The sequence below is a fragment of the Bombina bombina genome, chromosome 1 (genome assembly GCF_027579735.1).
Source record: "Bombina bombina isolate aBomBom1 chromosome 1, aBomBom1.pri, whole genome shotgun sequence".
Classification (NCBI taxonomy): Eukaryota; Metazoa; Chordata; class Amphibia; order Anura; family Bombinatoridae; genus Bombina; species Bombina bombina.
This window is the reverse complement of record NC_069499.1, coordinates 280,810,253-281,098,610: the sequence shown is the minus strand read 5'-3', so window position 1 is coordinate 281,098,610 and position 288,358 is coordinate 280,810,253.

Sequence of the window (288,358 nt, the reverse complement as noted above, 5' to 3'; positions counted from 1 at the left end):
AGACAGCCATAATACCTTATTTGCCATTTTCATCTGATCAAATTTGACTTTAGCAAGATCTAACTTAGTGAGCAAGAGGTTATTTCACTGTATGGATTAACTAGACATAACTAATTTTACATACATTACACATGACTAGTGTGCTCCTTATGGTTAACAAAGTAAAACCTCATGTTTTAAACTATAAGCTAAAGAGAATAGTACATAAACAACATAGTATGAGAAAGCTGACCACTTATTAGGGTATCCAAAAGAGTTTCTAGGGGACTACTGTATGCTGACACCTTGTAAGACAAATACAAGAAAGGTGGCTATAACACCCCCACCATGTATTGTCAGCTAGACACTTGAAAATAAGTTAAAATGGGCTATTGCAAGCTAGCTCCCTATATTGCACATGTAGTAAAGGCAGTTATAAAACCTTATTAGCTGTTTTCAAAAGATCAAATTTGACTTTGACAAAATCTATCTTAGAGAGCAAGAGGTTATCCCACTGTGTGGATTATCAAGAAATAGTTAGTTGTACGTGCATTATATATGACTAACATATTCATATAATGATGGTAGGTAAAGTATTATCATGAGCATAATATGAAATGAGATTTGGAAAATGAAGTATGTCAATTGTAGGTCTTTTGTGTAGCCTAAGGTATGTGGTCCATGATGATATGTATAATGTCCAATAGAAGGATATGAGACCACGTAGTACGGGAAAGCTTATTTGGGTATCTAGAAGAGTTTCTAGGGAACTATAGTGAGTTTACGCCTTGTAGGACAAATATAAGAAAAGTAGCTATAGAACCCTACTATGTATTGTTGACCAAACATTTAAAAGGGGGTTATAATGGGCTATGATGAATTAGCTCACTATATGACATGTATATGGTAAAGACAGTTATAAGACCTTATTAGCTGTGTTCAACAGATCATATATGACTTTGACAAAATCGGACTTAGTAAGCAAGAGGATATTCCACTGTGTGAAGTAGCTGGGAATAACTGTTTGGATGTTTATCATACATGACTAGTATGTTCTTCAGAGTTAACAAAATAAAACCTCATATTTTAAATTATAAGCTAATGAGGATAGAATCCAACATTTATCCAAAGAACATATCATCATTCGAAACTTCCATATATAGGCAAAGTAATGCCCAACTGTGACATTGTGTGAGAATACATGACCTAAAATATATGACAAGAACACAGATATAGAGCGTACCTCATAAGGAGTAGGATATAGAGTGTAAGCTAACCAAGAGGTTTGTTAGATGAGCCCAAAAGTGAACCTGAATTTCTTACTGCCCCACTAACATAAACAGATATATAATTATAACATATACCTTGAGTGCCATACAACATGCATGTGGAAATTTACCAACTAGCAACAGTAAGGGTTGAGAAAACATCCAGATAACTAGTTATAACAGTCACATGGAGTATTAGTATTTATTAATGTCAGCTGAGTCCGTTTGTCTGTGGAATATCCTCCTTCTCAGTGCGCATTGTTAAAAGCTAAGGAAATGTCTAGTAGTTGCTGGATAATGTCATTAGATCTACTATGAGATCTTTCCATAGCATGCTTGCAAAGTCCCATATTAACCCACACCACACTCATCGAGGTTGGATTGCAGTAGCGCAACTCTCGCTATTCCCCTGGTGCTCTGCATGTCCACTGTGAGGTGCTGATGGTTTTCTTCCTCCAGGAAGCAACTCACATGGGTCAGTGAAACCCTAAAGAGGGTTCCAGAAGATTTCTCCAATAATAGATTGAGCTAGAAGCGATACAGGGGTCTGTAGACTCTTATGAGTCCTCGGTGTTGTGAGCGTAGAAGATATCTCTAAGTCAGCCACTATCTGCTCGCAATAAGTCCACTTCCTCTGCTCCATAAGATCGGCCACATCCTCTGGAGCAAGGGTCATAAGGGAGCTGGAGGCACTCATCATTACACTCTGTGCTGCTGTGAAGTGCCTTTCAGTATGCGGTTGTATATCGGGATGTTGCACTTCTCGTGACTGCTCCGTAGGTGTCTCTGCTCATGTGGTATGGGAGCTGAAGTTATCCTCCTCCGTGTCCAGCAAGCAGATACTGGCTACAAACTGGCTGTATCTTAAATCCATCAGCCGTCCTAGATCCTCAAGAAGCGCCACTGCCATGGCTAGATCCTCCTCCATAGTCTCCTGTGCCCAATCTGTTAGAGCACGGTTAGGCAAGAGGGACATTGTAAAGGTAGATGGAGTTCTCTCTTGTGAGCAGTGAAGCTATGTAGCTGAGTAGAGTCACAGCTCCAAGCGCATTCGGTATGGTAGGCTGGGGAAAATGTAGATATCCACGTGTTAGGCCTCCATTCAGCTTCCATCCGCTTATAATTGCCCATTATTGCTGTTGCAAATTAAAAAGGAAGTATATTCCTGTAGGGAAAAGTTTCAGAAAACCATATATATTATTGATCTGGGTGGATTGTGAAGAGTTCCCAAGATAATTGTTGGATTAAGTCGCCTTCTTTCAGAGCTTTAGAATTTTCAAACTGCTATGGCTGCCGCTTGGCCACGCTCCCCGTAATTTAGGTTTATAATTGGTAGTATTTTTTTATTTTATTAGAATAGTAATGTTAGTTTAGTTTATAGTTTAATGTTAGATTTATTTTTATTTCACAGGTAAGTTTTTTATTTATTTTAAGATAGTTATATTGTAATTTTAATTTAGGGGTGTGTTAGGTTTAAGGGTTAATAGTTTAATTTAGTGTTTTGCGATGTGGGGGGCAGGTGGTTTAGGGGTTAAAATGTTTATTTAGTGGCAGCGATGTGGGGGGCCATAGGCTTAGGGGTTAATAGGTTTATTTAGTAGTGGCGATGTCGAGGGCTGGAGGTTTAGGGGTTAATAGGTTTATTTAGTAGCGGCGATGTGGGAGTCCAGAGGTTTAGGGGTTAATAGGTTTATTTAGTAGCAGCGATATAGGAAGGCCAGAGGTTTAGGGGTTAATCATTTTATTTTGTGGCGGTGACATCGGGGAGCGGCGGTTTAGGGGTTAATAACTTTATTTAGGTGTTGCGATGTCGGGGGCGGCGGATTAGAAGTGTTTAGACTTGGGGTGTATGTTAGGATGTTAGGTTTAAACGTAACTTTTTTTTCCCCATAGACATCAAAGAGGTTGCGTTACTAAGATTTTTTTTATTGATTTTTTTAATTTTCAAAGAGCTTTATTAGGAAAATGTATGTTTTACAGTAAATATGAAATCATCATATCAAACATAATGTAGGTACATAAACAGTTACTGCATATTACTGATTGAGTTGTAAAACCATGTCCTTTTACTGTGTTCCCACACGTCCAGCAGATCATAATTATTATAAGACTATATTATAAGCTTGAGAAACGGTAAATGAAGATCTGGTAAACTAACCATTAAGTTATGAGTGGAGGAAAGATATTCCTGCGTTTTAAGAATATTGTTTGAACTCATAGTCAGGGCATGTGGGCTGTGCAAACTAAACGCTCTTTTTATACCCCAGTAGGAGAGACCTCTTTTGGATCTCACAGCAAAAAGGAGAATCAGAAACGGAAATGTTGGGGTTAAAGGACCAGTCAACACATTTGATTTGCATAATCAACAAATGCAAGATAACAAGACAATGCAATGGCACTTAGTCTGAACTTCAAATAAGTAGTAGATTTTTTTATAACAAATTTCAAAGTTATGTATATTTCCACTCCCCTTGTGCCATGTGATAGCAATCAGCCAATCACAAATGCATATATGTATAGCCTGTGAATTCTTGCACATGCTCAGTAGGATCTGGTGACTCAAAAATTGTAAATATAAAAGACTGTGCACATTTTTTTTAATGGAAGTAAATAGAAAAGTTGTTTAAAATGACATGCTGTATCTGAATCATGAAAATGTAATTTAACCTGAGTGTCCCTAGTGTGTAACAGGTTATATGAGTCTTGTAGAATTAAAGTCAAACTCGGTATGAATAGTTAAACAAAAATAACAAAAACTGTTGCGAACAACCAGAACTCGATTAAATGATGTGCAGATAGGTACTTATTTTTACCTTCAGAAATGCGATGATTTACTACCCCTTCTTTTGCCTCACATGTGAATGGAAAATGAGCCGGAGCTGAGCCATACTAGATGAGTATGGCAAATCCTCATAATAGTTTAGCAGTGTCTACACATTCTATGTAGGAACCTGTCCCACACCGCCTCGGCCGCTAGCGGTATAGGAGGAGATTGAGCTAAAATATTCAACGTGTTTTAATGGCCATGGGATTGCCACATATAGATATATATATATATAAAATGCGTTTAGGGCAACACAGATTCTGATGATGTGTCCTGCAACAAAAAGCATTATGAGGCACTAGCTCCGTCATTGCAATAATAAGTATGAGTTACATATTGGGAACAGTATGGTATGGGGGCTTTACGTAACATTCTGTCAGCCTGTCTACAAAATAAGCATAGCGAACATATTGAATTTACCTAAAGGAACTTAACGTACAAGTAAAATCTAAATAAAGCGGTACAGTACACTTGCTTTTTCAAATTTTAACGGCTGATAGTTAGACATATTACCTTCTTAACCCTAAGGAGTTATTTAAATCGGATATTGAATTTTACTTATGTTTGTATTTGACACCCTTATGTACCATGAAGTGTCAAATGTCACAGGGAGAGTGTTCCATTTCTCCATGGGGACCCGCAAAGCATGTGGAAATCTGAACACAGTCATGTATTTTATTAATGCTGAGCCAACGGCTCCCCCATGGCACCCCCAAGACCCTGGGCATCCTCCCAGACCCATTTCTCGGAAAGGATGAAGTCAGTGTTCTCGCTGTGTCAGGAGGATTCCATAAGTATGGTGCATTAGAAATAAGTCCCTGCACATCTTTAACCCCTTAATGACCGAGGACGTGCAGGGTACGTCCTCAAAAAAAAGGCAGTTAACGCCTGAGGACGTACCCTGCACGTCCTCAGTGTGGAAAGCAGCTGGAAGCGATCCTGCTCACTTCCAGCTGCCTTCCGGTTATTGCAGTGATGCCTCAATATGGAGGCATCCTGCAATAACCATGTATGGCCATCCGATGCAGAGAGAGCCACTCTGTGGCCCTCTCTGCACCGGAGATCGGTGGCTTCCTTCGTTGGTGGGTGGGAGCAGGACCGGGAGGTGGGTGGCGGCCATCGATGGCCTTGGAGATGTGCGGGGGGGGGGCGGGATCGTGGGCGGGGATGACCGCGTGCACGATAGGGAGGGGGCGGGCGCGTGCACGGGGGGGGAGCGGGTGGGAACGCTGCACTACAGAAAATTTGCACTATAGGTTTGGTAATCAGGCTTATAAACTGCAATAAAAATAAAAATAAAAAAGCTAAATCAGGGGGTGTTGGGTTGGTATGTGGGAGGGAAGCTACACTACAGAAAATAAACTGCTAAAAAAAAACAAAAAAACTTTTTTTTCTGCAAACTGGGTACTGGCAGATAGCGGCCAGTACCCAAGATGGCCCCCAAAAAGTCAGAGGGGGACGGTTAGAGAGGTGTTTTGGGGGGGATCAGGGAGGTTGGGGGCTAAGAGGGATCCTACACAGCAGCATATCTAAATATGCTATATTTTTTTAAAAACAAAACAAAAAACAAAGATTCCCTTTATTTTTGTACTGGCAGACTTTCTGCCAGTACTTAAGATGGCGGGGACAATTGTGGGGTGGGGGAGGGAAGGGAGCTGTTTGGGAGGGATCAGGGGGTGTGATGATTCAGATGGGAGGCTGATCTCTACACTAAAGCTAAAATTAACCCTGCAAGCTCCCTAATTAACCCCTTCACTGCTGGGCATAATACACGTGTGTTGCACAGCGGCATTTAGCGACCTTCTAATTACCAAACAGCAACGCCAAAGCCATATATATCTGCTATTTCTGAACAAAGGGGATCCCAGAGAAGCATTTACAGCCATTTGTGCCATAATTGCACAAGCTGCTTGTAAATGATTTCAGTGAGAAACCTAAAATTGGGAAAAATTTAACGTTTTTTTAATTTGATCGCATCTGGCGGTGAAATGGTGGCATGAAATATACCAAAATGGGCCTAGATCAATACTTTGGGTTGTCTACTACACTACACTAAAGCTAAAATTAACCCTAGAAGCTCCCTACATGCTCCCTAATTAACCCCTTCACTGCGGGGCATAATACACATGTGGTGCTCAGTGGCATTTAGCGCCCTTCTAATTACCAAAAAGCAACAACAAAAGCCATACATGTCTGCTATTTCTGAACAAAGGGGATCCCAAAGAAGAATTTACAACCATTTATGCCATAATTGCACAAGTTGTTTGTAAATAATTTCAGTGAAAAACCTAAAGTTTGTGAACAAAATTGTGAAAAAGTGAACAATTTTTTTTATTTGATTGCATTTGGCAGTGAAATGGTGGCATGAAATATACCAAAATGGGCCTAGATCAATACTTTGGGGTGTCTTCTAAAAAAATATATATACATGTCAAGGGATATTCAGGGATTCCTGAAAGATATTAGTGTTCCAATGTAACTAGCGCTAATTTTGAAAAAAAGGGGTTTGGAAATAGCAAAGTGCTACTTGTATTTATGGCCCTATAACTTGCAAAAAAAGCAAAGAACATGTAAACATTGGGTATTTCTTAACTCAGGACAAAATTTAAAAACTATTTAGCATGGGTGTTTTTTGGTGGTTGTAGATGTGTAACAGATTTTGGGGGTCAAAGTTAGAAAAAGTGTGTTTTTTTCCATTTTTTCGTCATATTATATAATTTTTTTTATAGTTAATTATAAGATATGATGAAAATAATGGTATCTTTAGAAAGTCCACTTAATGGCGAGAAAAACGGTATATAATATGTGTGGGTACAGTAAATGAGTAAGAGGAGAATTACAGCTAAACATAAACACTGCAGAAATGTAAAAATAGCCTTGGTCCCAAACGGACAGAAAATGGAAAAGTGCTGCGGTCATTAAGGGGTTAATGTTGTCATGGTCTTGTTTAGTCTTTGCGGTTTGGGTCGGGAATATATGCTGAACAGGCATCCAACTAGAGTTGAGGGCAGGATATTTGTAGTCCAGGATGACCGATGGTGAGTGAAAGAGTGGGTTTTTCTTTTTTAGCGGTCACCAACAACTTGCTGTCTCCATGTTGCATTGTAGGCATCAGGGAAAGCATGCCAAGAGGGTCAGACTGGTAAAATTCCCCTGCCAACTGTTTACTGGGTTCTGCGGCCCTCCTGGGCCCAAAAGGTAGGTCACACTCCGGGATCTTTAATTGCAAAGGCAGTGGTTGCTTCAGAATTACAGGTGGAACTTTCTGCATAAGTGTCATATTACCACCCCTTATGGCTGCTCATTCTGACACCCTATAAATACTGACCGGTGTCTTCCTGTCATTGCTTGTTATTTTGAATTCCTCAGTCTTCTATTGCTCTGATGTGCTGTGAAATCTGACAGGCCTTCTACTGAGACACTTCTGACATCATCAGCTGCAGCCGAGTGTGGCTTCTCTCCCTCAGCTCTGTGAACACGCTTCCTGCTCACTTCTGCTCTGCAAACTTTGAGAGTAATCCCTGCTCTCTCATTTTTTCTTTAGTTCTACTTGCTGTGATAACGGACCTGTAATATCAGTGATATTCTACTCAAAGGTATTTTTTGTGCATAACTTTGTTTATTCTATTAAGGATTATTTTGCATCACATTAGAGCTCTTACTTTTTCTATTATGCATGTTTATTTTTACTATATCAGGGTACTCAGTTTTGTTATGTTATATAAAGGGTTTAAACAATTGCATTGAGAATTAAGACTTTTACTCATTTGTTTAGCAAATCCGTTATTAAAATAAACACAGTGCTTAAATACTATGACCTAAGTTGTGGTTAATGGCTAAAAGCTGCTGTTACACACCTTTTTTACTTCAGCCTGAGTTTGTTCAGCAGCTGAGTTGTCTGCATCCCCTTTTTTCAGAAAATAATCTACTTGGATTATTACATAATAACAAGCCTAAAAAATGCAAGTGGACCCAGCTGAACTCGCTCAAGCAGTTTATACATTATCCCAAAGAGTTGATAATATAAGCCAAGGTCTCAGAGAGACTCAATTAGATATACAAAATCTAAGAGCCTTTATTTCTCAGGAAATTGCTGTTAAAATGTCAGCTATTACACCTGAACCACAGGTGTTACACCCTGAAATTTTCACTGGTGATAGATCAAAGTATAGGGAGTTTAAAAACGCCTGTCTACTCCTTTTTTCCCTAAAACCAAAAACATATAGTACTGACAAACAGAAAGTTTTAATTATCATAACTTATTTAAGGGGAGAACCCTGTGCGTGGGCTGATAGTTATTTTGAATCACAAGATCCAATACAAAATAATTTTCAGTTCTTTTTTGATGCATTGTCAGCATTGTATGATGATCCTTAAAGAAAGGCAACAGCTGAAAAAACCCTAAGAAATTTAAAACAAGCTAAAAGACCTGTGGAGGACTTTATTACTGAGTTCAAACGGTATGCAAGGGATTCCGAATGGAACAAAGTTTCTTTAAGAAATCAATTTTGTTTGGGCTTAAATGAATCCCTAAAAGATGAACTTGCTAGATTAGACTTACCTGTATCCTTAGATGCCCTATATGATTTAGCAATAAAATTAGATAGGAGATATAAGGAAAGAAGGGTTGAGAAACTTTCTTATGAGTCATCTAGCAAAAGATACAACAGTATTCCTAACCCTGCTCCAGCCACATCTACTGAAACACCTATGGATTTAGAAGTATTACGTGGACCCCTAACTCAAGAGGAGAAGAATAGAAGGAGATTGAATCATCTCTGCATTTATTGTGGTTCTAAAGAACATATTCTGAGAGACTGCCCTATTCTTCTAAAACAGAAGTCAGGTAAAACCATCACTACTAACTCTACTGTCTGTACTTCTCTTTCAGATCAGATGTTTATAAAACTACCTCTATCTTTGCAGTGGGATCAAAGACGACTGAATATTGAGGCCATCGTGGATACTGGAGCAACTGGTTGTTATATAGACATAAGTTTAATTGAAAAAAATAAAATACCACATATAGCAAAAGAAAAACTTGTTTCTATACGTGTCATAGATGGTAACACAATTAGTACTGGTCCAGTTACACATGAGACTATACCTCTACTGGTGACTTGCAATCAGACACATATTGAATACATGTCTTTTGACATAATACCCTCACCTCTGTTCCCAGTTGTCATAGGTATGAACTGGTTAGTAAAACATAACCCTATCTTTGATTGGCAAACATTATCTATAAAACTTGATTCTGGTTATTGTAAAAATACCTGTTTACAAAATCATCACATACTACATACATCCTCACTCTCATTACCATCTCACTATTCGGATTTTAGTGATGTTTTCGATGTAAAAGAAAGTCAAGTATTACCTCCGCATAGACAGTATGACTGTCCAATTGAGTTATTACCTGGTAGCACAGTACCTATAGGGAGAATTTATCCTTTATCTAAATCTGAATTAAACCATCTTAAAGAGTATATCGATGATAACTTAAAAAAAGGTTTTATTAGGCCATCTACCTCACCAGCAGGTGCTGGAATGTTTTTTGTACATAATAAGGATAATTCATTACGTCCAATAATTGATTATCGTCAACTGAATAAATGTACCAAAAAGAATCGTTACCCATTACCTCTCATTCCAGAGATTATAGAGCGATTGCAAGGCGCCACCATATATACAAAGCTTGATTTACGTGGTGCATATAACCTGATCAGAATGAAAGAGGGAGATGAATGGCTGACAGCTTTTAGGACCCGTTACGGTCTCTTTGAATATCAAGTCATGCCATTCGGGCTATGTAACGCCCCAGCCACATTTCAAAATTTCATAAATGATATTTTTAGAGATATATTAGACACTTACATCATCATATATTTGGATGATATTCTGATCTTTTCTAAGAACTTGGATGAACACATAAAACATGTTCGTTCAGTTTTATCCCGTTTAAGAGCTCATCATTTGTTTGCCAAATTAGAAAAATGTATTTTTAACTCATCAGAGATTACCTTCCTAGGCTTTCAAATTTCAACATCTGGTATTAAGATGGATCAGAATAAGGTGAAAATTATTCAAGATTGGCCACAACCTCGGACTAGGAAACAATTACAACGTTTCCTAGGTTTTGCTAATTACTACCGCAAGTTTATTAATAAATTTGCTGACATTGCAAAACCTTTGACTAATCTCACTAAAGTACAAAACACTTTCAAATGGCATTCAGAAGCTCAAAGCGCTTTTGAATTCCTAAAATCTAGCTTCACTTCTGCCCCTATTTTGCAATACCCAGACCCATTGTTGCAATTTACTTTGGAGGTAGATGCATCAGAATATGCATTAGGAGCTGTATTGTCACAAAAAAATTCCTCTACCCAAGTACTTCATCCTGTGGCATTTTTTTCTAGTTCTTTCAGCTGCGGAGATGAATTATTCAGTAGGCGAAAAAGAACTCCTATCTATAAAAGCCTCCTTTGAACAATGGAGGCATTTACTAGAGGGTACTACTGAGCCAGTTTTAATCTATTCTGATCATAGAAATTTGCAATATTTGCAAACTTGTAAAACACTGTCTGCCCGTCAGGTGAGGTGGAGTATTTTCTTCTCACGGTTTAACTTTGTTATTTGCTATAGACCGGGAAGAAATAATGGTAAAGCAGATGCCCTATCCAGGTTGCCTGATAAACCCAGCTACGCACAACCACATCAACATATCATTCCAGAAGATTGTTTCTTAGGTATTCTACAACTTACACCTACTTCTTTAAAACAGTTACAACGTAGTGACAAAGAGAAACCAATGCATCTGTTGCATCAAGATTCTAATGGTATTCTTCTATATAACAACCAGATATATATTCCAAAATCTTGTAGACCCACTGTTCTCCAGATGGTACATGATTCCACTTTAGCAGGTCATTTAGGAGTGACTAAGACATTATCTCTACTAAAGAGATCTTTTTGGTGGCCTACTTGTAATAAGGATGTTAAAACCTACGTCTCTACTTGTACCACCTGCGCAACATCAAAATACTCAAGAGGCAAACCTTATGGATTGCTGTTATCTCTCCCTGTGCCCAGTAAACCATGGTCAAACATTTCAATGGACTATATTGTGGATTTACCCAAATCTTCCAATTACACTACCATTTTAGTAGTAGTGGATCAATTTTCCAAGATGGCTCATTTCATTCCTTGCATCTCTTTACCCACAGCAAAACAAACTAGTGATCTTTTGATAAAAGAAGTGATCAAGTTGCATGGTTTACCAACATCTATTGTTTCAGACAGGGGATAACAATTTACTTCCAGATTTTGGAGGGAATTATGTTCTACTCTTCATATTCAACAGAGGCTCAGTACTTCTTACCACCCACAAACAAATGGACAGACGGAGCGCACTAACCAGTGGCTCGAACAGTACCTCTGATGTTTCTGTTCTTCCCAACAGCAAGATTGGTCAACTTATTTACCTCTTGCGGAATTTTCATACAATAACACTATGAATACCTCCACCCAACAAACACCATTCTTTATTAACTATGGCATTCATCCTTCATTTCATGTATTCTCTGATATGACTAGCACCTGTCCAGCGGTGAATGATACTCTCAATTCTATTTCGGAGAAGTTTGCTATTATCAAGGATAATATTGAAGTAGCTCAAAATTCTCATAAACGTTTTTATGATTTAAGAAAAAGGCCTTCACCTGTGTATAAGGTTGGACAAAAGGTCTGGTTGTCCACCAAACACTTACGCTTATCCGCTCCTTCGAGAAAACTAAGTCCACTGTTTATAGGTCCATACGCTATTACAGCATTAAAGAACCCGAATACAGTTACTTTGGACTTGCCTGCACATTTTAAAATTCATCCCACCTTTCACATGTCATTGGTGAAACCTGCCACATTACGTTTGGACACATCTTCTCCTGCATCGACTTCGACCATTGTACAACCTGAGGTTGAGTATGAGATTCAAACTGTTTTGGACTCTAGAAGAGTTGGTGGGGTTCTGCAGTATCTCATAAGATGGAAGGGGTTTACCCCTGCTGATGACTCTTGGGAGCCTGCCACGAACTTGCATGCTCCTCGGTTGGTGTCACTTTTTCACTGCCGTCACCCGGATCGACCTTCTTCTTCTCAACCGGAGGTTGTTCCTTGAGGGGGGGGGGTAATGTCATATTACCACCCCTTATGGCTGCTCATTCTGACACCCTATAAATACTGACCTGTGTCTTCCTGTCATTGCTTGTTATTTTGAATTCCTCAGTCTTCTATTGCTCTGATGTGCTGACAGGCCTTCTACTGAGACACTTCTGACATCATCAGCTGCAGCCGAGTGTGGCTTCTCTCCCTCAGCTCTGTGAACACGCTTCCTGCTCACTTATGCTCTGCAAACTTTGAGAGTAATTCCTGCTCTCTCATTTTTTCTTTAGTTCTACTTGCTGTGATAACGGACCTGTAATCTCAGTGAGATTCTACTCAAAGGTATTTTTTGTGCATAACTTTGTTTATTCTATTAAGGATTATTTTGCATTACATTAGAGCTCTTACTTTCTCCAACATTGGTGTGTCCGGTCCACGGCGTCATCCATAACTTGTGGGAATATTCTCTTCCCCAACAGGAAATGGCAAAGAGCACAGCAAAAGCTGTCCATATAGTCCCTCCTAGGCTCCGCCCACCCCAGTCATTCTCTTTGCCTGCTGAACAAGCAGCATCTCCACGGAGATGGTGAAGAGTATGTGGTGTTTAGTTGTAGTTTTTTATTCTACTATCAAGAGTTTGTTATTTTAAAATAGTGCTGGTATGTACTATTTACTCTGAAACAGAAAAAGATGAAGAGTTCTGTTTGTGAGAGGAATATGATTTTAGCAGCAGTAACTAAAATCGTTTGCTGTTTCCACATAGGACTGTTGAGATGAGATAACTTCAGTTGGGGGAAACAGTTGGCAGGCTTTTCTGCTTAAGGTATGACTAGCCATATTTCTAACAAGACTGAGTAATGCTGGAAGGCTGTCATTTTCCCTATCATGGGGACCGGTAAGCAATTTTCTTAGTCTCAAACAGAATAAAGGGCTTAATATGGGCTATAAAACTGGTAGACACTTTTATAAGCTAGATCGATTGCTTTATTTGGGCATTTTATACAGCTTGAAGTTGAAATTCACACTTTATAACTTTGGGGAACGTTTTTTTATGTCAGACACTGGTTTAGACACCTTCCCTGTCAGGAAGGGCCTTCTATGCAGTAGGCAGAGCCTAATTTTCGCGCCATTACTGCGCAGTTACTTTTGAGAGCAGGACATGCAGCTGCATGTGTGTGGGTCTGGAAGTGTTTGAAAAGGTTCCTAGAAGGCTTCATTTGGTATCGTATACCCCCCTGGGTTTGGTAAAGTCGCAGCAAAGGCTGTAGCTGGGACTGTAGAGGGGTTAAAACTGTAAATGGCTCCAGTTTCGTCATTTTAAGGGTTAAAGGTCTGAAATTTGGGGTGCAATGCTTTGAATGCTTTAAGACACTGTGGTGAAAATTTGGTTAAAATTGAACAATTCCTTCATAGTTTTTCACATATTCAGTAAAAAAGTGTGCCCTGTTTAAAATTTAAAGAGACAGTAACGGTTTTGTTTTAAAACAGTTTTTGTATTTTATTGACAAGTTTAAGCCTGTTTAACATGTCTGTGCCTTCAGATAAACTATGTTCTGTATGTATGGAAGCCAATGTGTCTCCCCCTTCAAAATTGTGTGATAATTGTGCCATAGCGTCCAAACAAAGTAAGGACAGTACTGCCACAGATAGTAAAGTTGCCCAAGATGATTCATCAGATGAAGGGAGTAGACATAGTTCTACATCATCTCCTTCTGTGTCTACACCAGTTTTGCCCACGCAGGAGGCCCCTAGTACTTCTAGCGCGCCAATGCTTGTTACTATGCAACAATTGACGGCAGTAATGGATAACTCCATAGCAAATATTTTATCCAAAATGCCTGCATTTCAGAGAAAGTGCAATTGCTCTGTTTTAAACACTGTAGAGCAGGAGGGCGCTGATGATAATTGCTCTGTCATACCCTCACACCAATCTGAAGTGGCCATGAGGGAGGTTTTGTCAGATGGGGAAATTTCTGATTCAGGTAGAATTTCTCAACAGGCAGAACCTGATGTTGTGACATTTAAATTTAAATTAGAGCATCTCCGCGCACTGCTTAAGGAGGCGCTATCTACTCCGGATGATTGTGACAACCTGGTCATTCCAGAAAAATTGTGCAAGATGGACAAGTTCCTAGAGGTTCCGGTGCACCCCGACGCTTTTCCTATACCCAAGCGGGTGGTGGACATAGTGAATAAGGAGTGGGAGAAGCCCGGCATACCTTTTGTCCGCCCTCCTATATTTAAGAAATTATTTCCTATGGTCGACCCCAGAAAGGACTTATGGCAGACAGTCCCTAAGGTCGAGGGGGCAGTTTCTACACTAGCTAAGCGCACTACTATTCCTATCGAGGATAATTGTGCTTTCAAAGATCCTATGGATAAAAAATTGGAGGGTTTGCTTAAAAAGATTTTTGTACAGCAAGGTTACCTCCTGCAACCTATTTCGTGCATTATTCCTGTCACTACAGCAGCGTGGTTCTGGTTCGAGGAACTAGAAAAGTCGCTCAGTAGAGAGACTCCGTATGAGGAGGTTATGGACAGAATTCACGCACTTAAGTTAGCTAATTCCTTTATTTTAGATGCCGCTTTGCAGTTAGCTAGATTAGCGGTGAAAAATTTGGGGTTTGCAATTGTGGCGCGCAGAGCGCTCTGGCTAAAGTCTTGGTCAGCGGATGTATCTTCCAAGACAAAGTTGCTTAATATCCCTTTCAAGGGTAAAACCCTTTTTGGGCCAGAATTGAAAGAGATTATCTCAGACATCACTGGGGGTAAGGGCCACGCCCTCCCACAAGATAGGCCTTTCAAGGCCAAGAATAAGTCTGGAACAAGGGCTGGAACAAGGGTAAGCAGGCCAAGAAGCCTGCTGCTGCTACCAAAACAGCATGAAGGAGTAGCCCCCGATCCGGGACTGGATCTAGTAGGGGCAGACTCTCTCTCTTCGCTCAGGCTTGGGCAAGAGATGTTCAGGATCCCTGGGCACTAGAAATAGTTTCTCAGGGTTATCTTCTGGAATTCAAGGAACTACCCCCAAGGGGAAGGTTCCACATGTCTCACTTATCTTCAAACCAAATAAAGAGACAGGCATTCTTACATTGTGTAGAAGACCTGTTAAAAATGGGAGTGATACACCCAGTTCCAACTGTGGAACAAGGAATGGGGTTTTACTCAAATCTGTTTGTAGTTCCCAAAAAAGAGGGAACTTTCAGACCGATTCTGGATTTAAAGATTCTAAACAAATTTCTCAGAGTGTCATCGTTCAAAATGGAAACTATTCGAACGATTTTACCTTCAATCCAGGAGGGTCAATTTATGACTACCGTGGATCTAAAGGATGCGTATCTACATATTCCTATCCACAAAGATCATCATCAGTTCCTAAGGTTCGCCTTTCTGAACAAACATTACCAGTTTGTGGCTCTCCCATTCGGGCTAGCCACTGCTCCAAGGATTTTCACAAAGGTACTCGGGTCCCTTCTAGCGGTTCTAAGACCAAGGGGCATTGCAGTGGCACCTTACTTGGACGACATTCTGATACAAGCGTCGTCTCTTTCAAAGGCAAAGGCTCTCACAGACATCGTTCTGGCCTTTCTCAGATCTCACGGGTGGAAGGTGAACATAGAAAAGAGTTCCCTGTTCCCTGTCTCCGTCGACAAGAGTTCCTTTCTTGGGGACAATAATAGATTCTTTAGAAATGAAGATTTTTCTGACAGATGTCAGAAAGTCAAAACTTCTAAATGCTTGTCAAGTTCTTCACTCTGTTCCACGACCTTCCATAGCTCAGTGCATGGAAGTAGTAGGGTTGATGGTTGCAGCAATGGACATAGTTCCTTTTGCGCAAATTCATCTAAGACCATTACAACTGTGCATGCTGAAACAGTGGAATGGGGACTATACAGACTTGTCTCCAGTGATTCAAGTAGATCAGAAGACCAGAGACTCACTCAGTTGGTGGCTAACCCAGGATCACCTGTCCCAGGGAATGAGCTTCCGCAGACCAGAGTGGGTCATCGTCACGACCGACGCCAGTCTAGTGGGCTGGGGCGCGGTCTGGGACTCCCTGAAAGCTCAGGGTCTATGGTCTCGGGAAGAGTCTCTTCTCCCGATAAACATTTTGGAACTGAGAGCGATATTCAATACTCTCAGGGCTTGGCCTCAACTAGCAAAGGCCAGATTCATAAGATTCCAATCAGACAACATTGCTTACATCAACCATCAGGGGGGGACAAGGAGTTCCCTGGCGATGAGAGAAGTGACCAAAATCATAAAATGGGCGGAGGATCACTCCTGCCACCTATCTGCGATCCACATCCCAGGAGTGGAAAATTGGGAGGCGGATTATCTGAGTCGTCAGACATTCCATCCGGGGGAGTGGGAACTCCACCCGGAGATATTTGCCCAGTTGACTCAATTATGGGGCATTCCAGACATGGATCTGATGGCGTCTCGTCAGAACTTCAAGGTTCCTTGCTACGGGTCCAGATCCAGGGATCCCAAGGCGACTCTAGTGGATGCATTAGTAGAGCCTTGGGCCTTCAACCTAGCTTATGTGTTTCCACCGTTTCCTCTCATTCCCAGGCTGGTAGCCAGGATCAAACAGGAGAGGGCCTCGGTGATCTTGATAGCTCCTGCGTGGCCACGCAGGACTTGGTATGCAGACCTGGTGAATATGTCATCGGCTCCACCATGGAAGCTACCTTTGAGACAGGATCTTCTAGTACAGGGTCCATTCGAACATCCAAATCTAGTTTCCCTCCAGCTGACGGCTTGGAAATTGAACGCTTGATTTTATCTAAGCGTGGGTTTTCGGATTCTGTGATAGATACTCTGGTACAAGCCAGAAAACCTGTAACTAGAAAAATTTACCATAAAATATGGAAACGATATATCTGTTGGTGTGAATCCAAGGGATTCTCATGGAGTAAGATCAAAATTCCTAGGATCCTTTCTTTTCTTCAAGAAGGTTTTGATAAGGGATTATCAGCGAGTTCTCTAAAGGGACAGATTTCTGCTTTATCTGTCTTGTTACACAAACGACTGGCAGCTGTGCCAAATGTTCAAGCTTTTGTTCAGGCTTTGGTCAGGATCAAGCCTGTTTACAGACCTTTGACTCCTCCCTGGAGTCTGAATTTAGTTCTTTCAGTTCTTCAAGGGGTTCCGTTTGAACCTCTACATTCCATAGATATCAAGATGTTATCTTGGAAAGTTCTGTTTTTGGTTGCTATTTCTTCTGCTAGAAGAGTTCCTGAGTTATCTGCTCTGCAGTGTAATCCGCCCTATCTGGTGTTCCATTCAGATAAGGTTGTTTTGCGTACTAAGCCTGGTTTCCTTCCAAAGGTTGTTTCCAACAAGAAAATTAACCAGGAAATAGTTGTGCCTTATTTGTGTCCGAATCCAGTTTCAAAGAAGGAACATTTGTTACACAATTTAGATGTAGTTCGTGCTTTAAAGTTCTATTTAGATGCAACAATGGATTTCAGACAAACGTCTTCTCTGTTTGTCGTTTATTCTGGCAAGAGGAGAGGTCAAAAAGCTACAGCTACCTCTCTTTCCTTTTGGCTGAAAAGCATCATCCGATTGGCTTATGAGACTGCCGGACGGCAGCCTCCCGAATGCATCACAGCTCACTCTACTAGGGCTGTGGCTTCCACATGGGCCTTCAAGAACGAGGCTTCTGTTGATCAGATATGTAAGGCAGCGACTTGGTCTTCCCTGCACACTTTTGCCAAATTCTACAAATTTGATACTTTTGCTTCTTCTGAGGCTATTTTTGGGAGAAAGGTTTTGCAAGCCGTGGTGCCTTCCGTTTAGGTAACCTGATTGGCTCCCTCCCTTCATCCGTGTCCTAAAGCTTTGGTATTGGTTCCCACAAGTTATGGATGACGCCGTGGACCGGACACACCAATGTTGGAGAAAACAGAATTTATGCTTACCTGATAAATTACTTTCTCCAACGGTGTGTCCGGTCCACGGCCCGCCCTGGTTTTTTAATCAGGTTTGATGAATTTATTTCTTTAACTACAGTCACCACGGCACCCTATGGTTTCTCCTGTTTTTCTCCTGTCCGTCGGTCGAATGACTGGGGTGGGCGTAGCCTAGGAGGGACTATATGGACAGCTTTTGCTGTGCTCTTTGCCATTTCCTGTTGGGGAAGAGAATATTCCCACAAGTTATGGATGACGCCGTGGACCGGACACACCGTTGGAGAAAGTAATTTATCAGGTAAGCATAAATTCTGTTTTTTCTATTATGCATATTTATTTTTACTATATCAGGGTACTCAGTTTTGTTATGTTATATAAAGGGTTTAAACAATTGCATTGAGAATTAAGACTTTTACTCATTTGTTTAGCAAATCTTTTATTAAAATAAACACAGTGCTTAAATACTATGACCTAAGTTGTGGTTAATGGTTAAAAGCTGCTGTTACACACCTTTTTTACTTCAGCCTGAGTTTGTTCAGCAGCTGAGTTGTCTGCATCCCCTTTTTTCAGAAAATAATCTACTTAGATTATTACAATAAGATAGAGAAGATCCTGCTCTGATGGAGCCTTGTCTATTAGTTGCTGGAATAATGCTTCTAATTTAAACAGTGTACGGTCTAGCAATGTTAGGGTTTTGTCGCTCTTCATGTCTATTACAATAGCTGCCATTTTCCTTTTCAGTAATCTGAAGTATGCAACAGGCAAACTCTGACAGAAAGGCAAGAAAAAAAAAACAATAAATAAAAAAAATGATGTTGAGTAAAGATCGAAGTAGTAAGATGGGTTTATACTGAGTTCGGTTCTGGTTGATCACCCCTGATTGATCACCAGGGGGCAACGCTGCCTGTAAGATCACCGCTATTACAGGCCTCAATTGTCCATTTCTAGCCCTGGGGTCATACATACAGCTAAAGGTAGATGTGTTAATCTATGTAGTGCTTAGGAGCACAAATTATATCGATTGGTTATCTGATGCTGTATTTGTGAGTTGATATTAAGATGCTTATAACCCACTCTCCCAGAGCTCCAGAAAATGCGGCTGCACAGAGCCGCTGCTTGGACACGCCCCCTACTGAGATTTTTTATTCCGCACTTCAAGTGTTATGTTTTTTTCTAACACTCTCTCCCCATTAATGTCTATGGGGGAAAGTGTGCATGAGCAGGTCAAATAATTTTGTGCAGTATGGAGCTTAATGCCACCATATCGCACGCACAAGGAGGCTTTTCAGTAACTCGTAATGGCAGCGCTATGGAGAGTGACATAACGCAACTTTTTTGGTGTTAGTTTCGCACCCTGTTTAGCGCAAAACTCATAATCCAGGCATATATATGTGTTTAGCTGTAATTTTCCTCCTACTTATTTACTGTACCCACACATATTATATACCGTTTTTCTTGCCATTAAATGAACTTTCTAAAGATACCATTATTTTCATCATATCTTATAAGTTACCATAAAAAATATAAAATATGATGAAAAAATTGAAAAAAACACACTTTTTCTAACTTTGACCCCCAAAATCTGTTACACATCTACAACCACCAAAAACACCCATGCTAAATAGTTTCTAAATTTTATCCTGAGTTTAGAAATACCCAATGTTTACTTGTTCTTTGCTTTTTTGCAAGTTATAGTGCAATAAATACAAGTAGCACTTTGCTATTTCCATTTTTTTTTTCAAAATTTGCGATAGTTTGAAACACTGATATCTGTCAGGAATCCCTGAATATCCCTTTACATGTATATATTTTGTTTTAGTAGACAACCCAAAGTCATGATCTAGGCCAACTTTGGTATATTTCATGCCAGCATTTCACCACCTACATGATATCAAATAAAAAAAAATATTCACTTTTTCACAAACTTTTTCACAAACTTTAGGTTTCTCACTGAAATTATTTACAAACAACTTGTGCAATTATGGCATAAAGAGTTGTAAATGCTTCTCTGGGATCCCCTTTGTTCAGAAATAGCAGACATTTATGGCTGTGGTATTACTTTTTGGTAATTAGAAGGCCGCTCAATGCTGCTGCGCACCACACTTGTATTAAGCCCAGCAGTGGAGGGGTTAATTAGGTAGCTTGTAGGGAGCTTGAAGTGATAATTTTAGCTTTAGAGTAGTGTAGTAGACAACTCAAAGTATTGATCTACGCCCATTTTGATATATTTCATGCCACTATTTCACAGCTAAATTCGATCAAGTAAAAAAAAATCGTTCACTTTTTCACTAACTTTGGATTTCTCACTGAAATTATTTATAAACCGTTTGTGCAATTATGGCACAAATGGTTGTAAATGCTTCTCTGGAATCCCCTTTTGTTCAGAAATAGCAGACATATATGGCTTTGGCATTGCTTTTTGGTAATTAGAAGGCCGCTAAATGCTGCTGCGCATCACACTTGTTTTATGCCCAGCAGTGATGGGGTTAATTAGGTGGGTTGTAGGGAGCTTTAAGGGTTAATTTAATTTTAGCTTTAGTGTAGAGATCAGCCTCCCATCTGACACACATCTTACCCCCTGATCCCTCCCAAACAGCTCTCTTCCCTCTCCCACCCCACAATTGTCACCGCCACCTAAAGTCTGCCAGTACTATAATATAAGGCTTTTATGATATATATATTTTTTTATTAAAATAAATAAATATATATTCTGCTGTGTAGGATCCCCCCTTAGCCCCCAACCTCCCTGACCAACCCCCCCCCAAAGAGCTCTCTAACCCTCCCCCCACTATTTGCCACCATTTTGGGTACTGGCAGTACCCACTTTGCAAACAAATGTGGCTTTTTAAAATAAAACCTGCTTTTTCTGTAGCTCTCCCAGCACTCTCTGCCACCACTTCAGTTTTTTTAATTGGCCAGATTAGGGCACGCGCACCCACCCCTCACCCTCTGCGTGTGCTGCCGCACGCACCCGACAGTCACTTACAACTGCTGGCCAGAAGTTCACCAGCGATGGGCCTCCCACCCGCCTCCCTGCAATGGCTCCCACCCACCAGCAATCGGCACCATTGCTGGCCGATGCAGAGAGGGCCACAGAGTGGCTCTCTCTGCATCGGTGTGCAAAAAAAGGTATTGCAGTGATGCCTCAATATCGAGACATCATGGCAATACCTTGAACGCAGCTGGAAGTGATCAGGATTGCTTCCTCCATTTGAAACCCCTGAGGACGTACAGGGTACGTCCTACAAAAATGGTCAGTTAACGACCAAGGACGTACCCTGTACATCCTCAGGGGTTTCAAATGGTGGAAGCAATCCTGATCACTGTATGTCCTTGGTCATTAAGGGGTTAAACATTTTGGACTAGAGTACAAGTGGAGCGCAATCTTTACCACAAAAGGCATGAACGCCACTGTGAGGTTGCAATATCATTAACTCTAGAACCCATATTACAAGTTACACATGAATAAAAATACCATGAAATCACAGTGACAAATTGTGTCTGTACTACTAAGACTAAAGCAAGGTTAAAACTAAAACTCATTTTACAAGTCCATGGTTAATCCTTGTAGTCAAGAGACAATCACATTAACACTGGAAATATTAACCAAAAGCTTTGGTAAAGTCATTGTGACTGCTCATACAGGCCTTTAGAAACCACACCTATTTTTTGCACACTTTTCAAGATCTTTTACAAAGAACATTGCTTTTGAACATAGAAAAAAACACACTAATGTAATTTTTAGATTTACTGAAAGGGACAATGTACTGTAAAATCTGTTTTTCCCTTGATTTGCTTACAATGGCTACAGAGTTTAATATCTTTATGAAATTGCTCATTTAAGTATATTTTGTATATGCAATAGGTTACTCTGCTAATTGAAACCACAACCTGCTCAAATTAGCTGAGCTTGCAGAGAGAGCAGATCTCACTGTATACTACTACTTTGAAAGAACAATTAAAAAATTCACTTTTTTTATCTCCTTCCCTCCGCCCCACTACTGGGAGCTTGATTTTACACAGCTTTTCTAAAACCAATACTTAAGTATTAAAATTTACATTATGGGATCCATGTACTAAGCAGCAAAAGCTGCTCTGGAGCCCTTGCGGGGCAGGTTCACATATGCAAGCCTTCTTCCCACAATATAAGAAGCAGCAGTCTAATAACACTCTAAAGGTGACAAAGGTAAATCCCAGAGAACTCACTCACTCTCTGTGATTTACAGTCCTTTCTCTCATGCGAATGATAGCAAGAGAGAAGGGGCGGGCATTAAATGTTCACTTGAGCGTGTAATGATACATATGGGCAGCTGTTCATCTGCTGCCCGTATGTTGTGAGTGCGAGCGGACAATTTCTCAAGTTGAGAAGCTTGTCTGCTCGACCTTTAATACATGGGCATAGAACAGACAAAAGCATCTATTTCAAATGATAAAATAAATAACTAGCAGGTAAAATTGATCATTGAGAACACATTAAATGAGAGAAAATAAATTACATTACACTAGGCATGTGCATTTGTTTCATAATGAATGCTAATTTAATAACGAAACAGGGATATTGTGGTAGCAGTTTCACACGAGTGCAATTTATCTTAGAAATCTCACGCACTACACTTTTCGATTTATTAAAGGGACAGTCAACACCAGAATTTTTGTTGTTTAAAAAGAAAGATAATCCCTTTATTACCCATTCCCCAGTTTTGCACAACCAACACAGTTATATTAATATACTTTTTACCTCTGTGATTACCTTGTATCTAAGCTTCTGCTGACTGCCCCCTTATTTCAGTTCTTTTGACAGACTTGCATTTTAGCCAATCAGTGCTCACTCCTGGGTCACTTTACGTGCATTAGCTCAATGTTATCTATATGAAACATGTGAACTAATGCCCTCTAGTGGTCAAAATGTATTCAGATTAGAGGCAGTCTTCAAGGTCTAAGAAATTAGCATATGAACCTCCTAGTTTTAGCTTTCAACTAAGAATACCAAGAGAACAAAGCAAAATTGGTGATACAAGTAAATTGGGAAGTTGTTTAAAATTGCATGCCCTATTTAAATCATGAAAGTTTTTTTTGGACTTGACTGTCCCTTTAAGCAGGGGATGCTGCATCAACGCCCCATCATTTCTGATCTGCCAGAAACAGAAGTTAAGACCTTTTAGGTAGCGGACTGAAATCATCCCAATACGATTGGGATGATTGACAGCCCTTGCTAGCGGCCAGTGAGCAGGGGGCGGCATTGCACAAGCATTTCACCAGCAAATCGTGTCCGCTCAACCATTAATAAATCTACCCCTAGGGCCATACAAAGGGATTTTCGCAAAGAGCCTCTCAGCATTAGTGCCTCTTGCATTAGCAAGCTTTAATTCCTATGATCTGTTATCTAGTATCAGTATTGCACTAACACTACATAGAATGATAGTAGCACTGCATTCCATATGCCCAACACATTGTTGTGCCCACTGCATTTGGCAAGCTTTCCAAGGGTCGCCACTGCTGACATAGGCTTCCCATTTCCACAGAACATATGAATAGTTTCCTTGTGCAAATAAACTTGCAAAGATAAATTGATACAGCTAACATTATATACCTCACACTTCTAGACATTTCACATATTGAAAAATCTTCCCACAACTCATAAGTATCAATCCAGTTTTATGCTTTAAATCTTTATTTAAAATCAGTAGAGGATACATTAGATCAGATTCATAATAACATATACATTTTATTTTACACAGCTTGAAACAAAGCAAAATTCACCATTAAAACAAATTTTAATCATGTTTCTTCCGTATTAACTCTTTAGAATATTTATGTATCCATACCGATACCTAATTTGTATCTATTATTTTTTATTCCTTAAACCTTTTCCTTCAAGCCAAATCAGCTTGAGAAAAAATAAAAATAAAAAAAATCTATAAATTCCTTTGCATATTTTTAGCGTAATTAGCCCCCCTCCCACTCAATGCCCCCCCCCATCCTCAACAGGTCTATCCATTAGTATTTATTCTAAATTGTAGAGTTGACTAATCAATGCTATTTTCTTATATGGGTTTAGAATTTGTTTTTTTTCTTGACTGTTAATAAACGTATCCCATATAAATAAATGTCCTTACTTTCTGTCACAGCTTTCTCTTCATATTGCTCAAATATCATTTAGTTTTATGCTTCTCTAAATTATGAGAATGAGCTCTTGTTTTGTATGAAAAAGATAAAAAAGATTGTATCTTCTGTATGTATGTGAGGTTTATAGATATCTGTGATATAGAATAATAATGAGTCTACTGATTAGCATGAGAGCTATGTTTTCATGTCAACTATGAAATTTACACCCGCAAATAAGTAAAGAGTGAAAGCAGCAGTTGTCTAATAATTGGTGATCTTCTACTGCTGTTTTACCATCTCTCTCCTCTGTGTGCTCATTTCTGCACCCTGGTCTCATGATTCTTTTCAAATCATTTCTAGGATCCGCACCCAGCATGAACATAAATACAAGACAATGGCAAATAGCTCATACATTTATTACTCTGTGAGCAGCCCCAGATTAGGTTTTTATATGTGTTTACTTAGATCTTATCTGCCGTAAGCAAGAGAAAAAGCAATCTGCATAGGAGATTTGTAGGAAGAAAATGAAGCTATTTGTCCAGGTAGTAAGCAGTCAGGTCTCAGTATGTCAGTCTGACATTAAATGAAATATTCATATCTCAAAGGAAAATTTCACTGAAAAAAGCGGTCAGAACCTATGCAAGTTGCTATAATGGAAATGGTTTAAAAAAAAAAAAAAATCAAGTAGCTGCAGGTTTCTCATAATGGCTCAATTTTAGCAAGCTAATCATACCATTATTATATAGTGACAGCATGTGATATGTGGCAGATAATAGTCCTTAAAGCAATTGTTATGACCATCCATCATGGAGCTTCTGATTTAGCCTACATAACAGAGATATCGCTTTTGCAACCAGTTTTATAGCTATTAAACATGTTCACAGAGAAACTATTTATTTTAGATAAATCATTTGGCATGAAAATAAAATTCTTAGATTTTGTGCGAGATTTGTTTCTGTGGTCCTTCGGTTTTGCCAAATTTTAACAACATTATTCATTCATGTACTGAAATGTGTTAATTTCTTATTTCCTAAGGGGGCCGCAGAGGAGCATCCGAAGAGCATATTAAACTTAAATAAAGTTAAAGTAATAGTTAATGCTAGTGCTACAAATCAGCATGAGCACAAAACACGTTATTAAAAAAAATGTTTTTAATGGAGTAAGAATTGGCCAAGGACATACTTGTAAAATAACACAGTACTCAATCAGCTGAAAATGAAATTGCAGGATATAGTTATTTAATAGTGTAAATTTCGACTTCTAAAACTTTTCTCACCTGAATAGTGTAAATCTCAACTTTTGAACTCTTTTCTGTCTATAGAAAAGCATTTCCCCCCTGTAGACTAACGGTTTTAAAGAAATGAACAAAGGAATTAATTAATTCCTTTGTTTATTCATTAAAGCAGCACTTGTTTTTCATTTTGATAAAGCCATTTTTCCTCAGGCATTCAACAACCCTTCCCTAAATGTGATTCCATCCACTGCAATAACTCCCCACATTATATGAAATAAATGGTTAATACTTACTGGTTATTAGATTAAATAATTTAATTGATGGCTTGAATTTAATAGTGAATCTACCTATTCAAAACCTACCATAATTGCCTCATTTTATCTCGGTAGATAGATACAACTTATATATAGAACAAATGGTGTTTAAGGAAGATGCATGGCAATAGGCTGAAGAAAGAAATGCCACAAGCAGACATTAAAGTGATGGTGTATTTGGTGCAATTTCTGGATATAAAATTAATCTGACCAAATATGAACTAATGTGGTTAGTGAAACCTACGTTAGATTGTATAAATCACCCATTTAGAGAAACTAACCATAAAATATTATCTGGGCATTATTCTTAGTAAGAACCCTCAAGAGTGGTATGGATTGAATTATCCTAGAATTTTTAAGGAATAAATTGGAGACTTGGATGGCTCTACCAATATCTCTTTAGGCACGTGTGATGCTAATTAAAAGTATTTTATTTCCCAAATTTTTTTACCTTCTACAAAACATACCGATATTCTTACATAAAGTGAATATTAGATCATTCAATCAGATGTGTATAAAATTTATTTTGAAAAATAAGAAACCACAAATAGCTTTGAGCAGACTAATGAAACCTAGAAAAGCGGCAGGGTTTGCAGTACCAAATATTGGATACTAAAATTTAAGCACAGTGTTTAAATATGTTGTTAATTGGATCACAGAGAGAAAAAATATATATCCTCCTTTCACTGCAAATCTAAATTAATAGCTCCATTTAGTTTAAAAGCTTTGATTCATTGTCCTTTGAAGCATCTTCCTCTCAATCAGCTAGATTACGAGTTTTGAGTTATGAGTGAAAAAGCATCGGTATGCTTCATAACAATGCTTTTACCCTAACGCCGCTATTACAAGTCTTGCAGGTATAGGTGTACCGCACACCTTTTTGGGAATTAATGGTGAAAAAATCCTATTGGCTGTTTCAATCAGCCAATAGGATTGAGCTTTCATCCTATTGGCTGATCCAATCGCGCCGGATGTCTTGAAGATGGACCCGCTGCACGCCGGATGGATGAAGATAGAAGATGCCGTCTGGATGAAGACTTCTGCCCGCTTGGATGAAGACTTCTGCCAGCTTCTATGAGGACTTCTGCCCGTTTGGATGAAGGCTTCTGCTGCCTGGATGAGGATGGATGTCCGGTCTTGGAAAACTGTAAGTAGATTGTTGGGGGTTAGTGTTAGGATTTTTTAAGTGTTTATTGGGTGGGTTTTATTTTTAGAGTAGGGTTTTGGGCAATAGCTTTTACTGTTGGGGGTGTTTGTATTTTGTTTACAGGTAAAATAGCTGATTTCTTTGGGGCAATACCCTGCAAAAGGCCCTTTTAAGGGCTATAGGCAGTTTAGTGTAGGCTAGGGTTTTTTTATTGGGGGGGGGGGGCTTTTTTATTTTGATAGGGCTATAAGATTAGAAGTAATTCATTTTTATTTTGCTTAATTTTGTTTTTTATTTTGTATAATTTAGTGTTTATTTTTTTGTAATTTAGATAATTGTATTTTCTTAATTTAATTTATTTTATTTTATTTTATTGTAATGTTAGGTTTTAGTGTAAGGCAGGTTAGGTTTTATTTTACAGGTAAATTTGTATTTATTTTAGCTAGGTAGCTAGTAAATAGTTAATAACTATTTACTAACTAGTCTAGCTCGTTAAAATAAATACAAACTTACATGTGAAATAAAAATAAAACCTAAGCTAGCTACAATGTAACTATTAGTTATATTGTAGCTAGCTTAGGTTGTTTTTTACAGGTAGGTATTTAGTTTTAAATAGGAATTATTTAGGTAATAATTGTAAGTTTAATTTAGATTTATTTTAATTATATTTAAGTTAGAGGGGTTAGGGTTAGACTTAGGCTTATGTTAGGGTTATGCTTATGGTTAGGGTTACGTTAGGGTTTAGGTTTAGGGGTTAATATATTTATGTAGTGTTAGTGATGTTGGAGGCCAGAGGTTTAAGGGTTAATAACTTTAGTATAGTGGCGGCGACATTGAGGGCAGAAGTTTGGGGTTAATAACTATAATGTCGGTGGCGGCGATGTTAAGGGCAAAAGGTTAGGGGTTAATAAGTGTATTTAGGTGGCGCCGATATCAGGAGCGGCAGATTAGGGGTTAATAGTTTTATTTAGGTGGCGGCGATGTTAGGGGCAGCAGATTAGGGGTTAATAACATTATGTAGGTTGTGGCGATGTTGGGGGTTCAGATTAGGGGTCTTTAGACGTGGTTTTTATGTTAGGGTGTTTTTTTCCGCAATCGCAGGTGTTAGGCTTTTTTTTGCCGGCTCTCCCTATTGATGTCTATGGGGAAATCGTGCACGATCTCGTCAAAACACCTCCTGTATTTGGGTGAGGTATGGAGCTCAACGCAACCATATCCCCCACGCAGGCCGGATTTTACAAAACCTGTAATAGCAGCGCTATAGGTAAGTGAAATCCAGCCGCTTTTGTGGCGGTCGTTAATTTCCCTATAGCGCTCAAAACTTTTAATCTAGCTGATAGTGAGCAATTTAGTAACGTTCCGTAATGTAATACTAGGATGGCATAAATATTGTGCTGAGATTTCTTATGCAACGGAATTTCTTCCAATTAGGGGTAATCCGGAATAGACACCAGGCCTCTCAAATAGGATATATGAAGAATGGGAAATTAAGGGGCTAAGGTGGATCAAGCAATTCTTAACAGCAGAATCAACAATAGAATCCTTTGCTAATTTATGTTTGAAATTTGGATTGCCCTTTAACAATTTTTATGCTTACTTGCAGACTAGACATTAACCTAAGTGTAACCCTAACATCCACTAACTTTAATTAAAATAAATCTCAATAAAAATTACTATCATTAACTAAATAATTCCTATTTAAAACTAAATACTTACCTATAAAATAAACCCTAAGCTAGCTACAATGTAACTAATAGTTACATTGTATCTAGCTTAGGTTTTATTTTTATTTCACAGGTAAGTTTGCATTTATTTTAACTAGGTAGACTAGTTAGTAAATAGTTTTTAACTATTTACTAGCTACCTAGCTAAAATAAATACAAATTTACCTGTAAAATAAAACCTAACTTGAGTTACACTAACACCTAACCTTACATTACAATTAAATAAATTACATTAATTAAATACAATTAACTAAATTACAACCCCCCCCACTAAATTACACAAAATAAAAAAGAAATTATCAAATATTTAAACTAATTACACCTAATCTAATAGGCCTATCAAAATAAAAAAGCCCCCCAAAATAAAAAAAAAAACCTAGCCTAAACTAAACTACCAATAGACCTTAAAAGGGCCTTTTGCGGGGCATTGCCCCAAAGAAATCAGCTCTTTTACCTGTAAAAAAAATACAAAGAACTCCCAACAGTAAAACCCACCACCCACACAGCCAAACCCCCCCAATAAAATCCTATCTAAAAAACCTAAGCTCCCCATTGCCCTGAAAAGGGCATTTGGATGGGCATTGCCCTTAAAAGGTCATTTAGCTCTTTTTCAGCCCAAACCCTATGCTAAAAATAAAACCCACCCAATAAACCCTTAAAAAAAACTAACACTAACCCCAGAAGATCCACTTACAGTTTTTGAAGACCGGACATCCATCCTCAACGAAGCGGCAGAAGTCCTCAGCGAAGAAAGCAGAAGTCTTCATCCAAGCAGGCCGAAGTCTTCATCCAAGCCGGCAGAAGTCTTCATCCAGATGGCATCTTCTATCTTCATCCATTCTGCGCGGAGCGGCTCCATCTTCAAGACATCCGGCATGGAGCATCCTCTTCTGATGACGGCTAACGAAGAATGAAGGTTGCTTTAAGAGATGTCATACAAGATTGTGGCCCTTGAATTCCGATTGACTGATAGAATTCTATCAGCCAATCAGAATTAAAGGTGAAAAAATCCTATTGACTGATGCAATTAGCCAATAGGATTGAGCTTCAATCCTATTGGCTTATCCAATCAGCCAATAGGATTGAGCTCACATTCTATTGGCTGTTCCAATCAGCCAATAGAATGCAAGCTCAATGATATTGGCTGATTGGATCAGCCAATAGGATTGAAGCTCAATTGTATTGGCTGATTGCATCAGCCAATAGGATTGTTTAACCTTTAATTCCGATTCCGATTGGCTGATAGAATTCTATCAGCCAATCGGAATTCAAGGGACGCCATCTTGGATGACGTCTCTTAAAGGAACCTTCATTCTTCGTTAGCCATCGTTAGAAGAGGATGCCCTTTTCATGGCAATGGGGAGCTTAGGTTTTTTAGATAGGATTTTATTTGGGGGGTTTGGTTGTGTGGGTGGTGGGTTTTACTGTTGGGGGGTTGTTTGTATTTTTTTTTACAGGTAAAATAATTGATATCTTTGGGGCAATGCCCCGCAAAAGGCACTTTTAAGGCCTTTTGGTAGTTTAGTTTAGTTTAGGCTAGGGTTTTTTTTTATTTTGGGGGGCTTTTTTATTTTGATAGGACTATTAGATTAGGTGTAATTAGTTTAAATATTTGATCATTTCTTTTTTATTTTGTGTAATTTAGTGTTTGTTTTTGTAATTTAGTTAATTGTATTTAATTAATGTAATTTATTTAATTGTAGTGTAAGGTTGGGTGTTAGTGTAACTCAGGTTAGGTTTTATTTCACAGGTAACTTTGTATTTATTTTAGCTAGGTAGCTAGTAAATAGTTAATAACTATTTACTAACTAGTCTACCTAGTTAAAATAAATACAAACTTAGCTGTGAAATAAAAATAAAACCTAAGATAGCTACAATATAACTATTAGTTATATTGTAGCTATCTTAGGGTTTATTTTATAGGTAAGTATTTAGTTTTAAATAGGAATTATTTAGGTATTAATTGTAATTTTTATTTAGATTTATTTTATTTATGTTCAAGTTTGTGGGTGTTAGGGTTAGGGTTAGGTTTAGGGGTTTATAACTTTAGTATAGTGGCAACGATTTTGGGGGCAGCAGATTAGGGGTTAATAACAGTAATGTAGGATTTTGGGGACGGAAGATTAGGGGTTAATAAGTGTAGGTAGGTAGCGACGACATTGGGGCAGCAGATTAGGGGTTAATAAGTGTAGGTAGGTGGCGATGTTTGAAGACCGGACATCCATCCTCAACGAAGCGGCAGAAGTCCTCAGCGAAGAAAGCAGAAGTCTTCATCCAAGCAGGCCGAAGTCTTCATCCAAGCCGGCAGAAGTCTTCATCCAGATGGCATCTTCTATCTTCATCCATTCTGCGCGGAGCGGCTCCATCTTCAAGACATCCGGCATGGAGCATCCTCTTCTGATGACGGCTAACGAAGAATGAAGGTTGCTTTAAGAGATGTCATACAAGATTGTGGCCCTTGAATTCCGATTGACTGATAGAATTCTATCAGCCAATCAGAATTAAAGGTGAAAAAATCCTATTGACTGATGCAATTAGCCAATAGGATTGAGCTTCAATCCTATTGGCTTATCCAATCAGCCAATAGGATTGAGCTCACATTCTATTGGCTGTTCCAATCAGCCAATAGAATGCAAGCTCAATGATATTGGCTGATTGGATCAGCCAATAGGATTGAAGCTCAATTGTATTGGCTGATTGCATCAGCCAATAGGATTGTTTAACCTTTAATTCCGATTCCGATTGGCTGATAGAATTCTATCAGCCAATCGGAATTCAAGGGACGCCATCTTGGATGACGTCTCTTAAAGGAACCTTCATTCTTCGTTAGCCATCGTTAGAAGAGGATGCCCTTTTCATGGCAATGGGGAGCTTAGGTTTTTTAGATAGGATTTTATTTGGGGGGTTTGGTTGTGTGGGTGGTGGGTTTTACTGTTGGGGGGTTGTTTGTATTTTTTTTTACAGGTAAAATAATTGATATCTTTGGGGCAATGCCCCGCAAAAGGCACTTTTAAGGCCTTTTGGTAGTTTAGTTTAGTTTAGGCTAGGGTTTTTTTTTATTTTGGGGGGCTTTTTTATTTTGATAGGACTATTAGATTAGGTGTAATTAGTTTAAATATTTGATCATTTCTTTTTTATTTTGTGTAATTTAGTGTTTGTTTTTGTAATTTAGTTAATTGTATTTAATTAATGTAATTTATTTAATTGTAGTGTAAGGTTGGGTGTTAGTGTAACTCAGGTTAGGTTTTATTTCACAGGTAACTTTGTATTTATTTTAGCTAGGTAGCTAGTAAATAGTTAATAACTATTTACTAACTAGTCTACCTAGTTAAAATAAATACAAACTTAGCTGTGAAATAAAAATAAAACCTAAGATAGCTACAATATAACTATTAGTTATATTGTAGCTATCTTAGGGTTTATTTTATAGGTAAGTATTTAGTTTTAAATAGGAATTATTTAGGTATTAATTGTAATTTTTATTTAGATTTATTTTATTTATGTTCAAGTTTGTGGGTGTTAGGGTTAGGGTTAGGTTTAGGGGTTTATAACTTTAGTATAGTGGCAACGATTTTGGGGGCAGCAGATTAGGGGTTAATAACAGTAATGTAGGATTTTGGGGACGGAAGATTAGGGGTTAATAAGTGTAGGTAGGTAGCGACGACATTGGGGCAGCAGATTAGGGGTTAATAAGTGTAGGTAGGTGGCGATGTTGGGGGCGGCAGATTAGGGCTTAATAAGTGTAGGTAGGTGGTGGCCATGTTGGGTGTTGCAGATTAGGGGTTAATAAGTGTAATGTAGGTGTCGGCGATGTTGGGGGCAGCAGATTAGAGGTGTTTAGACTCGGGGTTTATGTTAGGGTGTTAGGTTTAAACATACATTTTGTTTCCACATAGGAATCAATGGGGCTGCATTACGGAGCTTTACGCTCCTTTATTGCAGGTGTTAGGCTTTTTTTTAGCCGGCTATCCCCATCATGCACGAGCACGTAAAACCAGCTCAAAGCAGCGCTGGTATTTGTGTGCGGTATAGAGTTCAATGGAGCTTTACGCTGCAATATTGCCTGCTAACGCCGGGTTTTTGCAAACCAGTAATAGCTGCGCTATAGGAAGGTGAGTGGTGGAAATAACTTGCAAGTTAGCATCGAGCCGCTCATAACGCAAGACTCGTAATCTAGCCGATAGCTATTAATTCACAAATACCTACAGCATGGCAGGAAGCACATATAAAGTTGATATATAATGTTTATATTACACCAGAAAAATTAACAAAGCGGTAAAAAAGAATATGTTATTGTTCATGATGTAGAGCAACGGACACTGATATTTTGCAAAGTTTTTAGACATGTCCTAAAATCTTGCAATTCTGGTACAAAGTACATTTGTGGCTAAATCAAACACTGAAACTAAATTATAAGATTGTCCCATGTAAATGTTTTTTTTCTAATTAATTACACAGAACATCATGAATATAAACTAATAAATACAATTATATTCCTTGCTCGGAGTTTGATATTAAAGGCATGGAAAACCTCATATGCACCTAATTTTTCAGCTCTAACGGGAATGCTAATTACACGTCTTATTATTGAGCAAAATAATATGCAGAACCCCAATGATGCACAGCGGAGGCGCTATTATAATAAATGGACAGGAGTAATTAAAGGGACATGAAACCCAAATTTTTTTCTTTCATGATTTAGAAAGAACATGCAATTTTAAATAACTTTCTAATTTACTTCTATTATCTAATTTGCTTCATTCTCTTGATATACTTTGCTGAAAAGCATATCTATATAGGCTAAGTAGCTGCTGATTGGTGGCTGCACCTTAGATTCCTTGTGTGATTGGCTCATCCATGTGCATCACTATTTCTTCAATAAAGGATATCTAAAGAATTAAGCAAATTAGATAATAGAAGTAAATTGGAATGTTGTTTAAAATTGTATTATCTACCTGATTCATGAAAGAAAAATGTTTGGTTTATTGTCCCTTTAAGTCTCTTCCTCAAGATACGCAAATACAACTAGTGAAACCATTCAACAACTCTATTTTTCTATTGCAAAATATCCATGCAGGCTATTTCCCTAGTTGGTGAATAAGATAAATGCCCCCCAGTTCCAATCTATGGTATGGTAATTGAGGTATATATGGGACTAGGGACAGGAGAGAGAGGGGGTGGTGATTGGGGGTTTCCACCCTCTTTTTGCCCTTTTCCACCATCCCGTGTGGTTATTATGAGCTGAAAAAAAGAAAAAGACAGGAGCGCACAACCGCATCTAAGTGCAGATATTATTAACAACTTATCCCCAATAAAAGAATCACACTCACACTTTGTAAAATAATACACAGCAGTATGACAGATTAAACATGCAGCATCACCAGCTCTGGCGGTTTTCACCCAAACACAACGATTTCCAAGATGGCATGTCCGCAACCCGGCTGGAGTGGGGTGTGTTCCTCGTTTAGCCAATCGGATGATCCTGTGATCCCCAGCTTCCCTACAATTGGTTGTTCATTGGAGGTGTGCACTGACACTCAAAGCTAGAGTCCTTATTGGATCCTCCTCCACGCTGTGAACACAGCCTTGCCATAATGTACAATATCACAGTTTGTTAACAACTGTATCAGGCTGCTTGTAATACCTGTCTAATAAAGGCTCTCAGCCCACTCAGTGTTTGCGTGATCAGTTACAAACACTTGACGTAGCTTCACAGGGACCTATGTGTGCTCACTCGACGTACGTTTCGTTCCAGACTGGAACTTTTTCAAGAGTGATTATTTGCACCTCCTACTTGCTTTTTAAAGGCTGGTGGATAACTACCTCCCATATTAACCCTTACGGCTAAAACCGGGGATATTTATTTAATACAGACTTGCTTGCTAAAATCAAAAATTATACACAAATATTTGCATATAAATAGCAAAGTTAATACACATATACTCAAAGATAATAAATAACAAGTTAAAATGTCATACTTAGAAACACCATTAAAATATGCAAATTCATAAGATAAATTCATATACACCAATTAAAAGGCATACATCTAATACATTTTAATTAGATAAGATCTTAACATAAAACAACCATAATATATACAACAGAACCATGGATTATGTATTCCCCTCACTTTCTAAATACAGATACCAGCTCCAATAGGTCTCCCGTTGGCGCAACATAAGTAACCTATTGGTATCCCATACATTTGGAGGGATCCATTCTATAATTTTTATCTCTAAATCTTTAGATTTAGAATCCCAGATGGAGTGGGAGCAAGCCCTACATAAATGCTCCATCACCCTCATCAAAATTCTGATCAAATACAGGGAATTTAAATTAGACCTACATAATTCATGACATACCAAGAGGTCTTAGAATTTTCAAATTCCCTGCTTTTGAATTAGATGAGGTGGAGTTTCAGATGGAGTGGGAGCAAGCCCTACATAAATGCTCCATCACCCTCATCAAAATTCTGATCATATACAGGGAATTTAAATTAGAAAATCTAAAAGTACAAATAGACACAATAGTGGAAAAAATACAACCATTCCAAAGTATAGCTAAATGGAAAGATCTTAATGATAGCATACAGGCCAAAATTAACTCCTATGCTAAAGAATTGGAAACCAACAAATTAAAAAAATTAAAGAGAGACCTGGAGGATTTTTAAAATTATAGAGTCTACACATATAAACAACAGGACAATATAGGCAAGATAGAACAGAATGATCAAAATAATACGTGGAATACATCTAACACTACACGAGGAACAACACAAACCTCATTAAATACTAATAAACAAGGATTATATGAGAACAGTAATAATTATAATACAAATAGAAATACTTTTGTTCCATATAAGACCAAGAATAAAAATGAATCAAACAATAGGGTTAGAGGCCAGATGGAGTATGGCCATAATACCCATAGGAAACAACAACAGAAAAAGTGGTCCTATAGTAGGAATAGGGGCAATACAACAACTCAAAATAATAGTGGTATTGAACATTATAATATTGAGACTACGAATAGATTCCATATTGATGAGAACTTTGTTGAGAGACCATATGGAAATAACAGCCCTAGATGGAACCAACAGAGAGCAAAACCTAAATTTAGAGGGTACAATATAGAATAAGAACATCAGTCCAGAACATGGTCCCCAAGGGGACAAGGACAGGGAAATCAGAACAAAGGGCATTGTTTAGGGACTCCTCCCTGGCAACAACAGGGGAGCAAAATGGAATGGGGAGGGGCATTTTCAAAAGCCCTAGGTACCCCAAGAAATCCAAAATGTTTGCTAGAGGATACAGAGGTACCAGAGGAGGGACCAAACAATGAAAAAAGAAACAGAAACGTTTGGAATTAGAAAGGGGATATCAACTAATTTTAACCTTTCAGATAAAACTTTTACTGATAATGAAATGAAATTACTTTTGAAAGGATTAAATTTTGCACCCATTACTCAACCCAATCATTTTGAATTATTTATAGATGTCCAGAGATATATTAGGAAATTGACTTTAAAAAGGTATTATGATAAGACTAATATGTCGACAAATGTAGCCTTTAATGAAGATGATATACATACATTGGCTAATTTGGAATCCCTGGATAATGAAAATGGAACTCAATTTTTGTCAAATAGCGTTACAGATGAGGAATTATTAAATATTTCATTACATGAGGAAGAGTATAGTAACACGACTCACTGTCCTCTGAAAAGAAAATCGATATTCTACCCCCAAAATATGCAAAGTGAATTTATAAAAACATTTAATAAATTGGTATGTGAGGATATTAATAAACTCTCATTTGGAAACCAATTGAAGTATGATAATTTAATTAAGGGAGAAAGAGAGTCTTTAAAATTATTAACAGAGGATATGAATATAATATATCAATGTGCGGATAAGGGAGGTGGGAGTCGTTCAGAACAGAAAAGACTACCTTATAGAAGCATACAATTTATTAAATAATAAAGATACATATTTACCTCTTACATTTAACCTGACCTTGAGTTATAAGAAAGAACTATTCAATCATTTATGTACAGCTAAACAAGAAGGCATTCTTAACCAAAATTAGTTCAGTTATCTATATGAGGTATATCCTAAGGTGGCATGTTTCTACCATTTGCCGAAAATTCACAAAGATGCCATGGAGCCACCAGGGAGACCAATTGTGTCCGGCATTGGGTCACTATGTGATAACATGTCAAAATATATAGACTATTATCTGCAACCGTTAGTAAAGTCAATTCCAGCTTATATAAGAGATACAGTAGATGTTATTAATAAATTTGAAGGAAGAGTCTGGGGACCCAATTATTTTTGGGTCACTTGCGATGTCTCTGCCCTGTATATGAGTATCCCCCATGATAAAGGGGTCTCAGTAATTGAAGAAGAATGCCTAAAAGGAAACATCACCAATACATTAGAATGTTTTTATCTGAATCCATCAATTTTATTCTTTCACATAATTATTTCTTATTTGAAAATTGGTTCTACAAACAGATACAGGGGACTGCGATGGGGACGACTTTTGCCCCATCGTATGCAAATTTATATATGTCCAACTACGAGGAGCAATATATATGGAACAATAACCCATATCTCTCCAATATCTGTATGTATTACCGGTACATAGATGACATTATTATGATTTGGCAGGGGGAATCACAGAACATAGATTAATTATTAAACCATATGAATAGAAATAATTTTAATTTAAAGTTTACGTATTCATATTCACAAACAGAAATTAGTTTTCTGGATCTTACATTGTTTGTAGATTTGAACAAAATAGCAGTGAAAAATTACAGAAAAGACACTGATAGGAATGGCCTATTGAATGCCAGGAGTGGCCACTATACACAGTGGAAGAACAATATTCTGTTGGGTTAATATCAACGTATTAAGCGTAATTGCACTAATATTCAAAATTATAATCAAGAAGTCGAGAATCTTACTAGGAAATTTGAAGACAAAGGTTATAATAAATATAATCTAGCTAATATGAAAAAGAAAGTGGACCTAATGGACAGAAAACTATTATTGGAGAAAACAGGTAGAACTAAGGAAAATCAAATAGAGAATCCTAATCCCAAATTTATCACAAAATACAATAATCAGCACCATAAGATTAAGAGTATAATCAATAGGCATTGGAATGTATTACAATTAGACCCCATTTTGAAAAAATCTATAGGAGACAAACCAGAGATTGTATTCAGAAAAAATAGAGATTTTAAAAATATTTTGGCCCCAAGTAGATTAAGAAGCAAACCCCCAGTAAAAATCTTGGATTGGGGGAGTACCCATGGAACATATAAATGAAAAGAGTGCGTAATGTGTCCCCACATAGCAATAAATCATAACACTATTGAAAATCATGAAAGTTCCAGGAGTTTTACCAATAAGAATAGATGCACATGCATGAGCACCTACATAGTATATCATTTGAAGTGCAAGTGTAATTTTATTTACGTTGGAAGGACAAAAATAAAAATAAAATATCGCTTCAGGGAACATCTCAATAATATTGAAAAGGGTCTTGAAACACATATGCCTAGATTTAGAGTTTTGCGGCCAAAGGGGTACGTTAGCTACGCGTCTTTTTTTTCTAGCGCTGCTTCTAAACAACGCTGGTATTTAGAGTTCTCTGAAGGGCTGCGTTAGGCTCCAAAAAGGGAGCATACAGGAATATTTACCGCCACTTCAACTCTCAATACCAGCGTTGCTTACGGTAGCGGCTAGCTGGAAAAACGTGCTTGTGCACGATTCCCCCATAGGAAACAATGGGGCAGTTTGGGCTGAAAAAAAAACTAACACCTGCAAAAAAGCAGCGTTCAGCTCCTAACGCAGCCCCATTGTTTCCTATGGGGAAACACTCTCTAAGTCTGCACCTAACACCCTAACATGTACCCCGAGTCTAAACACCCCTAACTTTACACTTATTAACCCCTAATCTGCCGCCCCGCTATCGCTGACACCTGCATTATATTATTAACCCCTAATCTGCCACTCCATACACCGCCGCAACCTACATTATCCCTATGAACCCCTAATCTGCTGCCCCTAACATCGCCGACACCTATATTATATTTATTAACCCCTAATCTGCCCCCCCAACATCGCCGCTACCTTACCTACACTTATTAACCCCTAATCTGCCGACCGGACTTCACCGCTACTCTAATAAATGTAGTAACCCCTAAAGCTAAAGTCTAACCCTAACCCTAACACCCCCCTAAATTAAATATAATTTTAATCTAACGAAATAAATTAAATCTTATTAACTAAAGTATTCCTATTTAAAGCTAAATACTTACCTGTAAAATAAACCCTAATATAGCTACAATATAACAAATAATTATATTGTAGCTATTTTAGGATTTATATTTATTTTACAGGCAACTTTGTATTTATTTTAACTAGGTACAATAGCTAGTAAATAGTTATTAACTATTTAATAGCTACCTAGTTAAAATAATTACAAAATTACCTGTAAAATAAATCCTAACCTAAGTTACAATTAAACCTAACACTACCCTATCAATAAATTAATTAAATAAATTACCTACAATTACCTACAATTAAATAAACAAAACTAAATTACTAAAAAAAAAAACACTAAATTACAAAAAATAAAAAAAAATTACAATAATTTTAAGCTAATTACACCTACTCTAAAAAATTTCCCTACCCTAATCTAAATTAAAGTTAACAGCTCTATTACCAGCCCTTAAAAGGGCTTTTTTGTGGGGCATGCCCCAAAGTAATCAGCTCTTTTGCCTGTAAAAAAAAACACAATACCACCCCCAACATTAAAACCCACCACCCACATACCGCTACTCTAACCGAAACCCCCCTAAATAAACCTAACACTACCCCCCTGAAGATCTCCCTACCTTGAGTCGTCTTCACCCAACCTGGCCGAAGTCTTCATCCGATGGGGCAGAAGAGGACATCCAGACTGGCAGAAGTCTTCATCCTATCCGGGCAGAAGAGGACATCCGGACCGGCAGACATCTTCATCCAAGCGGCATCTTCTATCTTCATCCATCCGACGAGGAGCGGCTCCATCTTCAAGACCTCCGGCGCAGAACATCCTCCTTCCCCGACGACTATCCGACTAATGAAGGTTCCTTAAAGTGACGTCATCCAAGATGGTGTCCTTCGAATTCCGATTGGCTGATAGGATTCTATCAGCCAATCGGAATTAAGGTAGGAAAAATCTGATTCAATCAGATTCAAGTTCAATCGGATTGGCTGATCCAATCAGCCAATCAGATTGATCTCGCATTCTATTGGCTGATCGGAACAGCCAATAGAATGTGATCTCAATCTGATTGGCTGATTGGATCAGCCAATCCGATTGAACTTGATTCTGATTGGCTGATTCAATCAGCCAATCAGATTTTTCCTACCTTAATTCCGATTGGCTGATAGAATCCTATCAGCCAATTGGAATTCGAGGGACACCATCTTGGATGACGTCATTTAAAGGAACCTTCATTCTTCGAGTAGGCGTCGGTGAAGAAGGATGGATCCACGTCGGCTGGAAGAAGATGGCTCCGCTCCGCTCCAGATGGATGAAGATAGAAAAGGCCGCTTGGATGACGATGTCTGCCGGTCCGGATGTCCTCTTCTGCCCGGATAGGATGAAGACTTCTGCCGCTCCGGATGTCCTCTTTTGGTCCATCGGTGCCCGGCTGGGTGAACACGACTCAAGGTAGGGAGATCTTCAGGGGGGTAGTGTTAGGTTTATTTAAGGGGGGTTTGGGTTAGAGTAGGGGTATGTGGGTGGTGGGTTGTAATGTTGGGGGGTGGTATTGTGTTTTTTTTTTACAGGCAAAAGAGCTGATTACTTTGGGGCATGCCCCGCAAAAAGCCCTTTTAAGGGCTGTTAAAAGAGCTGGTTACTTTTTAATTTAGAATAGGGTAGGGAACTTTATTATTTTGGGGGGCTTTTTTTATTTTATTAGGGGGCATAGAGTAGGTGTAATTAGCCTAATATTCTTGTAATCTTTTTTTATTTTTTGTAATTTAGTGTTTGTTTTTTTTGTAATTTAGTTTAGTTTATTTAATTGTATTTAATTGTAGGTACTTGTAGTTAATTTATTTAATTTATTTATTGATAGTGTAGTGTTAGGTTTAATTGTAATTTAGGTTAGGATTTATTTTACAGGTAATTTTGTAATTATTTTAACTAGGTAGCTATTAAATAGTTAATAACTATTTAATAGCTATTGTACCTAGTTAAAATAAATACAAAGTTGCCTGTAAAATAAATATAAATCCTAAAATAGCTACAATATAATTATTCGTTATATTGTAGCTATATTAGGGTTTATTTTACAGGTAAGTATTTAGTTTTAAATAGGAATACTTTAGTTAATAATATTTAATTTATTTCGTTAGATTAAAATTATATTTAACTTAGGGGGTGTTAGGGTTAGACTTAGCTTTAGGGGTTAATACATTTATTATAGTAGCGGCGAGGTCCGGTCGGCAGATTAGGGGTTAATACTTGAAGTTAGGTGGCGGCGATGTTAGGGAGGGCAGATTAGGGGTTAATACTATTTATTATAGGGTTTGCGAGGCGGGAGTGCGCCATTTTATGGGTTAATACATTTATTAGAGTAGCGGTGAGGTCTGGTGGGCAGATTAAAGGTTAATAAGTGTAGTTAGGTAGCGGCAATGTTGGGGGGGGCAGATTAGGGGTTAATAAATATAATATAGGTGTCGGCGATGTTAGGGGCAGCAGATTAGGGGTTCATAGGGATAATGTAGGTGGCGACGGTGTGCGGTCAGCAGATTAGGGGTTACATTTTTTTATTATAGTGGTGGCGATGGGGGGCAACCTCGGTTTAGGGGTACATAGGTAGTTTATGGGTGTTAGTCTATTTTAGAGCACAGTAGTTAAGAGCTTTATAAACCGGCGTTAGCCCAGAAAGCTCTTAACTACTGACTTTTTTCTGCGGCTGGAGTCTTGTCGGTAGAGGGTCTACTGCTCACTTCAGCCAAGACTCTAAATACCGGCGTTAAGAAGATCCTATTGAAAAGATACGATACGCAATTGGCATAAGGGGATCTGCGGTATGGAAAAGTCGCGGCTTGAAAGTGAGCGTTAGACCCTTACCTACACGACTCTAAATAACAGCGGGCGGCCAAAAGCAGCATTAGGACCCCTTAATGCTGCTTTTGACGGCTACCGCAGAACTCTAAATCTAGGCGATAGTGTCTCTCAAAATTTCAAATTAGTCCATAATAGGGATCCTAAAGATTTAGAGATAAAAAATTATAGAATGGATCCCTCCAAATGTATGGGATACCAATAGGTTACTTGAGTTGCACCAACGGGAGACCTATTGGATTTAAAAAATTAGATTGCCTTCACCCCCAAGGGCTGAACATTGATTTGGATATTCAGTCATTCCTAATTTAATTATAGGTTTTGGGGGGGGGGTAACTGTTCAATCTATATTAGGAGCTGGTATCTGTATTTGGAAAGTGAGGGGAATAAATAATCCATGGTTCTGTTGTATATATTATGGTTGTTTTATGTTAAGATCTTATCTAATTAAAATGTATTAGATGTATGCCTTTTAATTGGTGTATATGAATTTATCTTATGAATTTGCATATTTTAATGGTGTTTCTAAGTATGAAATTTTAACTTGTTATTTATTATCTTTGAGTATATGTGTATTAACTTTGCTATTTATATGCAATTATTTATGTATAACTGTTTCTTATATATTTTTGATTTTAGCAAGCAAGTCTGTATTAAATAAATATCCCCGGTTTTAGCCGTAAGGGTTAATATGGGAGGTAGTTATCCACCAGCCTTTAAAAAGCAAGTAGGAGGTGCAAATAATCACTCTTGAAAAAGTTCCAGTCTGGAACGAAACGTACGTCCAGTGAGCACACATAGGTCCCTATGAGGCTACGTCAAGTGTTTGTAACTGATCACACAAACACTGAGTGGGCTGAGGGCCTTTATTAGACAGGTATTACAAGCAGCCTGATACAGTTGTTAACAAACTGTGATATTGTACATTGCGGCAAGGCTGTGTTAACAGTGTGGAGGAGGATCCAATAAGGACTCTAGCTTTGAGTGTCAGTGCACCCCCCCGCTGAACAACCAATAGTAGGAAAGTTGAGGATCACAGGATCATCCGATTGGCTAAACGAGGAACACACCCCACTCAAACCGGGTTGCGGACACGCCATCTTGGAAATCGTTGTGTTCGGGTGAAAACCGCCGGAGCTGGTGATGCTGCATGTTTAATTTGTCATACTGCTGTGTATTATTTTACAAAGTGTGAGTGCGATTCTTTTATTGGGGATAAAATAAAGTTGTTAATAATATCTGCACTTAGATGCGGTTGTGCGCTCCTGTCTTTTTCTTTTTTTCATCTTTTGATGTAGAGTTCGTGATGGGACTTATTTAAGGAGCAGCCATACAAATTCATTCTATGATTGATTTTGCCCCAGCCGTTCTGAACAGTAATTCATTCAGTTCATTTGTGGGACTGTAAGAATTTTAATTTATTTTATAAAATCACTAATTAATTTGTACTGTGAATAATTGGCATGTTGATATACCTCAACAAACAATATCTCATAGAAAGCTATTTTTATATTTATTTGTTATACTTTCACATAAATGAATGTGTATTTGTAATTCTAGAAGTCATGATATGCTTTTATCTCATGTTTTTTTTAATAAATGATTATTGATGCTAGAATTTGTACATATATCTTTGCACATAATTATATATATATATATATATATATATATATATATATATGTGTGTGTGTGTGTGTGTGTTATGTCAGAAATCTTTTGCAAACATATTTACATGTCCCTAAGTTCCTTTTTTTTTGTTCTAAACAATGTTGTCTATCATATCTCTGTGTTTATTTATACCACTATATGTATATAGTGTAAATTTATTAGTATTCTGTGCATGACTAATTGCAAATATAGCATGTCATCAGGGTATCATATGTATTTATTTGCAATTAATGTATATTTTAAGAGCTGGGCAAGTTTTCTCTCTTTACCTGTGTAACCCCTCCTGATTGCAATCTAGTTTTAAAAACCACCCCTACACAGGTGTTATAAAATGGGCTTGCATATAAAATGATATTTCTTACTGAAAAAGAAATTCAAAGGAAGGAAAAAATACACTGAAAATAGTATGACTGTAAAGGGGTGATTTTTAATTTCTGCTGTATCTGAATCATGACAGTTTAATGTTAGGTGGGCTATCCCTTTGAGCTATCAGTTTAAGATTAAATTGAATCAAACATCAATCGATTTTTAAAATCACTGTCTAAAATATTATACTGTGTGTCCTAATGTCAGCATCAATGTTTATCTTTAATACTAATTTTACATATACATACTTTCAAAGTATAATACACAATGTAACAAATGGCACTTACAAGTTCTGATGAGTGATCAATGACACAAGTATCGAGCAATTTGATTTGTTAGTGATTGAATCAGATTGGCTGATGTCATAAATCATGTGATTATGCATATTCCAATCAAAAGTGGTTGAAAAATTCATTAGTGTGTGGGTTGTTTAGGAGTTTGCCTCATAATTAGTGCGAAAAGTGTTGTGTCAAAATTTGTGCGAAGTGGAGAGTGAGACTTGTATTACATAGCTTAAACATGGTGCACAGATTTTTCACAAAAAATAAAAAGGAAGTTAGCTATATTATGTTGTGTATTTATTTCATTTTTATCTCTATATCTTTTAGTGCAACAAGTTTGGGGCAAAACTTTTTCAACAAATTTGAGAAATAATATTGTCCTCTTGTTTTGTAAGGAGAGACAAATTTGTAACATAATCCATAAATAGTAATGTATTTTTCATTTTTATCCCTATATCTACTAGTGCATCAAATGTGGAGCAATAATATTGTTTGATTTTGAAATGGTATACAATTGTAATAGAGTTTCTTATTTACTTTTATTATGTAATATACTTCATTGTCTTGCAGCATCGAACATAAGCTTTCTGTTTTCAGACTCCCATTGACTTCTATGGCATCTGCGGCCTCAAGGGTGGCAAATTGAAAATTAGGTACGCTGCGTCACACTTAAATGTTTGATAAATTGGGAAAATGGTCAAATAGAGTCGAATGTGACTTTGAAACATCTGTAATGAAGCAAGCATCGATCTGTGTCAGATTGAGATTGCGGGAGCGTATATTACGTCACAAATTTTAACATTTGACAATCTTGACGCTTTGATAATTACGGCGGATCAATCTCACAACAAATATGACGCAGAATTTAAGCGTATTTTTAGTTGACGCTTTGATAAATATGTCCCATGATGAGTAATACTGTGTATATATATATATATACATGAAACTCAAATAAAAATAGATATTAAAAAAAAAAATTTGATGGTAAACTCTCCCCTTTGTATAAACAGATATGGAATGTTAGCGATAGCAGGTGAGTCTGAGATATTTTTTGGAAATTGATTAGCTCTCCATAGTTTCAAAAAGAGTGTATGAAAAACCTGGTGGATTGTGTAGTATTTTAGCAGGCCTAGCAACACAGTTATAGGATTAGGAAGGTACAAGTTTCCTAGTGGAGCAGGTAAGTTTGATATGGAAACCAGTCAATCATACCTTGTCCCCTCAGGCTGCCAGGTACTTACCTAACTCAGTTCCAGTAACAAGCTCCTGTTTCAACATTTCTCCATGTGGAATGCTTAGGTTTGTCTCCTGCAGTGGCTACTGCATTTCTTTGGAGTGCGTGGCCAAGCTCTAAACAAATTTAAAGGGGCCATGCCTAATTTTGAGAACTCCCTCATAAGTAACCACAGGTGTGGGAGTTCCTATATAAAGTCCTTCAGCGCATAATTTTATGCTGTGTTATTGAGCAGTTAACCTTGAGCCTGCCTGTTACTTGCTATTAAGATCACTTTGAATCCTGTGTTGCAAACCTGCCTTGTACTTGTCTTGTTTCCTGATTGCAACTTGTTGTACCAGTTGCACTTACCCGGTATCCGGTACCAACTTCACCACCTATAAATGTTGGATTTCTTATACTTGCTGAGTGTCCTGTACCTGATGTATCAGCTGAACTTACCTGGTATCCTGTACTACCAGCAAATTAGTGTGGGGCTGGATGTATTTTTATTCTGGACTTATTAAAAGTAATGGAAACTCATTACTTCTTGTACTAGAGGTCAATGGAATTTCAGAAGCAAAAACAATCTTTTTTCTTTTATCATGTTCTTAACAAATAATGTAACTGCAAGAAAGGTCACAAGATCTGTCTATACATCTTGGTGTATAATCATAGGTCAAGGAGAGCAGTGTATATGTATCTGTGTCAAGCAGAGATTAAGCTAGAAAGCAATCAGATACGTTAATAGGGAAGGAAAGAAGAAGAGTCAGAAATGTAAATTGAATGCAGGAATTCCAGATTGCTGGATCCCATTCTTGGAAATTATAGAGTGAACAACAGTATATCTATATATATTACACTGGAGCTCTATGTGTCACTCTATACACTGGAATTATGGTGTAACCAAAGGATCTTATTTGTGTGTAAAGGCACCAATAAAGGGTTAAATTATGAGTGGGTTGCTATTTAGTGCTCCTGCTTAAGTGTTAACTTCGCTAGATGGAGGCTTTTTTGCGTGCGTCGGCTAGCACGTGTATTACAAGGTGAAAGTAAAACGTTTTTGCTAACCCAACGTGGGCAAAAAGCTTTCATTTTTTTTGTTTGTTTGTTTGTTTTTGCCTAAACTGTTTCTGATTCATCTATGTTGATTTGAATGAAATTGTATAAATGAGTTTAAAAATAAGTTGAACAAATGGATGCAAAATTCTGTAAACTAATTTTACTCAAATAGAAATAATAACAAGAAGCAGAAAACATGTTCATTGCAAAATAGGCAGAGTCATTCACTTCACAGGACATCTTAGAAATCAGCTGTAATGAAATTCAGAATCTTTCTGTGTCACCATCTGTAATTTAGCTATATATTTTATATACAAGGGCTGATTGGAACGTGGGAGAATGCACAGCCTGAATTCCATCCATCTTATAACTAAAATGAAATGGCGCTATGTAAATCAGAAATACAGGACATTTTATTTGTGAAAACTCTAGAAATGATTTGTTGGCTCTAATGGGTTGATTTTAGAAGAAAATAAATCATATAGTAAAACTGTAAATGAAAACATGTTCTTTTCTGTACATAATAAATCACTCAGCTGAAAGTCTGCATTCTAAAAGGAAGGAAGCTAAGTAAAAATGGCGTTTTTTAGATAGGCTGGTATAGGTGTTTGTCGTTAGCCACAGTAAGACTCTACTAAGTAACTGCTATAACACTATGGGCTAGATTACAACATTTTTACGCAAGCGATATCATGCTTTCTCAATCCGTTTTAGTTGCGTTTATATTACAATTCTTACCTCCATCTCAGAGTTGTGATTAACTGTTTTCTGAAACTAAAAAGTTGGACAAAACACTTCAAAAATACATTACAAAGTACACTCGTAATAACACCATGTAATAAAAATTATTTAAAAAAAATATTGCACACAAAAGTTCTAAGGGCTCAAAGATATGTGGTATCAGGTGTTATTAAAAAAAAGCAGCCAGTACTTTAACATAGAGATATATACATATACATTACTAAATATGTATTTGTATGTATATATATATATATATATATATATGTTTAACTATGTATTTACTGTAAATATTTCACATTCCAACGTTTTGCACATAGCAGAATATGGTCTATGTATTTTTAAATAGATATTCCTATATATATCTGTACCTATATATAATCATCTCTATATATATAGATATAAATATAAATTTGTTTAAAAAAACCCCATCAGATATATGTAGAAGTAATTATGAATAAACAGAACATATTCCATTATGTTATGAACATTGGAATATTAAATATTCATATTTTCATGTTGGGTCAGCCCAATTGCAAAAAATGCGATCGTGTTTGCGCGATACTCGGGTGTATGTTTTTTTCTCCATTGACTTCTATAGGAAATACGTAAACGCTCACACAATATTTGATGATCAGTAAATCAGTCTGCAAATAAAGATTTAATGAAAAGGTCTGTCAATGCTCGTTGTATTTGAAAAATGAGCAAGGTTAATATTATGCCTTGATTGAACTGCAGGAATCCACCTTAAATTGGTGTCGTGCAGAAGTACACATGACACTGGAAACTAATGAAAAAGACCCATTTCTTTGATGATGACATCACCTGGAAGAAGCTCCTGGCTTTGTGTATGGAGAAGCGAAACGCGCAATAGGGCATAGTGTGTTGCAGCACACCCGTTGTGGGAACCCCCCATGGATTCCAGTACCAGGAAGACACTCTTGATTGAGCGGATAACAGCCTGTATGGGCGGCCACACAAGAAGATACGGAGGATGCTCTGGCGGCAGTCTACCTGTTAAAGTGAACTCAGGCATAATCCCCTTAACAGCTCTTCTAGATACATGCTTCACATTTACTAGGAAGAGGTCAGATTGTGTTTGGGACTGAGCGGTCTCTTTGGTTTGCTTGTGCTGCCATACTTTCTGATGCACTGAACTAAACTTTTGCTTTATTATTGAACATTATAGTAGTGGTGCATAGTGATGTTGCGAACCTAAAAATTTCAGTTTCAAATTTCGGACTCAAACTTCTGCAACTGTTCGCGAACCGGCGAACCGGGCGAACCACCATTGACTTCAATAGGCAGGTGAACTTTAAAACCAACAGGGACTCTTTCTGGCCACATTAGTGATGGAAAAGTTGTTTCAAGGGGACTAACACCTGGACTGTGGCATGCCGGAGTGGGATCCATGGCAAAACTCCCACGGAAAATTACATAGTTGATGCAGAGTCTGGTTTTAAGCCATAAAGGGCATAAATCACCTAACATTCCTAAATTGTTTGGAATAATGTGCTTTAAAACATCAGGTATGATGTTGTATCGATCAGGTAGTGTAAGGGTTACGCCCGCTTCACAGTGACAGACCGAACTCCCCGTGTAACGCACCGCAAACAACCGCAAACAGTCCATTTGCACAACTACGAGATAGATAGATTTGATAGATAGATACATAGATTACATAGATCAATAGATGCAATATACATTTGATAGATACGATTGATAGTTAGATAGATTTGATAGATAAATAGATAGATTTGATAGATATATAATTTTCCAGACAGAGAATTACAAGACGTGCGGTCTGTGACCCATGGTAAGGTTCCCAGAGGCAGTTGCGGCACCAGGGGACGTGTATATGGCAGGGATTTTCAGGAACCGGGAGATGGACAAAGATGCTTGGTCGGTCCTCCTACTTCAAATTTGGGGCACTGCGCGTGCAATCGTGGCCGGACTTTTAGCCGACGGACATTTGTCCAACGGACATTTGACCAAAACACCAGTGGCTGTCACAAAACATTCTGGCCACGAGATAGATAGATTTGAAAGATAAATACATAGATTACATAGATCAATAGATGCAATATACATTTGATAGATATGATTGATAGTTACATAGATTTGATAGATAAATAGATAGATTTGATAAATATTTAATTCCCAGACAGAGAATTACAAGACGTGCAGTCTGTGACCCATGGTAAGGTTCCCAGAGGCAGTTGCGGCGCCAGGGGAAGTGTATATGGCATGGATTTTCGGAACCGGGAGATCGAAAAAGATGCTTGGACACCCAGTAAAGCTCATTCTCCTTCAGCCTTTTTATACGAGTGTCCCCAACCCTCAACAGGCACGACAGCATGAAAGACCCCGTATGCCATGACTTCCTTTTGCACAATCGAGTAAAGGTATGGCATCGATTTTAGGAACCCGGAGATAATTTTTAGGAACCAGGAGATGGAAAAAGATGCTTGGACACCCAGTACAGGTCGTTCTCCTTCAGCCTTTTTATACGAGGGTCCCCGACCCTCAACAGGAACGACAGCATGAAAGACCCCATATGCCATTACTTCCTTTTGCACAATCGAGTACAGGTATGGCATCGATTTTAGGAACCCGGAGATCATTTTTAGGAACCGGGAGATGGAAAAAGATGCTTGGACACCCAGTACAGGTCGTTCTCCTTCAGCCTTTATATATGAGGGTCCCCGACCCTTAACAGGCACGACAGCATGAAAGACCCCATATGCCATCACTTGCTTTTGCACAATCGAGTACAGGTATGGCATCGATTTTAGGAACCCGGAGATAATTTTAGGAACCGGGAGATGGAAAAAGATGCTTGGTCAGTCCTCCTACTTCAAATTTGGAGCACTGCGCGTGCAATCTACTGTGCCGCGTGCAATCTACTGTGCCACCAGATATGAGTGGTGTGTTAAGTAGTACTATTCTTAGCAGTTTAATCCCTGTTATGTGCTTTTTTTTTTGTTTGGGTTTTGAAGCCACAGTGTAGCACCAGAGGCCAGAAAAATTAGGCATGTACACATGCCTGAAAAATTAGGTATTGTTGCAGCCTCTGCTGTAGCAGTGACCAGAAAAATTGATTTTTGTTTGACAGTTAGAAAGTGCCCTAAAACATTGCGGCTTGAACCCTAGTTGTTGGCGGATAAGTCACGCAAGTCATCCGGCATTCAAAGATAAAATACTGCAGCGTGTGGACCATTTTTAGCCCAAGGCAGCTCATCTCATCAGGCCTTTTTTACTCAAATGTATCGCCCAATGTCAGTCCCTTCGGGATCCATCCCTCATTCATTTTAATAAAGGTGAGGTAATCAAGACTTTTTTGACCTAGGTGATTTCTCTTCTCAGTGACAATACCTCCTGCTGCACTGAAGGTCCTTTCTGACAGGACACTTGAAGTGGGGCAGGCCAGAAGTTCGATTGCAAATTGGGATAGCTCAGGCCACAGGTCAAGCCTGCACACTCAGTAGCCAAGGGGTTCATCGCTCCTCAGAGTGTCGAGATCTGCAGTTAAGGCGAGGTAGTCTGCTACCTGTCGGTTGAGTCGTTCTCTGAGGCTGGATCCCGAAAGGCTCTGGGGATGCATAGGAGTTAAAAAGGTCCACATGTCCTCCATCAACAACATGTCTGGAAAGCATCCTGTCCTTGCCGGCATGGTCGTGGAAGGAGGAGGATTACTTTCACCTCTTCCCCTGTTAGATTCCCGTTGTGCTGTGACATCACCCTTATACGCTGTGTAAAGCATACTTTTTAATTTATTTTTTAACTGCTCCATCCTTTCTGACTTGCAGGAATTCGGTAATATTTCAGTCACTTTATGCTTATACCGGGGGTCTAGTAGCGTGGACACCCAGTACAGTTCGTTCTCCTTCAGCTTTTTTATACGAGTGTCCCTCAACAGGCACGACAGCATGAAAGACCCCATTTGCACAAGGTTGGATGCCGAGCTACTCATGTCCCGTTCCTCATCCTCACTGATCTCACTGAAGGTATCTTCTTCCCCCCAGCCACGTACAACACCACGGGTACCAGATAGGTGACAACAAGCACCCTGGGATGCCTGTTGTGCTTGGTCTTCCTCCTCCTCCTCAAAGCCACATTCCTCCTCTGACTCCTCTTCCTCACAATCCTCTTCCTGTGTTGCCACTGGTCCAGCAAGCGATGCTGATAAGGCTGTTTCTGGTGGTGATGGTGACCACAACTCTTCCTCTTCACGCTCATCTACGGCCTGATCCAGCACTCTTCGCAGGGCACGCTCCAGGAAGAAAACAAATGGTATGATGTAACTGATAGTGCCTTCGGTGCGTCTGACTAGGTTTGTCACCTCCTCAAAAGGACGCATGAGCCTACAGGCATTGCGCATGAGCGTCCAGTAACGGGACAAAAAAATTCCCAGCTCCCCAGAGGATGTCCTAGCACCCCGGTCATACAAATACTCGTTAACTGCTTTTTCTTGTTGGAGCAGGCAGTCAAACATTAGGAGTGTTGAATTCCAACGTGTCGGGCTGTCGCAAATCAAGCGCCTCACTGGCATGTTGTTTCGCCGCTGGATATCTGACAAATGCGCCATGGCCGTGTAGGAACGCCTGAAATGGCTACACACCTTCCTGGCCTGTTTCAGGATGTCCTGTAAGCCTGGGTACTTATGCACAAAGCGTTGTACAATCAGATTACACACATGTGCCATGCACGGCACATGTGTCAACTTGCCCAATTTCAATGCTGCCACCAAATTACTTCCGTTGTCAGAAACCACTTTGCCAATCTCCAGTTGTTGCGGAGTCAGCCACTGATCCACCTGTGCGTTCAGGGTGGATTGGAGTGCTGCTGCGGTGTGACTCTCTGCTTTCAGGCAAGTCAACCCCAAGACGGCGTGACACTGCCGTATCCGGGATGTGGAATAGTACCTGGGGAGCTGGGGGGATGCAGTTGATGTGGAGCAAGACGCAGCAGCAGAAGAGGACTCAGCCGAGGAGGTTATGGAAGAGGATGGAGTAGGAGGAGTAGAGGTGTCACCAACTTATCCTCTGCAGAGCCAGGCATTCCATGCTTGGCAGCCATCAGCAGGTTTACCCAATGCGCAGTGTAGGTGATATACCTGCCCTGACCATGCTTTGCAGACCAGCTATCAGTGGTCAGATGGACCCTTGCCCCAATACTGTGTGCCAGACATGCCATTACTTCCTTTCGCACAATCGAGTACAGGTTGGGGATTGCCTTTTGTGCAAAGAAATTTCAGCTGGGTACCTTCCACTGCGGTGTCCCAATAGCTACAAATTTTTTTTTAAAATATTTACACTACTTTTATAACAAATATGATTGGTGGCACTAGTTGGCAAGTGGGCCTGGTACACACGCTGGCAGGCAGGCAACTGCAATAAGATTACACTAGCAGACTGATGTTTCACAGTTAAAATTACACAGGCAAAAAAAAGATGTTTTAGCCCTAAAAAGGGCTTTTTGGGGTGCTGTCCTTACAGCAGAGATCAGATTAGTCCTTCAGGACTGTAGTGGACACTGAATACACTAGCCTAGCGATGAATTTCCCTATAAAATCAGCAGCAGCTACACTATCCCTCCTCTCACTAAGAATGCAGGATCAGAATGAATCTAAAATGGCTGCTGTCCAGGAGCTGGGAGGGTCTGGGAGGGAGTGTCTGCTGCTGATTGGCTGAAATGTGTCTGCAGACTGTGAGATACAGGGTCAAAGTTTACTCAATGATGACGAATAGGAGGCGGATCGAACATCGCATATGTTCGCCCGCCGCGGCGAACGCGAACAAGCTATGTTTGCCGGGAACTATTCGCCGGCGAACTATTCGCGACATCACTAGTGGTGCAGCACATTAGATTGTAAACCAGCTTCAGTTCCTGTAGTGAGGGACCTATTAGGGTATTTTTAGTGGTATTATTTGTATATTTGCTTATTTATTAAGTATTGTGTGCTTTAGCTGAACAAGTGTCTTTGTTTAGATTTTACCTTTATCAGTATGACTGCAGTATCCTAGTCTTTTGGGACACCTTATTTGGGACATTCACTTTCTTTGTTCTTACATACTATATAATAAGTTACTAGGTTATAAACCCCTATGAGGCCTTATGAAATGTCTGTTGGACCTGATCTGACAGTGCGGATCAGGTCCGACAGACATCGCTGAATGCGGAGAGCAATACTCTCTCCGAATTCAGCATTGCACCAACAGCTCTTGTGAGCTGCTGGTGCAATGCTGCCCCCTGCCAATGGGGGTGTCAATCAACCCAATCGTACTCGATCGGGTTGAATTCCGGCGATTCCTGTCCACCTCAACAGAGCAGGTGGGCAGGGTTATGGAGCAGCGGTCTAAAGACTGCTGCTTCATAACTGGTGTTTCTGGCGAGCCTGCAGGCTTGCCAGAAACACGGGCCCTCAAACTCCATATGGAACTTGATAGATAGGCCCCTAAGTCTTTAACTGTAAACCCCATTTGCTGCCATAAATCCATCGTAAGTATCTAACAATTAACCCCTATGTCACCATATACCCCAAATACAAACTAACTTAACACCTAACCCCCTCTAACCCTCTAAGTTATCAATAAAAATATCTAAGTAAATATTAATAAATATTAAACCTAAACCACCAAACCCCAAATGCAATCTAACCCTACTCTACCTAACACCTACCCCCCCCCATTAAACTTAACTAACCCCACGTTACAAAAAATTAAAACAAATCTGAGTTACAGAAAAATAAAAAGCTGTTACAAAAAATTATAAACTACAGTATCCAAAATGAAAACCCACCATTATACCTAAAATTAACTACATTGCCCATAAAATTAAAAAGCCACCCAAAACCAAAATAAAATCCTAAATCCTAACACTAAAAATAAATATAGCTTTTTAAAAGGGCCTTTTGGAAAACAAAAAATTACAACACATACAAAAAACCTCTCTACAAGTAACCCCCACCCCCCAAAATAACAAAATCTAACTAAAAAAACCTAGCCTAGAAAATAATAGTTAAAATAAAAACTCTATTCTAAAAAATAATAAATCCACCCCAAAAAAGTTCTAACTAACCCCAAAAGTGGCACTCACCATTGTAATCCAGCTCCTCTTGATCCAATGTTGGGCCCTCTTCATCCTGATTCATGGTGCATGGGGCCCATCTTCACGGCAGCAGGCTTCGGGGACCTCTTCAGCCACCTTTGCTCCACATCTTCTTTTCTACAGGTTTCTTTGGGGAGCTCTCCTCTTTATGTGATCGCTGCCACACACTGAAGTTTCAGAAGTGCGGAACAATATATAGGGGTATCACTTAATCCTGATTGGCTGATTTTAAATCAGTCATTCCCTAATAGCTGATTTTAATCAGCCAATAGCAAGAAGTTTTTTAAATTTAAATTCTAATCATCCAACAGAAAAGGATAATTAGAATTTAAATTTAAAAACATTCTTGCTATTGACTGATTTTGGGATAGGGATTTAAAATCATTCAATCAGGATTAAGTGGTACCCCTATACCTAGAGATACCACTTGTTTGGGGGTGCTACCTTCTGAGAGGAATGGGGGACCGGAAAGTAGCACACCCAAACAAGTGGTAACCCTAGGTGCCTCATCGAATTGCCGGCAAGATGCTAAAAGTGCGACTTGATCCCCTGCACCCTACTCAACACCCCTTCCGGCACTGAGTTCCAGGAGCCTGGAAAGGTGGGCAAGGTTTCTCCGGCCCTCCGGCAGTCAGCCACCTGCATTTTAGTGCATCTCACATTATTTAGACATTGATGATAACTTTAGCAACATAGCTTCATAGTTATAATGGGGAGATTTGTTATTTATAGTACAGTTTGCTATAGTGAGTTCATTTTTGACAGTAGGCAGTTAGCTGGGCATTCCAGGGGAGTGTAGTTTAGACATTATGTCAGTGTAGGTGGTATTCGAGACTTACAGTGTTGGCCAAAATTTTTTAAAATTACACAAATCTTAATTTTCACAAAGTCTGCTGCTTCTGTGTTTTTAGATCTTTTGTCAGATGTTACTATGGTACTGTATACTTAAATATAATTACAAGCATTTCATAAGTGTCAAAGGCTTTTATTGACAATTACATAAAGTTTATGCAAAGAGTCAATATTTGCTGTGTTGACCCTTTTTTTTTCAAGACCTCTGCAATTCGGCCTGGCATGCTGTCAATCAACTTCTGGGCCACATCCTGACTGATGGCAGCCCATTCTTGCATAATCAATTTGCCCTGGCATGCTGTCAGTCAACTTCTGGGCCACATCCTGACTGATGGCAGCCCATTCTTGCATGATCAATGCTTGGAGTTTGTCACAATTTGTGTGGGGGGGTTTTGTTTACCAGCCTCTTGAGGATTGATCACAATTTCTCAATGGGATTAACTTCTGGCTATGGACCCAAAATATTAATGTTTTGTTCCCCAGTTAACTTAGTTATCACTTTTGCCATCATACTGAAAAAGGCATTGTTTGTCATCAAACTGTTCTTGGATGGTTGGGAGAAGTTGCTCTTGGAGGATGTTTTTCTACCATTCTTTATGGCTGTGTTCTTAGGCAAAATTGTGAGTGAGCACAATCCCTTGGCTGAGAAGCAACCCTACACATAAATGGTCTTGGGATGCTTTACTGTTGGCCTGACACAGGACTGATGGTAGCGCTCACCTTTTCTTCTCCCGACAAGGTTTTCTCCAGATGCCACAAACAGGTTTGCTAGAGAGGAAGTAGGCACAGGGGCTAATAGGTAAACATGTAACTGGAGATCAAGAGCCACAGTCATATGGAAAGTCAAAGTCAGAACCAGGTAGACAGTCTGGACAAGTAGAAAAAGGAAGATTTAGGAGTATTGGGTGCAAGAATATGCTTAAACCTCTGTGGAAAAATAAATATATGCTAAAGAAATAATATTGAAAAAATGTATATAACTTAAGAAGAACCAAGATGGAATATATATATATATATATATAACTGTAAGCGGGCAACACAAAACTCTAGGTGTATACCTATACATATTAATACTATCCAGGTTATTTCTTTGTGGTGGGTACTCTGAAAACCAGTTTTCCCATTGTGATTATTTACACCAAACTCTGAACAACCAGCGCTAATATATGTCCACTTTTCTGACCTCTTGTTGTACCATATATATATATATATATATATATATATATATATATATATATATATATATATATATATATATATATATATATATATATATATAGTAAAAAATAAGTAAAAAAGATAAAAATGATAAAAATCTAGTTTTAGGTGATTAAACCTATGTTAGGATTTTGGTATTTTTAGTCTAAATAGAGTTAATAGTGATACTAAAAATAGACCTTAAAGTACTGGTTGAAATTATTTCATTGTGGCAAGTTGCAACAAGGATTGTGCTTTGTAAACAGTTTGTTCCAGGATATTTACTGCATTTTGAAACGGGAGGATCCCGCTCCATTTACTTTGTTACCTCATGTGTTTGTCATTCTCATGAAGAAAAGATATCGAGGCCCTCATCGCCTGTGCAACAAAAACAGCTGAGTGGACAACCACCTAACACCTTCCGGATCTACAACCAGGCTCCAGAATCGGCGAAGAGACAGTAAGTAAAACATCACCCCGCTCCTTACTGTTGAATCTCTTCAGTCCGTATAGCACTGGCAACAACAAATCACGTCTGCACTTTAACATACAAAAAAGACTGTAAGGGTAACTTGAAGACGCAACAAGAGACTTTTTAAACCCCACCGGTGGTATATAATTTTAAACCTTTTTTCACTTACTGAGAGCTCTATATTTTTTATTTATTTTTTTATTTATAGTCGGCCGACTACATTCTAACTTATGATTCTAACTTAAGATTATTGCTCTGACTAGCATTATAATTGCTCTGACTAGTATTATAATCGCTTTCTATTGTAATGTAATCGATTTTATCTTAATCTATCTTTATTTAATACACAAATTGAATTCAGATTTTATAAAAGATACAGGCTGATACTTTCAAACAGACAGGCATCCTGATTTTATGTATATAATTATATCCACATTGTTACAAGTGAAAAGTTATATGCATTAAACTGATTACAGTGTTACACTAGGTGTTACAATGTACTAGGTGCAACACTGTTATCAACATCTTACATTGACGACTCCTCTATATAAATAACACCTTACCAACGACCTTTACATTACTACAGTATCATTACCCTGCTTTGTCTCATATTGTTTAAATAAATTGTCTTTGAAAACTTCTGAGTGCAGTTGAAATAATTACAAACAGTCCCTTCAATGAAATAATTTCAACCAGTACTTTAAGGTCTATTTTTAGTATCACTATTAACTCTATTTAGACTAAATATACCAAAATCCTAACATAGGTTTAATCACCTAAAACTAGATTTTTATCATTTTTATCTTTTTTACTTTTTTTTTACTGTATATATATATATATATATATATTCCATCTTGGTTCTTCTTACGTTATATACATTTTTTCAATATTATTTCTTCAGCATATATTTATTTTTCAACAGAGGTTTAAGCATATTCTTGCACCCAATACTACTAAATCTTCCTTTTTCTACAAGTCCGCACAAGATATTTTTTGGGAAAAATATCCTAGGAGAGAAAGGCATACCGAAATCTGGCAGCGCAAATTTTCTTTTCTAAAATAGTCTTCTATCAGACAGTCTGGACAAGCAAAGGCACAAAAGGACAAGGGAGCAAGGAAGGACATAGAGATAAGTTAAAGATCAGTCCAACCAAGCATAAAACAAGGGTAAGAAAAAAGCAGTCTAATAATATAGCCAGGGGTCAAGCCAGGTATGTAATACAATCAGGTGCTAGAGTAAAATGGTCAGACAAGGATACAAAACCATAATTGGAAGCCAGAATTCAAGGAGCCAGAGGTCAGTAGGAAGGCAGGAATAACCAAGCAGCTACTGGAAGTTTGAGGATTTTATGACAGACTTGTGCATTACAATTATTGATTTGTTTTTGTTGCAAGTGCTAACATGACAGTTAAGGCTATTAATTGTAGTGCACTATTTACATGGGATACTGCATCCACAAAGGTAAGCCGAGGAGACTTGACCATGCTAATAACTGGAGTTAGCGCGACTGTTGGTGCATAGGAAAGAACCTCAGATGACAAGTTAGTGCACCATGGTCCTGATCGCCCGAAAACACACTGTTGCTGCCCTGTAATGAGGTGAGTAGCTCTGAAAGCAAAGGGAGTTTTAAAAGGTGTTTATACTTGGCAAGGAGTTATCTAAAAATGTGGGCTTTTTTTCTTTTTTTTTTTTTTGGATGACACATATTTAGAAGTTATTTTACCAGATATGAATCAGCCTGTGCCAGAGACTTTTCAAGCTGATAATATATAAACATTTGTTTCACAACACTTTATTATCATTATTGCAATATGTATGTTTTGCATTGCATGATAGCACTAACATATGAACAAGTCAACCTAGTCAGCTGTTGTAAGTGTTATTATATAAACAGATTTATGCATGATGGCATCAATATAAGTGCTACATAGTCTAGAGTGAGGCATAAAGCTACACTGTTGGTTATGGTCATCTAAAGCTTTGATGAAATTATGGCATAGACATTTAAGTTGTTTTCATGGGTTTATTTCCCTTTGACTCTTTCCTTGTAGACACAGCAACAAGATTGTGGAAAAGCAATTACAAGAAGACCATAAATGGATTAAACTGGACAGCTGCCTGAGCGCATGGAAATAAATGTCAATGGCAGTCTTACATTCTAAGCAACAGTTAAGTATTGTTCCAGGAAAGATCTTTGATTATAAGAGGGCAGTACACCACGTTTAAGAATAATAAAAAACAATGTAATAAGAAAAAGAAAACAAACAGCATGTGATTACCTTTTTAAATAGAATAAACTTTGTTTCCAAAGCACATTTGCTCTATTTTCCAGAATTGGAGCTAAGTTGGGAAGATGGCAGGTTAAAATGTTGAAATGTATACTTCAAAACGATCCGGTTTCAGAAACATTTGCAAGTATTTTTTTTAATATTTATATATGGCAATTACCATGTTGTTTCTGCTCTGGTGCAGTGCACTTAGGGAGTCTTCTGATTCTATGTGAGTTGTCATTCACTGTACCCAGGTTAACAAAATAGCAGTCACATGTGGTTGTAATACTCAGAGTCTTCTAGTAATAAAGCTCCCTCAGAAATCATTTGGTATTTCTCTAGTTTCTGGTAGTAAAATACTGTATAGCACACTGCTGGTGACAATCTTGTATTCCCTCAAAGAACAATTTTATTTTATTTTATTAAGGCTGAATTATTTAGATTCAAGGAAGAGAACGGTGCATGCAGGATAATAAGCTTTATCTATCTATACAATTTGGTTTCTGTGGCCAAAATTATTAGATATAAGTTGCTTGACCACAGAATTGTAACATTATTGTTGTAATAAAATGTTCAGATGGAGATACCACTTACAGTTACATCAGGGTCGGCTCCAGAACGAATGAAATGAGGGGGCATTTTTTTTACGAGGGGGCATGCATTTACAAAGCATGTATGAGATGTATGAGGTATGTTCCTGAGAACCATGGTGTGTGTATATATAGGAGCTATATTCATAATAGCTGTAGGTTGTGCATATGGTGTATTAAATACTCATATTACAGTTGTTGCAGGTCACCAATGGTGAGCCCAGCTCCACCTCTGCATAGCCATCTTTACATGTGCAGCTCAGACCTGGGAACATAACACCAGCTTTAGTAAACAGAAGACATTTAATGCACAATTAACCCAAAACCTTCAAGTAACTCTCAACATCATTTTCTTATACAAGTGCAACAATGCTTATGCCCAAACAACATGGCATATAAGACTAAACAAAGTTATTCCTATCCTTTGATGCTTAGTGATTTGATTGGTCACTGGGTTCTCCAATGTTACAAGCAGTGCTTTCATCTGTCTTTTGCATAGTTTAATATGTTACATTCATGTTTGCACACAATGCTCTTACAACTTTATGTGTGAATGAAGCACCCCACAATGGTTTAAAAAAGTATTACTTTTTCACCTGAGTAAAGATCAGTTTTTATATAATTTAAAAACCAAAGAAATTCAATTTAGTCTCTTACACAGGCACTGGCCCTGTTGTGTGACACCTGACTATATGCAACACAAAGCAGAAATTCAAGACAAGTACTTCAAACTGCCAACACTATAACTAACCCTCTGTTGATTTTGTTTGTTTGGTTTTTGTGCTCATTTCTTTTGTGCCCTTTCTCTAGTTTTCAAAGCCTGGTAATGTAGTTCTGTAATATTTATACTCTAGAAATATGATAGACAAACTGATAATACGACTCTCACCATCAGATCCCTTTACTCGTGGCTCTCCAGAGGGCTGACAAGAGAATGACACAATATTATAGAATTGATTCTATGAGCAGCTCGCTGGCTCTACAAAGTGGATTGATGTTGATTGAGACCAGGAGCAAGCGGGTAACAAGAGCAGGAAACATAGCCCTGCAAGTTCCATATGCATCATGGTGTTCGGGGCAGCCTAAAATGTGCCTGTTTACTACCCAGCAAGCCCAACATCCAGAGTCTAAAGCATCAGTGTCTTTGGCAACCCATGGGGCCTCCCTTACTACACAAACACCGGTTTACTGGTTAACCTCATTTGAGGAAATCACGCCCAACACAGTCGACTACAGGTAACGCTACAGGGGTAAGTACGGTAGTGCGCAGAAAGTAACAATAGTCTGTTTAAAAATACAAAACCCAACAACAACCTTCTAGCACAAAGCACAACTTAACTTTCTTTCTGGCAACGCATGTGGATTTTCCCTGTCTTAATTTTGAATTAAAAGCTGTACTGTATCGGTTTAAAGCAAATGCTTTTAATCTGTTTCATACAACTATTCTAATAATTTTTTAGGGGGCACAGCATTCCATTTGGACGGGCATTGCTTGTCAATGCTCCCCCTTGGAGCCAATCCTGAGTTACATTATTCCTTTTAATGTTTACTCTCTTTAATACCTACTTTATGTCAATCCCTTTTCTGTGCATCAGTTAATAGATATCTATTAACTTATTTTTTTCTCCCTCTCAGTCATCATTCTTTATTTCTTTCAGGGAAAATTCTGAGCTTCTAAATTTACAAAGCTGTTTGATGTAAATTGCTCCCAGAGAGAGGCAATCCAGTAGGGGTAAAGTTATGGATCAGGTACCTGGGGATTCATAAGGAAGGGGGCTAATATTTATTATCAATGTGTGATACAGCAGTGGACTGGGTCACTTTTAGGGTTTTTATGGTGAAAAGGGTTTTAACCCCTTAATGACAACTGACATACCAGGTACGTCATGCATTAACAAGCAGTTAATGACAATGGACGTACCTGGTACGTCAGTTGTCTAACAGAGTGCTGGAAGCGTTCGCAATCGCTTCCAGCAGCTCTCAGGGTATTGCAGTGATGCCTCCATATGGAGGCATCCTGCAATACCTTTTTAGAAGACTCCGATGCAGAGAGAGCCACTCTGTGGCCCTCTCTGCACCGGTAGCGATGGTGCCGGTTCGTTGGTGGGTGGGAGCGTAACAGGGAGGCGGGTGGGCGGCCCATCGCTACCCGGCATCCGGTTCCTAGAAGTGCAATGTGCACACCGGGTGCCGGGAGCGTGCGGGGCGCGCGTGTGCGCGCGCATTAGCTGGCCACTAACACCAATGAGGAGGGAAGAGGGGGGGAAAAAGATTTTAAAAAAAAATAATATAAAAGGATCTGGGAGGGGGATAGGGGTATTGTGGGGGGCTGCTACACTACAGAAAACATAAAAAATTCCAAAAGAGGAAAAAATACTTTTGTTTTTGGGGCAAATTGGGTACTGGCAGACAGCTGCCAGTACCCAAGATGGCCGCAATTAGATAGGGGAGAGGGTTAGAGAGCTGGGGGGGGGGGGTAATGGAGGTTGGGGCTAAGGCAGGAGTCCATCACAGCTAAAATATTTTATTTTTTTTATAAAAAAAAAAAAAAAAACTCCTTTTATTTAGTACTGGCAGACTTTCTGCCAGTACTTAAGATGGCGGGGACATTTGTGGGGTGGGGGAGGGAAGAGAGCTGTTTGGGAGGGATCAGGGGGTGGGATGTGTCAGGTGGGAGGCTGATCTCTACCCTAAAGCTAAAATTAACCCTGCAAGCTCCCTACAACCTACCTAATTAACCCCTTCACTGCTGGGCATAATTTACTTGTGGTGCGCAGCAGCATTTAGCGGCCTTCTAATTACCAAAAAGCAATGCCAAAGCCATATAAGTCTGCTATTTCTGAACAAAGGGGATCCCAAAGAAGCTTTTACAACAATTTGTGCCATAATAGCACAAGCTGTTTGTAAATAATTTCAGTGAGAAACCTAAAATTGTGAAAAATGGAAAGTTTTTTTTTTTTTTTTGCTCGCATTTGGCGGTGAAATGGTGGCATAAAATATACCAAAATGTACCTAGATCAATACTTTGGGTTGTCTTCTAACAAAAAATATATACATGTCAAGGGATATTCAGATATTCCTGACAGATATCAGGGTTCCAATGTAACTAGCGCTAATTTTGAAAAAAAGTGGTTTGGAAATAGCGAAGTGCTACTTGTATTTATGGCCCTATAACTTGCAAAAAAAAAGCTAAGAACATGTAAACATTGGGTATTTCTAAACTCAGGACAAAATTTAGAAACTATTTAGCATGGGTGTTTTTTGGTGATTGTAGATGTGTAACAGATTTTGGGGGTCAAAGTTAGAAAAAGTGTGTTTTTTTCCATTTTTTCCTCATATTTTATTATTTTTTTTGTAGTAAATTATAAGACATGATGAAAATAATGGTATCTTTAGAAAGTCCATTTAATGGCGAGAAAAACTGTATATAATATGTGTGGGTACAGTAAATGAGTAAGAGGAAAATTACAGCTAAACACAAACACCGCAGAAATGTAAAAATAGCCATTGTCATTAAGGGTAAGAAAATTGAAAAATGGTCCGGTCATTAAGGGGTTAATGGGGGTTAATTAGTTTATGGCCCACAATAATCAAACTGTGTCCTGACAAGGTTCTCAGAAAAAGCTGCTGGGGTCATATAGCAAGATTAGTACACTAGCTTATTTTCATTGTGTGTGTATGTGTGTGGGAGGGAGGTTACTGGAAAGATAATAATGTTTAAGGAATCTGACATAAGGTTGCTGTGGGGGCCATTTTGTAAAGAGGAGGGCTAGGTCACCCATTATATTTATTTTTTATTGGAATGGTTATGGTTATTGTTGACTGCATTGAGGGACAATGTGGGTCAACTTGGATTGCAATGGAAAGGAAGGGTTTGACCCAGTGTGGGAGATTATTTCTTATTGATCTTCCGCATTGAGTTATGACAGCAAACTTTGCAACAGCTAGAAGTAGACTTGCTTCAAAGTAAACTAGGTTAACAGAATAATTGTAGGCTGACACACATAATATTGCTATTACTTACTGCAATATTTTATCTCCTTGAGATGGTTTAAGTGCGATAGCAATATGGCTGCCTCTATGCTGCATCTGTCACCATTGGTAGCAGGTCGCATAGAATTTAGTTTCAAAAGCTTATCAGTTGCTCTTATTTCTCTACACTACACTCTCTATGGTAAAAAATTAAGGCGCAGCAAGCAGCCACATATAACTTAAAGCTGTAGCTCTGCAATAGATCAGAGCACTAAACAGGATTACCCTTGCAAACTTGCGACTATGATGAAGCAGAAAAATCCAAAGATATATTGTATATTTATGTATCTAGAACCCTATTTCTCCAGATGGATTGTATGAGATGCAGACATCCCCTCTCAAAAATGATTGAAATAATAAAGCAAAACTACATTCCATGAGGAATTAATAAAGTTGTTATGTGTTTTCTGCTGAATTTACAGCCCTGGGAGGAATATTCAGGTTTCAGGAAGAAGCTAAATCATGGCAGATTTATTGCAAACAGAAATTATTAAGGAAATAAATTCTCTGCAATATATATATTTATTCCAACGTATTTTGTAAATAAATCTCAGTCCATACTGTTACACATGACAAATATTTGCTAATTAGGATCCTTCTGTAAAACTTTAAATGGCTGTTAAGGCTGTAAAGTTTTAAGAAACATATTCATAGATGTAATATAGTAAATGGTTTGTGGTCAATACATGGATTACCAGTAAAGAGGCATTAAATTGATGGGTTTTTTATTGCTTATACTAGTGGGGTCTTCCTTATCTGCCAAATAACTTTTATCCCAAGGTCCAACTGTGCACAAACAGGCACTTTTTGCTAACTAGGGCCTAGATTTAGAGTTTGGGGGTAGCCGTGAAAACCAGCGTTAGAGGCTCCTAACGCTGGTTTTAGGCTACCTCCGGTATTTGGAGTCACTCAAAAAAGGGTCTAACGCTCACTTTTCAGCCGCGACTTTTCCATACCGCAGATCCCCTTACGTAAATTGCGTATCCTATCTTTTCAATGGGATTTTTCTAACTCCGGTATTTAGAGTCGTGTCTGAAGTGAGCGTTAGAAATCTAACGACAAAACTCCAGCCGCAGAAAAAAGTCAGTAGTTAAGAGCTTTCTGGGCTAACGCCGGTTCATAAAGCTCTTAACTACTGTACTCTAAAGTACACTAACACCCATAAACTACCTATGTACCCCTAAACCGAGGTCCCCCCACATCGCCGCAACTCGATTAAATTTTTTTAACCCCTAATCTGCCGACCGCCACCTACGTTATCCTTATGTACCCCTAATTTGCTGCCCCTAACACCACCGACCCCTATATTATATTTATTAACCCCTAATCTGCCCCCCACAACGTCGCCGCCAGCTACCTACACTTATTAACCCCTAATCTGCCGTCCGCACGCCGCCGCCAGCTACATTATCCCTATGTACCCCTAATCTGCTGCCCTAACATCGCCGACCCCTATATTTATTAACCCCTAACCTGCCCCCCACAACGTCGCCGCCACCTACCTACAATAATTAACCCCTAATCTGCCGACCGCAAAGAGCCGCCAGCTACATTATAGCTATGTACCCCTAATCTGCTGCCCCTAACACCGCCGACCCCTATATTATATTTATTAACCCCTAACCTGCCCTCCCTAACATCGCCGACACCTAACTTCAATTATTAACCCCTAATCTGCCGACCGTATCTCGCCGCTATTCTAATAAATGTATTAACCCCTAAAGCTAAGTCTAACCCTAACACTAACACCCCCCTAAATTAAATATAATTTTAATCTAACGAAATTAATTAACTCTTATTAAATAAATTATTCCTATTTAAAGCTAAATACTTACCTGTAAAATAAATCCTAATATAGCTATAACATAAATTATAATTATATTATAGCTATTTTAGGATTAATATTTATTTTACAGGTAACTTTGTATTTATTTTAACCAGGTAAATTAGCTATTAAATAGTTAAGAACTATTTAATAGCTAAAATAGTTAAAATAATTACAAATTTACCTGTAAAATAAATCCTAACCTAAGTTACAATTAAACCTAACACTACACTATCAATAAATTAATTAAATAAAATACCTACAATTACCTACAATTAAACCTAACACTACACTATCAATAAATAAATTAAATACAATGAAATAAACTAACTAACATTCTTCAGTTGGACGTCGCCGGATGAAGATGGGTCCGCGGTGGAGGTCTTCAGGATGGAGCTGGTCCTCATAGGATGAAGATAGAAGATGCCGCTTGGAAGAAGATGGTTGCCGGTCCGGATCTACTCTTCTTCCCGGATAGGATGAAGACTTTGGACCCTCTTCTGGACTTCTTCAGTGGATGTCTAGCCCCCGCTTGGGTTGGATGAAGATATCGGAGCCAGGACGGATCGGTGTGACACCCGGTGAGGTGAAGACAAGGTAGGATGATCTTCAGGGGCTTAGTGTTAGGTTTATTTAAGGGGGGTTTGGGTTAGATTAGGGGTATGTGGGTGGTGGGTTGTAATGTTGGGGTGGGGTATTGTATGTTTTTTTTTACAGGCAAAAGAGCTAAACTTCTTGGGGCATGCCCCGCAAAGGGCCCTGTTAAGGGCTGGTAAGGTAAAAGAGCTTTGAACTTTAGTAATTTAGAATAGGGTAGGGCATTTTTTATTTTGGGGGTCTTTGTTATTTTATTAGGGGGCTTAGAGTAGGTGTAATTAGTTTAAAATTGTTGTAAGATTTTCCTTATGTTTGTAAATATTTTTTTATTTTTTGTAACTTAGTTCTTTTTTATTTTTTGTACTTTAGTTAGTTTATTTCATTGTAGTTATTTGTAGATATTGTATTTAATTAATGTATTGATAGTGTAGTGTTAGGTTTAATTGTAGGTTTAATATTTTATTTAATTAATTTAATGATAGTGTAGTGTTAGGTTTAATTGTAACTTAGGTTAGGATTTATTTTACAGGTAATTTTGTTATTATTTTAACTAGGTAACTATTAAATAGTTCTTAACTATTTAATAGCTATTGTACCTGGTTAAAATAATTACAAAGTTACCTGTAAAATAAATATTAATCCTAAAATAGCTATAATATAATTATAATTTATAGTGTAGCTATATTAGGATTTATTTTACAGGTAAGTATTTAGCTTTAAATAGGAATAATTTATTTAATAAGAGATAATTAATTTCGTTAGATGTAAATTATATTTAACTTAGGGGGGTGTTAGTGTTAGGGTTAGACTTAGCTTTAGGGGTTAATACATTTATTAGAATAGCGGTGAGCTCCAGTCGTCAGATTAGGGGTTAATAATTGAAGTTAGGTGTCGGCGATGTTAGGGAGTGCAGATTAGGGGTTAATACTATTTATTATAGGGTTAGTGATGCGGATTAGGGGTTAATAACTTTATTATAGTAGCGCTCAGGTCCGCTCGGCAGATTAGGGGTTAATAAGTGTAGGCAGGTGGAGGCGACGTTGTGGGGGGCAGATTAGGGGTTAATAAATATAATATAGGGGTCGGCGATGTTAGGGCAGCAGATTAGGGGTACATAGGGATAATGTAAGTAGCGGCGGTTTACGGAGCGGCAGATTAGGGGTTAATAATAATATGCAGGGGTCAGCGATAGCGGGGGCGGCCTATTAGGGGTTAATAAGTGTAAGGTTAGGGGTGTTTAGACTCGGGGTACATGTTAGAGTGTTAGGTGCAGACGTAGGAAGTGTTTCCGCATAGCAAACAATGGGGCTGCGTTAGGAGCTGAACGCGTTTTTTTTTTGCAGGTGTTAGGTTTTTTTTCAGCTCAAACAGCCCCATTGTTTCCTATGGGGGAATCGTGCACGAGCACGTTTTTGAGGCTGGCCGCGTCCGTAAGCAACTCTGGTATCGAGAGTTGAAGCTGCGTTAAATATGCTCTACGCTCCTTTTTTGGAGCCTAACGCAGCCTTTATGTGGACTCTCAATACCAGAGTTATTTTTATGGTGCGGCCAGAAAAAAGCCGGCGTTAGCTACGCGGGTCCTTACCGACAAAACTCTAAATCTAGCCGTTAAAAATTAAAATAAACAGCTTTAAAATAAACCTTTTTTTTTTTAATAGTGTTGAGTTTAATATCTCTGCTTATTAATACATACTTGCCAACTGTCCCGTTTTTGCCGGGACAGTCCCGGAATTTGGGACCGGGTCCCGGCCTTTAAAATGTCCCGGACTGTCCCGGTAAGAGTAGCAGGCTGCAGCACTTTTTGAGTTAGCTAGCGCGATCGTGCCACTCTGAGGCCCTCCTTTGAATTTTTAATTCTCCAATCTCGCGCGGTCAGCAGCAGCGACGAGCAGAGGTGATGTCACCAGGCATCTCACGTGACCACCCCGCGTTGCCGCTCACTAGACTCATCACGCGGCAGCAAGCAGGAGGGACACAGTACTGTCTGACAGAGCAGCTGAGAGTGTCACTACTGTCGCACACACGCCCGGGGCCTAATCCTCTGACTTGAGCCGATCTGGACCAGAGAGGTGAGACTCCGCCCTGCATAAATGAACCGGCTCAGCTCAAGCTGCAATAAAAGGTTTAAAGCCAGCTCAGTTGCTACTGCTAATACCAACCGTGAAAGACCAGAATTATTTAAAAAACTATTAATAACATTTTTTGGGACTTATTAGTTTTATTTGTCAGACTGAAACACCAATGAATTATTTTAAAAAAATATTAATAACATTTTTTGGGACTTATTAGTTTTATTTGTCAGACTGAAACACCAATGAATTATTTTAAAAAAATATTAATAACATTTTTTGGGACTTATTAGTTTTATTTGTCAGACTGAAACAGTACACCAATGAATTATTTAAAAAAATATTAATAACATTTTTTGTGACTTATTAGTTTTATTTGTCAGACTGAAACAGTACACCAATGAATTATTTAAAAAAATATTAATAACATTTTTTGTGACTTAAGTTTTATTTGTCAGACTTAGTCTGTTATGCTAGGAAAAAAAGGGTAATAACAAAATGACAAACTATAAACTAACTGTAACAACCAGCAGGTAGATAATTTGCAAATCTGAGGGGTAATTAAAAAATAGTAAAGCTTCTTAATTTTTTAATTACCCTGGCTGATATTAGCAAATGATCTGCCACTGTTATAATATACAGAGTTTATTTGTTATTATCTGTTGGTTCTGTAAGTACAGATGTAGCAAAGCTTCTGAAGCTTTACTACAAAATATCTGTACTTACAGAACCAACAGATTAGATAACAAATAAACTGTATACAGTGGCAGATCATTTGCTAATAATATAGCCAGGGTAATTAAAAAATTAAGAAGCTTTACAGAAAAATATCTCTACCAGCAGATATAACAAATAAATCAACAGCTTAGTGGCAGATTATTTGATAATAGCATTGAGATAGGCATTCCATGCCCCCCCTAAATAATAATATATAGCCCCCATGTGTCACCCAGCATATAATATATAGCCCCCATCCCCTTCATAATATTTTGCCCCTTAGTGCTAACCCTGCATAAATATCTGCCACCCATGTGCCCCCTCTACATAATATCTGCCCCCCATGTGTCCCCCTGCATGATATCTGTTCCCCATGTGCCCCCCTGCACAATGTCTGGCCCCCATATGCCCCCCCTGCATAATATCTGGTCCCTAATGCGCCCCTTGCAAAATGTTTGTCCCCTATGTTCCCCCCTGCATAATTGCTGGTCCCCATGATGTGCCACCTTCCTAATATCTGGTCCCCACGTGACATGGCCCCTGCATATTATCTGGTCCACATGTCCCCCCCTGCACAATGGCTGAACCCAATGTTCCCCCTGCATAATATGTAGTCCCCATATGCCCACCTCCACAGTGTCTGGCCCCTATGTGCCCCCCTGCATAACATATGGCCCACTTGAGCCTTGCATCACACAACTAAAAATCCCACACTCTGCAAAATGTTGGCACTTCCTGCAGCAGAGGGCAGGAAAATGTGTATAGCCAGAGTGACAACTGTTTGTACAGGGTGTATATAACCAGTCTGCTGGTGATATAACTCCTTATTAGCTGCTCTAGATTTCTCCCTGTAGAAACAAATGCTACATATAATCAGTTGTCTCTTTATAACACACCGTGCTATAAATATTCATGTTATAGCTTTGCTTATTATGACCACCTCTTCTCTCAGGGCATTTTGACAGTGTTTCACCCCTAGAGGGTGTTAGTTCATGTGTGTCATATAGATAACACTGTGCTCACGCTTGTGGAGTTCCAGGGAGCCAGCTCTGATTGGCTAAAATGGATGTCTGTCAAAAGAACTGAAATAAGGGGGCAGTTTGCTGAGGCTTAGATACAAGGTATTTACAGAGGTAAAACGTGTATTTTTATAACTGTGTTGGTTATGCAAAACTAGGGAATTGGTAATAAAGAGATTATCTATCTTTTAAAACAATGCAAATTCTGGTGTACACAGAATTGGAATGTTTTCAACACAATGAGATAGCAGTAGCATATGATGCATGGGCCATTTATTTAATTAATTCCATTCTGTACATTCTACTTCTATTTTCATATTTTAATTTTATATATATATATATATATATATATATATATATATATATATATATATATATATATATATATATATATTCTGCACCATAAATAAATAGGCAGAGCTAAATTCCATTCTGTACATTCTACTTCTATTTTCATATTTTAATTTTATATATATATATATATATATATATATATATATATATATATATATATATATATATATATATATATATATATTCTGCACCATAAATAAATAGGCAGAGCTAAATTATGCTAATTATGTGGGTTTGGCAAAGTGGGCGGGGCTTTAGGGCAGGGGGGGTGGTTAAACATTCCATGCAGGTAATTGATAGCTGCAAAGTGTCCCTGGAAATTTTTTTCAAATGTTGGCAACTATGTTAATATTGTTCATTCAGTTTAGATAATTTGAGTACTAACAAGATTGTAATTCTTTTATTTTTGAATGAAATCAGGTAAAACATGTTCTTAGAATGAGCAGACTACATACTGCTATTAAACCATTTCCTAGCTTTTCCTGTTGCTGGGAATTTTTTTTAAATTTTTTTAAACAATAGTCCAACAATTGTTAATTTTTCAGACCTTGTATTGTAATGTAGGCGTCTCTACATCACATCCAGAACCCTGCATAGCTAGATAAACAGCTCTAAAGCTAAAACTGCATTTCAATATTCTTTTAGGGACCTCATAGAGCTTTAGATCATAAGGCCCAAATATGGAAGTGCATAAACAATTACATAATATAGCAGTTACCCATGAGTATTTGCAAATGTAATATATATACTGTATATATATATATATATTTTACATTTGCAAATACTCATGGGTAAATGTTAAATAATGAAATTTTGTTATGTACTTCCATACGTATATATTTATATATATTTGTTGATTAAAGTAAATTGACCTACTTGAGATAATCACTTTGGTGCTAATGAACAATACGTTTGCACACTGGATTGGACTATTCTTGAGAGTGCATCCTATGTTTTGACTATGCTATCTAAAACATTCACTAATATTTATTTTCAATAGTTTGTGGTTTTTAAGAGGGAAACAGAAAATCTTGTTTTTTAAATTATCAACACGGCTGGCAAGAACTAGGGAATCTAATAAACCATAATGTCATAACTATATTCATGACTGACCTAACATTAATGTTGACACGCAAGACCAGCATTACATGAATGACCTAACAAAGGCATTTGTCACAATAAAAAGTAAAACACAATTCATTTGCTCACCTGATTAAAATAAGAAAACTTTATGGCCTCTAGTTATCAAGCCGTCAACCGCAAATATGCTGGAATTCTGCAGCGTATTTGTGGCGAGGCTGATTCGCCATAGTTATCAAGCCCTACTGCCGGGCAAAAGTAGAATTTAGTGATTTAACCTACGATCCACCGGACACAGATCGATGGTTACATCACTACAGATGTTCGGAACGCAAGTTCGGCACAATCTGACTACTTTTGGTAGTTATCAAACTACTACCAGGTACGCTCACCACTATTCCGGGCCAGCCTACCTGGATTTCAATCCGCCACCCTGGAGGCGGCGGATCCTATAGGAATCAATGGGTGTCTGACCATAGCAAAAGCTCATGTTCGCTGCTACCCGATATCCCATTGATTCTTATGGGAGATGTCTGCACCTAACACCCTAATGTGTACCCCGAGTCTAAACACCCCTAATCTGCCCCCCCACACCGCCGCAACTAAATAAATGTATTACCCCCTAAACCGCCTCTTCCGGACCCCGCCACAACTATAAAAAACATGTTAACCCCTAAACCACCGCTCCCGGACCCCGCCACCACCTACATTATACATATTAACCCCTAATCTGCCGCCCCTATACAGCCGCCACCTACATAAACTTATTAACCCCTATCCTGCGGATCCTAGACCCCGCCACAACTAAATAAATTGTTTAACCCCTAAACCGCTGCTCCCGGACACGGCCGCCACCTATTTTAAAGTTATTAAACCCTATCCTGACCCCCCTATATTAAAATGATTAACCCCTAAACCTAAGTCTAACACTAACCCTAACCCCCCAACTTAAATATTATTTTAATAAATCTAAATAATATTACTTGTATTAACTAAATTAATCCTATTTAAAACTAAAAATACTTACCTATAAAATAAACCCTAAGATAGCTACAATATAACTAATAATTATATTGTAGCTATTTTAGGATTTATTTTTATTTTACAGGCAGCTTTGTATTTATTTTAACTAGGTACAATAGTTATTAAATAGTTATTAACTATTTAATAACTACCTAGCTAAAATACTTACAAAATTACCTGTAAAATAAATCCTAACCTAAGTTACAATTAAACCTAACACTACACTATCATTAAATTAATTAAATAAATTAACTACAATTACCTAAAATTAAATTAAATTAAATAAACTAAACTATAGTACAAAAAAACCAAAACACTAAGGCCTAGATTTGGAGTTTGGCGGTAGATGGGCTGTTAACGCTACGCAGGCTTTTTTCTGGCCGCACCATAAAATTAACTCTGGTATCGAGAGTCCAAAAAAATGCTGCGTTAGGCTCCAAAAAAGGAGCGTAGAGCATTTTTACAGCAAATGCAACTCTCGATACCAGAGTTGCTTACGGACGCGGCCAGCCTCAAAAACGTGCTCGTGCACGATTCTCCCATAGGAAACAATGGGGCTGTTTGAGCTGAAAAAAAACCTAACACCTGCAAAAAAGCCGCGTTCAGCTCCTAACGCAGCCCCATTGTTTCCTATGGGGAAACACTTCCTACGTCTGCACCTAACACTCTAACATGTACCCCGAGTCTTAACACCCCTAACCTTACACTTATTAACCCCTAATCTGCCGCCCCCGCTATCGCTGACCCCTGCATTATATTATTAACCCCTAATCTTCCGCTCCGTAAACTGCCGCTACTTACATTATCCCTATGTACCCCTAATCTGCTGCCCCTAACACCGCCGACCTCTATATTATATTTATTAACCCCTAACCTGCCCCCCACAACGTCGCCGCCAGCTACTTACAATAATTAACCCCTAATCTGCCGACCGCAAAGCGCCGCCACCTACGTTATCCTTATGTACCCCTAATCTGCTGCCCCTAACACCGCCGACCCCTATATTATATTTATTAACCCCTAATCTGCCCCCCTCAACGTCGCCGACACCTGCCTAAATTTATTAACCCCTAATCTGCCGAGCGGACCTGAGCGCTACTATAATAAAGTTATTAACCCCTAATCCGCCTCACTAACCCTATCATAAATAGTATTAACCCCTAATCTGCCCTCCCTAACATCGCCGACACCTAACTTCAATTATTAACCCCTAATCTGACGACCGGAGCTCATCGCTACTATAATAAATGGATTAACCCCTAAAGCTAAAGTCTAACCCTAACACTAACACCCCCCTAAATTAAATATAATTTTAATCTAACGAAATTAATTAACTCTTATTAAATAAATTATTCCTATTTAAAGCAAAATACTTACCTGTAAAATAAATCCTAATATAGCTACAATATAAATTATAATTACATTGTAGCTATTTTAGGATTTATATTTATTTTACAGGCAACTTTGTAATTATTTTAACCAGGTACAATAGCTATTAAATAGTTAATAACTATTTAATAGTTACCTAGTTAAAATAATAACAAAATTACCTGTAAAATAAGTCCTAACCTAAGTTATAATTAAACCTAACACTACCCTATCAATAAATTAATTAAATAAAATACCTACAATTACCTACAATAAAACCTAACACTACACTATCAATAAATAAATTAAATACAATTTCTACAAATAACTACAATTACATAAACTAACTAAAGTACAAAAAATAAAAAAGAACTAAGTTACAAAAAATAAAAAAATATTTACAAACATATGAAAAATATTACAACAATTTTAAACTAATTACACCTACTCTAAGCCCCCTAATAAAATAACAAAGCCCCCCAAAATAAAAAAATGCCCTACCCTATTCTAAATTAATAAATTTAAAAGCTCTTTTACCTTACCAGCCCTGAACAGGGCCCTTTGCGGGGCATGCCCCAAGAAATTCAGCTCTTTTGCCTGTAAAAAAAAACATACAATACCCCCCCCCCCAACATTACAACCCACCACCCACATACCCCTAATCTAACCCAAACCCCCCTTAAATAAACCTAACACTAAGCCCCTGAAGATCATCCTACCTTGTCTTCACCATACTAGGTTCACCGATCGGTCCAGAAGAGCTCCTCCGATGTCCTGATCCAAGCCCAAGCGGGGGGCTGAAGAGGTCCATGATCCGGCTGAAGTCTTCATCCAAGCGGGCCAGAAGAGGTCTTCCATCCGATTGAAGTCTTCATCCAAGCGGCATCCATCCGGAGCGAAGCGGCAGCATCCTGAAGACCTCCACCGCGGAACATCCATCCTGGCCGACGACTGAACGACGAATGGCGGTTCCTTTAAATGACGTCACCCAAGATGGCGTCCCTCGAATTCCGATTGGCTGATAGGATTCTATCAGCCAATCGGAATTAAGGTAGGAATATTCTGATTGGCTGATGGAATCAGCCAATCAGAATCAAGTTCAATCCGATAGGCTGATGCAATCAGCCAATCAGATAGAGCTCGCATTCTATTGGCTGATCGGAACAGCCAATAGAATTTTAACTAGGTAACTATTAAATAGTTCTTAACTATTTAATAGCTATTGTACCTGGTTAAAATAATTACAAAGTTGCCTGTAAAATAAATATTATTCCTAATATAGCTACAATATAATTATAATTTTCTATAGTAATTTTCTATAGTTTTCTATAGTAATTGGCGAAACCCAAAAAACGTTGAATAGACCGAAGACCAACTGGGCGAGGCCACTGCAGAACTGCAGATAACTTGTCAGGATCCATGGAGAACCCTGCAACGGAGATAACATAACCTAGGAAGGTTACTTGAGTCTGATGGAACTGACATTTCTCAAGTTTACAAAACAGGCCATTCTCACGTAGTCTCTGAAGAACCTGTGTAACATCAGAATGATGAGCCTCAAGTGTGGGTGAGTGTATGAGGATGTCGTCTAAGCACACCACAACACACTGTTGCAACATATCTCGTAGGACATCATTAATAAATTCCTGGAAAATAGCAAGAGCATTACATAGGCCAAAGGGCATTACAAGATACTCATAATGCCCGCTCCTGGTGTTAAATGCTGTTTTCCATTCGTGGCCCTCCTTGATCCTAACGAGATTGTACGCTCCTCTCAAATCAAGCTTAGTAAAGACCGTAGCTCCCTTGAGGCGGTCAAAGAGTTCCATAATGAGCGGAATAGGGTAAGCATTCTTAATGGTAAAATGATTAAGACCCCTATAATCGATGCATGGTCTTAACTCGCCACCCTTTTTCTTAACAAAGAAGAAGCCAGCCCCTGCAGGAGAGCAGGATTTGCGGATGATCCCCCGCGACAGAGCATCGGAAACATACTCCTCCATAGCACAATTCTCTGCAACAGACAGAGGGTAAACCCGGCCCCGAGGAGGAATGGCTCCAGGTTGCAGGTCTATGGCACAATCGTAAGACCAGTGAGGAGGCAACGTACCGGCATGCACCTTGTCAAAAACGTCTAAGAACTCTTAGTACTCCTCTGGCAATTGAGATACTGAAGAAGTGCACAAGACTTTAACTGGTTTCTGAAGACAAGTGGAAACACATTGCGAAGACCACGACAAAATTTCGGACCTGCGCCAGTCGAGACTGGGATTGTGCTTTTGGAGCCAGGGATAACCCAGAACAACCGGAAAATGCGGAGAGTTTATCACCTGGAACTGGAGGGTTTAAAAATGGAGAGCCCCAACAGCCATGGAGAACAGAGCGGTTTTGTGAGTAACAAGTGCGGGCTGAAGGGGCCTGCCATCAATGGCCTTAATAGAAAGTGGAACGAACTGAGGCAAAACAGGAATGGAGTGCTTCGATACAAAAGCACTGTCAATGAAATAGCCCGCAGGACCGGAGTTAACAAGAGCCTGGGTGACTATGGAGGAGTCCACCCAGGAAAGGACAACCGTGACCAAAGGTTTCTCCTTTAGCGGTTCCGGGGACAAGGATAAACCACCTAAGGTCTGCCCCCGACAGGACCTTAGGTGTGACCTTAGGTGTCCCGGCCGTGTAGGACAAGACTTCAAAAGGTGGCCCTGTAACCCACAATAGAGGCAGAGCCCCTCCGTCCTCCTAAAGGCCCTCTCCGCCACGGAGAGATGTCTGAATCCCAACTGCATCGGCTCAGCAGTACCTGGTGACTCGGGACCAGGAGGCATGGGAGGAGAGGGAGGCATGGGTGGGAACGAACACGTAGGAGACAACGGTACAGGAGGCTTCCGCAAGCACTCCTTGAAAGAAGGCCTCTAACTTAGTCTGATGTCAATTAGGATAAAAAAAGACACCAATGCCTCGAGATCCTCTGGTAAATCTCTGGCAGCAACTTCGTCTTTAATCGCATCAGAGAGCCCATGAAAGAAGGCGGCAACAAGGGCTTCATTGTTCCAGCATACCTCTGCTGCAAGCATACAGAACTCAATGGCATACTGAGCAACCGATCTTGTACCTTGCTGAATGGACATGAGTAGTTTAGCAGCAGAGGAGGAGTGAGCTGGAACATCAAATACCCTTCGAAAGGAGGCCACAAATTCAGGGTAATTTGAAATCATAGGTTTATTAGTCTCCCACAAGGGATTAGCCCAGGCAAGAGCTGTGTCAGAGAGTAACAAGATGAGAAATCCCACCTTAGCTCTGTCAGAGAGAAACGCCTCGAGGTAACATCTCAAAGTAAATGCCCACCTGGTTCAAAAACCCTCTGCACTGATTAGGATCGCCTCCATATTGCTGAGGTAGAGGTGCAGAACCAGACATGCTCCTGGTATGGTGCAGCAGCGGAAACAGGAGCAGCCATAACTTGCGGGACACTTTGGTCCAAATGTGCAGTGCGAGTCAGCAGGGTTTGCAGGTCTAGTGCAAATTGATCAAGCGGTGATCCTGTTCATCCATACTGGAAATTATGGCAGGTAAAAGTGGATTATTAGCACCATCAGGATTCATGTTCCTTGCATAATGTTAGGGTGCCAGGAATCAGACTGAGACGAGAAGTGCAAAAATAATCACACTTTTATTAATAGCAAAAAATAATAAAAAGTCCACAAGTCAAATAACAAGCCAGGAATCAAAACCAGAGCTGGTAGTCAGACAAGCCGAGTCAGGAGCCAAAGCGAGTAGTTAGACGAGCCGGAATCAGGAACAAGGAGAACAGCAGAGTCAGGAACAAGCCAGGGATCAGAAACCAGGAAGGACGTCAGACAGCCAGGTAATACACAGGAGCTCTCACAAACAGGTCTAAGACAATGCAAGGACAAAGCATACTGAACAGAGGCCCTTTAAATAATAAGTGATGACATCACAATTCTGAGACTGCATTCTGTCTCACATGGATGATGTAAACAAGTCTGGCCATAAAAGGAAGTGCAGGAAGTGAGCAGCATCCCCCACAATGCACCAAGTCAGGAAGAGAGGTGAGTAAAATGGCTGACAGCAGCACATGGCAAACAAGTCAGGAAAAAACCCTGACAAAAAAGAATTACAAGAAGTTTAAACTAATTACACCTAATCTAGGCCCCCTAATAAAATAATAAAGCCCCCCAAAATAAAAAAATGCCCTACCCTATTCTAAATTACAAAGTAACCAGCTCTTTTACCAGCTCTTAAAAGGGCTTTTTACGGGGCATTGCCCCAAAGTAATCAGCTCTTTTACCTGTAAAAAAAAATACAACCCCCCCAACATTAAAACCCACCACCCACATACCCCTACTCTAACCCACCCAAACCCCCCTTAAAAAAAACCTAACACTAACCCCCTGAAGATCTCCCTACCTTGAGTCGTCTTCACCCAGCCGAGCCAAATTCTTCATCCAAGTGGCGCAGAAGAGGTCCTCCATCCAGCAGAAGTCTTCATCCAGGCGGCGTCTTCAATCTTCATCCATCCGGAGCAGAGCCATCTTCCAAGGAGCCGATGCGGAGCCATCCTCTTCAACCGACGACTGAACGACGAATGAAGATTCCTTTAAGGGACGTCATCCAAGATGGTGTCCCTCGAATTCCGATTGGCTGATAGGATTCTATCAGCCAATCTGTATTAAGGTAGGAAAAATCTGATTGGCTGATTCAATCAGCCAATCAGATTGAAGTTCAATCCCATTGGCTGATCCAATCAGCCAATCGGATTGAGATCGCATTCTATTGGCTGTTACGATCAGCCAATAGAATGCAAGCTCAATCCGATTGGCTGATTGGATGACGTCCCTTAAAGGAACCTTCATTCGTCGTTCAGTCATTGGTTGAAGAGGATGGCTCCGCGTCGGCTCCTTGGAAGATGGCTCTGCTCCACTCCGGATTGATGAAGATTGAAGACGCCGCCTGGATGAAGACTTCTGCTCGGCTGGGTGAAGACGACTCAAGGTAGGGAGATCTTCAGGAGGTTAGTGTTAGGTTTTTTAAGGGGGGTTTGGGTGGGTTAGAGTAGGGGTATGTGGGTGGTAGGTTTTAATGTTGGGGGGGTTGTATTTTTTTTTACAGGTAAAAGAGCTGATTACTTTGGGGCAATGCCCCGCAAAAAGCCATTTTAAAGGCTGGTAAAAGAGCTGGTTACTTTGTAATTTAGAATAGGGTAGGGCATTTTTTTTATTTTGGGGGCATTATTAGTTTATTAGGGGGCTTAGATTAGGTGTAATTAGTTTAAACTTCTTGTAATTCTTTTTTATTTTCTGTAATTTAGTGTTTGTTTGTTTTTTGTACTATAGTTTAGTTTATTTAATTTAATTTAATTTTAGGTAATTGTAGTTAATTTATTTAATTAATTTAATGATAGTGTAGTGTTAGGTTTAATTGTAACTTAGGTTAGGATTTATTTTACAGGTAATTTTGTAAGTATTTTAGCTAGGTAGTTATTAAATAATTAATAACTATTTAATAACTATTGTACCTAGTTAAAATAAATACAAAGCTGCCTGTAAAATAAAAATAAATCCTAAAATAGCTACAATATAATTATTAGTTTTATTGTAGCTATCTTAGGGTTTATTTTATAGGTAAGTATTTAGTTTTAAATAGGAATAATTTAGTTAATAATAGTAAGTTTTATTTAGATTTATTAAAATAATATTAAAGTTAGGGGGTGTTAGTGTTAGACTTAGGTTTAGGGGTTAATAAGTTTAATATAGGTGGCGGCGGGTTCCGGGAGCGGCGGTTTAGGGGTTAAACATTTAATTTAGTTGCGGCAGGGTCCGGGAGCAGTGGTTTAGGGGTTAATGAGTTTAATGTAGGTTGCGGCGGTGTAGTGGGGGGCAGGATAGGGGTTAATAACTTGAATATAGGTGGCGGTGGGCTCCGGGTGTGGCAGTTTAGGGGTTTAACAATTTATTTAGTTGCGGTGGGGTCTGGGATCCGCAGGATAGGGGTTAATAACTTGAATATAGGTGGCGGCGGTGTAGTGGGGGGCAGGATAGGGGTTAATAGGTATAATGTTGGTGGCGGCGGGGTCCGGGAGCGGAGGTTTAGGGGTTAATACATTTATTATAGTTGCGGCGAGGTCCAGGAGTGGCGTTTTAGGGGGTAATAACTTTATTTAGGTGCGGGGGGCTCCGGGAGCGGCGGTTTAGGGGGTAAAACAGTGTAGTTTAGTGTGAGTGCTTAGTGACAGGCTATCAAGTAAGCTGCGATGAAGCCGATGAGCAGCGAGATTGATGACTGTTAGTTAACAACAGTCCGCTGCTCATCGCTCCGTACTTGGTGCGCCGCTTCTTGACAGCTTTTTTGATAACTTTGGCGAACGTATTCAGGTCCGTAGCGGCGATGTTAGGCAAGCTTAGGCGAGTGTATTTGGCCGGCGAATAACTAGAGGTCTCTATATAAATGTAAAAGCATATATCATACTAACGACACAATTTCATGTGAGTTTGCTTCACAATTCCTGCTTATTTTCCTGCTGCATCTCCCCATAACCACCACTGTCTAATACAGTGCTTTCCAAACTGTGTGTCGGGAAACACTAGTGTCGGTAGCAGTGTGTAGGTGTGTCCCTGCTTCAGCACAAATTTTTTTAAATTTATTTTTTTGCTTTCTGATTTTCCGCCTGCCTGCTACGCATATCACATGGTTGACACGTGATTGATACCTTGTGGGTCACAGATCATCTTAACCAATTGGCGCAGCTCAGTGGGAACTGAAACTATTCCCATTGGCAGCTTTGGCGGCACATTGGCTCCTGACTGCATGTGTAGTCTTCTTAATTGGCTCGTGACTGCATGTATAGTCATTGAGTGGGACAGCAGTGTGTTTGCAGCACGGGCAGTAGTCAGTTGGACTCACCGAGCTCTGAGGGTGGCAGCTTAAACGCTGAGTTGAAGTCAGAAGTCAGTGGGGGTTTATTGCAACTAGCTCCCAGTAGTGCATTGCTGCTCTAGCTCTTGATATATGGATAGGAAGTGGAAACTTAAAAATGCTTGATGATGAAATGTGAGAGTCTTTATCTAATCTAATATTCCACCAAATATTCAGAAACTGTGTTCATCCCATCAACCTCATACATCACATTAAAATAGTAAGTAGCTATTGGTGTTATTAAACTTTTTTAAATTCTTGCACATACATACTGTTACTTGTAAATTTCATTATTATATAATGTATGTATGTGTCCATATCTCTTAAAACAAGTTAGTTTAACCTCCTTTTTGCTAATTCAACTGAATTAATTACTGTGTCATGAAATGATGTAGGTCTTAAAATTGTGTCACCAACATGAAAAGTTTGGAAAGCTCTGGTCTAATATATTATAGACAAATGTCTCCTATCACATTATTGCAAACATTTCTATGAAACTGATATTATTGCTGAAGCAGCCCAAACAAAAAAGGTAAACTACTTCCACTCAATTTTTAATATGTATCTAAACTTATGGCAAAGAATAATGCATAATGTGATACTACAAGTACTACCCCAAAGAAGTCTATTAGGAGCGTGCACAAATTTTAAGCACAAAATGGCGGCCTTGTCTGCAACAATGTTTGCAACATTGTTACCAATATAGTGCTGAAAATATATGCACAATCATGAGCTTACCCAGGAGTTTTTTTGTATATAAAATGTATTCTCATTTAATTGTATATTAAACTTTGTTATTATTGTGAGAGTAATTCAATAACAAATATTTATTTATTTGACTACTGATTTTTCGAACATTGCTATCCTGCATTACGATGGAAAGCAAAAAGAAGAAGATAAAATTATATTTCATTTATATTATGTTAACACATGATTAGTTAAACACTTACAGTATATTGTTATTACAACAATATATCTAACCTTCTCAGTAATATTGCCTTTAGGCATCTAAAAACATAATCTCAGAGTTATGTCTTAACTTAAACATAGTTTAATCATTATACGCATATATATTATTTATTATGTATGTTTAAAAATGTAAACCAGTGCAAGAGAAAATAAATCAATGTTTTTGCAATTTTAAAATGTTTAATATTTAAAGTTGTATTTGCATTGTCAAAAGGCAGTGCATTAGTATGACAGAGGTTCGGAAGATTCAGCCAGACCTTTTGTCTCTTTTTCTGGCACGTCAAGTTTTTTTTGGGGGGGGGGTTTATTAGTTGCTCTTCTGGGGCAAAATCATTGAGACAACAGCAAAACAAAATTATGTTGATGATTTGACCCATTACAACCCAAAACATAACAAACCACAACCAAGTTACTTGGCCACAGCATGTTCATTGAAGTCATATGAAATTGTACAACATCAAACCACACAACATATTAAAAGGGTTATAAAAGAAATGGCACTCTCCACACATAGGGGCTCATTTATCAAGCTCCGCTGCTCCATAACCTGCTCGCCTGCTCTGAGCAGGCAGACAGACATCGCTGCAACTCAATCTGATTGAGTATGATTGGGTTGATTGACCCCCCTGCCTGGCCGCAAATCTGCATGGGGTGGCGTTGCACCAGCAGCTCACAAGAGCTGCTGGTGTAATGCTGAATACGGAGAGCGTATTGCTCTCCGCATTCAGCGAGGTCTGTCAGACCTGATCCACACTGCCGGATCAACAGACCTTTGTTAAATAGGGGCCCTAGTATTAAAGGGATATTCTACTTGAAATGTTTATTGTTTAAAAACATAAATAATCCCTTTATTACCCATTCCTCAGTTTTGCATAACCAACACTGTTATATTAATACACTTTTTACCTAAGATTTTTTTTATCTAAGTCTCTGCAGACTGCTCCCTTATCTCAGTTCTTTTGACAGACTTGTATTTAATTTAAAACTGTCAAAATGCACTGAGATAAGAGGCGGCCTTCATCAAATAGAAATTGATTTATGAGCCTACCTAGGTTTATTTTTCAACAAAGAATATTAACAAAGCAAATTTGATGATCAAGTAAATTGCATGCCCTATCTGAATCATTGAAGTTTCATTTTTACTAGACTGTCCCTTTAAAATAGGTGCCACACTGTGCATAGAATACATCTGGAAATAGTAAGTATACATTAATAAAATAGTATATTGTTAATGTAGTCCACAACACACACATTTCTCACATTAGATTTACATCCACTTACTGAAGTAATTCCCTCCAGAGCATTTGGCCAAATGATTTGTGCTTACTATGCTGTGTTTTATGTTGTATTTCTTAAAACAAAGAAAGGAGCAGCACCACCAAAAATCTTCATCAAATTTTATTAGACAGCCAGACAAAAAACATACAACGTTTCGGACCTTGTCTGGCTGTCTAATAAAATTTGATAAAGATTTTTTGTGGTCCTGCTTCTTTCTTCATTTTTGGATTGTTAACAGGGTTTGTGTGCATGACCCTTGGAGCTGGTACACCTTTACTACGCCCAGGTGCTGGAATACTCTGATTGATATCTATGTATTTCTTACCTATTGTACTTTGCACCAGGACTTGTCTGGAGTTAACCTCTTAATTCATTCAATGTAAATCCAACTTACTGAGTTAGCTGTAGGTGAGCACTCAGAGCTGTGAGTTTTGCTAGTGGCATGGTATGTGCACCCACTATGGTTCAGACAAAGTATCCTGACGTATGAGCATGTACACTTCATTATTAGCTACATTCATCTTAATGCACTCTAAACTAGACTACGGAGTGGAAAAACTAATGAACAGATGACACCAATGCAAGAAATATCTTTGTTTCCCCAAAGCATACCATTCGTTGGTAGCTAATAACAATAAAAATAGTTAAAATATTTGTTGGCATATAAATAAATAAAATAGTTTTTACTGTCTAAAAGGACAATATTTTGACAGCTTTATGAAAAAGATAAATCTTAGATCACATACAACCCTTCCAACCCCTGAATTCCAAATATGTGTCCAAGTGAGACCTCAAAACACAAGACATGCACATCTTGTATTCCTCTTTATACCAGCTATATACCCAGTTGAGGCCCCAGATCAGATTGATAGCCCCTTTAGATATTATATGACCCCTGCAGTCACCTTACCAAGCCAGCTTTATTGCCAGATTATAGCTCTGATGAGATGCATAACACCTACAGCCATTTAATGCTTAGTTTATGGAAAACAAAAAATGGAAAAACAGGGCGCAGAGTAATGTCCTCTATAAGCTCCTTATCAGAATTAACCCTTCCCTAGGTGTAATTGAAGTATAAACAAAGTAAAAAATCTATGATAAGAAGCTCTCAAAAGAGCAATAGACTAAAGGATTAAATTTAAGATAATTTATTAAACAATTTAATACAAATGTATAAAAATAATAAGTATAGAAATCAACATACATATATCTATATTAGAAGGCACCAGAGAAAAAAAACTTTTTTAAAATGGGGACGTCTCCCCTATAAAAAATGAATATCTAACTCATAAAAACAAACAAATAATGATATCACTGAGATCTGAAAAAAGTCAAGAGCACAATCTTAAAGTGCAAAAATTCTAGTATGTGGTCTGCCAAAAACAGTAGTGTGACAAGCTCCTTAGGTTGATGCAAAAAGGTGCAAGGCTGAAATCAGTGCTTTGGTGGATAGTTGACGCGTTTCACCCCTATAACAGGGCTTTATCAAAACAGGGATATCTAGGCAAAGCCGTGAGTGCTACTAAAGGACCCTCTTAAACTCTCTACAGATACAAGCAGGTAAGCTTGTCACACTTCTGTTTTTGGCAGACCGCATAAGCCACTTTCCCCACTCTGAGGTCAGTCTGTTCTACCCCCTTGTGATCTGCGGAAATAAACAATCTGCTCTACCCCCTTGTGAACTGTGGATCAAATCTTTTAATTATTCCACAATAGGCGCACTATCAGCATTGATACTTACACTCATATTTAGAGACGGTTTATTATTAGCTATGTGGTATTCACCTAGTTTTTACATTGTATTTTATTGTTTTATTTTTGAAAGTTAGGAGTAACTTATCTTAACTATATTGTTGTATTTTTGAGACTTAGGAGACACTTTCATCACTTTATTTGACCACGCCATATGACATAATATTTTACAACAATTTCATTTGTAATAATCATGTACTAATTTAGTTATAAATTTTATTCTGTAATTTAGATACTTTACATGAATTAGAGGTCCGCTATATCTTATGTACCTCAGACACCTGCACTTTAGAATTTTTTCACTTTAAGATTATGCACTTGACTTTTTTCAGATCTCAGTGATATCATTATTTGTTTTTGTTTTTTTTAGCTAGAAATTAATTTTTTATCGGGGAGATGTCCCCATTTAAAAAAAAGTTTTTTTCTCTGGTGCCTTCTAATATAGATATATGTATGTTGATTTCTATACTTATTATTTTTATACATTTGTATTACATTGTTGAATAAATTATCTTTTATGTATACTCATATAGTTTATGCCCATATAAGACCTTAGATCAGATTAATGACGCCTGTAGTTCCCTCATGCCAGACATATACTAAGATTAGACTTTAGAACATATGTAGGATGCCTGCAGCCCCCTCCTTGTGCCACCTATATTCCTAAATTAGATTTCAGATCAGATGACGGGACCCTGCTATTTCCTCTTCAGCTATAAGCCATAATTAAACATTTTTTCATATACATGGCTGATGCATCCCCTGACCTTTAGTGTCATTAGGCCTATGCTGTGCTTGGAGATGTGCCCCCTTACTGTTGCTGGCAGCTTGTCTGCCCATTGCTTTTGTGGGTGGCATGCAGGCATGTATTCTTGCCGTACTGGGTGACTTGTGAGATCCCCTTTGGCTATGAGCAGCTGGCACTTTTGTTCTCACAAGCCTCTGTATAGCTTGCCTATTGCTTGTCCCATAACCATAAGCCTGTTGGAAACAGAAGTAGCTCTGCTTGCTTTCGGACACTAGGGTGGGATCTGCTGACTTTTTCTTAACTTACTTCCTTCTTGTTCCTGTATTAGATACTAGAAAGTTATTTCAGTGTTCTGACTGAAGGTATCTGCTGTGTTGCTACTTTATTCCACAATAACCTGGGCTTATACATCATGTGGTTTAACAGATGACATGTTTAAAAGAAAGAATAAAGTAAGCCCAGTATCTTGAAAAAAAATATATACTAAGCTGTGTGACTCTCATTGCTGTGTGTGGTAAACTTTCCAAAGCATAAAACATTGCTCTTCTATATTTGGTTTTAACATATTAAATATTCCAACAAAGCCTAGGTGTGGCCTCCTAAAGCTACCACATACAGAGTCAGCTCTTTTGTAATAGTTATCTAGTTTTTAAACTAAAATTACTGTCTGGTATTTCTTCTGGTAATAGAAACTGTCACAGTAAGTGGGCTAGTATCATAAACACAGTTGCAAGAAAAAGTATGTGAACCCTTTGGAATGATATGGATTTCTGCACAAATTGGTCATAAAATGTGATCTGATCATCATCTAAGTCACAACAATAGACAATCACAGTCTGCTTAAACTAATAACACACAAAGAATGAAATGTTGCCATGTTTTTATTGAACACACCATGTAAACATTCACAGTGCAGGTGGAAAATGTATGTGAACCCCTAGACTAATGACATCTCCAATAGCTAATTGGAGTGAGATGTCAGCCAACTGGAGTCCAATCAATGAGATGAGATTGGAGGTGTTGGTTACAGCTGCCCTATAAAAACACACACCAGTTCTGGGTTTGCTTTTCACAAGAAGCATTGCCTGATGTGAATGATGCCTCGCACAAAAGAGCTCTCAGAAGACCTACGATTAAGAATTGTTGACTTGCATAAAGCTGGAAAGGGTTATAAAAGTATCTCCAAAAGCCTTGCTGTTCATCAGTCCACGGTAAGACAAATTGTCTATAAATGGAGAAAGTTCAGCACTGCTGCTACTCTCCCTATCAGTGGCCGTCCAGTAAAGATGACTGCAAGAGCACAGCGCAGACTGCTCAATGAAGTGAAGAAGAATCCTAGAGCAGGCCCGGACTGAACGTCGGGCATACCGGGCAAAAGCCCGGTAGGCCGCGAGGTAGTTAAGCCATGCCCACCCAGCCCACTGCGAGCACATTATTTGTTGTGCAATGAATAATAATTATATTTATGCAACATATAATACTGGCCTTTATTATATGTTACATAAACATAATCATTCAGGCCAGGACTGATAAAACTAAGGTTTGAGCCAGAGGACGTTTTTTTTTTTTTTTAAAGCAGGCCCGGCCCAGTGTTATTCCTATGCGGCCATTAGGGATGACACGTGCCATGTGATGTCATGCGCCGGCGCCGCACAATCTTCTTCTCCTCTTAATGGGGTGGGCGGGAAAACAACCACAGAATCAGGCGGCTGCAGCAGCAGAGAGACACAAACTCGCAGCGCCACTGAGCACTAAGACTGTCACTGTGAGTCTGCAGACAGAGCAGCAGCCAGCAGGTAAGGTCTTGTCTTGTTTATTTGAAAAAAATTGCTGCCAATGATCGTTGATCTCTCTCTAAGTTACATAACGTAACGTTTATTCATTTTGTTAAATTAGACTAGCTACAAGCCTACACAGGGCCGTGAGTGTGACTACAGGGGTTGCCGAGGCTGCCTGACATTTTGGGAGGCTGTGAGCACTGTTCCCTTGGGCCTTGGTTACAATTGTGAGCAGGCATTATTTCTTATGGTGCCTAAAAAACTACATTTCTCATGTTATTTGTGCAACATTGTGTGTAATATTTTTGATAAAGAGGATAAAGAGGAAGGGGCGGGGCAGGCAGCAATGGAGGGTGTAGGGGCTGCCTGCATTGCATTGTTATGTACTATCTCCTCTGCTGACCTGCTGGCTTGGGTAATGGGACTTGTAATGAAAGAAGGACATAGGATTGAACAGGACAGGTCGCAAAGATAAATGATGGTCCCTGTCAGGGTGTCAGCAGATGGATCCGTTTCTCTGCCCTGCAGAGCCAGTAAGTCAAAAGTGACTAATTTCTGGGATGAAGCAGTGATTATAGATGACAGTGTTATAGGTTTTTGTGACAGAGCTGTGGGGCTTTTATGTATTCCTCAGTACTATTGCTGTAGCAAAGCATATCCTCTCTCTTAAGAGCTGCGCTGTAAAAAATAAAACATTTTATTGCCAAAACCTGTCATATGTCATATGTTTGCTCTAAAAAATGAATGGCCTTTATTACAGTCAGAGGTTATGGGGGTTTTCTGATTATTTTAAAGGGTATCAGAAGATACTTTTGCCTCATAGCATAGCATATACCTATAAAGCAACTGTAATGCAGCAATATAAAGTATAAACAAAAATACTAAAATTTAAGTTAAAAGCATATTTTATCTAATTATTTTTCTTTAAAAAAGGGAAGATTAGTAGGGTTATTTTTGTTTGCATAAATTATTTAGTTTTTAACATATTTCAGATAAAAACGTTTCTTAAAATTGCATACTAGGGGTATATAAGTAGCAGCCTTCTTGTTAAACAGTTTGGTAGGAAATGTGTAAGCAGAATCAGCCACACATCAGTAACATGTGGGAGAGAAAGCCCTCTGCTCACCCATCCTCCGTGCTGATTTTTATCTATTGTGACCATCATAGCAGCACCAACAGTTATTTAGCATTCACACTGCTATTTCTTTAAAATGTACTGCCTTAGATAAGGAGCAATGGAAGTGCTCTCTGCACTGTTTCCCGCCCTCCCCGTCACAATATCAGGGCAGTCTGTTAGCTCATACTGTATCTGACAGGAAGGCAGGAACTGTGCAGAGAGCAACAGGTCAGAAGACAACAGCAGTGAACATTGTAATGTGAGTTACAGGGAAACCTGATGGTGTGACCACCTACTATATTCCTCCTGTTAGTCCTCAAGCTAAACCTTCACAATTAATAATTGTAAATACCTCCCTTACAAGACAAAGAAACATGCACCACAGAATCAGTGATGCAGCATACCTTTTGCTTCCATGATTTCCAGCTTGGTTGATTTTATTTATTTTTTAGTTTATTTAGCTTTATTATGGTTCCATCTCCAGCATGTTTACAGCCTGACAACCCAATGTATATCTAGTACTACTGACTAACCCCTTAGCAATTATGTATATACTAGTGGTCAAAATGTTTAATGAAAGAAATATACCTATTCTTCTATCCCTCTTTTCATCTATTCATCTGTCCCCATCCCTCTGCCCCGTCCCTCTATCCCTATCCCTCTGGCTCTATCCCTGTCCCTATCCCTGTCGCTATCCCTGTATCTGTCCCTCTGTCCCTATCCCTCTGTCTCTGTTCATCTGTCTCTATCCCTCTGTCTCTGTCCCTCTGTCTCTGTCCCTCTGTCTCTATCCCTCTGTCTCTGTCCCTCTGTCTCTGTCCCTCTGTCTCTGTCTCTATCCCTTTGTCTCTATCCCTGTCTCTATCCCTTTGTTCCTGTCCCTCTGTCTCTATCCCTGTCTCTATCCCTCTGTCTCTGTCCCTCTGTCTCTGTCCCTGTCTCTATCCCTCTATCCCTATCCCTCTGGCTCTATCCCTGTCCCTATCCCTCTGTCTCTATCCCTGTCTCTATCCCTGTCTCTGTCCCTCTGTCCCTATCCATCTGTCTCTGTTCCTCTGTCTCTATTCTTCTGTCTCTGTCCCTCTGTCTATGTCCCTCTGTCTCTATCCCTCTGTCTCTATCCCTCTGTCTCTGTCATTCTGTCTCTGTCATTCTGTCTCTGTCCCTCTGTCTCTGTCCCTCTGTCTCTGTCCCTGTCTCTATCCCTTTGTCTCTATCCCTGTCTCTATCCCTCTGTCCCTGTCCCTCTGTCCCCATTCCTCTGACTCAGTCCCTCTGTCTCTGTCCCTCTGTCTCTGTCCCTCTGTCTCTGTCCCTCTGTCTCTATCCCTCTGTCTCTGTCCCTCTGTCTCTATCCTTGTCTCTATCCCTCTGTCTCTATCTCTCTGTCTCTGTCCCTCTGTCTCTGTCCCTCTATCTCTGTCCCTCTGTCTCTGTCCCTCTGTCCCTATCCCTCTGTCTCTGTCCCTCTGTCTCTATCCCTTTGTCTCTGTCTCTGTCCCTCTGTCTCTGTCCCTCGGTCTCTGTCCCTCGGTATCTGTCCCTCTGTCTCTGTCCCTCTGTCTCTGTCCCTCTGTCTCTGTCCCTCTGTCTCTATCCCTCTGTCTCTGTCCCTCTGTCTCTATCCCTCTTTCTCTGTCCCTGATCCCTTGGTCCCTATCCCTCTGTCCCTATCCCTCTTTCTCTGTCCCTCTGTCTCTGTCCCTCTGTCTCTGTCCCTCTGTCTCTGTCCCTCTGTCTCTATCCCTCTGTCTCTGTCCCTCTGTCTCTGACCCTCTGTCTCTGTCCCTGATCCCCTCTCAAACAGCTATATAGCCCTCTCCCTCTAACTATTGCCTCCATCGTAGGTACTGGCAGCTGTCAGCTAGTACCTATAAACCCCCCTTTTTTCTGTAGTATAGTGGTCCCACCACCTCTCCCCCTCCCACAATAGCCATTTTGTCCATTACATACACACATATATTGGATTTCATGTTACATTAAATTAATTATTCCATCTAACTTTATTTAATGATTAATACCAAGTTAATTTGACAGCCCCAGTCTAAAAAATAAGTGTCCTGTTTTGCACAGAATGTTTTGATTTTATAAAAATTAGCACTTTATTTTGGTTTTGTTGTGTTTTTTTTTTTTTTACTTTATTTTTTCATACCAACCAATTGACAAAATATAGTGATTATAGGGTGTTGGAAATGTTAAATGTTTTTGTCACTTAAACAAGAATTATAAGAAATGGTGAGCGGGGGGGGGGGGACTCTTTTGCCTAAAATCCCCGGGCCTTTTTTTGGTTCCAGTCCGGCCCTGTCCTAGAGTGTCAGCTATAGACTTAAAAAAGTCACTGGAAAATGCTAACATCCCTGGATTTCATGGGAGGATACCACAGAGGAAGCCACTGCTGTCCAAACAAAACATTGCTGTACGTTTACAGTTTGCACAAGAGCACCTGGATGTTCCACAGCAGTACTGGCAAAATATTCTGTGGACAGATGAAACCAAAGTTGAGTTGTTTGGAAGAAACACACAACACTATCGCCTACATTTAGAGTTTTGTCGGTAAAGACCCGCGTAGCTAACGCTGCTTTTTTTTCCAGCGCACCCTTAAAGGGACAGTATACACTCATTTTCATATAACTGCATGCAATAGACACTACTATAAAGAATAAGATGCACAGATACTGATATAAAAATCCAGTATAAAACTGTTTAAAAACTTACTTAGAAGCTGTCAGTTTGGCTCTGTTGAAAAGGTAGCTGGAAAGCCCACTGCAAGTGGCAAATAAGACACTCCCCTCCCTCCCCCTTATTTTGCATACGAAAAGACCCTTTACACAAACAGGAGCAAGCTGGAGAAGGTAGCTGACGGTATTCACATAAAACTTTGGGGCTTGGTTAGGAGTCTGAAAATCAGAGCAATGTTATTTAAAAATAAGCAAAACTATATATTTATTTAAAAAAAAAAACTTTATAGGCTATATAAATAGATCATCTACAAAACATTTATGCAAAGAAAAAATGAGTGTATAATGTCCCTTTAAGACAACGCTGGTATTTAGAGTTGTCTGAGTGGCTGCGTTAGGCTCAGAAAAGAGTGTTGAGCATAATTTACCTTCCCTTCAACTCTCAATACCAGCGTTGCCTACTGTAGCGGTAAGCTGGAAAAACGTGCCCGTGCACGATATCCCCATAGAATACAATGGGGCTGAGCTGGCTGGAAAAAAACCTAACACCTGCAAAAAAGCAGCGTTCAGCTCCTAGCACAGCCCCATTGTTTCCTATGGGGAAACACTCTCTAAGTCTGCACCTAACACCCTAACATGAACCCCGAGTCTAAACACCCCCAACCTTACACTTATTAACCCCTAATCTTCCGCCCCTGCTATCACTGACACCTGCATTATATTATTAACCCCTAATCTGCCGCTCCGGACACTGCCTCAACCTACATTATCCCTATGAACCCCTAATCTGCTGCCCCTAACATTGCCGACACCTATATTATATTTATTACCCCCTAATCTGCCCCCCCCAATGTCGCCGCTACCTTACCTACACTTATTAACCCCTAATGTGCCAACTGGACCTCGCCGCCACTATAATAAATGTATTAACCCCTAAACCGCCGCACTCCTGCCTTGCAAACACTATAATAAATTTTATTAACACCTAATCTGCCCTCCCTAACATCGCCAACACCTACCTACAATTATTAACACCTAATCTCCCACCCGCAACGTCACCGCTACCTTAATAAAGTTATTAACCCCTAAACCGAAGTCTAACCCTAACCCTAACACCCCCCTAACTTAAATATAATTTAAATTAAACTAAATAATATTCCTATAATTAAATAAATTATTCCTATTTAAAACTAAATACTTACCTATAAAATAAACCCTCATATAGCTACAATATAACTAATAATTACATTGTAGCTATTTTAGGATTTATATTTATTTTACAGGCAACTTTGTATTTATTTTAACTAGGTACAATAGCTATTAAATAGTCAATAACTATTTAATAGCTACCTAGTTAAAATAAGTACAAAATTACCTGTAAAATAAATCCTAACCTAAGTTAAAAATACACCTAACACTACACTATCATTAAATTAATTAAATAAATTAACTACAATTAGCTAAACTAAAATACAATTAAATAAACTATTCTATAATGCAAAAAAAACAAAACACTAAATTACAAAAAATAAAAAAAAATTACAAGAAGTTTAAACTATTTACACCTAATCTAAGCCCCCTAATAAAATAAAAAATCACCCCAAAATAAAAAAATGCCCTACCCTATTATAAATTACAAAAGTAATCAGCTCTTTTACCAGCCCTTAAAAGGGCTTTTTGCGGGGCATTGCCCCAAAGTAATCAGCTCTTTTACCTGTAAAAAAAAATACAACCCCCCCCCAACATTAAAACCCACCACCCACATATCCCTACTCTAACCCACCCAAACCCCCCTTAAAAAAAACCTAACGCTAACCCCCTGAAGATCTCCCTACCTTGAGTTGTCTTCACCCAACCGGGCAGAAATCTTCATCCAAGGTGCGCAGAGGAGGTCCTTCATCCGGTAGGAGTCTTCATCCAGGTAGTGTCTTCAATCTTCATCCATCCGGAGAGGAGTGGAGCCATCTTCAAAGGAGCCAACGCAGAGCCATCCTCTTCAACCGACAACTGAACGACGAAGGAAGGTTCCTTTAAGGGACGTCATCCAAGATGGCGTCCCTTCAATTCCGATTGGCTGATAGGATTCTATCAGCCAATCGGAATTAAGGTAGGAAAAATCTGATTGGCTGATCCAATCAGCCAATCAGACTGAAGTTCAATCCGATTGGCTGATCCAATCAGCCAATCGGATTGAGCTTGCATTCTATTGGCTGTTCCAATCAGCCAATAGAATGCAAGCTCAATACGATTGATTGCATCAGCCAATCGGATTGAACTTCAATCTGATTGGCTGATTGGATCAGACAATCAGATTTTTCCTACCTTAAATCCTAAAATAGCTGCAATGTAATTATTAGTTATATTGTAGCTATATTAGGGTTTATTTTATAGGTAAGTATTTAGTTTTAAATAGGAATAATTTATTTAATTATAGGAATATTATTTCGTTTAATTTAAATTATATTTAAGTTAGGGGGTGTTAGGGTTAGACTTCGGTGTAGGGGTTAATAACTTTATTATAGTAGCAGCGACGTTGCGGGCGGGAGATTAGGGGTTAATAATTGTAGGTAGGTGTTGGCAATGTTAGGGAGGGCAGATTAGGGGTTAATAACATTTATTATAGTGTTTGCGAGGCGGGAGTGCGGCGGTTTAGGGTTTAATACATTTATTATAGTGGCGGAGAGGTCCGGTCGGCAGATTAGAGGTTAATAAGTGTAGGTAAGGTAGCGGCGACGTTGGGGGGGGCAGATTAGGGGGTAATAAATATAATATAGGTGTCGGCAATGTTAGGGGCAGCAGATTAGGGGTTCATAGCTATAATGTAGGTGGCGGCGGTGTCAGGTCGGCAGATTAGGGGTTAAAACATTTTATTAGAGGGTTGGCGATGTGGGGGTGGCTCGGTTTAGGGGTACATAGGTAGTTTATGGTTGTTAGTGCACTTTGCAGCACAGTAGTTATGAGCTTTTTCCTTTCCTGGCTGACTAAATACCAGTGGGCTGTAAAAAGCAGCGTTAGGACCCCTTAACGCTGCTTTTGACGGCTAATGCCAAACTCTAAATCTAGTGTGGTGAAAAAGAGGCACAGCACACCAACATCAAAACCTCATCCCAACTGTGAAGTATGGTGGTGGGGGAATCATGGTTTGGGGCTGCTTTGCTGCGTCAGGGCCTGGACGGATTGCTATCATCGAAGGAAAAATGAATTCCCAAGTTTATCAAGACATTTTGCAGGAGAACTTAAGGCCATCTGTCTACCAGATGAAGCTCAACAGAAGATGGGTGTTGCAAAAGGACAATGACCCAAAGCATAGAAGTAAATCAACAACAGAATGGCTTAAACAGAAGAAAATACGCCTTCTGAAGTGGCCCAGTCAGAGTCCTGACCTCAACCCGATTGAGATGCTGTGGCATAACCTCAAGAAAGTGATTCACACTAGACATCCCAAGAATATTACTGAACTGAAACAGTTCTGTAAAGAGGAATGGTCAAGAATTACTCCTGATCGTTGTGCACGTCTGATCTGCAACTACAGGAAACGTTTGGTTGAAGTTATTGCTGCCAAAGGAGGTTCAACCAGTTATTAAATCCAAGGGTACACATACTTTTTCCACCTGCACTGTGAATGTTTACATGGTGTGTTCAATAAAAACATGGCAACATTTCATTCTTTGTGTGTTATTAGTTTAAGCAGACTGTGATTGTCTATTGTTGTGACTTAGATGATGATCAGATCACATTTTATGACCAATTTGTGCAGAAATCCATATCATTCCAAAGGGTTCATATACTTTTTCTTGCAACTGTAGCCTGCTAATTTTTTTTTTCTTGGCATTCCTTCCTGTATTCTTCACATCAAATAAGAAAAGCTACCAATTCGTTTTTAGTTTGTTTGTTTTTTACAAAAAGTGGAATCTGCATTATAAGCTGTCCTGCATTGCTTGAATAGAATTTAATCTGTGCTCCCCAAGTTTCACCAAACATGCAGGTATATTACAAGTTATGGGCACAACGGTGTGCGAAACGAACGCAACATTGCGCTGCCATTACAAGTTTTCAAACAACCTGCTTGTGCATGCAATATGGTTGCATTGAGCTCAATACTGCACAAAATACAAACGCTGTTTTGACGTGCTCATGCACGCTTTCCCCATAGATATAAACACCTGAAGCGCGGAATGAAAAATCTCCGTAACGCAACCCCATTGATGTCTATGAGGAAGAAAAAAACACCCTAACATAAACCCCACATCTAAACACCCCTAATCTGCAGCCCCCAACATCACAACATCACAACACCTAAATAAATCTATTAACTCCTAATATGCCGCTCCCGATATCGCCACCACTGAAATAAATCTATTAACTCCTAATCTGATGCTCCCGATATCGCCACCACTATACTAAAGTTATTAACCCCTATTCCCCTGCACCCCAACATCGCCCACGCTATAATAAATTAACCCCTATTAGGCCGCTCCCTGATATCGTTGCAAGTAAATAAAGTTATTAACCCCTAAACTTCTGGTCTCCCACATCACTACCACTAAATAAACATATTAACCCCTAAACCTCCAGCCCCCCACATCGCAACATCCAAAATTAAACTATATTAACTATATTAACCCCTAAACCCTAACAGTAACCCTAAACCCAACCCTAACCGTAACCCTAAACACCCCCTAACTTATCATAATTAAAATGAAGCTACATTAAACTTATTACAATTATTAACTAAAAAATAAAATAATAAAACTAAATACAAACTTACCTGTGAAATAAAACCTAATAGTGATATTGTAGCTAGCTTAGGTTTTATTTTTATTTCACAGGTAAGTTTGTATTTATTTTAACTAGGTAGACTAGTTAGTAAATAGTTATTAACTATTTACTAACTACCTAGTTAATATAAATACAAACTTACATGTGAAATAAAACCTAAGCTGCCTTACACTAGAACCTAACATTACAAAAAATAAAAAACGAAATTATCCAAAACAATAAAAATTATTCCTATTCTAATACCCTATAAAAAAATAAAAAATCCCAATCTATAATAAACTACCAAGGGCCCTTAAAAGGGCCTTTTGTAGGGCATTGCCCTAAAGAAATCAGCTCTTTTTCTACAAAATAAAAACAAACACCGCCTAACAGTATACAAACCCCCACCCCACAAACCCACAAAATAAAAATAAAGTAAAACCTGTATGGGCATTGTCCTTAAAGGGGCATTCAGCTCTTTTGCTGCCCATTAAAAATACAAAAATGTCTATTCTGAAAAAAACACACACCCCAAAACGAAAAGAAAAAAAAAACATTACACAAAATAACAAACAAATTATCAAAAATAATAAAAAATTATTCTTATACCCATTTAAAAAAAAAAAAAAACACCCGCAAAAAACCCTAATCTATAATAAACTACCAATAGCCCTTAAAAGGGTATTTTGTAGGGCATTGCCCTAAAGAAATCAGCTCTTTTTCAAAACAAAAATACAAAGACCCACTAAAATTATAAACCCCCACCCCCCCCAAACCCACAAAATAAAAGAAGCTATCTAAAAAATCTAATCTACCCATTGCCTTGAAAAGGGCATTTGTATGGGCATTGCCCTTAAAAGGGCATTTAGCTCTTTTTCTTGCCCTTAAAAGGGCATTTAGCTCTTTTAAGATATGCCCAAACCCTAATCTAAAAATAAAACCCACCCCAAAACCTTAAAAAAACCTAACACTAACCCCTCTTTAGGTACTCACAGTTGCTGAAGTCCCGCTTGAAGGATCTTCATCCAGGCGGCTCCATCTTCATCCAGGCGGCATCTTCTATCTTCATCCTGGCAACATCTTCTAGCTTCATCCCGGCGGCGCAGAACGTGTCCATCCTGAAGACATCTGGCGCAGAGAAACCTCTTTATACGGTCGCCGCCGTATACTGAATCTTCAATGCAAGGGAGCCTTTTCAAAATGGCATCCCTTGCATTCCTATTGGCTGATTTGATTTTGGAAATTCAAATCAGCAAATAGGATAAGAGCTTCTAAAATTCTATTGGCTGTTCAGATCAGCCAATATAATTACATTAGCTCTCATCCTATTGGCTGATTTGAACAGCCAATAGGATTTCAGTAGCTCTCATCCTTTTAGCTGATTTGAATTTCCAAAATCAAATCAGCCAATAGGAATGCAAGGGACGCCATTTTGAAAAGGCTCCCTTGCGTTAAAGATTCAATATACGGCGACAACCGTATGAAGAGGATGCTCCATGCCGGATGTTTCAGGATGGACCCGCTCCACGCCACCGTGATTAAGATAGAAGATGCAGCCGGGCTGAAGATAGAAGATGCCACCTGGATGAAGATAGAAGATGCAGCCTGAATGAAGACTTCTCTCCGCTTGGATGTCAGGACTTCAGAAACTGTAAGTGGATCTTCGGGGGTAGTGTTAGGATTTTTTTTTTGGGTGTTTTTTTTTAGTTTAGTTTAGGGTTTGGGCTTTTCTTAAAAGAGCTAAATGCTCTTTTCAGGGCAATGCAAAAGAGCTAAATGCCCTTTTAAAGGCAATGCCCATACAAATGCCCTTTTCAGGGCAATGGGTAGCTTAGGTTTTTGTTAGAGTTAGGTTTATTATTTTAGGGGGTTGGTTGAGTGGTGGGTTTTACTGTTGGGGGGTGTTTGTGTTTTATTTTACAGGTTAAAGAGCTGTTTAACTTAGGGCAATGCCCTACAAAAGACTGTTTTAAGGGCTATTGGAAGTTTATTGTAGGCTAGGGTTTTTTTTATTTTGGGTGGGCTTTTTTATTTTTATAGGGCTATTAGATTAGGTGTAATTCTGTTTTATTTTTGATAATTTTGTTTGTTATTTTTCGTAATTTAGAGTTTGTTATTTTTTGTAATTTAGTATTTCTTTCATGTAATTAGCAAGAGTCCATGAGCTAGTGACGTATGGGATATACATTCCTACCAGGAGGGGCAAAGTTTCCCAAACCTCAAAATGCCTATAAATACACCCCTCACCACACCCACAAATCAGTTTTACAAACTTTGCCTCCTATGGAGGTGGTGAAGTAAGTTTGTGCTAGATTCTACGTTGATATGCGCTCCGCAGCAGGTTGGAGCCCGGTTTTCCTCTCAGCGTGCAGTGAATGTCAGAGGGATGTGAGGAGAGTATTGCCTATTTGAATGCAGTGATCTCCTTCTACGGGGTCTATTTCATAGGTTCTCTGTTATCGGTCGTAGAGATTCATCTCTTACCTCCCTTTTCAGATCGACGATATACTCTTTTATATACCATTTCCTCTACTGATTCTCGTTTCAGTACTGGTTTGGCTTTCTACTACATGTAGATGAGTGTCCTGGGGTAAGTAAGTCTTATTTTCTGTGACACTCTAAGCTATGGTTGGGCACTTTTATATAAAGTTCTAAATATATGTATTCAAACATTTATTTGCCTTGACTCAGGATGTTCAACGTTCCTTATTTCAGACAGTCAGTTTCATATTTGGGATAATGCATATGAATAAATCATTTTTTCTTACCTTAAAATTTGACTTTTCCCTGTGGGCTGTTAGGCTTGCGGGGGTTGAAAATGCTTCATTTTATTGCATCATTCTTGGCGCAGACTTTTTTGGCGCAAAATCTTTTTCTGTTTCCGGCGTCATACGTGTCGCCGGAAGTTGCGTCATTTTTGACTTTTTTCTGCGCCAAAGGTGTCGGCGTTCCGGATGTGGCGTCATTTTGGCGCCAAAAGCATTTAGGCGCCAAATAATGTGGGCGTCTTTTTTTGGCGCTAAAAAAATCTGGTTGTCACTATTGTCTCCACATTATTTAAGTCTCATTATTTTGTGCTTCTGGTTGCTAGAAGCTTGTTCACTGTCATTTTTTCCCATTCCTGAAACTGTCATTTAAGGAATTTGATCAATTTTGCTTTATATGTTGTTTTTTCTATTACATATTGCAAGATGTCCCACGTTGAAGCTGAGTCAGAAGATACTTCTGGAAAATCCCTGCCTGGTGCTGGAGCTACCAAAGCTAAGTGTATCTGCTGTAAACTTTTGGTATCTGTTCCTCCAGCTGTTGTTTGTACTGTTTGTCATGACAAACTTGCTAATGCAGATAATATTTCCTTTAGTACTGTTACATTACCTGTTGCTGTTCTGTCAACATCTAATACTCAGAGTGTTCCTGATAACATAAGAGATTTTGTTTCTAAATCCATTAAGAAGGCTATGTCTGTTATTCCTCCTTCTAGTAAACGTAAAAAGTCTTTTAAAACTTCTCATTTTTCAGATGAATTTTTAAATGAACATCATCATTCTGATACTGATATTGGTTCTTCTGATTCAGAGGATTCTGTCTCAGAGGTTGATGCTGATAAATCTTCATATTTATTTAAAATGGAATTTATTCGTTCTTTACTTAAAGAAGTCCTAATTGCATTAGAAATTGAGGATTCTAGTCCTCTTGATACTAAATCTAAACGTTTAGATAAGGTTTTTAAATCTCCTGTAGTTATTCCAGAAGTTTTTCCTGTCCCTGGTGCTATTTCTGAAGTAATTTCCAGGGAATGGAATAATTTGGGTAATTCTTTTACTCCTTCTAAACGTTTTAAGCAATTATATCCTGTGCCATCTGACAGATTAGAATTTTGGGACAAAATCCCTAAGGTTGATGGGGCTGTCTCTACTCTTGCTAAGCGTACTACTATTCCTACGGCAGATGGTACTTCCTTTAAGGATCCTTTAGATAGGAAAATTGAATCCTTTCTAAGAAAAGCTTACTTGTGTTCAGGTAATCTTCTTAGACCTGCTATATCTTTAGCGGATGTTGCTGCAGCTTCAACTTTTTGGTTAGAAGCTTTAGCGCAACAAGTAACAGATCATAATTCTCATAGCATTATTCTTCTTCTACAACATGCTAATAATTTTATTTGTGATGCCATCTTTGATATCATTAGAGTTGATGTCAGGTATATGTCTCTAGCTATTTTAGCTAGAAGAGCTTTGTGGCTTAAAACTTGGAATGCTGATATGTCTTCTAAGTCTACTCTGCTTTCCCTTTCTTTCCAGGGTAATAAATTATTTGGTTCTCAGTTGGATTCTATTATCTCAACTGTTACTGGAGGGAAAGGAACTTTTTTACCACAGGATAAAAAGTCTAAAGGTAAATTTAGGTCTAATAATCGTTTTCGTTCCTTTCGTCACAACAAGGAACAAAAGCCTGATCCTTCATCCTCAGGAGCGGTATCAGTTTGGAAACCATCTCCAGTCTGGAATAAATCCAAGCCTTTTAGAAAACCAAAGCCAGCTCCCAAGTCCACATGAAGGTGCGGCCCTCATTCCAGCTCAGCTGGTAGGGGGCAGATTACGTTTTTTCAAAGAAATTTGGTTCAATTCCGTTCACAATCTCTGGATTCAGAACATTGTTTCAAAAGGGTACAGAATTGGCTTCAAGATAAGGCCTCCTGCAAAGAGATTTTTTCTTTCCCGTGTCCCAGTAAACCTAGTGAAGGCTCAAGCATTTCTGAAATGTGTTTCAGATCTAGAGTTGGCTGGAGTAATTATACCAGTTCCAGTTCTGGAACAGGGGCTGGGGTTTTATTCAAATCTCTTCATTGTACCAAAGAAGGAGAATTCCTTCAGACCAGTTCTGGATCTAAAAATATTGAATCGTTATGTAAGGATACCAACATTCAAAATGATAACTGTAAGGACTATCCTGCCTTTTGTTCAGCAAGAGCATTATATGTCCACAATAGATTTACAGGATGCATATCTGCATATTCCGATTCATCCAGATCACTATCAGTTTCTGAGATTCTCTTTCCTAGACAAGCATTACCAGTTTGTGGCTCTACCGTTTGGCCTAGCTACAGCTCCAATAATTTTTACAAAGGTTCTCGTGCCCTTCTGTCTGTAATCAGAGAACAGGGTATTGTGGTATTTCCTTATTTGGACGATATCTTGGTACTTGCTCAGTCTTCACATTTAGCAGAATCTCATACGAATCGACTTGTGTTGTTTCTTCAAGATCATGGTTGGAGGATAAATTTACCAAAAAGTTCATTGATTCCTCAGACAAGGGTAACCTTTTTAGGTTTTCAGATAGATTCAGTGTCCATGACTCTGTCTTTGACAGACAAGAGATGTCTAAAGTTGATATCAGCTTGTCGAAACCTTCAGTCACAATCATTCCCTTCGGTAGCTTTATGCATGGAAATTCTAGGTCTTATGACTGCAGCATCGGACGCGATCCCCTTTGCTCGTTTTCACATGCGACCTCTTCAGCTCTGTATGCTGAACCAGTGGTGCAGGGATTACACAAAGATATCTCAATTAATATCTTTAACACAGATTGTACGACACTCTCTGATGTGGTGGACAGATCACCATCGTTTAGTTCAGGGGGCTTCTTTTGCTCTTCCGACCTGGACTGTATTTTCAACAGATGCAAGTCTGACAGGTTGGGGAGCTGTTTGGGGGTCTCTGACAGCACAAGGGGTTTGGGAATCTCAGGAGGTGAGATTACCGATCAATATTTTGGAACTCCGTGCAATTTTCAGAGCTCTTCAGTCATGGCCTCTTCTAAAGAGAGAATCGTTCATTTGTTTTCAGACAGACAATGTCACAACTGTGGCATACATCAATCATCAAGGAGGGACTCACAGTCCTCTAGCTATGAAGGAAGTATCTCGAATTCTGGTATGGGCGGAATCCAGCTCCTGTCTAGTTTCTGCGGTTCATATCCCAGGTATAGACAATTGGGAAGTGGATTATCTCAGCCGCCAAACGTTACATCCGGGCGAATGGTCTCTTCACCCAGAGGTATTTCTTCAGATTGTTCAAATGTGGGGACTTCCAGAAATAGATCTGATGGCCTCTCATCTAAACAAGAAACTTCCCAGGTATCTGTCCAGATTCAGGGATCCTCAAGCGGAAGCAGTGGATGCATTGTCACTTCCTTGGAAGTATCATCCTGCCTATATCTTTCTGCCTCTAGTTCTTCTTCCAAGAGTAATCTCCAAGATTCTGAAGGAATGCTCGTTTGTTCTGCTGGTAGCTCCAGCATGGCCTCACAGGTTTTGGTATGCGGATCTTGTCCGGATGGCCTCTTGCCAACCGTGGACTCTTCCGTTAAGACCAGACCTTTTGTCGCAAGGTCCTTTTTTCCATCAGGATCTCAAATCCTTAAATTTAAAGGTATGGAGATTGAACGCTTGATTCTTAGTCAAAGAGGTTTCTCTGACTCTGTGATTAATACTATGTTACAGGCTCGTAAATCTGTATCTAGGGAGATATATTATAGAGTCTGGAAGACATATTTCTTGGTGTCTTTCTCATCATTTTTCCTGGCATTCTTTTAGAATTCCGAGAATTTTACAATTTCTTCAGGATGGTTTGGATAAAGGTTTGTCTGCAAGTTCCATGAAAGGACAAATCTCTGCTCTTTCTGTTCTTTTTCACAGAAAGATTGCTAATCTTCCTGATATTCATTGTTTTGTACAAGCTTTGGTTCGTATAAAACCTGTCATTAAGTCAATTTCTCCTCCTTGGAGTTTGAATTTGGTTCTGGGGGCTCTTCAAGCTCCTCCGTTTGAACCTATGCATTCGTTGGACATCAAATTACTTTCTTGGAAAGTTTTGTTCCTTTTGGCTATCTCTTCTGCCAGACGAGTTTCTGAATTATCTGCTCTTTCTTGTGAGTCTCCTTTTCTGATTTTTCATCAGGATAAGGCGGTGATGCGAACTTCTTTTAAATTTTTACCTAAGGTTGTGAATTCTAACAACATTAGTAGAGAAATTGTGGTTCCTTCATTGTGTCCTAATCCTAAGAATTCTAAGGAGAGATCATTGCATTCTTTGGATGTTGTTAGAGCTTTGAAATATTATGTTGAAGCTACTAAGAATTTCCGAAAGACTTCTAGTCTATTTGTTATCTTTTCCGGTTCTAGGAAAGGTCAGAAGGCCTCTGCCATTTCCTTGGCATCTTGGTTGAAATCTTTAATTCATCATGCTTATGTCGAGTCGGGTAAAACGCCGCCTCAAAGGATTACAGCTCATTCTACTAGGTCAGTTTCTACTTCCTGGGCGTTTAGGAATGAAGCTTCGGTTGATCAAATTTGCAAAGCAGCAACTTGGTCTTCTTTGCATACTTTTACTAAATTCTACCATTTTGATGTGTTTTCTTCTTCTGAAGCTGTTTTTGGTAGAAAAGTACTTCAGGCAGCTGTTTCAGTTTGAATCTTCTGCTTATAATTTAAACTTTATTTTGGGTGTGGATTATTTTTCAGCGGAATTGGCTGTCTTTATTTTTATCCCTCCCTCTCTAGTGACTCTTGCGTGGAAAGATCCACATCTTGGGTAGTCATTATCCCATACGTCACTAGCTCATGCACTCTTGCTAATTACATGAAAGAAAACATAATTTATGTAAGAACTTACCTGATAAATTCATTTCTTTCATATTAGCAAGAGTCCATGAGGCCCACCCTTTTTTGTGGTGGTTATGATTTTTTTTTTTTTTTTGTATAAAGCACAATTATTCCAATTCCTTATTTTTTATGCTTTCGCACTTTTTTCTTATCACCCCACTTCTTGGCTATTCATTAAACTGATTTGTGGGTGTGGTGAGGGGTGTATTTATAGGCATTTTGAGGTTTGGGAAACTTTGCCCCTCCTGGTAGGAATGTATATCCCATACGTCACTAGCTCATGGACTCTTGCTAATATGAAAGAAATGAATTTATCAGGTAAGTTCTTACATAAATTATGTTTTTTTATTTTTTGTAATTAGATACTTTGTAATTTTTATAGTAGTGTTAGGATTTTTTTAATATGTATTTTAGTTATCTTTAATTAGTTAGTTTCATTTTAGTTTAATAGTTATATTAGTTTAATTGTTAGTTTAAACTTAGTTTTTTTAATTTGACAGGTAAGTTTTAAATTTAGATAGGGAAATTGTCATTTTATTATAAACTTAGGGGGGCATTAGGTTTAGGAGTTACTAGTTTAAACTTATTGCGATGTGGGGGGCTTTCGGTTTAGGGGTTAATAGTTTAATTTAGTATATATTGTTGTGGGGGCTTGTGGTTTAGGGCGGGGTTAATAGGTTTATTATAGTGGCGGCGGTGTCGGGAGCGGCGTAATAGGGGTTAATAACTTTAGAATAGGGGGGCAATGAGGGCGGATGGCAGATAAGGGGTTAATAATATTTAAATAGTGTTTACGATGCAGGAGGGCAGCGGTTTAGGGATTAATAACTTTATTACAGTGGTGACGATGTCGGGGAGAGGCGGAATAGGGGTTAATACATTTTATTAGTGGCGGCGATGTCGGGGCGGCAGATTAGGGTTTAATAAGTTTAAAATAGTGTTTGTGATGCAGAAGGGCCTCGGTTTAGGGGTTAATAGGTAGTTTATGGGTGTTGGTGTACTTTGTAACAGTTTAGTTATGAGTTTTATGTAACAGTTTTGTTGCGTAAAACTCATAACTACTGCTCTCAGATGGCGGTGCATATCTTGTCGTTATAGGGTGTAACACAAGCTTTTAGCCTCACCACAAAACTCGTAATGGCAGTGCTATGGAAGTCCCATGAAAAAACGCAATTTTTACGAGTGCTGGACTGACGTTGCGTTACAGGCTAACCAACAAGACTTGTAATGGCTGCTTTGCTGTTTTAAAGCTTAAATGGCCATTTTTTTCAGTGTTAAAACACGAACGCACAACTCGTAATCTAGGTGATGGTTTTTTAAAACACTTGCTTTGTTTACGCATTTAAACTGACCACATTGAAGATCTGATAATTACATAACTTTAAAATTAAGACAAACAGATAAAAATGTGTGCAATTAAACACTTCAGTACTACACTTCGGAGCTACTGTACTCCATAGAGAGTTATTGAAGTGTTCTGAATAAAACATTATGTTATTTCACTTCAATAAACAGTATAATAAGATGAAAGCATTTGGGCCCTGCAAACATAATTTTGTTATATCACAAAAAGTATTTTGATTGTTTTTGTCATTTGAAGTTCTATTCTAAAATAAAATAAATGTATGTTGTGTTTGCGTAAAGTATTTGAGTTTAAGTACCACTTTTGTAATTGCATTATTGAAAATATTGCTTTCATCTGATTCTGGGCTAGATTACGAGTGGAGCACTAACTGTTTCAAGCAAGCAATATCGTCTTTTTCTGGCTTTTTGCGCATGTCGGAAATAGTGCACGTATTACAAGTTGATACACTCGTCGGATTAAAGTTGTTAAACACAACATAAATACATGTAAAAGTAAAAATAATTTTAAATAAATTAATAAAAAAAAGTTTTAAGGGCTCAAAGATTTATGCTATAAGGTGTTTGACAAAGAAGGGCAGCAAAGCACTTTAACATACATATGCATACATATGTACACTGAACCCAATTTTTTTTCTGTCGTGATTCAGACAGAGCATGCAATTTTAAGCAACTTTCTAATTTACTCCTATTATCAATTTTTCTTCGTTCTCTTGCTATCTTTATTTGAAAAAGAAGGCATCTATGCTTTTTTTTTTGGTTCAGACACAGGACAGAACATTTTTATTGGTGGATGAATTTGTCCACCAATCAGCAAGGACAACCCTGGTTGTTCACAAAAAATGGGCCGGCATATAAACCTACATTCTTGCATTTCAAATAAAGATACTAAGAGAATGAAGACAATTTGATAATAGGAGTAAATTAGAAAGTTGCTTAAAATGTCATGCTCTATCTGAATCACAAAAGAACATTTTTGGATTCAGTGTCCCTTTAAGTCTGTGGGGCAAATCTAGTCAAGTGGCCCATTGCACCAACAAATTAGCTCACAGCCACAGGACCCAAAGCAAGCAGGACCCACCGCAGGCCACAACCAGCAGGACCCAAATCCAGAAGGACCCACAGCCAAAAGGACCCACCACAGGCCACAGCATGACCCACTGGAGGGCCCATAGTCAGCAGAACCCACCACAGACCACAGCAGGACCCATAGCCAGCAGAACCCACCACAGATCACAGCCGGACCCATAGCCAGCAGGACCCAACCACAGGCCAAAGCAGGACCCACAGCCAGGAGGAATAACCTTTACTGAAGCAAACTGGAAACAGAAAGTGCATGTTCACTTCCAATTCTTGGAATAAAAAAAAACTTTGTTTTCAAAGTCTAATTGCAGAAAAGGGTGCAAAATAATGAAAGTTTATTGCTTTTACTAGACTTCATTTAAAATGTTGTATTGTAATTTCAAAGTGTTTACATTCCTCAAAAAATGTGGGCTAGTGGAATGTTCCAGTCAGGGGATTTTTTCCAGGGGTTAAAGAAAAGCTTTTGAGCGTTTTTTTTCTGCAATAATTTTAAACCACTGTTTTTTTTTAGCCCATGCATTGCCTCTTTAAAAATATGGTCACCATGTAGGCTGGTAGAATTGAAGGTCTGTAAGCACCGGATTAACAACTAAATAAAAAAAACATCTAAAATTTCTTCTAAACTAAATAAGCCTACAGTTAGAGCGATCACACGTTACCTGTTATTTTTCATGCTGGTTGGAGTGTGTGCAGCCCTCATGTACATCTAAAGCCATGTTGCTTTCCTATTTAAATTACTGATCTCTCATATTAACACCTTGAATGCTACAATCACCAGATGCCAATGAGAAACAAAGGGGCATATTTATTAAGCTCCATATGGTGCTTGATGCCCCGTGTTTCCGGTGAGCCTTCAGGCTAAAGTCTAAAGACCGCTGCTCCATAACCTGTCCGTCTGCTATGAGGTGGCGGACAGAAATCTAATACGATCAGGTTGATTGACACCCCCTGCTAGTGGCCGATTGTCCGCAAATCTGCAAGGGGCAGTATTGCACCAGCAGTTAACCAGAACTGCTGGTGCGATGATAAATGCCGAGAGCGTATGCGCGTATTTTACTGGCACATTCGGTGAACTGCTGGTGCAATGCCGCCCTCTGCAGATTTGCGGCCAATTGGCCACTATCAGGGGGTGTCAATCAACCCAATCGTATTCGATCGGGTTGATTTCTGTCCGCCGCTTCAGAGCAGGCAGACATGTTATGGAGCAGCGGTCTTTAAGGCTCGCCAGAAACATGGGCCTTCAAGATCCATATGGACAGTCATCCATTTTAGCCAATCAGAGCTGGCTCACTGGAACTCCACGTGCATGAGCACAGTGTTATCTATATGGCACACATGAACTAACACCCTCTAGTAGTGAAAAACTTTAAAAATGCCCTGAGAGAAAAGACGGCCTTCAAGGGCATAGAAATTAGCATATGACCCTCTTAGGTTTAGCTTTCAACTAAGAATACCAATAGAACAAAGCAAAATTGGTGATAAAAGTAAATTGGAAAATTGTTTAAAATTATATTCTCTATCTGAATCATAAAAGTTTAATTTGGACAAGACTGTCCCTTTAACTGTTCAGTCAAAATAAATTTGTAATATCTTTATACTTTAATTAATTTACTTTATAAATGTATAAAACACTGGTTGCAATGTACAGTACATAATTTAGCTAATTTGTGCTTAATATTCACTATCACCGAGATTCCGAGTTTTGCGGTAACAGGGGTGCGTAGCTAACGAGCCTTTTTTTCTCACCGCTCACTTAAGACAATGCTGGTATTACAGGGTTTTTTTCAGCCAATCGGAATTCAAAGGAACGCCATCTTGGATGATGTCATTTAAAGTAACCTTCATTCTTTGCTTGGACTTTGTTTGAAGAGGATGCTCCGCGTCGGCTGGATTGAAGATGGATCCGCTCCGCTCCAGATGGATGAAGATAGAAGATGCCGTCTGAATGAAGACTTCTGCCCCTCTGGAGGTCCACTTGTGCCCGGCTGGGTGAAGACGTCTCAAGGTAGCGTGATCTTCAAGGGGGTAGTGTTAGGTTTTATTAAGGGGGGATTGGGTGGGTATTAGAGTAGGGTTGGGTGTGTGGGTGGTGGGTTTTAATGTTGGGGTGGTATTGTATTTTTTTTTTTACAGGTAAAAGAGCTGATTACTTTGGGACAATGCCCCGCAAAAGGCCCTTTTAAAGTTAAAAGCTTTATGCCCATAAAACTCTTGACTACTGACTGGAATATGGAAAACGTTCTTCTTACAACTTCACACAGTTGTTATTTATTTCAAATTTCATAATTTAATCACTGTTTGTATTATTGTCTTTAATAGGGCAAATAAGTAAGATGAACTGCTGGGCCAGGGGTCTTACCTAATCATACGGCCACCTACTCCTATCCACCATCACCCTCTAACCCTCCAGTATTTCTGGGAAAACAGCTGACAATAGCAGGACAAGATAAAACAAGAGTTGGAGCAAATGAACCCCAGCAACAGGGGTTAGTGTGTTCCTGGTGGGGTTTCAGTTGCATTTAATACGATTACTGATAATAAAGGCAGAGAAAACAGTGGGGGGTGGGGGCACCAATTAAGGACAATAGTACAAACTGTGATTAAATTATAACATTTTAAATAAATAACAGCTGTTTGCAGTTGTAAGAAAGTTTTCCATATTAGAATTAGAATCTCTAATGGAGTCTATTACAAAATAACTCTTCAGACATGATCATTTAATATTGTGAGGTGTGTGCTAATATGTATATTTCATGTCCAACTACTCCTCATAAAGTTATAGTGGGTATCTTGGAGAAGACTCTGAATAATGTGTCACACTGTCTGAGCATTAAACACGCATTTTCTTCATGGTTGTGTTTGGTAAAAATCATTGTGTTTTAAAAATCATTTATTTCAAATCTTTTCACAACGAGATTTTTTTTTGTTACAGTTTCTCTTTGTGGCTCCGCCCATTTTTGAATCCGCACTTTCGTGACCCCTCCCTTTTGTGGCTCCGCCCTCACCTATGGCCAGTATATTTTTGAGTAAAAGGTGGCAACCCTGGACATGACTAAAGGTTTTAATATGTAAAACAAGGTTAAAGAAAATAAATGTATAATGGCATATGTATACTATGGGGCCTATTTATCAAATGTCTGTCCGACATGATCCGATCAGTGGAACTGCTGGTGCAACGCCGCCCCCAGCAGATTTGCGGCCTATCGGCCACTAGCAAAGGCTGTCAATCATCCTGATCGTAATCGATCAGGTTGATTTCTGGCAATCGCTGTCCGCCTCCTCAGAGCAGGTGGACAGGTTATGGACCAGCGGTCTTTAGACCGCTGCTTCATAACTTGTGTTTCTGGCGAGCCTGGAGTCTCGCCAGAAACACAGAGCTTGATAAATATGCCCCTATATGAACTTATTATTTCAGTTTATATATATGTTTTACTTATTATTAGCTACTAAATAATTGGATTGATTCTCAAAAACAAAAAAACTATTTGATTGCATTCTTAAATATTATTGTCACCACTCTTATCAGTCAAGAGAAGCAACTCATAAGAAGGAAAAATCCCTGCACCAATTTGTAAATGGTAGAAGCTCTGGATTATGGGGTTCCTCATGCAGTTTTAAACTTTCAATATAATAAATATTCACTATGCGGCTATAGCATGTCCCCTATAAATGACACAGCATTACACCTTTATCTTCACATCTATACATTTTCTAACAGTGCTTGAGAACAGATGAGAATAATATCCTTTCTAATCAGTGACCAGATATTCCAGGGATTGCACAGCTTTTGTCTTTTGTTACTCTACATTAAAGAATCTTCACTCAAAATCTTGAGCAGGTCAATGCAATTCACTTGATTGTCACATACTTAGCATTTCTCACTTTAAAGGAACACTTGAACGAAATATTGTATTTCTGAGCATAATAATGCGGTAACTAATGTATCTCTCATCATTTTTCATCACTTATGTTTGATAAGAAAGGAGCCTTTCAGAAATTGGAAATACTTTAAAAATGATTGAACTGTACCCTTAGACAAATAGAAAAACAAATGAGGTTATAAGCTGTAGTTAGTGAGCTTTGTCTTCTCAATTCAAAACAAATGCTTGTGACAGCAATAGTGATACTCATTTTGTGTAGGAGCTGATCTGATATCCAGTAAAAATCTGAATTCTCTACTAAAACTGGTATATTTACATTGCTGGACTAGTAATTTGGGGGCATTTTTTGTGTGAGCTGTTCTAGATTCTGTGTCTGCAGCACAAGCTGAAGCAAATATGTAGGATTTATGGCAGTATTGCTCATATATTTCCAATTGCAATAACCCGATTATACTTAAAGGGACGCTTAAGTCAAAATAAACTTTTATGATTCAGAAATAGCATGCCGTTTTAAGACTCTTTCCACTTTATTTCCATAATCAAAATTTGTCTTTTTATATACACGCTTTCTCTTTCTGGGGAACAAACTCCTACTGAGCATGGGCACATGATCACAGGGTATATGAATACTAGTCTGTGATTGGCTGATGTCTGTCACATGGCACCGCAAAATTTTATTTGCCAGAAAAAAAATCTACTGCTTATTTGAAATTCAGAGTAGGTGTTATTGCATTGTCTTTTAATTATGCACTTGCTAATTATGCAATTTTACTGCATTTAGTGGAACTTGTAGTTTTCTAGAACACAATCATCCATTTTAAAATATCCTCGTTCCCTCTAAATTTCCCCATACAACCTCTGAACCACGACAGCCTTATGTCCAATTAACCCCCAACTGCAACAACTTACTTTACTTTTAATTGCATCATATACAACCCCCCAATTACTAAATTAACAACTAAATTGTCTTTATCTGATTAGTCTATTACAACCCTGTGCCTTATATCAAACCACCTGTATCACTTAAGCCCTACAAAAAATAATAATAAAGCTTTCAAGTATCAAATATTATACAGGTGTTCTTATTCTCTTCCATGCCACTATATGGGCCTAAGCTGGGGTTCTCTACTATTTGAAGAAATAATCAATCATATTTGCAGTGGGATAGCTTTTGTAACCTCACTCTAAGCCCACTTTATTACTTGCATTGGGGATTATTTTGGGGGATATCTGATTGAAAAGTGTGGTATGAAGATGGGGGGACCTTGTAGAGTAGAATTAGACTGATGGTATAATGTGGAAGGGGACTGTGTTAGGTAATCTTGATTAATGGGGTAATTATAATGATAAGTCTGTGCAGAGGGGGCATATAATATATTAGTCTTTACTGCAGGGAGACTGTCCATGGTTTTCAAAGCTGTGAAAATCATAGGATCCAACCTATTTGTCCCAGCAGTCATAAGACAATGATTTACTGTGTCTTCTGAATTTCTGCATTTCAAATAATGGTTAAGCATGAAGTGTAAAACTAACAATGCATATTAAAGGGACATAATACTCATATACTAAATCACTTGAAACTGATGCAGTATAACTGTAAAAAGCTGACAGGAAAATATCACCTGAGCATCTCTATGTAAAAAAGGAAGATATTTTACCTCACAATCTCCTCAGCTCAGCAGAGTAAGTTCTGTGTAAAAAAGTTATACTTCACCTGCTCCCAGCTGCAGGTAAAAATAAAAAAAAAATGAAGAAATGAACAGCAGCCAATCAGCATCAGCAGTGCTGAGGTCATGAACGCTTACTGTGATCTCATGAGATTTGACTTAACTCTCATGAGATTTCATAGTAAGCTTCCTTTACCTGATTGGTGAAATAATATGAGAGTTCACGAGGCTCATCCCCTAAGCTGTCCTAGGACAGACACACTAAAATGCTGCTTAGAAATCCTTTACAATGGGAGGTGGCTACTGAGGAACTTTTGAGGTAAAATATCTTTCTTTTTTACATAGAGATGTTCAGGTGATATTTTCTAGTCAGCTTTTTACAGCTATGCTGCATCACTTTCAAGTGTTTAAACATTTGGGTATTATGGCCCTTTAAAGAGTGAGGAGAATATTGTCAGTAACGAAGATGTGTGTCATAAAGTACCAGTCAATAAAAAAAACAAAAAAAACCTTTTTATTAAAATGGTGCATGTTTGTTAGAATGGTTAGCTGTTCATTAAAAGAAAGTAAAATAAGAAATGCAATTGATGAGCTAATGCACATGCATAAAAAGACCCATCAAAATAGCAACTGAAACTTCTGACTGACAGTCTGTCAGTCTGTCAAAAGTAAAGGCTCTGAAATTACAGGCCTATCAATAGCAATTGCAGTTCTCTAAAAAAGAAGACAGATAATCAAGAATTACAAGGTTGACTGGCCATAAAAACGGATGGTCAAAGAAGCAGCGAAAAAGAATAAAAAAATAAAAAAGAAAGAATGAAAGAAGGAATTCATATAAATAGAAATGAAAAATCAGAACTTTCATAAAGAACACATAGTATACAAGGACTCTAGTGATATATCCCAGCACATCACACACTCATGTTGTATTAGTTTTCAGATTGTTTTTTCTACTAAGAGAATGTGTCAGCTTCACAGGGACTGAAACGGACTTGAAACATGAAGATACAATGTGAAGCTTTTAGCTCTGGGTTATAATAAATCATTAAGGAGAGAGTATGCAAGCTTGGAGGGACAACATATACAGTATAAATGTATATTTGTGCACATTTCATTTGAGGAAACAGGAGCTCTCATTAGTTTAACAGATATGAAGAAAACATTTGCTTGCTTTGAGGATGAAAATGATTGGTTATCTTTAAGAGCTTGTGGGTTTTATTTCAGTGGTGTTTATGCTATTTTTCTTTTGCATCAACAGCAGTTGTTTTGTTGATACATTTTTAGATGTTTTGATTTTGTAACTTCAGGCATGAGGATTTTGGCACAATATATTCAGCATTTTCTGCAATTTAGTCATAAGTAAATGCTTCAATTGTAAAATAATGGTTAGCTAAAACAGAAAATAATGCATGGGAATAAACCTGATTGGTGATATAACAGAGTGTTTGTGCTTCAGAAGCATTTTAGAATACAGTATGAAGCATGCATGCCGGTTCTGTTATATGGACCCATTTGCTTGTGACAGTAAAAGGCTCAGGGCCAATTTGATGCTCTGCGCTAATATATTTTAGTGATGCGTGGTTAGCATGAGGCAGTATAGTGTAAAATATAATATGCTTTCTAAAGTTAATTCAGTCGCTAAGGTAGGTATAGTCAAATGCAACGAACTAGTGAATTTAGATAATGTGCTGCCATGGGCACAGGAAAATTTGCTGAACCAGACCACACACACACTGCTAACAATTTAAGCTCAAATTTCCTTATATATAAATCTTATATAAGCTTAAGAGTCAGCCCATTTTAGGTTTGGCACCCTGGATAGCGCTTGCATATTGTATGGTACATTTTAACCACCAATCAGCAAGCGCTAACCAGGTTCTGAACCAAAATGGGACAGCTCCTAAGCTTTACATTCCTGCTTTTCAAATAAAGATAGCAAGATAAAAAAAGAAAAATTGATAATAGGAGTAAATTAGAAAGTTGCTTAAAATGACATGCCCTATCTGAATCATTAAAGAAAATATTTGGGTTTAGTATCCCTTTAAACATTTAAAAAAATAATTGTTTGCTTATAAAAAAAAAGCCAAGAGGAAGTGCCTATTTGTGTACAACTGGGCCATAAGACCTGTTTGCTCATTGGCTGATAATTCCCTCTGCTTTAAAAGTGCACAAACCTTACTACAATAAAAATATTTTTGTATTGGCCTCTTCTGTATACAACAAAGAAAAATGACTTTAATGTCCCTTTCTTCAAATAAAATTAAAACAATATATACAAAAAAACAAGTATATCAGTGGCTTTTCAAGAAGGTTTTTACAAGTTTTATTCAGAAATCTTCGTGGACAAAAAGAAAGGGATTTATATAATTAATTAATTTAATAAAGATGGTGTCTGTCTAATATTTTTGAATGTGTTCTACATAAACGTAAAGCAGATCCACATCAACAGGATTAATAATCTTGTTAATCTTAAAATAAACCACAAAGTGAAGACCCAACATCCTAGAGGGACAAATCAACTTAAAATAAGCAGAAGAGAGACAAATCACAAATGTAAGAGGGAACAGAGGAGGAGGACTTATCTGCAATACAATTTGCAGTTGTTGAGCTTAAAGTGATGGTAAACTTTACATAATCAAATGCCGTGTATGTAATCTTTGCCATTAAAAACTCATATTACAATGTTATGCCGGCCCACTGGGATGAACTCTTTTCTTTTTTAATGACAATTTCAATGAACATCCAATCAGTGTGTGTGTCATATGACTTTCTTTATGTAAAGTCCTTTAAAAACACTTAGAAAGCCTATGTAGAGAGTGTGTGTGGGGGGGGGGGGGGGGCTGCTATCTATGTCACAGCCCCACCATAAGAGAAAATGAAGAGGGACAGAGGAAAGAAAAAATATTATGTAGTTTTGCTTGAAGATTGCAACATGAGAATTAACCATCACTTTTAAGGCTTCTTCGGGAAGAAGTTTAAAATTTTAGACAAATGAAGATCTGAGAAAACATTAGGAGGTAATAAGTAGTAAAGAAGGGGACATCTTGATGAACTTGTCGACATAATTATTATAGGCAAATTCAGCAGTAAAGTGCAAAGACAGCCATCTCTCATGAAGATAAATAAATAAAAAAAAACATCAGAGATATAGCTCCAGAATTGGTTTAGTCCTGTTGCTATGTCTCAGGAGTGTCCTCCAGTAATGTTGGTGTATTTATCAGCAGCAATTGCCACCAACATGTTACCTATTGTAATTACGAATATTAATAATTAATAGCAGTATAAAACTATTGTCAGCGATGCCTCCAATTAAAATAGCAGAATTTTGTCAATACACTCCAGTAAGATGTTAAATCTCTGTAGTGTACCCCAACAACTATTGAAAAATCTATAAATTTGACAACAATATTATTATTAAAAATTAATATTTAATCTCAATATAAAATATTCCTAAATTCTGATCAGTTAATTTTTATATACACATTGATAATATTTATGTAGTAACTGAATATCACCTATGACCAGTTATATCTATCAATTAATCAATACAATTTTAGAACATAAAGCAGACTATAGAGATATTTAGATTAAATTACTATTCAATAGATATTGTCTATTATCCCATGTATAGATTAAATATTTCTATAAATTAACCTTAACTTAAAATGAATTGATTATTAAATATCACACATGAATTATACTAGAACAATTTATAAACAGCTAAAGAGTTTAACCAATTCAATATATATAGCTAATTTAACAACGTTTATACTCACCTTTGTTGAAATCCCACAATGAAATCTTTGCTTAACTCCCACAATCTAATGGAATTTCCAGGGAAATATAATTCACTATTTTCAACCCAATATAATCTAATATACTTAACTTAAACCCAGAGATTGTTATACAATTATCAATTCAACACAATAGCCAATTTATGTGCAATTCATAAGAGAGTTCATAGTAAATAACAATTACTTTATCAATGTGGAATACAAAACCTTTCCTCTCAACAGTAAATTGCTTGATGCTAGATATGATTATTTATATACTACACAGGCCTATGGAACACTTACCTGTAACTACAAATTACACTTACATATCACAGCTACAATTTTACTAGAGCTATAGAATACCTTTGATTTAAAAATATATAACAACCGCTAATACGTTACCAGTAACCAAGTAGAGAGTTCAGCTTTTTTAAACAGAGTTTTCCAAAGTCATACATGAAGGTATTTTTGCAAACAGGGTATCACAAACACAGAGATATTTCCAAACCAGGCCCCAAACCAAAGTGGGTTTTTTTTGTTTCTCTTCCCTTCTTTGCATAGTTTTTTTGTCTGTGACGAATTCCACCTTCATTTCAAAATCACCCAATGGAAAATTATCTGGGTACTGTCAGGGTTTTTTCCCTGTTGTGTTTGCCATGTGCTGCTGGCAGCCATTTTACTCACCTCTCCTCCTGACTATGGTGCATTGTGGGGGATACTGCTCAATTCCTGCACTTCCTTTTATGGCCAGACTGGTGTGCATCATCCATGTGAGACAGGATGCAGTCTCAGAATTGTGATGTCATCACTTATTATTTAAAGGACCTCTGTTCAGTATGCTTTGCCTTTGCTTTGTCTCAGACCTGTTTGTGAGAGTTCCTGTGTATTACCTGGCTGCCTGACGCCCTTCCTGGTTCCTGATCCCTGGCTTGTTCCTGGCTCTGCTGTTTTCCTTGTTCCTGATTCCGGCTCGTCTGACTATTCGCATAGGCTCCTGACTCGGCTCGTCTGACTACCAGCTCTGGTTTTGTTTCCTGGCTTGTTATTTGACTTGTGGACTTTTTATTATTTTTTGCTATTAATAAAGGTGTGATTATTTTTGCACTTCTCGTCTCAGTCTGATTCCTGGCACCCTGACATTACGCAAAGGCCATGAATCCTGATAGTGCTAATAATCCACCTTTACCTGCCATCATTTCCAGGATGGATGTAAAGGATCACCGCTTGGATCAATTTGCACTAGCCCTGCAAACCCTGCTGACTCGCACTGCACATTTGGACCAAAGTGTTCCGCAAGTTATGGCTGCTCCTGTTTCCGCTGCTGCACCTATGCCTACCAGAAGCATGTCCGGTTCTGCAACTCAACCTCAGCGATATGGAGGTGATCCTATTCAGTGCAGAGGGTTTTTGAACCAGGTGGGCATTTACTTTGAGATGTTACCTCAGGCGTTTCCTGGCACCCTGACATTACCCTCTGTCTGTTGCAGAGAATTGTGCTATGGAGGAGTATGTTGCCGATGCTTTGTTGCAGGGGATCATCCGCAAATCCTGCTCTCCTGCAGGGGCTGGCTTCTTCTTTGTGAAGAAAAAGGATGGCGAGTTAAGTCCATGTATTGATTATAGGGGTCTTAATCGTCTTACCATTAAGAATGCTTACCCTATTCCGCTTATTACAGAACTCTTTGACCTCCTCAAGGGAGCTACTGTCTTTGCTAAACTTGATTTGAGAAGAGCGTACAATCTCGTTAGGATTAAGTAGGGCCACTAATGGAAAACAGCATTTAACACCAGGAGCGGGCATTATGAGTATCTTGTAATGCCCTTTGGCCTATGTAATGCTCCTGCTGTTTTTCAGGAATTTATTAATGATGTCCTACGAGATATGTTGCAACAGTGTGTTGTGGTGTACTTAGACGACATCCTCATACACTCACCCACACTTGAGGCTCATCGTTGTGATGTTACACGCGTTCTTCAGAGACTACGTGAGAACGGCCTGTTTTGTAATCTCGAGAAATGTGAGTTCCATCAGACTCAAGTAACCTTCCTAGGTTATGTTATCTCTGTTGCAGGGTTCTCCATGGATCTGTTTGATTCCAGCACCCTGACAGGTACATCCTTAGCTTCTCATTGGCTACTGGGAATTGCCACTTTGTAATTCAATTTTCCCTAATTGAATATTTTTGGCTGCAATGCCTCATATCGGACATCGGGGACACCAGGCAACTGAAACTTAGTTTTATTTGCAAAATACTACCAGAAATATATTTTCTTATATATTTTTAAAGTGTTCCTTAACACACTTTAATTTTCTAGCTCAATAAACGATTTTTTGTCAATTTGTTATGGTATTATTTAATTTGACTGAGCATGTGTATTTCAATATCAAACATGGGGGGTATTCGGATATCTTTCAAATGTATATATATATAATACACGTAATAATGAATATTCCTATCTGATGTATGCTTCCATACAATTCTACTTATATCTTTAAAAAATGTTTTTTAAAGTCATATTTCTATGAGGGTACTTGGTAATAATTATTCATAATTTTAGTATAATATTAATTAGTATTTTTAGTATATTTTGATTTTGTTACATTTTCCAGTCATTCCCATATTATATACATATAATTAGTGAATTCTGTTGTAACTAATATCATTATATATATGTATACATTGCACATCTGTGGATATCACTTCATGCTGGTGTTAGACCTTGCACAGATCTCCTATACATATATATATATATATATATATATATATAAAATATATGTATGGATGTACCTTTATAGAGTATAGAGAATATTGACATATGAAAATTAGACACAAGTCATTTCATATGAAACTTTGCCTCCCATATGCTGGCATCTGAGCTAGCAAACTTGCAGACGTATTTTTTGGATTAGGCTTTCAAAGGAACTCTTATCTGTATATCATACAAGTGCTAAATGCTAATTACTTACTTTCCTGAAGATACTGAGCATTATTGAACTAAAGTACAGAACCAGCATCTCCTTCACCCCAGGGGGTGGTGGTCTGGGGAAAATATTTCTCAGGGTAATTTAATTTAAAGATTTCAATCTGGAAAAACCATACAACAAAAACTCTATTGAACTGACCCCTTCTCTGAGACCGTGATCAAAGTTTCTTGAGATATGATATTATCTCTATTCATTTGAGACAACTGTCTTCTCTTTGATTGTGTTTTTCAGATAACCTATGTGTATTCAACTGGCAACTGGTTTGGGTTAAATGTTTATTTCAGAATTGAAGGCAACTTACATTAGCCTGATTTTCACATACAATTAATTATTTCTCTACATCATATGTGTATGTATGTAAATATATATATATTACATAATGTCACTCACCTGTTCCCTGACTGTCCATTCTGTTTGACCTTTTGTCTGTGGATGGTACCCTGACTTGATTGAAAATGTTATATTAAGGCTAGAGCATAAGGACTTCCACAACTGGGAGTTAAATTGTGAGACTCTATCTGACAAATACAAACAAACAACTTTAGGAACAAGTTAGCAGTAACACTGAAGGAAGACCCACAAAAGGAATGAAATTAACAATCTTAGTCATGCAATCCCTTAAAAAATATATGTTCAGAAGGATTAAAATGCACAATAAAATCCATAGACACATAGTACCGGCAGGAGCGATGGTAGAATGTTTCACTCTGGCACTGGTATCACAAACAAAATAACACCTAGCCCTGCCTCTTCTGTCCACAAGTTAATGCAGATAGAAATTATGTGTGATTTCCAAAAATGATAAATGGATAGATATTAAATAATAACCACAGAAATGTCAGGAATATCGTAGGATCAAATACATAAACTATACCATCCTCATAGGGGTATATCCAGTGTTTTTGCTGCTCCTCATCACAAATGATCCCATCACCATTTGGTGCAACAAACTAAAAAGAGAAAAGTAGGAGAAGTGCACAAGATCTATGTGCAGAGTTCAAACAAATTTATTAAGAGCCCCAAACACATACAGTTTACTGCAAATTTTGTGAGTAGCCATTTGTTTTAACCCTGCACATAGATCTTGTGTTGCGCTTCTCCTACTTTTTCTCTTTTTACTGGTATCATAAGATAATATAATATGGTGAACATCCTTAGCCAGCTAAAACCAGAAACAAATGTACTGGAAATAACTTATTTGCTCTTCCTGATTCCCTCTTGATCCACAGGCAAGAAATCAGGATAGAATTGCAACACTACCAGACAAACTAGAAGAAAGATTCCTTTGTTCAAAAAAGTCAATGATCAAGGTTGCTGAAGGCCTATGGGTGCTGACTAACTAGGTCCTACAGAAGACTATGATGCTGAAGTGAGGCACCAGAAGAACCATCAGTTGCCTTGGTCTCAGATTGTAATTCGTCTACTATTCTACTTTGTAACACATTCATTTGTGAAGCCTGCAGTTCTTGCACTTGCAGTTTTAAGTACGTTTACTTTATGAGACAAGTGCTCATAATGTTTAGTATCTCTGCTTAATCTGTAGGGCTTGGTTATTATATAAAGGTTCGAAAGAGTTACCTTTATAATTTGCTACATTAATTTATTCAGTAGATAACCTTGAAGTAGTAGTCTGGAACAAGACAACGTTAGTAACTGATTTAGTTATCAGGAACCAGGTGACAGTTTCAGGGAGGTAATCTTTAATCAGGAGATTAGTCAAGTTTCAATCCAAGATCAGGAACCAGTAAATCAGTCCATAGACTAAATTCTCTACAACACAGGTCCAAGGGTCAGCAACCAAATAGTCAGTCAGTAAAAGACAACATGGCACAGGGGTCAGGCAACAAGAAAAGACGTGGAAACAGGCCAAGGAATTAGCATTACAGACATTTTATAACTTCCAGCACCTCTCTGCCACAGCGTTATTTCCAATGTTCAGGTCCTAAATAGCACCTTATGGCTTTAGTATTTATATGACCCAGACACTTCTTAGGGTAGGCTAAGGCACAGACAGAAGAATGCTTCAGTACCTGACACCCACACTCTCTAGAGAGGCAAAAAACCTAAATACTATAAATTGCCTAATCCAGCTATTTCATTTGCAGAATTTTGAATCTAAGGTTACAGATTTTGTTTTCCTCTTTCTGAACAATCAAGAAATGTCATTCAAAACTGGTATAAATGTGTTTTCAACAAGTCAAAGGTTTCGAATTTGTAAACTCTAAAAGCTTTTAAACATTTACCAAAGAATTGTTTTTCATTAATTGGAATATGAGTGTTGAATCGTCTCCATTAACCTTATAGAGGTTATTATAATGGCATGAGGATAAATGGGTTATTTTCTAAACAATTTGCAAAGGGTTTAAATGTGAAATCCAGACAAAATGCCGTTATGTATCTTGCAATGGAATTCCGATTTACTGGACCCAGCGACAAGCTGTGATGAATATTGTGTAGCAATGTACAAGTAAACTCATTACACTGTCAGATGTCAGAACCAGCTTATTTTATACTTTACCAAGTTCAGTTTATTTTTCTCAAAATGGCATTTCTTTTCATGCAATAATGAACTGAAAAATTCCTATCTAGCTATTCTCTATATATCCTTTGACCTCTTCACTCCCATCCAGTAAATGCCATAATCTTACAAAAGGCTGGAGATTTCAGGAAGAACTGACTCACGGTGATAATGCTTTTATTTCAGTTAAAGACATTTTTTTTTTGCAGAAAGCATAAAAGTATTATTTTCTCTAATAGTAATATAATAACAGAAGGAAACTATTTAAGTGCCTAGATATGTTTTAGTCTTTTTTTAATACCAGAGACTTTTATTCTATTAGCTTTAGGTCTCTTCTTTAAATAAATAAACACATATCTTATTATTACATTCACCAAGGATATTGTGCCCATGACGACATGCTGACATGTTTTCTAATTATACAGAATACGAAAGCACAGTAGGAATGTTCTAATCTTAATGTAATATAACATATGGTTTAAGGAATATAATACTGTCACCAAGCTTCACAGGTCACATATAGCTATTTACTACACATAGTAATGGATCCGTTTATTTTTACCCTATTAGGTATTTTTAAAGATGAAACCACTTAGGGCCAGATTATGAGTGGAGGGCTAACGCTTGCGTGCAAGCGATATCGTGTTTTCACGTTCATTTGCGCACAAGTTAAAGGGACACTAAACCCAAATTTTTTTCTTTCGTGATTCAGATAGAGCATGAAATTTTAAGCAACTTTCTAATTTACTCCTATTATCAAATTTTCTTCATTCTCTTGGTATCTTTATTTGAAATGCAAGAATGTAAGTTTAGATGCCGGCCCATTTTTGGTGAGCAACCTGGGTTGTCCTTGCTGATTGGTGGATGAATTCATCCACCAATAAAAAAGTGCTGTCCTTACACACATGGGCCTCTAGTTATCAAGCCGTCAACCGCAAATACGCTGGAATTCCGCAGCGTATTTGTGGTGAAGCCCTACAGACCGGCAAAAGTAGAATCTATTGACGTAACCTACGATCCGCCGGACTCAGTCTGACACAGATCGATGGTTACATCACTCCAGATGTTCCGAACACAAGTTCGGCACAATCTGACTACTTTTGCTAGTTATCAAAGAACTAGCAGGCACTATTACAGGCCAGCATACCTGGTTTTCAATCCGCCGCCCTGGAGGCGGTGGATCCCATAGGAATCAATGGGAGTCTGACAGCAGCGAGAGCTCATGTTCGCTGCTGCCCGATATCCCATTGATTCCTATGGGAAGTGTCTGCACCTAACACCCTAACATGTACCCTGAGTCTAAACACCCCTAATCTGGCCCCCCTACACCGCCACCGCCTACATTAAACTTATTAACCCCTACACCGCCGCTCCCGGACCCTGCCGCCACCTAAATTACATGTATTAACCCCTAAACTGCCCCCCCCCTACACCTCCGCAACTCTAATAAACTTATTAACCCCTATCCTGTCGATCCCGGACCCCGCCGCAAATAAATAAATTGTTTAACCCCTAAACCACCGCTCTCAGACCCCGCGGAAACTATAATAAATTGTTTAACCCCTAAACTGCCGCTCCAGGAGCCCATTACAACCTACATTACATTTATTAACCCCTAATCTGCCCCACCTACACCTCCGCAACTCTAATAAACTTATTAACCCCTATCCTGCTGATCCCGGACCCCGTCGCAAATAAATAAATTGTTTAACACCTAAACTGCCGCTCCCGGACCCCGCCGCAACTATAATAAATTGTTTAACCCCTAAACCGCCGCTCCAGGAGCACATCGCCACCTACATTACATTTATTAACCCCTAATCTGCCCCCCTACACCGCCGCCACCTACATTATATCTATTAACCCCTAAACCTAAGTCTAACCCTAACCCTAACACCCCCCTAACTTCAATATTATTTAAATTAATCTACATAAATATTCCTATAATTAACAAAATTATTCCTATATAAAACTAAATACTTACCCATAAAATAAACCCTAAGATAGCTACAATATAATTAATAATTACATTGTAGCTATTTTAGGATTTATATTTATTTTACAGGCAACTTTGTATTTATTTTAACTAGGTACAATAGTTATTAAATATTTATTAACTATTTAATAGCTACCTAGTTAAAATAACTACAAAATTACCTGTAAAATAAATCCTAACCTATGTTACAATTACACCTAACACTACACTATCATTAAATAAATTAAATTAATTAACTACAATTATCTAACATTAAATAAAATTAACTAAAAATAACTAAAGTAAAAAACAACTATAAATTACAGAAAATAAAAAAAATTACAAGAATTTTAAACTAATTACACCTAATCTAAGCCCCCTAATAAAATAAAAAAGCCCCCCAAAATAATAAAATTCCCTACCCTAAACTAAATTACAAATAGCCCTTAAAAGGGCCTTTTGCGGGGCATTGCCCCAAAGTAATCAGCTCTTTTACCAGCCCTTAAAAGGGCCTTTTGCGGTGCATTGCCCCAAAGTAATCAGCTCTTTTACCTGAAAAAAAAAGAAATACAACCCCCCCAACATTAAAACCCACCACCCAAACACCCCTACTCTAAAACCCACCCAATCCCCCCTTAAAAAAACCTAACACTACCCCCTTGAAGATCACCCTACCTTGAGCCGTCTTCACCCAGCCGGGCACAAGTGGTCATCCGATCCATCCAGAAGTCTTCATCGAATCCGGGCAGAAGAGGTCCTCCAAGCAGCAGATGTCTTCATCCAAGCGGCATCTTCTATCTTCAATCAACCGGAGTGGAGCCATCTTGAATTCAGCCGACGCAGAGCCATCCTCTTCCATCGACGTCCTAACACCGAATGAAGGTTCCTTTAAATGACATCATCCAAGATGGCGTCCCTTAAATTCCGATTGGCTGATAGGATTCAATCAGCCAATCGGAATTAAGGTAGGAAAAATCCGATTGGCTGATGCAATCAGCCAATCGGATTGAGCTTGCATTCTATTGGCTATTCCAATCAGCCAATAGAATGCAAGCTCAATCCGATTAGCTGATTGGATCAGCCAATCAGATTGAACTTCAATCCGATCTTGGATGACGTCATTTAAAGGAACCTTCATTCGGTTTTAGGACGTCGATGGAAGAGGATGGCTCCGCGTCGGCTGGATTCAAGATGCCTCCGCTCCGGTTGATTGAAGATAGAAGATGCCGCTTGGATGAAGACATCTGCCCGGATTCGATGAAGACTTCTGGACGGTTCAGATGACCGCTTGCGCCCGTCTGTGTGAAGACGGCTCAAGGTAGGGTGATCTTCAAAGGGGTAGTGTTAGGTTTTTTTAAGGGGGGATTGGGTGGGTTTTAGAGTAGGGGTGTGTGGGTGGTGGGTTTTAATGTTGGGGGGGTTGTATTTCTTTTTTTTTCAGGTAAAAGAGCTGATTACTTTGGGGCAATGCCCCGCAAAAGGCCCTTTTAAGGGCTGGTAAAAGAGCTGATTAGGTAATTGTAGTTAATTAATTTAATTTTATTTAATGATAGTGTAGTGTTAGGTGTAATTGTAGCTTAGGTTAGGATTTATTTTACAGGTAATTTTGTAGTTATTTTAACTAGGTAGCTATTAAATAGTTAATAACTATTTAATAACTATTCTACCTAGTTAAAATAATCACAAAGTTGCCTGTAAAATAAAAATAAACCCTAAAATAGATACAATGTAACTATTAGTTATATTGTAGCTATCTTAGGGTTTATTTTATAGGTAAGTATTTAGTTTTAAATAGGAATAATTTATTTAATTATAGGAATATTTATTTAGATTAATTTAAATAATATTTAAGTTAGGGGGTGTTAGGGTTAGGGTTAGACTTAGGTTTAGGGGTTAATTAATTTAATATAGTGGCGGCGGTGTAGGGGGGTAGATTAGGGGTTAATCAATGTGCTGTATGTGGTGGCGGTGTAGGGGGGCAGGATAGGGGTTAATAAATGTAATGTAGGTGGCAGAGGGCTCCGGGTGTGGCGGTTTAGGGGTTAAACAATTAATTTATTTGCGGCAGGGTCTGGGATCGGCAGGATAGGGGTTAATAACTTTATGTAGGTGGCGGCGGTATAGGGGGTGGCAGATTAGGGGTTAATAGGTATAATGTAGGTGGCGGTGGGGTCCGGGAGCGGCAGTTTAGGGGTTCATATATTTATTATAGTGGCGGTGGGGTCAGGGAGCGGCGGTTTAGGGGTTAATATATTTATTATAGTTGCGGAGGGGTCCAGGAGCGGCGGTTTAGGGGTTAATAACTTTATTTAGGTGCGGGGGTTCTGGGAGCGGCGCTTTAGGGGGTAAAACAGTATAGTATAGTGTGGGTGCTTAGTGACAGGGTTGCAAGAAAGCTGCGAAGAATCCAATGAGCAGCGAGATTGATGACTGTCAGTTAACAACAGTCCACTGCTCATCGCTCCGTACTTGGTGCGCGGCTTCTTGACAGCTTTCTTGATAACTTTGGCGAACGTATTCAGGTCAGCGACGGCGATGTTAGGCGAGCTTAGGTGAGCGTATTGGGGTTGGCGAATACAGGTAAATACGGAGCTTGATAACTAGAGGCCATGGACTTAGTCTCTGAACTCTAGACATATCTTGGAATATTTATTTATTTTTATTTTTTTTATTTTTTTTTTATTATTTTTTTATTGAAGTTAAGACATATATCATCACAACAAGAACTCGCCCTAAGGCCAAAGTTACAACAAATAGATTTATACATTGTCTATACATAGGCATTGTTGAGGAAGCAATATGTTCACATAGCAAGAGGAGATACATTTCGGATCTGGTTTTGTAGATAGACAGTATCTTAGGCGAGATGAAATAGAACTTCATTTTATATTATATTGTCAGCGTATGAGCTCCACATTCTAATAATGTTTTACCTAAAACCAAAATATCAGCCTGTGGAGGGTTAACATAAATATCAGCCACTTTTGGGCCGAGATATATAGGGGGTGGGGGATATTCAGCGGGTAAGCACCGCTATACGCATAGGGAAAGGGGTGGGGGGGACGGAGCCATACATAAATGTAAACAGAATATGGTATCTGGTGTGAGCTCATAAGTGCCCAATCGTAGAGACCAAAGGTCTGGTAGCTGGGCTTTTAGGAAGCCAAATGAGATATGCTTTGGAAGGTTAGTCAACTTAGGGGTAGAATGTGGGGTAGAGTAACTTCTTCACACAAAATGGAGTAATTAGATAGGGGTCAAAGGCCACTCTGCTGAGCCATTCAGGGAGACCTAAACATTACAAGCACAAACTACAAAGAGATGCATACATGTTACGATAATGTCAACTCACATAAGTGTTCAGGACTGATCCAAAGAGCAACGAAACAGGTGATATATGAGCTTATCCGAACACTGCGTATCTAACTTGCCCACTAGCAGAAAATATATATTTCCATATAACATTTGAGAAGATAATAAACAGTTTAGTAACGATGAGGTACATTTGAACATTCAAGAAACACATTATATATGTAGTACAAAACATAACTTGCAAGGAGGTAAGGCAATTTATAGGATTTCTTTATCAATAGTAGATAATAGTACTACTTGTAGCAAGATAGCACTATACACAAACTACTCTGCATTAGACCTTAATAGGATTAGTTGTATTCGCACAAAGTGAGTAATATATTAGGCCTATTATTATGAGACTAGTGAGATTCACTCAGGAAAGTCAACTAGTTGAAAGAAAGGACTTGACACACATACAGCAATGCTCTGCTACACTATTTTCTTAACAGTTCAAGGCCTCAGGCATAAAAGTGATATAATATCGTACCACTGGGGCCCGTTAAGTAAGCATAAATAAAATGAGATGTAATAAACAATTAAATGAGGTATATATCTGTGTCTAAGTTGTTGTTATGAGCTATGAATACATCCAGATATGAAAACATAGACATATCTCTGCCTTTAAATATGCGAAGAGCTAATATTTAGTTTCACTATAGGAGACTTTATGCAAATGGAATGGGACAAGTGCATATCGAATCTGGCCTAAATTATCTAAGATGAGAGCATAACTTAGGATTCCTATGAAGTAGTGCAAGCCACCCTATTTATAATTTTAACCTGGGTATTGGACAAATGTTAAGAATTTAAAAAATTCCAACAAGACATAGTGCCACTATTTGCATGATCTAGGTTGCACTCTGCATAGATAAGCTTCAGACTAATAGGTCCATGTAGATATTGATCATGATATGCTAATATAAGTGTGAGGCATGGCCTGGAACTATTCCCTCTGCCAATGAGTGCACACCTATATACATAAACAAACCACAGGCAGCACAGAGACATCACAAACAAGGCATTTCTATGCTAGGAGTTTAGACATGAGAGAACAATAAGCTGAATATATCCAAATATGACAACATAAACATATCTCTGCCTTTAAATATGCTAAGAGCTTATATTTAGTTTCATTATAGGAGACTTTATGCAGATGGAATGGGACAAGTGCATAACGATTCTGGCACAAATTAGCATAAAAGGTTCATTGAAGTCTCATATAGTGTGGAATTACAAATATCTCAAATCCCACATCATAGTGGTTTCGTAACAATGAGCTATATTTCTGAGGATTCACCTCAAAGGTGAATATAGTTACAAAAACCACATCTATAAAGGCTAGCAGTGTACACACCATATTAATGAAAAATAGAGCTCTACACTATGGCAGTCGTGGGTGAAATATATCCACCATGTAGTGCCCCTGTTTATGTACAAAAAGTAATAGTATCCTGCAAGAACATCAGTGTGTTAAGTGAAAAAGCACAGGATAACATTAAACAGCTAATGCAGTATAACAGTTTACATTGCAGACAATTTCAAACACATTAGAACTAGTGCTAGTAAAGAGAGAAAATGTAAAGATTAAGTAACGTCATATCTGTGATCAGCATAACTAAAAAAAAACAAAAAAAAAACATGTCTGTTGTGTGCTAGAAAAAACAGTAACAAGGGACTAGATCCTATTGAGACATACCTCACTCACATATAAGCTAATATTGTAGGGAACTATATGGGTTAGTAGCTGCAAACATGTACAAACACAGAATAACATAGGCAGCAACTAGGGTAATTTATTACTCAGCCCTATTAACGAGCTGAGAGCTGTCTGAAATTATCTAAGCGAGGTCTGAGGACAAGTAAGTCTATCCCACTCCAAAAGCTACCAGTTCAATCCGATGGTATAGGTATGGACATAAGCACAGAGTCTGGCCTGATCGCTGGTTGAGCCATCGTCTGGGACATCTTACTTGTAAGAGATCCAGCTCCCCCAAAGTATTTTGTCCTTTAGCCCATTGTGACTCAAGGTAAATAGAGCCTTGCCGGGAACTTCGCAGTCTGAGCATTGCTAATATCTGACTGCCCTTCTTCCTTATGTTAGTGCGAATAGCGCTCTGTATAGGACTGATTATCGCACCATCCAGAGTTTCAGTAGGGGCTAGGGCAATGCGAGGGCAGCGCCATTGCATTGGAGTGTTATCGCTAGCCACATTAGAAAGAGTGCTCGGTTCTCTCCTAGTCAACGGAGCGTTAAGATCAGCTTCAAGTATTCTGGGTTGAATCGGGCAGCGCCTAGGCTTAGCAACTGTGTGATTGATAATGAGCATGTAGCTCGGGACATGTAGTTCTGGAGAAGTGCTGCTCTCCTTGTAGTCGCCATTTTCCAGCGCTCCGGGCATGGGCCGTGTCTCCGACGCAGCGATGGGATCTTCCTCATGTATATCCCTTAGTATGGCTGTAAGGCTTTTGAATCCCTCTGTCATTTTTAGATCCAGGTTCATCAGCAAACTGTAGAGAGACATGTTTTCAGCTTCCATGATCTCAGGGATGTGTGGAGTAGTATTGCAAAGGCCGCTATCCCTCTTTCTGCAACCGGGCGGGAAAAGGGTATCTAGATGTTAACTAATGCTTTTAGAACATCGACAGGTCTGGTTATCATAAAGATGTTCTCCCTGGTGTTGTGACTACTTCACCTGCCAAGAATAGTCGCCAAGTATTAATTAAATATAATTTTAAATGCTGAAATGGCAGGAGCTCTCCCTTCAAGCGTCTGCTCTTGTTGGCGGTTAGCTCCGCCCCCTGGAATATTTATTTCTCTAATGTTTGTGAAATATATTTAAAATGTAAAAGATCTTCTCTTTGAGGTTCATTCCTTCAGGGTTGACAATTCCCGGTTTTAATGCCCGATCATTGTATGTAATGTGTCCAACCTGGAAGGTTGTATTCCGCCTTGCTTTTGTTTTCATACGAGTATTGATATGTTCCTTGTACGCTGTTACGTGAGTTTGACCTCAATAAACATTATTTGAAAAAAAAAGTGCTCTCCAGAGTCCTGAACCTAACTAGTATGAGGCATCATACTAATCAGTACTAATGGATTGACACACCTTATAATATTACATTTGTAATGCTGTCATTGTTACATACCTGCCCATAGTTACCTCATATCATTGAGGGTAGTAAATGTGAGTGCAAACTCTTACCATTTTAAGTGCTTGAAACTTAATAAATTTGTGTTCTACATTATTGCAATAGTTTTGCACTCCCTTTTTCTTTTACATACTGCCCGTATTGCCCGAGCCTGATAAGGATCCCTGGAGGAGAGTAACACACGACGGACTCCATACACACAAGCTGCACGGAGGATCCACGCTCTACCCTTACCTCATACAGATTGAGGGTAGCTCCTGTGAGTATATATCCAAAAGGGAATACGAGGGACTTAATATAGATGGCTCATACTTCTACGAATACACCCTATTGGCACTAATTGGGATCTTCTGATTTCGGGACTCACCTTTCACATTTATGTGTATACATAAATATATATCTCGCTGAGACTGTTTTTACTATATACTGTATGTTTCACCCTGATATTTATGAGTTGCATTTCACCTATGTATAAGGTTCTATTGTTTTATTGTTTCACTAGTCTGAGATAGGCTATATGTAATTTAGTCACTCTCTCATATATAATTCTCAAAACAATAGGAGTGCAAGTATATTTCATTTGTCTGTATTAGTTGTCTGCATTCATAATTTTTGCATACAAACCTTATCAAGGATTCCTATATGCTTTGTTCGTGATTTTTTAAATTATTTTATTATTGGTTTCCGGATTTTAGCGCTTGTTACATATCCCCCATACCTTCTTTGTATTTTATGATTTTCTATTTAGAAATATTTGTAAAAAGATATTTCACACTTTGGGGTATATTGTGCCTAGCAGCTTTCTCAGGAGACATATTGTATGTGCTATTGGATATAACTGCATTTTATTATTAATATATTATCCTTAAATTGGACAGTTTTTGAAGTGGAAATTTTAAGGTGTTTATTTATTATATTTTTTTCATCTATATTAGTGGCTTTTATATATATATTTTATTTGGAATTCATTTATAGTATTATATTATATATATTTTTATACATGTATATATAACGAATTTACCTTACATATTATTTATTAAATATTTATTATTGTGTGTTCTCCCTGTGTTTTGCGCTTGATTAGTTCCAGAGCTTATACCACTACTGGTTAGTGGTATATTCTACTTGTACATATATGTATATATATATATATATATATATATATATATATATATATATATATATATATATATATATATATTTAAGAATAAATAGAACATATTTTATATATCTTATATGTGCAGAACATTGGAATGTGAAATATTTATATTTTTATATTTAGTAAGTGCATTTGAGAATATGTATTCAGGTTAGTGCGAGAGTGGGGTTTTCTCCCACTTTTAATTCTCTATTGACTCCTATAGGGGTATAGGTTATTGCGGGCGCAATATTTTAAGTTCGACTCTTTGCGTGTGTCGGGTTAGTGGGAGAGCGATTCATTTTTACTTTCAACTCATATTATGAGCACAACTTGACACGCAAAAGCTTACTTCTAGTACAATTAGTGCTTTAGCGAAAGTTCTAAATAGCACTCCACTTGTAATCTAGCTCAGTGTCAGATGCCAGATTATGACCATAGATAATGAGTCCATGCAATCATTATAATTAAACCTATCCCAAAAGCTGTAAATCAAACATTTAGGAACATTTAAATGTTTATCATCCATAAAGTGAACCTATTTAAGGACTATTTAAAGTAAAAATTAAATGATTTGGACAGATAGTTACAGACAGTCATATTTAAAATATAATAAAGACATAGCAGAAACAAATGTTCAATACATAACAGTATTCCCCATTCCAGGGTACATTGTAATGTCTGCAAAGAATACAAACTATTATAAATTAAACTTAAACCTCAGTTTTACATTCTAGGGTTCCCCCATTGGACAAAGGGCCACTCTTGGACCTAAGTATAATTATGTAACACAACGAAGGGGGACTAATGAGTCTCAAAAGGCCACTCGGGCCATAATATTAGGTAACTTTTTTAGCTATAAGAAGAACTAGAAACAATAACAGAAGAATGTTATATATATATAATGCTAAGTTAGCGATAATGTGTTATAAATAGGTTACATGATATGCTTCAACAATAGAGAGATAACATAATAACTGTTGCTGCCACTAGAAAATGAAAATGCTAGCAGTGGATATAATAGTGTAAAAAAAATTGCAAAAAATAAATTTGTATGTTTCATATTCAGGGTAACTTTATGGGAGCAAGCCAGGTGCTGAGATAACAGTAAAAGTGCAGAGTTTTTCCAATTAAATCCCATAAGGTGAGGCTAAAATGTATCAAGGGTCAGCATTGCTTATTAGCCTTTATACCTGAAACAATTAAAGGGCAATGGAGCTTACTAACTGTTTTAAAATGTAGAGGGATTGAGTCACTAGACTAAGTACACAGTAGACCAGTCTTTGTGAATATACTGCATAGGAGAATTGGCGTACCCCCATTAATTATAACCGTAAGCTCAATTTAAGAGATTACAAAAAGAAACACCTAAGTAAGCATGATGGGGAAGCGTTTCGGAGACTATTATAAAGCACCAAATTTGATTCTTTTTGAGAGAAAAAATGACCTTAATAGCTGACTAGCGGTGTCATATGGGTCACCCTAAAAAGATTAAAGATTAAGTAATTAGCATATCAGGAGATCTCCCACGATATCCCCCAGCAGCATTACACTTTAGGTTGTGAGAAGGATCCCGCAATGTACCCAGCATAAATGTATAAGAACAATAGTAAAATATACATATATACATATACTGTACACATATATAAAAATAAAAATAAAAATAAAAAATTGGACATTCAAATTAGTGAAATTGCATCAAAGGTATGCATGTAATTTGCAAAAACTAATTCCTGCTAGGGAAAGAGAATATTTCAAGCTAGTGGCACTGCGCATAATGTCACAAATGAAATAGCTTATGATGCTCAGCTGTAAAACTAAACAAGTATTCTTAAAAAGCTAAACTGATATGCAACACAGCAATAGAACTAAACAAATAGTTATGTATCAGTCAATCAGTAAAGGGTAGTAGGTAAGGAGATGAAAAGCGTAAAGGCACCATGAAAGGACAAACACACTTTACCCTATTCCAATTTTTAACTGAACGCAATTCCCACAAATGTCCAGTTGCAGTATTTCTGTGTAATAAAGAACACTTGAGCATTTCAAAGTAAATGAGAAGCGTTCTCCAATGCCAATGAATATGAAGGTTATAGTGGAGATACCTTGTTGGGGAGTCACAAAAATAAAATAGCGAAAGGGACCGCTACAGGGGAACAGGCCACAACATTTGGGAGCCAGGTTAACGTCTACCGGTCAGACCCAAAGGTCAAAATCAGCAGGGTAATAATCGGACACTAAACAGCACAACACAGGGGATGTTTACTAGGGGATAAAGCTTTACCGGCACTAGTTCTGTATGGAGACATCCTGGGTGGTTATATTCGTATCCTCTGCTATGGTGTCAGATCCTATTCTGGTTTTACAGGAGGTCAAACTACCATGAGGTAAGATGTTTGTTGAGGCATAGGTTTCCCTTATCACCTCCATTCCACCTAACTCCCTAGACAGAGTTTGCTGGCAGTCCGGGATCCCAGCAGAACAGTGGCAGAATCCGCATTAGTTCAGGCCACCATGCTGGCAGGGTCCGCATCCCCCGATCTCCAGGGCGCTGGGAGGAAAGTCTAGTCAGCGTGGTCAGGCTAGAGAGCATGGCGCTTTGCATCCAGGTTGGGAATGGAATCACGGTGCCATGTCTCTCGCCTTGCAGGGTATACTCTAAGATATGGGGCCTGAACACCTCAACTTTGTGCGTGTAGAAGTGGGCTCTAAAACTTCTGTTACGGGTCCAGTTCCAAGTATAGATAAGGAAGGGCAGCCAGCATCGATCACTACCTGCTGTAAAGCTGAATCTGGGCCCGTAAAGACGGCAAATGTCTCTCCTTGCTCCATCAGGGTAACGCTGCTTACCTTCTGCGTAGCATAGAGGGAGGCAGTCTCGCCATTAACTGCTGTGATGTAGCCCCTAGTGTTAGCGTCGCGAGTGCCAGACAGGTCAGCACCAGACCCCATCTTTTCACCTTCTCCATTAGCATATGTTGAACGCGTTACACAGGAGGTTTCTCTCTGGGTAGTGCCATGAGTCGTCAACTGGGGGATGAGTGTACTTGCATTTTCCTGGCTGGGTGGGCTGATAATACCACTAAAGCACTTATCGAGTAACATATGAAGGCTTTGGAAGTGTTCGTCTAACATACATAGCAGGGTTTCTTCTAGAATCTGTGACTCCATTTTTAGGCAAAGCTGTCCAGTTGCAATTGAACTGGTTTGATGACCCAGGGACCTGGGGGGGTATATATGTAGCTTTAACTACAACAGCGTTAAGACAAGAAGGCCTCACAACCTCATGGCTAGTCGTAGTGCAGTCTGCTGAGGAACATAGGTAGGTCTGTTTTGTGTCAGAAATCTCCAGACTCCTCTTGAACAACACAAGATGAAGTGGCTTATGTTTTCCAAGCAAAAAGTATACTAAATAAATAACTAAAAAAGAATAGATCAAGATCAGGAGCTCTTCACACACACGTCCTAGCGCAACAGCTATAGGCTCCGCCCCTAGTGTTAGGATTTTTTAATCTTTTTTGGGTGTTTTTTTTTTTTAGTTTAGGGTTTGGGCTTTTAGTAAAGAAGCTAAATGCCCTTTCCAGGGAAATGCCAAAGAGCTAAATGCCATTTTAAGGGCAATACCTATACAAATGACCTTTTCAAGGCAATGGTTAGATTAGGGTTTTTTAGGTAGTTGTTTTTATTTTGTGGGTTTGGGGGGGTGGGGGTTTGTAATGTTAGTGGGATATTGTATTTTTTCTCAGGTAAAAGAGCTGTTTAACTTAGGGCAATGCTCTACAAAAGACCCTTTTAAGGGCTATTGGTAGTTTATTATGGATAAGGTTTTTTATTTTGGGGTGGGTATTTTTTAAATGGGTATTAGAATAGGAATAATTATTATTATTTTTGATAATTTGTTTGTTATTTTGTGTAATGTTTTTTTCATTTTGGGGTGGGTTTTTATTTTTAGATTAGGAGTTGGGCATTTCATAAAAGAGCTGAATGCTTTTTTAAGGGCAATGCCCATACAAATGCCCTTTTCAGGGCTATGGGTAGATAAGGTTTTACTTTATTTTTATTTTTTGGGTTTGGGGGGTGGGGGTTTGTATACTGTTAGGGGGTGTTTGTTTTTGTTTTGTAGCAAAAGAGCTGTTAACTTGAGGGTAATGCCCTACAAAATGCCCTTTTAAGGGCCCACAAAAAGGCCCTTTTAAGGGCCCTTGGTAGTTTACTATAGATTAGGCTTTTTATTTTGGGGTGGGTTTTTTATTTTTTAAAAGGGTATTAGAATAGGAATACATTTAATTATTTTCGATAATTTCGTTTGTTATTTTTTGCAATGTTAGGTTTTTTATTTTTTGTAATTTTAGTGTTTTTTATTTTTTGTAATGGTAGTTTTAATTTTGTAATGTTAGGTTTTAGCGTAAGGCAGCTTAGGTTTTATTTCACAGGTAAGTTTGTATTTATTTAAACTAGGTAGTTAGTGAATAGTTAATAACTATTTACTAACTAGTCTACCTAGTTAAAATAAATACAAACTTACCTGTGAAATAAAGTAGCTAGCTTAAGTTTTATTTCACAGGTAAGCATGTATTTAGTTTTAAATAGGTATTATTTAGTTAATAATTGTAACTTTAATGTAGCTCTATTTTAATTATGTTAAAGTTAAGGGGTGTTAGGTTTAGGGTTAGGGTTATGTTAGGGTTATGGTTACGGTTAGGTTTAGGGGTTAATAGTTTAATTTAGGTTGTTGCGATGTGGGGGGCTGGTGGTTTAGGGGTTAATAGATTTATTTAGTGGTAGTGATGTGGAGGCCAGAGGTTAATAACTTTATTTAGTTGCGGCGATGTCGGGGAGTGGCAGAATAGGGGTTAACAGATTTTTTATAGTGTGGGTGATGTTGGGGTGCAGTGGAATATGGGTTGTGACAACCAGGGTTAACCAACCCTGCGCCTGTCACTTGTTTGGCACCAAAAGGGTTATCAGACCCCTTCTACTGTCACTAATCGGTCACAATCTAGCCATGCCAGGCAAGCTTGTGATGTAGTTCAGTGGGTGCAAGGGTTAACCACACTCTCTAGTCTGTACTAGACTTAAAAGAAATGCCCAAAACTCAGCTTTAATGCTACCCACACTAAATTAAAAATGATATCTAGCTGCCACCACTTAAGATTATATGATATAGGAAATCTTAAGGAAGCCTCAGATTTACACATTAACCCTCAGAATACAATTTAGCAAAAAAATAACCTACTATACCGTCTTATAACTACCAGTCTCTTTCAGTAATGTGGTTCAAATATTAGACAAAGGCCAAAGCTTAATAAATGAATGATTTATTATGCCAAAAATTATTATGCACAATGCACTATTAATAAAAAGTTGTTATAAGTAAAATTACACACAAGCAATCAGTTTTTTTAAAAAAAAAAAAGGAGAAAAAGCTGATTTTATACTTTACTAGTCTCAATATCTGTGCCAGGGAGATGGCATGAAGCAATGGGTCCTTACTACGTTCGTAACATGCCTCCCTTGTAAGAATGACAATTTCATTGTTAAAACACAGGATTCTTATACATATTTTCCAGAGATCAATTTGCCTGACCCCACCCTCTTTGCAGGGGCTGGGAAGCACCCTATCTTTTACGACAGTCAATAAACTCTAAGTCTTTGCCTGAAATCAGAGAACACATTATAATTTCTGCTAGATACATCCATTTTCATATAAGCAGAAAGGCAATCTCTTAGTTACATTGTGAGAATCAGTTTGATACCAAATATGACAGGGTTGTCATATTTCTCTTCATCTAATGTCATAACCTGTTTTAAACACACATATTACATTGTACCAATGTCATTTTCTTGACCTCATCAGGATCTGGGGAGAGGGCACTGCTTATTTTCTCTGGAACCGACACTTTTATGGGCTTGCTGCCTCAATGACTATACAATAACAGTTATTCAAGTGGAACAATTTATAATGGGGTCTAGTTTTATCACAAAAAACAAACAACATAAACACAGGACACAGTTCTTCTTGAAAAAACAAATATTTTTAGCTCACCAACTAAAGAGACTTAACCACTTGGCAGCTAAATCATGAGGTATTCGTGGTACCTCCCCCAAACAAGAGACGCAAAGGGAGGTGGCCACAAGCCACTCCAGCTGCGTATTAAAGGGAGCTTCCCCTTTCTGTGATAACGCTATTGCCAGACAAATAGCACATAGCAGTTTTGCCATCATGATGCCCTCCATTTAAAAATGACATGCCAGTTGCTCTACCCCGCTGAATGAATATATTGCAGGGACCCTCCCATGCAGCCTGTAGCTTGTTCTGCCTCATGGGTGTTAGTAAAAGAACATAAAGAGATAACAATCTACCCAGATCAGTACCCAGTAAAACATCATTAGGAATATTTTCAGATACCCCCACATTTCTTAAACCTCTCCCCACTCCCCAATCAAGATATACACGTGCCATAGGCACTGCAAGTTGTATTCCCCCAATCCCTTTAACTTCTACAGTCCTGCCAGGAATAATGTCCTTAGAGCTCACCAGCCCTGGATGTACAAAAGTCACTGAGGCACCTGTTTCCCAGAGTCCAAGTATTACCTTAGTTCAGACAAGCACAGGTTGCAAGTTCTCCTGGTTGCTTTCCTTTAGACGTGTAACAAACAAAACAGATGCTGGTACTTCTGAGGAATTAGCCCCTCCAGCTGATTGCACAAAGTTAATCTTCTCTGGGCAATTGGAGCTTATGTGGCCTACTTTGTTGCAAGCAAAACACTTGCGTGTATCGCCCTGCCCAGGTGCAGCACTCACACCTCCTTTCCCAGAGGGAACAGACATGTTAAAAAAGACACAACAGACTTTGTGAAGGGGAGTCGTGGAGCAGCTCCTTTCCAGGTGGATGCCCCCTTAACAAATTATTTTCTCCCATTCACTGGTGACCTGTTGGCTGTGTAAAAATCTGCCAGCTCACCCTCTTCCAATGATGTTTTGGGTTTATGATCCAAACCCCATTCTTGGACTTCTGCTGGGCACAGCTGCACAAATTGCTCCTTCACCATTAGATCTTCCAGCTCTTCTATAGTGGCAATCTTTAGCCCTCTGATCCACTGGTTAAAGGCTGCCATCAGGTTTCCAACAACTGCAGTATAGCTCTCTGATGAACCCTTCTGCAGAGAATGGAATTTCTTCCTGTACACCTCAGGAGTTATATTATACCTTCTCTGAAGTGCAGCTTTGATGGCATCATAGTCCTGATCAAACTCTGGGGGTAGTTCAGCAAAAGCCTCCAGTGCAGGACTTTCAGAACAGGGGTAAGATACTTGGCCCACTGCTCCCTTTGCAGCTGAAACTGTCTGCAAACTTTTTCAAAGCAACACAGGAATACATCCACATCACAATCTTTCTCCAGAGTGAGAAAATTGTATGCCCACACTCTGAGAACAGAAGAGTTGCTAGGTTCACTAACAACAGGTGAGACAGTTCCTCTCTCCAACCATGTAAGCTTTAGCTGATACTCTCTCGCAGCCTATCATTCAGCAGCCTGTTTTTCAGTTTCCCTAGCAGCCTGTCTCTCAGCTGCATCTACAGCAGCCTGTCTCTCAGCTGCTTCCCTAGCAGCCTGTCTCTCAGCTGCTTCCATAGCACCTTTCTCTCAGCTGCTTCCCTAGCAGCCTGTCTCTCAGCTGCAGCAGTCTGTCTCTCATAAAATTTTGTAATCAGTTCCATGCGCAAACTTGCTTCCGCTGAGCCCATTTGTTTCAGAACAGTTTGCAAATAACAGTCCAATGGATCCCCAGATCCTGATGAATCACTGCCCACAACTGCAGACACCTTTCCTGAGGCTTCAACTGGTGTGGCCTGGCTGCTATCATATTCAAAAAGAGCTTGAATTAGTCCATATTTGTTCTTTCCACAGGATGGGATATCTCGCTCCTGGCATAACAGTGTCAACATTTCCTTGGTCTGTTGCTGGTATGTCTCCATAGTAAAAATAAAATAGAAAAGAAAAACAGAATAGGGAAGGGGACTGTTTACAATGTGTGACTATATAATGCACTGAGTTTTAGTCTTTGGAAATTGTTAGAAAAACAATTTCTTTTAGTACCGGGATTTTCACACTAGCAAATCCACAAGCTCTAAAATCTAATACAAAAAATTATCTACACCGCTGCCCACCAGCCAGTCACTTGTTTGGCACCGAAAGGGTTTTCAGACCCCTTCTACTGTCACAAATCGGTCACAATCTAGCCACGCCAGGCAAGCTTGTGATGTAGTTCAGTTGGTGCAAGGGTTAACCATACTCTCTAGTCTGTACTAGACTTAAAATAAATGCTCAAAACTCCCCTTTAATGACACCCACACTAAACTAAAAATGATATCTAGCTACCACCACTTAAGATTATATGATATGGGAAATCTTAAGGAAACCCCAGATTTACACATTAACCCTCAGAATACAATTTAGCAAAAAAATAACCTACTATACCGTCTTATAACTACCAGTCTCTTTCAGTAATGTGGTTCAAATATTAGACAAAGGCCAAAGCTTAATAAAAGAATGATTTATTATGCCAAAAATTATTATGCACAATGCACTATTAATAAAAAGTTGTTATAAGTAAAATTACACACAAGCAATCAGTTTTTTTTTTTAAAAAAAAGGAGAAAAAGCTGATTTTATACTTTACTAGTCTCAATATCTGTGCCAGGGAGATGGCATGAAGCAATGGGTCCTTACTACGTTCGTAACATGCCTCCCTTGTAAGAATGACAATTTCATTGTTAAAACACAGGATTCTTATACATATTTTCCAGAGATCAATTTGCCTGACCCCACCCTCTTTGCAGGGGCTGGGAAGCACCCTATCTTTTACGACAGTCAATAAACTCTAAGTCTTTGCCTGAAATCAGAGAACACATTATAATTTCTGCTAGATACATCCATTTTCATATAAGCAGAAAGGCAATCTCTTAGTTACATTGTGAGAATCAGTTTGATACCAAATATGACAGGGTTGTCATATTTCTCTTCATCTAATGTCATAACCTGTTTTAAACACACATATTACATTGTACCAATGTCATTTTCTTGACCTCATCAGGATCTGGGGAGAGGGCACTGCTTATTTTCTCTGGAACCGACACTTTTATGGGCTTGCTGCCTCAATGACTATACAATAACAGTTATTCAAGTGGAACAATTTATAATGGGGTCTAGTTTTATCACAAAAAACAAACAACATAAACACAGGACACAGTTCTTCTTGAAAAAACAAATATTTTTAGCTCACCAACTAAAGAGACTTAACCACTTGGCAGCTAAATCATGAGGTATTCGTGGTACCTCCCCCAAACAAGAGACGCAAAGGGAGGTGGCCACAAGCCACTCCAGCTGCGTATTAAAGGGAGCTTCCCCTTTCTGTGATAACGCTATTGCCAGACAAATAGCACATAGCAGTTTTGCCATCATGATGCCCTCCATTTAAAAATGACATGCCAGTTGCTCTACCCCGCTGAATGAATATATTGCAGGGACCCTCCCATGCAGCCTGTAGCTTGTTCTGCCTCATGGGTGTTAGTAAAAGAACATAAAGAGATAACAATCTACCCAGATCAGTACCCAGTAAAACATCATTAGGAATATTTTCAGATACCCCCACATTTCTTAAACCTCTCCCCACTCCCCAATCAAGATATACACGTGCCATAGGCACTGCAAGTTGTATTCCCCCAATCCCTTTAACTGCTACAGTCCTGCCAGGAATAATGTCCTTAGAGCTCACCAGCCCTGGATGTACAAAAGTCACTGAGGCACCTGTTTCCCAGAGTCCAAGTATTACCTTAGTTCAGACAAGCACAGGTTGCAAGTTCTCCTGGTTGCTTTCCTTTAGACGTGTAACAAACAAAACAGATGCTGGTACTTCTGAGGAATTAGCCCCTCCAGCTGATTGCACAAAGTTAATCTTCTCTGGGCAATTGGAGCTTATGTGGCCTACTTTGTTGCAAGCAAAACACTTGCGTGTATCGCCCTGCCCAGGTGCAGCACTCACACCTCCTTTCCCAGAGGGAACAGACATGTTAAAAAAGACACAACAGACTTTGTGAAGGGGAGTCGTGGAGCAGCTCCTTTCCAGGTGGATGCCCACTTAACAAATTATTTTCTCCCATTCACTGGTGACCTGTTGGCTGTGTAAAAATCTGCCAGCTCACCCTCTTCCAATGATGTTTTGGGTTTATGATCCAAACCCCATTCTTGGACTTCTGCTGGGCACAGCTGCACAAATTGCTCCTTCACCATTAGATCTTCCAGCTCTTCTATAGTGGCAATCTTTAGCCCTCTGATCCACTGGTTAAAGGCTGCCATCAGGTTTCCAACAACTGCAGTATAGCTCTCTGATGAACCCTTCTGCAGAGAATGGAATTTCTTCCTGTACACCTCAGGAGTTATATTATACCTTCTCTGAAGTGCAGCTTTGATGGCATCATAGTCCTGATCAAACTCTGGGGGTAGTTCAGCAAAAGCCTCCAGTGCAGGACTTTCAGAACAGGGGTAAGATACTTGGCCCACTGCTCCCTTTGCAGCTGAAACTGTCTGCAAACTTTTTCAAAGCAACACAGGAATACATCCACATCACAATCTTTCTCCAGAGTGAGAAAATTGTATGCCCACACTCTGAGAACAGAAGAGTTGCTAGGTTCACTAACAACAGGTGAGACAGTTCCTCTCTCCAACCATGTAAGCTGTAGCTGATACTCTCTCGCAGCCTGTCATTCAGCAGCCTGTCTTTCAGTTTCCCTAGCAGCCTGTCTCTCAGCTGCATCTACAGCAGCCTGTCTCTCAGCTGCTTCCCTAGCAGCCTGTCTCTCAGCTGCTTCCATAGCACCTTTCTCTCAGCTGCTTCCCTAGCAGCCTGTCTCTCAGCTGCAGCAGTCTGTCTCTCATAAAATTTTGTAATCAGTTCCATGCGCAAACTTGCTTCCGCTGAGCCCATTTGTTTCAGAACAGTTTGCAAATAACAGTCCAATGGATCCCCAGATCCTGATGAATCACTGCCCACAACTGCAGACACCTTTCCTGAGGCTTCAACTGGTGTGGCCTGGCTGCTATCATATTCAAAAAGAGCTTGAATTAGTCCATATTTGTTCTTTCCACAGGATGGGATATCTCGCTCCTGGCATAACAGTGTCAACATTTCCTTGGTCTGTTGCTGGTATGTATCCATAGTAAAAATAAAATAGAAAAGAAAAACAGAATAGGGAAGGGGACTGTTTACAATGTGTGACTATATAATGCACTGAGTTTTAGTCTTTGGAAATTGTTAGAAAAACAATTTCTTTTAGTACCGGGATTTTCACACTAGCAAATCCACAAGCTCTAAAATCTAATACAAAAAATTATCTACACCGCTGCCCACCAGCCAGTTACTTGTTTGGCACCGAAAGGGTTTTCAGACCCCTTCTACTGTCACAAATCGGTCACAATCTAGCCACGCCAGGCAAGCTTGTGATGTAGTTCAGTTGGTGCAAGGGTTAACCATACTCTCTAGTCTGTACTAGACTTAAAATAAATGCTCAAAACTCCCCTTTAATGACACCCACACTAAACTAAAAATGATATCTAGCTACCACCACTTAAGATTATATGATATGGGAAATCTTAAGGAAACCCCAGATTTACACATTAACCCTCAGAATACAATTTAGCAAAAAAATAACCTACTATACCGTCTTATAACTACCAGTCTCTTTCAGTAATGTGGTTCAAATATTAGACAAAGGCCAAAGCTTAATAAAAGAATGATTTATTATGCCAAAAATTATTATGCACAATGCACTATTAATAAAAAGTTGTTATAAGTAAAATTACACACAAGCAATCAGTTTTTTTTTAAAAAAAAAGGAGAAAAAGCTGATTTTATACTTTACTAGTCTCAATATCTGTGCCAGGGAGATGGCATGAAGCAATGGGTCCTTACTACGTTCGTAACATGCCTCCCTTGTAAGAATGACAATTTCATTGTTAAAACACAGGATTCTTATACATATTTTCCAGAGATCAATTTGCCTGACCCCACCCTCTTTGCAGGGGCTGGGAAGCACCCTATCTTTTACGACAGTCAATAAACTCTAAGTCTTTGCCTGAAATCAGAGAACACATTATAATTTCTGCTAGATACATCCATTTTCATATAAGCAGAAAGGCAATCTCTTAGTTACATTGTGAGAATCAGTTTGATACCAAATATGACAGGGTTGTCATATTTCTCTTCATCTAATGTCATAACCTGTTTTAAACACACATATTACATTGTACCAATGTCATTTTCTTGACCTCATCAGGATCTGGGGAGAGGGCACTGCTTATTTTCTCTGGAACCGACACTTTTATGGGCTTGCTGCCTCAATGACTATACAATAACAGTTATTCAAGTGGAACAATTTATAATGGGGTCTAGTTTTATCACAAAAAACAAACAACATAAACACAGGACACAGTTCTTCTTGAAAAAACAAATATTTTTAGCTCACCAACTAAAGAGACTTAACCACTTGGCAGCTAAATCATGAGGTATTCGTGGTACCTCCCCCAAACAAGAGACGCAAAGGGAGGTGGCCACAAGCCACTCCAGCTGCGTATTAAAGGGAGCTTCCCCTTTCTGTGATAACGCTATTGCCAGACAAATAGCACATAGCAGTTTTGCCATCATGATGCCCTCCATTTAAAAATGACATGCCAGTTGCTCTACCCCGCTGAATGAATATATTGCAGGGACCCTCCCATGCAGCCTGTAGCTTGTTCTGCCTCATGGGTGTTAGTAAAAGAACATAAAGAGATAACAATCTACCCAGATCAGTACCCAGTAAAACATCATTAGGAATATTTTCAGATACCCCCACATTTCTTAAACCTCTCCCCACTCCCCAATCAAGATATACACGTGCCATAGGCACTGCAAGTTGTATTCCCCCAATCCCTTTAACTGCTACAGTCCTGCCAGGAATAATGTCCTTAGAGCTCACCAGCCCTGGATGTACAAAAGTCACTGAGGCACCTGTTTCCCAGAGTCCAAGTATTACCTTAGTTCAGACAAGCACAGGTTGCAAGTTCTCCTGGTTGCTTTCCTTTAGACGTGTAACAAACAAAACAGATGCTGGTACTTCTGAGGAATTAGCCCCTCCAGCTGATTGCACAAAGTTAATCTTCTCTGGGCAATTGGAGCTTATGTGGCCTACTTTGTTGCAAGCAAAACACTTGCGTGTATCGCCCTGCCAAGGTGCAGCACTCACACCTCCTTTCCCAGAGGGAACAGACATGTTAAAAAAGACACAACAGACTTTGTGAAGGGGAGTCGTGGAGCAGCTCCTTTCCAGGTGTAAGGTTTTGTCTTTCAGCCATCTACTAACTATACTGTTCCTTTAAGAAATTGCCTCTCAATCACATGTCCACCCTATTTAAGCCACACCTATGACATTCATTCCTTGCTTAGTATTGAAGTTAACACAAAAATATCATAGCCTTGATTTTTGTGAACGCTGTTCACTTACTTACTGCTGCAACTATTCCTGCAACTTTAAATCTGATGACCTGATTTTCCTCTGTGAGCCGTTCCACTCATCTTACCTTGCTACCACTTTAGCCATCAAACTTACAAGGATTTCTCCGGCTATTTGGAAGCCGCTGCTGTCTGAACCCTGTACCGCTCTTGATTCCACCCTCAGCGCTACTACGGAGCTCCGCAACTATCGCGGTGACGTCACACGCCGGCTGCTCTCCCGCTCCACGAACTACTACTACCCGCTCCTCGGAACTAACTGTAAGTTTGCAAACTATTCTTCTGCCTCGCAATACCAGTTGTCTTTCAACAATCTTGCCTTAGTTATTCCTGCAAACTGTGTTATGAGAATAGCCTGTGTTCTGATTTTGTTGGCATATATCCAGATTTTAGCCTTATCGCTCACTACCAATTGTGCTTACCTTAATGTGGTTTATTCTATATAACATGTTACCTTATAACAATGTTATACCCCATTACATTGCTTTACAGTTAAATATATATATATATATATCATTCTTACATGTAAGATTCTATTTATTTCTCCACAATTCCTACCTAAGGAACACTTAGCACTTATCTTCCCTGCAGTCATCAGTGTATCCACTTTAACAGACTGCCATAGGGTTTATACTGCTAATCTCTTCCTAAACATTAAATACAGCCTGCTGATATATGAAACCCACCTTCACACACCCTGTGACTATTGTGGTTTTCAGTATCTTCTTGCTACATTCAAATATACTGTTGCCTGTTTTTTATCTCAGCAGTTGTGATTCAACTAGCCTATTTAAAACACTATCTTTATTTTAGATACTCCTTAAAGGCAGTGTGACAGAATACTAAGCCTTAACAACTATGGATCCAGCTGAGATTAACACTCATATACAGGCTTTGACTCAAAGGGTAGATTTGCTAACCAATGGTCTTAACACATTGAAAATAGAGAATGATAATCTCAAGGCATACATTAGGGATGTGGTCGACAAAAGAACACCTATAGTTGAACCCCAGGTCAGCCCCCCTGATTGTTTCCATGGTGACAGATCTCTCTACAGAGAGTTTAAAAATGCATGCCTGTTAATGTTTGCTTTAAGACCTCATACCTACCCAAATGATAGAATCAGAGTACTCACAACCATATCTTACCTAAGAGGTGAACCCCGTACATGGGCAAACTCTTATTTTGAGAATAATGAAGAGATATTAAACTCCTTGGATAATTTTTTTGCCGCAATGGGTCAATTGTATGAGGATCCATACAAACAGCTTACAGCTGAAAACGCCATGCGGGGCCTTAGACAAAAGAAAAGAGTAGTCGAAGACTACATCACAGAGTTTAAAAAATGGGCTAAGGACTCGCAGTGGAACAATCTCTCCCTTAGGAATCAGTTCAGACTAGGGCTATCTGATGGAATAAAGGATGAGTTATCACGCACAGACATACCAAATACCCTAGAAGAGCTCATGTCCCTCAGCATTACAATAGACAGACGCCTCAGGGAGAGGCACCAAGAAAAGTCAGGGCATGAATCTTATCCTAGGAAAGCCGCTTACACCACACATACTCCATCTACTTCAAAGAGCACCCCTGAACCTATGGACATAGCCTTCATCAAGGGTCCTCTGACCCCTCAAGAAAAACTCAGACGACGCTCTAACAACTTATGCCTATACTGCGCCTCAGAAGAGCACACTGTTAAAGACTGCCCATCCCTCCTGAGACAAAACAAGGGTAAGAAATTATCAGACTATTATTGTTGTACTACTCAGCACAATTCGGTTGCTTACATAAAAATCCCTCTTTTGTTGCAGTGGGAACAACTTCGTCTTCACACCACCGCGATAATTGATTCCGGTGCTACAGCATCATATATAGATAAGGATTTTACCACTGTAAATAAAATACCACTGATGCAGAAACAGTCTCCTGTGTTCTTGAGAGGTATAGACGGGAAAAACATATCTTCTGGGCCTGTAGAATGTCATACAATACCCTTACTTGTTGTCACTCAAGATCAGCATAGGGAATATGTTTCTTTCGATGTAATTTGCTCTCCAGTCTCTCCGGTAGTACTTGGGATGCAATGGTTACGTACACATAACCCACAGATAGACTGGTTCAACTCAACACTTACCTACAACTCTACATATTGCCAATATACTTGTCTTCCCTCTCCTATCTTACAAACTTCTGTCTCTCCAGATATACCACCCATACCTGAGGTTTATAAAGACTTTGCTGATGTTTTCAGTAAAACAGAGGCAGAGAGTCTGCCTCCACACAGGAAATATGATTGTCCCATTGAGATACTCCCTGGGTCAGAGATCCCTATCGGGCACATATTTCCTCTATCTAACACTGAACTCATTCACCTAAAAACCTATCTAGATGAGAACCTTAAAAAAGGTTTTATCCGTCCATCCACCTCACCGGCAGGGGCCGGTATATTCTTTGTTAAGAATAAAGACGGTACCCTTAGACCCATAGTCGATTACCGTCAGTTGAATAATATTACGGTTAAGAACCGCTACCCTCTACCCCTTATACCAGAATTAATTGAGAGATTGGAGGGAGCCAGGTTTTTCACAAAATTGGATCTAAGGGGTGCATACAACCTTCTCCGAATAAGATCTGGGGACGAATGGCTGACTGCGTTTCGAACTCGATATGGCTTATTCGAATACGTAGTCATGCCATTCGGGTTGTGTAATGCGCCTGCTGCTTTTCAGCACTTAATAAATGATCTATTTAGAGATCTTCTTGATGTATACATTGTCATATATCTTGATGATATTCTCATTTATTTCGAAAACGTTGGAACAACACATACTTCATGTGAGACAGGTTCTATCTCGGCTTAGAAGCAATTTCCTATATGCAAAAGCCGAAAAGTGTGTCTTCAATTCACAGTCCATATCTTTCCTTGGATATGAAATATCCCCTACTGGAATTTGTATGGAGAATAAAAAGATTGATGCTGTCTTGAACTGGCCTACCCCAAAAACAAAACGCCAAGTACAATGTTTTATGGGTTTCGCAAACTTCTACCGCAAGTTTATTAAAGATTTCTCGAAGTTAGCTATCCCTTTAACCACACTCACTAAAGCCAATATTCCATTCAGGTGGACACAAGATTCCCAGTCAGCTTTTGATACACTCAAACAGAAATTCACCTCTGCACCCATTCTTCGTTTTCCTAACCCAAATCTCCAATTTATACTAGAAGTTGACGCTTCCAACTTCGCAATTGGAGCAGTATTGTCTCAAAGAGACGATCTAAACAAACCTCTACACCCAGTAGCTTATTACTCCAGGACATTAAATACTTCTGAACGAAATTACCCTATCGGTGAGAAAGAATTACTCGCAATAAAGTTATCCCTGGAACATTGGCGTCATCTTTTAGAGGGCACACCATATCCCACTCTCATTTACACAGATCACCGTAACCTTCAATACTTGAAAAGTACTAGAACACTTACCTCTCGACAAGTCCGATGGAATTTGTTTTTTTCACGGTTTAATTTCCTCATTTCATATCGTCCCTCAGAAAAAAACCAGAAAGCTGATGCTTTATCTCGCATTCCATCGGAGACATTGTCTTTACCCTCTGAACAAAGTATCATACCTTCACAAAACTTTCTTTGTTTCACTTACGATACCTTACCCATTGTCCGTAAAGAGCAACAGAAAGATGATACAAAACCTCTAGAGCTACTTCGGTTGAATTCAGATGGTTGTTATTATCATGGCTCCCGCTTATACATTCCGCCTATACTTCGATCATCATTTCTCAAGTCAATACACGATTCCCCGCTCGCGGGTCACCCCGGAACAAAGAAAACCCTGGTTTTAGCAACAAGATCCTTCTGGTGGCCAAAAATGACTACCGATGTTACTCAACATGTCCTCACCTGTACCATTTGTACCGTTTCAAAAAGGAAAAAACAACCTCCATATGGACTTCTGTTACCTCTACCAACTCCAAAGAGACCCTGGTCAGAGATAGCTCTCGATTTTATTGTCGATCTACCTCTCTCTTCAAAGAACAACACTATTATGGTAGTAGTAGATCTTTTCACAAAGATGTGCCACTTTGTTCCATACAATAAGCTACCCACTTCAATAGAAACTGTACATCTTCTCATCTCTAATGTTGTCAAGCTACACGGACTGCCAAAGACTATTTTGAGTGATAGAGGTACTCAGTTCTCCAGTAAACTCTGGTTAGAGTTCTGTATACTTTTTCACATCGACAGACGACTCACAACAGCCTACCATCCCCAGACAAACGGACAGACTGAACGCTGTAATCAATGGCTTGAACAGTTTTTAAGATCTTTTTGCTCCACCGAACAACATCTCTGGGCAGACCTATTACCTTATGCTGAATTTTGTTATAATAACACCCTACACACTACCACTAATCAAACTCCGTTCTACTCAAACTACGGTTTTCATCCAACTTTCCAATTATATCCATCTCACGACTCTTCTTCTCCTATCATCGCCGAGCTTTCTGATAGCATCTCCTCAAATTTCACTCGTATTGAATCTTCAATTGAGAACGCAAAGAAGATTTACAAACAGTACTATGATAGACGACGGACACCACCACCGAAATATGATGTCGGTGATTTGGTATGGCTCTCCACAAGGAATTTGAGAATGAACACTCCTTGCAAGAAATTGTCTCCACTTTATGTGGGTCCTTATCCTGTAGCTCATGTTGTCAACGAGAATGCTGTTCGTCTCACCTTACCCGATACTATGAAGATCCATCCAACATTTCATGTCTCTCTGCTTAAACCCTATCGTGCTGTGAGGGATTCTTCCACACCTACTTATCTGCCCCAGGTTTCTGTTGACCCAAATATGGAATATGAAGTCCGATCCATCAAGGATTCCCGAAGATTACATGGTGCTTTGCAATACCTGGTCAGTTGGAAGGGCTACCCATCGGATGATGACTCCTGGGAGCCCGCTGTTAATATTTCTGCACCCAGGTTAGTTTCTCGCTTTCATCAAAGACACCCTGACTCTCCTGGACCCTGAGCTCCGGAGACGCTCCCTTAAAGGGGGGATCCTGTAAGGTTTTGTCTTTCAGCCATCTACTAACTATACTGTTCCTTTAAGAAATTGCCTCTCAATCACATGTCCACCCTATTTAAGCCACACCTATGACATTCATTCCTTGCTTAGTATTGAAGTTAACACAAAAATATCATAGCCTTGATTTTTGTGAACGCTGTTCACTTACTTACTGCTGCAACTATTCCTGCAACTTTAAATCTGATGACCTGATTTTCCTCTGTGAGCCGTTCCACTCATCTTACCTTGCTACCACTTTAGCCATCAAACTTACAAGGATTTCTCCGGCTATTTGGAAGCCGCTGCTGTCTGAACCCTGTACCGCTCTTGATTCCACCCTCAGCGCTACTACGGAGCTCCGCAACTATCGCGGTGACGTCACACGCCGGCTGCTCTCCCGCTCCACGAACTACTACTACCCGCTCCTCGGAACTAACTGTAAGTTTGCAAACTATTCTTCTGCCTCGCAATACCAGTTGTCTTTCAACAATCTTGCCTTAGTTATTCCTGCAAACTGTGTTATGAGAATAGCCTGTGTTCTGATTTTGTTGGCATATATCCAGATTTTAGCCTTATCGCTCACTACCAATTGTGCTTACCTTAATGTGGTTTATTCTATATAACATGTTACCTTATAACAATGTTATACCCCATTACATTGCTTTACAGTTAAATATATATATATATATATCATTCTTACATGTAAGATTCTATTTATTTCTCCACAATTCCTACCTAAGGAACACTTAGCACTTATCTTCCCTGCAGTCATCAGTGTATCCACTTTAACAGACTGCCATAGGGTTTATACTGCTAATCTCTTCCTAAACATTAAATACAGCCTGCTGATATATGAAACCCACCTTCACACACCCTGTGACTATTGTGGTTTTCAGTATCTTCTTGCTACATTCAAATATACTGTTGCCTGTTTTTTATCTCAGCAGTTGTGATTCAACTAGCCTATTTAAAACACTATCTTTATTTTAGATACTCCTTAAAGGCAGTGTGACACCAGGTGGATGCCCCCTTAACAAATTATTTTCTCCCATTCACTGGTGACCTGTTGGCTGTGTAAAAATCTGCCAGCTCACCCTCTTCCAATGATGTTTTGGGTTTATGATCCAAACCCCATTCTTGGACTTCTGCTGGGCACAGCTGCACAAATTGCTCCTTCACCATTAGATCTTCCAGCTCTTCTATAGTGGCAATCTTTAGCCCTCTGATCCACTGGTTAAAGGCTGCCATCAGGTTTCCAACAACTGCAGTATAGCTCTCTGATGAACCCTTCTGCAGAGAATGGAATTTCTTCCTGTACACCTCAGGAGTTATATTATACCTTCTCTGAAGTGCAGCTTTGATGGCATCATAGTCCTGATCAAACTCTGGGGGTAGTTCAGCAAAAACCTCCAGTGCAGGACTTTCAGAACAGGGGTAAGATACTTGGCCCACTGCTCCCTTTGCAGCTGAAACTGTCTGCAAACTTTTTCAAAGCAACACAGGAATACATCCACATCACAATCTTTCTCCAGAGTGAGAAAATTGTATGCCCACACTCTGAGAACAGAAGAGTTGCTAGGTTCACTAACAACAGGTGAGACAGTTCCTCTCTCCAACCATGTAAGCTGTAGCTGATACTCTCTCGCAGCCTGTCATTCAGCAGCCTGTCTTTCAGTTTCCCTAGCAGCCTGTCTCTCAGCTGCATCTACAGCAGCCTGTCTCTCAGCTGCTTCCCTAGCAGCCTGTCTCTCAGCTGCTTCCATAGCACCTTTCTCTCAGCTGCTTCCCTAGCAGCCTGTCTCTCAGCTGCAGCAGTCTGTCTCTCATAAAATTTTGTAATCAGTTCCATGCGCAAACTTGCTTCCGCTGAGCCCATTTGTTTCAGAACAGTTTGCAAATAACAATCCAATGGATCCCCAGATCCTGATGAATCACTGCCCACAACTGCAGACACCTTTCCTGAGGCTTCAACTGGTGTGGCCTGGCTGCTATCATATTCAAAAAGAGCTTGAATTAGTCCATATTTGTTCTTTCCACAGGATGGGATATCTCGCTCCTGGCATAACAGTGTCAACATTTCCTTGGTCTGTTGCTGGTATGTCTCCATAGTAAAAATAAAATAGAAAAGAAAAACAGAATAGGGAAGGGGACTGTTTACAATGTGTGACTATATAATGCACTGAGTTTTAGTCTTTGGAAATTGTTAGAAAAACAATTTCTTTTAGTACCGGGATTTTCACACTAGCAAATCCACAAGCTCTAAAATCTAATACAAAAAATTATCTACACCGCTGCCCACCAGCCAGTCACTTGTTTGGCACCGAAAGGGTTTTCAGACCCCTTCTACTGTCACAAATCAGTCACAATCTAGCCACGCCAGGCAAGCTTGTGATGTAGTTCAGTTGGTGCAAGGGTTAACCATACTCTCTAGTCTGTACTAGACTTAAAATAAATGCTCAAAACTCCCCTTTAATGACACCCACACTAAACTAAAAATGATATCTAGCTACCACCACTTAAGATTATATGATATGGGAAATCTTAAGGAAACCCCAGATTTACACATTAACCCTCAGAATACAATTTAGCAAAACATAACCTACTATACCTTTCAGTAATGTGGTTCAAATATTAGACAAAGGCCAAAGCTTAATAAATGGATTATTTATTATGCCAAAAATTATTATGTACAATGCATTGCTAATAAAAAGTTGTTACAAGTAAAATTACACACAAGCAATCAGTTTTTAAATTAAAAAGGAGAAAAAGCAGATTTTATACTTTACTAGTCTCAATATCTGTGCCAGGGAGATGGCATGAAGCAATGGGTCCTTACTCTGTTAGTCACAGCCTACCTTGTAAGAATGACAATTTAATTGTTAAAACACAGGATTCTTATACATATTGTCCAGAGATCAAGTTGCCTTACCCCACCTTCTTTGCAGGGGCTGGGACGCCCCTATCTTTTATGACAGTCAACAAACTCTAAGTCTTTGCCTGAAATCAGAGAACACATTGTAATTTCTGCTAGATACATCCATTTTCATATAAGCAGATAGGCAATATCTTAGTTACATTCTGAGAATCAGTTTTATACCAAATATGACAGGGTTGTCATATTTCCCTTCATCTAATGTCATAACCTGTTTTAAACACACATCTTACATTGTACCAATGTCCTTTTATCGACCTCATCAGGATCTAGGGAGAGGGCACTGCTTATTGTCTATGGAACTGACACTTTTATGGGCTTGCTGCCTCAACGACTATACAATAACAGTTATTCAAGTGGAACTCTGAAACAATTTATAATGGGGTCTGGTTTTAGCACAAAAAAACAAACAACATAAACACAGAACAGTTCTCAAAAAAACAAATGTTTTTAGCTCACCAACTAAAGAGACTTGACCCCTTGGCAGCTAAATCATGAGGTATTCGTGACAGTGGTTAATAACTTTAGTACAGTGGCGGCGATATCGGTAGCGGCAGATTAGGGTTTTTTAGATTTATTTAGGTGGCGGCGATATCAGGAGTGTCAGATTAGGGGTTAATAACATTATGTAGGTGGCGGCAATGTCGGGGGCGGCAGATTAGGGGTGTTTAGACTTGAGGTTTAAACGTTACTTTTTTCTCCATAGACATCAATGGGGCTGCGTTACAGAGCTTTTCATTCCGCGCTTCAGGTGTTAGTTTTTTTTCAGACACCTTCTCCCCATTGATGTCTATGGGGAAAGCGTGCACAAGCACATCAAAACAGCGCTTGTATTTTGTGCGGTATGGAGCTCAACGCAACCTTATCGCATGCACAAGCCAGCTGTTCGAAAACTTGTAATAACTGTGCTATAGAGTGTTAAATAACGCAACTTTTGTTGCATTCGTTAAATTCCCTATAGCACGCATAACTTGTAATCTACCTGACTGTTTCCATTGAGTGCTAAACAGACGTGCAAACTCCTTAGCTCCTATAAGTAAATTGGAAAGTTTAAAATTGTATGTTCTATCCAAATCACGTACATTTATAGTGTAGTCTAATCAGAATTTAACATTCATGATTCAGATAGAGCATGCAATTTCAAGCAGCTTGTTAATTTACTCCTAGAGGCCCATTTATCATGCTCCAAATGGAGCTTGAAGGGTTGTGTTTCACAAAGACCGCTGCTCCATAACCCTGTCCGCCTGCTCTGATGAGGCGGATAGGAATCACCAAAATTCAACCCAATCGAGTACGATCAGGTTGATTGACACCCCCTGCTGGCGGCCGATTGCCCACGAGTCTGCAGGGGGTGGCATTGCACCAGTATTGAATACGGAGAGCTGCAATGCTGAATACGAATCAGGTCCGCAAGACCTATGATAAATAGGCCTCAGAGTACCAATTATTCTTCGTTCTCCTGCTATCTTTATTTGAAAAAACAAGAATATAAGCTTAATGTAGCCATTTCAAATAGAGATACAAAGAGAACGAAAAAAATTAATAATAGACGTAAATTAGAAAGTTGCTTAAAATTGTATGCTCTATCTGAATCATGAAAGTTTAATTTTGACTAGACTATCCCTTTAAGTCAGAGCTAAATGAGTAAATGTACTAATTTATTGCTGGAAAAAAAATGTAATTGCTCAACAATTTCAGAGTTTGTTAAGATTTTTAACCACTATTCAGGGCGATTTATCACTCTGATAAAGAGTGGTGAGAAATAAATAAAAGGTTAAAACAGTGTGCTATGAAATCTCACTTGAGTGCTTAAATGTTGTTGATTGTGAAAACAAATTATTGCCTGAAGTGTATGCAAACTTGAGAGTAGCAGACTGGTATATCCCCTAGGCCAGCACAGGTTTATAGCTATATAACAAAGCTAGCATGTGGAGGTCCTTATGAGGTCAGGTGGGTACATTTACAAAGGGGGATTATCCAGAGGATATGCCACTCAAGGAGGAGTGTGACCTGGTAAGGAGCACCAAGATTGGCCAGTGAGACCGGAGGAGTTTTCCTCAAGAATGGAAAAGAAGTGCTTAGGTTCACCAAAGAGTATGGGCTAATTATCAGGATACAATATGTAAGAAACTACCCACGTTACTCCAACAGACCACTTGCAATGGCCATTTAAGGAAAAGAGAAAGAGATCAAGTAAGTTGAACTCCATATATCTATCACTAGGTTTGCACTTAAGAGCTGCACAATTATTTGTGAAATGAAAAACACTGTTTAACATCAGTTAGGAGCTTTAGTAATTCAGTGAACCATATCTTCATATACTATTCTCATCAGAATAACCTGTTTGCGAGTTCAGCTCCAGTATAGACAATAAAGCCTCAACTATCTTCCAACTGATTACTCCTCAATGAATAAAACTCTCTTCACTATCAAGAATACCAGCATTATTTATACCATCAAAACATTACAGAACAAACAAAAAAATTAAACAGTCCACTCAAATATATGGAAAAAAGAAACATTGAAACAGTTAAAACACCTAAGAAATACTGGAAAAGATAAGTGAAGTGAGCCTCTAGAAAATTTAGATAATGATCTCACCTTTATAAGAAGTCCACTCTACAGCCTTATAATATTCTATGAATCTACCCCAGTGTATAACAGAAAGTATATACAGTTAGTTTTATATTCATTTTCAAGGTTTCCAAAAATAGAAATATAAGGTAAACTAATTTGCTAATCCAAGGATGCAAAGTATGGGGTCGAGGTGATTCTAGAACATACAATTTAAGGTGCAAAAGGTTGAAAGTAAAGCTTAATTTAAAAGATGCAGAGGTTGTAGGTGGGGGCCTTATCTTCTATTACAAATGATTAAACTTTACATTGTTTAATCTCCTTCTATACATCTCTCTTTGTTCTGCATACAGCACTTTACATGTAAAAAAGGTTATGGACATAAGATGTTGCATTAACAACTTCACCACAGTTTGTTGCTGTTGCATACTTTTAGATTGAAACACTAATGATTACTTATGTGTTTTAAATAATAGGTTACTTTGATTGACCGTGCAGATTTTTGTAAATCCATTTTGGTATAAGCTTTTCAACATCAAAAGAATCTTCCTCTTGATTTAAGAGTTTGCTCTAATATGACTGACAGTTCTTTCTTTCTGTCTTTTGTATGTATATTACAATCAACAAGAATCTATGAACTTTTTAGGCCTAGCTTAGCTTGGGACTTTTGGTTGAGATTCAAATCAAAAGTTGCTAAACCTTAAAATAATATTATGTTGTGTGCTGATCCTCATAGAAACTAAATAACATTTTATATTTGATCCTTTATAGAGTACTAGTCCTAAAGCCCGTTCACACGGGCCATTTTTTGCAGTACAACGGTCCCACCCCTTGCACTTTCTCCCTCCCCCTCTCTTTTGCTCTCTCTCTATCCCCCCCTCTCTTTGGCTCTCTCTCTCCCCCTCTCTTTTGAGCTCTCTCTCTCCCCCCTCTCTTTTGAGCTCTCTCCCCCCTCTCTTTTGCGCTCTCTCTCCCCCCTCTCTTTTGCGCTCTCTCTCTCCCTCCTCTCTTTTGCGCTCTCTCTCTCCCCCCTCTCTTTTGCGCTCTCTCTCTCCCTCTCTTTCTTGCTCTCTTCCCCATCTCTTTTGCGCTCTCTCACTCCCCCATCTATTTTGCACTCTCTCCCCCATCTCTTTTGCGCTTTCTCCCTCCTCTCTTTTGCGCTCTCTCTCTCCCCCCTCTTTTGCACTCTCTATCCCCCCTCTTTTGCGCTCTCTCCCCCCTTTCTTTTGCGCTCTCTCTCCCCCCTCTCTTTTGCGCTCTCTCCCCCCTCTCTTTTGCGCTCTCTCTCTCCCCTCTCTTTTGTGCTCTCTCTCCCCCCTCTCTTTTGTGCTCTCTTTCTCTCCCCCCTCTTTTGCTCTCTCTTTCCCCCTCTCTTTTGCTCTCTCTCTCTCTCCCCCTCTCTTTTGCTCTCTCTCTCTCCCCCCTCTATTTTGCGTGCTCTCTCTCCCCCCACTCTCTTTTGCGCGCTCTCTCTCCTAGAAAATAAAATATGACATATAAATTCTAAATGGAACAAAACTCTAATTAAATACTTAGGGGTCGATAATAGAAAGCTTGTTTTACAAATGATATGATGTAAAGTTGTTCGCAGTGGAGTGCGAATATAAAATCGTAATGATTGAAGGTGTTTGAATTTGATTGCATGTATATATTCGAAATGGATGTGTTTTCAACATTCGACATACGCTACGAATGTTTTTTTTGGTTTGCGTAATGTTATTTACCACTTCGTATGCGCAATTCTGTATTCGTAATTTATTTTGAAAGTGTTTATTGATTAATTTCCTTATCAACCTTGAACTTAGAAATTACAATGCATATATTATAAATATTAACTGTCAAAACTCATGTATTATTTTTGACTTCTGTTTATTTTGAAATAAAAAGAAAAATAATACAATAGTATTTATAAGTAAAGCAATGCAATTTAATTTTGAAATTTCAAATTAAAAATAATTATTAATCATGTGTTCCCTCACATTGGTGTTTACAGCAGGGTCCTGTGAAGAAAATTGAGATTCAATTATTTCATGTTCATATTCATAATCTACAACAATATCTAGATTATTTTCAATTGCTAAATTATGAAGCATACAACAATTTGCAGTCTTTGTTGGTTGATATTTCGATGCTCCTCCAGTTTTATCTATACAATGGAATCTACTCTTAAGAAGTCCAAATGTACATTCAATAGCTGATGTTGCTTTTGAGTGTGCGTCATTGAACTTCATTTCTTTTCTGTTTGCTGGTTTGGAGACAGGTGTGATTAACCATTTGTAACATGGGTATCCTGCATCTCCTGTTGGATGTATGATTTATGGTTAGTATTAAAAATAATTTATGGTATGTATTAAACAATTAAACATCTTAGTACATAACTTACCAAGTATCAAACCATTTCCACAAATTCCTGCAGTCATATCTTCATAAAGGAGGGATTGCTTCAGAATATAAGAATCATGTGCAATCCCTGGAAAAGCTGACAACAGAGAAATACTTTTGTATTTGTGGTCAAATACTGCTTGAGTGTTTAGAGAGTGCCACCCCTTTCTGATAAAATATGTTTCTGGATGATTAATTGGTGCACACATTTGTATGTGTGTGCAGTCACAGTATTTGGTATTCCATAATGTTCATCGAAATATTCCTTAAATATATTTTTCTCATTTTCATTAATTGGAAATGTAATAAATCTGTCGATATTCTTCTTGAAAACATCAATAACCTGGTTAAGAAATCTTGATAAAGCACTTTGTGACACACTTGTAATTGAAGTGGTGGTATGTTGGAAAGAACCTGTTCCCAAAAAATTAAATGTGGTCAATAATTTATCAATTCATGGTATTGCTCTATTTCTTCTTGTTCTAGGATCCAAATCGTCTTTAAATAATTAATAAAGGGTAATTATAACTGATTTATTAAATCAAAATCTTTAAAATACTATATCATCAGGCATGTCACTTAAAAATGGTCTTTCTCTGTAGGTTCTGGGCCTGTATGTGTCATTGTGGTTGTTGGTTCTGAAATTAATCCTTGAGATTGTTCATCATCATTTGCATTCAATGTTTCATTTATATTTGTATGATGTGTTATCAACCTCCTTCATTTCCTTTGAATTCTTCTATGTTGATATAGTGCATAATATATATATTCTGCCATCGGGAATTATAAATACAAAATCAAATTCTAACTAATATTTTTTTTTTAAGTTTCTAAATATTATTTTTCGAAATCATTTTCGTAAACTTACACTCGTAATTCGAATTTCCCACACATTTTTTAAAATTATGTCAAAATATTTATAGTTTAGCAATTGCTTATTCCGACGCTCTTTGATCACAACATTTTTTATCATTGCGCACTTTAAAATAAAGTTTTAAGGTGAAAACATATCCAATCATCCTTCTATATTTCGATATAAATATCATAAATTTATTTGTAAATTTATTCCTTTAAAACTTTTTTTGCAGGCCTATCATGACCCTAATATATCTCTCTCCTTCAGCCTGATTTGAATTATATCCTGCCCCAGAACTCCAAGAAAATATAAAGATTTTTACACTCAGCTGTTTCAATTGCCCTCTGCTAAATAACAGGTAGCCTTCTGGAAGACACAGGTAGCCTTCTGGAAGATCACAATATGTCTCCATTTCTGACAGCGACTCCCTCCCTCTCCCAGTCACGTGTGGTGTTCCCCAAGGTTCCATTCTCGGCCCCCTACTATTCACATTATTCATAAATGATCTGCCAAATGTCTGCAAATCCTCAACTGTACACATGTATGCAGACGACACAGTAATCTATGAAAACAAATCCTGCCACAGCTTGAGGCAGTGCTCCAAGACCAGTTCACAGAGGTAGAAAAGTGGATCTCAAAAAACAAACTCTTCCTAAACACTGACAAAACTGTCACAATGATCTTTGGAACAGGACCTAAATTACACAAACTACAAAATTCCCATCTACGCATCAAAACAAAATCAAATTGTACACTGACTGCAGTCAACTCTTTCAAATACTTGGGTATGTAGTTGGACCCCAATCTATCTTTTGGCCTCCACATATAAATAATTGCATCTATACTCTATCCAAAACTAGGTGCCCTGTACAGAAACAAATCCTGCCTCAGCCCTACAGTAAAGGAAAAGATTGTACAGCAAATGTTGATGCCAATCATGGATTATGGGGATGTAGTATATGCACCTGCACCGCAAACTCACCTTAATAAACTTAATACACTGTATAACTCGTTCTGCCGCTTTGTGCTACAATGTAACTACAGGACCCACCATTGTGACATGCTAAAAGAATTAAACTGTATGTCGCTGGAATCCAGACGCACCCTCCATCTTTCCAGCCTTGTGTTTAAGAGCTTTTCTGGGAAGCTCCCACCCTATCTGAGCAGAATGCTCTCCCCGGCTGTTCCCACATATTTCCTACCTGTTCAATGTTAAATTTTGCATATGTTATGTATTAATATTCGCCTAGATTACGAGTTTTGTCTGTAAGGCTGTGCGGTGTTAACAAGCAGTTTATGCTCACCGCTCACCTACAGACAACACTAGTATTGCGGGCTTTTAGAAACCTGGTGTTAGCCGCAAAAAAGTGAGCGTAGAGAAAAATTTAGCTCCACATCTCACCTCAATACCAGCGCTGCTTACGTTAGCGGTAAGCAGGTAAAACGTGCTCGTGCACGATTATCCCATAGGAATCAGTGGGGGAGAGCTGGCTGAAAAAAAACCTAACACCTGCAAAAAAGCAGCGTAAAGCTCCTAACGCAGCCCCATTGATTCCTATGGGGAAATACTTTTTATGTCATTATATTATTAACCTCTAATCTGCCGCTTTGGACACCGCCGCCACCTACATTATACTTTAGAAGCCCTATTCTGCTGCCCCCAACATCGCCGAACCATACATTATATTTATTAACCCCCCCTAATCTGCCACCCCCAATGTCGCCGCAACCTACCTACACTTATTAACCCCTAATCTGCCACCCACAAAGTCACTATATTAAAGTTATTAACCCCTAAACCTAAGTCTAACCTAACCCTAACCCCCCTAACTTAAATATAATTTAAATACATATTAATAAAATAACTATCATTATTTAAATTATTCCTATTTTAAACTAAATTCTTACCTATAAAATAAACCCTAAGATAGCTACAATATAACTAATAGTTACATTGTAGCTAGCTTAGGGTTTATTTTTATTTTACAGGCAACTTTTTTTATTTTAACTAGGTACAATAGTTATTAAATAGTTATTAACTATTTAATAACTACCTAGTTAAAATAAAGACAAATTTACCTGTAAAATAAATCCTAACATATGTTACAATTACACCTAACACTACACTATAATAAAATTAATTACCTAAACTAAATACAATTAAAAACAATTACCTAAAGTACAAAAAAAACAAACACTAAATTACAGAAAATAATAAAATAATTACAAGTTTTTAAACTAATTACACCTAATCTAATCCCCCTAATAAAATAAAAAAGCCCCCCAAAATAATAAAAAGCCCTACCCTATACTAAATTACAAATAGCCCTTAAAAGGGCCTTTTGCGGGGCATTGCCCCAAAGTAATCAGCTCTATTATCTGTAAAAAAAAGTACAATGCCCCCCCAACATTAAAACCCACACACCCAACCCTACTCTAAAACCCACCCAATCCCCCCTTAATAAAACCTAACACTGACCCCTTGAAGATCACCCTACCTTGAGAAGTCTTCACCCAGTCAGGACGAAGTCCTCAACGAAGCCGGGCGAAGTGATCCTCCAGACGGGCAAAAGTCTTCATCGAAGCCGGCCAGAAGAGGTCCTCCAGACGGGCAGAAGTCTTTATCCAGACGACATCCTTTATCTTCATCCATCCGGCGCGGAGCGGCCCCATCTTCAAGACATCCGACACGGAGCATCCTCTTCCAACGAAGTCCAACTGAAGAATGACGTCATCCAAGATGGCGTCCCTTGAATTCCGATTGGCTGATAGAATTCTATCAGCCAATCGGAGTTAAGGTAGAAAAAATCCTACCAGCCAATAGGATTGAGCTGGCATTCTATTGGCTGATTGGATCAGCCAATAGAATGTGAGTTCAATCCTATTGGCTGATTGCATCAGCCAATAGGATTTTTTCTACCTTAATTCCGATTGACTGATAGAATTCTATCTCAATAGAAAACTTTAAATGATAAGAATTCTATCAGCCAATCGGAATTCCAAGGACGTGTTAGTTCTTTAGAAAATGCAGAAAATTACAATTCATTTGTAACAGAACCAACAAATTTAGGTAATTCAAATATTAATGGAATACATTCTGATATAATTTCTGATGAAAAAAGAAATCAGAATTTTTATGCTAATTTTCCAGCTAGCAAGAAACCAATAAGATATATATACACAATATTATATATACAGATATATATATACTCAATATATATATATATATATATATATATATATATATATATATACACACAATATTAAAGGGACAGTGCACACACATATGCAGATAAGTATATGTATTATAAACTAATATAAGTAAGAATATGATTTTATACTGATATAAACATCCATGTTTATTAATTATATAATCATACTTGTGAACACCCCCACTGATGGTTTATACAAATGGTTCATATTATAAAAATATATGAAATCATAAATCAAATGTACATGTCCCTTTAATACATGAGAGAAAAAAATGTAATATGTTGTATGGTGTATAACTCAAGAAAATCAAGAGAAAAATCGTAAACTTTATTTTTATTAAGTTTCGAACAATAAAGAAATAAAACAAACATAAGAAATTAATGTGGATGATAAAATGTTACACCACATGTTTTAACACCAGAATAACATGCCCTTCCCTCCCACTTTCTTTCTCTAAACATTTGTTTTTCAATAATTCTTGTTAAAATTCATTTGAATTTTTGATTGTGTTAATTATTCTTTCTTAAATGGTAAAGCATCGAGTCTTTCAAAACTGTAACATTGTTGTTTATATTTTCTTGCAAATCACACATTTTCTTAAATGTATTCTCATTGCGTTTTACTGTTAGAAATTCAAAGAAGTATCATATTAAAATACCTTTCAAATTTAAATTCAAGAAGCACAAAATTAAAATAGTGTTTGGATAAAGAAAATAATTAAAATCTAATTGATAGTTCATGTGTTAAAAATAAAAAACTGTGTGAGAATTTTTTTTTTTATTTTGTTTAATATATATATAAAGTTCCTTTGAGGGAAAGCACAATCTCACCACTCCATTAATGCCACGGTGCTCTGCCAAAAATCATCCAAGTATTCCACAGAATGCAGGCACTCATTTGGTCTTGATAAAATATAACAGTTTTATTTAGGCATAGTTAAAACGACATAACGTTTCGGCACCAGCTTGTGCCTTTGTCAAATGTCAGCAAAAAGAACAAAAGAATATGCAACACACTTAAAATCGATATTAACACATAAATAAAAATATACCCCTTTTTAAAGATGAGAAGTGACAAACTTTTGCCGCCATGCCGCCACTCGCGTATTCCCATTCCTGGCAATGACGTCACGTACGCACGTGATGACGCATGGCACGACGTTGCCATAGCGACGTCGGGTAGCCTCACGCGTCAGAGTAGGAAGCATCTTACTCATGCATGCGTGTAACGATCCAATGCGGCTGTAAGTAATTGTTGCCTTTGGCAACCAAACATTCATAGATGTATACCGCATATTAGATTTAAGCATAGCGGTAATGTAGGCAATCCAGAATACTGATCAGCATATACTTTGTGATGACACATTGAGACATAACGAAGATAGAATATGTTTCATAGGGCTGCATGCAATGAACCATTTTACTCATAATACAATAAAGGAGACTAAACAAACAGTCATCCTAAGAGTACAGGTAATAATTACCAAAAACAATAGTAGAAAGCATCAGCACAAATAAAGCATATAAACAATTGCTATTAAAGCACATCCACATGATGAAGATGAGTTAAAACCCAAATAGTTAAAAAAACACCCCTAAGGATAGAACATGTTTATGCTGCCTAATCAAGGGCATTGCTATATTTTACCTGAAAAGATTTAAATGAGGTAAAAAAGGAACCATATGTATATAATAGCATCATGTCCCCTGGGGTACGTATAGAAACTTTTTGAGCAGTGAGCCATCAATTGGGTGTTGAAAAGACATCCAGGGCAAAGACCATCCAGCACTACATTAGTAGAATGGGCTAAAGTCCAGTGAGGTGTTAAGGCCCTTAGGAACCAATGTGTCCAATCTGTATATCCATCTGCTTTCTAGTTGGAGCAGTCTATTGGCTCTGTCTCCCCCTCTTGGCATTGGAGGTACGTGATCAATTAACATAGATCTGATGCTTGACACAGAGTGTTTCAGGGCCACGCAGTGGCGTGCCACTGGCTGATCGGACTCGCAAGATTTTAACGCAGCGTGGATTGCGCAATGGTGGTTCGCCATCCTATCACGGAATGGAGTGATTGTCTTGCCCACATATACACTGGAACAAGGACAAATTAGTATGTATATTACGTAGTTACTCATGCAACTCAAACGGTAATTTATTTTGTACCTCTTGTTCGAATGTGGGTGCTGAAAGGAATTACCTCTGGTCATGCTGTTGCATGTGGTACAGTTGCCAAAGGGAAAACAGCCCATTTTTGTGGGTTTGAGCCACGACTCCTTGCGATAGTGTTTAACAGGATCCGACTTCACCAGATGGTCCCTGAGGTTTTTGGCCCTACGATAGACCAACCTCGGCAGTGGCATATTGCGAAATGGTAATGTGGGATCAGTCTCCACAACCGACCAATGCTTGTGCATCGCTCCTGTCAACTTCTCATTCCCAGGAGTATAGGTGGTAACCAGATTTAGCTGTTCACGTTTGATATTGCTCTGCCTTTTCAGGCCATCCATATGAAGCTTCTCTTGTGTCTTAGTAATTTCACCTCTGGCATACCCTCTGTTACTTAGTTTCTTTCCCATTTCTTCCAACTGAGTAGCTCGCAATGATGGCTCACTGTTATTCTTTAGGACTCTGGTGAGCTGAGAGGTAATGACAACTTGCTTTTGGTGTGCAGGGTGGAAGCTTCTGGCATCCAATAAAGAATTGCGGTCCGTAGGTTTGGTGTACAAAGATGTACCGAACCGCACCTTGCCTGATTCATCCACCTTGAACACATTAAGGTCTAGGAAATGTACATTGATTAAATTATATTCGAGTTTGAACCGTATTAGAGATTCCATGAGGTTCAAATGTGACACCCACTCACGCAGAGAGGATTCACTACCCCTCCAGATGAGAAACACGTCATCAATACAGCATGTATAATATTTCACCTTGGGGTTCTCAAATGGTCTCATGAGTTCACGCTCATACCATGCCATGAAGATATTTGCGTAAGTCGGTGCCACATTCGAACCCATGGCAGTCCCAGAAATCTGTAAATAATAACTTTCCTCAAACTTAAAATATTTTTTTTCCAAACAAAATGATAATAGTGTACAAAGGAATTCAATGGAAGGTCCACAATAATGAACATTATCAGTCACCATGGACCTGACAGCCTCCACCCCACCCACGTGGGGAATCACCGTGTAGAGGCTGTCAACGTCCATGGTGACCAAGATGTCATCACACTGGAGATCAGAGTAACCCATCAAAATTCTCAAAAGGCTCGGTGAATCCTGTAAATAAGCATCTGTGTTTTTAACCACATTCTGAAGATGTGAGTCAATATAGATGGCTATATTAGTAAGCACAGACACCCGGGCAGATACAATAGGCCTGCCTGGGGGTCCACCAAGGTCTTATGGACCTTTGGGAGAAGGTATAGTGTAGGTACAATCGGATGGTTGGTAGTAAGAAATGCATACTCTTTTTCACTTATGTGACCAGCAATAAGGCCACATTGCAAGAAAGAATCAATGAGTGATTTATAGACAGAAGTGGGGTTACTTTTTAGTTTGACATATGTATTTTCATCAGCCAATTGTCTGAGGGCCTCCTGACGATAGTCAGTGTAATCAAGGATAACTATAGAGCCCCCCTTGTCCGCCGGGCGAATAATGATAGAGGTGTCACTACTCAAACCTACAAGTGCTTTGTGTTAAGCCGGCGTTAGATTAGAGTATAAACGTGTGGGGGCATGTTCTACCAGGTTACTAGTAAGTACCCTTGTATAACTCCTAATCGATGTGTGTGTATTGGGAGGCTGAAATGTAGATTTTTTCCTAAAACCCTCACTCAAAGAGGTCTGTTCCCTGAAATGATCCTTTAACTTAAGTTGGCGTTGGAATCTATGTATGTCAACTAACTGTTCAAATCTGTCCGGTTTCGGAGTAGGAATGAATGACAATCCATGATTAAGTAGAGAACGCTCAGTAATGCTGAGTGGTCTACTACTAAGATTAAATATAATATCTATTTCTTTCTGATCTGTTTTGGCTTTAGATTTGAACCCCCCTCGTCGGGTTTTAAATTTTTTTGCCCTCTTTTGTCTTGGGGCATAGGTGGGGGTTTCACAGTTGAGCGAGTAGTTACCCCTATAAAATGTTCAGATTGATTAATTCGTGCAGGGGTGTGGTTATCATTACCACTGGTCTCAGTACCAGAGGAATCACCCCCACTGCTGTCTACAATACTTAATGTGTTTCTCAATCTAAGATTCCTACGTTGTCTAGGTGGACCATCCTCTTTACCATATAGCCACCTATATACCCTTCTTTCTCTATAATCATTTTCAACATTATTCATTTTCTTATTTTTAAAGTTGATGAGATCAGTACGATACTTATTTACCAGGCCATCAAGTTTAGTAATCCAATCTTGACTAGTGTCATTAGTCAAAATGTGGGTACTCTGTTCTTTGATGGTGTCCAATTCAGCCTTGATTTTAACCCCTAGTCTAGTGACTTCCTCAATCACCAGAAGGATCAGGTCGTAAGAACATTTGTTCAATATTGAACACCATCTTTTACAGAACATTTTGCCTACCCAGGGTCGGTATATTTTTAACTCTAAAACCCCTGGGGATAAAATTTTTCCTAAAATAACTTGATAGAAAAACCGCATGTAAATGATAATCAATTTCCTTTCTACGCACATTAAGCATTTTATGATAGATATTAAGAGGTGTCTCACCACCCAGCTCATTCAGGTCCTCAGGAACAAGAATCCTATCCGCATCTTCATCTGTAAACGCTAGAGGATCCGTGTTAAAGTCATCATCCAACTGTGAATATTCAGGTATGCCAGCAGCCTCAGCCATCATCAATATAGGGGTAAATATAAAAACAAATGATTACTTCAACAGCATCAACAGGATATTAAGTGTGAGATATCACAGCAAAGTCCACAAATATAGTGTATAAATCTTGGGAGTGCTTAATCCCAAACGCAAAAAGCCAATATAAAGTTCCTTTGAGGGAAAGCACAATCTCACCACTCCATTAATGCCACGGTGCTCTGCCAAAAATCATCCAAGTATTCCACAGAATGCAGGCACTCATTTGGTCTTGATAAAATATAACAGATTTATTTAGGCATAGTTAAAATGACATAACGTTTCGGCACCAGCTTGTGCCTTTGTCAAATGTCAGCAAAAAGAACAAAAGAATATGCAACACACTTAAAATCGATATTAACACATAAATAAAAATATACCCCTTTTAAAGATGAGAAGTGACAAACTTTTGCCGCCATGCCGCCACTCGCGTCTTCCCATTCCTGGCAATGACGTCACGTACGCACGTTACATTCCTAGCCTGATGATGCATGGCACGACGTTGCCATAGCGACGTCAGGTAGCCTCACTCGTCAGAGTAGGAAGCATCTTACTCACGCATGCGTGTAACGATCCAATGCGGCTGTAAGTAATTGTTGCCTTTGGCAACCAAACATTCATAGATGTATACCGCGTATTAGATTTAAGCATAGCGGTAATGTAGGCAATCCAGAATACTGATCAGCATATACTTTGTGATGACACATTGAGACATAACAAAGATAGATAGAATATGTTTCATAGGGCTGCATTCAATGAACAATTTTACTCATAATACAATGAAGGAGACTAAACAAACAGTCATCCTAAGAGTACAGGTAATAATTACCAAAAACAATAGTAGAAAGCATCAGCACAAATAAAGCATATAAACAATTGCTATTAAAGCACATCCACATGATGAAAATAAGTTAAAGATAAGATAAATCCTTCTGGTGATTGAGGAAGTCACTAGACTAGGGGTTAAAATCAAGGCTGAATTGGACACCATCAAAGAACAGAGTACCCACATTTTGACTAATGACACTAGTCAAGATTGGATTACTAAACTTGATGGCCTGGTAAATAAGTATCGTACTGATCTCATCAACTTTAAAAATAAGAAAATGAATAATGTTGAAAATTATTATAGAGAAAGAAGGGTATATAGGTGGCTGTATGGTAAAGAGGATGGTCCACCTAGACGACGTAGGAATATTAGATTGAGAAACACATTAAGTATTGTAGACAGCAGTGGGGGTGATTCCTCTGGTACTGAGACCAGTGGTAATGATAACCACACCCCTGCATGAATTAACCAATCTGAACATTTTTTAGGGGTAACTACTCGCTCAACTGCGAAACCCCCACCCATGCCCCAAGACAAAAGAGGGCAAAAAAATGTAAAACCCGGCGAGGGGGGTTCAAATCTAAATCCAAAACAGATCCGAAAGAAATAGATATTATATTTAATCTTAGTAGTAGACCACTCAGCATTACTGAGCGTTCTCTACTTAATCATGGATTGTCATTCATTCCTACTCCGAAACCGGACAGATTTGAACAGTTAGTTGACATACATAGATTCCAACGCCAACTTAAGTTAAAGGATCATTTCAGGGAACAGACCCCTTTGAGTGAGGGTTTTAAGAAAAAATCTACATTTCAGCCTCCGAATACACACACATCGATTAGGAGTTATACAAGGGTACTTACTAGTAACCTGGTAGAACATGCCCCCACACGTTTATACTCTAATCTAACACCGGCTGAACACAAAGCACTTGTAGATTTGAGTAGTGACACCTCTATCATTATTCGCCCGGCGGACAAGGGGGGCTCTATAGTTATCCTTGATTACACTGACTATCGTCCGGAGGCCCTCAGACAATTGGCTGATGAAAATACATATGTCAAACTAAAAAGTAATAGTGAAGAAGTGGGGCTATCTCTGATGACCTATCAATTGCCTTTTGTGTAGGTCAAACATATAATGCAATGTTCGTCTAAATAAAGCTTTACAGCAGCATAACACAAGTCACTGTTGGGCACACATATCTTGACAAATGTATAGAAGCATTCCTCTGTTAGCGTTCAGTCCCCCTTGGTGACAAGCCAATGCAAACCCGCAAAGCAAAGTTCATATATGAATGTTAGTGCGCTCACCTCGTATCCAAACCAGGCTGGCCTCCAGACCCTTCTCTTGTACGGCTGATGCCTGATCAATCCGCCGGCCTCAGGGATAGTCACAGCACTGCAAACTCGTGACCACTCCCCACGCTAGCCCAGCGTGGCCGCTTAGCTGGATGATAATAACTTCAATCAAGCCGCGTTCAGAGGGAAAGGAGGAAGGTGACGTCAGCGGGACGGCTTGTAAGCATCCAATCTGGACCGGCAAATGGAGGTGTGTAGCCCAAACTCCAAATAGGATTGGATGTATATCCACAGTATCTCCAAAGTGGTTGTTATGGTGCTTGGTAAAAGCTAAATAATATCTGCTCTGTATGGTAACGGACTATCCTGGCTGGTGCAAATCACAGGATAAATCAAAAAGGTTCGGACAGTCCGTAATAAAACTTCAATCCTTTATTGTGAAAATACTTTAAAATATAGGAACACACAGGAGTGACAGAGTAGGTGTATTACCTAAACTGGCTTACGCGTTTCGGCGTTAGCCGTAGTCATAGCCATAGGTGTAGGGCGTAACCCCTGCCTTATATAATACATGTTAAAACATCATTGGTTAACAAAAATTCAAATTAAAAGCAAAAAAGAAGAATACACTTACTCATTAATTAGGACCTTTCATAGATACAATTGTTACAAGGCTTATACTCAGGAGCAACTATTGTAACCAAATAATCATTGTAGTTATTACTATGTGTATATCGGTGGAAATATACTATCTCTTTACGTCACCTTTGGGACAATGTTTAAAATTGACACGGGCCCAAATTTTAATGTATACCAATGTATATAAGAGCCTCATCACATACTAAACATTGATTTTGTAAGTGAACAGTTAAACATATCAATATATGAATAGTAATTTACACACCAAGACACTTCGTAATCATAACATAGTTAATAAATATATACGATACATCTTTGTTGTTCCTGAATAATGTGAATTATAAATAGAGATAGAGATGAACAATAGAACCTGTGAATATTGTGTTGTTATTGTGTTATTATTCGGTACTAAATCTGGAATTGGTCCCAAGCCTCTTAGTATACTATATCGCTAATATGAAAATATATGCTAAATATTATATAAATCTTGAGGCGGCTTCAGCCCAGACTTCATCCCACACAATCTTAACTAAGTAACACTAATATTCATTCACTTTATGTGGCCCATTATTGTTATTATATATATACAAATATACAAAAGTATATAGGGGAGGAATACAATGTACACTTAGTTGTAAACATAGGTTGTAGTGTATAACATATATGCAGTATCCTATTATATATCTGTAGATAATCTATATAGTTTACTCGCATAATTTGGCAGCATGGAAGCAAGAGAGAGATATGCACTGGATGTAATTATTCCCAAAAATTGATTAGGTCATATTTGGAATTAAGACCTTTAGGGATTCGTGTCTCCAGTTTAAAAATCCAGTACATCTCTCTCTTGGCCAAAATCTGTTCTTTATTACCTCCTCTTTTAGGTGTTACTATTTTTTCAATAATACACCACCTGAGGGAGTCAACATTTTTATTGTGCATGGTGGCAAAGTGCTGCACCAGAGGTGTGGCAGCCTTACCTAGTGACAATGTGGACAGATGTTCTCTGATCCTAGAGTTAGCATCCCTTCCAGTGAGTCCTACATATTGTTTGCAACAAAGAGTGCATTCCAAAAGATACACAATGCATTCAGTGGTACAATTTAGACACGATTTTATATCAAAGCTTTCCCCTGTTACACACGATCTAAAGTTTGTGGTGATCAGTGCAAAATCACAGGGCCTACACTTTCTTCGCCCACACCTAAACATACCTTGATGTCTTAACCAGGAAGATTCCGAGTTACTTATTTGTTTCAACTGTGTGGGTGCCAATCTTGAACCTAAAGTGTGGTTTTTGCGGTAAGAACATTTAATGCCCAATTTGGCCGTATCTTGTAAGCCATCATCTGCCACTAGTAGTGCAAAGTGCTTTTTTATTATTGCACAAATTTGAGAATATTGAGAACTGTACCCTGTTACAAAGTAAACACTTTCCCTAGTTTCTGGTTTATTTGGTACCTTATCTCTGGTAATTAATGTTTGTCTATCAATCAAATCTACCTCCCTTCTGGCTCTCAAGATATCCCTTTTGGGGTATTTCCTTTCTTTAAGTCGATTTACCAGGTCATCTGCAGCAGCTAAGTACTCTTTAGGATTACTGCAATTACGCTTAAGCCTAGTAAATTGCCCTTTGGCCACCGCATATCTCACATGTTCTGGGTGGCTACTCGCAGCATGGAGGAGAGTATTCCCAGATATTGGTTTGCGATACACAGTAGAGTCAATATTACCATCCTCTCTACCCTTGAGAGTCAAATCCAAAAAATTAATGGACTCTGAATTGCATTCAAATGTAAACCGCAAGCCATCACTGTTATTATTGAGATAATTTACAAACTCTGGAATTAGATTTTGGGGACCATTCCAGATTAGCAGCAGGTCATCGATAAAACGTTTGTACATTATGATGTACTGACGGTAGGGATTTCCTCCTCCAAAGATGTGGATCATTTCCCACCACCCTAACACCAAATTGGCATAGGATGGTGCGAATTTGGCTCCCATGGCCGTGCCACACCTTTGGAGGAAGAAATCCCCCTCAAAACGAAAGAAGTTATGCGTAAGCAAAAACATGGCCATCTCCAGAATAAACTTCTGGAATCCTTCTGAATATTTCGTAAAGTGAAATAAGAAAAACTGTAGGGCTTTCAATCCCATAGAGTGAGGAATGGAAGAGTACAGTGAGACTGCATCTATAGTAAGCCATGTGTATTCCCTATTCCAAGTAATGTTTTGAACCAAATTCAATACATGTTTGGTATCTTGGATATGGGAGTGTAATGAAAGTACCAAGGGTTGCAACAAAGCATCTAGCCATTCGGATGCATGTTCTAAAAGTGAGTCGATGCCACTTATAATGGGCCTGCCCTGTACATTGGAGAGGGATTTATGAACCTTTGGTAGATGATGGAACCAAGGGGTCTTGGGATGTTCTACTATCAAGTAATCCATAGTCTGACGATCAATGAAACCTCCCTGGACTCCATCATCCAAAAGGCTGATCAAATCTTTTTTGAAAGTAGGTGTAGGATCACCTGACAATCTATAATATTCATTAACATTATATAGCTGTCTATGTGCCTCTGCAATGTACATGGCACGGTCCATAACCACGACAGAACCACCTTTGTCTGCCGGACGAATGACCAGAGAATCATTGTGTTCTAATGATACCAAAGCCTCCCTTTGTGTTTTAGTCAAGTTGTGTTTTCTACCTGTCCTTTCATTGGCAATGCTATTTCCTAAAGATACTAGATCTCTCTCAACCCTGGCATGAAAAGTTTCCAGAATCGTACCCCTAGATTGTACTGGGTAAAAAGAGGATTTACTCCTAAATTTTGGTCCACTTTCTACAGTATCAGTGTCAATCCTAGCCTCAGACTCAAGCATTTGTAATGCAACAATGTCACAGGATTCTGAAAAATTAAAGATGTTATCCTGTGAAGAAATTTGATTGGTCTGATGTGTAGGTTCACTCTGAGCAATACCAGAAGTGTGAAAATGTTTCTTAAGAGTAAGATTTCTCACCAATCTATTTACATCTATCATTGTTTGAAATACATTAAAATCTGATGTAGGTGCAAAACCAAGGCCTAGACTTAATACATATTCCTGCTCACAATTAAGTATTGTGCCAGACAGGTTGATCACATTGGTATTTCTATTTACTTGTATTTGCTTTGGGGACGACCTCCCCTCAGCTGATACATCTCCCGATTTAGTGACTTTTGTTGAACTGTACCTTCCCCGGTTTTTGAGTGTACCTGGGGAAAAACCTGTTCTAATTCTAATTGTGATGTGTCAGACCTAATGGCTAAATTAGATGGATTCATGTGTGTAACAATAGTATCCTTAGGTCTAACCTGTAGTTCTTGTGTAGGGTTAGCATCTAAATAGTGTGAGGAGGCTACTATCACCTGTGTACTTGGCTCTGTGACATTGGAACCACTGCTAGTATCAGCAGAAATGACAGAAGAATCTACTTGGGTCTTATTATCATCCGAAGAATAGTCAGTCTCAGAATCTGAAAAAGTGACTGACTTACTTCTTCTTCTGTTTTTTCTGCCTTTTTTATTTTATTATTATTATTATTATTTCTTACTTTGGGCTGATTACGTCTATATTCATTTCTAACTCTCCTGTTCCAAATGTACACAGAGCCTGAGTCATAGTCTGTTTTGTCACGCATAAACTTTAAGTGTTTGTTTTCCATAATCTGTGATTTACCTTGTGCCACTATGTGTTGTAATATTTTGTCATACTTTACAAAGTTTGGTTCAAGACATCTTTTGTTCATCTCTATCTGTAATTCAGCAATTTCTTTCCTAATTTTTAACAAATCCTGTGATCTATATTTTACCAGCATAAACATTAACCTGGAGTTATATAAGGCAGGGGTTACACCCTACACCTATGGCTATGACTACGGCTAACGCCGAAACGCGTAAGCCAGTTTAGGTAATACACCTACTCTGTCACTCCTGTGTGTTCCTATATTTTAAAGTATTTTCACAATAAAGGATTGAAGTTTTATTACGGACTGTCCGAACCTTTTTGATTTAAACTAAAAAGTAACCCCACTTCTGTCTATAAATCACTCATTGATTCTTTCTTGCAATGTGGCCTTATTGCTGGTCACATAAGTGAAAAGGAGTATGCATTTCTTACTACTGACCATTCGATTGTACCTACACTATACCTTCTCCCAAAGGTCCATAAGACCTTGGTGGACCCCCCGGGCAGGCCTATTGTATCTGCCCGGGGGTCTGTGCTTACTAATATAGCCATCTATATTGACTCACATCTTCAGAATGTGGTTAAAAACACAGATGCTTATTTACAGGATTCACCGAGCCTTTTGAGAATTTTGATGGGTTACTCTGATCTCCAGTGTGATGACATCTTGATCACCATGGACGTTGACAGCCTCTACACGGTGATTCCCCACGCGGGTGGGGTGGAGGCTGTCAGGTCCATGGTGACTGATAATGTTCATTATTGTGGACCTTCCATTAAATTCCTTTGTACACTATTATCATTTTGTTTGGAAAAAAATTATTTTAAGTTTGAGGAAAGTTATTATTTACAGATTTCTGGGACTGCCATGGGTTCGAATGTGGCACCGACTTACGCAAATATCTTCATGGCATGGTATGAGCTTGAACTCATGAGGCCATTTGAGAACCCCAAGGTGAAATATTATACACGCTATATTGATGACATGTTTCTCATCTGGAGGGGTAGTGAATCCTCTCTGCGTGAGTGGGTGTCACATTTGAACCTCATGGAATCCCCTATACGGTTCAAACTCGAATATGATTTAATCAATGTACATTTCCTAGACCTTAATGCGTTCAAGGTGGATGAATCAGGCAAGGTACGGTTCGGTACATCTTTGTACACCAAACCTACGGACCGCAATTCTTTATTGGATGCCAGAAGCTTCCACCCTGCACACCAAAAGCAAGGTGTCATTACCTCTCAGCTCACCAGAGTCCTAAGGAATAACAGTGAGCCATCATTGCGAGCTACTCAGTTGGAAGAAATGGGAAAGAAACTAAGTAACAGAGGGTATGTCAGAGCTGAAATTACTAAGACACAAGAGAAGCTTCATATGGATGGCCTGAAAAGGCAGAGCAATGTCAAACGTGAACAGCTAAATCTGGTTACCACCTATACTCCTGGGAATGAGAAGTTGACAGGAGCGATGCGCAAGCATTGGTCGGTTGTGGAGACTGATCCCACATTACCATTTCGCAATATGCCACAGCCGAGGTTGGTCTATCGACTTGACCGTTTGTTTGCTGTGTTCCTGTTTTAAGATACCCTAATAAAGACTTTGTACTTTTAAAGAATTGATGGATGTCGGAACCTCTTTCTATGCATCTCCTATTCCAGTGTTATCCGACTCATCAGCTGTGTTAGTGTATTGGAGCGGACCCAAGCGGCAGTTTCTTTCCCGGAAAAGAACCCATACGATTGGTGGATTGCCGAGTACGTCATAACCCACACCTTCCGACGAGCCACTCAGCGTAAACCCTGTGAGCCGCGTAATTTGAAGCTGGCGTCTTCGTGTGCTGCACAGGAGTAGCTGAAGAAAATTGGCAGCGCTAGTGGCAGAGCATTTGCTTCGAACCCTTGAAGTGGTGTGGTGAGTTATCCTTCGTTTACGCTTTTTGTTCCAATATCGATGGAGTAACAATGAGGATTGACTGTGTGTAACTTGGGCCGTTTATTACAATTTGAGCCAAGTGTTGCTTACGGCCGCACTGTTTGGGTTTCTTCTGTGTACGTTTTTTGTGTTATTGGGTATACCCTGGATATACCAACACCCATACAGAGGCCAACTCAAGTCTTCATTACACACCACACAGCAATGGATACCACACAGCAAACTTTTTATTCTTTATTACCAGTAACGGAACGCACCACTATTCACACTGACTGTGAACTTATCTTTTCTGAGGATAAAAGCATTCTAGCTTTAAGCACACTTTTTGAACTTTTGGAAAAACTCCTGCTGAAAGAATCTAAGATGCAGTGGGACATTTGGACTCTAGAAAAATATAAGAGTCTAAACATGATACCAAGGGGACTGCGGGTCTATAAATTTCCCACATTTGAGGTGGATTTGAGCGACAAAGAATTTATAGACTCTTGGAATGCAGTGCTTTCTGAATGCTCACTGAGACTTATGATGTTATTAATCATGTTTAAAACAAAATAATTAGAATCTATCAGTAAAGAAATTAAAGATTTACAGGTTGAAATGAATAGAAGGAGTGGTAATTCTGATTTTATGAAATTTGACAAAATACTTAGAGATCTTATTGCTAAGGGCAGGTCTGAAATAATGGATAGAAAGCATACCAAATTTATTAGAGATTAATATGACTATGCAAACAATGCTGTATATATTTGGAATAGAAAAGTGAGAGGGAATTTTAGACAAAATCAGCCCCGCTTTGGTAGACGAAGGAGGGGTAATAACAAGAATAATTCAAATAAAAACAATAAAAACAAACAAAATCCCCAATAAAATGTCACCTTCTCAGGTAGTGACACAGAATACTCTAGTGATGGAGAAAGACATACAGAAGAAGAGTATGATAGACAACAGATTGCAGGCCTGAGCATAGAAAGTACAATTACCAATGCTATTATTCCCTACCCCACACCTACTCCTAACACTAGTCGAGACAAACACTCCATGAAACCGAAACAGTCTATATATGCTGAAACTGCACTTAATGTACCAAGAATTGATAATTCTGCTATGGAACAGGTTTTTCCCCAGGCACAGGGTGGTGTAGCAGGAGGAGGGGGAATTCGCCCAATCCAGGGTCAGGTTATGGCCAACAATCGAGAAGGTTATCAGTTGAGGGAACCAAGACCACAGACGAAATACAAATAGTGGGTAATGTTGTTAACCTATCATCTTTTCCTTTAAATGCAGCAGAGTACAGAGTATTAAACTTAGGTTTAAACTTTGCTCCCACTAATGACTTCGATCTGTTCCAAACTATCATTGATGTAAATAGACTCACTAGAAACATTACACTTCAAAAACATTTCTCTGATGTCCCAGATGTTATTGATGAATCAATATCTGAAACCACAAAGAAATTTGACATGTATCTGAATAAACCTAGCTTTCATGAAGGGTGTGACATTGTTTCTTTACAACAACTCCAACTTAGCTCAACAATTGAGCAAGACTTGAGAAGTAGGGGTCCTAGCATAAAGAAAAAGTCTAAATTCTACCCCATTCAAAGTAGAGGAAACATTATAGAAACTTTTCACAGTAGAGTAGAAAATGACTTGGTGAAACTTAAATCTCAAAGATCCAGTCGCAGGTCCAATCTGTCCCTATCTGAAAAAGAAGCTATTTCTTCTCTTAAGAATAATAATGACCTAGTTGTCAGAAAATCAGATAAGGGCGGAATGGTAGTGGTACTGGATCGTACTAAGTATGTGGCAGAAGGTTTGAGACAACTACAGAATGAGGAAGATTATCTGGTCTTAAATAGAGACCCCACACCAGAATACAAACATGAATTGAAACATCTTTTGGATGATGGTTTGGGACAGGGGTGCATTGATACTAACACAGCTGAATTTCTTTTTGTTGACAGCCCTAAGACTCCCTTGTTCCACCATTTCCCAAAAACACACAAATCTCTTACCGAAGTCAAAGGCCACCCCATTGTGAGTGGTGTTGAATCCCTTCTGGGAAACCTATCCCAGTGGCTTGATAACATTCTGCAGCCTATTGTTCTGTCACTGCTCTCCTATGTAAGAGACACTAAGCACATTCTAAACACACTTGAACTAGTAGAATGGTCTGACTCTTGTACATGGTTAACAATTGATGTTGTCTCTCTCTACTCGAGCATTCCACATTCTAAAGGAGTAGAAGCTGTGACTTTTTTTTCTAGACTATTTTACAGATTATGATTCTAAACTTAAAAATTACATACTTAAAGTACTTACATTCCTTTTGACTCACAATTTCTTCAAGTTTGAGGACACTTATTATCTCCAAAGATGTGGTACAGCCATGGGGGCAAAATTTGCCCCCTCCTATGCAAATTTATTTCTAGGATGGTGGGAGTTCTACCACATCTTTGGAGATAACAATCCTTTTAGAGATCATATATCTCTTTATCAGAGATATATAGATGATCTCATATTTATCTGGACAGGTGGTGAGGAGATCATTCCAGATTTTCTGGAATATCTACATCAGAATTATATTAATCCTAAATTCACTTGTGAGTACAGTCCACACAGCATAAATTATCTGGATGTAACATTAAGTGGCAACCCTCAGGGTAAAATTGAGTCTACTGTATATAGAAAACCAATATCAGGAAACTCTTTGCTTCAAGGCACAAGTTGCCATCCGAAACATGTCCCTTTTGCTATTGCAAAAGGTGAATTTACAAGGCTCAGACGAAACTGCACAAGTTCTGTGCAGTTTAAAAAAAGAGTCTGTAGATCTTGAACAGAGGATAATCAGTAGGAAATATCCAAAAGCTATAGTGAGAAGAGCTAAAATGGCAGTAAGTGCCATAGAGAGGAAGGATCTTCTTCATTTGAAATCCGCCGAGGGGACTGCATTTAAAGGTGTAACTTTTGTTACTAATCATAGTGCACAGTATCATGACATCTGTAAAATTGTCCGCAAGCACTTTTCACTCCTCTCTGCGGATGACAAACTAATTAACACTGTCAAAAATGGCATTAGATGCTCATACAGGAGGAGCCCAACTTTGGGTAATATCCTGGCACCCACGTTACTTAAATCAGATGATGAGCCAGGGGGATCTTGGTTAAGACATACTGGCATGTACAGATGCGGCAGACGTAAATGCAAACCTTGTGATTATGTAAAAGTGACAAAGAATTTCTCTAGCAAGGTTACTCACAAAACTTATGATATCGGCACCTGTATGAACTGCACTACTGAATATGCCGTATACCTCATCGAATGTTCCCTTTGCAATGTCCAGTATGTAGGGCTCACCTCTAGAGATCTCAATGCTAGAATGCGTGAACATCTATCATCATTCAAACAGAATAGAGCAACTACACCTATAGTTCAGCATTTTGGAGCTTTCCATAATAATGATCTCAAATATTTTTCATGGTGTGCTATAGAGAAGATCACTAGACCAACTAGGGGTGGGGACATTGACACTATTCTGGCACGAAGGGAAGCATATTGGATATTCACCTTAGACACAAGGCTACCTAATGGACTTAACTCCAGGTTTGATATTATCAACCACTGGGAGTGAGTATTCTCTGTCCACTCTTTTGCATCTAAAGCATAAGCATTTAACAAACTGATTACTCAAATACATTGAGTCAACTATCGTATGTGTTCTAGTCCGGTCTGCCATGACTTTAGTTTTAGCTCTGTCACATAGGGTTCATAAATTTATCCTTTAGTATTTTCGATAGTGCATACAATGCCAAATACACCTATAATTATTTAGGATTTGACTTCTATGCACTAACAAATGCAGATGTCTGCAATAGACCTTAATATTCAAAGTTTAAAATTTTAAATTTAAATACTATTGTTGCTAAACGTATTTGATCTAGCTTTATGCTATATGATAAGCTTTGCAATAAAGTGTATGAGCCTTACACATAACCAGTCACTATTGTTCCCGAAATTCCATGTTTACATCCCAATAGGTGCTGCTGTCAACATGTGATGCGTCCACTATCTACATTGTACTGTCATAACATATTTTCTATGATCAAATTTTGGGAACAGTACTCATTATGTCACATTGTATCGTAGACGTTTCATATGTGTACAGCCCTATTTGTGGATCTATTCTATGCATATTTGTATTTACTATGCTTTCGCTGTATATATATATATATATTTTTAGTATATTTTTAGTTTATTTTTTGAATATCCTGTATATTTAGCTTATATGTATGTGCAGCACAATCATGTTATCTACATCTAGATTAGAATGTATATATTCAGTCATATACTCTTTCTATCCATTTAGCTATCATGTGTTTTGTTAGTTTCTCATATCTCCTTGCTCTTTTAACACATTTCTTATAAGGCTAAGTGTGATATTGGTGCTATTATGTTGCTCTGTTAGAGAATAGACATGAATTTCTTAATTGACAATCTCATATCATTGGTCAGTGACACTAGGGCGTTGTTTTGTTTTAACCAATCACATTTGCCTATTAGGTTTTTAAACTGGATGTGGGGGTTTAGCACATAGGCTGTGACTACGGAATTTACTTCCGAAACGCGTATGCCTGCGTGCTGCGCCTAAGTCCACTTGACCGTTTGTTTGCTGTGTTCCTGTTTTAAGATACCCTAATAAAGACTTTGTACTTTTAAAGAATTGATGGATGTCGGAACCTCTTTCTATGCATGGTCTATCGTAGGGCCAAAAACCTCAGGGACCATCTGGTGAAGTCGGATCCCGTTAAACACTATCGCAAGGAGTCGTGGCTCAAACCCACAAAAATGGGATGTTTTCCCTGTGGCAACTGTACCACATGCAACAGCATGACCAGAGGTAATTCCTTTCAGCACCCACATTCGAACAAGAGGTACAAAATAAATTACCGTTTGAGTTGCATGAGTAACTACGTAATATACATACTAATTTGTCCTTGTTCCAGTGTATATGTGGGCAAGACAATCACTCCATTCCGTGATAGGATGGCGAACCACCATTGCGCAATCCACGCTGCGTTAAAATCTTGTGAGTCCGATCAGCCAGTGGCACGCCACTGCGTGGCCCTGAAACACTCTGTGTCAAGCATCAGATCTATGTTAATTGATCACGTACCTCCAATGCCAAGAGGGGGAGACAGAGCCAATAGACTGCTCCAACTAGAAAGCAGATGGATATACAGATTGGACACATTGGTTCCTAAGGGCCTTAACACCTTACTGGACTTTAGCCCATTCTACTAATGTAGTGCTGGATGGTCTTTGCCCTGGATGTCTTTTCAACACCCAATTGATGGCTCACTGCTCAAAAAGTTTCTATACGTACCCTAGGGGACATGATGCTATTATATACATGTGGTTCCTTTTTTATCTCATTTAAATCTTCTCAGGTAAAATATAGCAATGCTTTTGATTAGGCAGCATAAACATGTTCTATCCTTAGGGGTGTTTTTTTTAACTATTTGGGTTTTAACTCATCTTCATCATGTGGATGTGCTTTAATAGCAATTGTTTATATGCTTTATTTGTGCTGATGCTTTCTACTATTGTTTTTGGTAATTATTACCTGTACTCTTAGGATGACTGTTTGTTTAGTCTCCTTTATTGTATTATGAGTAAAATGGTTCATTGCATGCAGCCCTATGAAACATATTCTATCTTCGTTATGTCTCAATGTGTCATCACAAAGTATATGCTGATCAGTATTCTGGATTGCCTACATTACCGCTATGCTTAAATCTAATACGCGGTATACATCTATGAATGTTTGGTTGCCAAAGGCAACAATTACTTACAGCCGCATTGGCACGTTACACGCATGCGTGAGTAAGATGCTTCCTATTCTGATGCGTGAGGCTACCCGACGTCGCTATGGCAACGTCGTGCCATGCGCCATCACGCTAGGCATGTAACGTGCATACGTCATTGCCAGGAATGGGAAGATGCGAGTGGCGGCATGGCGGCAAAAGTTTGTCACTTCTCATCTTTAAAAGGGGTATATTTTTATTTATGTGTTAATATCGATTTTAAGAGTGGTGCATATTTTTTTGTTCTTTTTGCTGACATTTGACAAAGGCACAAGCTGGTGCCGAAACGTTATGTCGTTTTAACTATGCCTAAATAAAACTGTTATATTTTATCAAGACCAAATGAGTGCCTGCATTCTGTGGAATACTTGGATGATTTTTGGCAGAGCACCGTGGCATTAATGGAGTGGTGAGATTGTGCTTTCCCTCAAAGGAACTTTATATTGGCTTTTTGCGTTTGGGATTAAGCACTCCCAAGATTTATACACTATGGCCTAGATTTGGAGTTCGGCGGTAGCCGTCAAAACCAGCGTTAGAGGCTCCTAACGCTGGTTTTGGCCGCCCGCTGGTATTTGGAGTCAGTGATTAAAGGGTCTAACGCTCACTTTTCAGCCGCGACTTTTCCATACCGCAGATCCCCCTATGCCATTTGCGTAGCCTATATTTTCAATGGGATCTTCCTAACGCTGGTATTTAGAGTCGTTTCTGAAGTGAGCGTTAGAGCTCTAACGACAAGATTCCAGCCGCCTGAAAATAGCAGGAGTTAAGATCTTTCTGGCTAACGCCGGTTCATAAAGCTCTTAACTACTGTACCCTAAAGTACACTAACACCCATAAACTACCTATGTACCCCTAAACCGAGCTCCCCCCACATCGCCGCCACTCGATTAAAATTTTTAACCCCTAATCTGCCGACCGCCACCTACGTTATACTTATGTACCCCTAATCTGCTGCCCCTAACCCCGCCGACCCCTGTATTACATTTATTAACCCCTAACCTGCCCCCCACAACGTCGCCGCCAGCTACTTAAAATAATTAACCCCTAATCTTCCGACCGCAAAGCGCCGCCACCTACGTTATCCCTATGTACCCCTAATCTGCTACCCCTAACACCGCCGACCCCTATATTATATTTATTAACCCCTAATCTGTCCCCCTCAACGTCGCCGACACCTGCCTACACTTATTAACCCCTAATCTGCCGAGCGGACCTGAGCGCTACTATAATAAAGTTATTAACCCCTAATCCGCCTCACTAACCCTATCATAAATAGTATTAACCCCTAATCTGCCCTCCCTAACATCGCCGACACCTACCTTCAATTATTAACCCCTAATCTGCCGAGCGGACCTCACCGCTATTCTAATAAATGTATTAACCCCTAAAGCTAAGTCTAACCCTAACACTAACACCCCCCTAAGTTAAATATAATTTACATCTAACGAAATAAATTAACTCTTATTAAATAAATTATTCCTATTTAAAGCTAAATACTTACCTGTAAAATAAATCCTAATATAGCTACAATATAAATTATAATTATATTATAGCTATTTTAGGATTAATATTTATTTTACAGGCAACTTTGTAATTATTTTAACCAGGTACAATAGCTATTAAATAGTTAAGAACTATTTAATAGTTACCTAGTTAAAATAATAACAAATTTACCTGTAAAATAAATCCTAACCTAAGTTATAATTAAACCTAACACTACCCTATCAATAAAATAATTAAATAAACTACCTACAATTACCTACAATTAACCTAACACTACACTATCAATAAATTAATTAAACACAATTCCTACAAATAAATACAATTAAATAAACTAGCTAAAGTACAAAAAATAAAAAAGAACTAAGTTACAGAAAATAAAAAAATATTTACAAACATAAGAAAAATATTACAACAATTTTAAACTAATTACACCTACTCTAAGCCCCCTAATAAAATAACAAAGCCCCCCAAAATAAAAAATTCCCTACCCTATTCTAAATTAAAAAAGTTACAAGCTCTTTTACCTTACCAGCCCTGAACAGGGCCCTTTGCGGGGCATGCCCCAAGAAGTTCAGCTCTTTTGCCTGTAAAAAAAAAACATACAATACCCCCCCCCCCAACATTACAACCCACCACCCACATACCCCTAATCTAACCCAACCCCCCCTTAAATAAACCTAACACTAATCCCCTGAAGATCTTCCTACCTTGTCTTCACCATCCAGGTATCACCGATCCGTCCTGGCTCCAAGATCTTCATCCAACCCAAGCGGGGGTTGGCGATCCATAATCCGGTGCTGAAGAGGTCCAGAAGAGGCTCCAAAGTCTTCCTCCTATCCGGCAAGAAGAGGACATCCGGACCGGCAAACATCTTTTCCAAGCGGCATCTTCGATCTTCTTCCATCTGGAGCGAAGCGGCAGGATCCTGAAGACATCCAGCGCGGAACATCCATCCGGACCGACGACTGAACGACGAATGACTGTTCCTTTAAGGGACGTCATCCAAGATGGCGTCCCTCGAATTCCGATTGGCTGATAGGATTCTATCAGCCAATCGGAATTAAGGTAGGAATTTTCTGATTGGCTGATGGAATCAGCCAATCAGAATCTAGTTCAATCCGATTGGCCGATCCAATCAGCCAATCAGATTGAGCTCGCATTCTATTGGCTGATCGGAACAGCCAATAGAATGCGAGCTCAATCTGATTGGCTGATTGGATCAGCCAATCGGATTGAACTTGATTCTTTGGGTTAGATTAGGGGTATGTGGGTGGTGGGTTGTAATGTTGGGGGGGGGGTATTGTATGTTTTTTTTTACAGGCAAAAGAGCTGAAATTCTTGGGGCATGCCCCGCAAAGGGCCCTGTTCAGGGCTGGTAAGGTAAAAGAGCTTGTAACTTTTTTAATTTAGAATAGGGTAGGGAATTTTTTTATTTTGGGGGGCTTTGTTATTTTATTAGGGGGCTTAGAGTAGGTGTAATTAGTTTAAAATTGTTGTGATATTTTTCTTATGTTTGTAAATATTTTTTTATTTTCTGTAACTTAGTTCTTTTTTATTTTTTGTACTTTAGCTAGTTTATTTAATTGTATTTATTTGTAGGAATTGTGTTTAATTAATTTATTGATAGTGTAGTGTTAGGTTAATTGTAGGTAATTGTAGGTAGTTTATTTAATTATTTTATTGATAGGGTAGTGTTAGGTTTAATTATAACTTAGGTTAGGATTTATTTTACAGGTAAATTTGTTATTATTTTAACTAGGTAACTATTAAATAGTTCTTAACTATTTAATAGCTATTGTACCTGGTTAAAATAATTACAAAGTTGCCTGTAAAATAAATATTAATCCTAAAATAGCTATAATATAATTATAATTTATATTGTAGCTATATTAGGATTTATTTTACAGGTAAGTATTTAGCTTTAAATAGGAATAAGTTATTTAATAAGAGTTAATTTATTTCGTTAGATAAATATTATATTTAACTTAGGGGGGTGTTAGTGTTAGGGTTAGACTTAGCTTTAGGGGTTAATCCATTTATTAGAATAGCGGTGAGCTCCGATCGGAAGATTAGGGGTTAATAATTGAAGGTAGGTGTTGGCGATGTTAGGGAGGGCAGATTAGGGGTTAATACTATTTATGATAGGGTTAGTGAGGCGGATTAGGGGTTAATAACTTTATTATAGTAGCGCTCAGGTCCGCTCGGCAGATTAGGGGTTAATAAGTGTAGGCAGGTGTCGGCGACGTTGTGGGGGGCAGGTTAGGGGTTAATAAATATAATATAGGGGTTGGCGGTGTTAGGGGTAGCAGATTAGGGGTACATAGGGATAACGTAGGTTGCAGCGGTTTACGGAGCGGCAGATTAGGGGTTAAAAAAAATATGCAGGGGTCAGCGATAGCGGGGGCGGCAGATTAGGGGTTAATAAGTGTAAGGGTAGGGGTGTTTAGACTCGGGGTACATGTTAGGGTGTTAGGTGCAGACGTAGGAAGTGTTTCCCCATAGGAAACAATGGGGCTGCGTTAGGAGCTGAACGCTGCTTTTTTGCAGGTGTTAGGTTTTTTTTCAGCTCAAACAGTCCCATTGTTTCCTATGGGAGAATCGTGCACGAGCACGTTTTTGAGGCCGGCCGCGTCCGTAAGCAACTCTGGTATCGAGAGTTGCATTTGCTGTAAAAATGCTCTACGCTCCTTTTTTGGAGCCTAACGCAGCATTTGTTTGAACTCTCGATACCAGAGTTAAATTTATGGTGCGGCCAGAAAAAAGCCCGCGGAGCGTTAACAGCCCTTTTACCGCCGAACTCCAAATCTAGGCCTATATTTGTGGACTTTGCTGTGATATCGCACACTTAATATCCTGTTGATGCTGTTGAAGTAATCATTTGTTTTTATATTTACCCCTATATTGATGATGGCTGAGGCTGCTGGCATACCTGAATATTCACAGTTGGATGATGACTTTAACACAGATCCTCTAGCGTTTACGGATGAAGATGCGGATAGGATTCTTGTTCCTGAGGACCTGAATGAGCTGGGTGGTGAGACACCTCTTAATATCTATCATAAAATGCTTAATTTGCGTAGAAAGGAAATTGATTATCATTTACATGCGGTTTTTCTATCAAGTTATTTTAGGAAAAAATTTATCCCCAGGGGTTTTAGAGTTAAAAATATACCGACCCTGGGTAGGCAAAATGTGGAGTTCTGTAAAAGATGGTGTTCAATATTGAACAAATGTTCTTACGACCTGATCCTTCTGGTGATTGAGGAAGTCACTAGACTAGGGGTTAAAATCAAGGCTGAATTGGACACCATCAAAGAACAGAGTACCCACATTTTGACTAATGACACTAGTCAAGATTGGATTACTAAACTTGATGGCCTGGTAAATAAGTATCGTACTGATCTCATCAACTTTAAAAATAAGAAAATGAATAATGTTGAAAATTATTATAGAGAAAGAAGGGTATATAGGTGGCTATATGGTAAAGAGGATGGTCCACCTAGACGACGTAGGAATCTTAGATTGAGAAACACATTAAGTATTGTAGACAGCAGCGGGGGTGATTCCTCTGGTACTGAGACCAGTGGTAATGATAACCACACCCCTGCACGAATTAATCAATCTGAACATTTTTTAGGGGTAACTACTCGCTCAACTGCGAAACCCCCACCCATGCCCCAAGACAAAAGAGGGCAAAAAAATGTAAAACCTGTGTTGCATATTCTTTTGTTCTTTTTGCTGACATTTGACAAAGGCACAAGCTGGTGCCGAAACGTTATGTCTTTTTAACTATGCCTAAATAAAACTATGCCTAAATGAGTGCCTGCATTCTGTGGAATACTTATATATATATATATATATATATATATATATATATATATATATATACATATATATATATATATATATATATATATATATCTCCCAAAAATACAATGCTTAAATTGATGTGTTAATTTGCATGCTAAATTATTATAAAATACAAAAAATATATACATACAGGGAGTGCAGAATTATTAGGCAAGTTGTATTTTTGAGGATTAATTTTATTATTGAACAACAACCATGTTCTCAATGAACCCAAAAAACTCATTAATATCAAAGCTGAATAGTTTTGGAAGTAGTTTTTAGTTTGTTTTTAGTTATAGCTATTTTAGGGGGATATCTGTGTGTGCAGGTGACTATTACTGTGCATAATTATTAGGCAACTTAACAAAAAACAAATATATACCCATTTCAATTATTTATTTTTACCAGTGAAACCAATATAACATCTCAACATTCACAAATATACATTTCTGACATTCAAAAACAAAACAAAAACAAATCAGTGACCAATATAGCCACCTTTCTTTGCAAGGACACTCAAAAGCCTGCCATCCATGGATTCTGTCAGTGTTTTGATCTGTTCACCATCAACATTGCGTGCAGCAGCAACCACAGCCTCCCAGACACTGTTCAGAGAGGTGTACTGTTTTCCCTCCTTGTAAATCTCACATTTGATGATGGACCAACAGGTTCTCAATGGGGTTCAGATCAGGTGAACAAGGAGGCCATGTCATTAGATTTTCTTCTTTTATACCCTTTCTTGCCAGCCACGCTGTGGAGTACTTGGACGCATGTGATGGAGCATTGTCCTGCATGAAAATCATGTTTTTCTTGAAGGATGCAGACTTCTTCCTGTACCACTGCTTGAAGAAGGTGTCTTCCAGAAACTGGCAGTAGGACTGGGAGTTGAGCTTGACTCCATCCTCAACCCAAAAAAGGCCCCACAAGCTCATCTTTGATGATACCAGCCCAAACCAGTACTCCACCTCCACCTTGCTGGCATCTGAGTTGGACTGGAGCTCTCTGCCCTTTACCAATCCAGCCACGGGCCCATCCATCTGGCCCATCAAGACTCACTCTCATTTCATCAGTCCATAAAACCTTAGAAAAATCAGTCTTGAGATATTTCTTGGCCCAGTCTTGACGTTTCAGCTTGTGTGTCTTGTTCAGTTGTGGTCGTCTTTCAGCCTTTCTTACCTTGGCCATGTCTCTGAGTATTGCACACCTTGTGCTTTTGGGCACTCCAGTCATGTTGCAGCTCTGAAATATGGCCAAACTGGTGGCAAGTGGCATCTTGGCAGCTGCACGCTTGACTTTTCTCAGTTCATGGGCAGTTATTTTGCACCTTGGTTTTTCCACACGCTTCTTGCGACCCTGTTGACTATTTTGAATGAAACTCTTGATTGTTCAATGATCACGCTTCAGAAGCTTTGCAATTTTAAGAGTGCTGCATCCCTCTGCAAGATATCTCACTATTTTTTACTTTTCTGAGCCTGTCAAGTCCTTCTTTTGACCCATTTTGCCAAAGGAAAGGAAGTTGCCTAATAATTATGCACACCTGATATAGGGTGTTGATGTCATTAGACTACACCCCTTCTCATTACAGAGATGCACATCACCTAATATGCTTAATTGGTAGTAGGCTTTCGAGCCTATACAGCTTGGAGTAAGACAACATGCATAAAGAGGATGATGTGGTCAAAATACTCATTTGCCTAATAATTCTGCACTCCCTGTATATACGTATACCGGTAATGATCATTTGCAATTTTTTTAATGTTTTCCTTTTTTTTTTTTTTTTTTTAAGTTTCAAAAAAGCTTTATTTATGCTTATCAAAATTAACAATATAAACGCTCCAATGGTATATATAGTAAAATAAACATGTAGATATTATCATTTTTCTTCTTTTTCTTTCTTTCTCCATTACTCATCGTATACATAAATCATACAAGTTCCTAAATATAGCGGATAGTTTTCAATTATTAGAATAGTTGCAATCCGTGAAAGTAGACAAGAAAGTGACTAACAGGAAGGGGAAGGGGAGAGAAATGTTTTCAATTTTTTAATTGGTGAGGTGCTGCCTCAGTGGTTTCAACAAATAATGCTGGTGATGTGGTTACTTCTTGCACTAAATTAAAATAAATATTATTTGAAATATTAGTTTAAGGAACATGATATCTTAACTAAATAAAATAAACACTTACCTTCATCCACATCCTGTGCAACCTTACTTTCTGGGCCCACAGAGACATCTACATGTTCTACACACAAGAGAGAATTTTGGGAAGATGATGCTGAAGAAGACTATCACTGAATGTCCATATTAGGGTTTACAGACATTAAAAGTTTAATAAAATGTTTTTCATATTTTAAAAATCTCCTCCTCCTCTAATTCTTCCTAAGAACTTTCCTTTTAATGTCTGCAACCTTTTTGTGACATTGAGCCACAGGGGCATATTTATCAAGCTCCGTTTCTGGTGAGCCTTCAAAAGACTGCTGCTCCATAACCTGTCCGCCTGCACTGAGAAGGCGGACAGAACTTGCAAGAAATCAACCCGATCCAATACGATCGGGTTGATTTACACCCCCTGCTAGCGTCTGATTGGTCGTGAATCTGCAGGGGGCGGCATTGGACCAGCAGTTCACAAGTACTGCTGGTGCAATGATAAATGCTGACAGAGTACGCTGTCTGCACTTATCGATGTGCGGCAGACATGATCCGCAATATCGGATCATGTCCGTCCGCACCATGTTAAATAGGCCCCAAAGTCTTTATATGTGTAGCATTTAAATTTACCATATCAGCAATATCTTCCCAGATTGCATCCCTTGTCTTTAAACTAGTTTCACGTCTCTGTGGTCGAAAAAGCATGTCATAGTTTGGCTCCAAAGCAGATACTAGGATTTCGTTCTCCACAACTGAAAACCTGTCAGCAACCATTTTCTCAAATCTCCTCAACAGCCTCACAGAATAAAAAAATGCTATACATTAAAGAAATATACATGTAACTAGCGTAAAATGTAAAATACTCTGTGATTGGAGAATATTAAGGAAGTACTCATAAATATGCGTACATAAATATATTGCAAGGTATTATGGTAACACAAATGATATAACAACAAATATGATTGGTTAACAAATATTACACATTAACATTTTTTTTTAACAACATATAAGCTATTTCTTAATAATTGAACTACAAATGAGTAAAAATATTACAAAAATAATGAGCGTAAAAACATTTATTGTACAATTTCACTACAAAGAATAACAAAATTTAACCAGAACAGTAAAATCAAAATTCATTGCGAAGGAGAGGGCGTAAGATGGGCGTTCCATGGGCGTAACCTGAGTAAATCTCGAAATTTTCGCACATATGTTACGATGATATCAAAACATACGCCATACGATTCGCACAATTAACACACATACATGTCTCGACACCCATTCTTTGGCAAATTAACATGAATAACATTATTTACAATATTTATTTAATTTAACAAGTTTAACTATATAACGTAATTAGACAATATACTATAACTGTAGTTTTAAATTTTGAAATATGCAAAAACAAACTGAAATAAACTGATTAATTTAAATTATGAAGCAACGCGATGATATATCGAAACCCATTTCGAAGTTCGTGAAATTATATAAGGAGATGAAGCCTATAGTTTACTATGGACAGCTTATCGCGTAACGTATTGTTTACAATGGACTGCTCAATTTATATGATCATTACGCAAGGTGTGGTATAGGTGAGATAGGCGAGTCAGAAATACAAATTTCAATGACCTTTCTTTTATCGACCCCTTATTGTACTTAAAGGGATAGTCAAGTCCAAAAAAAACTTTAATGATTTAAATTTTAAATGTACTTTTATCACCAATTTTCCTTTGTTCTCTTGGTATTCTTAGTTGAAAGCTAAACCTAGGAGGTTCATATGCTAATTTCTTAGACCTTGAAGACTGCCTCTAATCTGAACGCATTTTGACCACTAGAGGGCATTAGTTCATGTGTTTCATATAGATAACATTGGGCTCATGCATGTGAAATTACCCTGGAGGGAGCACTGATTGTCAAAAAACTGAAATAAGGGGTCAGTTTGCAGAGGTTTTTTTACAGGGTAATCACAGAGGTAAAAAGTGTATTTCTATAACTGTGTTGGTTATGCAAAACTGGGGAATGGGTAATAAAGGGATTATCTTTCTTTTTAAACAACAAAAATTCTGGTGTTGACTGTCCCTTTAATATTACATGCTACATTATTGATCAAAGTCAGGTCTAAAAGGAACTAAACCGTGCATCAATAAACCTGCAGTAATGTCTGATATGCTTTAATCAGTATGATAACATGCTAAAAAAAAATTTGGGGATGGGGGAATAATTTTGACCCTGAGATTTAATCCAAGTTAATATTTCAATATGCTTCATGCCGTAGCCCCACACAACCATAGAATTGGGGATTTTAGAAGCATTTAATTTTGTTAGATCATTATGGGTAGCATGTTTAATATATCAAATAACTATACAATAATTGACAAAAGAGAGTAATAAATGTAAAAATTGGTCTGCTTTTGCAATAAAATTTGGGTTGGCACTTTCTGTTTTACTGTTCATTATATGCATTCCTGTTGTTTCAACTGTCATGCACTGTAGGTTATACTGCTCCTTTGTAAATATTCTGTCAAAAAACTGTAAAGTAATTGTTAGTAATATCCAAATAGCTGGATCATATACCAACTGTAATCTTGCCAACTGGCAGTCATAATAAGCAACTTCAAATAAAATTTATCTTGTCATTACCAGTTATTATATTTACAACTAGAATATTATCTAGCCCAAAGAATGTTGTTTTAGCTTAAAAATATGATTTTACATAAATTATGTTTTTTAAATTTTAGATCTTTAAAAACTGTTGTTATGACATGATACTTAAAGTGATGATAAACTTTATGGTAAACTTTATGGTAAATAAAAACTATATTTAACTCACCCTATCTACAATGAAAGAAGATTGCTGACTCAGCGCCTCCAGCCGGGCATGGCACAGCACTTTCTTCAGTGAGGAAGACGAGCCTGGCAGAGGCATTCATTATTGATTTAAAGGAGCTAGATGGCAAGTAGGAAGACCAGGGAGGATGGAGTTGCAGTAATCAAGGCAGGAAAGGATGAGAGAATGGATTAAAACCTTAGTTGTGTTTTGTGTAAAGAAATTATGAATTTTAGAGATGTTTTTAAAGTGGAAGTGGTAGGAAATGTCCAAATACTCATTGTTAGGAGTGAAAGAAAGATCTGAGTCAAGTGTCAAGTCAAGACATTGGGCATGCAGGGTTGGGGTAATGATGGAATTATTAACAGTTATAGAAAATAGGGTGAAGATTTTGGAAGAAGGGGGCGAAATAAGGAGCCCAGTTTTAGAGAGATTTAGCTTAAGGCAGTGAGAGGACATCCAGGATGAGGTATGAAAAAAACAGTTAGTAACACACGTTAGCAAGGAAGGAGAAAGGTCTGATACAGAGAGGTAGATTTGGGTGTCATCAGCATAAAAATGATCTTGAAACCTTTGGGACTTTATTAAGAAACATAACGAAGATCTATAGATTGAGAAGAGAAGGGGACCAAAGAAAGAGCATTGTGGTTCTGCAACAGAAAGTGGAAAAGGGGCAGAGGATTTATCAGAGAAGGCTAAACAAAGGGGTCAATTTATCAAAGTGTCAATATCAGTGCATTCGCTGGCGTCAATACGCTCGCCAGACATCGCTGACGCAGATCTGAATACGATCCCCTTATTTATCAAAAAGCTGTCAAAAACACGTGCGTCAAGTATGGTTGTCGCGGTTATTCAGGTTTTTCCAAACTTTATTTATACCATTTCATTACTGTCCATGAACAAGCACATTTCTCTAAAGCTAATCTTTTATTTTTCAACTGTTAATGTCCAAGAAATACCTACATTTATACCTCAACAAACATATCTCATAGAAAGTTATTTTTATATTTATTTGTTATACCTAGAAATCTGTTATATGATACTTTCACATAAATTAATGTGTATTTGCATTTCTAGAAGTCATGATATGCTTTTATCTCATATTTTTTTTATAAATGATTATTAATGCTAGAATTTGTACATATATCTTTGCACATACTTGTGTGTGTATATATATATATATATATATATATATATATACATACATATACAGTGTATATATATATATATATATATATATATATATATATATATATATATATATATATATGTGTGTGTTATGTCAGAAATCTTCTTCAAACATATTTACATGTCACTAATTCCTTTTTTGTTCTAAAGAATGTTGTCCTTCATATCTCTGTGTTTATTTATACCACTATATGTATATAGTGTCAATTTATTAATATTCTGAGCAGGAATAATTGCAAACATGTAATCAGGGTATCATATGTATTTATTTGCAATCAATAGATATTTTAAGAGCTAAGCCTGTTTTCTCTTTGTACCTGTGTAACCCCTCCTGGTTGCAATCTAGTTTTAAAAACCACCCCTTCACAGGTGTTATAAAATGGGCTTGCATATAAGATGACATTTCTTACTGAAAAATAAATTCAAGAGAAGGAAGAAATACACTGAAAATAACATGACAATAAAGAGGTGATTTTAATTTCTGCGGTATCTGAATCATGACAGTTTAATGTTCGGTGGGCAATCCCTTTGAGCTATCAGTTTAAGATTATATTGAATCAAACATCAATTAGAATTTTAAAATCATTGTCTAAAATATTACACTGTGTGTCCTAATGTCAGCATCAATGTTTATCTTTAATTCTAAATTCACATATACATACTTTCAAAGTATAATACACAATGTAACAAATGGCACTTACAAGTTCTGATGAGGGATCAATGACACAAGTATTGAGCAATTTGATTAGTTAGTGATAGTTTAAAATGTATATTTGAATCAGATTGGCTGATCTCATAAATCATGTGATTATGCATATTCCAATCAAAAGTGGTTGAAAAATTTACTAGTGTGTGGGTTGTTTAGGAGTTTGCGTCATAATTGGTGCGAAAAGTGTTGTGTCAAAATTGGTGCGAAGTGGAGAGTGTGACTTGTATTATATGTCTTAAACATGGTGCACATAGATTCCCCCCCCCCCCCCAAAAAAAAATAGGAAGTTAGCTATATTATGTTGTGTATTTATTTCATTTTTATCTCTGTATCTATTAGTGCGACAAGTTTGGGACAAAACTTTTCAACAAATTTGTAGAAATAATATTGTCCCCTTGCTTTGTAATGAGAGACAAATTTGTAGCATAATTTATAAGTAGTAATGTATTTTTCATTTTTATCCCTATATCTACTAGTGCACCAAATGTGGAGCAATAATATTGTTTGATTTAGAAAGGGTATACAATGTAAATAGAGTTTCTAATTTACTTTTATTATGTAATATAGCTCATTCTCTTGCAGCATTGAACATAAGCATTCTGTGTTTTCAGACTCCCATTGACTTCTATAGGATCCGCAACCTCAAGGTTGACGGATTGAAAGCTAGGTACGTTGCATTGGAATACACGCGAGTGTACCTGTGAAATGTTTGCTAAATTTGGAAAAGGTTCAAATAGAGTCGAATCTGAATTCGAAACATCTTTAATGACGCAAGCATCGATCTGAGTTGGATTGAGATCTCAAGATCATATATTAAGTCACAAATTTCAACAATTGCCGATCTTGATGCTTTAATAACTATGGCGGTTCAATCTCACGACAAATACGATGCGGAATTCAAGCGCATTTTCAGTTGACGCTTTGATAAATAGACCCCTAAAGGTTCAGTTAGACGGGTAGGAAGAGATGCATGAGAGGGCTTTGTCACAAATGCCAAAGGATTGTAGGGTTTGGAGCAAAAGATTGTGGTCAACGGTATCAAAGGATGCCGATAGATGGAAAGGATTAGCAATAAGAAGTGTTTTGATTTTGCTGTAAGTAGGTCATTGCGAACCTTAACAATTTTCTCTGTTGAGTGTTGTGGGTAAAATCCAGATTGTAGTGGGTCAAGGCGGGAGTTTAAATTAAGGAAAAGTGATAGTTATGTTTATACTAGATTCTCAAGAAGTTTTGAGGTAAGTTGCAGTAGGGAAATAGGGCGGTAGTTGAATGGAGAGATTCGGATTGAGAGAAGGTTTTTTTGAGGATAGTTTTGACCAGTGTATGTTTTAGAGATGAGGGAAATATACCAATGTTGAGAGAGAGTTTGAAAATGTGTGTGAGTATAGGGTTAAAGGTAGAAGAGAGGGAGGGAAATAGCTGTGAGGGGATGGGATTGAGGGGACAGTTAGTGAGGTGAGAGGGCAGTGAGAGGGCAGTGTAAGGACACAAACCTCTTCAGTAACAGGGGCACAAGAGATGAATTTATTGGATTATTGCAAGCTTTTGGAGACTGTTACTATGTTGAGAGATTATTTTCGCTTCATGATGGAATCAATTTTGTTATTGAAGTGGCTGGCAAAATCTTGAGCTGAGAGAGTATTTGTAATAGGAGGTGGGGAGGGCGGAGAAGAGAATTGAAAGTAGAGAACAGACATTTTGGGTTTGAAGAAAGAGTAGAGATAAGAATAGAGACGTTATCTTGCTTAGAGAGGTTAAGGGCAGAATAATAGGAGTTCACAATGAGCTTGTAGTGAAGAAAGTCAGCTGACACAAAAAAAATTCCAGTGTCGCTCAGCAGTGTGGGAACATCTGCATAGGTAGCATTTAAAAGGAATATGCCAGGGCGGATGAGTGCACAAGAGAACAGGGTTTTGGTTTTAGACACAAGAGTAATTTAAGTAAGGTTATCAGAGTTTTGTTTTCTAGGTCTAGGACACAGGGGTGTGCAAGGCTAGGAAGTTGTGGGGGGCAGGATTAGGGGATATATCACCAGCAGTTAGTATGGGCAAGAGGGAGAGTGAAATAAGATGAGATACAGATTTGCAGTATTGAGACTGCTTTTTTGAAAGAGGTACAGAGAGGGAGGAGAGAGAGAGTTTAGGAATGTGTGAAGTTCATGAGAGCAAAAGTAAGGTGAGGTTAAAAGAGGTTGTCTAATAAATAGTGCAGGTGGTGAATGGGAAGGAGTAACTGAATGGAGTAGTTTGTTATAGAGACAGAGGTAACAAGAGGAACATGAAGATATAGAGCATTTTAACAAAAAGAGGGAAATAGTGAGAAACATACAACACAGTATTACAAAAGCACTTGCCTAGTGTCTTGTCCTTTGTTAAATCCTTGTACTAATTCTTGTATAATTATTTTGCCTAATACTCACTTACCCCAGCAAGAGATGTTACGCGCTGCACAACATGGCAACCCTAACTCAATATGCTAAGCAGCGGAGGATGCTTTAGAGCCATTATGGCACCGTCTTGCTCATGGGAGCCTGCTTAATGTAAGTTAAGAAGCAACAGTCATACAACCTCTGCTTCTTAAACTTTCTACCACTTCAGAGGTGGAGGAGATGAATCACAGCAAACAAACAAATTAAAACAAATGAACAATTATCCTTATTAATTCCCTCCACTACATCTAAATCCACCCATTCAATACCCCCACAAGCAACCTTCCTAAACTTCCATGTGATCAACTCCCCTACTGCAACCCACTCTTAAAGGAACACTCAAAACAAAATTAAACTTTTATGATTCAGAAAGAGAACACAATTTTAAGAATATTTCCAATTTACTTCCATTATCACACTTTGCAGTCTTTTTATATAGACTCTTTTTAAGGCACCCATTTCCACTGAACATGTGCACAAGTTCACATGGTATACATATACTAGTATGTGATTGGTTGATGCCTGCCACATGACACAGCAGACTGGCAAATGGGAGAAAAAATACATTTGCCAGAAAAAATCTACTTCTTTTGTAAAATTCATTGTAAGAGTTTATATTATGTAACACATAGATTACAAGTTTTGCGCTATAGAGGGTGCAAAACGAACGCAATAAAAGTTGCGTTATTTCACCCTCCATTACGAGTTTTTGAAAAGTTGGCTTCTGCGTGCGATATGGTTGTGTTGAGCTTCATACCGCACAAAATACAAGCGCTGCTTTGACGTGCTTGTGCACGCTTTCCCCATAGACATCAATGGGGAGAGAGTGTTAGAAAAAAACCTGTGATCGCAGAATGAAAAGCTCTGTAACGCAGCCCCATTGATGTCTATGGGGAAAAAAAGTTAAGTTTAAAAACCACACACCTTAAAAACATCCTAACATAAACACCACATCTAAACACCCCTAATCTGCTGCCCCCAACATCGCCGACACCTATATAATGCTATTAACCCCTAATCTGCTGCTCCCGATATTGCTGCCACCAAAATAAATCTATTAACCCCTAATCTGCCGCTCTCAATATTGCCGTCACTATAAAAAAGTTCATAACCCCTATTCCCCCACACCCCAACATCGCCCACAATATAATAAAGATATTAACCCCTATTCTGCCGCTCCCCGACATTTCCGAAACTAAATAAAGTTATTAACCCCTAAACTTCTGGCCGCCAGCCCCCCACATCGCAACAGCCTAAATTAAACTATATTAACCCCTAAACCTAAACCTAACCCTAACCGTAACCCTATACCTAACACCCCCTAACTTTAACTAAATTAAAGTTACAATTATTAACTAAATAATACCTATTTAAAACTAAAAGCAAACTTACCTGTGAAATAAAAATAAAACCTAAGCTAGCTACAATATAACTAATAGTTATTGTAGCTAGCTTTGGTTTTATTTTTTTTAACAGGTAAGTTTGTTTTTAGTTTTAAATTGGTAGACTAGTTAGTAAATAGTTATTAAACAAATTATTCAAAATAATAAAAATAATTCCTATTCTAAAACCCTGTTTTTTTTTTAAAAAAAACACGCCAAAATAAAAGAACCGTATTCTATAATAAACTACCAATAACCCTTAAAAGGGCCTTTTGTAGGACATTACCCTAAAGAAATCAGCTCTTTTTCTAAAAAATAAAAACAAACACCCCCTAACATTACAACCCCCCACCCCCCCCAAACCCACAAAATAAAAAAACCCTAATCTACCCATTGCCCTGAAAAGGGCATTTGTATGTGCATTGCCCTTAAAATGGCATTCAGCTATTTTTCTTGCCCTGAAAAGGGCATTCAGCTCTTTTAAGAAAAGCCCAAACCCTAATCTAAAAAACCCCCCCTCTTTAGGTACTCACAGTTGCTAAATCCGGCTTGAACGATCTTCATCCCAGCGGGTCTATCTTCATCCAGACGGCTCCATCTTCATTCATCGAGGTACCAGCATCTTCTTCATCCCTGCGATCGATGTGTGGAGGGGAAGGTCCAAGGTGGAGGTACAGGCGGAGGGCCAAGGCGGAGTTCCAAGGAAGAGGTCCAGGCGGAGGTCCATCGATCCGACGTGGAGGTCCTCTTCATGCGATCGTCTGCCATACACTGAGGATTCAAATGCAGGGTACCCCTTTTATACTGGGGGTACCATTGCATTCCTATCGACTGAAAAATTTAAATCAGCCAATAGTAATTAGAGCTGCGAAAATCCTATTGGCTGTTCAAATCAGCCAATAGGATTTAAGCAGCTCTCATTCCTATTGACTGATTAGAATTAGAATAGGAATGAGGGCTGCTTAAATCCTATTGGCTGATTTGAACAGCTAAAAGGAATTTAGCAGCTCTAATTCCTATTGGCTGATTAAACTTTTTCAGCCAATAGGAATGAAATGGTACCCCCAGTATAGAATCCTCAGTGTGCGGCGGACGATCGCATGAAGAGGACCTCCACGTCGGATCGATGGACCTCCACCTTGGACCTCCGTCTGGACCTCCGCCTTGGACCTCCACCTTGGACCTTCGGCTGGACCTCCGTGCATCGACCACTCTGCCTCCACAGGGATAAAGAAGATGCCGGGCCCTCGATGGATGAAGATGGAGCCACCTGGATGAAGATGGAGCCACTGGGATGAAGATCGTTCAAGCCGGACTTCTGCAAAGGTGAGTACCTAAAGAGGGGTAAGTGGTTTTTTTTAAGGTTTTTTTGGGTGTCTTTTTTTAGATTAGAGTTTGGGCTTTTCTTAAATGAGCTGAATGGCCTTTTTAGGGCAAGAAAAAGAGCTGAATGCCCTTTTAAGGGCAATGCCCATACAAATACCATTTTCAGGGCAATGGGTAGATTAGGTTTTTTTTAGAGTTAGGTTTGCTATTTTGGGCTGTTGGTTGGGTGGTGGGTTTAACTGTTGGGGGTACAGGGAAAAGAGCTGATTTCTTTAGGGCAATGCCCTACAAAAGGCCCTTTTAAGGGCTATTGGTAGTTTATTGTAGGCTAGGTTTTTTTTTATTTTGGGGATGCTTTTTTATTTTGATTGGGCTATTAGATTAGGTGTAATTGTTTTTATTTTGGATAATTTTCTTTTATTTTTTTTTGTAATTTAGTATTTTTTTTTATTTTTTGTAATTTAGTATTTTTTATTTTTTGTAACTGTAGATTTAATTTTTTTAGTAGTGTTAGGTTTTTTAATAATTTAATTTATTTAATTGATAGTTATTTTAGTTTTAGTCTAATAGTAATGTCAGTTTAATTTATAGTTTAAACTTAGTTTTTTTTTTATTTCACAGGTAAGTTTTTATTTATTTTAAGATAGGGATCTTGTAATTTTAATTTAAAGTTAGACGGTTGTTAGGTTTAGGGGTTAATAGTTTTATTTAGTTTTTTGGCAATGTGGTGGGTTGGCTGTTTAGTATAGTGTGGGCATATTATTGATCAAAGTCAGGTCTAAAAGGAACTAAACCGTGCATCAATAAACCTGCAGTAATGTCTGATATGCTTTAATCAGTATGATAACATGCTAAAAAAAAATTTGGGGATGGGGGAATAATTTTGACCCTGAGATTTAATCCAAGTTAATATTTCAATATGCTTCATGCCGTAGCCCCACACAACCATAGAATTGGGGATTTTAGAAGCATTTAATTTTGTTAGATCATTATGGGTAGCATGTTTAATATATCAAATAACTATACAATAATTGACAAAAGAGAGTAATAAATGTAAAAATTGGTCTGCTTTTGCAATAAAATTTGGGTTGGCACTTTCTGTTTTACTGTTCATTATATGCATTCCTGTTGTTTCAACTGTCATGCACTGTAGGTTATACTGCTCCTTTGTAAATATTCTGTCAAAAAACTGTAAAGTAATTGTTAGTAATATCCAAATAGCTGGATCATATACCAACTGTAATCTTGCCAACTGGCAGTCATAATAAGCAACTTCAAATAAAATTTATCTTGTCATTACCAGTTATTATATTTACAACTAGAATATTATCTAGCCCAAAGAATGTTGTTTTAGCTTAAAAATATGATTTTACATAAATTATGTTTTTTAAATTTTAGATCTTTAAAAACTGTTGTTATGACATGATACTTAAAGTGATGATAAACTTTATGGTAAACTTTATGGTAAATAAAAACTATATTTAACTCACCCTATCTACAATGAAAGAAGATTGCTGACTCAGCGCCTCCAGCCGGGCATGGCACAGCACTTTCTTCAGTGAGGAAGACGAGCCTGGCAGAGGCATTCATTATTGATTTAAAGGAGCTAGATGGCAAGTAGGAAGACCAGGGAGGATGGAGTTGCAGTAATCAAGGCAGGAAAGGATGAGAGAATGAATTAAAACCTTAGTTGTGTTTTGTGTAAAGAAATTATGAATTTTAGAGATGTTTTTAAAGTGGAAGTGGTAGGAAATGTCCAAATACTCATTGTTAGGAGTGAAAGAAAGATCTGAGTCAAGTGTCAAGTCAAGACATTGGGCATGCAGGGTTGGGGTAATGATGGAATTATTAACAGTTATAGAAAATAGGGTGAAGATTTTGGAAGAAGGGGGCGAAATAAGGAGCCCAGTTTTAGAGAGATTTAGCTTAAGGCAGTGAGAGGACATCCAGGATGAGGTATGAAAAAAACAGTTAGTAACACACGTTAGCAAGGAAGGAGAAAGGTCTGATACAGAGAGGTAGATTTGGGTGTCATCAGCATAAAAATGATCTTGAAACCTTTGGGACTTTATTAAGAAACATAACGAAGATCTATAGATTGAGAAGAGAAGGGGACCAAAGAAAGAGCATTGTGGTTCTGCAACAGAAAGTGGAAAAGGGGCAGAGGATTTATCAGAGAAGGCTAAACAAAGGGGTCAATTTATCAAAGTGTCAATATCAGTGCATTCGCTGGCGTCAATACGCTCGCCAGACATCGCTGACGCAGATCTGAATACGATCCCCTTATTTATCAAAAAGCTGTCAAAAACACGTGCGTCAAGTATGGTTGTCGCGGTTATTCAGGTTTTTCCAAACTTTATTTATACCATTTCATTACTGTCCATGAACAAGCACATTTCTCTAAAGCTAATCTTTTATTTTTCAACTGTTAATGTCCAAGAAATACCTACATTTATACCTCAACAAACATATCTCATAGAAAGTTATTTTTATATTTATTTGTTATACCTAGAAATCTGTTATATGATACTTTCACATAAATTAATGTGTATTTGCATTTCTAGAAGTCATGATATGCTTTTATCTCATATTTTTTTTATAAATGATTATTAATGCTAGAATTTGTACATATATCTTTGCACATACTTGTGTGTGTATATATATATATATATATATATATATATATACATACATATACAGTGTATATATATATATATATATATATATATATGTGTGTGTTATGTCAGAAATCTTCTTCAAACATATTTACATGTCACTAATTCCTTTTTTGTTCTAAAGAATGTTGTCCTTCATATCTCTGTGTTTATTTATACCACTATATGTATATAGTGTCAATTTATTAATATTCTGAGCAGGAATAATTGCAAACATGTAATCAGGGTATCATATGTATTTATTTGCAATCAATAGATATTTTAAGAGCTAAGCCTGTTTTCTCTTTGTACCTGTGTAACCCCTCCTGGTTGCAATCTAGTTTTAAAAACCACCCCTTCACAGGTGTTATAAAATGGGCTTGCATATAAGATGACATTTCTTACTGAAAAATAAATTCAAGAGAAGGAAGAAATACACTGAAAATAACATGACAATAAAGAGGTGATTTTAATTTCTGCGGTATCTGAATCATGACAGTTTAATGTTCGGTGGGCAATCCCTTTGAGCTATCAGTTTAAGATTATATTGAATCAAACATCAATTAGAATTTTAAAATCATTGTCTAAAATATTACACTGTGTGTCCTAATGTCAGCATCAATGTTTATCTTTAATTCTAAATTCACATATACATACTTTCAAAGTATAATACACAATGTAACAAATGGCACTTACAAGTTCTGATGAGGGATCAATGACACAAGTATTGAGCAATTTGATTAGTTAGTGATAGTTTAAAATGTATATTTGAATCAGATTGGCTGATCTCATAAATCATGTGATTATGCATATTCCAATCAAAAGTGGTTGAAAAATTTACTAGTGTGTGGGTTGTTTAGGAGTTTGCGTCATAATTGGTGCGAAAAGTGTTGTGTCAAAATTGGTGCGAAGTGGAGAGTGTGACTTGTATTATATGTCTTAAACATGGTGCACATAGATTCCCCCCCCCCAAAAAAAAAATAGGAAGTTAGCTATATTATGTTGTGTATTTATTTCATTTTTATCTCTGTATCTATTAGTGCGACAAGTTTGGGACAAAACTTTTCAACAAATTTGTAGAAATAATATTGTCCCCTTGCTTTGTAATGAGAGACAAATTTGTAGCATAATTTATAAGTAGTAATGTATTTTTCATTTTTATCCCTATATCTACTAGTGCACCAAATGTGGAGCAATAATATTGTTTGATTTAGAAAGGGTATACAATGTAAATAGAGTTTCTAATTTACTTTTATTATGTAATATAGCTCATTCTCTTGCAGCATTGAACATAAGCATTCTGTGTTTTCAGACTCCCATTGACTTCTATAGGATCCGCAACCTCAAGGTTGACGGATTGAAAGCTAGGTACGTTGCATTGGAATACACGCGAGTGTACCTGTGAAATGTTTGCTAAATTTGGAAAAGGTTCAAATAGAGTCGAATCTGAATTCGAAACATCTTTAATGACGCAAGCATCGATCTGAGTTGGATTGAGATCTCAAGATCATATATTAAGTCACAAATTTCAACAATTGCCGATCTTGATGCTTTAATAACTATGGCGGTTCAATCTCACGACAAATACGATGCAGAATTCAAGCGTATTTTCAGTTGACGCTTTGATAAATAGACCCCTAAAGGTTCAGTTAGACGGGTAGGAAGAGATGCATGAGAGGGCTTTGTCACAAATGCCAAAGGATTGTAGGGTTTGGAGCAAAAGATTGTGGTCAACGGTATCAAAGGATGCCGATAGATGGAAAGGATTAGCAATAAGAAGTGTTTTGATTTTGCTGTAAGTAGGTCATTGCGAACCTTAACAATTTTCTCTGTTGAGTGTTGTGGGTAAAATCCAGATTGTAGTGGGTCAAGGCGGGAGTTTAAATTAAGGAAAAGTGATAGTTATGTTTATACTAGATTCTCAAGAAGTTTTGAGGTAAGTTGCAGTAGGGAAATAGGGCGGTAGTTGAATGGAGAGATTCGGATTGAGAGAAGGTTTTTTTGAGGATAGTTTTGACCAGTGTATGTTTTAGAGATGAGGGAAATATACCAATGTTGAGAGAGAGTTTGAAAATGTGTGTGAGTATAGGGTTAAAGGTAGAAGAGAGGGAGGGAAATAGCTGTGAGGGGATGGGATTGAGGGGACAGTTAGTGAGGTGAGAGGGCAGTGAGAGGGCAGTGTAAGGACACAAACCTCTTCAGTAACAGGGGCACAAGAGATGAATTTATTGGATTATTGCAAGCTTTTGGAGACTGTTACTATGTTGAGAGATTATTTTCGCTTCATGATGGAATCAATTTTGTTATTGAAGTGGCTGGCAAAATCTTGAGCTGAGAGAGTATTTGTAATAGGAGGTGGGGAGGGCAGAGAAGAGAATTGAAAGTAGAGAACAGACATTTTGGGTTTGAAGAAAGAGTAGAGATAAGAATAGAGACGTTATCTTGCTTAGAGAGGTTAAGGGCAGAATAATAGGAGTTCACAATGAGCTTGTAGTGAAGAAAGTCAGCTGACACAAAAAAAATTCCAGTGTCGCTCAGCAGTGTGGGAACATCTGCATAGGTAGCATTTAAAAGGAATATGCCAGGGCGGATGAGTGCACAAGAGAACAGGGTTTTGGTTTTAGACACAAGAGTAATTTAAGTAAGGTTATCAGAGTTTTGTTTTCTAGGTCTAGGACACAGGGGTGTGCAAGGCTAGGAAGTTGTGGGGGGCAGGATTAGGGGATATATCACCAGCAGTTAGTATGGGCAAGAGGGAGAGTGAAATAAGATGAGATACAGATTTGCAGTATTGAGACTGCTTTTTTGAAAGAGGTACAGAGAGGGAGGAGAGAGAGAGTTTAGGAATGTGTGAAGTTCATGAGAGCAAAAGTAAGGTGAGGTTAAAAGAGGTTGTCTAATAAATAGTGCAGGTGGTGAATGGGAAGGAGTAACTGAATGGAGTAGTTTGTTATAGAGACAGAGGTAACAAGAGGAACATGAAGATATAGAGCATTTTAACAAAAAGAGGGAAATAGTGAGAAACATACAACACAGTATTACAAAAGCACTTGCCTAGTGTCTTGTCCTTTGTTAAATCCTTGTACTAATTCTTGTATAATTATTTTGCCTAATACTCACTTACCCCAGCAAGAGATGTTACGCGTTGCACAACATGGCAACCCTAACTCAATATGCTAAGCAGCGGAGGATGCTTTAGAGCCATTGTGGCACCGTCTTGCTCATGGGAGCCTGCTTAATGTAAGTTAAGAAGCAACAGTCATACAACCTCTGCTTCTTAAACTTTCTACCACTTCAGAGGTGGAGGAGATGAATCCCAGCAAACAAACAAATTAAAACAAATGAACAATTATCCTTATTAATTCCCTCCACTACATCTAAATCCACCCATTCAATACCCCCACAAGCAACCTTCCTAAACTTCCATGTGATCAACTCCCCTACTGCAACCCACTCTTAAAGGAACACTCAAAACAAAATTAAACTTTTATGATTCAGAAAGAGAACACAATTTTAAGAATATTTCCAATTTACTTCCATTATCACACTTTGCAGTCTTTTTATATAGACTCTTTTTAAGGCACCCATTTCCACTGAACATGTGCACAAGTTCGTTCACATGGTATACATATACTAGTATGTGATTGGTTGATGCCTGCCACATGACACAGCAGACTGGCAAATGGGAGAAAAAATACATTTGCCAGAAAAAATCTACTTCTTTTGTAAAATTCATTGTAAGAGTTTATATTATGTAACACATAGATTACAAGTTTTGCGCTATAGAGGGTGCAAAACGAACGCAATAAAAGTTGCGTTATTTCACCCTCCATAGCGCTGCCATTACGAGTTTTTGAAAAGTTGGCTTCTGCGTGCGATATGGTTGTGTTGAGCTTCATACCGCACAAAATACAAGCGCTGCTTTGACGTGCTTGTGCACGCTTTCCCCATAGACATCAATGGGGAGAGAGTGTTAGAAAAAAACCTGTGATCGCAGAATGAAAAGCTCTGTAACGCAGCCCCATTGATGTCTATGGGGAAAAAAAGTTAAGTTTAAAAACCACACACCTTAAAAACATCCTAACATAAACACCACATCTAAACACCCCTAATCTGCTGCCCCCAACATCGCCGACACCTATATAATGCTATTAACCCCTAATCTGCTGCTCCCGATATTGCTGCCACCAAAATAAATCTATTAACCCCTAATCTGCCGCTCTCAATATTGCCGTCACTATAAAAAGTTCATAACCCCTATTCCCCCACACCCCAACATCGCCCACAATATAATAAAGATATTAACCCCTATTCTGCCGCTCCCCGACATTTCCGAAACTAAATAAAGTTATTAACCCCTAAACTTCTGGCCGCCAGCCCCCCACATCGCAACAGCCTAAATTAAACTATATTAACCCCTAAACCTAAACCTAACCCTAACCGTAACCCTATACCTAACACCCCCTAACTTTAACTAAATTAAAGTTACAATTATTAACTAAATAATACCTATTTAAAACTAAAAGCAAACTTACCTGTGAAATAAAAATAAAACCTAAGCTAGCTACAATATAACTAATAGTTATTGTAGCTAGCTTTGGTTTTATTTTTTTTAACAGGTAAGTTTGTTTTTAGTTTTAAATTGGTAGACTAGTTAGTAAATAGTTATTAAACAAATTATTCAAAATAATAAAAATAATTCCTATTCTAAAACCCTGTTTTTTTTTTAAAAAAACACGCCAAAATAAAAGAACTGTATTCTATAATAAACTACCAATAACCCTTAAAAGGGCCTTTTGTAGGACATTACCCTAAAGAAATCAGCTCTTTTTCTAAAAAATAAAAACAAACACCCCCTAACATTACAACCCCCCACCCCCCCCCAAACCCACAAAATAAAAAAACCCTAATCTACCCATTGCCCTGAAAAGGGCATTTGTATGTGCATTGCCCTTAAAATGGCATTCAGCTATTTTTCTTGCCCTGAAAAGGGCATTCAGCTCTTTTAAGAAAAGCCCAAACCCTAATCTAAAAAACCCCCCCTCTTTAGGTACTCACAGTTGCTAAATCCGGCTTGAACGATCTTCATCCCAGCGGGTCTATCTTCATCCAGACGGCTCCATCTTCATTCATCGAGGTACCAGCATCTTCTTCATCCCTGCGATCGATGTGTGGAGGGGAAGGTCCAAGGTGGAGGTACAGGCGGAGGGCCAAGGCGGAGTTCCAAGGAAGAGGTCCAGGCGGAGGTCCATCGATCCGACGTGGAGGTCCTCTTCATGCGATCGTCTGCCATACACTGAGGATTCAAATGCAGGGTACCCCTTTTATACTGGGGGTACCATTGCATTCCTATCGACTGAAAAATTTAAATCAGCCAATAGTAATTAGAGCTGCGAAAATCCTATTGGCTGTTCAAATCAGCCAATAGGATTTAAGCAGCTCTCATTCCTATTGACTGATTAGAATTAGAATAGGAATGAGGGCTGCTTAAATCCTATTGGCTGATTTGAACAGCTAAAAGGAATTTAGCAGCTCTAATTCCTATTGGCTGATTAAACTTTTTCAGCCAATAGGAATGAAATGGTACCCCCAGTATAGAATCCTCAGTGTGCGGCGGACGATCGCATGAAGAGGACCTCCACGTCGGATCGATGGACCTCCACCTTGGACCTCCGTCTGGACCTCCGCCTTGGACCTCCACCTTGGACCTTCGGCTGGACCTCCGCGCATCGACCACTCTGCCTCCACAGGGATAAAGAAGATGCCGGGCCCTCGATGGATGAAGATGGAGCCACCTGGATGAAGATGGAGCCACTGGGATGAAGATCGTTCAAGCCGGACTTCTGCAAAGGTGAGTACCTAAAGAGGGGTAAGTGTTTTTTTTTAAGGTTTTTTTGGGTGTCTTTTTTTAGATTAGAGTTTGGGCTTTTCTTAAATGAGCTGAATGGCCTTTTTAGGGCAAGAAAAAGAGCTGAATGCCCTTTTAAGGGCAATGCCCATACAAATACCATTTTCAGGGCAATGGGTAGATTAGGTTTTTTTTAGAGTTAGGTTTGCTATTTTGGGTGGTTGGTTGGGTGGTGGGTTTAACTGTTGGGGGTACAGGGAAAAGAGCTGATTTCTTTAGGGCAATGCCCTACAAAAGGCCCTTATAAGGGCTATTGGTAGTTTATTGTAGGCTAGGTTTTTTTTTATTTTGGGGATGCTTTTTTATTTTGATTGGGCTATTAGATTAGGTGTAATTGTTTTTATTTTGGATAATTTTCTTTTATTTTTTTTTGTAATTTAGTATTTTTTTTATTTTTTGTAATTTAGTATTTTTTATTTTTTGTAACTGTAGATTTAATTTTTTTAGTAGTGTTAGGTTTTTTAATAATTTAATTTATTTAATTGATAGTTATTTTAGTTTTAGTCTAATAGTAATGTCAGTTTAATTTATAGTTTAAACTTAGTTTTTTTTTTATTTCACAGGTAAGTTTTTATTTATTTTAAGATAGGGATCTTGTAATTTTAATTTAAAGTTAGACGGTTGTTAGGTTTAGGGGTTAATAGTTTTATTTAGTTTTTTGGCAATGTGGTGGGTTGGCTGTTTAGTATAGTGTGGGCAATTTTGGGGTGCGGGGAATAGGGGTTAATAACTTTAGTATAGTGGCGACGATGTCAGGGAGTGGCAGAATAGGGGTTAATAAATCTTATTTGTGGCGGCGATGTCAGGAGCATCAGATTAGGGGTTAATAAATTGAATATAGTGCTTGCGATGCGGGAGGGCCTCAGTTTAGGGGTTAATAGGTAGTTTATGGGTGTAAGTGTACTTTGTAACACTTTAGTTATGAGTTTTGTGTAACAGTTTTATTGCATAAACTCATAACTACTGGTTTCCGATGGCAGTACGAATCATGTTGGTATAGGCTGGTACGCAAGTTTTTTAGCCTCACCGCAAAACAAGTAATGGCAGCGCTATGGGAATTCCATGAAAAACGTAAACATTTTTTAGTGCGGGACTGACGTTGCGTTACAGGCTAAAAGGCTTGTGGTGCAGCTATACCGACAAGACACGTAATGGCTACGTTGCTGTTTTAACGCTGAAATGGCCATTTTTTCAGCATTAAAACACGAACGCAAAACTCCTAATCTAGGTGAATGTGTTTTATTTCGCACTTGTTAACTATGCAATTATACTGTATTTAGTGGTCCTTTAAATGTATATCTCACAAATATGTGATCCACTCACTTTCACATACTAGCACAACACCTAGAATAATATAAACCATTATTAAATAAAGAACCCTTAACCCACAAATCACCTGAACCTCCCAAACAAGCCAAAGCGCTCCATTTACTAAAGGTTGGGTGGACATAATTAGCTATCGCAAACATGAGCACTGGCAGGGATTGGAACAGACAGTGGCGGCTCGTGGGCTATTCAAATGGGGGTTCACAAGGGATGAACTAGGCATATATATATATATATATATTTTTTTTTTTTTTCCCCTCATCCAGTTTAGTTTAAGAATATGGGAGATCTCAGGTGTAATCTGGTTCAGTTAGTGGTAATCATATTATAAATAATCTGAATGTGTTATATGTGTAGTATGTATATGCGTGTGAATGTGTGTATACTGTATGTGTAGTACGTATGTGTGTGAATGTTTGTATGTGTGCAGTGTGTGTGTGTTTGTGTGTATGTATAGTATGTGTGTGAATGTGTAGTGTGTGTGTGTGTGAATGTGTAAGTTTGTTCAATGTGTATGTGTGCATATTATTAACATTAAAGTGGCCATTGTGATAAACATCAGTATGTTTTTTCTAGAAAGCATTTTTTTTAAATTTTACTCACTAAATAAATGTCCCTGTTCTCCCCCCACATCCATAAGAAATAATATAATTTGTCACTGTGATAAATATGAAAGAACAATAATGTGTGTTGCCTATTTTAAAGAAGGCACAACATAAATCCCCCTTCAGTATAAGTTCAGTGAGTCTGCAGGGTCACCACAGGGAAGGAATGAAGTGAGCAAAGTACTAAAGTTGCTAAAGTAATATGCAAAGGTCAGCTGTCAGTGCCACTCCATCTCCTCCTGACCATAAAAAAAGTTTGACACGTGAGGGGGTGTTTGCTGCATGTTTTATGTTAAATTGCACCGGTTTGCCTGGATGGAAAGTGCAGGGCTGCAGACTAGCCAGAAACGTCTTAAGGGTTAAGGAATCAGGGAGGAGGAGTGTTTGTGGGCTGTGTGTGTGAGGTTTGCAACATTGTTGCAGGCCTAAAGGAGGGATCTTTACTTAAGAATAAAAAGGGGCTTCTGGGAGTCTCAGGCCCTCTTTCTGTTACTGGCCATCGCAGATCTTCTGGTTGCAGAATAGTTTCCTGAATTCTGGTTATGAATAGGTCACGCAGGTCTTCTTTGCCTCCTCTTCGGGTCAAGAGATGTGGGCCCTCAGCGTGGACACAAGGATCCTGCAGAAAAAGAGATGAGTGATGCAGATATTATTCCCCCTTCCCCTGGGTCCCAGGGTCCAACCCTCAGGTTAGGCCGACACACCTTACAGGCTTTTAGTTCAGGGGGTGAGGGGGGGAGATGAAATACACCCAGCAGAGGCCTCTGCAGGGGTTTATGTGGAGCATAGGGAGGTTAACAGGCTGGGACTGGGTACAGGAGGCAGGGTGGAGCAGCAGGGAGTGGGACAAGCTGGGCTGTTAGATATTGCGGCTATTCCGCAGGGACAACTGGCGACCGTGTGGTCGCTAGTTCAGTCCCTGTCAGCCGTATTAGGCCCTGTGTTCGGGGGGTAAGGGGCCCCCACTGTAGCAGCTGCTCATTTACCCCAGCAGCTTAGTATGGGGCAGACCGCGACTGAGGGGTTTCCCCCCTCCTATGCGACCGGCCCATCATTTGTCACCCAGCCTAATTTTACCACCGGGCCGCCACATGGCCCATCCACCATCTTGGATGGCCCTGTGTCATCGGCATCCGCTGTCAGTGGGGTCCGGGGTAGCCCTCTCACCCGTGGGAGTGGTCCGGGTCCGGATCCTGCTCCGGCGGTCGGTGTGCCAGGTCCATCTGGCTTGTCTGGGCCTCAACAGGCCTTGGGGCCTGCCGTGGATGGAGTGCGCGCGCCCGTAGCCCCGCTCCCTGACGTACTTCTGGTGGGCGTGACTTCCGGTCACGGGCGCAGTCGGGGCCAGAACGCAGCCAGGAGAGGAGCAAAGAGGATGGCTCTCTCCGCATCCCTCTCACCAGAAGGTAGGAGGGGGGTGCCGGCTGCAGGGGGGGCGGGCTGGGGAGTGCGCTGCGAAGGCTTGATGCGCTTGCGAAGCACCTCAGTGGGTAACGTTTATGGCAGCAGGGGAGACACATTTGAGGGAAATGTGGATGGCAGCAGAGGATATAGTACTATGAGCCCTGGGCCGATAGGCCCACGGGACAGTGGCGCACCTTGGAAGGAGCAGAGTAGGGGGGTTGCGCAATTGCACAATGTTTGGCTAAATCAGCAGGGAATGGAGCCGCAGGTTGGGCTTGACACAGAGCCTCGCGCATGGGGTTCTGTGGGGGGAAGGTACTATGGCGTTTCACATTTGATGCAAGGGAGGCAGCAGCAGCTGTTTAGTTTGTGGCATGAATGCAGGGGTTGTGAATGGAGCCTTGTCTTCCCAGGCAGCCGGTACTCCTCTCCTGTCTCTTTTTTCACAGATGGCGGATCAGCAGGTGGCAATCCACGGAGCAGAGATTCAAGCAGCAAATCCTAGGGCAGCAGCAGCTTCTATAGGGGCTCAGGCTCTGGCGTCTGGAAGGGGCCAAGGAGGAGAGGTGCAGCACACAGAAGCAGGTGAGCAATCTCTTGCACCCCAGACACTCGAGGAGGGGGACACTAGTTCTTCAGGGTCAGGGTCTGAGAGCGACACTGAGCTAGGTTTACATAAGAAGGGGGAAAAGCTCATGTACAGGATGTTGAGGACACTAATAGCTGATAAGAAGAAAGCGCGCAGCCAGGGCTCAGGGCCGCAAGCTGATAAGTGCTGCAGTGAGGGTATGGGGGGTCAGCCAGGAGGGCAATAAGAAATCCGCCTTGGAAGGGGATTCTATTACGGTCAAGGTGCATTGCCTGCACGAGCACCTGAAGTCAAAAACTGTTAGGAAGATACATAGCAGAAAATATATTAACATATTCGAGCTCTCGGCCGAGGCTCAAAGACAGGAAGAGATGGCGGAGGACGGGACAGGCCCTAAGAAGTTGAAAATGCCAGACACCTACGAAGAGTAGGTGAGCTGCTTTAGGGTGCTGGGGTCTTGTTTTTTGGCAAAATGGCCTACCCAAGGGGCGGATATCCTCAAGTATCAGAGCATGATAGAGAGGATCTATAAGTGTCATAAGGAGGGAATATGGAGGGACTATGATATAGCATATCACAGAAAGATCACGGCGGATCCCTCCTTGTCGTTTGGTTCCATAGAGTTACTCTTATGGAACAAGCTGGGGCCAGAGGTGCAGGCATCACCTCCCGTGGCCTCAGGGAGCCAGCCCTTTCGGGCGGGCGTGCGGGTGCGGCAAAAGGGTTGGGAGTGCTGGAAAATCCAGGATAAACAGTGTGACAAGGGGCAAAGTTGTTCCTTTCGACATGTGTGCCGCCCATGGAGTGGAATGCACTAGAAAGCGCAACCAGACAGGGGATCGCAGTGGGGGCAAGCGAAAACAAGCATCTCTCTTACTACGAAGCTTCTCAGATAACCCTTTTGGAGTGGATGAGGGACCTAGAGAGTAGGGGTACCAGAAAATCTCTGTTGCAAGGAAAATTGGCAGCCCTATTTGAATTAGTACCGCCATCGAAAAATTGTCCTCTAGGGTGCAGACACACCACGTGAAATTGGCTACGGATTTGGTGTTGTTGCTTATTCCCAGGTCCAAGACGGACCAGGAAGGGAAAGGGGTATGGTTACATATTCCGAAGGTCAGGGATAGCAGGATTTGCCCCGTGTCATTGCTGGCCCACAAGGAACAGGCCCCTACCTGATCCATCAGGACGGCTCGGTGCTATCAAGATTTCAATTCCGCTGGATTTTGACGAGGGCAGCTGAGCGGTCGGGCCTAGATACGTCACGCATTGCGCCGCATTCCTTTAGGGTGGGCGCAGCAACCAGCGCGGCAGCATTAGGTTGGTCAGCTGACAGAATCAAAGCGCTGGGGCGGTGGAGTTTGCATCGCTATATGACGTATGTTAGGCCTTCCGGGGAGCTGGGGAATTGAGTAGGAAGGGGTGAGTAGAGTTAGAGTGGTGGCTGCCTCAAGGGGTGGAGGGGGTCACTGGGGAGATTATGTGTCATGTTTGCAAGGATTAACGATGTGTTGTGTTCTTTCAGGAAGAGGCCGGGATTCTTGTAAGGTCTGGATTGTCGGGCACTCTTTTGTACACTGGGCCTCCATTCGAGCATCAGCAGTCCCGGCTGGGAGCCGCCTAGGCTTTCACCCCTCCCGGGTGTCCATCAGATTGCTCGGGCGTAAAGGCCTGTGTTGGTACAATCTGTCCGCACTTATACAGGAGGCCTACCGACAGTGGGGTCGTCCTGACGTGATAGTTCTACATCTGGGGGGGCAACGATCTGGGTGCGATGCCTACCCTAGAGTTAATTCAGATTATGTGCGCTGACAATAGATGGTTGCATGCTTGGTTGCCTGGGGTGAGAGTAGGGTGGTCGCAGGTGATTCCCAGGTTACATTGGAGGCACATGGTCTGTCACAAGGCCGCCTTTGGGGTAAGGAAGAAAGTCAATAGGGACATAGGAAAAGTAATTCGGGAGTTGGGAGGTTTTGTAGTGAGGCACCCCAACATCTTGGCTGGGGATAAGAGCTTATACAGGCATGATGGGGTCCATTGAACGGACCTGGGGCTAGACAGGTTTATAGCTAATATAAAGAGAGGGTTGACAGCTATAGTGTAGCAAGGTTTTTTGAGGTGGTTTAGAAATGTTATTGGTGGCAAGAATCAGGTAGGTTGGATGTTTCTTGTGGCGGGCGGTAGCGTCCCAGGCGTCAGATAGAAAGCCGGAAGGAGTGATGGCCATTGCAGGGGGAGTGATGTAGTCAGGTGCGTGCCTGTGGAAAGCTCCTCCTGGGTTGCGGTGGGCCGAACAGCTCGAGTTAAAACCTTCTATCCGTACTGCGTTGTAGCCAGGCTCCACTTTGTGTCAGCTGCCTGGGCCTGCTTCCCGCTTCATATGAGTTAGCTAGTTAGACAATGCCGCTTAATGTAAATAAGTTAGAGTTAAAGTTGAAGAAAGGCCCTGATGTTTTGATAAATAAACATGCAGGGGTGCCTCGTGATTAATAAATGACCTAAATGGTCTTTAAATCCCAACTGGTGTGGTGTCTTTATTTATTCACTTAAGTAGATGATGTTAAGTGGGGTTCTTTTACATACGCACAACATTGCTCCTTTAATCCCTTAGGAAAGTGCATGGCTGCAGACTAGCCAGAAATGTCTTAAGGGTTAAGGAAGCAGGGAGGAGGAGTGTTGGTGGACTGTGTGTGTGAGGTTTGCAACATTGTTGCAGGCCTAAGGGAGGGATCTTTACTTATGAATAAAAAGGGGTTTCTGGGAGTCTCAGGCCCTCTTTCCTGTTCCTGGCCATCGGAGATACCACCCCTCCCACCCTCATAGCGGTAATTTTAGTTAATGTTGTAGCAATTAGTTGCCCTGGCTCCGGACAGGGTTATAGTCTGTGGGTCAGTCCAGGGCGTTAAATTTTCAGCTCCCTCCGGAATGCGCAGGGTGTTCCCCTGGCAAATTCGGAGGACCAATAAGGTTTGAGCGGTGATAACACTCTAAAGGCGGGCGGTAGTGTCCAAGGCGTCAGATAGAAAGGGGGGAGGAGTGACGGCCATTGCAGGGGGAGTGAAGTAGTCAGGCGCGTGCCTGGGGAAAGCTCCTCCTGGGTTGCGGTGGGCCGAACAGCTCAATTTAAAACCTTCTATCCGTACTGCATTGTAGCCAGGCTCCGCTTTGTGTCAGCTGCCTTGGCCTGCTTCCGCTTCATATGAGTTAGCTAGTTAGACAATGCCGCTTAATGTAAATAAGTTAGAGTTAAAGTTGAAGAAAGGCCCTGATGTTTTGATAAATAAACATGCAGGGGTGCCTCGTGATTAATAAATTACCTAAATGGTCTTTAAATCCCAACGGTAACATACATAGTAACATAGTAACATAGTAGATGAGGTTGAAAAAAGACCGAAGTTCATCGAGTTCAACCTATACAAATCTAAAAAAAAGCTCCAGTTAAGCTTAAATAATCCCACTAAAAGGTGACCCATTTAATACTAGCAATTATATCCATGAATTTTGTTTATAGACAGAAATGTATCCAAATAGTTTTTAAATGTATATAGGGTATTGGCATTCACTACCTCCTTTGGTAATGAGTTCCAAAATTTTATTGCTCTTACAGTGAAAAAACGTTTTCGTTGCAGGAGATTAAATCTCCTTTCCTTCAACCTTAAATTGTGACCTCCGGTCACAAACAATTTCCTTGGAATAAACAGCGCTTCTGCCATCTCTGTATATAGGCCTTGAATATATTTATATAAAGTAATCCTGTCACCTCTTAAGCGCCTTTTTCTAAAGAAAACAGACCCAGTTTGGCTAGCCTCTCCTCATAGGTTAAATTCTCCAATCCCCTTATTAGCTTTGTGGCCCTTCTCTGAACTTTTTCTAGTTCTGCAATATCTTTTTTTGCGATCGGTCCCCAGAACTGCACTCCATACTCAAGGTGAGGTCTTACCAGGGCTTTATATAGTGACAGAATTATGCTTTCCTCCCTTGAGTCAATGCCTCTTTTAATACATGCTAGTATCTTATTAGCCTTTGAAGCTGCTACCCTGCATTGTGCACCCATCTTTAGCTTGTTATCTATTGCTACTCCCAAATCCCTTTCCTCCTGTGTTTGGCTAAGTCTTGTCCCATTTAAATAATACGTTGCCTGCTTATTTTTACTTCCAAAATGTAGAACCTTGCATTTTCCTGTATTAAATCTAATTTTCCATTTACCTGCTCATACTTCTAATTTTTGCAGGTCCCTTTGTAATGAAAGTTCATCCTGCTCTGACCTAATGACCTTACTTAACTTAGTATCATCTGCAAAAATAGAGATGTTGCTATTTAATCATAGCTCCAAGTCATTTATAAAACTATTAAAAATAATAGGGCCCAGCACTGATCCCTGGGGTACTCCACTGATTACCTTTGTCCAATCTGAGTATGATCCATTTACTACTACTCGTTGCTCCCTATCTTTAATCCAGTTATTTATCCACAAACTAACATTTTCAGCTATTCCCAGTCCCCTAATTTTGTGCATTAATCTCTCATGTGGCAATGTATCAAACGCCTTTGCAAAATCTAAGTATATCACATCAACTGATTCCCCTTTATCTATATTTTTACTTACTTCCTCATAGAATCTAATTAGATTAGTTTGACATGATCTATTTCTCATAAAACCATGCCGATTAGAATTCATAATCTTGTTTACACAAATATGCTCATCAATATAATCCTTTATAATCCCTTCAAATATCTTCCCCACTATTGATGTCAGACTAACTGGTCTATAGCTTCCTGGATCATCCCTACTTCCCTTTTTGAAGAGTGGCACCACATCAGCTTTACGCCAATCCTTGGGTACCATGCCTGAGTATAATGAGTATTGAAAAATTAAGAGTAGAGGTTTGTCTATAACAGTGCTAAGTTCCCTCAACACCTTTGGGTGTATTCCATCTGGGCCTGGAGTTTTATTTACCTTAATATTATCCAATTATTATCCAATTATTATCCCCGCATTTTAATGTACCTATATTGTCTTTCTTAGATTTTTTTATTTTATTTATTGGTGTCTTTATTTATTCACTTAAGTAGATGATGTTAAGTGGGGTTCTTTCACATACGCACGACATTGCTCCTTTAATCCCTTATGTAAAATAAATAAATAAAAAATTTGAACAGATAGTCCTCCCTTCTAACTTATTGTTTATATCAATGGAAATAATCTCTTTTCAAACATGCCACGTGCTTAGTAGTTCTAAGCACATGTCCTGTTTGAAAAGAGATAATTTCCATTGATATAAACAATACAGTACAGATTTCTCTAGCATTCTACATAGAATCCTTAAAGCCTTGGAAAAGTAAATGTCACAGACTTTTGTGAAAAAAACGTAAGTATTCCTTTACAATAATAAATCTAACAATACAGCAGGTGACGTGCAGTGAGGTCAGAGGCTGGTGAGGCACTGGCACATATATGAACTTAAATTTACTATTAAATTGGCAGGTTGCACAATGATGATTAGCATTCTTTACAACATGCATACAGGCAAGAAACTAATTCAAATCTAGTTATACAGGCAAATGCAGTTCCACTATATATACTCATTCAACACAAATGGTATACAGAAATAGGTGATATGTATTTGAGGCTGGAAGGCTTTCAGTTTTATCCTAGCAATAATTTTTATTAATGGCTTTCATTGTAGGTAAACTATTTTCACATGTTTGTATACAATGAAACAGATTTTTTACTATCTCTTCAACATTTATGAAATGTACAGAGTTTGTGTCTGAAGTGTCCTTAAAGGGACATAAAGCACAACATTTTTATTTCATGATTCAGGTAGAGAATACAATTTTAAACAACATTCCAATTTAATTATATTATCAAATTTACTTTATTCTTTAGCTATCCTTTGTTGAAGACACAGCAATGCACATGGGTGACAAATGTACAAGCAAGGCCTCTGCAGGTCCTGACTGATGAGGAGAGAGTTATACATAACTTGTTGCTCAATATCTATAATTTTTCACTTGATCTCTTAATGATGAAATTGCATGAATGGAAAAACTGGTAATAATAATTAAATGTGATACACTACAACATAAATGAGAACATATTCTCAACAGATGATAAATTATGTTAAAAAAATGTACTATGATTAGTTTAAGGATGCAACAAGTATAAATTATAGTTCTGACCTAGTACGTTAGCATAAGTATAATATACTTACTACTTTGTAAAAAAAACAAGAAAAATACACCATATAATATGCTGAACATAGTCATGAACATATAAAACTTTGTAAATCAGTCCTCACTAAGTAGTAAATCAGAGTGTTTATTCCAATGTACATATTAAAGATGTATTACCAGAAAAAATGCACATGGGTGAGCCAATCACATGAGGTATCTATGTGCAGCCACCAATTAGCAGCTACTGAGCCTATTTATATATGATTTTCAACAAAGGATATATAGAGAATGAAGCAAATTAAATTTTAGATGTAAATTGGAAAGTTGTTTAAAATTGCATGCTCTCTCTAAATCTCTCTCTCTGTCTTTCACTCTCTCTTTCACACTCTCTTTCTCACTCTGACTCTCACACACACTCACTCTTTCTCTCTCACACACACACACACTTTCTCTCTCACACACACACACTCTTTCTCTCACACACACACTCTTTCTCTCTCTCTTTCTCACACACACACACACTCTTTCTCTCTCTCTCTCTCTCTCTCTCTCTCACACACACACACACTCTTTCTCTCTCTCTCTCTCTCTCTCTCTCTCTCTCACTCACTCACTCACACACACACACACACACACTTTTTCTCTCTCACACACACACACACTCTCTTTCTCTCTCTCTCTCACACACTCTCTCTCTCTCTCTCTCTCTCTCACACACACTCTCTCACACACACACACACACTCTCTCTCTCTCTCTCTCTCACACACACACACACACACATTCTCTCACATACACACACTCTCTCTCACACACACACACAGTCTCATTCTCTCTCACACACACACTCTCTCACACACACACTTTCTCTCACACACACAGTCTCTCTCACACACACACTCTCTCTCACACACACACTCTCTCTCACACACTCTCTCTCACACACACTCTCTCTCACTTCTCTTTCTCTCTCACTTCTCTTTCTCTGTCTTACTTCTCTGTCTCACTTTTCTGTCTCACTTCTTTCTGTCTCTCTCTCAGTTTCTCAGTATATATTTATAGTGATGTTATACTGTGTGTGGTGTTTTTTTTAATGACACTCAAAATATATGTTTTTGAAAGCAAATATACTACAATATTTAAAACATGGAGAGGGGGTCTGAAAAATCCAGTCCATGTATATTATTCCTTTGCATAATAAAGACTTAGCTATTATTAATTTAACCCTTAGGTGAAAGACAGGGCTGAAATACATCACTTACTAACTTACTATAACTAACATCACTCTGGCAGCCAAATGGGTTAAAAAGTGAACAACTAAACAAGCACTGAAAATAATGATTTATATAAACAGGGTAATCAGTGACTACAGCCTTCCCCCCCAGCACTGATTGTTATCACAACGATAGAGAGTTGTGCTGCCCCATCACCCACCCTGAATTCAGAGCAATTGCCCATTTTAAAAGAACGTGCAGGGTGGGTCAGATGGAGGGCACACTGCTTCCATGGAGCACTTAAATGGTACAAGTTGTTTAACCCAGTCCCTCTTAGCAGAGATAATACAAGTCAGGTAACAGCTACTTACAAACATCCTGCAGTCAGATGCTGTACACCATGCAGCAGACAGTGTATATACAGAAGCTCTCCCGGAAGTAAACAGCACACAGGGGGAAAAGTCAAAGCAGCTTTTGAGTGCACTATATAAGCGTGGCTCAGGATACTCTCAGCTCCAGCAAGAATGTAGCCCATTCACACCCACTTCTGTCCCTCCCTGCAGGCAATTACCAGTCAGTGAAGCACAGCACAGTTACTAGGCGCCACTCAATCACTTATTTATTTACTTGCAATGGATTCTGCTGTCAGTGCTCCATGTGTGTGAATGGCTCATACATTATCTTGTATATATTTTTTTAAACATAATATACAAGATCATGTATGAGCCATTAACACACATGGAGCACTGACAGAAGAATTTGTTGCAAGTAAATCAATAAGAGAGTCTCCTTTGGCAAGTGGCACAAAACTCACTTCTGACACTTGAAGTTATAGCTCCAGCTCTCACTGTGCAGCTCTGCCGCCCTCATGTGAACACTCAGCCCCCAGGACCACACAGCATTTCTGTCCCAGCCACCTGCCCTTCATAATAGTCTGTAGTACTCTGTAGAGACCGCAGGCACATCACTCCTCCTCCCACACACACAGCTCTTAGTGTGCGAGTGTCACATGACAGCTGGCTCTCACTCGCACACTAAGAGCTGTGTGGTTAGCAAGCCTATGGGCTGGACTGTAGGTGGCGCTGCAGCCCCTGCAGGCTGACAATGGAAAGGGATTTTGCCTATACTTCTATCTATCACACATGCTATGCTGTGCGATAGATAGATAGAAGTAAAAACGTCAATTTTTGTTTTTTAGGTACACTGCAGTGGAGCCTGGAGGATTATTATTTATTTATTAAGCCAAACAGGTTTAAAATTGTATTATTCATCCAAAAAGGTTTAAAAATTTAATTAGTTTTTTTATTTCTCACTATTTTTTGTTTTGTTCAGCAGGGCCAGGGGGTTCAGCAGGGCCAGGGGGTCAGGGGGTTCACGTGCTCGAGTGCTCCTATAGAGGAGCCTCCACTTGGAACAGACAAAGGCTCTGTGGGACATTTTACAAAGTACAGACCTTAGTGAAGGACACCAAGGTACATTTGAAATTTAAAACATTATTTTATAGTGCTTGGTGTTATTATACTGATGCAGATACCACTGATCCTATAACCAGCTCTCCTCTGGCTATACCCATGTGCCAGTGTCACTACTGTGTCATTATACAGTGCTGGGTGTTATTATACTGATGCAGATACCACTGATGCTATAACCAGCCCTTGTTTGGCTATACGCATGTACCAGTGTCACTACTGTGTCTTTATATAGTGCTGTGTGCTATTATACTAATGCAAATACCACTGACCCTATAACCAGCCCTCCGCTGGCTATACCCATGTGCCAGTGTCACTACTGTGTCATTATATAGTGCTGGTTGTTATTATACTGATGCAGATACCACTGATCCTATAACCAGCCCTCCTCTGTCTATATCCATGATCCAGTGTCACTACTGTGTCATTATATAGTGCTGCATGTTATTATACTAATGCAGATACCACTGATCTTATAACCAGCCCTCCTCTGGATATAACTATGAGCCAGTGTCACTACTGTGTCATTATATAGTGCTGCATGTTATTATACTGATGCAGATACCACTGATCTTATAACCAGCCCTCATTTGGCTATACCCATGTGCCAGTGTCACTACTGTGTCATTATACAGTGCTGGGTGTTATTATACTGAAGCAGATCCCACTGATCCTATAACCAGCCCTCCTCTGGCTATACCCATGTGCAAGTGTCACTACTGTGCCTTTATATAGTGCTGTGTGTTATTATACTGATGCAGATACCACTGATCCTATAACCAGCCCTCCTCTGGCTATACCCATGTGCCAGTGTCACTATTGTGTCATTATATAGTGCTGCATGTTATTATACTGATGCAGATACCACTGATCCTATAAACAGCCCTCCTCTGGCTATATCCATGTGCCAGTGTCATCACTGTGTCATTATATAGTGCTGCATGTTATTATACTGATGCAGATACCACTGATACTCTAACCAGTCCTCCTCTGGCTATACCCATGGGCTAGTGTCACTACTATGTCATTATATATGCTGGGTGTTATTATACTGATGCAGATGCCACTGATCCTATAACCAGCCCTCCTCTGGCTATACCATACATGCAAACAATACCACTGATAAAGATGTGAGATGCAGGTATACATGGTCATACATACAAACAAACATACAATCACATATGGATCAACTACAAGTGTATGAGAGGAAACAAATACTTGCTGGTTTCTGGAAGAACAGGATGTCATCCTGAGAAGGGTGAATCCCACTAGTAATGAATTTGTAATCCTGCCTTGTGAGCTTAGTTAGGTCTGATTGATACCTTTATTCATCCTTGAAGTATTGAGAGATCTTTCTGAAAATCTCATTAGCTTGAGCTGCTAAAGAACTTAATGCTCCATCTCATGAGCTGAGGAACCAAATCAAAAACAGGGAGACTGGGACTAAATTGAGTATATAAGTAAATTTGTATTTATTTTCCTGTCCAATCTATAGCAGCTATCAGGAACTGCATGCTTTATTTTTTGGTTTATTTCCTATGTTCTTCTTATGCATAATAAAGGTAACTAATTCCTGCAACTTGTGTAAATGCCAACATATAATACATTTATGCTTGATCATTGAACACAAATCTCTGACAATAATATATGTCCCTGTGCTTACTCATACCACAGGTTGGTGTGTCACAAATTACCCTTGGGGATGACTGAATGAGGGAACCATTCATTTTTGCTTCTCACAAACACATGAACTCTTCAGGCTTGTTTTTCAAGGGCTTGTTAACTTAAATAGCCCTCTTTTATGAACATGAAGAATTGAACAAGGCATCATATTAACTACCCTTTCACTAAATTCAGAAATAAATATTTTATGATAATAGTCCCGATTATGCTTAGTATTGCAATTCAAAATACAACCATAAGATTTAAACACAGGCTAAATTACAAATGGAGCGCAATATTCCGCTTACGCGAGCGCAATATTTGCGCTCCACTCAGTAATATCAACAAACGTAAATGTGTGCTGATATTACAAGTGTGGTGCAATGTGAACGCAACCTCACATTTGCATTGCCTGGAAGCCAAGCGCTCACAAGAGCATGCTTCCATAGGCTTCAATGGTAGCCTTTTTTAATGCCAATAGACATGGCAAACCACCTACAACAGCGCAGGGGGGAAATCGCGCAGCATTGGGCAGCAATAAATAAATATATATGTGTACATGAATAAATACATATATATTTATAGTGAAAATGTCCTATTCACCTCCATGTAAAGGCACTTTAGGTGCCCGTTTTTTCTAACACCCAGTTTAACCCATTATAACTTCTTTGTGCAGTTTTATTTTTTTTTTATTTTTTTTTTTAAAGTAACACTGCTTATCTTTATTTCAGGGGCAATAGGGACATTTTTTTATTTTTGACCTCTGGTTATTTGCGCAAAGTGAAACCGTGAGTTTGCAGTCACATTAACCAGCCACTTGTAATCTAGCCCATAGCCCGTTTACATGCTCACGTTAAATAGCCATCCATTACAAGTTGATGGTTAATGCTATTGCGAGCTTGTGGTAGCAATTTGCGCTAAGAAAAAAAAAAAAAAAGGTCACACATAGATTAATTAAAAAAATGTCCCCCAATTGCCTCCCAAATAAAGTGTACAGCTCCCATCATAAAATAAAAAATAGTAGCATATTAAAGGGGTTAATGTGAGGAGATGTGGGCTGTGTTTATACTATTTATATATATGTATATGCACATCTACATAAACATTTATATGTTAATATGTGTATTAATTTGCTCTTTGAACTTCTCCACACAATAAAAACTCTAGATAGGACATCAAGCACCTCTTTGGACCTGATTATGTAGAGAAATAAACAAAACATTGCTTTGTATGTGTTTATACTATGGGGCCTATCTATCAAGCTCCAAATAGAGCTTGAAGGCCCGTGCAGGTTCGCCAAAAACAGTAGTTATGAAGCAGCGGTCTAAAGACATCGCCGGAATTCAACCCGATCGAGCAGCGGACAGACATCACCGGAATTCAACCTGATCAAGTGCGATCAGGTTGATTGACATTTCCCTGCTGGCGGCCCATTGCCCGCGAGTCTGCAGGGGGTTAAAGGAAGTTTACTATGAAATCTCATGAGAGTTAAGTGAAATCTCATGAGATCACAGTTCATGACCTCAGCACTGTTGATGCTGATTGGCTGCTGTTCATTTCATCATTTTTTATTGATTTTTACCTGCAGCTGTAGAGCAGCTGAAGTATAACTTTTTACACAGAACTTACTCTGCTGAGCTGAGGAGATTGTGAGATAAAATATCTTCCTTTTTTACATAGAGATGCTCAGGTGATATTTTCCTGTCAGCTTTTTACAGTTATGCTGCATCAGTTTCAAGTGATTTAGCATATGAGTATTATGTCCCTTTAAGCTAAAATGTACCTTTCTAAAATGTTGTGAGGGATCTTGCAGTAGTCACTTCATAGATAATCTTGCTGGACCAAAGAGTTTTAGAGAATCAGTCCCTATATCTTCATCTGCCAAAAAATTGAACTAGTAGTCACATTAAGTCACCAATATTTTCTTGGGCATCTGTTGAGGATATACAGTATATTGAATAAATGAAGAATTAGAATACATAAAATTAGGATTTAGGTTTTAGTATAGTAATTGGTCAGATAAAGGGAAAGGGAACCCCAAATTTCATTCATGATTCGGATAGAACATACCATTTTAAACAACTTTAAAAATGACTTTTATTATCAAATATGCTTCATTCTCTTGTTATCCTTTGCTAAAGGAACAGCATTGCACTACTTGTAGCTAGCTGAACACATCTAGTTAGCCAATCACAAGAAAGAAATGTGTGCATGCACCAATCAGCAGCTAGCTCCACTAGTGTAGTATATGTGCGTATCCATTTTCAACAATATATACCAAGAGAACAAAGCACATTTGAAAGTAAAAGTTATTTTAGAAGTGTCTTAAAATTGAATGCTCTATCTGTTTCTTGCAAGTTTTATTTTGACTTTCCTATCCCTTTAAAAGTGTGAAAACGTAATCATATAAATGCACAGTATTTTACAATGCATGCTGAAGGATAAGAATAGTATACTGCAAAAAAATTACATTGTGTAGATATGAAGTGGCATGTATGGTTTCTATGTGAAGTCTTTAGATACTAAATACCCATAGTAGGTTACAGTTTTGTTAGCTGTAGTCAGAAGATGATCTCTATAAATGCTATCAAAGTGTAACCAACAAGTTGTTACTGGATATCCCCAATACTTTATATGTATGGTTAATTAAAAACTTTGGGCTCCATTAAGAAGCCGTGCACGCTGCTATGGAGCGATTTTGGGGCAATCTCGCTCATGCAAGCCTACTAGTAAAATATCACATAATGCAAGCAAATATACAGCGTTGATTTTTTGATTGACCGCAAAGACAGGTGGGCAGGTTCCCAAGTTGAGACCATTGCCCAACTGCAGATTAGTATATGGGGCTTATTGTATTAATTTATATTTGAAGTTTTATGAACTCTTATTTAATACCTTATGACTTGTTCATAGTAATGACTTATTAACCAGGGAGTGCGAATAATAGTAGATTACTTTCACTGTTTCCTCCTCTTCAAAAATCATATCGCCTGTTACTAATCAATTCCTAATAGACTAATATCTTAGGGGCAGAGGGAAAGCACAATTTAGCAGAAAGAAGCTACTACCAACTGGCAACCTGGCCATAGAACAAGCTATTGAGCTGCTGTTCGTTCGTGGAAGACGGCTTCTCTTTCTGTTTTGCATATATATATATATACATATATATATGTATATATATATATATATATATATATATATATATATATATATATAGCTATATATAGTAGAAAAAAGACTCTGCATTTAGAAAAAGAAAATCCAATTCTCGGCCAGTAGAATAAAAACTTAAAATTTATTCAGCAGACTAAAAAATATTGGATACGGTATACCAAAAAATAGTAGCAACCATAAGTGAACACTTATTGCATAGCTGTACACATTTCGGGCTCCTCCTAGCACTTGCTCTGAGTACGGAGTCTTTTTTCTACTATTGGATTATTTACCGCTTGGATGGAGGTGGTCTCCTTGCACCGATCAAGTGACTACCCTCTCAAAATGTGTGCTGAAGCTGAAGCTGAAGAGCGCAACAGGCTAGGAGCGGAGGTCTGAGTGCTGTGGGAGAGAGTTTACCATATATATCAAAAACAAAAGAGGGAAGGGCGCACGGCAAAAAAGGCCTTCCTAGTGTAGTATGTCAAATAACTTGAAAATAGTTCAAAACAATGTAGCGAATTGAACACTCACGTGTAACAACCTCAGCTCTGTGTGGCATATAGCCACTGTGGATCTCAGCTCCCATTCCCTCAAGCACCCAATCGTTCATTCTTTTTTTGCAGGTGTAGTCCTCACCTCCCGAACAGAAGGTTAACCGTTTCAGGAGGGAGGTCAATATCCTGTTCCCAAACGATCTTTGCGTGATCTCTTGGTGCAAATTGTAGAGGGGTTGAGGAGTATGGGCTTACAGGGATCCTAAATGAACCAGTTGTTTTAAACAATCTTTATTGTCTTCACATATGTACAAATAAATGTGCACATTGGTACTGTTAAAAATGCTATACAAGCGGTTCAAATAAAAAATCACTCTGGTTCAAATAAAAAATCACTACAAACAGCTGGAAAAACTGAAAATTGTGCCGTAGCACCAGTATCTATGTTTAGGCTAGTGAGGGGGCATGGCCTGATGCGTTTCGTAATGCGATTGGTCGCTTTATCAGAGGTAGGGGACGCCCCCTAAGCCTCCTATTTGTACTCTATTAGCGTCTCTGACTGTTATCTAGTCATATTGCCGGTTGCCATATTGGCATGGACCTTAATTTCTTTTTTACTGACTTATTACTTAAGGGCAGGATAGTTTTCATTTCTGATTTCTAAAAAACCATCCGTATCAATTTTTAATAGTCAGTAACATTTAACCCTTCACTAGTTCCATCAAATACCAAATTGAAAGATTGTGTCTATATTTAAAAACCAAAATGATCAAATCATTGACTTTTCAAATCGATCAGGAAAGAATGAGGCAGGTAGAAAACCTTTTTTATACATATTATGTGCTAGCATGTATAATATTATCCTAAAATTACACAGATACTTTAACCTATTGTAAAACTTTGCTAAATCTTCATTGTAAAACATTGTATACCTATCAATTATACCATATATTACCATACAGTATAAAATATGATGTTAAAAACATCTTAAAATTGTTTTTAAAAAATTAATTACATTAATTCATAATTATATAGATAATAGAACAAAACAGATAAAAAAACAAACCCTTGTGATTTACTTTGAGTTTTTATATCTCCCATTCCAACCTTATTGCTACACTAATTTTAAACTTATAGGTTAATTTTCTGTAAAGGGTTTTTCTATCTTATTAGTGTTACTCACAGAAAGGCGGCCAGATCAATGTCTTTATTGAGACCCCTGGATCCAAACACTTTAAGGCATGAATCCAGAAGGTCTCCCTTTTCCTCAGTTCTAATAGTCTGCTACACCCCTTGGTCCTACCTGTACCTGCTCTATCGCTTTAATATAGAATTGTGATGTGTCACTGTCATGTACATTCTTAAAATGTCTTACTACCCCGCCGCCAGCTATATTATCTATATTAACCCTAAGTATATTATAGTTAATATAGTTATTACATTATATATATTAACTATATTAACCCTAATTATTCATCTTAAAATGTCTTACTAGGGGTGTTTTTAGGCTGCCTGCCTCTATATTTTTAATATGCTCTAAACATCTCACTTTTAGGATGCGTTTAGTTCTACCCACATACCTTAGCGGATTGTTACACTTGCATTCAAGCATATATACAACATATTCTTACTTACAATTCAGCTTTCCCTTAATATTATAGATTTTACCCTTATCATCCATTCCAATGACTTTATTAAAATCCTTTGAGTGATGTGTATGGCTACAACAAACGCAGTTTTTCCTAAAACATTTAAAAAAACTGTTAGAGATGGTAAGCCTACATTCTTTTTTTCCTTACTTGGTTCTCTAATAATGCTTGGAGCTAGAATGTTTTTTATTCATTTATTTTTCTTGGAGATCACTTCTGGATAGTTTCCAATGTTATCTTTCAACAAAAGATCCTTTCTAATTAAATCCCAATGTTTCCTAAAAATGTTTCTGATTTGAGTGTAACAAGTGTTAAAGGTATTGACAAAGCTTAGACATCTATTCTATCCTTGTTAACCTTTCCTTTGCCTACAGAACTAGAACCTGGTGTATCTCTATTTCCAATACTTGTAACCAAATTATTTCTATTTTGGCCTTTGGCTTTTTTGAATGCTTTCTCTACAGTGTCTGATTTGAAGTGTTTTGCTTGAAAAGGTCCTTTTAACCTTGTAGCTTCACTCTTAAAATCTTCCAAACGACTACAGTTTCTTCTGATTCTCTGGAATTGCCCATAGGGCACATTTTCAATCCATTTTGGATGGTGACCACTACGGCATCCAGAAAACCATTAGTATCTGTTTCTATTCTGTAGCCTTTTGTGCCTATTTAATTATTTATACTAAACAGGGTTACATCTAAGAAATTGATCTCATCTATGTCAGTACTTCCTGTGAATTTTAAATTCATATTATTCAAATGTAGTTTTTCCGTAAATATAGACCAACTTGGAAGATCTCCATCCTAAATAATCAGGATATTGTCTATATATCTCTTCCAAAATACCAGGTTATTGTCCTTATATGCATTATTCTCATATATCATATTTCCTCTAGGCAATCAACATACAGCTTTGCAAAATTTGGGGCAAATTTCGTCCCCATGGTGGTGCCCTTCTTTTGCAAGTAAAATTTGTACTGAAAAAGAAAATAATTATTTTCCAAAACAAATTTGATAGATTTTAATATGAAACCTTGCTGGGATTCTGGAAATTGTTCATGTTTCCTCAAAAAATATTTAATTGCTTCAATGCCACCGCCATGGGGTATTGAAGTTTATAATGCTGAAACATCCAGCGTTGCCCACCTGTATGTTGGTTTCCAAATGATAGTTTGTATCATCTGTAATAGTTGTAGTGTATCTCGCAAATAGGACTTCAGGTCTATTACCATCAATTTTAAAAACCCATCTACGTATTCGGAGAGTTTTGCAGTTAGTGAATCAATGCCAGATATAGTTGGTCTTCCAGGTGGGCATTACAAATTCTTGTGTATCTTCGGCAAGTGATAGAATATCACAATATTTGGTTCATCATCACTTGGCAAAAATTTCCATTCACATGAATTCAGTATTTTGTCTTTATATCCCTGATTGATGTGTGATTTATATTCCTCACAATAGGGTAAAGTAGGGTCACTGCTCAATACATTATATGTTTCCACATCAGATAGTAGATTATACGCCTCTTTCAGATAATCAGTTTTATTTTGAATGACAATACCGCCCCCTTGTCCGTAGCACTGAGGACGATATTGTCATTCTCTTTCAGTCCTTTCAGGGCCTCTTTTTCTTTCAAATTCAGATTATGTTTACTATTTTGAAATTTTTGCACATTTCTGTGCACTCCTCCAACACAGCATCCTTAAACTGTGTGATGTGTTTTCCCTGTGACTGCACAGGAAAGAATATTGATTTAGGTTTTAGTTTACTATGGGTGGACTCCTCTTTTTCTAGATGTTCATCTTCATGTATTCACCACAAATCGGCATCATTCTCAACTTGACTGCCAAATTCCCTTTCTAGATCTACCAGGGCTTTTAGTGTTTCTTTATCATCCACAGTTAGGGTGCCCTTTGTTCTTTTTATTTTACCTTTCTCAAAATGTCTTCTGTTAGCTTTCTAATAAAGTTGTTAATGTCAACAAATAAATCAAAAGAACTTGTGGTCTCTGTGGGTGCAAATGAGAGACCTTTTTTCAGGAGTTTCTCTTCAACACTATTCAAACTATATGAGGAGATATTGAATATTTTTATTGTTTCTCCCCTTTATCTATTGGGGCCTCCTTCTTTTTATGTTGTAGTCTTCTTCTTCCTCTACATCCCCTTCTAATTCTATTGTTCTTTTTCTTCCTCAACTTTGTTTGTGAGGGGGTCTCCACTCTAAATCCCAGTCTACCTGTTTTAGCCTTGCACCTTCGATTTGTGGTCTGGGCCTGAATCTGTTTTCTAGTCCCTGTTCTAAAAAATGTGTTTGGACATAGGATCCCTGGTTATATTCTGTTTCTTCCCTTGATTTTGTTGGGAATGTTTCTAAATCTTCCCATTCGCCATCATTATATTCATGTTGATCCCTAAATTCCTTAAATCTCTGTTGTGTACCCACATTGTAATCTGACCTTTTATTATGTCCATTCATATAATGCTAAATCTTGGACTCTCTCTGGGGCTATTCCTCCAATAGTTGGTGTCCTTTGTAGCCTTTATATATGCTTTTTTCTTTCCCTTTATGAGAGTGGTAATATGTGCCATTGTTTTTGTTACTAGCATGTATGTTCTTTTTTTCTCCAATGTGGGAGGGTTTGTTGTTATATATATTGTGTCTTTGGTTTGGTGGTTTGTAGATTTTTTTAGCCACATCTGACCTATTGAAATTAAATTGTGTGTTTTGATTATTACTATTACTGGTGTACCAGGTGTCACTGGTGTCATTGGTACAGTAGTATCTGTCTCTAAATTTTCAGACTCTTCTTTTTGTTTTGCAAAAAAATCCCTTTCAAATTTTCTCTTCTTTTTTAATTTTGTGTCTATTTCTAGCTTGTTTAGACGTTCCTTGATTTCTTTGTCTATTTTATCATATTTCTCCATTCCTTTGAATGTTGCCACCAAAATGTACAATTTCTTTAGCTCAGTTGTCACTTTTTATAGGTTCTGCTCCCTAAATTTGATGATCACCTTAATTAGGTGAGTGGAGCAGTCCCCTAGAATGATATCCCATTCCGTCATTAGCTCAATATCTGTGCTATTGAATATTGGAGTTTTTGTTAGAGTTAAACCCTTAGGAATAATCCCAGCTTTTAGGTATGTCTCTAGACCAATGATATCACACCAATTGGTAATTTGAATTTTACTCAATTTCTCTAATTGCTTGAAAAGCTCCCTTGGATCATTATTGCTATCATTTATCATACTTGCACTATTTAAATCAACTACTATTAGTGGTATCAAAATACACACCAAATGTATGGGTATCCATATCAGGCAGCTGCTGTATAAAAAAACACACACAAGGAACTCACACCTCTCCCTGGAGTCCAATAGGGACAAAAAGGGGAAAAAAGAGATAAGTCCAGCAAAAAATTCCTAAACAAATTTGTTTTGGAAAATAATTTTTTTCTTTTTCAGAACAAATTCTACTTGCAAAAGAAGGGCACCGCCATGGGGACGAAATTTGCCAAAATTTTGCAAATCTGTATGTTGGTTGCCTAGAGGAAAATATGATATATGAGAATAATGCATATAAGGACAATCACCTGGTATTTTTGAAGAGATATATGGACTATATCCTGATTATTTGGATGGGGATCTTCCAAGTTGGTCTATATTTACGGAAAAAATAAATTTGAATAATATGACTTTAAAATTCACAGGAAGTACCGACATAGATGAGATCAATTTCTTAGATGTAACCCTGTTTAGTATAAATAATGAAATAGGCATGAAAGACTACAGAAAAGAAACAGACACTAATGGTTTTCTGGATGCCCGTAGTGGTCACAATCCGAAATGGATTGAAAATGTGCCCTACGGGCAATTCCAGAGAATCAGGAGAAACTGTAGTCGTTTGGAAGATTTTGAGAGTGAAGCTACAAGGTTAAAAGGACTTTTTCAAGCAAAACACTTCAAGTCAGACACTGTAGAGAAAGCATACAAAAAAGCCAAAGGCCAAAATAAAAATAATTTGGTTATAAGTATTGGAAATAGAGATACACCAAGTTCTAGTTCTGAATGCAAAGGGAAGGTTGATAAGGATAGAAAGAGATGTCTAAGCTTTGTCACTACCTTTAACACTTGTTACACTCAAATCAGAAACATCTTTAAGAAACATTGCAATTTACTTAGAAAGGATCTTTTGTTGAAAGATAACATTGGAAACTATCCAGAAGTGATCTTCAAGAAAACAAAATGTATAAAAAACATTCTAGCTCCAAGCATTATTAGAGAACCAAGTAAGGAAAAAAAGAATGTAGGCTTTCCATCTCTAACAGTTTTTTTAAATGTTTTAGGAAAATCTGTGTTTGTTGTAGCCATACACATCACTCAAAGGATTTTAATAAAGTCATTGGAATGGATGATAAGGGTAAAATCTATAATATTAAGGGAAAGCTGAATTGTAAGTCAGAATATGTTGTATATACGCTTGATTGCAAGTGTAACAATCCGCTAAGGTATGTGGGTAGAAATAAACACATCCTAAAAGTGAGATGTTTAGAGCATATTAAAAACATAGAGGCAGGCATCCTAAAAACACCCCTAGTAAGACATTTTAAGATGAATAATTAGGGTTAATATAGTTAATATATATAATGTAATAACTATATTAACTATAATATACTTAGGGTTAATATAGATAATATAGCTTGCGGTGGGGTAGGTAGATTAAATTAGGGGTTAATAATTTTAATATAGATGGCGGCGGTGTAAGGGGCTTATATTAGGGGTTAATACCATTAATATAGGTGCGGCGGTGTAGGGAGGGCAGGTTATAGGGCAAAAGAGCTGTTAACTTTGGGGCAAAGCCCCGCAAAAGGCCCTTTTAAGGGCTGGTAATAGAGTTTATTACTTTATGGATATTAGATTAGGGGTTAATAATATTAATATAGCTGGTGGCGGTGTAAGGGGTCAGATTAGGGGATAGATCAGTTAGATGGTGGCGGTTTTAGGGGCTCACAGTAGGGGGTTAGTTTATGTAGATGGCGGCGGTTTAGGGGTTAAATACTTTATTAGGGATTGAGGCGGGGGATCGCGGTTGACAGGTAGATAGACATTGCGCATGCGTTAGGTATTAGGTTTTATTTAGCAGATCGCGGTTGACAGTTAGATAGACATTGCGCATGCGTTAGGTGTTAGGTTTTATTTAGCAGATCGGGGTTGACAGTTAGATAGACATTGTGCATGCTTTAGGTGTTAGGTTTATTTAGCAGCCAGTTTAGGGAGTTACGGGGCTCCAATACTCAGCGTAAGGCTTCTTACGGCTGCTTTTTGTGGTGAGGTGAAAATGGAGTAAGATTTCTCCATTTTCGCCACGTAAGTCCTTACGCTGTATATTGGATACCAAACTGCGCGGGTTTGGTATACCTGCCTATGGCCCAAAAAACTACGGGCGACAACAGAAATATACGCCGTATATAGGATACCAAACCCGCGCAAATATTGGCGTCGCCAGCTTTTGTGGGCAACGATTTTTATCGGATCGACCCCCTGGACTGTGGTATGCCGGAGGGGGATCCATGGCAAACTCCCATGGAAAATTACATAGATGATGCAGAGTCTGGTTTTAATCCATAAAGGGCATAAATCACCTAACATCCCTAAACTGTTTTAGCAGATATGACTTGCACTGGTGTGACACTGTGCCCTGGCAGGACCTGGAATGCACACGTGTGAGGGAAACTGACTGCTATTATTTCACAATAAAAAAGGTTGTTTTTTTTAAATGTATGTACACTACTGTTTTAGCAGATATGACTTGCACTGGTGTGACACTGTGCCCTGGCAGGACCTGGAACGCACACATGTGAGGGAAACTGACTGCTATTATTTCACAGTAAAAAAAGGTTTTGGTTTTTTTAAATGTATGTACACTACTGTTCTAGTAGATATGACTTGCACTGGTGTGACACTGTGCCTTGGCAGGACCTGGAGCGCACACGTGTGAGGGAAACTGACTGCTATTATTTCACAATAAAAAGGGGTTTTTTTTTTAAATGTATGTGCACTACTGTTTTAGCAGATATGACTTGCACTGGTGTGACACTGTGCCCTGGCAGGACCTGGAATGCACACGTGTGAAGGAAACTGACTGCTATTATTTCACAGTAAAAAATTTTTTTGTTTTTTTTAAATGTACACTACTGTTTTAGCAGATATGACTTGCACTGGTGTCACACTGTGCCCTGGCAGGACCTGAAACGCACACGTGTGAAGGAAACTGACTGCTATTATTTCAAATTAAAAAAAGGTTGTTTTTTTTTTTATTTTAAATGTACACTACTTTTTTTTAGCAGATATGACTTGCACTGGTGTGACACTGTGCCCTGGCAGGACCTCAAACGCACACGTGTGAAGGAATTTGACTGCTATTATTTCAAATTAAAAAAAGTTTTTTTTTTTTTTTAAATGTACACTACTTTTGCACCAGATATGAGTGGTGGCACTGGGCAAGTGGGCACAGTATACGCTGTGAGCCTGAGCTGGCAGGCAGGCTGCAATTAGATTACACAGGAAAAAAAAAAAAAGCAGACTGATGTTCTAGCCCTAAAAAGGGCTTTTTGGGGTGCTGTCCTTACAGCAGAGATCAGATGAATGCTTCAGCACTGTAGTGGACACTGAATACACTAGCCTAGCTATCGATTTACCTATTAAATCATCAGCAGCTACACTGTCCCTCCTCTCACTAAGAATGCAGGCTCCGAATGAATCTAAAATGGATGCTGTCCAGGAGGTGGGAGGGTCTGGGAGGGAGTGTCTGCTGCTGATTGGCTGGAATGTGTCTTTTGACTGTGAGCTACAGGGTCAAAGTTTACTCAATGATGACGAATAGGGGGCGGATCGAACATTGCATATGTTCGCCGTCAGCTGCGAACGTGAACATGCTATGTTCGCTGCAAACTATTCGCGGCAGAACTGTTTGCGACATCACTAGTTGCGAAATGCATCAGGCCATGCCCCCTCACTAGCCTAAACATAAATACTGGTGCTATGGCACGATTTTCAGTTTCTCCAGCAATTGGAGTGATTTTTTTATTTGAACCGCTTGTATAGCATTTTTAACAGTACCAATGTGCACATTTATTTGTACATATGTGAAGACAATAAAGATTTTTTAAAACAACTGGTTCATTTAGGATCCCTGTAAGCCCATACCCCTCATCCCCTCTACAATTTGCACCAAATGGCCACACAAAGATCGTTTGGGAACAGGATTTTGACCTCCCTCCTGAAACAGTTAACCTTCTGTTGGGGAGGTGAGGACTACACCTGCAAAAAAAGAACAAATGATTGGGTCCTTGAGGGAAAGGGAGCTGAGATCCACAGTGGCTATATGCCACACAGAGCTTCATTCATACCTCATAAGAGCTGACGTTGTTACACGTGAGTGTTCAATTGGCTACATTGTTTTGAACTATTTTCAAGTTATTTGACATACTACACTAGGAAGGCCTTTTTTTTGCTGTGCGCCCTTCCCTCTTCTGTTTTAGATTTTACCTTACCTAAGTGGACTCCTTTATACACCTGGGATTAGGCTGCGAGTGAGAAACACCTTTCTTTTTATCTACACTTCCCCCTTCACATGTGATTTGATGGTTTGGGATTAAAAGAAGGAGAGATTTGTACTCAAAAGACAGTACTGACATTTAAAAGTGGGTTATCTATATTAACTAGCAATGTATTACTCTGTTTTGGAATTATATATATATATACTGTATATATATATATATATATATATATATATATATATATATATATATATATATATAAAGATAATTATATACTAATATTTAATAATGCGTTTTACTGGGCAGTTACTGTAAGTATTTTACATACAGGAAATGTTATTCACTTACAGGAAAATAAACATAATTATATATATATTTATATATATAAAATACAAATTATTATTTTTTCTCTGAGAAGAACATTGGAATGTATATTAGGTCTAATACAATGTCTGGTTAGCGCACATCTTAAAGTGCGTTATGTAAATATAAAAAAAAAATATATATATTAAAGGCATAAGAAGCTTTTCATATAGATTTTAAACAAATTTACTTCTGTTATTCAATTTGCTTAATTCTCTTGGTATCTTTTACCTAGGTAGGCTCAGGAGCTGCTGATTGGTAACTGCACATTGCCAGACAGCATGCTAAGGCACTGTGGCTGAGCTCTGTAGCAACCCAATGGTTGCAGGTTCGGTCCCCGGCGAGGTCCACTCAGCCTTTCATCCTTCCGAGGTCGATAAAATGAGCAGCGCCTTGAGACCCTTACGGGTGACTAGCCACGCTTTACAAGTACCCCATACATACATACATACATTTATGCCTCTTGTTATTGGCTCACCCAATGGCCCCTATTTATGAAAGTCTGGCGGACCTGATCCGACAGTGCAGACCTCGCTGAATACGGCGAGCAATACGCTCGCCGTATTCAGCATTGCACCAGCAGCTCACAAGAGCTGCTGGTGCAACTCTGCCCCCTGCAGACTCGCGGCCAATGAGCCGCCAGCAGGGGGGCTTCAATCAACCCGATCGTACTCGATCGGGTTGATTTCCAGCAATGTCTGTCCGCCTGCTTCATAACTGCTGTTTCTGGCGAGCCTACAGGCTCGCCAGAAACACAGGGCATCAAGCTCCATACGGAGCTTGATAAATATGCCCCAACGTGTTAACTAGCTCCCCGTGATTCATTGTCACTTCTTCAACAAAGTATACCAAGAGAATGAAGAAAATTAGAGAATAGATGTAAACTGGAAAGTTGTTTAAAATCCTAATCTGAATCATGAAAGAGATATTTTGGGGTTTCATGTAAGTAATAATTATTAATAATTATTATAGATACTGTATTATATATAAATTTCACTTGTTAAAAGACCAGAGTGCCTCCTTATATCCTTTATATATATATTCAGTATATTGTATGAATTGTATTGTATGCATTTTTTAGTATGTTTATAATAATTATTTACATTAATTATTAATATTTTATATTTAATACAAAATGCACCTTAGCATACATGAAGAAACAATAATTCTTCAATTGCACTAACCCAACATGAGTTATCTTAGGGTGCGTTACGTATTTTTTAAATATAAAATATTGAAAAATAGTTTACAGTATTTATAAAAATGATTCACTATTATTATTATTTGTTTAATATTTACATAACGCACTTAAGATAATTCATTCTTGATGTGCGCTAACCAGACACTGCTTTAGAACTAAAACATGAAACCCAAAATATGTTACACACATTTTACATTCTTAAATATTTATTTCTATATACATATGATAATGTTAATGTAGAATATATATCTATACCTTTATATCTATAGGATAGGTACATATATATATATATACATACTTATAAAATAAGAAAGGAAGAACAGTAACCATGAAACGTTAAACTGTTAAAGAAGGACCAAGGCTGCACTGGAAAAAACTGCGCTTTATTACAAAAAAGGAAATAGGAGCAGGAGTGGAATCTCATCCCCCACCCAAGAAAATAGAAAACAAATAGAAAACAAACACACATGTTAAAATCACACACATGAAATGTCCAGCACTGGACTAAAGTGCTAAAAACCTCATTAATAATATTATTATTATGAGATAAAGACCCCTCACAAGCATGCAAAGATTAAAGCCGGCCAGCTATATCATGAGGGGGAAACACACGTATCATGTGGGAAAGACTGTCTCTTCAAACCAGAGGCAATCAACCATTGATAAAGTTGTGTGCATGTGTTATAAGAAACACACATATTGTATAGGGAAAGCTATCTAATCAAAAGCAATGAAGGTCCAAAGTGGAATATTTATGAATTTGCATTTGTATTGGATCCATTTTATATTATGGACATTAATTTTACTGAGCTGCCTTTTTATTAGGATCTTTTATGGACTTTTGCATTATTTGATTTGTTTTGCTCTCATGTGTGTTTTTTTCTTTTGTTGTATATTTTATTTTGTATAGAGCGCCCCCTAAAGGAGCTTTGTATATGTACACCTATTCCTTTTTTCTTGCACTTTTAAAGTTGCCCAATATCCTTTAAAATAGGGTATTTTAAATATATACCTGTATGTGCATGTCTATTGCAACTAAAAGTTGATTAAAGCAATATTTAGTATTAATCAGATATAGCCAACTTCCTAACACATGGGTGCCACAGATCAAAATTTTAGAAGCCCTAAGGAATGCATATCAATTAAATACACATAATAATGTATTTCCTGAAATTGCCCAGTGATACAAGATATCTGTTTTCTGTTCCTCCCTCCAGAAGGCTCTTTTACCCTCTTACATTTTCAGTTCCGCTTTTTCCTGGGGCTATAAAAACTATGGCTCTCATTCTTAGTTCAGGTTTTCTGAGGTTCAACAAAAGCTAGTGCAGAGGGCCACATATGGGCTGCCAGTGGGTCATTCCTGATATAAATTTTGAAACAAAGGGCTAGATTTACAAGTGCCACAGTAAATATTTTTTTCCCTTAGCGAAAACATTGCTAGCGTTTTTTGCTCTTGTTGGGTTCAGCTGGTATTACAAGTTGAAATAAAAGCATTTGTGTTAGCTGTAACCAAAAAGCGAAAAAATCCTAAGCAGAGTTTTCCCCCATAGAAATCAATGGAGACAAAAAAGTGAAAAAAAGCTTTTTCCTTTCATTCTATTGGCTGATTTGAATTTGAAGATTCAAAATCAGTCAATAGGAATGCAAGGGCACCCGTATATAAAAGGGGTACCTCGCATTTACTATTTACACAGTGTGTGGATGGAGACCGCATGAAGAGGACCTCCGTGTTGAAGGTCTGAAGAGGACAACCAACGTTGCCGCTGCCATCACTGTCAAGCTTGCCACTGCCACTGGGATGAAGTTAGAAGATGGACCTCCACCAAGATGAAGATGGATGAAGATGTAGCGCCGCCTTTCATCATCGGTGAGTTCCAACTTTGGGGTTAGTGTTAGTTTTGGGGGGGTTTTGTTGTGTTTTTTTTTTTAGATTAGGAAATTTTAATTTATTGGGCAACTAAAGAGCTGAATGCATTTTTAAGGACAGTGCCCATCCAGATGTCCCTTTCAGGACAATGGGTAAATTAAGTTTTTTTGCTCCGCACTTAGCCCATTATATATATATATATATATATATATATATATATATATATATATAAAATTAAGTAGTTATTTATTTATTTTTTTATTGAAAAAATAATTGAGAAAATGAATCACATTTTTGGAGGCCTTTTTATCAAGCCGTCAACCGCAAATACGCTGAAATTCTGCAGCGTAATTGTGGCGAGCCTGATTCCCCTTAGTTATCAAAGCCTACAGACCGGCAAAAGTAGAAATTTGTGATATAACATACGATCCGACGGACTCCGTCTGACACAGATCGATGCTTACGTCATTAAAGATGTTCCGAATGCAAATTCGGCACTATCTGACTACTTTTACTAGTTATAAAATTTCTACCAGGTACGCTCGCCACTATTCCGGCCCAGCATACCTGGTTTTCAATCTGCCGCCCTGGAGGCGGCGGATGCCATAGGAATCAATGGGAGTCTGAAAGCAGCGAAAGGTTATGTTCGCTGCTGCCTGATATCCCATTGATTTCTATGGTAGAATAAAAGTTATGTTTACACCTAACACCCTAACATGTACCCCGAGTCTAAACACCCCTATTCTGCTGCCCTCTACACCGCCGCCACCTACATTATACTTATTAAACCCTAATCTGCCGCCCCGACACTGCCGTCACCTACATTATACTTATTAACTCCTAATCTGCCGCCCTGACACCGCTGCCACCTACATTTTACTTATTAACCCCTAATCTTCCGACCCTACTCCGCCGCCACCTACATAAAGTTATTAACCCCTATTCCGCCGCTTCCAGAGCCCACCACAACTAAATAAATGTAATAACCCCTAAACCCCTGGCCTCCCATATCACTAGCACTTACTAAACCTATTAACCCCTAAACCGCCAGCCCCCCACATCGCCATAAACTAAATTAAACTATTAACCCCTAAACCTAACAACCCACTATCTTTATATGAAATATTAACTCATCCCTATCTTATAATAAATTTAAACTTACCTTTAGATTTAAATTAAACTATATTAAACTAATAATTAATCTACCCTAACTGTTAGACTTAATTACATTAAACTATATTAAACTAATAATTAACCTACCCTGTTATACTAAAATTACATTAAACTATATTAAATTAATAATTAATCTAGCCTAACTGTTATACTAAAATTACATTAAACTATATTAAACTAATAATTAATCTACCCTAAATGTTAGACTAAATTACAATAAAATATATTAAATTAATAATTAAACCTACCCTAACTGTTATACTAAAATTACATTAAACTATAAATTAAATTAAATATATTATATAGTTAAAAACCTAACCCTACTCAAATAATTTAAATCTACACTAAATTACTATAACAAACACTAAATTACAAAAAAAATAAACACTAAGTTACACAAAATAAAAAATAAATTATAAAAGATTTAAACTAATTACACCTAATCTAAGGGCCCTATGAAAATAAAAAAGCACCCCCAAAATAAAAAAACCCTAACCTACAATAAACTACAAATAGCCCTTAAAAGGGCCTTTTGCAGGGCATTGCCCCAAAGAAATCAGCTCTTTTACCTGTAAATAAAAAATACAAATACCCCCCCAACAGTAAAACCCACTACCCACACAACCAACCCCCCCAAATAAAAACCTAACTAAAAAAACCTAAGCTCCCCATTGCCTTGAAAAGGTCATTTGGATGGGCATTGCCCTTAAAAGGGCATTTAGCTCTATTGCAGCCAAAACCCCTAATCTATAAATAAAACCCACCCAATACACCCTTAAAAAATCCTAACACTAACCGCTGAAGATTCACTTACAATTTTGAAGATCCGACATCCATCCTCCAAGAAGCCGGCAGAAGTCTTCATCAAAGCGGCCGAAGTCTTCATCCAAGCCCGCAGAAGTCTTCACCCAGACGGCATCTTCTATCTTCATCCATCCGGCGTGGAGCGGCTCCATCTTCAAGACATCCGAAGCAGAGCATCCTCTTAGTTCGACGTCTTCTTCCCGAATGAAGGTTCCTTTAAATGACGTCATCCAAGATGGCGTCCCTTAGATTCCGATTGGCTGATAAAATTCTATCAGCCAATCAGAATTATGGTTGAAAAAATCCTATTGGCTGTTGCAATCAGCCAATAGGATTGAGCTTTCATCCTATTCGCTGATCCAATCAGCCAATAGAATGCGAGCTCAATCCTATTGGCTAATTTATTTTTTATTTTGTGTAACTTAGTATTTTTTTTTTGTAACTTAGTGTGTTATTTTTTGTAACTTAGTTGTTAGTTTTTTGTAACTTAGTAATTTTTAGTGTAGATTTAAATTATTTGAGTAGGGTTAGGTTTGTAAATATATAATATAGTTAATTTAATTTGTAGTTTAATGTAATTTTAGTATAACAGGGTAGATTAATTATTAATTTAATATAGTTTAATGTAATTTTAGTTTAATAGTTAGGATAGATTAATTATTAGTTAAATATAGTTTAATGTTATTTTAGTCTAATAGTTAGGGTAGATTTATTATTAGTTTAATATAGTTTAATGTAATTTTAGTATAACAGGGTAGATTAATTATTAGTTTAATATAGTTTAATGTAATTTTAGTATAACAGTTAGGGTAGGTTAATTATTAGTTTAATATAGTTTAATCTAAATCTAAAGGTAAGTTTAAATTTATTATAAGATAGGGATGAGTTAATGTTTAATGTACAGTTAGCGGGTTGTTAGGTTTAGGGGTTAATAGGTCAATTTAGTTTATGGCGATGTGGGGAGCTGGCTGTTTAGGGGTTAATAACTTTATTTACTTGCGGTGGACTCCGTGAGCGGCGGGATAGGGGTTAATAAGTTTATTAGAGTTGTGGTGTTTAGTGACAGTATACGAATAAAGCTGTTAAAAAGCCGAATAGCAGCGAGATTGATGACTGTTAGTTGACAACAGTCCGCTGCTCATTGCCCCGTACTTAGTGCGCAGCTTTTTGACAGCTTTTTTGTTAAATTTGGAGAGCGTATTCAGGTCCGCGGCCGCGATGTTAGACGATGTCAGGCGAGCGTATTGGTGCCGGCGAATGCAGCACAGTTGACGGCTTGATAAATAGGCCTCTTGGTGTTAACTTTTGTTTACAAAATAGTAAAAAAAAATTGGAAAAAAACACATTTATTAAAACTATGAGTGTTCCTATCCCCTATTCAATATCTATTAAAACATAAATGCTATCTACACTAAACCCATGAACGCTATCTAGCATTTCAAGTATACTTTTAGCACATTTACTGTAATGTAATTTACTGGAGCTTTCTGATACAATTATGATTTGAAGAATGGTTCTGGATTTTACCTTTAGTTTATCATAATACAGGATTAGTGAATGTGCCCACTTTATACAGTAGTTTCAAATACCACCAGAAATTCTCAGAAACCTACATGAGAATTCCTTTATTGCTCAACTTAAACCTTATATAGGGCTCACATAATCCTTTGCAAGCAGCATATTATTATTTAGATACAAGCAGCCTATTATTATTTAGATGCAAGCAGCATATTTTAATTTAGAGGATATATGGAACCCCTACCTATGAACAAAGGCATTCTATTGTACTTTTACAGTCTGATCGTAAACCTGGTAGTTGAAAGGAGATTCTAAAGGAGCTATAAAACATCAGAAGAGGAAAAAAAATAATACCAAATATTGCTCATTTGTGTAACTCTATGAACATGAATCAGCACTGATCATATACACTTTTTATTGTGACATATATTGCTTAAACACTCATGAAAATATAGTATATGCTTCAATGTATTATTTATTAATACACTACACAACATTAAGCACAGGTGCAAGAACATATTTGATAGCTTCAGGTTACATTTTTAATTGCAATACAATTTAAGCAGATCTTGCCCAGCTGCACATAAGTTCCTTACTGACAGATTGTGATGTGTCTTTTTTATACGCTATGAAAGCTCTTAGGTGTATAGACTAAATATATCAGTCAGACAAACAAACAAACAAGTAAATAAATAGGTAGGTAGGATGTATTAAAGACAAATAAATTATATACTGATAAAAAAAAGACATACATATTAAGACAGATAGGGCACCATGTACTAAGCATCAAAGTGACCTTTCAAGTGTATTTTTACGTAAAAAATTAACGCGCGGATTAAAAACCATATGTACCAAGCCGCAATCAAATTTATAATCCACTTTTTATCATCTGCGATAGTACTTTTCCGCAACTACTTGATCCGAACCCTTTTTTTAACATACTAAACCATCATAAAATCAGCTATTAACGGAAATTATCAATGTTACAACCAATCCGTTCACTCAATCTTTCACGTTAACTTAGTGTAATTTGCTTCACAACCATTTAGGTAGCAAACACAATAGAAAACTATAGGGGGTATCAGACTGACGCCAGGTTGAATAGTCAAAATAAGCGGATAGACAAATCAGAATCCATTATTTGTTTGCCAGCAGTGAATGAAGATGGAGACTCTTTTACATTTATTTATCTTTCAATTTACTCAATTACGACGAAGAAGGGCTATACAGGCACCTGTTGAAAATAATGAATTTCAAATAAGGAGAGGTTGAAGAAGGAGATTCCCAAGTTTTCCTCCCTCGTATGGGTTTTGAAGCCCTTTCTGATCATGAGGTTATCCAGAGATTCCGTTTGGATAGAGAGGCCATAATGGACCTTTACAATAAAATAGCGGAATACCTTGAGACAATGATGGTGGGTTCATAAGCCATACCCGGACTTTTAAAACTGTTAGCAGCATCACACTTTTTGCGACGGGTTCTTTCCAGACTGTGTCTAGAGTCATAATGGGCATAAGCCAGTCTGCATTTTCTAGGCACCTTACAAAAGTTATCAACGCATTTATGGTGGTTTTTCCACTATGTATGCCTTCCATTGACTCCTGTAGAGTGGCAATCTGTGAAGTCCAACTTTATAGCATGTCCGGAATGCCCAATGTACTTGGAGCAATCAATTGCACACACGTTGCAGTAAAACCGGCATGTGAACGTGAAGAAGTTTACCGTAATAGAAAACAGTACCATTCTCTTAACATTCAGATGGTGTGTGATCATAACATTAAAATAATCAGTGTCCATTCCAACTTCCCTGGGTCCGGCCATGATTCCTATATTTTGCGTCAGTCTGGGATATATAGGAAGTTTGAGGATTGAGTGATTTCCGAAGGATGGCTTTTAGGTAATTAGATTATAAGTTTTGAGCGCTATAGGGAAATTAACGACAGCCACAAAAACGGCTGTATTTAACCTCCCTATAGCGCTGCTGTTACAGGTGTTGTAAAACCTGGCTTGCGCGGGCGATATGGTTGCGTTGAGCTGCCTGAACACCTGCGATCGCGGAATAAAAAAACTCTGTAACGCAGCCCCATTGATGTCTATGGGGAAAGAAAGAAAAAGTTATATTTAAACCTAACACCCTGACATAAAAACCAAGTCTAAATACCCCTAATCTGCTGCCCCTAACATCGCCGCCGCCTAAATAAAACCCTAATCTGCCGCTCCTGATATCGCCACTACCTACATTACAGTTATTAACCCCTAATCTGCCACCCCCAATGTCACCGCCACTATACTAAAGTTATTAACCCCTAAACCTCTGGCCTCCCACATCATTAACACTAAATAAACCTAACCCTAACGTAACCCTAAGCCTAAATCTAACCCTAACCCCCCTAACTTAAATATAATTAAAATAAATCTAAATAAAACTTGCAATTATTACCTAAATAATTCCTATTTAAAACTAAATACTTACCTATAAAATAAAACCTAAGCTAGCTACAATATAACTAATAGTTATATTGTAGCTAGCTTAGGTTTTATTTTTATTTCACAGGTAAGTTTGTATTTATTTTAACTAGGTAGACTAGTTAGTAAATAGTTATTAACTATTTACTAACTACCTAGCTAAAATAAATACAAAGTTACTTGTAAAATAAAACCTAACCTGCCTTACACTAAAACTTAACATTACAATAAAATAAAATAAATTAAATTAATAAAATACAATTATCTAAATTACGAAAACAATTAACACTAAATTACAAAAAAATAAAAAACAAAATTATCAAAAATAAAATCGAATTACTCCTAATCTAATAGCCCTATCAAAATACAAAAGTCTTCCCAAAATAAAAAAAAACCCTAGCCTACACTAAACTGCCAATAGCCCTTAAAAGGGCCTTTTGTGGGGCATTGCCCCAAAGAAATCAGCTCTTTTACTTGTTGAAAAAATACCAACAACCCCCCAACAGTAAAACCCACCACCCACTCAACCAAACCCCCAAATAAAAACCTATCTAAATAAACCTAAGCTAATCATTGCCCTAAAAAGGGCATTTTGATGGGCATTGCCTTTAAAGGGCATTTAGCTCTTTTGCCATGCCCTGAAAATGGCAATCAGCTCTTTTACGAAGTGCCCAAACCCTAAGCTAAAAATAAAACCCACCCAAAAAACCCTTAAAAAAACCCTAACACTGGGGGGCAGAGCTTGGCCGCTTAGAGAGATGGCCACTTAAATGAATAGCTCCTAGGCCCACGTCTGCGATACCTGATAAAAATAGCTGACAACAATCATTCCCATAGCATCAAACAGCAGGCAAAACAGTCTGGAGGTTATAGCCTGAAAACGGAGCTGAAAAAGGCTGCCTACATCTAGGAACTGCAACTTGCAAAGCATAGCTGACACGCCGGGGAGAAGACACCGCTCCATTTTAGAAAAGACACCATGCAACTGATACAGGAATGGTTGGTGTATATAAAGCAGTGGAAACAGGATGGCTGCAGCGGATAAGCTGCGGATGCAAGAACCACAAACGCCCTGGTACATGAGATTGGTCGGACCGCACAGCTGAAATTCCCAAACAGCCTGTGAACTTAGAAACTAAGCCATCTGCTCCTGTGAATGAGGTGAGCGCATTACTTGGATAGCAATCAGTCATAGAGGGAGCAGCACAGCAATAGTACTTAAAGGCTGCATCGCAAAACCGCATGTATCCCACCTTCTCCTTAAGTGATCTGACAACTATTCTATTAAAATAATACAACTATCAACTTTAAGCAAAGCAACATTACAGACCAGCCAAAGGACTGAGGGGGCTCTATAAGGCACACAGTACACATATACCTCAGCAGCTGCAATAAACAAACAAAAAGACAGCACCAGGAGTGCACATTGGTGTTTAAAGGTTAACAGAAATTGCTAGGGAGTCTCTGAACACATATACATAACACATTTATACCGGAACAAGGTGGCACCACAATAATACATTCTGATATGCCAGGGCAAAGGTCTAACAAACCAGACACCACACCTAATACCCGGACAATGCAAAACTACTTGAAGCAGTCAGAAACTGCACAATTAGCCCCCTCTGAAACCTCTAGCCCACAGATGGCAAACACAGCGAGCAAAACCTCTCAAGCTACAAACCCAGTAGACATAACTAGAGATGATTTGAAGTCACTCTGCACTAAAGATGATGTAAAGGACTTAATGACAGAGATGAAGAGCTGGTATGGAGAGATAAAGAGGGACCTTACAAGGGTAACACAGAGGGTCACAAATTTAGAAGAAAATCATAACGTTACTTACAATGATATTCCAATGGTATCCCGAATGGCATATGAACAAGAGGAAACTATACAACATCTACTTGAAAAAGTGGAAGATTTAGATAACTGGGACAGGAGGAACAATCTCCACATCAGGGGAATTCCAGAGAGCTTGCAGCCAACGGCACTAGAGGGATGCCTACATAGCCTATTTCGGACTCTTAGAGGTGGCGAAAATACGCCTGACTTACACATTAAGAGAGCGCATAGGGCCCTGCGGGCAATACCACCCCCAAGGTGCCCCCCAGGGATGTCATCCTGAAAATGTTGCACTTTAAAGATAAAGAGGACATCTTGAAGTATGCTAGACAAAGGGAAAGAACTGTCACATGCAGGAAACAGAATACAAATTTTTGCCGACCTGAGCCCTGCCACTTTGCAGAAGAGGAGAGACCTCAGCTGCATCACTAAGACACTACAAGATCAAAATATCCAATACCAGTGGGGCTTGCCGGTCAGTATAATAGCTACTAAAGGGGATGCCAGTGCTATCTTCCGAAACCAAGAGGACCTGGAGTGCTTTTGTGAAACTTTAAGGATCACTATCAAATCACCTGAAATGCAAGCACGGGACACAATGGAGCACCAATCATTTTCAGGGTGAACCAGAATGACACCAGGAGCAAACCAAAGACAAGACGATACCACATCAAAAGCAGCGCCTAGCTGTACTACAGAACCAATTGGAGAGTGCCTAAAATGAACAACACACCTTGCTGGGACTTTCATGTTACATGAAAAGGCAACAGGTCATATGTTTTATTACATCTTGCATAGTTAAGATTCCAATATTGTTACTGTTATTTATTTGTTGTTGAGTGTTTTGATCAGATTACTCCAGGTGGTAAATATTCAACTGCCATTTTTTCATTACCTTTTAATATAGCATAAAGATATATTTACTGTATCTGTAAAGAGTGGATAGAGATTCTAAGGCATTGACAAAAACACGCATCACCAACACACTCACTGAGGACACCTGTCATTAGTTGGCGGAGCCCTGTCACACTCAGAAACACATATAGGACCGTGACCACACACTATAAATTCTAGTACTACTTACCCCCTGTTTCCTATACCTAACTGCTTACCAAGCTCCAACAAAATGGAGAGAGGCTCAGAGCTAAGTGCTAAACCCATTACACTGATCTCTATAAATGCAAAGGGCCTGAATAGCCCAGAGAAGAGATCAATTGCCTTTGACCAATTACACCATGCCTCAGACATCATTTTTATTCAGGAGACACACTTCCAGAAGGGGGGAGCCAACATATATACACAAGAGGTTTAAAACAGCCTTTCTCACATCTGGTAAAGAGAAAAAGGGCAGCATGGGGAGTCTATTTAGCAATCCAATGCAATTTCAACCTACAAAGGTAATAAAAGACCCAAACGGCAGATATATCATAGTCTCTGGTCACTTATTCAATAACCTTGTCACATTTGTGAATGTATCTCTCCCGAACATGGGACAGCACATACTTTTCAAACAAGTCACTCAATTAATGCTTGAACATACAAAGGGAATGCTATTTATGGGTGGGGATTTTAACTTACCACTAGACCCCACAATAGTCACCTCCACAGGTATATCCTTCACGCCTAAACGTACCATAAAGACAATACACTCACAAATTCAACTTCTGAAACTACAGAACATCTGGAGGACTGTGAACCCTGATGTACAGGACTATACATTTTACTCACACCCACATATTCTAGGATAGACTACATTTTGAGAGACCAATTAGGTTTGTCATTGATAGATAATGCTACTATCCTTCTGCTCACATGGTCTGATCATTCACCAGTTCAATGTAAAATGAACTGGCCCACCTCACCCGTACTCCCCCTCATTTAGAGACTTGATGAAACCATATTAGATAACCCTCTGACCAAATTAGACATTGACACGACCTTAGTACACTATTTCCGGGAAAACATTAGTGACTCTGTTTCCCAAATTACAGTGTGGGAGGCTCACAAATGCATGATAAGAGGATAATTTATTAAACATAGGGTGAGAGAAAATAGGAATAATAGACAATTTCTAAATTATACACTAGATTAGGTACTGGGAGACAGAGCATAAGAAACACCCTACTTTAGAGGATACATTGAAATCTCTTCTTTGGTCCAGAGAAGATCTCAACACACATCTCACAAAAAATTATCAACGTACATCAGCCCACCTCAAGCAGAAAAACTTTGACCTAAATGACAAGGTAGGCTCATCATTGGTGAAAGCCCTCAAACGCAAGCAACTGAACACCCACATATACAAAATTACAGACAAAGAAGGCTCAACACATAAAGATAGCAAGACCATAGCAGAGACTTTTAGGTCTTACTATGAGACACGGTATAACCTGAGTAATGATAGTGGCATACAATGGAACAAACTGATGGCGAAAAAAAAAAATGGATGCCCCAATTACAGCAGAGGAAATCAAACTATCCATAAAAAACATGTCCAACAGGAAGAGCCCAGGACCTGATTGTCTAAGCATTAAATACTATAAAACATATATGCACCACCTACTGCATCCACTAACGTCTATGTTTAATTTAATCCCAGCAGAAAGAGGCTTTACAGAGCATATATTGGGGCATATATAACAGTCTTCCCAAAACCAGGCAAGACACCAGACAGACCTGAAAACTTCAGACCCATCTCCCTACTGAATTTGGACATAAAAATATATGCCAACATTTTAACCACTAGGATAAATACATTTCTCCCCATGTTGATCCACCCCAATCAGGTGGGCTTTGTGCCAGGAAGGGAGGCCCAGGACAACACCTTAAAGGTACTCCAACTAATAGTTTATGCTCAGACGCATCAAAAATCTTTCTGTTATATAATAACCCAACTGCCCAGGTCTGGGTAAAGGGTCTTCTATCAGGTAAATTTCGTATACAAAATGGTATGAACAGGGGTGCCCGCTCTCACCTATACTATTCGCGATCATTATCGAGGCCCCAGCACAAAAAATTTGCTTGAATGACCAAATTAAGGAAATCCAAATTAAATCACGTGAACACAAAATGGCATTGTATGCCGATGATGTTCTTCTCACTCTTACAGATGTTGATACATCTGTGCCTAGGACCGTAGAGGCATTTGTAGAGTTTGGCAGAGTTTTGAATTTTCACCAAAACCAAATTGGAACAAATTGGAACTTCTAAACATCACGTATAAACCAGATCATCTACCCAATTTTCTACAAAAATGACCTCTGCAAAGGCTACAGGTAAAAATGAAATATTTGGGTATTGTCAGGGTTTTTTCCCTGATCTGTTTGCCATGTGCTGCTGGCAGCCATTTTACTCACCTCTCTTCCTGACTCTAGTGCATACTGTGTGATGCTGCTCATTTCCTGCATTTCCTTTTATGGCCAGACTGGTGTACATCATCCGTGTGAGACAGGATGCAGTCTCAGAATTGTGATGTCATCACTTATTATTTAAAGGGCCTCTGTTCAGTATGCTTTGCCCTTGCATTGTCTCAGACCTGTTTGTGAGAGCTCCTGTGTATTACCTGGCTGTCTGACGTCCCTCCTGGTTCCTGATCCCTGGCTTGTTCCTGACTCTGCTGTTCTCCTTGTTCCTGATTATAGCTCGTCTGACTATTCCCTTTGGCTCCTGACTTGGCTCGTCTGACTACCAGTTATGGTTTTGATTCCTGGCTTGTTATTTGACTTGTGGACTTTTTATTATTTTTGTTGCTATTAATAAAGGTGTGATTATTGTTGCACTTCTTGTCTCAGTCTGATTCCTGGCACCCTGACAGGTATATATCTATCACCAGACATCCAAGTAATTTTTCAAGCCAACTACAGGGAGTGCAGAATTATTAGGCAAGTTGTATTTTTGAGGATTAATTTTATTATTGAACAATAACCATGTTCTCAATGAACCCAAAAAACTCATTAATATCAAAGCTGAATAGTTTTGGAAGTAGTTTTTAGTTTGTTTTTAGTTATAGCTATTTTAGGGGGATATCTGTGTGTGCAGGTGACTATTACTGTGCATAATTATTAGGCAACTTAACAAAAAACAAATATATACCCATTTCAATTATTTATTTTTACCAGTGAAACCAATATAACATCTCAACATTCACAAATATACATTTCTGACATTCAAAAACAAAACAAATCAAATCAGTGACCAATATAGCCACCTTTCTTTGCAAGGACACTCAAAAGCCTGCCATCCATGGATTCTGTCAGTGTTTTGATCTGTTCACCATCAACATTGCGTGCAGCAGCAACCACAGCCTCCCAGACACTGTTCAGAGAGGTGTACTGTTTTCCCTCCTTGTAAATCTCACATTTGATGATAGACCACAGGTTCTCAATGGGGTTCAGATCAGGTGAACAAGGAGGCCATGTCATTAGATTTTCTTCTTTTATACCCTTTCTTGCCAGCCACGCTGTGGCGTACTTGGACGCGTGTGATGGAGCATTGTCCTGCATGAAAATCATGTTTTTCTTGAAGGATGCAGACTTCTTCCTGTACCACTGCTTGAAGAAGGTGTCTTCCAGAAACTGGCAGTAGGACTGGGAGTCGAGCTTGACTCCATCCTCAACCCGAAAAGGCCCCACAAGCTCATCTTTGATGATACCAGCCCAAACCAGTACTCCACCTCCACCTTGCTGGCGTCTGAGTCGGACTGGAGCTCTCTGCCCTTTACCAATCCAGCCACGGGCCCATCCATCTGGCCCATCAAGACTCACTCTCATTTCATCAGTCCATAAAACCTTAGAAAAATCAGTCTTGAGATATTTCTTGGCCCAGTCTTGACGTTTCAGCTTGTGTGTCTTGTTCAGTGGTGGTCGTCTTTCAGCCTTTCTTACCTTGGCCATGTCTCTGAGTATTGCACACCCTGTGCTTTTGGGCACTCCAGTGATGTTGCAGCTCTGAAATATGGCCAAACTGGTGGCAAGTGGCATCTTGGCAGCTGCACGCTTGACTTTTCTCAGTTCATGGGCAGTTATTTTGCGCCTTGGTTTTTCCACACGCTTCTTGCGACCCTGTTGACTATTTTGAATGAAACGCTTGATTGTTCGATGATCACGCTTCAGAAGCTTTGCAATTTTAAGAGTGCTGCATCCCTCTGCAAGATATCTCACTATTTTTTACTTTTCTGAGCCTGTCAAGTCCTTCTTTTGACCCATTTTGCCAAAGGAAAGGAAGTTGCCTAATAATTATGCACACCTGATATAGGGTGTTGATGTCATTAGACCACACCCCTTCTCATTACAGAGATGCACATCACCTAATATGCTTAATTGGTAGTAGGCTTTCGAGCCTATACAGCTTGGAGTAAGACAACATGCATAAAGAGGATGATGTGGTCAAAATACTCATTTGCCTAATAATTCTGCACTCCCTGTACAAAAAACTAGAACATAGTCTAATAGCAGACCTTTCCAGCTGGAGAAATAAATCAATTTCCTGACTGGGGCGCATTGGAGTTGAAAAAATGAATGTTCTGCCCAGATTACTCTCCCTTCTACAAACTAAGCCCATCCCCCTTCCAGTGAATTACCTAGATAAGATACAAGGACTCATAAACCAAACCAATACATTTGGAGAGAGATTAAACCTAGGGTGGCAAGACGAATGCTTTATCTACCAAAAGACAGGGTCGGGCTGGGAGTCCCACACATAGCCGACTATAAGAAAGCGATCACGTTAAATAGATTACTAGACTGGTGCCAAAATGACCCGAATAGAGTGTGGACCCAACTGGACTGCGACATCCTCAACACAGATAATGCAGGCCTGATGGCCTGGCTTACTACACAAAACAGACCAAAGGTAGCGATGGAGTACCCTTTGTTCTCTGACTTTTTTCAAACCTGGGACAAGATATTAAATACCTCAATGCATATATCTAGTGTCCACTCACCGCTTACACCAATCTATAACAATCCTGCATTGCCATGAAACCTTAAGGAAAATAGTCTGAACAGAGCCTCACGCTTAGTGGAAAGAGTAGTTTCCGTCCTGACAGACAAACACAAACTTAAGACAATTAAGGAAATACAGGAACAAATGCCTAATACCACAATAAATTGGTTCACATATGCCCAAATCACCCATTACATATCCACACATCAGGACAAAGCTCTGTCTACTCAGAAAACAGCCCCAAGACATGCTATTTCAAAATTATATAAAGTTCTAGCACTAGAAAATGAACACACCCTCCCATCCTATGTTAAGGCATGGGAGAGGGAACTAAACACATACATTACATTCCATGAATGGCAGACAGCTTTCTAGGCCACCAAAAAATCCTCAATTTCTGTTAGAATACAGGAATCGAGCTATAAATACATCTCCAGGTGGTACCTTACACCTGCAAGATTGCAACGCATTTATAGGTCAACATCGGGAAAGTCTTGGAGGGAGTGCGGGGAGGAGGGCACAATCACACACATCTGGTGGTCCTGCACTAAGCTGGACTCTTACTGGGCTGAAATTATCTCCTATATGTAGTTTATGGTTGTTAGTGTACTTTTTAACACTTTAGTTATGAGTTTTGTGCTACAGCTTTGCAACATAAACCTCATAACTGCTGACTTTAGATGGCGGTACAGATCTTGTGGTTATAGACTGAACCGCTCACTTTTTGGCCTCCCAGGTAAACTTGTAATACCAGCGCTATTGGAGTCCCATTGAAAAATAACTTTTTTAAAAGTGCGGTACTGACGTTGCGTGACGGCCAAAAAGGTGTGCGGTACACCTATACCTGCAAGACTTGTAATAGCGGCGTTAGGGAAAAAGCATCAGTATGAAGCATAACTATGCTTTTTCACTCATAATGCAAAACTCATAATCTAGCTGTATGTTATTATCGTCAATAAATATAGATCGATTCAGATAGAAAATGCAATTATATAAAACTACATTTTAATTCTGTTTTCAAATATTGTTTGTTCTTTAAAAATCTTTTAACGAAGATTAAAAATAGGTAGACTCGGGGGGCGGAGCCAGAAGCAATGGCGGCTGTGTAATTTCTGAGCTCTGTGACCCAGCTCCACAGATTTGCTTATAATAGGTGCTATTGCCCCAATTTCAGTTTGCTTAACATGATCCGGTGAGAGATTATCGCACCAGGAACCATAAGAATACTTTATTTGCCAGACTCAGATGGTTTGTTACCGGAGCTGGGCGCATCTACGCTTGCTGCCTGTGGCGCACTTAGAAGCTCCCGGATAAGACACTGGCCCTTGAGCTAGATCAGAACGAACTCCCAACCTGCCAAGGAAAAACTCTATCACTCAGAAACGAGAGGCGTAACAGTAAGAGGCACTAGGGACAAACAGCACTCACCCGTAATGCGTTGCTTTAATTTGACACAGTCCGTGCGCATATCGCTCCGGAAGGAGGCCACTATTACACTGCTAGGAGAAGGAGAGGGCCGATATGGAACGCGCACCTACAACGGGTGAGAAATAGGTTGCACAATAACACCTGGGCACCGTATAGGCAGGGGACTTTGGGCTAGCTCATATAGAAATATTTTTAGGCTCCCATCCTGGAGTTACAGTCTGACGGACTCGCAGTTAGAGCGGCCTGGCTACTTATATAAAATAAACACATCAGACCATATGGCAATGTTTTTATTGTTATCCCGCAATTCCCAGGGCCCGCTCATCTCAGTGTGCTGATAATATCTCAATGAGGGGACTGTCCACCTTGTTCTAATCTCACTAATCGAGACCTTGTTGAAATCCCTTTACAAGCCTGCTCATCATTTTTAAAAACAAGCTGCTACCACACCGGTCCTTGAGAGGGAAGTATAGTGCGCTTATTAACCCTATACTAGTACTGCACAATGAATACTAAACACACTTCAAAGCCTAAAAAACCCTCCAAGTTGCACGCTCACAGAGACAGTATGGTTACCCAGTTTTTTTCACCCTCATCCACTAAAGCTACTACAAGCGATGAGATCAATAAGTCACCAATAAAGAGGGCCCAGACGCCACAAACAAGCATGGAAGATTTAGAGGAGAGCACACCTGTCCCAAACACTATACTATCTACCTTAGCATCCAAGCAGGACATTGCCGATATAATTCGCTCATGTATACGTGAGGAGATAGCAGAAATAAAACAAGATCTGCACTCCATGGGCAACAGAGTGGAAGCTCTGGAAGAATTCACAGACCATCTCCAGGAGGAGATTAATTCGACCCAAGATTCTACAACCCACCACACAACGCTTATTGCAGATATCTTTGACAAAATAGAAGATCTGGAGAATAGGAGCCGTCAGAAAAACCTTAGAATCAGGGGTGTACCAGAGTCGGTACTACCTAAAGACTGCCCAATCTATATTCCGGCCCTCTTTGCACACCTCAGGAATACTTCTCCCTCCACAGATATACCATGGGTTAGAGCCCATAGAGCCCTTAGACCAAAGCCCCCAGACACGGCGCCCCCAAGGGACATTATCATGAAGTTTAGGGAGTTTAGGGAAAAAGAAGAACTCCTAAACCTTTCACGCAAGCACCAACCGGTGAAATTCAGGGGGGTCGTTCTTCAATTCTATCAGGATCTGTCCCAGATCTACAAAGGAGAAGAGACCTCACCCCTTTGACATCACTTCTCCGACAGAAGAAAATCCTTTACAGGTGAGATTCCCCTTCCATCTTTAAGTGTTACATGGTAATAGAAAATTTATATGCAAGACACTGGAAGATGTTAGTGCCTTTTGCTCTGCACTTGAGATTGAGCCTCCTGAGGGCCTTCCCTCAGAAGACCCCTTCGAGCCCCCTAAAAAGAAGCCTACAAGATCTGCTTCTGGAGAATGGCAGCGAATCTCATCACGTCCTAAGCCCAGACCACAGACGAAAACCTCCGGCCTACCCTCCAAAGACGCAATTTAGCCAGTTTTCCTCTTACTCTGACTTTATTTACGATCTGCATAGTCTGGCAGTTGATATGTCTGATATCCCAGGATGACATTTGGGTAATGTATAGCCTTAAATGATCACATGTTTTTATTTGTTATATGGTTCTTGGGTTAGGAAATTTTTAGGTTCCTCTCCCTTCATGTTATTTTTACAACTGTTTATTTTATTCTTAATATTCACAGTAGCGAATCTATGTAATTGAGCATTAGTTAGACTCAATAGTATAACACTTATATTCGAGCGGGTTATAACCCCTCTCCTGAAGCAACAAAAGTTAAATGTCTTCATTAGTATCTAGAAATTCTATGAGAAAATGTATATTCTATTGTTTGTTCATGTTTATGTTATTTATGCTATGCAACAGAGACACGGGCCCAATGGCTCATCTATATAGTTTTGCTTACAATATTTTGCACTTACACCCACATTTGTATCATCACTTACACCCATCTTTTCATAGGCACCGAGTACAACAACGTCATGTGCGTAAACACTAAACCCCTCATTCTATTGAGTCAGAACGCCAGGGGCCTGAATTCCGCGCAAAAGCGCTCACTTGCAATGTGAGATTTACGTAGGAAAGGGGGTGACATTCTCTTCCTACAAGAAACACATTTTCTGAAACATAAGGAGCCTAGATACTTTGGAGGTTACTTCACCCAGTGCTTTCACAGTTCATTTGACCACAAACGTAATGGCGTGAGCATTCCTATGTGTGACTGGCCTGTTATATGGCTCCCCGGTGATGTTGGTAAATCTATATGCCCCTAACACCAGACAACTCCCTTTTTTTAGAAAATGCTTTGCGCAGATCTTAGACCACACAATAGGCGCGCTGTACCTAGGTGGGGACCTCAATCTTCCGATTCAACCACACTTAGATTCCACAAACCCAAAGCCCATAACATCTAAACACACAGTCAAACAACTTTGGAAACTTATGCTTGACCAGACACTGTTTGACATTTGGAGATTCAAACACCCTGAGAAGAGGGACTACACCTTTTTTTCAGCCCCTCACCATTCTTACAGTAGAATCGACTATCTTTTTACCAACCAGAGAGGTCTCACTAATGTACTGTCCTCTAGACTCTCACATACCGTTTGGTCCGATCACTCGGCAGTATTAACAACACTTAATTGGCCATCAGCACCACATAGCACTTTCCAGTGGAAATTGGATGAGAAATTACTAAATTCCCCAGACTTTGCTACCAAACTGGAGAAGCTCCTGCAGGAGTATTTCCAATTTAATTCCCTACCTGAAACAGACCCATTTGTCATATGGGAGGCCCACAAATGCTACATTAGAGGGGAATTCATCAAATACCAAGCACATGTTAGACAGAAAGCACGTCAGCTGTATAAAACATCCACTGACTTATTATCCAAACTTGAGTACGAGCATAAACGGAACCCCTCTTCCTCTCAAATATTAGTGGATTTAGAGAAGGCGAGGAAAACAGTACATGACCTACAAATTAGCGAAGCCAATGCATTAGCCTTAAAGACCAAACAGAAATTCTATTTTGAAAGTAACAGGGCGGGAAAACTCCTAGCGCGCTCCTTGAAACTTAAAAAACTTAAAACCTTTATACATGAAATTAAATCTCCCACAAACCAGAAAGTAAATACCACTCCTGAAATCCTTTCCCAGTTTGAGGAGTATTACTCTAAACTCTATGACCTCCATAAATCTGACCGCCCCATTGACGCTAGAAGTGTAATAAACGACTACCTCCTTGACACGCCCCTGCCGCAACTCACCGATGCACAGGCATCAGAATTAGAGAAACCCTTTTCACTGTCAGAACTTTTGACCACCCTTAGACTTCTGCCCTTGGGTAAAAACCCAGGGCCAGATGGGTTCACTGTTGCCTATTACAAAAAGTTTGCACCCAGCTTACTCCCCCGCTTGTGCACCTTATTTAACTTAGTAGATCAGGAACATCCTTTCCTCCCCCCTATGCTGGAAGCTCATATTTCAGTTATCCCTAAGCCTGGCAAGCCTACAGACATCCCCTCTAACTACCGCCCTATCTCGCTTTTAAACGTAGACATCAAGCTTTATGCCAAACTCATAACCTCTAGACTTAACAAAGTCCTCCCACATCTGGTTCATTTGAATCAAGTAGGCTTTGTTCCCCGTAGAGAAGCGTGAGATAACACCCTTAAAGTCCTAAATTTAATTGAATATACCCAGACACAAAACATCCCTGCAATCTTTCTGGCCATCGATGCCGAAAAGGCCTTTGACAGGCTGGATTGGTTGTTCCTCAAATCCACATTAATACGGTTTGGAATAGGGGAAAAGCTTACAGAAAAAATCTTTGCTCTCTACCATATGCCAAAGGCCCGCATCAAATTAAACGACTCTTTGTCAGACGCATTCCCTATACTAAATGGAACGAGACAGGGCTACCCCTTATCCCCCATATTGTTCATTTTGGCCATGGAGGTCTTAGCTTCCAATATTAGGAAAGAAGAAGGGGTTTGTGGAATTCATATAGCAGATACACATTATAAATCAACACTCTATGCAGACGATATTCTATTCCCTATCGGCTCTGATGCCAGTCATGGAAAGATATAGCATCCTTTCTAACTTCAAAATAAATATGCAGTCAGAGTTCTTAAGCATTGGCATCACTGACCAGACTTCCCAACAGATCACTAACCAATACCAATTCCAGTCAAAACACACCTCTATAACCTACTTAGGGATTTGCTTAACTAACTCGAAACAGTCCCTATATCGCTTAAATCATCAGCATCTCCTGGATTCTGTTAGATCAGATGTGGGGACGTGGCGAAACAAAAACCTTTCGTGCTTAGGCAGAATACAAGCCCTTAAAATGAGTATTCTGCCCCGTTTTCTGTATATGTTTCAGACGCTACCCATCCAACCTCCCCCGCAGTATATACATTCCGCACAATCCTTTATAAACGGCTTTATATGGGCACACAAACGTCCTAGAATAGCTAAAAACATCCTTTATAGAAACAGGGACGAGGGGGACTCGGGGTGCCTAATCTTTTGTTTTACTCGCAGGCATCACAGTTAACCAGGATAGTTGATTGGTGCAAAAACACTTCGGATAAAGAATGGGTCAAGCTGGAGCATGATCTGGCTAGCTCAGGGAGTCTAGGATCTTTATGTTGGACATACAAACATCACAGGTCTTTGCCATCACTCATTCCCTCTTTAGTATCTGACACACTTTTTACATGGGACCACTTGACGAGATCTCAGAAAGGCATATACACTGTCCCTTCTCCACTAACCCCTTTATTGCACAATAAGGATTTCCCCCCGTTATTACAGAAACTGCCGCACGACACATACACACTAGCAGCAGGTCTACCTTGCCATTCAGTTATAGAAAAAGGAACCATACAACCCAAAACAGCTTTAGCGGACAAAAACATTGTTTTATTTGATAGATGGTTTGAGTACCTACAGCTATCACATTTCCTTTCTTGCCACAAAGACAAACCCAATTTAACAAGAAGCTTAAACCCTTTTGAAACACTTTGTCAATCCCCACAACTACAGGGAGTGCAGAATTATTAGGCAAATGAGTATTTTGACAACATCATCATCTTTATGCATGTTGTCTTACTCCAAGCTGTATAGGCTCGAAAGCCTACTACCAATTAAGCATATTAGGTGATGTGCATCTCTGTAATGAGAAGGGGTGTGGTCTAATGACTTCAACACCCTATATCAGGTGTGCATAATTATTAGGCAACTTCCTTTCCTTTGGCAAAATGGGTCAAAAGAAGGACTTGACAGGCTCAGAAAAGTAAAAAATAGTGAGATATCTTGCAGAGGGATGCAGCACTCTTAAAATTGCAAAGCTTCTGAAGCGTGATCATCGAACAATCAAGCGTTTCATTCAAAATAGTCAACAGGGTCGCAAGAAGCGTGTGGAAAAACCAAGGCGCAAAATAACTGCCCATGAACTGAGAAAAGTCAAGCGTGCAGCTGCCAAGATGCCACTTGCCACCAGTTTGGCCATATTTCAGAGCTGCAACATCACTGGAGTGCCCAAAAGCACAGGGTGTGCAATACTCAGAGACATGGCCAAGGTAAGAAAGGCTGAAAGACGACCACCACTGAACAAGACACACAAGCTGAAACGTCAAGACTGGGCCAAGAAATATCTCAAGACTGATTTTTCTAAGGTTTTATGGACTGATGAAATGAGAGTGAGTCTTGGTGGGCCAGATGGATGGGCCCGTGGCTGGATTGGTAAAGGGCAGAGAGCTCCAGTCCGACTCAGACGCCAGCAAGGTGGAGGTGGAGTACTGTTTTGGGCTGGTATCATCAAAGATGAGCTTGTGGGGCCTTTTCGGGTTGAGGATGGAGTCAAGCTCAACTCCCAGTCCTACTGCCAGTTTCTGGAAGACACCTTCTTCAAGCAGTGGTACAGGAAGAAGTCTGCATCCTTCAAGAAAAACATGATTTTCATGCAGGACAATGCTCCATCACACGCGTCCAAGTACTCCACAGTGTGGCTGGCAAGAAAGGGTATAAAAGAAGAAAATCTAATGACATGGCCTCCTTGTTCACCTGATCTGAACCCCATTGAGAACCTGTGGTCCATCATCAAATGTGAGATTTACAAGGAGGGAAAACAGTACACCTCTCTGAACAGTGTCTGGGAAGCTGTGGTTGCTGCTGCACGCAATGTTGATGGTGAACAGATCAAAACACTGACAGAATCCATGGATGGCAGGCTTTTGAGTGTCCTTGCAAAGAAAGGTGGCTATATTGGTCACTGATTTGTTTTTGTTTTGTTTTTGAATGTCAGAAATGTATATTTGTGAATGTTGAGATGTTATATTGGTTTCACTGGTAAAAATAAATAATTGAAATGGGTATATATTTGTTTTTTGTTAAGTTGCCTAATAATTATGCACAGTAATAGTCACCTGCACACACAGATATCCCCCTAAAATAGCTATAACTAAAAACAAACTAAAAACTACTTCCAAAACTATTCAGCTTTGATATTAATGAGTTTTTTGGGTTCATTGAGAACATGGTTGTTGTTCAATAATAAAATTAATCCTCAAAAATACAACTTGCCTAATAATTCTGCACTCCCTGTAGTGAAGGGTACTCTCTCCAAGATATACAAACTCCTCATTGCATTACATTCTAAAAACCTACCGCCATACACTAAAGCTTGGAAAATCAAATTAGGGTTTAGCATTTCCCCTGAAACTTGGGGTATTATATTCCAACAAATGGGAAAGGCACCCTCCTCAATGGGTATCACTAAAACTAACCTGAAACTCCTGGAAAAATGGTATCTCTACCCTAGTAGGTTGGCCAAGATCTATCCTCACTCCAATCCACTGTGCTTTAGAGACTGTAAACAAGGTGGGGCGCTTCTCCACGTTTGGTGGGACTGCCCTATACTCCAACCCTTTTGGCAGGATGTCCATGGGGAGATTCAAAAGATTCGCTCCATGGATATTCCCTTTAACCATTTAACGCTACTTTTCAATAAACCGCCTAAGATCAAATGCAAGTATAGACAGTTTTTATTATATATTATGCTCAGTAGTGCAAAACAACTGGTCCCTAGATTATGGAAACAGTGTAGTATCCCGACCCAGAGAGAGTGGACACAAAATGTCACACTCCTTTCTTTCCCTAGAAAGATTTCACTACCAGAAAACAAATAGGATGGACTTTTACTGCGCCATGTCTTTATTTTGGGAAACATACATTTTCACACATACTAGGACTCCATCCCAACTTAATAACTCCAGTAACGAGACTTCCCTATTCGCTTAAACTACCTTATTTGGGATGATAACGGTATGACCTAACTAGAGCTTCTTCTATGGCCTGCGTCTCGCTTTGCTCCTGTGGAACTTTTACATGGTATCTTCATCATTATCTTGCTGTGAGCAATTCACATTAATGTGCATTTCTATATGTAAGATTGTTTAATCTAGATATATGTTGTGTAGCAAAGTTTATATGTTTAGTGGTTGTTTTATCCACATGTTCTGGAAAAAAAGAAAAACTCTTCAGGCTACTTTGTTCTATTGAGATCTTTTATTTAGGGTTGCAATGTCATGATCCACAGAACTTTGAACAACAGACAGTTTTGTCTCTGTCCTATGCTTCCCTTTTAATTTTATTTCTTTTTATTGATTCAAATGTACAACGCCGGATGCAATCCATGGCAATTGTAAAACCTTTAAATATATCAATAAAGCTTGTTGAAAAAAAAATAAAAAATAGGTAGACTCTACAACAGTCAGCAGTGTGCATATGTCATTCTTACTCAATGGCATCAAGTATTTGCTTAATTTATTCTACCTTTATGTCACAAAAAAAGTGCGGCCACAGAGTATCAATATACGTGCATACTCCAGAGTTATTATAAAGCTATCTATTTTTTGTTTTACAATCAAAGATAACAAGAGAACCTATTTAAATTGATGAGCATTTTTTAATTTATTTTTTTAAATGCAATCTGTATTAGATAAGTATACTTTTAATTGCACTGTCCCTTTAATCATGTATCAAAACTAGATAGTAAGATATTAAAGTCAAATATTTTAAAATTAAGCATTTTTCATTTATATTGTAACAGGGGATGCTGGTTATTTTAGTAGATAATGGTTATTCGCACCATACAATAATCTTCAAAGAAGATGTGAGGTTAAATTCAATAAAGCACAGATGAATCATTGAGAGAGCTTTTGGACTGCTAAAAATGCACTTTTGTTGTCTTGACCACTCAGGTGGTGTGATGCAGTATGCTCCAGAAAAAGTGCCCACAATAATTCTGGTCTGCTGTATACTGCATAACATTGCAATTCACAGAGGATGTGAAATTGAAGATGATGCTAATGACATATCAATTGAGAACTTTCCAGAGGTGATCTGCAATGATGAACCACCCAGACAGCCCATAACTGCAAATAAATTTTTAGCTAAAATAAATAAAAATAGTCCATGAAGATCTATTCTATTTTTTTATTTCAATTGCTACTAATTGCTACTAAATAAAATTTCAAAAAACAGTTCTGTTCACATGTTGTAGATTTATATATATATATATTGTTATCATTCAATTTCTTTTTGTTATTGTTAATACAAATTATTATTTTTTCTCTATCTTACCATTTATCTAAAAAAAAATCCATTATAGTTTGGAAAGAAATATAAATCACTGGATTTGACAAAGGTTTAAAAATGTCAAATTTTCAACTGTGAGCAATGCTAATATTGAAGGAACATTAAACAAAAAAAATTTATTTCATAATTCAGATAGAAAGACTAATTTTAAACAATATTCAAATTTAGTTTTGTTATTTAATTTGCCTCATTCTCTTGTTGTCCTTTGCTGAAAAGCATATCTAGATATGCTCATGAATTGCTGTTTGGTGGCAGCACATAGATGGCTCTTGTGATTTTCTCATTTATATGCATTGGTATTAGAAATGTGCGATTTGTTTCTGATCGATTCGGAAATTCGGCCGAATTCGTAAAATTCGGGATTCGGATCGATTAGAATTTCTGAATTAAAATAATGCTGAATCTACCGAATAAATCCGAATTAGCTCGGATTTATTCGGATTTATTCGGTAGCTTCGGATGGCCATGGATTACACTAGTATTGTACAGTATATTAGGTTATATCACTCTGCTATGGGTTACACCTAATATACAGTACAGAATATTAGTCTAATATACAGCATATCCCACCTAAAACTTACCGAAATTCTGAATTTCCGAACTGAACCGAATCAAACCGAATCCAGCCGAATTTATTCGAATCCGAATGAATCCAAAACGAATCCAAACCGAATTTATTCGAATTTTTCCGAATTCAAATCGATCCAAACCGAAATTCGAAAAAATCCGAATCGATACGAACCGAACAAATTTTTTTTGCCATGCACATGTCTAATTGATATTTCTTAAAAAAAGGATATCTAAAGAAAGAAGATAATTAGATTATAGAATTAAAGTCGAATGTTGTGTAAAATTGCATTGTTTTTTTTTAATCATGATTTAAAAATATTTGGTTTAATGTCTCTTTAAGCTCACTTATGCAGACTAAATAATGAGTCATCACCGTTATCAAAAATTTTCTTGTATACGAATTAGAGAAATTTAAAATAGGAAATATAAACATCACAACATTCCAAGTTTAGTAGTTCTGGGTGATAATGTATAAATATAAACAGTAGTATTTTCAATAAATATAACAAAAAAATCTCAGATGTAACATAGTGGATATTTTTAGATTAACTATTTATTTTTAATGCAACATATATACAATTTGTATTAACTATTACAACTGACAACATACTACAATTTTAAACTAAATAAAATGTAATACTATTTTACTAATGTATAAACTATTTTAATGATAACAATATTCAAATACAATTAAGAAATGTATTTTAGAAATAATATACATTTCCTATATATAATTTACATTTTCTTGGGCATATGAGAACCAAAAATGACTCCAAATTAAAAATACCTACTGGTTCAAAAGAGAGATTATCACAATATTTTAAGTTTGTATAAACTAATGGTATTAGATCAATCTTATTTAAAGTCGTTAAACTTTTGTCATTAGTCAATATGAATATATCAAATTGTAAAAATAAAATTTGTTTTTTAAACATAATATGATCAAATAATGCAAGATTTACACGATTTATAGATGCAACACACCCATTTACATAGTTGCTATGCGTCCAAGAAGGATGCAGAGAGTAAAATCTTTCACATCAGGTGAAATGATAATTTTAGTTTATGTGATGGACCGTTATTTTCCAAAAAGCTTAGGGGGCATCCGTGGAGTAAACCAAGATGACAGGGAAAAAACTAAATACGAAATGATACGCAGAATGTATTGTGTTTCTAACATTAAAAGAACCAGACGTCAATGCCTGAGACACTATATCAATGTTAGACGCAGAGAACCAGAATATTATGAATCCATTAGGAGCCTTTTAAGGACATGTAAGTTTAATAATTGCAAAGTACCTTAATTTTTATCATTCATGATCATCACATTAACAATTAATTTTTTAATTACCAAATTAAAGCAACATTATACTCCATAAATTTGCCTTTAATAGCTATTCCACAACTTTGAACAACCAAAATTTTAATATAAATATACTTCATAATGTTTTCAATTAACAATTTGTGACTGTTTCTAGGCCACTACAGACAACCTCTTATAACAGTATTTTGTACCAGCTTATTAAAACAAGAGACAGCTATTCATTGTGGGCTATATAGATAACATTGTGCTCTCTCAGGTGTAGCTGTACTTAACTTTACAATGAAAGTGTTAAAGCCCATAAAATAATTTAAAAATGTGTTCAATTTTGATCAGGAGGCTGTCATCACAGGCTCATAGAAAGAATCAATTCACAGTGCTGTTCAATGTATTATAAATTATTATGTATGTATATTAAACTCTATATATTTGTAAAATATATGCATTTTGTATGCCTGCATGAACCTTTAGTAACAACAATCAAGAAATACATTTTAACTATTTGTAATTATTAACTTTATAACCAAAAAAATAATCTACTAACTATTCATTAATAATAACATAAAAAAATAACATGAAAACTAACAATAGTCTAAATTATAAATTACTAATTAATGAAAGGACATGATACCCAAAATTTTAGTGACATGGTTTAGATAATATTATTTTATACAACTTTACTATTTACTTCTATAATTTTATTTGATTCCTTCTCTTGTTATCATTTGATGAACGTTTTATGTAGGAAAGTCCAGGAGTAGCAAAGGACCTAGGTTATAGGTGCTGATTGTTTGCTGCATATATTTACAGATTGTCATTGTCTCACCCATGTGTTCATTTAGAAACCAGTAGTGCATTGCTGCGCCTTCAACAAATGATCACAAGAGAATGAAAGAAATGATATACTAAAAGTCTAATAGAAATTTGTTTAAAACAGTATGTTCTACCTAAATCATGAAAGTAAAATTTTGTGTTTCATGTCCCTTTAACAAAAGATAACATAAAAGTATCTATATACTTTGGGGGGGGGGAGTGCGCTGTTGCGTCACCACGCAGCATAATCAGCGCTAGCCCAGGTGAAGTGCAGACAGGAAGGGGGCAGAGAGAAAGCCGCGTCTGCAACAGAGGCTGGGAGTGGTGTGCTTTTTCCCCCGGAGGGTGAGAGTGTCAATGTGTTACGGCAGGAGAGAATATCAGGAAGCCAACACCCGCGCTCTGGGAGAGAACGGCAAGGGAAGCGCTGTGGTGTGGGAGACCACGCAGGCTGCTGCAACATTAGCACAAGAAGAGTCTAGCGGCTTTCCTGTGGGCTGGAAGCTATCGACTAACGCTGGGGTTCTTTGGTGCCTGAGAGGGTGAGAGAGGTGCACCCTAGAACTGCAGAGCTGGCTCTTGTTTGAGAGGTCTTCAACCCCCATAAAGGAAGCTAAAATGGAGAGGACCTAGAAGGATCCTGGGGTAAGGAGAAGCCAAAGGAGAGGGGAGAAAGGGGAGGTAGGAACTTTTATTTTTGTTATCTTCTCACTGTGTTATTATATTTTACCCCCCTAAGTACCCCCCTAAAAGTATCTCCTAAATAAGAAAAGTCCCCCAGAGAGGCTGGATATTGAGGAAGTAATTGGTGCATATTGCAAACGTCATGTGCCATCAAATTTCCATTATAGGAGAAATACAAGTTTTAATGTACTGTTTTTTATCGCAATGATACTTCTCTCTCCTATATGGGTATCTATTTGGAAGAATTTTCTTCACCTTGGGTGTAAAATGAATTGCTAACTAAGCCTGAATTGCTGAAACATATCTTTTTTTTTGGAGGCTTCATAGGATAACTAAGGTGAACTGTATGAGTGCTGTAGCTGGGTCACATGAGCTGGACTCTTGATTTGTGCTACAGAAGGGCCCTTGAAAGAATTGAGGGAGCAGCTGTTGTGCATTGCTAACTTTGCCATCTGTCAGCTAATTTTTATAATAAAGTGGCTACAAGTCTCCCCTCTGGTATCATCTACCTTGTTTGCTTCACATTTCTCTCCTATATGGGTATTTAGAAAAAAATCTTCTACACCTTGGGTGCAAGCTGTATTATAAATAAAAGCTTAAGCTGTGTAAAAAGCTGCAGATTGCTATACATTGATAAATATCTTATTCAGTCCAAAATGTCACCTAAATTAAAGCAAATGGAGAGGAAGAACAACAAGGCCACTCCTGCCACTTCCCCAAATATATCTATGATGGAAGAAAGGAATCCTGAGGCCTCTAGTGCCCTGAATGCTGGTGAAATTGCAGCTCTGGTGACAGATTTAATTAGTCCTAAAATAGAGGAATTCTATAAAAGGGTAGATACAATTTTGGAAGAGTAAGAAAATCGCAAACAGAAAGGCTAAGAGAGGCTGAACAGAGAATTTCTAACTGTGAAGACACTCAAAATACTATACAGCTACAAATAGAAGCACTCCAAAAACAGAACGCAGCTTTATCCAATAAGATTGAGGATATGGAAAACAGGTCAAGGAGAAGCAATCTGCGGCTCATTGGAATACCAGAAGCTATGAAATTTCAAGACCTTAAGAAATTTGTTGAGCACTCACTTCCGGAAATACTAGGCCTGAATCCTGAAAGTAACATCTTTACAATTGAAAGAGTTCATAGGCTGGGAAGAGAGAGAGAGGAGAATATGCTGAAGGAGAGGAAACCGAGGCCTGTGTTTGCAAAATTCTTGAACTTTCAAGGGAAAAATGAGATTCTAAGGGCCTATAGGAAGAAGAAATCGCTACAATTTCAAGGAGTGAAAATCCTACTCTTTCAGGACTTTTTTATGGAAACATCGCTGAAGAGGAAGCAATTTTCATCAATATGTTCTTGTCTGGTGTCTGAAAACAGACTTTTTTCTCTTTTGTACCCAGCCAAGCTGAAGATCAAATTTGGGTCTGATTTTGTTTTTGTTTTATTCCCCTGAGGCTGCTCAAATTTTTCTAGAAAATGAATCAAAAAGTTAAATTGTTTAATGAGAGTTCCCTGTCCCTTTTTAACTTGTTTTTTTGTTTTGTTTGTTTTTTTCCCCCTGTTCTCATTCTCATTATTAAAGTACTGCCTATGCTATCTGTGCTTAATTGCAGATAGATGTATAGATAGTTAGAGGTATTCTTGCAGAGGAATGGGTTTTTTTTGTTTTTTTTTTACACGATTCATACTTTTTGTGTCTAATTGCAAAAAATGGGGGGCTTTTTCCCCTTTTTTTCCCCTCTTCTCATTATTAAAGCACTGCCTATGCTATCTGTGCTTAATTGCAGATGGATGTATAGATATTTAGAGGTATTCTTGCAGAGGAATGGTTTTTTTTTTTTTTTTTGGTTTTTTTTGTGTGTGTGGAATAGTCACTGTAAATTTCTTATGCCTGTATGAACAGATGGAAAAACGTGCAATATGGGTTTAAATAGAGACCAAACAAATCACGGTCACAAAGTGTATTATTTGAAGAAGGCACATTCACGAAATAGATTGATATTATGTTTGTATTTTTAGACTAATAAGGGTTAAACACTATATTTCCCCTTATACATTTATGGAACAGTTGGTCAGCACATGCTTTAGGGGTTGGAGTACAGAAGTAAACAATCACTGTTATATACTGTCTGAAGAATAAATATTTACTTAATAGTATGATTTTATGTTTATATTTTGGGTTAATAAGGGTTAAACACCATATGCAAACCTATCTGTGTTCATATGTTTAAGTACAGAACAGTTAGTCACTGTGTTATGGGTTGTAATAGACACAATCACTGGATAAGAGTATTTTAAGGATAAATTTGTGTTTTGTTTTTTTTTTCTCTCGTAGGTAAATTTATCTTGTGTCTATATGTTTAAGTATAAAATAATTAGTCATTGTATTATTGGCTGTAATATGCACAATTATTGGATAAGAGTATATTAAGTATAAACTTGTATATAATTATTAATTTTTTTTTATTATTTTTTTTTCCCCTTCTCCCTTCTCTCTCCTGCTCCCTTCTTTCCTTCTTAAGTCGGCACTTACTCTTCCTCCTTTTCGGGTAGTTAAAGAATGGTAAAGGTTTTAACTTGGAATGTAGGGGGGATTCATTCTCCAGTTAAAAGGAAAGCAATTCTAAACTATTTAGGTAAAAGCAACTTTGATATAGCTTGTCTTCAGGAAACCCATCTGTCAGATAAAGAACACAATAAAGTCAAAGCAAAATGGATGGGAGAGACTTTTTTTTCTTCTTATATTAAATCATCTAGAGGGGTAATGATCCTATTTCATACGAAATTTGATTATAAAATTCTCAGAGTCTTAAAGGATAAAGAAGGGAGGTATTTAATTATCAAGCTTATTATACAGAACCAGGAATATTTACTGGTCAATATTTACGGTCCAAATAACTCAGATGAAAGGTTTTCGAGGTCATTAACTAAAATTGTATGCAAATTCTCTAAAGCTAAATTGTTATTAACATGTGACTTTAATCTGACTCCTAACTCATATTTGGATAGGAGGAAAATGGGTCCGTATACCAATAAGGGCAAATACAAAGATTCTCAGATTAAATTTGAGAAAAAGATTTTTGGTTTATTGTCTGAGGCTTTAAACGTAGTGGATATATGGAGATTTTTGAACCCTAGTAATTTGGAATATACCTGCTGTTCAAAATCACATAATACTCTCTCAAGATTGGATTTGTTCCTCATTTCTGAATCCTTGACAACTAGAATTGAGAAATGCAATATACAAGACTTTGTGTTATCAGATCATGCCCCAGTAACTCTATCTTTTAAAACAAAGTTAAATTTCACGTACAACTGCTTCTTTTTCCCTACGTATCTTAGAGATTCGGTTAGATTTAAAACTTTCTCTTGAACACATGGGAAGAATTTGGGACATTTAATAGTCATTGTAGAGAAAATATACAACTATTTTGGGAGACTGACAAAGTTTATATCAAAGCAGAAATTAACACTTATGTAGCAAGGCTAAAGAGGGACAGGGTAGGAAAAGAGAAGGATCTATCTGAGAAGGTTAGGGAATTATATGCCCTGTATTTAAAAAATCCTAATAAAGTTAACACAGAAAAGGAAAATTTTACACGTAATTTGTCATTTGGGGGGGGGGGGGGGGGGGGGGCTCGGCTCTGCCGGAGGCCTTCCTGCTATCTTTGGATGCAGAGAAGGCCTACGACAGAGTGGAATGGCGCTTCCTTTTACAGGTATTGGGGAGGTTTGGGATAGTGGGGCAGTTCGGGGATTTTGTGACTAATATCTATTCAGACATTAAAGCTTCTATCTTGATAAATTATGGGATTTCGGACGTTTTTTCTTTGACAAGAGGCACTAGACAGGGGTGTCCTATGTCGCCTTTGTTGTTTGATCTAATAATTGAGCCCTTAGCTATTAGATTAAGAAATCTGCTCATTGGAATTAACATAGGAAAGGAGACATTTAAAACTGCACTATTTGCGGATGACCTCTTACTATTTGTATCCAACCCAAAAAAGCAGGTTGAAGAAATCGTGAACTTATTGGATCAATATAGTATAGTGTCAGGTTATAAGATTAACCTTGCAAAATCTAAGATCCTTTGGTTAAAACAAGATATAGTGGACCTCCAAACCTTTCAATTTATGGAAACTAAGACTCTGAGTTACTTAGGGCTGAAGATATCAACCAATTCAGCTAATTGGTATAGAGACAATATTGGCACGGTTTTAAGAGACACTGAAGAGAAGATGAAATCTTGGGCGACACTTCCAGTCTCTTTGACTGGTAAAGTGGCCCTGTTTAAAATGTTTATTATTACTAAAATTTTGTATACATTAAGAATGCTCCCCTTCTTGATTAAGAAAACTGATCTTTTTTGCTTTAATCAAGCATTAAGGTATTATCTTTGGAGTGGAAGGAAACCAAGACTTAAGCTAGCCAGGCTATATCAACCGTATTGTAAAGGAGGGTTAGGATTATCTAATTTAGAATGGTATAATCAGGCTGCCATCTTGCGATTTCCAGTAGATTGGTTAAAACAGTCCTTTACATATTCAGAAGAGTCTCTAGAAAGACAGGTTTGTTCCTCTCTCTCCCTGAACTTTGTTCTTTTCACTACCAACAAGGAGCTCAGTAGGGCTATTTTTGACCACCCATTATTTAAGGATATACTGCTGTGTTGGAGGAGTCTATCCAAACAGTTGGGTTTAGCACCAAATGTTTCTAAATGGTTACCGATAAAAGGTAATACCCGATTTCCTCTGGGTAATATGACTGCTATTTATGAAAGATCGTCACCGGTTAATCCTTTGATTGTTAGCGATTTTTATGACTATAACCAACATAAAGTATATGCATTTGATAAATTTCAAAAAAAGTTTCCAGTAATTCAGAGAAACCATATTTTTTATTTCTTACAAATTAAGAGTTACATTCTAGGTCTTGATAGAATTTCTCCCCATATATGGGAGGATCATCCTCTTATTAATGCTAAATTATCAGAGAAAAGGCTATTGTCAAATATCTACAGATTTCTTCTATCTTTAGAAGAAAAGGATGTGTCACAAGAGCTAGCTGAACGGTGGGACAGAATAACTGATTCAACGGACTTAGAAAATTCACTCATGAACAGTCTTAAACTTACTCAAAGACTCTTTTCTGAAAGAAATCACAATTTAGATTAATTCAGGGAGACTATTTAACCCCTCGTAGGGTGGCTAAATGGAATAAAGAAGTGACTAATGTTTGTCCCAAATGTTCTTTCCAAGATCCTAATTTGGGTCATTTGTTATGGGATTGTCCTAAGCTCAAACAATTTTGGGCGAAGTTAGAGTATTATCTTTCTTTAATAGGGAAATCGAGGATCTATATAGAAATGGACTCTATCCTCTTTCTGGTTAGCCATAACTCTTGGGGAAAATTAGTAAACTTCATACGTATGGTAATAATAATAGTTAGGACACTTATTTTTAAATATTCGATAACTTCTAAAACCCCCTCTATGAGGAAGTGAAAAATCTTTTGCTTGACTCAATGATTAAGGCAGCCTTTGAGTCTAAACTGAGTGGGGGAAGAGGAAATTTCTTTCTTAAGAACTGGAGAGAGTTTGCTTGCTGTCAAAGTGAGGGTACAATACTCTATATAGAGCAAATTATTAATCTAAAGATAACCTGAGAAGTACAGGAGATGGTAGAAGAGGGGTGAGAGGGGAGGGGGGAGCGGAGTGTGTGAGAGTTAAGGGAGGGGTTTTTTTTTGTTTCATATGGATATTTAGCATCTGTGAAATAGATGGGGGAGGATAGAGGGACAGGGACAAGGAAAATGAACAATTTGGGAACTGGTAAATGGTTTGATTTAAATTTGTTGCTATTGTTGTAATTTTGGGGAAATTTATTCTATGTAATTTGTTTTATGTGTTGAGTATTGTTTGCCTTTTCCTTTTTTTTTTTTTTTTTTTTTGATGTATTTGTTTTTTTTTATATATTGTTTGTCTCTTCTTTTTTGGATATAAATAAAAGGATAAAAAACAAACAAAACAAAAAACTATACACATTAATCTTTTTTTTCTATCTAAATACACTACTTCAGATAAGAAGAAACAAAGAATTTGTGGTGCCCCTCCTCCACGCTATGTGAGACCTATTCCAAATTTGACACCTCACAGTGAGGCTAGCTCTCCGCCCTTGCCAGTGTCTTTGCTTGACAGTGAATTGTCTCCACAGCCAGGAGGTGTCAGATGCTTAACAATAGTCCATACTCCTCAAGGTACAAAATGAAACCAGCAAGTAATGTATTAAGGTATTGATCTTATTAACATAATCCTCATTTGTATAATTTTATTATTGTAGAAAATGATAATTTTGTTCAAATATCCAAGAAAAGGAGGTTCTGGAGAATAAGGGATTTATCTTCTCCTGAAGGTATTCATATAATTACTACAATTGAATGTATGTTTTAAAATTTAAAGTGTTAATTTTTATAATTCTTTAATTGTTTATAAGTATTGAAACAGAGGAAACCAATGTCCAAAACGAGATTTGTATGCATTTTCTATGTTTATTTTATAATGAAGAATTCTTTTCTTTCTTTCTTTCTTTCTTTCTTTCTTTCTTTCTTTCTTTCTTTCTTTCTTTCTTTCTTTCTTTCTTTCTTTCTTTCTTTCTTTCTTTCTTTCTTTCTTTCATCTATCTCACTATATATTCATTTATATATCCATGTAACAGATGAAAGTACAGAAATATACAGACTAAATAAATCTGAAAATGATGCTGCCATGGAAATGTTTCAAGATATACACAAACTTCAACACCTCCATCCTGTAGTCATATTGGTAATAATTTTTAGATTATTGCATTTCCATCACTCTTTATAAAAATATCTCAAATTTTATATTATATTATTTTTTTTCTATTTTTTAAAGAGACTGGTGTGCAAGTTGGATCCCAAGTACAGTCATCTGTTCTAGAAGAAATCATAAATATTATGGATTCTCTAAAGAATTTAAATGCACAGGTTAAAAAGCTATACAACACTTATGTTAAGGAGAAGATGTAAGAGTTTTGTTATTTATAATAAAAAAATAAAAAAAAATAAAAAAAATAACATTGACAATTTTATGTCATGAACACTATTATGATACTTCTTGTATTTTTTTTCACACAAATTAAGAAATGAGGATAATTTTGGGCATGAAAATTATCATGTCATATTCACTGTTTTGTTTTGGTATTGTGCATTTAATTTATTTATGATGATGTTATAAATAAATATTTAAGAATCATTTTTATTGATTGGTCTCTTATTAATAAATATATTGAGTCTGAAACATTTTGAAAAAAAAATATAATAAATGAAATATAGAACTTTAATAGCAATCTGAATAAGTAACAATAAATAAACAAATTGTCAAAAAAAACAAAACAACAAACACGAAAACATATGTATACCATTCACAAAACTAAGCCTATGCAAACTACTGAAACCATTGGCACTTTGAATCAGGTGAATCTCTGGCCTGCTGTCTATCTCTCATAATTTCTATCATAGGCTGCTTAGTATTTTGAGCCATATGCATATTATTTTCAGCTATTGTCAATGCCCTGTTAATTTGTTGGTTTCTTTCTGTCTCCATTTGCCTTTGCCACTCAAAGATTTCCCAGTCTAGTTCTAATCTTTGCTGATTGCAGTTATCCCATCTTTGTAAATGCGCAAAGAGAACGTTTTGAATCTGCCTATTGTCCGCTCTATATCCACGTGCAAGATTCATCATTTCATCTAGAGCTGGATCTTCAAATAGTGCAGGCTATTGAGGTTGAGGTTGAGGAGGCGCATGTTCTATTTGTTCACTGTCCTGCTCTTCTGCTAAATGCACAACAGGATTCTGATTTTCATCCTCATCAGAGGGGTTATCTAGTGGCTCATAAATCTCTAAATCCTGATCATGTTCCATTTGTGATAGATTTGGAGTTTTACTTCCCAGGTCTGTAGATCTACACTCCTGACTATAATCAGAAATTTGAACTAGATTTATAATAACCTCTCATAATGAATCCTCCTCCTCCTGCATATCTGAAAAATATAAATTTAATTGAAAAAAGATTTTTTTTATTTTGTTCCTCAAGTATACATCACAACAGTAATATAACAGTAAATTAATCTTACAGGTACAGTTCACAGTCATAGATAACAAGTCACAGCCAAGTGTGTATGGAAGGAAAAATAGTTGGTCATTACAATATGCACTCCAGGTCAGAAAGTAAAGTGCCTCCACATCATTGTTGTCCTGACCCAAAGGGGGTTTCCACTAATCAAACCTTCACTTCTACAACTATGATGAACAACTATGTTACCAAAACCTTGTGCATACAGCTTTAGCATCTATTCTTGAGCAATGATTCCAGTATAGTAGCGACCATCTTATCTAACCCATAGTAACTAATACATAGCACAGGCGAACCAATGTAGTAAAGTGTATTTGTGCTTTAATGCCTTCTAGTGCTAGACTCTGAGTACATAATCCACGGTTCCCATATGGAGATGAACTGTTCTTTAGTGTCTAAAAGGTTGGCAGCATTACTGCTCATTTGGTAGTAGTAGGCTATTTTGTTAAAAATAATCTGAAAGGGGGAGGCGGAGCTAGCCTGAGTAGCGAGCGGCTGCAACTGTTCAGAGCTCCTGCATACTATTACTCAAAATAGCTATAATAAAGACATTTTCCTCCCTAAAATATATCCTTCACCAAGCCGCTAAACCTGTGAAGGAGGGAGAAGCTTGGTCCTACCTGAGGAATCAACCATTATTTCCCCCACTATTGATACCGACATAGGAGAAGAGGCGATTGAGCGCTGCATCGGCCTGGCTCAGGGGCTCTCACGAGCAAGACGGAGGGACCGCTGTGAGACCCAGGTCACATTGAAGACTAGTTGGGGTGCGATACTGGGAGCTAAGGAGGCTTCCTTCAGTACTCGCAACCTTAAACCCAGAGCCGGGACGAAAGAGCGCGAAAACCCGCCATTACCAGGTGACGTCATCGGACATCGGCGGTAAAGAAGGCCCTCAGTTCTGGACAGTGGGAACAAACGACTGTTTACCGGAGCACTAGAGTGAGTTGCCCTTCATTAGCAAACACCCCGCCAGGTCAGCTGGAGGAGCCTGTGGACAAGCTGGTACTCAGTTGGCTCTTGGGTAAGGTGACACACGCACGCAGCACATTACACAGCCTGTTCCGGAGGGTCGGGGCTCCGCTCCGGAACACTGCAAACACTGACCACCAATTAGGTTTGATTTAACATTGAAAATTCAGTGTGGGGACTCTAAAGCGGCTACTCCACAAGCCAATATGACCTATGCACACAACCCACCATAATACAAAAAGCTTTGTAGGGGCCTTAGATCTGGACTATTGGACTGGAGTGACCGGCCCCATAACTAAGGCTGTGGGAAAATAATACTGCAAACTAATCCCATTAAAGCTCTGTCCAGGCCTGATATATATACAAAACATTATAGTCATCAGCACTACTGCTGAGATCAGGATTCATACAAATACTCTGTTAATCACAACTACTGACTCTGTTAGCCGTAAGGACCTGACCTTTATCCAGTCTGGAATTATACAACAGGACATTTCATAGTTTTGCAATTTTGCCTCACTTCTTGCAGTTATTTCAAGGAGCTCTTACAAACTAAGCTGATACCTACATAGCTCCTTTCGACATTATGCTTAAGGACAGTTAACTAAGAGCAATTTGAGGGATACACTCTCTCTGCAGGATATGTGAAATTTTATTATATTCTCCCTCTGGCATAAGCTGGAGATCTCTGGAACTTAGTGGTATATAGCGCTATTACAGAGTCTTTATTCGCAAGTGCCACTGTATTATCCCTGGAACCAGCATTTCTCCATACTAAATATCAGGAACAAACAACAAGCAGTCTTCATTGTGATTACTGTTACAGTTTGGTTCACTGCTGCTGCGACAGCATATGTACCTTTGGGTTAATAATCCAAAGTGGAGTGTTGTTTTATTTGGTTTTCCTGCTGCTTTAACCACTTACTCCTTTCTTTACAGGTCATGGTTGCAAAAATGTTTTATACTAAAATCTAAATAAGCATTTACGTTAGTGGCTGTTCCTCAAGGCTCTCCCTTTCCGGCCTAGCTAGTCTAGGTCGGTCACTTCCACTTCCATTTTCCCCTTCCTTTGAGTCGTATCCCCTTTCCCTGAGCTGAGAGGTAGTCTCTTTAGGCTAGTAGCGACTAACTCAGGAATGTAATCATATATGAAGTAGTAGAATATAGACAAATACAGTAAAAGTTGTACATATTTCTCTTTCTCTTAGGCGGTTTACTATTGCCTTATAAAATTACAATGAGCTAATGTGATTTACTTCACACTACTTAGCAACTGAACTCTCACATTACCATTTCTCTGGAGCATGAGCCCTTTCTTGATCTCCCATAGCGAAAGATGCTTAGAGCTTGAGGCACAAAAGCGGAGAACTGCTCTAGAGGGAGAGTATCCTGTTGCTTTTCTCAAACCAACAAATTAGGAAACATGCCCTTTGAATAAGGGTCCCAACCTGTGGGGGTGCAGAATGATCACCTACAAGTAATCTCTATCATAAAAGCTAAATATCTAATGTGGGACTAAAATACAGAAGCACGTTTGCATTAACACAATATAATCTGTAAGAGATTGTACAGTAACAGCCTTCAAGTGAGTTTACCGGAGATTAGCTTTGTACCAGTTTATGCTCCAATATGGAAGGAAAACATCAAACAGTCAAGGACTGTTTATCTAGAGCACAAGCAAAAAAAAATCGTAAAGCTGCGCATCTGGCGGCTATGACATCAACTGCAGATCAAGAAAACGTATCTGAAGACTCCCAAGGAGATCACATAGATGCTCCCTCTTCTACTTTAGTGGGACAAATAAGGGAAGTATTTCAAACAGAACTGAGATCGGCGATAGCAGAGCTGAAGTCAGATATCCTGAGTATTGGTAACAGAACCTCTGTGATTGAGGACAAAGTGGATGAGGTTATAGAAGATCTGACGGAAATTCATTCCACTATGTCAACGCAGGAGAAGCAGATCTCAGTGCTAGAATCTCAAATTGAAGACTTGGAGAATAGATCTAGGAGATCTAATATCAGGATCCGAAATCTACCAGAGTCATTTGACAACCTTCCAGAAGTACTACCCGTTGTTTTCCGGAAACTCATCCCTGACATAGAAGAAAATCTCTTGCTGATGGATAGAGCACACAGAGCCCTAAACAAGCCTCCAAATCCCGGCATACCTAGAGATATCATTATCAAATTCCATTACTACTCTACCAAAGAGAAGATAGTCCAGGCTTCTAGGAAGCTCCTGCAATTTGAATTTGAGGGTCACAAAATACAATTCTATTCAGACCTTTCACCAACTACCCTAAAGAAACGCAGAGATCTAAAGCCAGTTATTATAGCATTACAGAAAGCTAAGTTGAAGTACAGATGGTCTTTCCCTTTCAGGCTCGTATGTATACACCATAACACAACGTACTCCTGCACTAATCTGGAGGAAGGAATAAAGATGGTGAAACAAATGAATTTATCAATAGAAGATCAAGAAGAGCCGCTACCTCAAAGAGCACCAAAGAAAAGAACCCAGAGGATCTGGGACAAATACATAAGACCACAAACCCCAAGAAAGCGCTCACAGTTAAATGGTAATGATGTCCTGGCTAATCAAGATGTACGTCCTCAATTACACATTACTCTATACTCCCCCCCTGGTCTGACCCATGGGTTTTGGGGAACACATGCATATAAATTGACTCTCTTGGGACTTTGGAGGTCTAGAGAAAGATATAGATGATATAAAGGCTTCTGATTGGTTTAATATTGATTAGTAATGTGTATAAGTCTATTTAATCTGATGGTCTGATAGTAAAACTCATGAAGTTAGCTATAATAGGTAATGAATGAGCTAATTATAAAAATAAAACAAAAAATAATATAAAAAAAGTTTTTACTTAAATCTAGGTTATTGTTCTCTCAAAATGGGTCGACATTAGATTAAGAGACAGCTTTAATCAAAAGTTAAGTTTGTCGCAATCCTTTGAGATGTATTACTAGTCCTGCTTAGTAACAGTTAGGTTTTACTTGATTATATGCTGATGTGACTATATCAAGAAAACAAGATGCACCCCTTGGAGAGGGGGAAATGTTCTAAATCACTGTTGGTTATGTATCACTTACAGATACAATTGTATTTTATTTGTTGTTGTTCTGCTTTAACTACTCAATCTCTTCTTTTCTTTCTATGGTTCTTTCCTTCCATGGTCACTCGTGAATCACCCGGGGCTGAGAGCCCTGGTGTAATTACAAAAGCTCTCACTCACTAATGATTTTCCAGGAGTACAAACAGGCATAAACAATGGGATACAGATAAGTACAATTTTATCATATTACAACACTCAAACTAGACAATGTCTTTTAAAATAATATCCCACAATGTAAGAGGCCTACATTCGCACATTAAAAGAAAAAGAAGCTATAGCAGAGTACAAGTCACTAAAAGCTCAGGTGATTATGCTTCAGGAAACACATTTCACTAGCACTACAACACCAAATATTGGGGATGCAGCTTTCCAATCCAATATCATGCAGTAGGAGCAAAAAAACAAAAAGGGGTATTCTATCTTAATGCAAGCTGCCCTTGGGTTTCAGGAGGAGGAAGTGGATTAGAGACCCCAGAGGGGAGATTCTTAATCCTAAAAGGTAAGATTCAGGGTAGTTTTGCTGACTTTACCAGTCCCTGTATAATCTTAAAATGATCTGACTCCACATAGAGAGACACAAATTAGAACCGTTTCTGAAGGAAAGCAACGTCCCTCAACTATCTGAGGAACATTCATGCCAGCTAGAGGCCCCAATCTCGCCCAGGGAGGTTATGACTGCAATTAAACAGACTAAAAGCAATAAAGCCCCGGGGCCAGATGGGTACTTGGGTGGGTTTTATAAAAAGTTTTCGGTACACTTGGTCCCACACTTGGTTGACTCCTTTAATTATATACTCCAGGGAGGCTATATTCCACCAGAACTCCTATCTGCAAGAATTTGTGTAGTACCCAAACCAGGTAAAGATAAATTTCACTGCAAAAACTATAGACCCATATCATTAATAAATTTAGATTTGAAACTTTTCACTAAAATACTGGCAAATAGATTAAATCCGCTTCTGACCAAATTGATTAAGCCTGACCAAGTGGGTTTTATAAGAGGGAGGGAAGCTCCTGATAATGTTAGGAAAATAATAGACTTACTGGACTATGCACACAAAGAAAGAATGCCTTCTCTGTTCCTCTCGTTGGATGCAGAGAAGGCGTTCGATAGGATATATTGGGACTATATGTTCCTGACGCTGCAGCAGTTTGGGATTAAGGGAAAGTTTTTAAAGGCAATCCAAGTACTATACACAACCCCATCAGCATTTATCAGACTCTCTGGTTATCAATCCAAAACAATCAAAATTCGAAATGGAACAAGACAGGGGTGCCCCCTTTCCCCATTACTATTTGCCCTCTGTATAGAGCCATTAGCAGCAACCATCAGGAATAAGACAGATATATCAGGAATTCAAATTGGCAGCACGATGCATAAACTTGCGTTGTTCGCTGATGATGTTATAATGACTATTACTAAACCCATGTTGTCCCTCCCTCCACTTTATGATCTATTATCTGACTTTGGAAAGCTATCCGGCTATAAGATAAACAACGACAAATGTGAGGCCCTTGGGACTCACCTTCCCGACGCAACAAAAAAGCTACTTGAGATAAACTTTGATTTTAAATGGGCTTCCTTGGCAACTACATATTTAGGTATCGCCATACCAAACAATTTAGATAACCTCTATAGACTAAACTATAAAAAAATATTTGCACATCTTAAAAAAGAAATGATGACTTGGTCATCTTATAAAATCTCCTTTTATGGGAGAATGGTTGTTACAAAAATGATAATTTTACCCAAACTGCTCTATCTGTTTAGAGCATTGCCTATTACTGTCCCCCAGGAAGATCTGGATGACATGCAAAGATACTTACTAAAGTTTATCTGGGTTAATAAAAAGGCCAGAATCAATAAGACAACACTACTACAAAATAAAGAGCGAGGGGGATTAGGGGTACCAAATTTACAAAATTATTTCTGGGCAGCCAGACTAGCGCAAACCTCACTTTGGAGTCTTGAGGGGGATGATATTGTATGGGTAAAATTGGAAAGTGATATGCTGCAATTGTATCCAATATATCACATTCTATGGACAGCCAAAAGAGAGAGACCATCGAAATGGACACAATACATTTCAATAACACACACTATTAAAATATGGGATAATATACAGACAAGGTCCAACCTTCACACTGTTAGCTCAGTGGCGACACCACTTTTCTTGCCATCTGTTCAGATCTCAAAAACAATAAGTAACATCTGGGCGAATAAAGGGCTATATCGAATTGCAGATATTTGGATAGACTCAAAGATTATTCCCTTTGAGAAATATAACTCTTTACATCCGGTGTCACCGGATTCTTGGTTCCAATACATTCAGTTGAAATCTAGGTTACGGGAGGTAGGCAGGCCACCCACATACTCAGAACATACTCCTTTTGAGAAACTATGCACATCAAAATCCAGAACTAAGGGGGCTATAACAATTTTGTACACTTTTCTGAATACAAATAGCTCAGGAGACAAATTGCATTATATGAAGAAATGGGAGGATGAGGGGCAATTTGTACAGGATCAGGTAGAATGGTCAGATACTCTGAAAAGAGGACAGGCATGTTCTATTAGTGCAAATTTAAAAGAAAGCTACATCAAAGTAGCATATAGGTGGTACCTACACCCAAGCAGAACACAATGGTCAGACAAAACCCCCAAGAATTGTTATTGAGGATGCACAGACATTGGTTCCTACACACATATGTGGTGGTCATGTGCAGAGGTGCAGAAACTTTGGTTCCAAACTAACAATCTCCTTTCCGAGATATTTAGCAAGCAAATCGTTTTAACTAGAGAACAGGCACTATTACACTTCCCGATTGAGGGCCTCACCAAAGCTAAATTAAAGTTAGTGGGAATGATTTGCACAGCTGTTAAGACCACAATCGCAAGGTTTTGGAAATCCTCGGTACCAAGCTATGATTTAATACTTAATAAAATCAAATATTATTATAAAATGGCGGAGATTTCCTCTGCTTTGCTTAGTACTGGAATAGAGTTTCTTCAGGTCTGGGAAGACTGGATAGTCTGGACAGATAAGCAACGGATGGCTAACAGGCGTAGCATCCAATCCACAGAAATGGGGCATATGGATGACACAGGACAAAGGGGGGGTGACTGCGAGTGACACATGTTCTTGATTCTTCTTCTTATCTACTCTATCCTAATTCTGGGATTTCTTGTCTCTATCTTGTTTATTCTTTCTTAATCTCATTATTTCCTTATATAAAAAATATATGAGTATAGAAAAAAAAGGTTTGCATTCTCCATGATTTAGATTGCCTGGGGATATTTCCCAGTCACGACGGACAGCATAACGCCAAAGAAGGGGGTTGTTATATATGTTATGTGGGGCCGATATGAGTCTAGGGGTCCAGCATGGTTGTATTGCAATCTCTGTGAAACCAAAGTGTTATGTCATACCTGTTCTTTTCTTTTATGTTTACAAAAGATGTCATGGAATATGTTATATTACTCAATAAATAAAAATTATTTCAACAAAAAAATAATCTGAAAGGTTGGAACCACTGACTTCCAGTATCGAGCTATAGTTAATCTGACTAAAGTACAGATAAAGAACAAGAGTTTATTTCTTGATTTGCCCAGCCCAGGCAGGGGTTCATGAAGAAGGGCCTGTGTGTGCGTTAATTTTATAGAAGTATCAAAAATGGAACTCAGTAATTCTGAGGTTTGTGACCAAATGTTGGAAACATGCAGACAATGCCACTACATATGAGGATAAGTCCCTTTCTCATCACAGCCTCTTAAACAATTCCCCCCCCCCCCCTGGGTCTGGGCCATGTAATCTGGAAGGGTGGAGGTACCACCTAAATGCAACCTTCAAATAATTTTCTTTTAAATGTGCACAAATGGAGAATGAGGTGCCCCTATGAAGGGTGGTGTTCCATTTCTCAAGTGACCAAGAAAAATTAAAGTCTTCTTCCCATTTAAGCATAAAGGGACGTTTAGGTGATGCTAATGGTTTATTAAAAATGGAATACAATCTATGAATAGTTCCTTTTAATCTGTGAGTAGCTAAACAAAGATGTTCTAGATAGGTAGAGCCTTCCCTGCTGGAATTACCTATAACGTCAGCCACTCTTGCCCTAAGCTGCAAATAATGGAACCAACTAGGTCCGTCTTGGTCGCCAAGGTAAACATATGTTTTAAAATCCATGAAGGATTGGGTACGCAATGTATCTGCGATTCTATATAATCCCTTATTTGCCCATTTAGTCTGGAGCCTCGAATCCGGAGTCAAGGAGAAAGTCACTAGTTGGGTTGCTCTGGATTTCTCTGAAAGTAATTTAAACTTCATGGTCAGGGAATCCCATAGTGAGACAGTGTGTGAGATAGATAGGAAAGTCTTCCAGTTTGAAGGTCTGGAAGGTCTGCTAGACCAAAGTAATTTATAAATTGGGTCAATCATAACCATTTCAGATTCTAGCTGGACCCATTGAATGCTGTTTTGTTATGCCATAGAGATGTTTGGGCTAACTGTGCAGCATAATAGTAAATTAGAAGATCTGGTAATCCCATGCCTCCTCCCCCCTCTACCCCTACACAAAGTGTGTCTATTAGTTCTGGATCACCTTCCCTGCCAAATAAATGACATAACGGCTTTTTGGAGTTTATTAAGGACTTGGGTAGGGACCGAGACCGGGAGGGATCTAAACAAATATAGTAATTTTGGAAGTATCAACATTTTTACTCCGATTATTCGACCATATAGTGAAAGTTTCATTTTTCCCCACTTCTGCAGTAGGTTTCTTATTTGGAACAGCATAGGTTGATAGTTAATTTGGTACAGGGAATCTACTCTGCCTGAAAGAGATACTCCCAATTATTGCATACCTTTTGCTGCCCAGGAAAAAGAAAATTTGATCTCTACCAGTTTTTTAGTATGCAGTTGTAGATGCACACTGATAGCTTCACATTTGTCGTTATTAATTTCATATCCTGAGATTATAGCAAACTGGGCAATAGTAGAGTAAATTAGGGGGAGGGAAAATAAAGGCTTAGTGATTGAAAGGATGATATCATCCGCAAACAGACTTATCTTATATTCTTTAGAATTCACAGATATCCCTGCTATATCAATGTTTGCCAAATATGGGCTGCAAGGGGTTCAATGCAAAGTGCAAAGAGCAGTGGAGAGAGAGGGCAACCCTGCCTATATTTATAGGTTTTGGTTTGTATCCAGCTATTTTAACATAGGCAGAGGGATGTGAATATATAGACGAAACTGCAGTCCTAAATTTTCCTTTTATACCCATAGTGACCAACACTTCATCCAAATAATCCCAATATATATGGTCAAATGCCTTCTCTGTGTCAAGAGACAGGAACAGAGAAGGCACCTTGTTCCCACTAGCAAAGTCTATAAAGTCTATTATTTTCCTAACATTATCTAGAGCTTCTCTATTCTGAATAAAGCCCACCTGATCCGGATGTACAAGTTTAGGCATTAGTTTGTTAAGCCTAGTGGCCAATATTTTGGAAAAGATCTTAACATCCTGATTTATCAATGATATTGGTCTATAGTTTTTACAATGTTGTTTGCTTTTCCCTGGTTTTGGGATAACTGATATTCGGGCCATTAAGAATTCTCTGGGGACATCTCCACCCTCCAGCATATGATTATAAGTGTTAACTAGGGAGGGACCTATTTTATCTAGAAACAATTTATAGAAAATACCTGTATAACCATCCGGACCAGGTGCCTTGTTAGATTTTAAGTTTTTAATTGTCAGTCTGACCTCGTTCAGGGTAATTGGCGCATTTAGGCTATCTAAATTGTCTATGTCCAGTTTAGCCAGACTGCAGATTTATTATATGTTGCAAATGTGCCTGCAATTATTTGCGGGTGGGTGGAGGTGGGTCCATCAGGTTTTTGGATTTGGGGAACTGTTGTTAGTCTTGTTAAATCTTTTAATTTATGTGCAAGCATCTTATCGGGCTTATTGGCATATGTAAAATATTGCGTGTCTATTAATTTAAGTGATCGAGCCACGTCCCTGGATAGCAACTCATCTAGAGCTGCCCTCTTAGAGTTTAGTGTTAAAAGTGTTGCGGGGCAATGGGCAGAGCTGTGTTGGGTATGAAGTTGTTTTATTTCGTCTTTAAGTTTGTTTATAAGTAAATGAGACTGTTTGGATTTATTGTTGGATTCTCTGAGCAAGAGTCCCCGGATGTAGGCCTTAAGTGCTCCCCAAACAAAAGTAGGATTCTTTACTGAATTGATGTTAGCTTCCAGAAAGTCCCCCATTTCTCTTTTCAGAGTCTGAAGAAATATCTTATCTTCAAGTAGGGAGGGGTTTAAGGTCCAGCTTTATTTCTCAGAGGGTCTATTAACTCAGTGAGCCTAGTTATAACTAGGTTGTGGTCAAAACCAGGCATTGGTTACAATGAGTCAACAATCAGTGGTGCTAAAATTTGGCTGACTAGAATGTGGTCAATTCGTGTATATACCTTGTGAGCTGGTGAATAAAAGGTGAAGTCTTTACAGTTGCCATTATATGCCCTCCAACTGTCAAGCAAATTATGGTCAAGCAAAAAATCATATAGGATTTTCCTATTGTTACGGGCCTGAGAAAGGGTATTACTATTTGATCTATCTAGTTTGGGGTCTAATACTAGGTTAAAATCGCCCCCAATAATTAATCTATATTGTTTCCAGTGTGCTAGTAGTTTACTGATCTTGGACAAGAACGGTGCCTGGTACTCATTTGGAGCATTAACATTGCCTATGACTACTAGAGTGTCATGAATTCTACATCTTAGGATTATATAATGACCTTGCTTATCTACATAGGATTCATCTTCTTGAAAGTTACGGCTATCATGGAGAAGGATGGAGACTCCACACTTCTTTTTTATGGCATGTAGCATGGAATTGTTGAGAATAAGCTTTGTCCCAGTACTTAGGGGTTAGGGATTTAGAAAAATGAGTTTACTGCATGGATACAACGTGTGCATTCAGTGACTTATAGGTGGTAATGGCCTTGCGACGTTTCATGTTAGAGTGTAGCCTTCTCACATTATGTGTAAGTATATTAAGTGTCATGTTGTGAATTGGTTAGGGATTGCAGTAGATCTCATAAATTGACCAATAAGTTTTACAAAAATTGAAGATACATATCTGATTGCATTACAACTGAACCTAAAGCATTGAAACACATTACACAAATTGGACCCTAACGACCATTTTAGACATATGTGGTACTCCATACCTGAATGGACCTGTAGACAAAACCTGCTGAGGAAAGTGAAGTTAGTATTATTTGAAAACAACTGCAACTGCAGTACAACATTAAACTTTAACAACAAACATAACCTTAAAATCAGGATGAAAAACCTGAAAACATAGGGAGACCGAATGTCACTCATTCTTAATTAGTAAAGTAGTGGACTCAGTGGAGTGGGTAGGGACGGAGAGGGGGGTAAGGCTGAATGTGCCAGGATATTCCAAACTTAGTAAACCCCTGATGGGGTGTAGGTGTTTGAGAGTAACCCTACATATTTTAGACCCAGAACAGTAGAGCTGTAAACTTAAGTCATATTAGAAAAGGACCCATATCGCTTGCAAAAGTAACTTCAAGTAGGACTCTCTGGCTCTTGTCTAAGTCTAGAGTTCTTTCCAATTTTATTCACTGGCATCCACTCCCTTCCTATTACCTTACACTGCGGTTTGGAGGAAGAAACCTCAGAGGAAGTCTTTTCCAAGTTCAGCTTTTCCAGGATTGCTTGTCCTTCCAGGAGAGAAGAGCAATAGTAATAAGTTCTATCATACATGATGATGAGTTTAAATGGAAATCCCCATCGATATTTGATTTGCACCTTAATGAGGACTGATATGATTTGTTTGAGTTCCCTTCTTCTCCTTAGGGTTTTTGGGGAGAGATCTGTGTATAATTGTAGCGTGTGGCCCTCAAAGTTAATTTTAGGTAGTTTTTGCACTGCTTGCATGATCTGGTCTTTAGCATGAAAATAATGACGTCCCTTGCTGCTGAGGGGGTTGGTGGTTTAGCCAGCACCCTGTGTACTCTGTCCATGAGTAGCAAAGAATAATCTTTCTCTGGGAGAATCTGTTGAAAGCGATTTGTGATGGTATCTGACAGGTTGCTGTATGATTCGGGGAGATTGCGAATTCTGATATTTGATCTCCTGGACCTGTTCTCAAGGTCCTCCAAGGAATCCTCCAGCTTCTGAATCTGTTACTGTTGCACTTGTATTGTTGACTGAAGGTTGGGTATTTTGTCAAAGATATCATCAACTTTATCCTCCAGGCAGGCGGTGCGGTCTCCAATATCTGTATAGTCCTGCTTTAGTTCAAAAAGGGCTGCTCTCATTTCTTCGTTGAATAGTTGTGTAATCTATTGCAGGAGCTCTCCATTTGATGAGACCACAGCGGATGTTGGTGGAGGACTTTTAGGGTTGTTACAAAAATGATAAAATAAAATGATAATTTTACCCAAACTGCTCTATCTGTTTAGAGCATTGCCTATTACTGTCCCCCAGGAAGATCTGGATGACATGCAAAGATACTTACTAAAGTTTATCTGGGTTAATAAAAAGGCCAGAATCAATAAGACAACACTACTACAAAATAAAGAGCGAGGGGGATTAGGGGTACCAAATTTACAAAATTATTTCTGGGCAGCCAGACTAGCGCAAACCTCACTTTGGAGTCTTGAGGGGGATGATATCGTATGGGTAAAATTGGAAAGTGATCAAATATTATTATAAAATGGCGGAGATTTCCTCTGCTTTGCTTAGTACTGGAATAGAGTTTCTTCAGGTCTGGGAAGACTGGATAGTCTGGACAGATAAGCAACGGATGGCTAACAGGCGTAGCATCCAATCCACAGAAATGGGGCATATGGATGACACAGGACAAAGGGGGGGTGACTGCGAGTGACACATGTTCTTGATTCTTCTTCTTATCTACTCTATCCAAATTCTGGGATTTCTTGTCTCTATCTTGTTTATTCTTTCTTAATCTCATTATTTCCTTATATAAAAAATATATGAGTATAGAAAAAAAAGGTTTGCATTCTCCATGATTTAGATTGCCTGGGGATATTTCCCAGTCACGACGGACAGCATAACGCCAAAGAAGGGGGTTGTTATATATGTTATGTGGGGCCGATATGAGTCTAGGGGTCCAGCATGGTTGTATTGCAATCTCTGTGAAACCAAAGTGTTATGTCATACCTGTTCTTTTCTTTTATGTTTACAAAAGATGTCATGGAATATGTTATATTACTCAATAAATAAAAATTATTTCAACAAAAAAATAATCTGAAAGGTTGGAACCACTGACTTCCAGTATCGAGCTATAGTTAATCTGACTAAAGTACAGATAAAGAACAAGAGTTTATTTCTTGATTTGCCCAGCCCAGGCAGGGGTTCATGAAGAAGGGCCTGTGTGTGCGTTAATTTTATAGAAGTATCAAAAATGGAACTCAGTAATTCTGAGGTTTGTGACCAAATGTTGGAAACATGCAGACAATGCCACTACATATGAGGATAAGTCCCTTTCTCATCACAGCCTCTTAAACAATTCCCCCCCCCCCCCGGGTCTGGGCCATGTAATCTGGAAGGGTGGAGGTACCACCTAAATGCAACCTTCAAATAATTTTCTTTTAAATGTGCACAAATGGAGAATGAGGTGCCCCTATGAAGGGTGGTGTTCCATTTCTCAAGTGACCAAGAAAAATTAAAGTCTTCTTCCCATTTAAGCATAAAGGGACGTTTAGGTGATGCTAATGGTTTATTAAAAATGGAATACAATCTATGAATAGTTCCTTTTAATCTGTGAGTAGCTAAACAAAGATGTTCTAGATAGGTAGAGCCTTCCCTGCTGGAATTACCTATAACGTCAGCCACTCTTGCCCTAAGCTGCAAATAATGGAACCAACTAGGTCCGTCTTGGTCGCCAAGGTAAACATATGTTTTAAAATCCATGAAGGATTGGGTACGCAATGTATCTGCGATTCTATATAATCCCTTATTTGCCCATTTAGTCTGGAGCCTCGAATCCGGAGTCAAGGAGAAAGTCACTAGTTGGGTTGCTCTGGATTTCTCTGAAAGTAATTTAAACTTCATGGTCAGGGAATCCCATAGTGAGACAGTGTGTGAGATAGATAGGAAAGTCTTCCAGTTTGAAGGTCTGGAAGGTCTGCTAGACCAAAGTAATTTATAAATTGGGTCAATCATAACCATTTCAGATTCTAGCTGGACCCATTGAATGCTGTTTTGTTATGCCATAGAGATGTTTGGGCTAACTGTGCAGCATAATAGTAAATTAGAAGATCTGGTAATCCCATGCCTCCTCCCCCTCTACCCCTACACAAAGTGTGTCTATTAGTTCTGGATCACCTTCCCTGCCAAATAAATGACATAACGGCCTTTTGGAGTTTATTAAGGACTTGGGTAGGGACCGAGACCGGGAGGGATCTAAACAAATATAGTAATTTTGGAAGTATCAACATTTTTACTCCGATTATTCGACCATATAGTGAAAGTTTCATTTTTCCCCACTTCTGCAGTAGGTTTCTTATTTGGAACAGCATAGGTTGATAGTTAATTTGGTACAGGGAATCTACTCTGCCTGAAAGAGATACTCCCAATTATTGCATACCTTTTGCTGCCCAGGAAAAAGAAAATTTGATCTCTACCAGTTTTTTAGTATGCAGTTGTAGATGCACACTGATAGCTTCACATTTGTCGTTATTAATTTCATATCCTGAGATTATAGCAAACTGGGCAATAGTAGAGTAAATTAGGGGGAGGGAAAATAAAGGCTTAGTGATTGAAAGGATGATATCATCCGCAAACAGACTTATCTTATATTCTTTAGAATTCACAGATATCCCTGCTATATCAATGTTTGCCAAATATGGGCTGCAAGGGGTTCAATGCAAAGTGCAAAGAGCAGTGGAGAGAGAGGGCAACCCTGCCTATATTTATAGGTTTTGGTTTGTATCCAGCTATTTTAACATAGGCAGAGGGATGTGAATATATAGACGAAACTGCAGTCCTAAATTTTCCTTTTATACCCATAGTGACCAACACTTCATCCAAATAATCCCAATATATATGGTCAAATGCCTTCTCTGTGTCAAGAGACAGGAACAGAGAAGGCACCTTGTTCCCACTAGCAAAGTCTATAAAGTCTATTATTTTCCTAACATTATCTAGAGCTTCTCTATTCTGAATAAAGCCCACCTGATCCGGATGTACAAGTTTAGGCATTAGTTTGTTAAGCCTAGTGGCCAATATTTTGGAAAAGATCTTAACATCCTGATTTATCAATGATATTGGTCTATAGTTTTTACAATGTTGTTTGCTTTTCCCTGGTTTTGGGATAACTGATATTCGGGGCCATTAAGAATTCTCTGGGGACATCTCCACCCTCCAGCATATGATTATAAGTGTTAACTAGGGAGGGACCTATTTTATCTAGAAACAATTTATAGAAAATACCTGTATAACCATCCGGACCAGGTGCCTTGTTAGATTTTAAGTTTTTAATTGTCAGTCTGACCTCGTTCAGGGTAATTGGCGCATTTAGGCTATCTAAATCGTCTATGTCCAGTTTAGCCAGACTGCAGATTTATTATATGTTGCAAATGTGCCTGCAATTATTTGCGGGTGGGTGGAGGTGGGTCCATCAGGTTTTTGGATTTGGGGAACTGTTGTTAGTCTTGTTAAATCTTTTAATTTATGTGCAAGCATCTTATCGGGCTTATTGGCATATGTAAAATATTGCGTGTCTATTAATTTAAGTGATCGAGCCACGTCCCTGGATAGCAACTCATCTAGAGCTGCCCTCTTAGAGTTTAGTGTTATGAGTGTTGCGGGGCAATGGGCAGAGCTGTGTTGGGTATGAAGTTGTTTTATTTCGTCTTTAAGTTTGTTTATAAGTAAATGAGACTGTTTGGATTTATTGTTGGATTCTCTGAGCAAGAGTCCCCGGATGTAGGCCTTAAGTGCTCCCCAAACAAAAGTAGGATTCTTTACTGAATTGATGTTAGCTTCCAGAAAG